Consider the following 288,358-nt stretch of genomic DNA (forward strand, 5'->3'; position numbering starts at 1 on the left):
TGTATTTTCCCTGAAGTGGGAAACTGCCAGCAAATATGCACAAGATAGTAAAGATCTTTCAGATTAAAACACCTAGAAGTGCAGACCCTGTGCTGTATTAAAAGTTTATATTAAAGGATCTTGCTTCCTCTCTCTGCCCAAAAACTTCCAAGTAAATTGTTATGGGGCTATTAGCCCCTACCTTTAGTTCTGTAGCTTGCAAGTACTGAGTACTTTTTACCAGTTTGGGCTGGTATGTTACTACCCCAAGCAGGGCATGTTTAGTGGGTAACGTTAACAGATTGTGTGGGCTGAACACTGGTTGCAATGGAATCCTGTTTTCAAGAAGAGGATGGGTTGCATTCTAGCTGTATAATTGTCAGTGATCTTGGTGACTTTTGGATGACCAAATGGTGGAATAAAAATTATGTCCAGTGGTAAATGACTTTAGACAGTTTCCCATCATTTCTTTGCCAGGAAATATGCAGAAAATACCCTCCACAAGAGAAGAGCGAGCCCATTTTTTGTACTCTGGAGTATGAACCTATCTGTGGTAGTGATGGTATCACATATGGCAACAAATGTCTTTTTTGTGCTGCCAGAAGGTAAGTAGGTGGTGGTCAACTAAGATATGAACATGTTTTTAACAAGGTATCAAACCTTTTGCTAGAAACAAACCACTTTAAAAAAAATGAAGAATCAATTGATTATATTTTGTGATAATTTGCTAGGGAAATGATGGCTCATATTAGAGCAGCTTAATAAAGGTTCTTCATTGATGTATCTTTGGATGTTACAATGGACATGCCTGCTTATATAAACAGAATTTTCGGGCACATTCCTTAGTCTCTTGACATCTAACCTTATTCCATTCTTTTTCAGGAAAAGTGGGAACACTCTAACAATACGGTACAAAGGAGAATGTATAGAGGAGGTAAATCTAATTCTTATTGTTAGCCTTTATTATATAAAGTGTGAGCCACAGAGACTTTCCATGAACTGGAAAATAGCCAACAAAGAGCGGGGGAAAGCAAAGGTCTTTCAGATTAAAATACCTAAAAGAGGGACCCCATGCTGCATGAAAAAAATTGCATTAAAGCGAAAGTAGCATGTTCCCAACCACTACCAACAAAATTGTTGTGGGGTCAGCTGCCCCACCGCCTTATTGCAGACTAGCCCAGGGCTTGGAGGCTTGACCACTTCAGTAGATTATGTTGTGCTTTTTAGCTCTACTTGCCATGGACCTTTTCAGGGTTCTTATTTTCCTCCAGGTGTGAATTTTAAACTCTAATGATGATTGCCTAAAGATTCAGCTGGATAGGAGTTCATTGGTTTGCACCTTAGACCAGTGTAGCTCAATATGCAATATTAATGTGCAAATGTTTTATGCTTAATATATCAAGGAAGATACTAAAGGGTTTGGACATTTTACTATCATTTACTTTGGCAGGTTTTATGCAACAAATATCCTGTTCCAGAGAAGGGTCTGCCTTTTGTGTGCACAGATGAATACGATCCTATCTGTGGTAGTGATGGTGTGACACACGGCAACAAATGTTATTTTTGTGCAGCCTGGAGGTGAGTAGATTGTGGTTAAGTAATGTGTCAGAGCTTTTGCTGGAAACAAGCTATATAATTTATTTTTTAAAAAACATTGAAAGGTGTACTGATTATATTTTGTGATACTTTCCATGGACAGAGATGGATCGTATAAAAGAAGATAGTATAAAAGAACCAACAAAATCAATACAGATATTTCAGTGATGTTAACTGATCCCTAGTCATCTGCACTTGTCTCTGAAACCAGCTGTTCATTCATGATACACATCATGATCTCTGAATCCCAGAGAATACACCCTTGGTAGTTCACTTGGTACCACAAGGATAAAACCAAGTTTCCAAAACCAGGAAGGAACAAGTGTGAGACTGGGGAGATACTTCATTGATTCCCCGCACTAGATTGAAAGATGGCCAAGATACAACATCTGTATGTTGGTTTCTTTTGTTCTCCCCTCCCATCAGGAATGTGTACGTATTAGAAGAGGATCTGAAGCCTGAAGGGAGGGGGGAGGCAATGAGCGCTCCGGCGGTTGCTGCGCAGAGGGAATTGCGCCCGAGGCCCAGGGGAGGGAAAAAGTTAATTTGAACTGTAATTTGTAATTTGTATGATCAACCACTCCGTCACTATTTTATTAAGCTATTTTTTACTATGGCAGTATGAAGGGAAAGCATTGAAATGTAGTGTTTAGTGTTTGTAGGTCACCTTCCCCTTTTTTCCACCCCTCCTTCCCTTTCTCTTTTTTCTCCCTTCTTTCCCATCCCTTGTGCTATTGTAGTCTTTTGTAGTTACTGTCTTGTAGGTTATGTATGTATGTAGTTTTAACAAACAAACAAAAAAAAAAGGAATGTGTACGTATTATATCCATCTCAATGAAATGACATTTTGTGCGGTACTGCACAATCAAAAACAAGCCAGGCTGGTTTCTTTCATATAACATAACAGATGTTATGTTATGTCATTGGATGTTACAACGGACATGCCTGTCTGTTTCATGTAAATTTCCAGACATGTTCCTTAGTCTATTGAAATATAAACTTATCCAATTTCTTTTTTCAGAAAAAGTAGAGGCTTTCTAATCATACTTTATGAAGGTGAATGTAAAGAGAAGGTAAATCTACTCATGTCTAGCCTGTATTATATATACATACAAGCTATAGACTTTTCCTGAAGTGAGAAATAGCCAACAAACATGTAGAAGGCATTTCAGATTAAATTATTTACAAGTGAAGACCCTGTGCTGTATTCGAATCTTATGCTAAAGGGAAAATAGGATGCTCCCTTCCTCCACCCAACAATCTCCATCTAATTCGGTATTATGAAATTGCCCCACAACCTTGCAGTGGGGTGATTAAGGATTTGGTGACTCGGGCCTTAATCTTTCCTCTTCATACTTTTGTTAGGATTGTGTAGAGATGTTACAATGCTTCCTCTATCACAAAAAAAGCATTATATGTTTCTATGGAGGAGGAGTATAATAATGCTGTTGCTGGAAAAGAGTGGGAGCATTAGAGAACCTGCTTTATCTCCTCTGTATATGCCCCAGTGACAATTCTATGGGTCTGTTGTGACAAAATCTTGCAACTGTTTGTGCTGGTGCTTTGGAATCTCCAAGCCCAGATCAAGACATTTGTAAGTCACTGGAGCAGTCACCCCAGACTGCTTTCCTTAGGTCAGAATGGCAGAGGCACGGAGCTTACTCCAATTTCCCCTCCATTCCCTAACAGTAGTATGGTGATACAGCCACGCAGCTTTGCAATGGACTAAACCAAGGCTTGCATTCTCCAGGGCTCTGAAGCATTCTTTTGTGCAATGAGCACTAGCCACTTATTAAGAAGGGTATAGAGGTGTAAGAAGCCAACCACTCACCTTCCTCTACTCCCAGCAAAAATAGTATGGATAATTTATCCCTCCCTTGTATTACATAATAGTTTAAAGCAAATAAGCCCCCTAGCTTCCATTCAGCCTGTCAACAAGTGAGTATGTGCTTGTTTTCAAGGATTTCCCTTTCCCTTTGAGGACTGTACAAAAGAGGGGCAGAAGGTTATACAACATTTTTGTTGCTACATCTTTTTGTTTGCAGATTTTCTTTTCCCTACCTCTACCTGGGGGCAGAAATTTAAACAAAAAGATTTAAGATACCTTTTTGAACTGTAGATTTCTGTAGCCTTTCCTCACAACAAATCCTTTGAGGTTAGGCTGAGAGTTTGTGACTTGCCCAAGATCACTCAGTGAGCTTCCATGGCAGAGCGAGGATTCAAACCTGGGTCTCCCAGATCTTTGTCCATCACTCTAGCTACTACACCACACTGGAAAGGACTCCAGTGAAACATCTTTGTGTGTAATAAAGAGTACTTTGCCTGTATTTTATTATGGAAGGAAAAGACACAGAGTACTGTCAATGAAGTCCTTGGGGTGGGGTGGGGGGTAGGAAAATCAGCTCCCCTCGTTTCATCACACTCACACAAAAATCCTCCATGGGATCTAAACCCATCTTGCCTTGGATTCCAACAGAGAAAAGAGAGAGAGAAATAAGTGTCATTTATTATAACATTAGTTCAGACCCTGGGCACAGTCCTTACTTTGGTTAGACTGCTTAACTCCACTAAAGTAAAGCCTTCTTTTCCTTTTAATTAAAAAAAAAGTTGTGAATCACTTATTGCCTTATTTCTTTAAGTTCTCATGTAACAACTCATTGGTGAGTCTAACTTATTTTTCTCTTGGCATCTTCCCAGGGCAAACATTGGAAGCATTAATGCAGAGAAGGAAGCATTAATCTTAAACATCAGACAGGCCTTCTTGTGATGTCTTAATGCAAAAATATTGTCTAAAGCAGTCTGTCTTGGTTCACAAACAGAATAAAGTAAATTCCACTTAATTTTTTCTCTTCGTTCTGTTATCAGCAGAAACCACCGTGCACTGCCTTGAGGAAATGGTTTCATCCAGATTTTTAAAATCTCATCTTCTTAATAAGATTGATTTCCCATAATTTAACAGTCTTTGTTAAAAGGCTATTGGTTCTAAGATACACATCAAAGCAAATGTAAGATGCTCCCTAAAATTATCATTATGAATTAGAGGCCTAATTTACCTTGAGGGTAAGATGGGGAAGAACTATGTATGCGCCTTGGTTAAATCTAGATGGATAAACAGTTGGAAAAGTTCAACCTCCATGAAATGTCTACTTTTGAAATGTTTATTTTTGAAAAATATCTTCTAATCTAATGGGTCATCACAAAACACTATTACAATACATCTCAGAAGTTTGTTTTATGAATTCTATACACAGAATTATTTTTACAAAACCAGTTGGATGACAGTAACTTTCAGAGAGAATAATTATCTTTTCTCAATCTGTACATCAGCAGCTTTCTGAGCTTTGGGGGGCAAATGGAGGCATGCAGGATTTTAGACAACTCCTTCTCCCCACTTGTAATGGCGTCTTCTGACAGCCACCAGAGGACAGTTTTTAATATGCTCACAATGCCCTGGGAAATAAAATAACAGATCACTTATTTCTCTCTCGACTCTTCAAAAATATACCTAACAAAATTAAGCTGGCTTGTCTGGAGTGCTGTTTATATGTCCTAATTTTTTGCTTGTGGCTTGTGCGGGAGGAATTCAATTATAATGTTACATACTTGGTGGGTGGTGGTGGATTAAAGGTCAAGGATCACTAACTTGCATTGCCATTATATTCCCTCTCCCACTAGTAGATGAGTTACCAAATATAAGAAAAAATATGTTAATAGATGACGCACGCTTGACATTTGTATATGGTTCTGTTCTATGGCTTTAGCCTAAAGTTGCCCTAGACAAGTTAGAACCCATGCTGTTGGGTAAGTGGCTCTTGGCAAAGACCTATGCAGATCTGAAGTGCACCCCCCCTGCCCCCGCAGGAGCAGGTGTGTATTTAGGTAAAAATAAAGGAATTGTGTAGCAAAAACAACAGAGGCTTCTGGTCCCATAAAAACTAACAACTGCTGCAACACTGTCACCTACTGGAGAGATGAACTTTCTAAGGAGGTGTGAGAACATTATTCCCTGTGGGCATAAAGTCCCCATTATTCCTTGTGGGTAATCACTGTCCCCATTAATCCCTGTGGGCAAATCTGCTTTCCATAATTTCCTATAGGCAAGTGTGATCTCCTTTATTCCGTATGGGCAATCGCTATCCCCATTATTGCCTGTGTGCAAGTGTGCTTTCCATCATTCCCTATGGGCAAGTGTGGTCTCCATTATTGTCTATGGGCAAGCGCGGTCTCCCTTATTTCCTATGAGCAAATGTGCTTTCCACTATTCCCTATGGACAAACGTTCTTTCCATTGTTTCCTAAGGTCCAGTGTGCTTTCAATTATTCCCTATGGGCCAGTGTGATCTTTCCCCCCATTTTATTAACAGTTTTATATAATTAAAAACAAACCTAAAAAACTCTACAATTACACATGTACTATAATACAAGCAAGAAGAAAACAAGTAATCAACATTCAAAAACATACATAATACAAAAATAAACATAATACAAAATTAACCCTCTCTCTGCTAAAATGCCCCCAGAACAGTGCAAAACAGGCCAGAACGAATAGTAAAGAAATGCTACTACAAAAAAAAAAACAGTGGGAAGAATTAAAGACACTGGAGAACAATATATTAGAAATAAGAATGGGGTAATGTTTTAATTTTATTAACCTCTTTCCAAACTAAACTCATTTTCAACAAAAAATAATTTATAACAGTTTCTAAGGCACATCAACCAGCCTAATAGACATAGTACATTGTCGTAGATGGCAGTGATGTACCAAGCTACAAAAGTTCCACAGAACACACATTCCATTACCGATTCAATTCACTGATTTCATGCAAAAACAGCTTGGAAGGCTACTTCTTGGTTAACACCGACCAAATTCCAGGAGCAACAGAACTAACAATGCTGCCAGCCACAAAAGTCCCTTTCCACTACCCTTTTCAGGCAATGTACTATTTTGCAGAAGGATAAGGTGGAAAGGACATTTCCCCTTATTTTGTATGGAGTCTCTGTATTTAAAATTTTATATTTTATATATTCCAATAAAGGCTTGCTTGACTGCTTGACTGACTGACATTTTCCCTTAGTCGATACCTGCCACAATGACAGATGCCACAGGAGTCTTCATATACTGTTAAATTTCATCCACAGCTTCTCTGGGTCTTGACAGAAAGGAGAGAAAGTTGAGTGTCATCCACATATTGGTGACCCTCATCCAAAATCTCAAGATGATCTCCTTCAGTGGTTTTGTGTAGATCTTAAAGAGCATTAGAGACAAGATGGAACCTTATAGTTTGATGTTGCCTCACTGATTCTTCCTTGTTCATGTATATTCTATTTTTATTTGTATGTATTTCCAAGTTTGTGTTAATATACTTTAAAGTTTGTTTTTAATGTTTTTGACTGTTGGCTGCTTTGCGGACCCTACATTTGGTAGAAAGACAACATTGAAATATTTTAAATAAATAAATAATAGTAGCCCATAGACTAGTGGCCCAGAAGGCATGCAGACTTCTCCCAACAGCATCTCTTGAAATCTCCCTTCCAGAAAGGACTCAAACCAGTTTAGCATAGCACCAATCAGGCCTATCTCTGCCACGTGTTTCTGAAAGATTGTTACCCAAAAGGCTACCTGTGTCTGTACTCCTTTCCTTAATGAAAGTAATCTGAACATGTCTAGGGTGCAGACCAGAAACCAAAGCATTTACATAAAGTGGGGCTCTCATCCCATGGAGGGTGCTATTCTTGCTACTGAGGGAAATGACAATGGGGGATGGGGGGTGGAGGGGAGGGAGAAGCCTGGGCTTGCTGCCTCCAGATAACTCTGCTAACACAGTAGGGGATTAACCAAACAAAAGCATTTACAATGGGGAATTAACCAGATACAACACTTAAGGATCCCCTGGTGATGAAGTAGAGTTGCTTGACAGCTGTGGTCAAATAGCTGAAAGGAAACAAATTGAAATTGAACCCAGATAAGATGGAAGTGATGCTGGTTGGGAAGGCAGAGATTTTGAAAATATTGTGCTTCTCATCTTCAATGGGGTTCAGTTGACTTTGACTGACTCTGAATCTGTTTGTCAAATATAGGGAGATGCAATGTTAGCTGAGAAGCATAGTTTAAAAAGACAGAGCCTGTGGAGATCACTCGTCAGAGGGTTTGTTAATTTCATCTTCACCTCTAGGAAGGCCTCCTCTAAGGCTCTGTCAATTTCACTTCTCTGTTTCTGTCTTTTAAAACTACCCTTCCTGGATAACATTGCATCTCCCAATATGTGTTCTTCATGTGTCAGATGTCTTGTGTAGGGAGACTCTCATTTAAGAGACAAGGGATTATACTGAATCCAGCACTGTAGTTAGAAAAGCAAGTTAATGCAGCTGCAAAAAAGGCCTTCTCCCAACTCAGGCAGGCCTGGATACAGACTAGCCTACCTTGACACAGCTGATCTGGCTACCTGGATACATGTCATGGTAACATCAAGACTAAACTACTGTAATGCACTCTGTATAGGAGATTCCAGCTGCTGCAGAATACTGCAGCTCATTTACTAGTAGGAATTAGGCAGAGTATGCATATTACTCCCATTCTGCAGTCACTCCACTAGTTACCCATCAGTTACCAGGCTCAGTTCAAGGTTTTGATTATCACATGGTCTTGGCCCCTCATATCTGCAGGACCACCTCTTCCGCTATGTTCCACCACGGCAGCTTCGCTCATCTGAACAGGGCTTTCTTCAGATACCATGGGGGAGGAAGGGAGAAAGCAGCCATGTCTCTATGGCTATAAAGCCTGAATGCCTTTGTCCTTCGTATATGTGAGAAGCTTTTTTCTTCTGCATATGCGACGGGGGGGGGGGGGGGAGGGGAGTGGTGGTGGTGGTGGTGGTAAAAAAATCCAAACCTTGCCTCTAGAGTGCTGAATTCCACCATGGATGCCCTGGGTCCATTTTTGGAGTTCACTGACCCAGAGTTTGTGAAGCAGTGGGTGAAAATGACCCCATTTGTGCATGTCATCTACTTACATCTTTGTGGCTATGTGGAGGACAGAGCTGTGTTTGGGATATACATTTCCATATGGCCCAAGTACCTGGTTCTAGGTTACAGTGGCCGTTTTCACACAGCCATGCGCCCAGAAGATCGCGCGAAACTCATAGCATAAGAGTGTCTTCCTAGCACAATTTCCCGGTACGATCCCATTTAACGGTGCTTTTTCTGATGTCATCGGGTATTTAAAGAGTATCATGCCAGGAGATCGTGCTAGGAAGACGCTTCATGCCGTGAGTTTGCATGACCTTCCGGGGCACATGTGAAAACAGCCAGTGTTAGCAAATATGAATGCTGTGCTGTCATAGGATGGCGTTGTCGACAATATCAAAAGGCACTGAGTACAGAAAGACAAACAGGGATGCAGTTTCCCAATCAGAGGACCAGTGTAGAGCATTCACCAGGGCAACCAATGACGTTTGTCTGCCATAACGAGGGCAAGAATCAGACTGAAATGGATCATCTTTATGATTTAGCAACAGGGGTGGACAAGGTTGCCAAAATAGCCATGGAAAATGGCTCTTCACTTCCACTGGTCCCATCCCTCTTCCAGCAACACTGCCTCATGTGGTGGAGGTTCACCAGCGAATGTGCTAATACGCAGGTATAAGCCAGCAGCAGCAGCCAGCACCACAGTGAAGCCAAGGACTATTGCTGCCTGTCTCCCTTGCCTCATCCGTTCCTTACTTGCTTCATAATTGGTCATCTGTGGCTGGTGCCCATGGTCAAGACTGATCGCTGATGGGATCAGTGAGGGGCAAGTGAGGCAAAGACAAGCCAAGTGAGGAATACAGGCTGCAGCTGCAGCACCCAGCTTTTCTGCACCAATATACCACTAGCTGATTCTTGCCTAGGTAGCCTTATTGTTCTGGTTGCCTGGGTGCCATTGTTCTCCCCACCTCAAAATCTGGCAAACTATCCTTTCCAGAACACACCCATAGCTCATCCTTACCTTTTTATGGAACTTGGCAACCTCATATTTCAAACAGTTTCTGTGCAATGTCTGAGCAAGATTTTTCTGCGAGGGGCACACCTGATATTTGTATAAACGTATGTCCTGTCCTTAAGTGGCTCCTAGCCATTCCACATCATGAAAAGCTTCAACTGCCTTAAAGGGACAAGACATTTTTTTCCAGAACTGTTGGTAACCCTACTCCAAGCCATTTTGTCTTTAATGCTTCCCACTGTTTTTTGTGGTACTAGCATTTCTTTAGTGCCCATTCCAGCCTGTTTTGTGCTGTTCCGGAAGCATTTGGGCAGGGAAAGGGTTAATAAAAGCATGCCAGTTTAGTGTTTTCTCTTCTCATATCTTTTTCTGCAGTTCCTTTAATGTTTTCCACGGTCTTCTGTGGTATTAGCATTTCTTTAGTGCCCGTTCTGGCCTGTTCCGTTGTTTGGCGGGGAAAGGGTTAATAAAAGCATGATTATTTCCATGTTTTCATTTGTAAAATATTGTTCTCCAGTGTCTTTAACACATCCCACTGTGTTTTGTGGCACCACCCTTTGTTTACTGGCTGTTCCAGCCTGTTCCGGCTTTTACTCGGTCCCCTTTGAATTGGCTCTCAAACCACAGACGAGTCAGACAGGGAAAATGCTTGGGGTGGTGGTGATAAGCTGCCTTTAGATATGCTGCCGCTAACGATCTTGCTCCTGCTTTATGGACCAAGTAAAGTTTCCAAAACACCCCCAAGACTAGTCCCATGAAGAGTGCGTTACCATAATCGAGCCGAGAAGGGACAAGAGCGTGGCTCGGTGTGGGTAGATCATTCTTCGGGACGAAGTTTTACAGTAGCCAGCCGAGAGTAAAGTCATCCAATCGGTGAGAAAAGGCACCTTTGCGGGATAGGCCATGATTCTCGCACAAAATCGCGATGAAAAGGACGTCGATTCCCGTTTCATGTACGTTTCCACACTCGGGTCCTCTCACGCTGTATGTGCAGGCGTGTAATCAACCGGAAGCGAGAGTGGCACGGAACGTTTGTTTTTCCTACCTCTTTGGAGGCCGGTGAAGAAGGTTCCGGAAGTGGCCGGTGATGGAGAGGAAGCGGAAGCGCTGTGCAACTGTGGGAGGAAGTGCCTCCAGTTGGAGTGACTTCTCTCTTCAGAGCTCCAATAACAGGCGGCTGTGCCGGGCAGGGCAGGTGAGAAGCGAGCCGGTGGTTTTGTTTTGGCAGCTTTCCCCCTTCCTGGGGCTGCCATAGTAGCAGCTGTCTCCGGGTATTCGGGCAGCTTCGTACCCGGACGCGTTTCCTAGCCAGGACTGCCCTCTGCCCTCCTTCGGTGCTTGCGGGGAAGAAGGGGAGGTGAGGGCGAGCGAGACCTCCCTATGCCCGGCCCGTCTCATTGCCGTCTTCTGGGGTCGGAGGTACGGGACCTTTCATGGGGCGCTTCCGACTGTGTTTGCTTTGGGCCGCAACCGAAGTTTGTGAGCCTGGGCTGTTTCCGGATGTTATATGGTGAGATGAGTACATGCGCGGATGAAAATGACTGTCAAGGGCTGGGGAGATGTGGGTTCACGTCCCACTTAGCCAAGATGTTTACTGCTGACCTTTTGTCAGCCTCTCTTTTCTCCTGTCTGCCCAACCCACCTCACAGGGCTGTTGTGAAGGCCCGGGGGGGAGGGGAAGCGAGAAGCTTCTGCCTAGAACTCTTTGGAGGAAGGATGCGATAAAAATATGCAAGCCATTCTATCGCATAGGAGGAAAAGGGCAGAAAGTCAAGAAACTTCCTCGCTCCCCAACCAGTGTTTTGTATTGCTTCCACTAGTCATCAAATGATTCCATGTGATGCCTCCCTGTTTTTTAATCCCCCCACACTTTTGGGGGGTTACATAGCTTCTGTGAATGTTTACCTGGCATCCCCTTATATATAAAAAATGTAGTGAAAACTGATGTGGATTCCTTGGTTCAAGAGTTGAGGTGGGGAGGAGTTTTCAGGATTATTACAACTAGTTCAGCTTGATACTGTGTCATAGGCCTCTTAAAAGGGGGGGGTTTTTTGCTTGCATTTTTAATTTTCCTTTGCTAAAATTTTATGCTTCTGTTGTATTCTTAAGAAGAAATGTTACAGATTTGAATAATTAACTAATATGGTATAGGTCTTATAAAACCTGAGCCACTGATAATCGTGGGAAGGGGGAGTATGAATAAAATGAAGTCTTTGCTTTGCTGAATGTATATGGGATTTACTTAATTTTTTTTATAAGAGATGACCTGCTGAATCCATCTAGTCTAGTATTATAGCAGCCAAGTAGTTGCCCAAATAGGGCATACAGGCCAGAGCCTTTTCACGGTGTTGTCTCCTAGCAGTGGTGTACAGAGGTTTGCTACCTGTAGATATGGAGGTTCCCTTTACTCACCATGGTTAGTGCACCTATCCTCCATGAACCTGTCTAATCCCTTTATAAAGCCATCTACTGCTCAATCCACCAGCAGTGAATTCCATAATTTAATCATTCATCAAGTATATAAGTACCTCTTTTTCCCCTCCTGAATATATTCCTTGGCTGTCCCCACGTTTTAATATTATTGGGGGTGGGGGGACTCTCGTTCTCTGGCTTCTCTGCCCTGGGCATAATTTTCTAAAACTCTGGCATGTTGTTCTCCAGTTGTTTTTTGTTCTTTTTAAACTGAAAAGTCCCATGCTTTTTAGCCTTTTCTCATAGAAAAGATATTCTAACACCTTAATCGTCTTGGTTGCCCTCTTATGCCTTTTTTCAAGTTCTGCAGTATTATTTGAGATACAATGGCCAGAACTGTACACAGTATTTAAAGGGAGCCTGCACAAAAGTTCTGTACAAGGCCATTACAATTTTGGCCATATTATTTGTAGTCTCCTTCCTAACAACCTCCAACATCAAATCTCCTTATTTTTACCACTGCAGTACATCAACTTGGTGTTTTCACCAAGATCTGTTTCCCTTTCAGTCATTGCCAGTTCAGTCATCATCAACATATATTTAGAATTAGATTTTTTGTTCAGTGCACATCACTCTTACCTGTACTAAATTTCATTTGTTGCATTGTTTCCCACTCATCCAATTTAGAGACCTCCTCTTATGCCCTCCTCTATAGCACTTCATAATCCACCTTGGGTTTTACTGTCCTGAATAACATGATATCATCTGCAAACTTAGCCACTACACTGCCCACCTGCACTTCCAGATTATTTATGAACAAATTAAATAGCAGATCAAATACTAGTCCTTGTGGGACCACCCAACTACAAACTTGCCTCCATTGTGAGAGCCAACCATTTATTCTTATTCCCTGTTTCTTGTTATTTAACCAACTTTGAACCCATAAGAGACCTTTTCCTCTTATCCCACATGTGTTGAATTTATTCAGTAATCCTTGGTGAGGTAATTTGTCAAAAATCTTTTGCAAGTCCATGGATACAATGTCTACTGGTTTACCCTTATCCTTATTCTTCTTAGCCTTCCCTTTGGAAACTTTCTATTTTGCATTCCCAATCACAATTTCATAAAAGCAGCTTAGAATGGATATTTTAGACTAAGTATTGTTGTCACTTTAAACAACAATTGTTTAAAGTTGGCAGCTGATTCAAAGAGTTTTAACTAAATCTTTTAGAGTTATACTCGAGAGATCTGATTTTCCTCTGACCTGAATGCTCCTTCTGAGTTGTGACTGGGAGGTTTTGGATGTACATCTTCACATAACTGTTTTTTAATTGTAGTATTTGCGTTTTATTGTTCTTTAAATTTCATGTTAGTGTGGCAAGTCTTGTGTATTTCCTTGAATTAAGATATTCTCCCTCATGTCACCGTTTTCTCTTTCAGATGCATACTGACTGTCTGTGAGCACTGACCCATGTAATTGGCCAACAGTACCAAGATGGGACCCAGACGGAAAAGTATGAAGATGTGTTCCACAAACAGGGAAGGCCCTATATGTACCAAAGTTGCTGAACTGAAGGACTATATGAACCAGCTTTCCCATGAAGTGCTATGCCATATCTTTAGGTAGGTAAGAAGGTATTTGTTGTTTAATTTCATTTATTTTAATACACAATAGTTTGACTTTATTCTCCATCTGCTCTGTCCTCAAAGAGCCACAGCTTTCACATGTGGATTATTTTGATATGTAAATGATTTTGAAAGATTGTTGAGAAGCTAATTTCTTCTGAAGGGTTACACATACTGATATTTTTAAAATTGCTTGTACTCATTATGAATTAGAAATAAGTTTTTTTTAAAGTATCCTGCTGCACCCATGAATCATTTATAATTCTTTATATGTAGAAGCAACAGATACTTGCCTCTTCAATACCAGATTGATATCAAGGAACTGCTCTGTGCTCTTGGTTGCCATGACATGAAAATATGTGTTAGAACTTATATTATGCTGTTAATAATCAGAAGCCTTTTATGTGAAGGCCTTTCAGATAGCAACTTTAATGTAAGATTAGCTCTGAATAATGATATCTTGGCTGTTGAATAGTCCAATGATCTGATATATTTGCAGACCTAACCCCCCCCCCAATGCTTACTCAGCAGTACTTTTTCTTTCCTCTCAACATGCATGTTGATTTTTTTTGGCTGGAGTACACAATACAGCTGCACTGGAGTTTAGAAGGAATCACGTTTCCTTGTTGATTTATTTAGTAGTTTGATTTTCCCCCAGCTCTTCCCTTCCAGAGAAGATTCAGCACAGCTAACAAAATCCATTAAAGGTTAAGGAGGCCCTGCTCTGAACGCCATCGGCCCATGAAGTGAAATCTGTTACCATACAAAGCAGAGTCTTCTTGGAAGTCCTCTCCTCCAAATTAAAACATCTCAGGAAGGAAATTCCACAACAGGCACAGCACAAAGCAGCACTGTTCCACTAAACGTATTGCAGCTTTAGTGAGAAATCATGGTTAAGAATGCATTTTTGTGATAGACCCATTTTTCATCAGGTGGGTGTTTCAGTAAATTTGACGGACTCAGGATCTCTTATATTGTTAAAATCTAATGTTCATCCCCCATAAACATAAGAGTTTACCAAAGATTTTAGAACACTGGATATTTGAGGTGTTTGCTGCTTGTTTACCCGTAAGGTAAAATTAGACATAATCTTATATTGCTTTGCCAAACCTTGTCATCTTTCAGATTTTACCGAAGTATTAACTAGAATTACATCTCCAGCCAAGTTACATTAATTGTTAATTTGACTGCCCTCAAAACAGTAGTATTGCAGCTTTCATTTCCATGCCCTTCTAGTAAGATACTACTTATATTCAATGCTAAATTTGTTCTGTTACCAGTCTCTATGAAGCACCATATAGATTTTGTGTATGTATGTACATAAAAACCTAGGAAAGAAGTCATGTGTTAATTGTCATTTCTCTTTTCTCTTACCAGGTACCTTCCCCTACAGGATATCATGTGTATGGAATGCCTCTCTAGGAAGCTAAAAGAAGCAGTGACCCTGTATTTGAGGGTGGTGAAAGTTGTGGATCTCTGTGCAGGCCGCTGGTGGGAGTACATGCCCACTGGTGAGTGCTGCTCTTTCACCGGTGCACTATGTTATATTGCTCTTGGCTATAATTGGTTGCTTTTATATAGCATTTCAAGAGCAAGGGAAGTTTGTATATCATTTTTATCTCTTTACATTTCTGTAGTACTTTCAGCACATTCAGGGTTTTGCATTTGTTTAGACATTGCATCATCTGCGGCAGTACTGTGTGAGTTTGGGGCTTGTTCACTCACTTCTTTGCCTTACACACTCCATTTACTTTTATGTCTTAACCAACAAATTATGTTTTGTGTTTTTTTTTCTGAACCAGAATTGTTAGGAATTAGGCCCAGGGTCTTGTAATATCAAACTGGCCTTTGATTCACCGTTTCATAATCAAGCTCTGAGTTAGTCAGGTAAGTCAGGAAGAGCAGGGAAATTGAGATGCCATTTGTTCCCCTTGCCACCTCTCTTCCTTTTGACATTTGGGGAAACTGACAAATTTGGATAAATAATTGTGTGTTGCTCTAGCTTTTTGGCTTCATTATAAAAGTAGAGATGTTTAGCTGTGCTACTCCAGTGAGTTTCGAGGATGGTGGAACAGGGGGTTAGGTAAACCAGACTTGTTTCTCCCCCCCTTTCTAGTCATTGGGCTCCCATCTTCAGCAGATGAATAACATACTCTGTGTTAATCCTTGAAGTGACAGACAGTAGCAACTTGTTTTGTTCCCTTTTGTAGCTGCAAACCTTTGGCGCAAGATCTATTTTCCCTAACTTGGATGCTCTTTATATTCTGCAGTCTTTAACAGCTCAATAAAAATCTCTTTTGATTAAGATGAAGTTGTGTCAGTTCTCACCCATGTGTCTGCTACCTGGTCATGTGCCAGAACTTTGTACATGCTCAGAGGCTAACCAACTTCCCCAATGGCTAATGGGCAGAAAGCCTATTTAAGTTGGAATGGTGGTGGTCTACTTAGGAGAAACTAGGGGATCAGAGGGAGGGAAGAACACATAACCCTCCCCCTCGGATCCATAACAAGAATGATCAAAGATTATCAGCTCCCTTCCTCTCCCCATTTTGGCTTGACTAGTTGTTGGTTAGGGGAATGTGTGCTTTTTATTAAGAAGACATAAATAATTGAGAGAAATCAAAATTGGAAGGTAAAGAGATGGGCAGGAGCAACATACTGTGACATTAGGAATATGAGGTACAGTTGTTAAAACCACATAGAGGAAATCCGGCATTCTATATAGTAGACGCAAGGGAACTGCCAAAGATGCTGTAGGAGGGGGGCTTGCAACAATAATGGAGGTGGTAAATACCTTTTTACTTTACATTGATAGGGGAAAGTAAATTGTACTCAGGTAACTAAGGCCAAGACAGAAGTGATGAGGCAGGGCATCCAGATTAAAAGATAAGGGAGTCAATTTAAGGGTTGCCTTAGATCAATGGGATTTGTTCCCTAGAGTGTTAAAGGAAGATACTGAAATCTTTGCAGAGTTTTTAATATAGTTTCTAAGAAGACAATATGTGGTGCCTGGCTTTAAAAGAGGAAAAAAACAAGGTTTGAGGAACTCTGAGGCAGGGGACCTTGCTTGAAAATGTAATATAGATGTGAGTATACAGTTAAGAATGTCAGTCGTCATAAGTTTGTGGGAGAAGAGTTTTTTGAAATCAGTTAACATGCATTCTTATTGAACCCTTTTAATTTAATCAGTCTCTGTGGGTTAAGTATTAATTTCCCCATTGAAGAATATGTGGTTTAAAAGTGGGTGCCTTTACCTGAATTATACCCAAATTAAACTTCCCCCTTTTGGGTTTTAGGATTCCTCTTAAAACATGACAAATCAGTCTTACTTTTTTTGTATGAAATTGTGTGGGGTCCCTCTCTCTTATCTGCTGAAGAATTCTGTGATTCTATGGTCTTAACTTTGAGCTTGAGAATAAACAACAAATGTTTTCTCTTTTTACGTATCCACCTGGTAGCGCATATTAGATTTAAATATCAAAATAATTCAACAAAAACAGAATGTGGCCATGTCAGGTCTCAAGACTTGTCTTCTGTGTATTGAAATCTGCACTGTATGTCTTCCTTGCACCTCTAGATACTTCTTACATTCAGATGTGTTGTCTTCCCAGGGTTCACAGATTCCAGCTTCCTGACCCTCCTGAAGAAGATGCCAGATATCGAACAGCTATATGGGCTTCACCCCAGGCATCTTGACAGGCGTAGAGTTCGTGGCTATGAAGCTTTTAGCATTCCTGGAGTCTTAGAGGCCTTACAAGCTTGCCCAAATCTGCTAGTAAGCATTATATATTCAAAACAAAAAAAAATGTTCATCATTGGCATTTATGATGCTTAATAATACTTGGGCTGGTAATGAGAGGAAGGAGAGCTAAACATGAAAAGACAGATGGTGCCTTATTTTATTGTTAACATTCAGTTCTGTTCAGTTAATTCAGTGTGTCATCTGAGAGCTGAAGCAATTGTAATTTTAAATTCAGCTACTAATTTACATGGCAGCTGCAGTGTTTTTCTATTTTAATCAGGAATTCTGCCCTAAAATCCCAACTACGTGTAACCACAGAGCCAAAATTCCATGGCTGAGATGCATTGCACAAAGATTTATCTGCATAAATTCATGTGATTCATGCACTTAACTTGATGTGCATCATCTGTGGATTACTTGCAGGATGAAACAGTTTGGGTCCAATGGTGTTGGTGGCTGTAGAACTATCAGCAGCTGGTTCTTTACAGGCTTACAGAAGGATTGGAAACTGTCACGTGACATTCATTCCAACTTTGACAACTTGAAGCCATTTTCACTTCCCCTTTAGGTTTATTAGCTGATGTTACCATGATTTTTTAACGCTAAAGCAAACACACCCAAACCTAGGTTGCTTATTTTTCAACTGCAAGGCCTAAAAAACTACTATTTTAAAAATTTCAGTTTGTATGTATTGTGCAGCAGCGACCCCATTTTTGCATTTGGTCTCTTGTGCAGTAATTGTAGCTGTGTGGTACCTTTCCATGAGAATGCCAAAACCCAAATGGCATCCTTAAAACATGGGATTATGTGATAGAATGTGTTGTTTTATCTGTATTCTTAAGTGATGCTGATGTTCTTGCTTTGTTCTTAATTATTAGCTTCCCTGGATTTATAAAAAGGCACTGGTAAAGCCCCCCCCCCATACCAATATAGGCTGATCAATGTCACCAGTAACTGCTTGAAGCACTTCAATGTAGTTTAAGTTTTTTTTTTTTGAAACTCATGAGTTTGAGGATCTCATATAATGAATTTTGTTGCTTCAGTAACAGTATGTAATCAAGAGGAGGCTTTGGGGGGAGTTACTTCACCTTCACTCAGTTCTGTTGTGTTGTGTAGGGTGTTGAAACTTCCCATCTGGAGCTGGTGGAAGCCATTTGGACATACATGCCACAAGTTCACATCCTCGGGAAGTTTCGTAATCGTAATGGTGCCTTCCCGATCCCACCTGAAAACAAATTGAAAATTCCAATAGGAGCGAAAATTCAGACTTTGCACTTAGTAGGTAAGAATTTAGCGAATCACTTATGTTTGTTCTTGGTAGATTTAGGGTCTTTTTTTTTTTTTTTGAAAAGGTATAAAATTTGACTGGTATATAAGAACACAAGAGAAGCCATGCTAAATCAGACCAATGGCCCATGTAGTCCAGCATCCTCTTTCCAACTGTAGCCAGTCAAATGACATAAGGAAGCCTCCAAACGGGGCCTGTAGACAACAGTCCTCACCTACTAACTGTTCCCTGGCATCTGACAATGAGAGGCATTCCAGTGTATTTATTCCAGTAATTTTGTTTATTCCAGATTGTGTTTTGCTGCATAGGAGTAGGAGTTTGAAGTGCGCACTCTCGTATATTCTTAGTTTTTAGCTGTTTTGTTTTCCTTGAAGTACAAATCCAAAAATATCCTACAGAAGTTAAAAACAGTATTTTGTAGGGCAGTAGGGAAATTTTTGTCTTTGAAATGTACTGTTGATCTTTGGACCTTACTTTGCTTTATATTCCTGTCTTTTAGGAGTTAATGTCCCTGACATTCCTTGTATCCCAATGCTGAGGCATCTGTATCTGAAGTGGGTGAGGCTCACCAAACCGCAGCCTTTTAAAGATTTTCTTTGTATCAGTTTACGTACTTTTGTCATGAGAAATTGTGCAGGTAAAAAGAGTGAACTCCTGTGACATTTACTTGAATGGGGGCTGGGGGTGGTGGCTGTAATACAGTTTTCGCACCTGCCACTCAGTAGATCAGAACTAGCTTGAATAGCGCAACTGTCTTTATGCTTGTTGTTTGCTCTTCTGCCAACTTAGTGCCACGGGAACTGACATTCGTATTTGGTGGGGGTTTTGGAACTCTTGCCAGTTGGGGATAGGAGTATATGTGAAAGAGGTCAGAATTCTGAGTAAATTACTCCTCTATGTGGTGTAAGTTTCTCTGATACCTATCCTGAAAATTTGTATCCTAACTCTTGGTTATATAAAATCAATCAAACAATAACAAATTAAAATAATATCGATTAAAATCCAAACATGTGCCAATTGGAACAGCCCACAGGAAAGAACATAAGCCCATCTAGAAATGCATAGATAGAAATATAAAAGCATGGATCCCGTGGAGGATTTCCACAGACAGGAGGGATTTCCATCCTTGGAGTATGACTTCCTCCTCCTCCAATTGCAACCCAAAATTCCCACCAAAATTCTTCTGCAGCATAGAGAAACCTTAAAAACAGAAGGGGGAGTCAGAGGGCTACCACAGGAGGGATAATCTGTGAAAATGTCTCCCCCCCCCTTCACCTACAGAAATCCTCTTTGGGATCCAGCCAAAACACTAGCCTGAGTATATTGTATTTTGTTTATGCTGGCAAGCTGTATGCCCATGTGAATATGGCTGCTTAAAATGTCAAAGTGTGATATGGCATAGACAGTAGGGATGTGCAATCCGGATTTAGCATTTGAGAAAAGAGCCAGATTTTTGCCAATCTGGCTTTCCTAAATCAAACCAGAGACTCCTGGATCCAATCTGGAAACCCAGAACCAGACTAGGTTAATCTAGGTTTATATGAGAAATTTTGCATCTGCCTCAGGCTGGCTCCTTCCTGGGCTTCTCTCATGTTTTTTTCTAAGAGGGGAGGGAGAGGAAGGGGGGGAGGGAGTTAGGCAGAGGCAGGAGGGAGGGGGGGAGGGAGTGGCCAGTATGCGCAGGAGCTCTCCTGTCTACCTGGCTTCTGTGAGTGACACTGGTCCAGTTGGGCTAAGTTGCAAGAGTGTCCTTGCTTCAGTATGGTTTGGCTAGAATTCACTGTTTTGATATGATTCTCTGGTTTGACATTGGTAGCCTTGCCTCACTTTGGCTCTGGAGAGACTCCATCCATTCCCTTGCTTCAGTTTGGTTTGGATGGAATTCTATCTTCTGACATGATTCTCTGGTTTTATGTTGGTCTTGCTTTGCTTTGGTTCTGGGGGGATTCCATTCCGTTGTTTCAGTTTGGTTCTGTTACACTTTCTCTGGGTTGAGCTTGCATTTGGGATGTGCTTCTGGCCAGTGGGACCTTTGCCCCTGTATGTTTCTGCATGAGAGCTGACTTGGAAATTTTCCCATCACAGGAAACAATGGAGAGTGGCTGGGCAGCTTGCTCAGGGGGCACTTGGGTTGGTGAGGGGGGACGCTAGTTTGATTGTATTGTTCTTTCTGTGTGTTGAGCTTGAATTTGGAAGTGCACCTTAGCCATGGCAGCCTTGCCCCAGTGTGTTTCTGCAGTAGAAGTTAGCTCAGATTTTTTGCCATAGGAAACAATGGTGAGTAGCTGGGATTACCTTGTTTAGGGAACCATGGACTTCAGAGTCCCATCTTCCTGAAACTTTGGGGGTCTTTAGAGAACAGTCAGGAGTAGGCTCCCTGCTAATTTTGTGGTGTTTGCTTGAAAAATGGCCCCAGCTCCCAGATAGGTTTCCCCATAGAAAACAATGGCCAAATAAATCCAGGAGTCTCTTAATTTTGCCAAACTGGATTAGAGAATCTTACCTGGATTTCAGGGAACCCAGATTTCCTAATAGATAATGCAGTCTCTACTTATCTACCCACCCATTGCTGACTGTTGGAAATTCTTTCTTTTGTAGGACCCACAAACTCATTAAAGTACGTCCCCTTGGTCACAGGCTTGGCTTCTGCCCGAAACCTGGAACATCTAGAATTAGTTCGAGTTCCTTTCCTTGGAGGTCTTATCCAGCATGTTGTAGAAGATAGCTGGAGATCTGGTATGCAGCTTCTTGCCTAGGGAACAACAAGGAGTTCATAAACGGAATAGTTTCTCATTAATTCTTCACACTCTGTCTTATTATAGTGAATGCTTCTTGTAGTTCTTATAGATGTGCTTACCGTTGGTATTTGAAAGCAACTGAATTTGTGCTTCTCACTTCTTCTTTTATGAATCAATATTTGAATTTTAAAATTCTGACTATTTTGCCTCAGGCTTAGGGTTGGTTCACCTATGGGCCTCTATGCACATTATACAAGCATCAAGGTACAGAAAGCCAAGGTTCCTCCCACCATGCCTTGCCCCAGTCTTGCACAAAAACTAAACCATGAATTGCATTCATTCAAACACATTCATAGATAGATCCCTTGTGCAAGATCCTTCCATTGGGAAAGTGAAAGATTATGTGGATGGGATTTAATTGAACATGAAAAATATGCTGTTTTTTCCAAGATATAATCAGACTCTTTTTATCAAGAAGTGATGAGTAATATAGCATGCTATTGATAATATAGTAATATAGCTTGGGAGTGTAGTCCAGGAGGATTGCAGGCAACATTTGAGATCCATCTCTGTTAGATAAAAAGTACGCACTTCATAGTTTTAGAATATCAGCATCTCTTTGTTACTGCATGTACACAGCTCAGAAATAAGACATGCACAGTTGCCTTCCAGACTGCGTGTCCATAGTGAAAGAGATGCATGCTTTATTCAGATCATATAAAACACACTCTTCTTCCAACTCTGCTCCAGAAAAAGTAAAGGGTCAGTACAAATCTGAGATGTTTCTGTTATCGTGACTGGTATCAAGAGTCAACACAACCTAACTTGAAAAGAAGCTGGGTTTTGTTGGTGCATTTGGGTTTTTTTTTAAAAAAACACATACTCCACAGAGTTCTGTGGTGTGTCTTAATAACTACATAATGAATAGGATTATTTCTCTTTCCTGTGAAACAGGGGGGTTCAGAAATTTGCACACAATAGTTCTGGGAGCTTGCAAGAATGCTCTGGAAGTGGATCTCGGCTACCTCATCATAACTGCTGCACGAAGGTACTTGCCTTGTGTTGCCAATCTTCTCTTTGGTTTTCTTTGCCAGTGAATCTCCTTTATGCTAGTAAATTCTGCATTCAAATTAAAACACTTTAGTCCAATGCTTTCTTCAGGGGCACACTTTGACTCCGTAAAACAAATATAATAATAGCTTTCTCAAAGAATAACGTTGAAACATCCGTACTTTGCAAAGATAGGCAGCTGCAGTGCACTGCCCCGCAAGTGTGCAAGTATCTGCTCCTTAAGCTTCAATGAAGCAGCATAATGAGAGCGTTAAGGACATAAGGCCAGCTCTGCTGGATCGGACCGGTGGTCTGTCTAGTCCAGCATCCTGTCTTGTTTGGACCAATAGCTGTACAGTGAATGTACTCTATGTTGGAAAGGATGATTATTTCATGCATTTCCCCTTCTTTTCAGGTTGCATGAAGTACGAATCCAGCCTTCCCTAACCAAAGATGGTGTATTCTCTGCACTAAAAATGGCAGAATTGGAGTTTCCACAGTTTGAGACCCTTCATCTTGGATATGTTGATGAGTTTCTGCTGCAGTGTATGAAATTTTTTTCATTTTCTTTTGTATTACTCATCAGCTGTGGCAAAATTGAGCTGGGTTTTATCTATTGATCTTGAGGAAAGCAGCTTTCCCTCAATTCCTTTCAGGTGGTATTCCTTTCTCTGATTACTCTTGGATTCCTCTCTGATTTTTTTCCCTTTTAATACCATGCCTTTACACTTAATTAGGGACTGGGGGAGATCTGCTCTTGCATATTTATTTAAAATCACATTAGAGGCTATACGTCTATATCACACAATGTGAATACACACAAATGAACAAAAAGTCTTCAGTGCCTATGCTTGGCAGACATCAGTGAACATTTGTAAAGGGTTGAATGTGCCTTTCCCTTGATTTCAGAATCACAGGGTCACAGAATTGCATACTTATGACCTCCCTGGGTGCATATGTATACATACGTTTCTTGCCTGAACATCTGGTTTAAAAGGGTAGGTGTAGATATTAATAGGAGATGTGTGAAGTGCTAATAGATTGGCTGCCATTTCAAGAAGCCATTGGGGTGTGGTGCGGAAGACCATAATCCGATGTGAAATTTTGTAGGAAAGGATTCTGCACTTGCCCCTCACATAAGACTTTGACACATGGTATAAAGAGCGCCTGTGCAAACAGTCTTTACATAATGTGCAAGTGGCCCCTCCTTCCTGCTGATGGCCTGTCTGGGTTTACTCAAGGAAATTCTGTTGGCTTGTGTTGCTATCGTCAGATGTTCTGGAAGCATCTGTCACTGGGAATTCTTACATGAGAATTTTATCCTATTATGAACAGTCACTACATGAAAACAGCTAACATGCTATCACAGTCCTTTTAAAAAAAACCCTAAAGGGAAACTAGCAGGGTAGTTCTTTCCTTCTGTGACCCAGTGCCATCTATTGTAAACTAGTATTTATTTACCCTATAGCATTGTTTATGGAAATGTCCTTGACATTGTATGGAAATGCCCTTGATACTGATTGTACTAATCTCACATTATGTAATCCACCTTGAGTCTCATTGAGAAAGGCGGACTATAAATGACACAAATAAATAAATATTCCTTTGTGTACTCTCTGCTTGTTGCTGCTACACGACTTACCCTTTCTTCCAAGAAAGAATGTAGCCAAGCAGGAAGGGAGGTGCCGTAGCAGACATCTGAATTTCCCCAGCCTTGGAGACAGTAGAAGGCTACGACTGCTGCTAGTTTCAGGGTTGGCATGCCTGGCGTCCTAGAGAGCAGGGATAGTGCAGTGGCACTGCCTGTCCCACTCTGGGAGTGAGGCAAGGGGTGGCAAAAGGCATTTTTGACTTGGAAGCTCAAATAGGGATTCACCCCACAAAGTGGCAAGTGGTGTGTATGTTCTTAACCTCTGGACCTGTTTCAGGGCATGAGATGGGAGGTTGTTCGGAATGTCATTACATCTCCATGCCCCACTCCTTCCCACCCTCAAATCTGCAGCCCATTATTTCTGCCACTCTTTCAGATGGGGCACAATTCAACTTGAGGGCAACAGGGTCACGTTTAACAAGTTCTCTATAAAGCAAGGAAGGGCTTGAAAGCATGAGAGGGGAGCTGATTCTTTCCCTCCATGCGTAGTTCCCAACCAAACCCAATGTTGTCACTGCAAGGGTTATTTCACTTCACGAAAAAGGCTAAGGAGGGGAAATTTCAGTTAGATCGAGCGATGGCTTGAGAAGCTGACTTTGTCTATCCGTCATCTATTTTACATTGCTTCTTATCCAACCACTACTTAGGAATCCAGTAGCAAGCCTGATCCCGCCTGTAGTGTAGTGTACTGTAAGCATGAGGGATTGCACTAGAAACGTTGGGGAATAAGACTATTCATGAGTGAAATCCCAAATAAAGGCTCAGTGGGTGTGAGTTTCTCACCTTTTGAAGCATCTCATAGTTGTTTTTTGTTTGTTTTTAGGGCTTTATTCTACCTGTTTGGGGCTTGCCATTTTCAGCATGTCATCCACAGTTGTAATTAATGTAATTGCAACCTGTAGCCATACTGAATTTCTGTAGTGGTGGTAGGAGCCCGCTGCTAAAATCTTTATTTTTCTGTTTTTAGGTAAAATGATCAATGCAGATCTAGTGAAGTATGGCTTAGCTGATGTAGTTGAAAATCCAGGAATCATCACGGACATTGGAATGAAAGCGGTGAATGAAGTCTTCTCTTCCATTAAATATCTCGTCATATACAACTGTCCACATCTACATAACCCAAGCAGTTGGATCACAGGTATTGAACCAATAAAAACTAAACTGCATACTAGCTGATTGTAGTCCTTTCTTCAGTAATTAAACTGATCACAGTTAGTGGTTGTTATAGTCCTGTTATGTATAGTACTAGTAACAGTAGGCCCCCATTGTTGAAATATATGGTCATCCAAAGTGAAAGTAGTTCATTTTTGTGTTTGTAATACATAATTACCTTAAGAAATTTTCTCTAGTTACGCTTGATCCTCTGTGGCTATGCTTAAAAATGTAATCTGAATTCAGCAATGTGTGGGTGCATCAGAGTAATATAAAAAATACAACTTTTTAGAACAGTAGCAATAGATAAATTCTTTAAAGTGGTGAGGGCGGATGAATGACTTACTTGCATTTGGAAGGAGTTGGTGGAAAATACATTAGGTAAGAAATCCTGCAGTAAGCCCACTTGTCTGCTTTTTCCATAGATCACTCAAGATGGACTCGGTTGTTTGATCTCACCTTGGTACGGTGTCACGCAATAAAACTTGATTCTTTTAGTCAGTTTATTGAGCTACTGCCAAGCCTGGAGTTCATCTCTCTGGATCAGATGTTCCGGGAACCTCCCAAGGTCAGTGGTGTTGTTTTATTTTAAATCTGCTCTAAATATTTTTTTTAAGTTCTAAAATAATATGAAATATATCACACATGTTCTGGCATGTACTTGTAAAACATCTAATTAATATTTTTTCAGTTGCTTGGCTTTAAACAAATTAATTAAAATGAGTTGAGTGACTGCCTCACAATAATTACAATAACACAATAATTCTTGAATATGCAAACTAGTTCACTCCAATTAATTATAATAGTACAATGCAAGCTGAACTAACAAAGCCCAGCAGAACCAAACTACAGAAAGGTAACCAATATCAAACTGGAGAACCCCAGTGTCAAACCAGAGAATCCCAGGCTGAACCAAAGTGAAGCAGTGAGGCTTGCCAGAGATGCGGAGTTTAAAAGGCAGCTGGCAGTGGCTTGCAGAGCTCTTTTGGAGCTTGGGTGGGGGTGGAGGGGCAAGATGGGAGTCCACTCTGCCTGCTGTCTCCTGGATCCCCCCCCCATCTCACTCCACTCTCCTGTTGTGCGCGGAGCTTGTCTCCACTTTGTGCTACTGCCCTGTCACTCACTGCTGCTCCACCTCTGCTGTGGCTGTCTGCTTTTCTCTGTGAAGAACCCTTGTTTTGCAGAGAAGAGCAGGTAGTCATAACAGAGTTGGAGCAGCCGCAAATGACAGGGCAGAGGTGTGAAGTGCAGGCAAGCTCCACACCATGACAAGAGAGAGGGTGAAGCCAGAGGGAACATGAGGTAGCAGATATGCTGAGAGAGAAGCCAGCTGAGAGCATGGGAAGCTGTGAGGGTACAGGTTGAGGGATATGGTCTTGCCTCCCCTCAAGCCTGAAAAGGAAAAAAAAGCCAGCCTGCAGCTCTGTTTGTCAGATTAAGTCAAATAAACTTGGTTTAGTCCAGCCCATTGGAATACGGCTTCCTGGATCTGATCTGGGATTCTCTATTTTGAACCAGCATAGCTGGATCAGCATAAATCCAGCTATTTAACCATTATATGTGCACCCTAGTTAACTGTTGCTAATGAGCCGAGCTACTAGCTGGAAACATGACTGAGCAATAATACAGGAGCTTGGGGACACATGGATATAGGAGAGGATTCCAAGAGGATGGGAATGAGGAGGGAGGGGCCAGGAAAACTAGGGAAACAAAGGCAAGGCACAGTAAGCTTGGGGGGGGGGAGACGGGGGCTGCTTTCTCCCAGCATTTTGTTCATTCAGCTGCAAACTGTCTTCATGACCATATTTCTGGTCATAATAACAACACACTTTGTAAACCGTTCTGAGTGGGCTTAAGTTGTCCTGCAGGGTGGTGTATAAATTGAATGTTTTTGTTATATACGAATGATTTGATAAAAGCTCCCTGATCTCGGCTGTAGATTGTCTTTTGATATTGAACTCAAAGGTAATAGAGCTGTAACTTTTGTACAGCTAAAAACATCTTGATCAGCAGTCTTGTACATTTCATCTCTCTGAACTGCCTTAGTAGGCAGGACTTCTGGAAGGATTCTGCCCTCTTAGGACAGGAGGTTTGAAATAGCTGAGAGGATCAGAAAGGGCTTACTCAGATCTCAGGCGTCACAAAGGTAATTACAGCAGCGCCTGGCAATGTGAAGTCACTCGCCCTGCAAGTCTCTCTCTGTATGGGAAACCATGCATTCCCTTGAAGCCACTGACTCCATCCAATGGCAGGAGGTTTAGCAGAAGGGAGACGCTGGATTGAGCCTGTTGTGATGTCTTAAAAATGAAGGCGTCAGGGATGTGTGAGTGTTTCGGTTTTTGGGAGCCTGAGCAAGTTGCCATCAGACCTCTGCTGTATTTCAGGGATGTGCTCGAGTAGGTCTGAGTGCCGGCACAGGAATTGGTGTTTCGTCTGCTTTGGTCAGCAATCAAAACTCCAATAATGAAAATGATAACAATAACAACCACCAGAACAATAATGCGAACATACATCATAACAACCACCAGCAGCCAAATGACCAGAATGAAGAAAATGAGTTGCGGCAGGAGGAGCAGGCTGAAGAACAGCAGATTGCAGCAGAGGGTAAACCTGAACAGTGTCACTTCATTATTTTTCATTTCCTCCCTAACAATTATTGATGGTGTGTATTTCATACCCAAAATTATCAGTGGATAACTGAGAGTTGTAAGGGTTTTTTGTTATTTAAATGTCCGTTGGGAAAAATGAATTTTTGAAATGTGTGCAGTTGCATCTCTAAAATGTCTAGTAACACTTCCATTTCTAATATGTGCATAGTTTTACACACCATTTCTTTTGACCTGGCAGGATAGTGGCTTTCCAGGCCTATGCAATTTTTTGCCACAGCAATATGGTTTTAAACCAGCTCATCTTTTACTTCCACTTAATAAAACCAACAAAACTTAATGTTGCCTTTGGCAATGTAAACATCATACATTTTCTGTAGCTAGAAAGTCAATACATTCGGTTGCCTCAGTTAAGATTCTTTTTCTTCTTTTCATTTGAAGGCTATAATTTATGTCCTGAGAATCCCCTATGGATGCCTTTATAGCATAGAGCTATCGAAAGTTAGACCCAGATCTTCCAAATTACCAAAGAGTTGTGTGTTTTCCTGGATGCAGACAGATGTGTTCCCTGAAGTTTGAATACTTCCTAAGATTGACATGCAGTCATGTGTGAACTGTTTCGTCTGACTCATCTTTCTTGTCTGGGTGGTACTTATCTCCCTTTGCAGCACTGAATGATATGGAGGAGGTGGTACAGGAAGACGGGGTTGCTCTAGCAGAAAGTCACAGCGAAGCCTCTGCAACAAACCAGGCACTTCTTCCTATGGAAGTCGATGAAGAACAAGCAGGTAACTCATGTCAGGCTCTCTTTCTCTTGCAAGTTTCATTAGCTCACTGAACCTTTCTGTTTTCTGCTGTGGTACGGAGCAATAGTTTTTGTTTAGTGAAAAATAAAGTATTTTTAAGAACAGTGAAATAAATAAACCAAGCCGTACTGAATGCTCATTTTAGATAGTTTCATTTATGGGATAATGTAATCTTGGCAGTATTTTTGTAAGGCAGGCCAGTATTATCATCTCAGTATTGCTAGTGTAGGGACTGAGAGGGTGGGTTTCTTAAAGTTCATGCAATATCCCCCTCTGATCCTGCACCCTGTTTTGTTACCAAGTGGTCATGTCATATAATGAACAGCATTTGGAGTATGTGTCACCTGTTTTGTTTTGGTGGGCCTGGAAAGGCCATTATTTCACTTTTGTCAATTCACCTTTTTGATAATATAGAGAGGCGATTGAATGAGTGTTGGTGAATTGTCCAGGCATCCTTGCTGTCAACCACTTTTTGTGCAGGAGATGATGTTGGTCATAACGTTGCTGAAGCAAACCTTACCATGTCTCTTTTCTGAGAGCCAAAGCAGATGAAGAGAGCAGAATGGGGTAGGTTTACTGGTTCCCTAAAGACATCCCAGTCAAAATTGTGCACTCCCAGTGGCTTTTCTTCTCACAAGGGAAAATGGATGTGGCCCTGGTAGATCTACACCCCATCCTCCCACCCCCAGTGCAGAAAGGCATCCGGGAATAATTTTGAACATGAGAGTAGCGGGAAATAATTACGCATCTTTCCTCCCACTGCCTTTCAAATCAAATCAAATATCCGGATGGTATAGGCTGGCCTGATTTCATCAGATCTTGGAAGTAGACTCAGCCCTGATTAATATTTGGATGGGAGACCTCCAAGGAAGACCACGGTTGCTATGCAGAGGCAGGCAATGGCAAACTGCCTCCACATAGCAACCAAGAATGTCTCTTGCCTAGAAAGCCCTATGGGCTCACCGTAAGCCGGCTGCAGCTTGACAGCGCTTTCCACCACCATTACTGTAAAAACAAAAAAGTGACTGCCAGCATGATGTGCTAGTAAGAATGTCGGACTCAGATCTAAGTTGATCCAAGTTCAGATTCCCACTCAACCATGGGATCTTGCTGGGTGACCTTTGGCCAGTTACTCTCTAAAAGGAACCTATTTTACAGGGTTGTTGTTGTGAGGATAAAATGGAGGAGAGGAGGACTATGTTATAAGTTTTTGGGTCCCCATTGGGAAGAAAGGTGGGGTATAAATGAAGCAAAAAAATTGTTTTAAAAATGTCCCGTTTATAGGCTTTGCAAGCTTATTCTTTTTGTAAAATTTCTGATGTTTTGAAAAGTTCCATTTCTTTGTGTGTTTCTCACCATAAGGACATATGCTTGCCAGCTGAAACCTGGCTTACGCCCAACCAGTGCTTTTTTGTTGTTGTAGTTGTTAGGTAAATGCTAAGGTGTTAACAGATGATGTCAAGTACTCCAAAGTTGTTTGACATTCCTTTTGTAGTTTCAGATGAGGATAAATGCTTTCAGTGGCTTTTATCAAGGAACCAAAGAGAATTGTAAAATCCTGGCCTATATCAATAACATAGAGATTATTTTTAAGTGGCACTGCTGCCATCACTGCTGTCTCTGCATCAATACAGAAAAAAAACACAATCCTCACTCTGAGCTGTTGTTTCAGTCTGAATGTTTGTCCCGCTATATGCAATCCATATTTCAATTTTCTAAGCATACTTGAAATGCTGATGCTTTCCACTTTTATTTTACTGTGTTCAAACCATCCTTCTTTCTTTACCCCATTGCTTGCTATTTCAGTTTCTTCTAAGATTGTTTCCCCAACAAGACTGTCTGCCCATTCCTGAATGTTCAGTGCTGTACCAAGTTTATACACATGCAGACCCCTTTCTAGGAACATGAGGGTAAATACTTGGAGGAGCCTGTTGTCCGAGTTTCAGTCAGAATTGTTATCTCTGTTGCAGCAAAAGATATTTTGGCTTTAATTTGTGTTGTGCAAAAACAAAAACAAAAACCCACTCAAAGTGAATGCATTGTCTACAAATACAGAACACATTGGATAGCACAAATAGGTTTTTGGATGAAAATAAGTGCTTTTTGTTTGTTTGCTTGCTTATGCCTTGGAAATTTAAGATGGATTTAAATGGCTGTAAGTGAATATTTACAGAAACTCCAAAGAGCCAGTGTGGTATCATGGTTAGAGTGTTGGACTAAGATCCAGCAGGTGCACGGCCAAATGTCCACTCAGTCATAGAAGATTGCTTGGGTGATCTTTGGCCAGTCACACACTCGCAGTCTAATCATCTTCACAGGGTAGTTGTAAGGATAAAATGGAGACCAGGAGAACAATGCAAGCTGCTTTGGGTCCCCATTGGGAAGAAAGGCAGAGTGTAAATGAAGTAAATAAATAAAAATATAATAGTAATAGAGCACATGCAGTTTTGTTGCTCCCTGTTCTTCCAAGTTGTGTTTTACTGGAATGTTAAGGGCTGTTGACCTGGAAAAAAATCTTTGGAAGGAAGCTTGAATAAAGTAAGGCATGATGTGGTCTTCAGTGGGTATAACAGTGGATTGTCCAAATCCCAACTGGTCTGGACATATTCTTAGAACTGCCGCCCCCTCCCCAAAAGAATAAGGTGCTTAGCCAAGGCAAATCATAAAAGCAAGAATACTGATCTGTTGGTGGAACTCTTTTCCAGGGCCCAGTGGCCTTCAGCCTAATGTAAACCTAGCACCTATTACTGTCCATGACTCAGATAGTGAAGATGAAGATGAAAACATGACGACGTCAAGATCTTACATTACAAACAGCATTGCACAAAGTTATTCAGATGGAGAAGAGAGAATCAGAGATCCTGTGGAAATTCGGGAGCCTTCAGGTGAGAGTTTGCATATTTTTGTTTCATGTATGCAGTAAAACAAGTCCTTTCTGGGGTATGAGCATATGATGCATGAATGGGAGCTTACTATGTAGGTAAGTTTACTCTGTCCCTTCATTGGCAGTCTTTGGTATTTATATGAAAATACTGTACTTGGCTTTTGTGATTGATTAAATGCCCTACCTTTAAGCAATCTTCTGTTGCTTTTTCATGCATATATATACCACTTTCCTATCATGTAGGAGGAAAATATCATCAACCGTAGACCTTCTAGAAGGTCTATCTATTTCTGACAGAATCCTCTTCCCGTATGTTTTGAAATTCTGCGTCATTCAGTCAAGAATGACAGCAGAGTACTGTTTATATCTATTCTTTTGTAACTGTCATGAATTAGATTGGGCTTCTAGAGCAGAAGTTTTATTATAAGTGGATGCCTTTCTGAGTTTTAACAAGTTTGTTTATTTTTAAAAAACTGAATAATGATTTGATGAACCTATGACTTTTCATTCAGAGATTATTATAGTCTCCAGTGACCTTTATTGCCTCAGTTGTTTTGTCCAACCTGACACAACAAAAACCCTTCTATTAAAGTCATTCATATCAAGTGGCCATTTGAGTATAATGGAACATCTGCAGTTCTGTGTTGGCTTTACTATTTTCAGTTTGTCTTCCTTACTTCGCCTCAGTGGAATTTTATCAGTTTTCATCAGTCACTGTTTCTGGTGGATTTGGTCTGCCGCTTGCCTATTTTTTTCTTACGCTGTTAGTTAGTCTCCCTTTAATGCATCTCTTGGGATATTGTTAACTGTTAGCAGTTGTATCATTGTGCTTCAGTCTGTCAGAGCTTTGTCTAGCCTTTACCTTTGTTCGTCTTAGTTTCTCTTAGTATGCTCCTTTTTGATATTGCTGAGGCAGTTAGCTTTTTCTTTATTTTCCCTGCTACATTTATCTTATTTGCTCTCATACCACAATTCCTCCTTTCCAGTTTCCTTGATAGAAGTAGTCAGTTATTCAGTGTCTTATTCTTGTTGCACAGTTTATCCCAACTTAAAATGGAAGCTAAGCAGATCTGCAAAATCTTCATTTCTGTCTACAAATGTGGGAGGGGTGCAAATCCTTGCTGTTGTATAACGGTGGTGCAGATTCATATTTATGAATATGCCATTCACATTTATAATAGTGCAGATTTCAGCCCTTCATTTATAACAGTGGTGCTTGCTAAAGGGAAAAAGTGTCACTTCTTTTGTCAAGGATTCCTCATGCCTTTTCCTGAGCTCAGAAAAATTATCTCCCTTTTCTCCCCCTAGGACTTTCCTCCCAAATTTTCCAATGGAAATGAAAAAAGTTGGGGAATGCTGGAAAAAAATCTCTCATGGGATATTTTCTCTTTTTAAGAAAACCTTGTCTTACAAAGTATTTCACTATGTCCAAATGTCCAGCATGAAAGTATCAGGAAATGTTTGGGAACATTGGGGGAAAATATTTACACTATGGATATATGCAACATTTCCAAGATTTTTTTGTTTAAACATAAACAATTTTGGCAAGAATTAATATTTTATAATGTGTTTAATACATTATTAAATAATTCAGTGTTTTCCATGTTATAGAGTTAGCTGAATATCCAAACATGCTGATAGTCCTACCTGTTCGGTCTCTGTGAGAAAGTTCTGCTTTTCTTCTACCTTCTGTTTTTATTTTTCCTACCACTAAGATGGCAAAAATTAAAAATATATGTGCTAGGATAGCATAGGGTGCAGCAGTTTGCAACTCTTTCTCAAGTATTGGCTATGCGTGCAATTTTTCTTATAGAAAACAAATATATACTTTTGATTTCCATAAATATGCCAAAGGTACCCATCTATATGCTAAATAAGTTATATATGATGTGTATATTTTTGAATCAGTAAATAAACCTCAGTTTGATAGAAAACTTAAGTTTTCATAGTTTCCATCCCCCCCCCCCCTTCTCCATTATATAAAAAAATTTTCCCCTTCGTGGCTCCAAAATTTCCAGAAATACTACTTCTCTAGTAATGTCTGAGTGTATCAGAAGGAAAGACCCTAACAAACTCTGTTTGCTGTCAGCTATTCCAAGAAATGCCCTGGGTAGTTAAAATTCATATCAAATAAAAGTAGGGTTGATACGCTTGAGCAAGATGTTATAGTTTGACCAGATAGGTACTGTAAGCAATGGCTAACTGTATCAAACAAATGTGATCTTTCTAAACTGGCTGACTGATACCATTTGTCTCAGCAGTTTCAGGACACCACAACTATGTGATATGGGAAACACCTTTTCATAGCTGCACAGTGTCTTATCCTAGGCTTTCAGCTCAGAATGTATCACAGTTTACTAATGATAGCTCCTTGTAGGATACCTAAAAAAAGTTATGTACATTGATAGCTGCAGCCATGTGTTGCATGCTTTTTACATCACCTCTTAATGTTCTTACCATTTATCCAATATTTTTGCTGTAGTGAGTGGAAAAGGTAAAGCTCCATTGCGGAAGAGATGCAATGCCAACCGGGTGAAGCTGTTTCTTTCTGAGGAGAGCAGCTGTGAAAAGGGCTGTCAAGTCACTAGTGAGCAGATAAAAGCAGATATGAAGGCGGCTAGTGACGTGACGACTGAGAGAAATAAAAACAAAGATTGTTACTCCAGCTGTGGTGGCAGCACAGGACCTCCAGGGACTTCAGGCACTGCTGCTTCTCAAAGCCCTGATGACACAAGGACGGCTAATAATTCTAGTGAGACCCCAGCCGCAGAGAATCCTGGGAAGTGTCTCTGCAAAAGAGAAAGTTTGAATGAGAATGACAATGAGGAGAGTTCTTTTTGCTCCAGATGTTCCTGCTATATGCCCCAGAGCCAACAAAGGAGGACTAACGGGGTGTCTGATGATGAATGTCCATCTACTAGTGGTACTTGTGGTGTGAATGGACCAAATGTGGAGGGGGCAGAATTCTCACTGAGAACATTACCAAGCTGTGGTTCTCCAGGGGAGACCAGCAATGAGAGGACTAATGAGAGAGTCTCTGGGTCTGTCAATGAGCAACAGAGCACTACCTCTCAACAACGGAGGTATGAAGTGGAGTATAATGAAGATTACCCCCGCAGGCCAGTAACAAGAGCCAGAAGCAGACTTTCCCATGTGCCTCTCGTGTCTCAGTCAGGTATGGTTGTATTTACATAGGCTTCATTACATAAAAGTAGTGTATCAGAGGACTGGATGGAACAAACATGGCAACATAGCTGTGAAAAAACAGCAAAAGGAATAAACTATTGTTAGTAGAAATGCTTCCCCCCTACCCCACTACCATCCTTCTGCTCATCACTAGAAATATAAAAATAGTTGATTGACTGAGATGGTGATAACAGAGCTCTTGTTTTTTGAGTGTGCTTCTGAAATCGTGGTCCCTTTTCACTGGCGTAATAGAAGGATGGTGCTGTTTGCTGTGCCCTACACTCTCCATGAAAGCCCATGGACCCTTAGAAGCAGCTTGTGGGCTGGGAGGCAGAGGGTGCTTCAGCAGGGAAGGGACAGAGAAGAAAGATGCATTCCGCAAGGCAGAGCTGTGCTTTGGGGTCCAACAAATTAGAAATTCAGAGTGATTGGCCTTTCTTAAAGTGGTGAGCCTTTTGTGATTGCTAGAAGTACAGCAACATAATTCAATCTTAATATGGCAGAAAGAAGAACATTACAGAACAGTACCAAGCTCATCTGGCATGGTGTCGATGTGTTTTTCATAAAGCCTGATTTTGAACATGTTTTTGGTTTTGGGTGTAAGCACCTCTAAAGTTAGTGGGAATTGTTTCCTGCTTAGAATGGCACTTCTAAGTTGGTGATTCTAATCTAGAGATTTCATGAAGTTCAATTTTGGTGCATGAAGTTCAGTTAAGGAACAAAAACACTTATACCATTCGTAAGTTCCTCTATCCTACTTAGTCCACTATTCTGGAACTATTCTTCTGGAAGGTATTATTTTCTCCCTGCTTTCTAAGCAACCATTCAGGATATACTATTGCGATTTTGTGCCCCAAAGAAAAATTGACTTCAGTCTTCTTGCCCCCCACCCACCCCAGAAGCAGCCAAACCAAAGCCCCGGCATGCAGTGAAGCGAAAACGGACAGCAGACAAGTCCACAAGCACTAGTGATCCTGTGATTGAAGATGATCATGTACAAGTAAGTCCTCTTACCTGTCAGCCTTTTGACTACCTAAACAACTGGTTGCTCTTCAATACCACCACAACTTTTTTGGTTGTGAAGATTGCCTGTATTTTTTGGAAAGGACACCAGCAAACTGAAAAAAAATCACTGTCAGATCACATTTGACAGTACTTCTGAGATAATTTAATCTTGGAGGATTTCAAGCATATTCTTTTTCCTGTTTTTCTTTGCGGACATATTGTATTCCTGAGTACTTTGTGTATAATGACCGTAAATACCCATTTCCCCTGCAACATGAATTGATCAGTGTCTGTTGTATGGATAAGACTTTTGGAAATACCAACAGGAAAGAGGGAAGAAGTTAGGCCACAGTAGTACAGAATGTTGGATGCCCTCCATCCAGCCATTTGATCTGTGGAGTTTTGTGTTGTTGAACATTGCCCCATTTTTGAAGGAAGAGAACAATTTTGCTTTTGTTTCCACAGGACATTAGCAGCCCATTTTGTGTGCGCGCGTTTGTGTGTTCAGATAGTGATCCATAATTTTAAAAATAAATTCCCTTCCAGGTTCTGACACTAAAATCCAAAAACCTTGTTGGAATCACGTTGACAAACTGTGGCATAACAGACCTGGTGCTGAAAGACTGCCCTAAAATGATGTTTATTCATGGTATGTATGTTTGATTGTCAAGAATTTGGCTATTATTACTTGATTTTTTTCCTCCAAGCTTGGCACTTGATAGTTTCTCATTTAATTATCTGAGCAATGATGGTTAGAGAAACACAAGGTACATGAAATAAATTCTGAGAAGATTCCATTCTTCATCCTCATCTCCTTTTAAGACTATTAATCATATAGGAGGTGGAAGGTGCCCTGTGAACTGCGTTTCCACTGCCTTGGAAAGTCTATCCAGTGTCATTTGTCGGTTGCTGAACTATCTGCCATACCTTGCACCTATGGGCTTCCTGTGCTGTTGATGGGCTATCAGAAATAGAGCTGAGCAAAGCGGCGCAAGAATGGAGGAAGCAAGAGTACAGCAGCACAGATTTGAGGAATGCTTAGCTTTTTAACTTTGTTTCCTTATTCTGACGTAGCAAAGTAAAGAAGTGAAAATTAAGTCCACCAGTATGGTGGTTTGTAAATGTTTTGACAGTGCAACAGAACAACTTTAACTTTATGCCACCAGACTTTTGTAATGAGGAAGATCCATTTTGGGCAGTGATGAATGCATATGGCTAAATCCAAAATTAAATCTTCACATGTGTTAGTTTGTATATCTATTGCTTAGTTACCATTTTTTATTTCCCTGTAATTTGTAGCTACCAGATGCCGTGTACTGAAGCATTTAAAAGTAGAGAATGCGCCAATTGTCAATCGATTTGACTATGCTCAGTGTAAAAAACTAAATATGGATCAAGTGTTGGATCAAATATTGCGGATGCCCCCAGAAAGAAACAGGATCATTTACCTTCGGCCAATGCAGCAGGTATAAAGGTGGCGTTCACGTAACCTAGATGAAGCTGCTTGTATTGTTTCACTTCGTCTCTGTATGTTTTAATGTCAGAATTGCACGTATGGAAATTAATGCTGATTCTTGAAGTATGTTACACGCTGAGTACCTAATTCAGGGATTAGGAATCTGTCTGATTTGGGGATTAAGTTTACTGAATTGAACAGGAATATTGTAAGCATTCTGTTCCTTCATGAAAGATATATTTGGTGTTCAAACAAAGTAGGTTGGGTAGGATACTGTAGTATCACTGACACTTATTGTACTTATTGTACTCCCAGTTATTCTGAGGGGGGCACTTTGCTCTTTTTCTTAGTTAAAAAAACCTCAATGTGCCTTTGTCTACAGGTTGACACACTGACTCTAGAACAGAAGATTTTTAGCGGCCCATATCCATACCACATCTGTATAATTCATGAGTTCAGTAACCCTCCAAATGTTCGTAATAAGGTGCGCATTCGCAGCTGGATGGACACTATAGCAAACATTAATCAGTAAGTCTGGCTGCTTTTTCTCTCAAAATAGGGTCTTGTACAAGTGGGAAACCATGAGGAATTGTGGGGGAGGGAAATTTCCCACCTTTTGTCCAGCTCCCAACCCCCATCCACATAGCTGCTTCTGGCTTGCCATCCCATCTTTTGGCTTACCCACTTCAGTTTCTCTGCTCATGTACACTCATGTGATCTCACTGATGACTGAACTCCAGCAGTGGGCGGGGGGGGGGGGGGACATTTGCACATGCACAGATTTGCCTATTAACTTAGGGTGAGTGTACTTTTAAATTTTTTTCTTCCTGCAAATCTGGGATTTTCCAGGTTTGCAGAACACTGTGTCAGAGTCTGGGCCAGTTGTGTGGAATTGCCAATCTGCACAGAGGCCCATTCTTGGCTATTAAATACAATGATATTATATATGCACAGAACAAAAATCTTACATAGGGTTTGTTGAATTTAGTAGAATTAATTTCAAAGATAGGTCTGAGGTATCAGTTGCTTGCCCTGGTACTTTTGAGAAATGTGAGTTGAGAAGATGTAGAAGGTAGATTGAAGTATAATAAATGTTCTGTATGATGTTTACATCTTTAGTGATGTATTCATATGTTATTCTGCAGATATTTTAACAGATTTCCAACAATAAGAAAATTGGTCTATCATCACAATTTCTCAAGTTGATGATTTTTATCTCCCACTATCCATGTTTCTTCTTTCTGTTCCTCCTTCAGAGAGCTGATTAAGTATGAGTTCTTCCCTGAAGCCACACGAACAGAAGAGGACCTGAAAAAATATACAAAGTATCCTTGGGGGAGAGATATTTATACTCTTGAAGGTGAGCATTCGGTGTAGAAAACAACTATGCATGCATTGTTTCAACAAAATGGTTTGTGTTACCTTAGTATATAATTGAGTAAGTGTGTTTCAAACAACTCACTTTATACTCTGGTGCACCACCAGAGGGCACTGCTGCAAGCCCAGGTAGCTCACCATATCACTCCAGAAAACATGCCATGGTGGGAAGCCCAGGCAGGGAACAAAAGCGGAGTAGGTGGCAATGCCCTCCCTGCGCCTTAACCCGGCTGGTATTAGGTGAGGAGCAGGTGGCAGTACCCACCCTCTTCAGGCAGCTGATATTAGGAGCAGAGCAGGTAGCAATGCCCGCCCCCTGCCTTAATCCAGCTGGTATTAGGAGCGGAGCAGGTGACAATACCCACCCCCGCCTTAAACCAGCTGGTCTTAGGAGTGGCGCAGGTAGCAATGCCCGCCCCTACATTAACCCAGCAGATATTAGGAGCAGAGAAGGTGGCAGTACCCGCCCCCCTTCAGCCAGCTGTTATTAGGAGCGGAGCAGATGGCAGTGCCTGCCCCCCACCTTAATCCAGCTGATATTAGGAGCAGAGAAGGTGGCAATGCCCCCCTTCACGCAGTTGGGATCAGGAGCAGAGCAGGTAAATATGCCCACTCTCCACTTTAACCCAGCTGGTATTGGGAGTGGAGCAGGTGGCAATGCCCACCCCCACCTTAACCCTACTGGTATTAGGAGTGGAGCAGGTGGCAATGCCCACTCTCTGCCTTAACCAGCTGTTATGTGGAGCGGAGCAGGTGGCAGTGTCGGCCCCCCACTTTAACCCAGCTGATATTGGGAGCGGAGCAGGTAGCAATGCCCCCTCTTCACGCAGCTGGGATCAGGAGCAGAGCAGGTAGATATACCCACTCTCTGCCTTAACCCAGCTAGTATTAGAAGAGAAGTTGGCAATGCCCACCTCCTACCTTAACACAGCCGGTAATAGGAGCGGAGCAGGTGGCAATGCCCACCCCCACCTTAACCCAGCTGGTATTAGGAGCGGAGCAGGTGGCAATGCCTGACCCCTTCCTTAACCCAGCTGGTATTAGGAGTGGAGCAAGTGGCCATGCCTGCCCCTGCCTTAACCCAGCTGGTATTAGAAGCGGAACAAGTGGCAATGCACACCCCTCCCTGGCCTTAACTGGTATTAGTAGCAGAGCAGGTGGCAATGCCCATCCCCCATGTTAACCCAGGTGGTATTAGGAGCAAAGCAGATGGCAATGCCCACCCCCTCCTTATCACAACTAGAATTAGGAGCGGAGCAAGTGGCAATGCCCACCCCCTGCTGTAACCCAGCTGGTATTAGGAGTAGAGCAGGTAGCAATGCCCACCCCCCTTCACCCAGGTGGGATCAGGAGCAGAGCAGATGGCAATGCCCACCTCCTTCACCCAGCTGGGATCAGGAGTGGAGCAGGTGCAGTGCCCACCCAGTGCCTTCACCTGGGTGGGATCAGGCACAGAGCAGGAGGCAATTCCCTTCTTCCATTCACCCAGCCAGGACAAGAAGTGGAGCAGGTGGAAATGCCCACCTCCTTCAACCTACTGGAATAAAGCACTGAACAGACAGCAATGCCCACCCTATCTTCACCCTGTTGGAATCAGAAGCCAAGCAGGCAGCAATCTCTGACCCCCTTCAACCTGCCGGAATCAGGAGCAGAGAAGGTAGCAATGCCCGCACTCCCTTCACCCAGTTGGGATCAGAAGTGGAGCACGTAACAAAGCCCACCGTCCTCCTTCACCTGTCGCGATCAGGTGAGGAGCAGAAAGTTGTGTTCGCTCCTCTCTTCACCCAGCAAGGAACAGGTGGTAATGCCCACCCCCTTTCACCCAGCTGGGATTAGGCTTGGAGCAGGCAGCAATGCCTGCCCCCCTTCACCTAGCCGTAATCAGGCACAGAGCAGAAGGCAATGCCCATTTTCCCTTCACCCAGCTGGGATCAGGAGTTGACAGGTGGCAATTCCTGCCCCCCTTTACCCGGCCTGTATCAGACATGCAGCAGGTAGCAAAGCCCACCACCCCTTCATGTCACTGAGATCAGGTGTGGAGCAGGTGGCAATGCTCACCCCACTCCTTCTCCGGCCAGGATCAGTGATGGAGGAGGAGGGAATGCCTGCCTGCCTGCTCTCCCCTTTCTAGAGCTCATTGTATTTTTCCCCACAACAGGCTTTGTTTCTAGTCCTGCATAATGGGGGCAAGGGGAGAGATGCATTTTAGTGGTAGAGTTAGAAATCTGCCGGTAGAATGGCATGGGCATAAGTCAGCCTATTCCCTCTCAAACAGACATGTATCAACAGCCAGACAAGCAGATGCAAAAATGCTCCATCAATCACCTGTATAAAACATAAATGTAAATTTGGATATATGGTGCAACCTTTTTTAGAGTATCTGACTTCGAGCCTGTCTTTCACTTTGCTTCTTTATGAAAAGTTTCCTTACTTTTATTTATTTATAGCCCACTTTCCCTGCAAGCAGGCGCAGAGCAGATTACAACATAAATATATAAAATAAAACGTTGGTAGCAATCAAGTGACACAGCATTAAGCATAAACGGCAGCTCGTATTGCACCCTACACCTCAAACACCTTGATCCCACAGGGCAGAGTGGTTAAAATGTAATCAGGGTAGGGTTGGGCACACATTTCCCCCCCACACACACACTGGGAAGGGCCCATTGGATGGTTTGTCTGCCTCAACCCTCATAAACCTGGCGGATTTAGATCAAGGGTGTCATGTATTTGTGAAGGATGCAACTGCACCTGGTGGCCCACCCCTTTTTGTGCCCAGATTCCACATGTTTGGGGAGACATCTCCCTGTAGATTCCTGTGCATTCAAATGCTGTCAGGTTATGAACCCGTAGTATGCATTATGCAAAAATGCAGAGTACAGCGTAGCACATGATCAGTGTCCTTGTGCACATGCCACTGTAGATGTTGTCTTGAACATCTGGTGGGAACAGGACCAGAAAGCATGATTCCTCCCTTACACACACACTCTATACTCCTGAGTGGACGTCAGCACAGGGGTGTTATCATCTGAACTAAGGCTAAACTAAGTTTAGTGAAGATTGTGAGACTGTTGTAGGTGAAGGAGAGGTTTTTTTCTACGCCTCTGCAGGTGTTGTGGATGGAGCCCCTTATTCCATGATTACAGATTTTCCTTGGTTGAGGTCTCTCAGAACAGCAGAACCTAATGGCTATGCCAGATACGACTTTGAGGATGATGAAAAAAGTAAGTAGATACAAATATTATGTATACAAAATACTGTCCAATGGCTCAGTTATGCAATTTAATTCGAATACATGACTGTACATTCCTGTCTGCTCATTAGGATTTGAGAGGGAGACTTCACTCTGTGCTGTGACAGTTAAGCAGTTTGTTCTGCCAGGACTCTGGGCAGTTCGTATTCTGTAGATTAGTAAATATATTAGTCTTTATTTATTACAGAATTTTTACTTTGTTTTTCCGCTTCAAAGAGGTCCAAGGCAGCACTTGCATTCTCTGAATCTCATGGGACAACTTCACTGCTGCCCTTTCAACACCAGTTGGAACAGTTTTGTTGGCTGCTGAATTGGTGATTTTCTGTAATTCGTATTGGGTTTATCTGTTTTTATACATAAGAAATTTGAGTATGTTGATATGGGGATTTTAATCTCGTTTATGTTTTGGGTATCTGTGAAAGATGCCAAACCTTGATCCTGGGGTGTGTATGCAGACTCCAGCCACTGAGAGGCTGCGGATCCCCTGTACGGGGGAGGGGAGGTAGTTGGCAGGGAGATGGGCCACTCCGGTAGGGCTTAGCCTGAGATAGAAATAGGTATAGGAATAGGTATCCTGTGCTGGGCTGGTTCGTCTGTTTCAGTGAGGCAGTAGGTTGGGTATTCATGGGAGGATCAAGGCAGGATCTGGAGATCACCTCATCTTATTTCCTGAGACCAAGGGGGAACGGACTTGGGAAGTGCAGGGACTGAACAAGTGAAGTCCACACTTCAAGTATTTCTGTCAGTGTGATAAAGGCAATACAGAAGGGACCGCATATCCCAGGGTTTAGTCACTCTTTCCCAGATAGAATCGGTCTACCTCTCTGTCAGTTCTGTGAAACTGTAGCTATTCCTAAGGGAACTACAACCCTGCTCAGCAGTGTAAAGTGATACACTTGTACAGCATCTTACTTGCCAACCAAAATAAGCATTTTAATGCTTCTGTAAAAGAGTCGATAAACTTACTGTTGTTAAAAGAAGGTGTTTGTGTGAGTCCAGAAAAGGAAGGAAGTAGTACAAATCACCGGTGCTGCCCTCCCCAGATCCACTAGATAACTTTAGAAAGTTATCCAACCATCTCAGTAATTACATTTACCCCTGGTGATCACTTGCAAATAGAAGTGTACAAAGAAAAGAAAAAAGAAAATTCAGCTGATCTGGATCCAATTTCAGGGATATCAAAAAATTCAGTATCCCTGAAATCTGGGTCATTCTCCAATTTGGTTAGAAGATCCTGTATTTATTATTCCCTGTGAGGAAAACTATCTGGAGTGGCTGAAGAGACATTTTTTGACCAAACTCCACCAGATTTGCAAGGAACGTACTCCTTCCTATCCACTAAAGACCCCCCAAGTTTCAGAAAGATTGGACCTCGGGGTCCAATTCTATGGGCCCATGAACAACGTGCCCCCAGCCACTCTCCATTGCTTCCTATGGAGGAAACATTTCCAAGGCTTACCAGGCAGAGAGAAACCTTAAGCAAAGGCACCCCCTGCCCAAATGTGACTTCCAATGCAATATGAACCGACAAAGCCCAACAGAATCCAAACTACAGCAAGGGAACCTATCTCAAAAAAGAGAACCCCAATGCCAAACCAAAGAAACTTCCCAACCCGAAGTGTGTGTGTGTGTGTGGGGGGAGGTAATGCTTGCCGAAGCTGCAAAGTTTAGAAGGCGGTTGGCAGCAGCTTGAAGGCTCTTTTGGAGACTGGGCAGATGTGGAGTGATGGGACGGGAATCCATGCTTTCTGCCTGCTGCCTCCTGTCCCTCGACAGCCTCATGCTGTTCTCCTGCCACAGTAAGAAGCTTGCCTCCACTTTGCACTACCGCTTAAATGCTTGCTTGCTGACTGCTCTGCTGGCTATATGTCTTTTCTTGAGGGCTAGGCTGTCAAATAAGTCAGCCCATCATGGTTTGGCTCTCCAGATCCAATCTGGGATTATGCCAGATCAGCATAAATCCAGCTATTTTGCTAGTTCATCATGAATCCTGGATTGCATACCCCTACTTGTAACCAATCATTTATTAAACACCACTTTTTGCTAATCAGTTAAGTTAGAACTTGGAATTCTGTCGCTGGATTGAAGAGAAAGTTTAGAAGGGTCTGTATGGGATCTACTGTTGGTTTACTCTAGATCAGCCCCTTAATTTAACAGGCTTCAAATCTACAGTCCCTGAGCAGCCTTTACAACTGGGAAAGAAATACCAGCCACATTTTTGAAGGTGGTGATGGGCAAAGAGAAATAGAAAGAAATCTGGCTATCTTAATGTTAACTGCTGTGATACTGGGAGAGAATGTGGGACATAGATTGTTATAAGTAAACTTTTTAACACTAAAATCCACAAATTTTGCATTCCTTTTCATTGATTTCAATGGAAAACATATTTCTGGCTGTAATTTTTTTGCTTTCCATACAATTGAGGTGAAATTTTCAGGAATGCTAACCCAAAGAGTGCGATTTTTGCCAAGTTTATGCAAACTAACATAGCTCTGGGCACAGTGAAGTAATGCAACTTGAGAAGAAAGGGCTATAGATATATCAGGTTGAAAGTTTTAAAAATCCAGCAGCATTTGTTGAGACTAAAGGAACGGACGGTTCCTTAGGATAAAGTTTTTTAAAACTAGTATGGTGTACTGTTAGGTTGATTCTTACTTATCTCTCTGTATTGTTTATATGTAAATGTGAATAGTCTCTCTCTTATGGCAAATAAAGTCAGTGTGGTTTCCAGTGAACTCTGATTGCTTGCATTCTCTCTTCTCACCAATTTTAGCTACGATTTATGCCCCTCGGAGGAAAGGACAGTTGTCAGCAGACATCTGCATGGAAACAATAGGTGAAGAGATCTCGGAGCTTCGTCAGATGAAGAAAGGTGTGTTCCAGCGGGTGGTAGCTATCTTCATCCATTACTGTGATGTTAATGGGGAGCCAGTAGAGGATGACTACATCTGAATGGATCCCCCTGCAGGCTTCCAGCCTTTTCTCCTGTTTTACTGGCGTTGTCAGCAGGAAATTAAGTGGATTTCTTCCACTGCCTCAGTGCACTGAGAGGTCTTGGAACTTGTGCGCTTCGCAGTTGCCCCAATGCCTACTGGAATAGAGTTTGTAGTACATGTTTAATGAGACGTTGCGTGGAATACTGAGGACTCTACATAGGAAAAAAATCTTCCTGAAGTTGACTTTATTTCATATGTTTATATAATGAAATTTAATTTAAGTTCCATTTTAATGAAGGCAACTAATGGCAAAGGGAAAAAAAGTTTGTATTTCTTAGCCTGAATGATTCCTAGCAGTATTTTTTTGGTTTGTCAAAAGCAAAGATCCGTATGCTATGTTCAGGAGTCACAGGAATCTTTTAATCTGTGCCTTTTTTCCTCTTGAGCATCTAAGAGTCCAGTCTGAGTAAATCTGTTCAACAGCCCTTGAGTCTTGTGCATTTTTCAAAGGGAGCTGCACTGGAGGAGTTAAACCAATGAAGAATGACAGAAGTAAGAAGAGCAGCCATCGAAAAGACTTGCAGAAAATTGTCAGTGGTTTATTCCTTTTATTGAAAAATTCAATTTAAGACAGCTTGCTATTTCAGTAAAGTAAAGCAGTAGTGGACCGAAGTAAAGCAGACTTGTGGACCAGATTGTGCAAAATTAATAAAAAGCAATAAATTCAACATGAGGCTGCTCATGTTACTTCTGCCTGAATTCCGCAATGCTCACTTTGCCTCCGGTTAATTCATCTCTGCAAAGTATATGGTAGTCATTTGTTCCCTGGATTATCATGTCATACTCATGAGTAACTGTTTATAAGATCAGCTAAGACGAGTGCATACAAATCACACAGGTGTTAACAGATCAGAAACTTTTAAACAACCACTGCAGTGAACTAAATTCAGCAGTATTGGATGCCAGCAATCACTGACCACTTCCTTGGCTGAATGATAGATCATATTGTTAGGTATTAGTTCAGTTGGCCCTTCCATTAACCTTTATCTTTCAGGGGTCAGGCCATGGTTTAGTGGCAGAGTAGCTGCTCTCCTGCCAAAGGTCCCAGCATTGGGTAGTTAGTGATATGAAAGCCCTCTGCCTGTGACCCTGGAGAGCTGTTGCCTATTGGAGTAGACAATACCTTCTTCGATGGACCATTGGTCTGATTTGATATAAGGCAACTTCCTGTGTTTATGCATGTATATTCCTTTCAGCTGAGAGCTGAATTAACTTCTTTATGTTGATTTTTTTCATCCATTAAATTTGCTCACCTTTTTCATTGCAATGGGAATTAAAGCGATGGGAATTGTTTGTGTGGCTGTGCTGTTCTGTGCATAAAGAAATATAGTACAATGCATCCTTTGTCTTAGTAGCCTTGAGATGCCCACAAATGCCTGTGTAGTCACATATTGGCATAAACAAGATTGCCATTTAAAAAGAGCTATGTATTAACAGAGCCAGGGTAACATGAGCAAAGTTCAAATTAAAAGATTAGTGGTAACTGGGTGTGAACATGTTTCCTGTTCAGCAGGAAAAAAACAGCAAATAGTTTGAGTCCAGTTGTGTGGCCCATTATGTGCGCCTCTAGAGCTCTCTGATTTGGAGTGAGAGTCTGAAGCAATGGCTGTATTTGTTACACATTAATTAGCGTGGCTGAGTGGATTCCACGTGAAAGAGAATCAAGGCTACATATTTTGCCCAGAATTTAGTATCTTGCAAACCTTAGTTTCCATTTGTATTTGAAGCCTCCCTTCCTTCCATCCCGATCTTTTTTTAAAAAAAAGTTTTGTAGGGGATGTGTAAGTTACACGTGCATTTTTTAACGTTTCTGAACCAGAGGCATGTTGCTGGTTTCTGAACTAATGATGTTTTCATTATTGATTAGAAAGCGAAGTTGAGTTTTCTTCCTCATATTTAGTTGTTGGGTTAATGCTATTTATGAAAAGTGGTAACAAGAGATACAAAGAAACCTTGGCATGATAAACTCTAGACAATTCTGATTACAAAATCCAAATGCTGATTACTATTTATCAACATTAGTGATAATAGCCTTCAAGAGTTCTAAAGCTGGTTTGTGTAATCTGTCTAATTTCAAATAGAGTTAAATGAACCCCCAGGAGACGGGGCACGTACCTTGACTTATTTCTGCCTGATTTACCATTCCAAGTCCTGTTTGTTTAATATTTGTGATAAATGTTGGATAAGAAAGAGCGTCCTACATTCCAGCTCCATAAGGAATGGTTACAAAACATTTAACATTCCTTCATGTCTGAAATGCTATCACAGTCTTTCTTGCACACACCCCTATTCATAAATCAGTGATGAACATCAGTGCATGTTTTAGTCTTTGCATACTGTGTCCTACCTTGAGCTGCATATCAAGTCCAAAAGGCAAGGAGAGTTTTGATTTAATTCAACTGTTAGTGCACTGTCCTGTTCACCACTAGGTGGAGCTGTTTTATAAAACTTAGTGGCTTTTAGAAAAACAAACTTTCTGGTCCTGGTATACTGTTTCTATAAAAACTTTTCAGATGTAACCAAAAAAATGAAGTACTAAAATTAGTGAGGAACACGCACCCCCACTCCCACCCCTGGACTGTGATATAAATATTTCTGCAAAGTGGCTTTTTTGTTACTGTACCTTTTATTTGAGAATATGAATTTATTGCTCACCAAAAAGGATTTAGGTTTTTTCCTGTTTTTGGTGAATTTTATTTATTTAGTCATTTATAGTCTGCCGTTCTCACTGAGACTCAAGGCGGATTACACAGTACGAGATTAGTACAATCAGTATCAAGTACATTTCAATACAGTATCAAGGACATATCATAAACAATACCATAGAGTAAATAGATACAAGTTTAAAAGACAGTATTAGCAAGAATCCAATACAGAGTAGAAAAAATACTGAAGCAGAACATAATCAATTCTAGGACTAACATTAGACAACATGGAGCCCTGGTGGTACATAGGAGTACATATTTAAAGCAGCAGATAATATGTAAGGCAATATAGTGATAAAGTCTATGGTCCCTAACTCATTAGTGAAGCATCTGAGACCCCATCCCTACAATACAGCCCTTCCATTTGAGTAAAAAGCCTTTTTGAATACTTTGGTTTTGCATTGTTTACAAAAAGCCAGGAGAGCGGGGGCTCTTCTGACTTCCTCAGGCAGGTCATTCCACAGGATAGGGGCCACCACAGAGAAAGCTCATGTACAGGTTGCTGCTGACTATACCTGTGTGCAGCCTGGCCCCTGCAGGAGACCCTGTTCACATGAGCGAAGCTGCTGTGGAGGAACATGGGAGGTGGTCCTGTAGGTATGCCGGACCAAAGTCGTGAAGAACTTTGTATGTAATAACGAATACCTTGAACTGACCACGGTAACTGATGGGTAGCCAGTGGAGCGACTGTAGGATGGGAATGATGTTCATGCTCCTGCTCGCTCCTGATAAGTCAAGCTGCAGCATTTTGCACTAATTGCAGCCTCCTAGTTAACTTAGATGGGAGACCTATGTATAGAGCATTACATAGTCAAACCTTGATGTTACCATAGCATGGATCCAAGTGTCCAGGTCAGCCGTGTCAAGAAGCCATTTTCCAGGCCAGAGTGAGGTTGTAGTAAGCATTTTTTGCCGCTGCCTTAACTTGTTTTTCTAGAAATAACACTGGATCCAGTATAACCCCTAGGCTCTTAACTGAGTCTGCAAGGGTCAGATGAACTCCATTGAAAGTGGGGAGTACAATGTCCTTCAAGATCTCTGCTTTCCCAACAAGCATCACTTTGGTCTTGTCTGGGTTCAATTTCAATTTGTTGTTTTTCAACCATTTCACCACGGCTGCCAGGCAGTGATCTAAGATTTCCACTGCATCCTGTGGGGACCTGAATAGCGAGATACAGAGTTGGGTATCGTCTGCATATTGATGACATCCAACTCCATAGCTGCGAATGAGTTCTTCTAAAGGTTTTATGTAGATTGCACCCTGCAGAACCTCGCAAGATAGTTCCCATTCTGGAGATAGTTGATCTCCAACGGCCACCCTTTGAGTCCGCTCCAAGAGAAATGATTTAAACCAGTCCTGGGCACATCCTTTGATGCCCACTTCTGTTTCTAAACACCTCAACAGGATGGCATGGTCTACTGTGTTAAAGGCTGCAGATAGATCCAATAGAAGTAATAAGGAGGCATGATGCCTTTATTGACTGGTTCTGTCAGTGGAACTAGCTTTTGGGAATTCAATGAAAAACAATTACTGCCAGTTATTTGCAGAGCAAGAATAAGCAAGGAAATCCATGCTGAAGTATAAAGTCTGGTTTATTTTTGTACTTTCATACACTAAATTTATGCTCTAAGATTAAGTGAGGAGAAGGCATATTTTCAGTGATGAGCTCTGCTGCTCCAACTTGAAGTATAAAAACTGCATTTTTAGAACTTTGGAACTATTTCCTGAACAACAGGCTCTGGTTGCTATATTCTACTAAATGTGTCAATTTAACGTATACTTTGTCTGCACAGGGTGATGTGTGTGTGTTATGTACTAAGTCCCTTCTGACCTATGGCAACCTTATGAATGAAAGACGTCCAAAGCGTTCTATCATTAACAGACTTGTTCAGATCTTACAAACTGGAGGATGTAGCTTCTTTTATTGAGCCAAGCCATCTCACTTTAGGCCTTCCATTTTCCCTAGCTTTATTGACTATTCCAGAGAGTTTTATCTCCAGACTCCAGAAAGTATGTTAGCCTCAGTTTTGTTATTTTAGCTTCTAGGGAGAATTCAGGCTTGATTTGATCTAGAACCCACTTAGTTGTCTTTTTAGCCATCCATGGTATTTGCAAAAGTCTCCTCCAGCACCACATTTCAAATGAATCAATTTTCTTCCTGTCTATTTTCCTCACTGTCCAACTTTCACATCCATACATAGTAACGGGGAATACTATAATTTGGATTATCTAGATCATGGTCCCCATAGAGACATCATTATCTTTAAGGATCTTTTCTAGTTCCCTCACAGCTGCTTTTCCAAGTCTCAGTCTTCCTTTTCGTTGATGATTGAGAGGAGGAATAGAAAATCTTGAACAATTTCAATTTCCTCATTGTCAACTTTAAAATTGTGTAATTCCTCAGTAGTCATTACTTTTGTCTTCTTGATGTTCAGCTGTAATCCCACTTTGGCACTTTCTCCTTTAACCTTTTTCAGTAGTTTCAAGTCTTCACTGTTTTCTGCCAGTAACATGGTGTGTCATCTGCATATCTCAAATTGTTAATGTTCCTTCTGCCAATGTTCATGCCACTTTCTTCTAGATCTATTCCGTCTTTCCTTATGCTATGCTCTGCATAGGAGTTGAACAGATAGGGAGATAAGATGCATCCTTGTCTGCCACCTTTGCCAACTGGAAACCATTCTGTTTCCCAAATTTATCCAACTGGATATCTGCAACACCTTCCCTAATGACAGTATTCTGAGCTCATCTTAGAGTGCAGAGTAGCACCTACAGAGTTAACGTACAAGTGGCGATCTCTTCCTATGTATACCAGGATCTTGTGGGTGGTGCTAATTATTGCTTCCATGAAACATAGGAGTGGGGTGGAAGAGAGGGCAAGTCACCTGGACTTACTACCTCCTAGTAGTTTGACAAATACAGTGAGGAATTAACTAGACAAAATTCTTGCAACAGGGAATTAATGAGACACAAAACTTAAAGACTATAAAGATGCTTTACTACTACTAAATAGATGAACAATGGCAAAGCAATGAAAATATAGGCCAGAAACTACAGCACAAACATTACTGACCAACACACTGAGGCATTAGCCTTCCCATTTTCCATGTTATAAACAGCTGCAAATCAAGATCATAACAATTAAGAACTGGAATGAGGTTTTTACTACAAGCAGGCAAATGGAGGGACTGAGACTAGAGCACAAACCCAAACATAGGCAAACAGTGGAATATTCACTTGTACACAGTCCATATCACAAGAAGTTAGAGATCTGTGCCTGCCATTTACCAGAGATTTTAGAGTTTGATGGGGATGTGATGTGTGAATCCCCTGAATGAGCTAGTGTATGTTTAAATGACAGTGAAGCAAAGAAAATAATACCACCTTTACTGAAGCAAGGCATGGGTGAGATGTCCTCCACTGGAACTCCAATAGAATAGATGGGGCTTTCACAGAAAAGAAAATGGTTCCAGAGTAAAAGGGTAGGAGTCAGAAGAAGTCAGCAGTTAAAAAGACTCTGCGGTTGCAAAAGGGTGGTCTGGAGCTATGATGGACATGCCCCCCCCTTTACTCCCCCACTCTGAGGCAGATTTTCCTGCCCAAATCCAAGTTTGCCTGCTTTGGTTGAGCAGCCCCAAGTAGCGTGTCTCTTTGTAGTTTTTGAAATACTTTTGTGTCCCACCCTAATAAGCAGTTATAATTTTGCCTTTTTAGCCCAGCCCAGAAATGTAATGGGGAAAAGGCAGGAGCCTCTTTCTCTGTGTTAGAAATGGCACTGGAGACTATAATGTTCAAAAGAGACAACAACTTTATTGAACAGGCAGGGATGGGATAAGGGCAGTCAAGGAATGAAAGAGCTGAAGTAAAATTTGTTGGTAGAACAGAACACTTTTTAAGTAACAGACAAAATAGTTTTCTTGCAGCTTAGTTTCTATATTCTTAATCCTTATTAGTGAGAGGTGTTTTATTTAATACTTTGGTTACAACAACAATATTTCTTCAGAGTTCCCTTTTACCACTCAGGCTTCCTGATGCTAGTTCAAAACTGGTTTTCCTTTACAACAGACCCACGGTCCTCCTCAGAGCCAAACTCTCTTTAGACATTGGGGTGGAATTAATCTTGTCCTAAGAAGAATTAACCCTTTTTCACTGGGTTTGAATGGGAGTCTCCACTTACTACCCACTTACTCTTGCCAAAAACATACCCTCAGTTCTATCATGGCTGTATAAACGAGTTTCAGCTTGTGCTGGCTTTTATACTTGGAATTCTTAACTAGAATTCTCCCTCAAGAGAATGATCTTACAGTTAGGGCAAATGATTTCTTTCACTCAAGAGGGGAACCTGTCTGACCTTCCCTGTCAGACTCATTCACCAACTCTACTCTGAACCCAAAATCTAGTCAACAACCAACTGTCACCCTGAGGGCTGGTTCTGATTGGCCAAACAGAGAAAAGCGGGAGCAGCCTGTCAAGCCCTCATTCCAGGCGTGAATGTTGGGGCAGATTCTGCTGGTGAGAAGCCCTTCCCTTCTCTGATAAACCTGATGGGTTTTCAACAACACAATTTAAGACTATAAAGAACTGTGACCTCCTGAGTAATAGCAGAATTTACCAGTTTATTCAGGGTCTGGCATGGGGAGTCATTCTACCAATATGATTTAAAATGACTGTGTTATCTGACACTGAAATGCTTCATTGTGCCCATAAGCAGAAAGGTGGAAAGGAGAGAAAATGAGGGTGCGGTGGGAGAGGAAAGGAAGCAACCATCTCTCTTTTGTCTATAAGCCTGGAAGCCATTTTCCTCTGAGACAAGCCTTTCTCTTCTGTATATGACAGGTGGGGTGCAAACCCTTGAACCTTACCTCTAGAGCACTGAATCCCACCACGGAACAATTGGGGAGGGGTTGTTGACTCAGGGTGTGCCAGCCAGTGGATGATGGTGATACCATGTGTGCACTGTCTACCTATGCTTTGTGGCTGTGCAGTGGACAGACATATCCTTGGGGTATCAGCTTCCCTATGGCACAACTAGCTGGCTCCAGATTGTGATATCTTTGCATTTGTCAACACTATGGATGCTGTGCCATCACAATAGCTGCTTTCCCTGGACTGCTTCCTGGAATATGGAAAAGAAAACTACCATCAGAGACCCAAGCAGGAAAGTAAGATAGTAATCTGTGTCTAGATAAATGGTATCTTTTGCAGATGAAAACTCACAAAAGGGGGAGGGAGAACATGTGTGATCTTTCACAGATGAGCCTCTTGCCTAACCACCTCAGCAGGGGAAATCACAGCAATGCTGCCAAGGCTGCAGCATGATCCACCAGTAGATCAAGAGCCCTCTGCTACCAACATCCACTACCTCTGAATATCTGAATAGGGCTGAAGGGATATTTATGAATATTTTCCATATACTTTCCTAGAGATCAGTAGTCATTGTGCTGATAACTTATAAAACGTTTTAGAAACATTTAAAAATTACACTGACCACCAAAACAACTCCTCTGCCATTCCCACACAAAACAAATCATATTAAATCTATCTGGGGCTGGTACAATTGTTTACTATGCGTTACCCATTAAACCTGGATTGTACACAAACATTCTCTGTGGGCTTCCTTTTTCTATAAGAAGAATGAGCTGATTCATGAATCCCACTGTTGAGCTGCTTCAGATTAGCAACAAAAAAATCCTTGATTAATTTGAGATAACTGTAAATGAAAACTTTATGTATTGATGGAATGGATGAAAGCAGATTTCTCATAAACATAATCACTGCACATTAAGCTTACCAGGTATCCCACTGTGGTGGGAGACCTCCTGACATCCATCTGCTGTCTGCTGCTGCTTGGCAGAGGAGTGGGAGAAAAATGATGTTCTCCCTCCTGTCCCTGTCCCCTCCCTCTCTTGCTGGTTGTCCACCGGCGACCCCCCCCCCTCTCTCTCTCTCGGACACACACACAAATTTTCCCTCGGGAAAAACTTGCAAAATAATTTAGAACAACCTAAATCTGAGATATCTAACAGGAAAGCATCTCACAAAGGAAATGGTACATGAGAAAACTGCCTTGTCTCCTTACAGTTAATCCTCTTGCACAAGAATATTATTAGATATATAAATCCTGAAATATAATTAAGACAGGCCTATGACTTGGGCTGCCAGGCCTCTTGCTATGGCAGGATGTCTCCTACCAACAGCTATAGTTGCCCAGCACTGTTCTAAGTAATTTTCCCCAGAATTTAGGTAGTGGTGCAGATGATGTCATCTCCCCATGTCCTCATACCCAATTCTCCTGCCAGTAGGTAAGCATTACGTGGAGATGCTACCTATGATTTTTTTTCTGATAGCTTGAGGCCTTCCTTCTCCCCTACTAAACTGGCTGCCTGCTAAGCTACTCACTAAATATTGCACGAACCGGGAAAAATATGAACATGGTTCATCATGTTTCACGAACCACAATCTTTCACGAACTTGCCCTGGTTCATAAATTGCTTCATTGTTTCATGGTTTGTCACTTCCCAAGACCTTAGAATGCCCCCCTTCACAGTCAGAGATTCCAAACTTGCAGGGAGTTTTCAGCAGGTTCTCTTCCAGCCGCCCTCTAAGATCGCATTCTGGATGTTCGAGTTAGAGACCCCCAAAGTGGTGCCCCCAAGAAAGTTCCATTAGATATAATGGGAGCCAGCCATGAATGCCAATTAACTAAATAAAAATAAATAAGAGATTGATTAGTTTATCAGCAACACCACCAAAATGCTACAAAATCCTCCCTCTCTCATTCTAAATTCCAGCAGCAGTCCCTCCCTCTCTCTCTACCGGCTGGAAAGTGAAATCACAAAGCTGAGAACTGGGACTCGGGAGTTATATACTCCTTGCTCTCATAGAGCAGAATGGGGGCTCTCTGGTTGGCAGCCAGAGCTGCCTATCAAAGTTTTGAGGACTAAGTTTGGTGTTCCTGGGGTTGCAGAAAACGTCTAGCCCCTCTGTTGCCTAGGGAATTGATAGATCAGTGCCAGACTGTCTGAAATAACGAACTGAATATGAACCTCTGAACTGGCCTAAAAAATTCATCGCAGTTCATGAAATCGGGGTCCTGTGAACTGCCAGTTCACAAACTCCGAATTGGCCTGGTTCATGCCGAACTTTGGTTCATATTTCAGTTCATGCCCGTCTCTACTACTCACTCCTGAAGGCATGAAGTCATCCTATTCCTCTACAATCTGTATTGTAATTAAGCAGACACACAACCACTTCTCTTTACCACAATCTATACTTATATAAATTTATAGCCTCCATTGGTCATTTACCTTTTAAGCTACTAATTCGAAATCACAGTTAGATGCCAAGGAAGTCTTTTGATTAAGGAAAGGGGGCTATTCTAACACATTAGCTGAAATACAACTGAAACAAGCCTGGGAATAACCCTACATGTCTGGAGTTGCCTTCTCCAGTTCTGGTGAGCTCAGCTAGCAATGTACACTGAGCGGAAAGCCCTTTTCTTCTGCAATAGATGTGCAGCATGGGGGAAGGAGGGCACCATCTATCAGGGCAATCAACACAACAGGAGGGCCAGTGCCCATTATTGAAGCCTATGAAGCCAGCCTGCCATCAAAGCCTCTTATTATCTGCTAAGTGGTTTCTCAGCTTTTACAATATCTCTTTGGGGGTGAAATGCTGGTTAGTCTTAGCCACTCAGAGCCTAAGTACCACAACTGTCATGAGTTATCAGGCAGACTTGATGCAGTCATACATGAATGATTAGAAGAACAGGGAGATTGCAGGGAATTTCTCTGTGGTTCTGCAGAAACCTCCTAACTACAAAAACTCATGTTCTTGTAGGTAGAAAAGCTGGCTTTATTATGTCCGTTAGCATTTTGGGAAATAACATAAGACTGACAACTCAAAAAGAGGATTGTCCTGTTTAAAAAAAACAGGACAAAGAGTCACCATATTAAAAATGCTGTCCTAACAATATCGCAATACTGCCTCATGGCAGTTCTTTCGTTAAACCAACATATGTGCCTTTCTCCAAATCATCTCAGAGGGAGTTCATGTGTCAGGCCTTGGGAAATGAAGCAGCCTCCCTGAAGAGGGGGTAAAGCAAACAATATTATCTGAAAAGACTTGGCTGAGACATTTTGATTTTCTGGCTTTGTATTCTATGGCTCTGGAATCTATTTACAACCCACTTAAAATACAATCATCCTCAAGTCACTAACGAAACAAAAGCTGAGCTGAGGTGTTTCAGAATGGTTCTGTGGCTATTAAAATTGATGTGCTTTAAATGTATCTGGGGCAGAGAGTCAGAAGCCAGGGCCTGTGGGAGAACGTGGCAATGATGCTGGCATTCATGGATACAAGGGTAGTGATCATAGAATAGGCTTGCCAGCCCCCAGCCCCAACACCCCCTGGCCCCAGTCATCTGGCTGGTGGGGGAGACACTTGGGGAGAGAAACTCGTGCACATGCTCCCACGCTGCCCCATCATGCTGGAAAATGATGTCGTTTTCTAGCACGACAGAGCTGCTGCTTGTGCTGAAACACAATTCATTAAAAAATTAACTCTAAGCTGCCCCCGCCCCCCCAGCTTGGCCATTTGGGGAGCTGGCAACTATAGCATATAATATTACCAAATGCAGCACAGTGATTATTGTGCTAAAGCTGACTGCTTGGGTTTTAGGAAGAAAGAGAAGAAAACGTGTTTTGGATGCTTAGCAGGGAAAGAATGTACATCAACCCCCATGGATTTGGTTGCAGGGGGAGAGCAAGAGGAGAGCAGTATTTGGAGTCTTGCTACATTTAGCTTTAGAAATAATGTTAAGTAGCTTTCTATTCTATTTATGTATAATAGCTATAGCTATTAGGTTATATAACTATTTACATAATAGCTCTCATATCAACATATCTAATTCTGACCATAGTTCCAGAATGTGGATCAAAAATCTACATTATGCAGTTATGTACAAGCTGAAGTAATTCTTGCAAACCCAAGGGAATCCCCAGGTTGGCAGAAACATCAAAAAACCCTTTAAAATAAAATTTGAAGATTTTTAAAAAGCCTGCACAGTGAAGAAGCGTTATATACACTTACATAGACATTGCAACTTAAACACAACAAATATCCTGATATAATGTCTTAAGGTTTTTTGACTTCATTTTGGGTGTTGCCCAGTAATCTCCATAACTATTGCTTGTGCAGACCATAAAAAGGAATCCAGCTCAGAGGAGGCTGGAGGAAATAATGGCTCCCAGACTCACCTGGGGGCCTGAGTTGCGGGCGACGTGGGGGGAGGCGAGTGGGGAAGCGGCATGGGGGCCGCCATGTTGAGGAGGGGCAGGGAGTGTCCAGGGGCCAGGTGATTCCGCCCAGGCACATCCGGTGTGGGCCCCTGGTCAGATGGCTGATCCCCGCCCCTCAGCACTTGGCCCGTGGCGGCATCCCGCCCAGCCCTCCCTTTTGTCACTACTTTGGAGTGAGCAAGCTGCAGATTGGGGCATTGGGCACCGATCCATTTGGGGGGAAACAGGGCCCTCAGGCTCAGTTTCCCTATTATGAGGATCCCCATAAGGGGTCTGGGGAGTGAGGAATGGCCGGTGCATGCCCAGACGGGGGCTGTCAGTCCGCCTCACTCCCAGGTGACAGGGGATGATCCACACAGGGGTGTACACCCACCTGGCATCCCACTGACTGTCATCCCATGGTCCCCCCCCTCAGCAGGGGTCTGAGGGGGCGTGTGGTTCATTGGCTTGGCAGACGGGTCAGCCGATGCTCGGATCTGTGCCCTATGTACGCCTTTGCTCCCTGAGCTGTAATCTCAATAAACTTGTGGCCTCTTTACCTCCAGCACTGTGTCCGTGTGTTTCTTGTCGCCATGCCCCCTCCCCGCTTTCCTCCCCCCATTTAGCACTCGCCTGCAAATACAAAAAAAGTATCAAAACTATTTCCAAACACTTTCCTTCAGTTTCCCCTCAAAGCCTCTCACTACCACAGCCCAGCTGATGGGAAAACTAGCTTAGGGGGAAACGCTTTCTGCTTTGAGCCTGCATTAGCCGGCTAATGGTTACCAAGGGAAGTAAGCGGGGTCGGAGTCTACCTATACACTGTTCCCACATATTCCATGAGGTGAAAAAACAAAGAGGATCAGTATGAAGGGAGATTTTACAAATTAGATCATAATTTTAAAAATGTGATTACTGTTTGGCAATACTGAACATTTTTGCAAATCTCCACTTGCAAATTAAATAAATTGACAAAATAATTGGTCAAATAACAACTTTAATGAACCCTGAGATTAGCTGTTTGATGCAGCTACCTCACCATGTCTAATGATAGCGACATACACTTTATGAATCTTGCACTAGTCACATTTCCTTCAAGCATCAGTGTACACACATATGAGAAGAGATCTATCTTGCCTCTTTCATGGACCAGTATGGTCTAGAGACAATTTTAGAAAACACCTGAGCTTTGTTCTCCTGTGTGGTTTCCCTGTTTTTATACTAGTTTTTTACATTGAGAATAATGCTAGCGTTGAAAAAAAGCTGCGAATTAGTATATTTCTAGTGGTCTTTCCTTCAGTTTTAAAATCTTCTGCACACAGGTCTGATAAAAAAGATGATTGAAATGAAACTTTTCCTTGTGTTCCTTGCAATTTTTTGGCTCGTGGGCCTAGATGTTTTCAGCTTGAATATCCATCTGTCGGTGATTATTGATAAGTGACTTTGGCTGTTCACAGGAACTGGAGGAGGTGATAACTGGTAAAAAGTATTGAGTAGGATTCACCCAGGAAGATATATTTTCCTCAGTAAGAAAGTAAACATCTTGTACATCACTGCCTGATTATTTCAATACAGCTGGTGTAGACCCCCAAAGTAGGTCTTTCTTTTCACAGCCATGCAAGTTCTCTCTACTAATTCCTGAAATGGCTGTCAAGCAGCAGCCAGCAGGAGAGCTCCAGCCTGCCAAGATTGAGTCTTTTTTCAACCTAATGTTATCAAAATTGCATCAGAGTTTCTGCTGCCTGTCCTGTCCACCAAAGAACCTCCAGGTTTTAAGAAAACTGGATAAAGAGAATAAATTCTATAGGCCCCTGAGCAAGATCCCCTCTAGCCATTATAATTGCACTTTCATTATAATTATAATTGCACTTTCATTATTTTCTGTGGGGGGACTTCTGGGGGGATGGGCTAAAGTCATGGATTTTCAACCGAATGTCACCAAAATTTCAGTAGAGTGTCTATTGCTTATTCTTCAATGAACCCCCAAGTTTCAAGCAAATTGGACAATGGGTCTATAGACCCCTGAGCAAGGTCCCCCCCATCATTGTAATTGTACTTCTATTATTCCCTATGGGGGACTTTTTCAGGGTGCTGGAGTCATTTTTTTGACCAAATGTCATCAAAATTGCAGAAGAATTTCTTCTGCTTGTCCACCAACCCCCCCAAATTGCAAGCAAATTGTCCACCAAAGAACCCCCAACAAGCCCAAGCTTTCTGTTTCAAGAGGAAAAAAACCTCTCTTTCCACTTCACAAGGGCAGAGGAAGGAGAATGGCAGCTTTCTGCACCTTGGGATTGGTTGGGAGTGCTCTGTGCTTCTCCCTTGTCCAGAAAGTCAGTAGAACAACAACAACAATAAACCTGCTCAATGCTGCATAGCTAATAAGCATCAGAACTTGAAAAAAATTGATATTGGGGGGGCGGGGTGGTGTATCATTATTCCCAAGCACCTTGTGTTTGTGTAACCATTCTGGAAAATCAAGATAATGATTCGAAACAGAGATTTCCATTTATATTTTCAGCAGGGCAATTCTGTTATGCACACCCCTAAATATTAGTACACAATTGTTATTAGTCTCCCAGTGTTGTAGATAGCAGTAAGTGAGGGAAGGACTACCTGGATCATAGTTTTATCAGTGTTTTAGTAGGTATACTTACAGTGCAATTGTACACAGAATTACTCCAGTTTACGATTATGACTATTGATTGTAGTGGACTTACAGTGGATAACTCTGCACAGGACTGCATTGTCAGTTTTCTACTTTGTGCTTGCAAATTGAACCAAGAAAGATCCAAAGGAACTAAGGAAAAATGCAAGTCAATTTTGGTGGTATTCCTCTTCTGGCTGGTAGATGAGGAACAATGGTTCATTCTACTTAAGACAACAAGACAACCATCTAATCTTTACAAATTTGGCCCAAGAATGATCAGTTGCAGTATGAATGAGTGCTAGAACCCCATCCAAATGTTATGCCAACTTGGAAGATTCAGGCACTTTCAGACATTCCTAAGGGATTGTACTACATAAGCACTCGACAATTCTATAGCCATCTTTGGCTGTTTGCTGTCTTCATAGTACTTGTTTTCAGTCAAACATGCAACAGTGTCCAAGATCAGCCATAAATGTGCTAAATTAATCCACTGACTGATTACCGCAATCATTTTGTTTGCATTTTTATGCAATGAGCATGCATTATTATTTTAAAGCTTAATATGTTTCATTAAAAACACAGTTGGTGTGAGTCATCAATTACTTAAGTGAACATCCATTTACTTAAACCAATTCAGCTCTAATTAAGTGAACATTTATTTTTGCAGGGGGGGGGAATAAGACTACCTCAATATTGCATCAGTATTTACATGGGGTGCCACTTCTCATCTGCAAAACAGTAGAGTCCAGTAGCACCTTTACGACTAAGCAACTTATTTGTAGCATAAGCTTTCAAAAACCACAGCTCTCTTCGTCAGATGCATGGAGAGTGTGAAGAAACTGGCAAGAGATATATAGGTGGTGAGGAGAGGAGAGAGAGAGTGCAGGGAGTGAGGGTCATGTAAATATAAATCAGTTGCAAAAGTCATGAAAGAGGTGGAGTGCACAATCCAGGCTGGGTGTGAGCCCCTCCTCTCCATAGCTGAACCTGAATGGAATGCCTGAAGGCAGTTACTTCTGGTAATGAGATAACCATTCATAGTCTCTATTCGATCCAAGTCTGATTGAGTCAGATATACATATGAATTTCAATTCAGCAGCTTCCCGTTGGATCCTGCTTTTGAAATGTTTCTGTTGAACTATGGTGACCTTTAAGTCCTTGATGGAATGTCCTGGTAGATTGAAGTGTTCTCCTGCTGGTTTCTGGATATTGCCATTTTTAATGTCAGATTTGTGTCCATTTATTCTTTTGAGCAGAGGTTGGTTGGTTTGTCCAATGTACAGAGCAGATGGGCATTGTTGGCACATGAGGGCATATATCACATTGGAGGATGAGCAGTTGTAAGAGCCAGAGATTGTGTAGTTAGTGCTATTGGGTCCTGTAATATTTTCTGGTTAGATATGTGGGCAGAGTTGGCATCCGTCTGTTGCAGGGTCTGGTACCTGTGCTGGTGACTCTGTTAGCCAGGTCATGATTGTTATTGAGAAGTTGTTTAAGGTCTGTAGGCAAGGAGAGGTCTTCCACCCAGTGTGAGAGAGTGGCATCGTTTTCCAGGATGGGCTGTAGATTTATTGATTTGATTTATACCCCACCCTCCCCACAGATGGGCTCAGGGCAGCTAACAACATTCAAAAAACACATTAAAAGTCACAAAATTAATAATAATTTTTAAAAACTCATTAAAATAGTCCAGAAGTAGGCTATTTTCCATATATGGGCATACCAGATGGCCGAGGGCAGCCCCAGAAGAAGTGGTGGTCTTAGATGGAAAAAGGAGGACACCCACTGGCACTTAGCCAAAGGTCAGGTGGAACATCTCCATTTTACAGGCCCTGTGGAACTGTAACAGGTCCCGCAGGGCCTAGATCTCCAATGGGAGAGCATTCTACCAGGCCGGGGCCAGGGCAGAAAAGCCATAAAATGTAAGTACTGTATTCAAGCTATGTATATAAACTCTATGTATTTACTGGGAAAAGGGTCAGCATTATGGCTTGGAGTCCTATAGTAAATTCCCACAAACAAAAGGGGAAAATTCTCACCTGTTTCCCTGACCTGCTGCTGCTGACCTCCTGCCTCCTTCTATTGCTGGGAGACCCCTGTCTCCAGGGAGCAGCATTTCAAGGATTATATGGGGCTGCTGTGTGAGAGAGATACAAGGAAGTCTCATTCTACTGACAAAAACCTAGGGTACAATTCTTCACATGCATAGTGATCCCCCAGCCTCTCAAAGGCAGGTGAGATGGATCAGCATATCGCATAGTACAGCATCTCAGGAGATGGACTTGGCGGACTTGGCATAGGGGCATCATTCTCAAGATGAGTCTCCCCAGAATTCCAACTGATCTCCAGATTACAGAAATCAGTTCCTCTGGAGAAAGGTGGAGTCTAGGACAACCCATCCATGCTTAGCTTCTTCCCCAAACTCTCCCCTCTCCAGGCACTAACTCCCAAATCTCCAGGAATTTCTCAGGCCAGAGATGGCAACCTTAACTTGACAACCCAAGGTGTGAGTGATGTCAAGAAGGGACTGTGTACTGGTTGGAACTTTGTAATAACTACTTTAATAATGACTTTAAAGTCCGCAAGCTTTAAAGTTTGCAAGCTGCTTTGAGTCCTGTGTTCCAGGGAGAAAGTGGCATATAAATAAATCACCGGTGTTTATGGAATTCTCCTTTTGTATGTTGAACTCCCCTGTTAATCAGAGTATTTATCCAAAAAAGCCATGTCTATAAATGATGCAGTAGGAATGGAGAAGATACAGAAAACAGCAACTAAGGCTAGAGGTACTTTTCTGTGTGAAGGAGGACTGAAGACCTTGGGAGGAAAAAAGGGGTGGGGAAACTGTACACTTTCTATAATTGCAAACAGTGCAAAGAGTGTATATAAGATTTTTTCTTTCTCTCTCATTCACCTAGTGAGATTGATTCATGATAGGCTCCAGTGGACAAAAAACACTTGTCAGATGCCACCGTCCACCTGTCTATCCCCACTAGCTGTACAGCAGCAGGCACTGTCCTCAGGCTCCGCAGCACTGCCTCTGTCTGTCAGTACACAGCTGCTGGTGCCTCTACAGAGCCCCAGGCCACCTTCACCATTAGGATAGCAGCAGCCAATGCCCAGGCACAACCCTGGGCAACAGCCTCCAACCACCTAGCTGACTCACCCGTCCTCCTGCAGCGCGCAGTCAGCTCAACCTCAGCTAGGCCCACAGGAGATGGTTGGCAGCAAGAGCCGGGCAAGCACAGGCCCCAAGCTGCCAAGGAAGCTGTTGGAAAGGCTCCAGAAGCAGCAACAGTGAGCAGGGCAGAGAACAGGAAAAATGCCCCGCCCTGGGCAGGAGTTGGTGGGGCCAGGAGACTGCAGAATCTACCCAACCCTCCCATCAGATAGGCTGGGAGAAGGGCCACTCAGGGAGGCTGGGCGAGGATTGGGAGAAGGTCCAGGGAAGTGGGGCAGGAGGTATCCTATAAAATCAGGGTCCTGAGAAGGCTGAAGAGGAACTGCAGGGAGAGGCAGGGCAGGTGAAGGAACACAGTGGTGCAACTCCCTTCCCTGCCCATCTGAGGCTGGATGACACCTTCCAGGGGAGCTGGCATGATGGCAGTCGGGTGTGAGCACTGTTGAGAGAGGAGCGTTTCACACTTCACAATTCATAATGAATTAACCTATGAAATTCATTGCTACATAATGTGGTGCTGCTGACCTCTAGCTTAGATAACTTTTAAAAAGAATTAGTCTTATTATGAAGTCCATCAACCATAAGCCATGGAGGTAAATAGAACATGTCTGTTCAGAGGCAGTATATCTGCACATCAGATCCTGGGGACAAACAACAGGGTTTTACCATCTCCACCCTGCTCTCCTTCTGTTTTGGCCTCAGGTGATAACAGAATGTTGACTAGGTGACCATTAAAGTTTCATCTCCTCCAGATCCACCCTTTTAGCTATACGCAGACATTCAAGTTCCTCGCATGGTGGTGTTTTGGGATTGCAATGATTTTGTCATGCCTGCCTCTCCCTGCAACGATTTCCAGGGTGGATTTAACATTTGCATAAAGGCCAAGCCATTCAGAGATCAACCTAATGTATATTGCCTTGAGGCAAAGGATCTACATGCTGCGACTGGCCTCCTACTGGGTAGGGAGTGTTGCCCCCAGAGTGTCGTCATCTAGTAGCTGGCTACTCTGCCCCATGGATGTGTCTTAATGCTTGAATGGGCGCAACTGTCCATTTTTAGATTTTATTGTACTATGTTTTAATCTAATTGATGCTGTTTTATTGTATTTATTACTGCCTGTGATCTGTTCTGAGCCCGCTTGCGGGGAGAGCGGAAATTGAGTAAAATTTTTAAAAAGCAAGGGTTGTATGGGCTGCATGGATCTGGTCTTCTGTGCACATAGGCCCTTGTGAAAGCAAGCATTAAATGCTAAAGAAAAAAAAGTAGATTGTATATATACCAAGATGGAAGACTGACACAATCCTGATCCCGTGTGTGTGTGATCTTTTGTGCTGGGCTTGAAAATGAATTTAACAAACACTTCTATATGTTGGGATTTGAAGTATATAATAAAGATGACCCTGATGGGACTGTTAGCCAAATTTACATGTTCAGAGCTTTAAATATACTGCTTTCATCTACAATTAGTGACCAAAAGCACAGATTATGGCTTTGAAAAGGTATTTGGGAGAAAGAGAGAGGAACATAACCATCAATAAGATTTCATCGCAATGCCATTTATTAGGCTGACCTCTTGGTTCATGTGAGCTGCAGCAGTTCCCGCCAGTCAGCTCTGACTGCCCGCAGCCCTGGCATTTAAGAAGCACACACCATCTAGTTACTGCCCTGCATCTCCTCGACAGGCTTGATCATCTTCTAATTATGGTGTGTGACCTCTCCTCCGAGCTCCTTCTCAGAGCTGCCACTTTATAAAGTCATCAGCTTTCTGTCTGTGAAGTACATTTATTAAAGTCCCTTTATTCTGCCTTTAAATTAGGGTTGCGAACATCCTGGAGAAAAAATAATGCCCTGTCCCTTTAACAGAGGCTCATGTACTAGGTGATATTATTTACTTTCATGCCCTGAAAAGCTTCTGCTGTCCATTTCCACAGATTGAACCTCTATTAAAAGGGGAGGTCATTTTTCTATAAGCATGTTGCCAACATTATTTAAAATTCAAATAGTTTACTCAGCATGTTGGATTCAGTATTTCTGTAAGTTATCTTAACAGGTAGAAGTGTCTGTTTCTTCATGAAATCAAGCCAGGATGTGTAGAGAAAACCTCTAATAAGAAGAGTCAAGGTGCTGGGAATATATTGGGACAATCTAGCAAAAGTAATGAAAAAATAAACCCAATAGAAATCAATGGGACAATCACAACTGACGGTGCAGTCCTATAATGCATGTCTACTCAGAAGTAAGTCTTGTTGCTCAGTAGGTTTACACCAACATACATTTGCATAAGATTACAGCACGTTTCTTGCTCCATTGTTTTAGATCAAGTTAACTAACCGTTTGATTATCATGTGTAGCGTATAGACTTTTTTTAAAAAAATGGTCATGTTGAAGGTATCCTGAACATGTATTCTAATAGAAAGATAAATGTTTGAAGAATGACCAAAACACTGTCAACAAAACACTGCTTTATTGAACAGGATACCGTGTCCTCCAAATATGTCAGATAAAGGAGTCTGTACTTGTTCACAATAATAATCTAGTTCAGCCAAGCTTAAATATGGAACTATCAAAGATGCAAGTTCTGTACCTGCTCTTTAATCAAATAAGGTTTTCAAATTATTACTGGATATTATATGATTAAATTCAGAAGTAACCAAGCATAGAATCTGTTCTGATGCAGGGGCCCTTTAGATATTCTGCAACCTATCTGGAAGGTGCTTATCTATGAGCAGGACTGATTATATGGATCTTTTCTACAAAATTAATGCCCACGCAAAAGTGGAGTTGATTCTGTGGAGAAGAACTGATCAACCCTGTCCACATGGATGGGTCAACTGTTCATAGATAAGCAGCTCCTGAACAGCAGGAAGCACATGTAAAGGAAGGGTTGCCAACCTCCAGATGCAGCCTGTGGTCCTCCCAGAATTACAACATCTCCAGACTACAGCGATCCATTCCTCTGGAGTTTTGGAGAGCAGGCTCTATGGTATCATATCCCTGCTGAGTTCCACCCCCTAAAATCTGCCTTCCCCAGGCACCTCCCCCAAATCTCCAGGATTTCCCCAAGGCATAGTGGCAACCCTCTGTAAAGGGTACTGCAGAGAAAGATTTCAGGTAAGTCAGAGAAGGTGTGACACAACGGTGAACAGAATGTTCACTATTAGCTTACATACACAAGGTGCAGGTAAACAGAACTAAGGATCAACTACATGGCCAAAGTTCATTAGGAAAAGGGGGAAGGACTGGCAGAGGGGGGTGGGGTTCATCTGCAAAAGGATCCTAACTGCATGCATGTCTCTGAGTGGCAGCAGCATAATTAGTGCTCAGGTGGCAGTCCTGCAGGAGAAGGCTGAAAGGAAGAACTGTAGCTGATGGCACAATTAGCCACATGGTTGGGTCTTTCAAGGACTACGAGGCACCTGTGCATGTTTGTCAAGTGCCAGGAGAAGCAACATTAGCTGGGAAGCACAGTTTTAAATGACAGAGCTGGTGGAGATAGCTCCGGAAGGGACAGATTCTCTCACAGCCCTCCACCACCTCTGGCATGCCAGAATGTCTCCCCTTCCGGAGCCTTTGCCCTGCTGTTAGCTGGGAATGGTAGGTTTTAAAAGACAGAGCCAGCGGAGATCGCTCTGGAGGGGATGGAGTCTCTCACAGCCCTCCGCTGCCTCTGGTGTGCTAGACTGTCTCCCCTTCCGCAGCCTTTGCCCTGCCACCCTCGCTGCTTAAAATTTTAATTAACCAAGCCTATGCAAGGCAAAGGCTCCGGAAGGGGAGACAGTGGTGGGCTGTGAGTCGGGACAGAATCCACCCCCTCCAGAGTTACCTCCACCAGCTCTGTCATTTAAATCTATACTTCCCTGCTAACATTGCATCTCCCAACATGTGAAGAACATGTGTCAAAAGTCTTGTGTAGAGAGACTCTGATGGGATGGGAAACAGGCCATGAGGAAGTGCAGCCATCAATCACACCCCTGGGCCAAACAGTTGGTCTGTCCAAATTCTTCTGGCTTTTAAAATACAGAGCAGGTGAACACAGCTAGTTCACTCTGGGGTCCATAGATTTTCTCTCTGTCCCTCTACTGATAGAGTTCTCAGTTTCTCTAATGGGCACATAAAAGCAAGCATGCACAGTGTCCCAGGAAAACCTTGGAAGCCCCCCCCCCGAACTAAGATGCAGTTACTGTTTAAACCACAGGTATGTTCAGCATAGACCTGGTCAGCAGATAAATAACTGTTTGTGTATCTGGACTGAGCATATCAGAATCGCACTTCCACTCCAAATTTAGGGTTACCTGTCCCCCAAATATCAGCACAGCAACACGCGCCACAAAAGACCATAAAATCATCCTCACAACTTTCATACTATGACTGTAACTCACCAGATCTCCAAACTAGAATTGGCCAATGGAATGGTCTGTGAATTGCACTTTTTCTCTGTCATTCAAAATGATTTTACAGTTAACAACTGTCACATAGCAACAGAGAACAATAATAAAATAAAATAAACCACTAATGATAACTTGTTTTAGCTCCTATACTTAGAAGCTCTTAATGGGAACACCCCATCCTATTTAAAAAATAATAATAAATAATGTCAGGTTTTCATCTATACATTAAAAAAAAATCTGTACATGTTTATACAATGTAACAAAATACCTATCTGTTTTTCAGAGCAAGGTTGTCATTGCTGGATTACATCTTCAGCAAAGAAGAATTCAGATCCATGCCTGGACTTGCACATTTCCAATGGCATGAAAATTAGACTATGGCAATGCCTGCCACCATACATGCAAAGAAAGGAGATCACTGCCAATATAGAACGTAGGAACATCTGCATGCAGAAAGTAGCTGCTGTAGGCATGGCAGATCTTTTAAAGGAACAGTTACATACCGGAAATATCTGAAAGCTCTAAGGAGGAAAGGAAAGAAAAACCCTCAAGGGTGCAGTTGGTCTCATACTAGCACTTCCAACAGTCAGGCTCCAGCACTTTACGACCTCTGCTGAGGCAGTATTCCTACTGAAAGATTTACTGTCTGAACTGTGGGTAAGCAGCATTACAGATGCTACCAGGTGATCAGATGACCTCTTTAATCTGGTCGTTTTGTCTCCTACTGAGCAGAATGTGTCAGATAATCCTCTTTGTTACTGCCATTCCTCCCAGTAGCATTTGCCTCTGGAACCCAACTTATAGAAAATGCCACTTGCTTCTGATTAGTTCATGGCTTCCAGTCTGCTTCTTTCCTGAATGCAGGGGTCTCTGGTTTCATTAGCACTTGGGAGACTGATTCCCAGTGAACCCTCGCAAGCGGGAAGCCACCCAATAGATACGGCATTCATCACATACAGTACACTCTGACCCGACTTGTGATAAAATGAGCTAAGGGCAAATACAGGAGCTCTCTTTCAAACTTACCCTTCAGCAACACAGGGTGTTTATAAGTAATTAAACACACATCAAGATGGCACTAGTAGTGAGTTTAGTAAGCTACACTTACAGTGTAATCCTAAGAAAAGTTACTCCAGTCTAAGCCCATTGAAAGCAATGGGCTTAGACAGGAGTAACTCTGTTTAGGATTGCACTGTTAGTGAGCTACATGAGCCACTGTTTTCTTACATCCTCTGCCTGTTGGCCAACATTTTCTTTAAACCATTACTGCACAAGTTTATCAAAGAATGGACTCTACTGACAACTTGTGGAGTCTGAAGGCCTCTTATTAATGAAAATGTTGTATGTTACCTAACAATCATGTCACTCACAATGTAACAGTTTAGTGGGAGCTGAGAACTTCATGGACTGTCCCTCCCTATGATAGCTAACTCTACTTCTGTGGGCCACATTCAGTTCTTTTTCTGCTCTTTGTGTTCCTTTTTTTGCCCAGCAGACATACTGAAAAAAATGAGAAAGACAATTCCCTCTGTTGCTGCAGCACAGGATAAGTTTGTATCTTGAGTAGGAACTCAAATCACAACTGAACATAGCTGAAAAGAGTCTCTCAGTTCCTATTTTTGGTAAAGCAAAAGTGTGATTTGATATTAGCACTTCATATCAAATCGGCACCTAGGAAAAGAGTTATATCATTGCCATAAACCAAGAAAGGTAGTGCGTATGTTTTTGTGTGTGGAGCAAGCACTGGACTCAGTCAGTGCATTGTTACCATTTGCGTATCACCTACAAGCACTGTGACTTTCCAGGCATCATTCTGCAGCAGCAAGATCTCTCTTCTCCAGGGTCCCCTCTTTCCTGCTGGCAAGCACGCCTTTGCTGCCGGGTGCCCATATCAAATCCATACAGCAGAGCACTATAGAACTGCGGCAAACATTGATCTGGCAATCAGTTCCTGACGCTTGACGACCTTTTGGCAGCCCTGCAGGGTGGATGATGTGATGGGGCCTTAGTCAGAAGCAGGACTCTTGGGATTCTGGGTCATTGTGGATTGGAAGCTTGTCATGTTCCTGATGGTGCCCATTGTACAAGACCGTGTACCTAGAGAAAGGGGGGGAAATGGAATTAGAACCAATGACAGAAATACCTTGGGGGGGGGGGAAAGGGTTCTTTCTGAAATGCTCCACATGATTTCTCTGGATCCACGGGCTCAACAGTGTAGAAATCCAGTGTAGAAAATCCAGGGTAAAAATAATGATTTTTTCCCCAGGATGTGTAATTTAATCTAAACCCACAATTTTGGACAAGGAGTTATTATTATTTTAGTATTATCATTTTTAGTAACCCCGTAGTTATTAGGACTAAAATTACTAAAATAGAGTGTTAAAAGGTTTTTATTAACAATACAACATTTGTTTGCAACTGTGTGGTAGAATTGAATTTCCCTGGAAATAATCATGACTTCTCTACAAATAAGACAATGTGGTTTAAGCCCTCCTTGCATATACTTTCCATCTGCCTGTCCCCCTCTCCCCTCGCCATCCTATGGCTATCACCTCGAGGGTGATGAATCACAAAGACTGTGTCCTGAAATGCTGGCAGCCATATCAGTAATTCCAATTTTCTGTTTTGAGAAAGGAGGAAGAACCCAAGCTCAGCAGAGAGACCTCACGGACTAGCGCAGTGACTCAAAGCTGCAAATGATCTTTCCTCATGGACTAGTGTTTCCTCATGGACTAGGGCATCTTCTGTTTTCTGAGTGGGGGGGAGAGAGAAGGAGCAGTGCCCAAACAGCTCCTAAAACACCCAGCTCTGATATGCACATCACTTATCAGTTACAAGAGGAGCACATGGCTGAAGAACTTGCTTTCTTTATTGGCTAGGCTGGCAGCCAGTCCAGGTGCTGAAGAACTACCTACCCATGTTTCTTGTTCAGGATTTATGAACACTCTGAATGTGATTAAACTGCATATAAAGTTGAAGTAATGTGTGAAATAATGCTGGCTCAGTAATCTTACACGTCCACATTTTCTGATGGTGCAAAGATACAAAAATAGATTTTGATTACACTGGTCTATTATATTTTAATAACATCACCCATGGCTAATTGTTCTGCGCAAGACTTGTCTCTCCAAACCCTCTGTCCTTGTAATCGATTGAGGACAAAAGAGAAAGCAAATAATCCTCTTCTCTGATGAATCAAGGTACAGTTAACAACTGCTTGGGAACCTAGACTATGCTATGTTACTAGATGTGTTTGCCTTGAAATAAACCACCTACCATCTGTTCAGTTCTATAATTGCAAATGCAAACAAAATAATTCACAATTGTATCATAAAAACACAAAGCTGAAAGATTAAGATGACTGTATGTTAGTTATTGCAAGCAGGGAAGCATCTGCACAGTTTTTCCTCTCATTTTAGGCACAGGTGGGAAGCAGTCCTTTCTGGAGCAACCTCTGTTTTTACGGCCAGTAATAACTGTATGGCCTGTCCGGAGTCTACTATGGTAGTTATATAGAACTGAAAGCAGCTGATATGACTCAAACATACCTACAAGCTGGTCTGCAAGAAAAATAATCTAAAAGAACAATATATTTCATTAGTACCTACTAAAACACAAGTTAGTGAACAGATGTTTTAGTTTGCTAGAACTCTTCTTCAGGCTACTTGGTAAGTAACAAACAAAGGACAAAAAAGGGAGGAAGGAAAAAAAAGATGTTTCAGGGCACAATGGAGAAGTCTCACTGCACTCTACCAGATAGAATATGCGTTATGTCGGTTTAATTGGGTTAAGTCATGCAATGTGCAAAAAAAATGGTTACACCAAGGATACTGGGACAGAGACACACTGGCAACTGTCTTCATTTGAAAATACATAAGCTGGTAGCCATTCATATCTGTCTCCACTGATAACTGGAACGCATAGGCTCCTTGTAATGCAGGGATCAAGAATAATGTGGTAGTTTTGATACTAGCAAAGCTGGATATTAATTTTAGATGCTGCAGTAGAAATAAAAGCCAAGCTAAATAGTAACCCTTGTAAGCTCCATAACTGCAATAGTAATTGAACAAGAAGCAGATTTATATCACACAGAAAGTGTGAGGGGCAAACCCAGGCTATATGCATGCTTTATTTACAAATTACACCTCTCTGCCTCTATGAGGCCAGCTGTTATGAAATGTGAAGTGTAACTAGAATTCTTAAGGATATGCAGAATTGGATACAGAAATCAGCTAGCCATGCCAATTTTTACAGGATTTGTATCTGTATGATACATAGATCTTGCATATTCTCTTATTGAATAAGAAATCTAAGAACAGGGAAGAATGAAACAAAAGACAGAAAAAAGTCAGTTTCACGACAGCCATCAGACATTGTATACAATGAAACCTATGCCTCTTTAGATCATTCAAAAGTCAGTGAAAAAAGGGGCGGAAATCCTGCAGACAACAAAAAGAAATCATGATATTTAAACAAATGTCAAGAATAAAAGAGCATATCCCACAGATCTGTCTAGGTGTCTGGGTAGATCATACTGCAAATTAAAATGTAATGAGGTAGTTTGAAGTCCACTGAAAAACAACTGATTATATACGCAATTTGGATTTAAAGTAACTATAGTTACCCGGAGGCTTTTGTTTAATGGCTTACACACATGGCTTACACACAATGAGCACATCTTATATATTGTTTTCTTTTTGTTGCATACTGAGATAGCAGATGGTACTTTCAAGAATATTTATATCAGAATGTAAGCATGGTGGCATCACAGAGCACTTCAATTTTTCATGAGTGCTGTATTGCTATAATATAAATGTCAGCTATATGGCAAATACTTAATACCACTGATTAAGTTAGGACGGTTGGACAGCCAACCATCTTCACAGCATGCTAAGTTCAGGGAGATATAAGGCCACAAGTTTGCATCTGCTCCCACTAAAAAGCTTGTTTTCTAAAAAAAATCCCCTCGTTTCACTAATCCTTCAATGGCTCCCAATTATCTTTATTAATTATATTTTTAAATAACAAACCACCATTTACTTAAATGATTTCAAATGAACAGATGAATATTCAAATGAATATCTAATACATCATGTGAATTAGAAGTCCAGTTACATGGTTTTTCCTAAAGTAGGATTGTGTGGTCCAACAGCAGTGTCAGATAAAATTTCTGTGAAGTGGAATCTACCTAATAGCTTCTGTATCATTCCCATGAATTCCCTGAATAAGAAATTATTTACCTGGCTCCAAAAGTAATGTTGATTTTAAAGCTTTTTGTATTAATATTTAAAGGTTAATTTTATTCTTTGCTGTTTCACAAGTATTTATTTAATTTTTCAGTCTCAGATTCATTTACTATAATAATTACCTTTGGATCATTCACATCTGGAACTAAGCATCTGTTAATCTTTTTAAAATTAAACATCAGTGTATTTTTAAACTGTACTAAGAACATTTGTCAAAACTCTGCTTTTACCACCAGTCTCAAGATTTTCTTACCCAGAAGGTCGTAAAAGGGAGATATTTGTTTTGAGAACAAAATGTGTATTTTTATTTCCTCTCTCTGTCATGACAAAGCAAACTCTGATTGAATATATTTGTTCCTCTTCCTTTTTTTTGCTTTCCGGATACTGTTTTAGTTTGTTAAAACCTTCCTGTTTCTGTATCCAGACTACTTTGGAGCATATAATTTTTGTGGAGCCTGGAGTATAAACTGGACATATTTTAGCTATATGGGTATAAAAGCCATGTGTTAGAAAAAAGAAGGAAAGAGGAAAAAAATTGGCAACAGTTTATATGTTATCTATGGAATTTTTTCTCAAAAGGACAAGGGTAAAACATCTTACATCTATCAACATCTTATATCTATCAGTTTAGGACATAAAAACAGCACTTTAGACAAGGCAACTTTATTTATATAAGTAATTTTATAATATGTGCATGATACTAAGGCATACATTCAATGAGACCCTTGTGCCTGCTGACCATCAGCCAACTCTTCAATGTCAGTTTTGCTTTGTGCCACTTTTAAAAGGGCCTGAAATAGAAATTCTGGGATTTTATCCACACTGCAAGGTAACAGTTCAAAACAACGCTATCGAAAGCCACTGAAAATAGGGAGAAGGGGCTGCATAAAATTCAGAGTGCTTCCATTTGTCTCTTTATATTGGTAGATAGCCCCTTGTAGGGTGAATTGCCCAGTTAAGGAACACTGACAAAGATGGATGTCCTAGCACATCTTCTAAAGCTAAATTTCAAGCATGAGATATCCCAGCTCATGGCCACATACAGAAAGAAAAGGAAACCTACAAGGCAATCCTCAGCAGAGTTACTCCAGTCTAATTTCAATGGACTAACTCTGTTTAGGATTGAACTGCTAATCTCCTTCTGCATGGTTTTGCCTGCTGAAGTTTCCCCCCTACACATATGTTTCTAGTAGTCTTGGAAGAAAAAAGAAGGGAACCCACTAGATTTATAGGAAGCAGTTATTTTAATATCACTCAGAGGACACTAATTTTGCCTAGCCTTTATAGATTTGTCATCAGCTAATTTAGCAATGACGTGTGCATTTCAGTGGTTCAGGACTCACTCAATGATTCTCACATCACTTTATCCCATAAGCAGGAATAGTTTTGGCATTATAGTTGCCTCTCCATTGTGTTGAGACATTCCAACATTAACAACAGAGAGAGTTATTTCAAAGAGTCACTTTATTTTTGAAGAGAGACAATTGTCCCACCACCATCTTTGTGGGGGGAAAAATACAAACATAAACAGTGCAATCCTAAGAAGAGTTGCACCAGTCTAAGCCCACTGAAATCAATGGGCTTAGACTGGAGTAACTCTCCTTAGGATTGTGCTGCAAATATACACTAGGAATAAAAACCATGACATAATAAGGTGGCTCAAAACTGATACTGCATTGCAAAAGACAATAGGCATCAGAATATGTTTCTGTCTCTTATAAGTACTTTTCCCCATCAAAGATAGGTTGAAATTTACTTCATGCTACAATGGTCACACTGCCAGTATAAAATGGAGAAGTCTTATGTGTGACCAGTACTTTTTTGTTTTTTAGAAAAGTACTGTTAGCAATCAGACTTGCCCCCACAATATTAGAAGGCATAGGAATGTGGTTATGCCATAAGCCCCTTTACTGACTGGGCTTCAAGCACTAAACCTAGTGCCCAGCAGGCAAAAACATGGAAGCCAGATCCAGGCTGGGAGATGGAATGTGCAAACATGGGGAATGAAAGGCACGGTCAGCTCACCCTCTCCCAAACCCCAGAGGCATAAGGATCCTGATACAATAGGGCCTTCCTGGACTTCCTGGATTAATCAACACAACACACCCTATCAATCTCCCCTTAACCACTTTTCTATTCTTAGGTGACTCAGGAAGCGGATAGCCTCACCTATCCACTTCGTGGACTGCCAGTCACTATTGATAACTTTAGTTCTACCTGCGAAGAACTAATCGAACCTTCCTAGTTCATTGTCACACCCCTGGGACGGTTAGCCAGTTCATTGCTCCACTTCAGAGACAGTTAATCACCTCTGTCTAGCCCTGGAGACAACTTCTTAATTTTTTGTCCCCCTCATGAACAACCATTAAGTCTTTGTTTTGGGGTCAATCTTGCTCCTGGGTAGGATCCACAGTATAATTGGACTGTCCCTCTGCCATAGCTGTGTGTGTGCTCTTGAATCCAGGATCCAAACATGAACTCCGTTTGAGTCCTTCTGCCTTGATGCGCAGGTCACTCAGCGCTCTCTCTCCTGGATGCCCTCTTCTTGATAGTAAATATCACCCAATCCCTTAAACTATATCCAATGTTCACCACTGCTTTCCAGTTAGCTCTCAGTGTGTGCTGTGTGTTTTGTATGCTGTTGATCTTTGTTCTTTTCAATAAAAATCTCCTTTTGGGTTGAAACCTCTGTCTGGTCTGGTCATTGAAAGAGTTCTCTAGCTGGGACAATCCTTGTATACTAGGTGGATATCCCTAATTTACCCCCTCTCACTGCCCCCCTTGCATGCTAATTCCCCAAACTTGCAAGGAGACTTTCCGTTTGGGTAACAGTACCAGTACTCATATATATATTTGCACTGGCTTCCACCAATTCCCCCCTCAGAATTTGGGACAGCCCCCACAAAACGTGTCAGTACCCAGTACCAGTGAGTACTGCCACCTAACCCCCCCCCCCCACACGCACTAATATCCCATAATCTCCTGTTGTGCATAAATCACAGTAAAAGCTCTCTCTGGGAAACAGAAACATAACCCAAGCCCTGATGACTACATTTCCAATGTCTATCTTTTGTTGCTCTTAGTTCACATGTATTATCATCTTGGTAGGATACAGCACATGAAACGAGTCTACAGTTCATAATAGGGCATGACCCAGCTTGCTTTTGAATGCAGCGAATGCTCATTTCTACTGATCACAAGGGTTTTTAGTTTAGTTTAGTTTAGTTTAGTGTTTTCATATTGGGTCATCCTGTAATACGTATCCCTCTGCTTTCAAGGTGAGTTGCAGATCTTCTTCCAAGTTTCTTCCACAGTGGGTCCAATAAAATCTTCATCTGGTACAGCAGCAGACTATTGACAGGACTTCGTTCTCAGAAGCTTCATGTGTCTCAACAGAAAGGCTCTGCCTTTTCCCCTTGGAGGTCAAATGCTGGAGCATTTACCAGTACCATATCCACCTAGAAATGATCAGCTTTATTATCCTAATTACATTCCTGTGAGAAGAGCGGCAGACTTTTTTCAAGCACATTATATATTCAACACACATCTCTCTCCAAACAGATTTAACAGTTTAGATCGCACCTCGTTATGTGTGGGAAGATGAGGCTATAACTACAGAGCTGAGATATTTAATAGCTCCAAAAAAGAAATACTAACATTTGGATGCTTAACAAACAAATCCAAAATGCTAAACAAGGAAATCCATCTTAATATTTGCAGCCTTAGGGTGGAACTAGACATTATGGATGACTAGCAGCTGGCACGAAAAATGATTATTTCCACTGCAGACCTTTCCAGACAGCTCAGCAGCTGGGCGGGAGGCTGTACTTGCTGTCAGTGTTTTAAGGTCTATTCTTGCATTATTTGCTGATATGGAAAGAAACAAGGGGGAAAAGCTCTCCTGCATCCTCAGCCCATCGTACTAATGAAAAGAAGACAACCACACCAGGAATATCTACTGGCAGTTTTTCCCTTCAGAACGGGGCATGGGAAAAAAACACATTCAGATTTTTGTAGCAGTTGTTAGCTTTGCTTGTTGAAATAAATACACACAGTTTATCTGACACAATTTACACGGATTCTCACTGGCTTTGTTCCTAAGGGAAAGATACCCTACAGAAAATCAGCCTTGGTAATTTAAATTTTTAATCCAGATCTCAGTCAATGACAAGAATTCCTTTGTTAATCAGACAAATTGGCCCACTAGAGTTATTACCATCACCACCCTGATCATGGTACTCAGCAGTTTGAATTAAACTTCCCCTCCTGCAAGCCGAAGAGCACTTCACACAAGAGAGGCGAGTTATTTTTGCCAGTTCATCCCTCCTATTGCAGACCCCCATTATTCTTCAAGAGTGGCTTTTCAGCAGTTACTTGGTTCTTACAGTATATTATCCACTGCGGGGGTGGGGGGGGAGAGAAAGCTGATATTTAAATAGCCCAACAGAAAGATATTTCTTTTGGGAAATTAAACTAATAAGTCTGCTAAGTATTTATTCCATAAATGTCAAACATTATTTATTTATTCATTTCAAATTTGTATTCCGCCCTCCCCGCCAGTGGGCTCAGGGCGGATAACAACATATTAAAATACAAAATACGATAAAAACAACATACTAAAATACAATAAAAATCCATACACATTTAAAACAGGATGGTGGACAGCCTTCACAGGGAGGGTTAAGATTTTATACACCCCCTTTTTTTTCTTTCAGGCCAGCAGAGGCCCAGTCTCAGCCCTATGCCTGGCGGAACAGCTCTGTCTTACAGGCCCGGCGGAAGGATAGTAGGTCCTGCCGGGCCCTAATTTCAGCAGACAGAGCGTTTCACCAGCTGGGAGCCAGGACTGAAAAGGCCCTGGCTCTAGTCGAGGCTAGGCAGGCCTCCTTGGGGCCAGGGACCACCAACAGCTGTGGGCCTCCTCCGGGGAATCTATGGGGAGAGACGGTCCTGTAGATACACTGGTCCCAGTCCGCACAGGGCCTTATTGTTCAATACCAGAACCTTGAATCTAATCCAGTACTCCACTGGCAACCAATGCAGCTTGCGTATGAACAGTGTTATATGTGGCTTATTTGGCACTCTCGTAATTACATATGCTGCTGCATTTTGTACCAGCTGTAATCTCCGGGTCAGGCTCAAGGGCAGCCCCGCATGGAGCGAGTTACAGTAATCTAGCCTAGAGATGCCCCAATGGTGGGGCAGCGCACCATTGGTAGGGCTGAGGAAAACAAAAAGCATCAAGGATTTGGTGGTGCACAGAGATTTCGAATACAGGACCACATCTGGCAATTTGCCAGTGGGACACTTTAAATGTGGTCACTGCAATATATGCGATCTTTCAGTTAGCCTAATAGACATAATCAATCCCTCCACAGGCAAGAATCTTTACAGCAGAGGCTTTTCAACGTGTGTTACTTCACATGTTGTATATGTCATACGTTGTTCATGTGGTTCACTTTATGTTGGGAGTACCACTAGACAGCTAAAGTTATGCATTCAAGAACATACATCCAGGATCAGAACCAAATCTTTGGAAGCGCCCCTGAGCCAGCATTTTGATCAATACCATACCCATGAACGAGAATTTGTTTTTTCTGTGCTCCAGACAGTGGACCCTAAACAATCCGTTGACGCGCACAGGATGTTGTTACGGTTAGAAGCTCAGTGGATTGTCCGCTTAAACAGCCTTGCACCTCATGGGCTGAATCATGAGGTAGATTTTTCTTCATTTCTGGGCTGATAACATTGTAATTGGCATTATGCAGCAGTATTCTTTGTAACACCATATTGTAGCCTTGCCCCTTTAAGTTTAAGGAACTGGGTTGTTATCTCAATTAGTGACTACAACTTTAAATAGTGGATGAAGTCAGCGTTTTTCCACCCCATGAAATGAACAATTTGGGATCATAAGTTTCAAAGAGAAAGGTAGTGATAGCAGATCATAATTGGTGAGTTTTTCTCTTTGTAAGAGTTTTTCTCTTTGTAATGGTTTTCTGCAATGGTTGTATTTACTGGCAAAGGCAGCTTAAATGTAACATGTAAATGATATTGTGGAAATTTTTGGTTTTGGGTGATATAATACTTGTAACTATGTAGGCAGCTTAAATGCAACATGTAAATGATGTCATGGAAATTTTTATTTTGGTGAGACAACACTTTGTAATGATACATTACTGTTTGGCACACCGGCTACTTCAAATGATGTATTTATATTTATTCTAGATTTACACGTGGATTGTGAGGAAGCACATTGTGCGAAATGGGATTTGATTTTCAAGCTGGCAAACCCGTTGCCACCTCCCTCCAGGAGTTTGGGAATCCTTTACAACCCTCCGGTTGATCTTGTTTTACTGTTGTGCCTTATATTGAGTTCTGAAGATGAGAACATTAAACTTCATTTCAAACTTCATTGCTTCATGTGGTCCTACCGATCGCTTTGGTATAAAAAGTAGCAAAAATGTTTCATGGACCCCTTTTTAGGTACTACTCAAGAACACGTTAATTGCTATGCCTAAGGATGGTCTGCTTCAGCACTCACTCTCCCTGTGGAGCAGTCAAGTACAATAGGACTATTCACAAACAAGACAAGAAGGTTAAAGCCTCAACATTTAGCATTTAATTTAATGCTAGCCATGTAAGTAAGTGGCCATATAAAACCCTGTGATGGCAACAAATTTCACAAGTTAATTCTGTAAATAGATCCAGTTTTTCAAATCTTCCCTTGCAATGAATTGTTATAATTATAATACTCAATACTACAGCAAGGGAATACTGAATTAATAGTTTGGCAACTCAACTAAAATTATGTATATGGTGATGATGGTTTTGTTGGTAACTTGAGTACCATAAACCAGAGAAAAAGAACATACCTTTAATCAGGGCTTTTTTTCTGGGAAAAGTGGTGGTGGAACTCAGTGGGTTGCCCTCAGAGAAAATGGTCACATGGTTGGTGGCCCCGCCCCCTGATCTCCAGACAGAGGGGAGTTTAGATTGCCCTCCGTGCCACAGTGGAGCGCAGAGGGCAATCTAAACTCCCCTCTGTCTGGAGATCAGGGGTTGGGGCCACCAGCCATGTGACCATTTTCAAGAGGTTCTGGAACTCCATTCCACCGCATTTCAGCTGAAAAAAAGCCCTGCCTTTAATATCTTTGACCTCTGACATGTTTTTTGGTACCACAACATTCTGGAATTGCTTCTCCCACAAAAAAGAAAGGTTGAATGGAGTGAATGCTTTGTGACCATGTGACCTATTTGTTTATTCACATACATTGGGTTATTATGCTCCTAGGAAGAGGCTTTTAAAATCTGCTGACCACAGAGTTCTGATTTCAAACTTTCTGAAAGCTATCTGTATGGCTATGGTTTTCCTGAAAACAACAGTTCTACAAGTTTCTTTAGATAGTTACTGATGACTGATAGGTTACAGAACCCCTGGAGTTCTGAAAGTGGGCAGAAAAACTCATTATAATGGATTTTTAAAAAAATCCTTACACCACTTAACAAATACCATTATCAGCAACAATCAATTCCTGCCAGATATGTCATCATCAATCAGGAATGAGGTAAGCTATATCGTGTACATCAGGTCTGAGTTTGTTATGTATAGTTGGAATGTTATCTCATAACAGAATTAAATTCTCAGTTGAGTTCATGTGATGAAGGGGTTTTACATCCAAGTGATCTGGGTTGCAGCATTTCTTCACCTTTAACTTCTTCAGATTCTCTTCCTTTTTCTTAAGGGATGTCCCTGGTCCCTGCCCCCCACCCTGCAATAATATAATTGACATGGTCATTGTCAGGGCTTTTTTTCTGGGAAAAGAGGTGGTGGAACTCAGTGGGTTGCCCTTGGAGAAAATGGTCACATAGCTGGTGGCCCCGCCCCCTGATCTCCAGACAGAGGGGAGTTGAGATTGCCCTCCGCGCTGCAGAGCAGCGCGGAGGGCAATCTCAACTCCCCTCTGTCTGGAGATCAGGGGACGGGGCCACCAGCCATGTGACCATTTTCAAGAGGTTACGGAACTCCGTTCCACAGCGTTCCCCCTGGTCATTGTCAATATTGACTAGCATGGTTTGTGTGATGTTGCACTAGCCATGTAAATAAAGAGTGATTACAGATGATCATTTGCTCTGTGGTCACTTTCTGTTTACCTGCAGCTTTTTGACCTGGGGTACAGTTTTACTACGCTTCTACCTTTTTACTACCCTTCTACCACAGCTGATGACATCATGTTTTGGGTCAAAATCCAAGTGAAGTGTGGTAATTTATTTTGATTACTTCAGACTTTTAGTATCCATAGGACAGATGGCTACTTGTAGTATAGCCAGTGACAGCCGAGAATTCCATAGGTCATAGAGAATCTCAAATATACATTTTTCCAGGTTGTGATCTGGAAACTGGCTTAGTTCCAGATGCTAAAACAGAAACCAAGGACCAAAGATGCATGTTAACCTGAACCCTTTAAATATGAAATGTACTTTATTTATACTGTAAGTAAGGCAGATGAGACAGTGCTTGTTTCATGATTATGAATTAACAGCAACTACCCAAGCAGTGCTTCAGGGACCAAAGTCATACTCAGTGACCCACTCTAAGGAGGCAGGCAGGCAGGCTGCTGATTTCTAATAATTATTATATTTATGCATTCTGTTTCTTATTACTAATTTTTGGGTTTAAGTACATTAAGCTTTAATATAAATAGTACATATAAACATTTTAAAATAAAAAAATGTCTGCCCCTTCTCTGATCACATTAATGACTAGTTAGATACACAGCTAGTCTTTTTAAAGCCCAGTTACCATGGTTTCATCCAACCTCAAGATGTGCATGGATACCACATGTGTCTTTGAGGAGAATATAACGCTAAAACTTGATATCTTCCTTTTAGTAAGAGAGGATAAATGTACATGGCATTATTTCATTTAAGAGACAAATTAAACATTTATTTCAAACCGTAGTTTACATACTGAGCACGTTACTAAAGATAGTTAACTACTGAATGAATCATATGCTTGATTTATTTGATAGATGCTAAAGGGTTTTGTGATAATTATAAATATAATGCCTAGGCCCTAATATAAGACTTGGTTGCTACAAGCGAATTGTAAACTAAGATCAGATTCATGTAAAACTATTGAACAGCATGGTTGGCCGAGCCTTTTTTGTCATCCAGCCTTTTTTTTAAAACATTAGCAAAATGTTATGCAATGGATAATTTTTAAAAGTTCATATATTTAAAGGAATATGCCTATGTCAAAGCATTATAGAGGCTTTTCAGTCCCTCTTAAACCCACAATAATCCTACTTCCCTCACAAAATGCCTACAGCATACAGCCCTTGCAGTACCTCCTAAAGACTTCCAGTAACAATATCCCTTTCACTCCCTCATGGTGTCCATTTCATAGGGCGAGAGCTACAACAGGAAAAGCACCGACAGGCTACCTTAAGTGGGGAAACAACCTGTGTATGACAACCTGAGGACCACATAGTTAGCACACAGGGATATATATGGTGTTTAGGCTTGCTAGGTGTCCAGTGATGGTGGGTAATCTTTTGGTAATTTACACCTCTGCCTGATTGGCAGGAGGAAGCAGACCAGGGAAATGGATATATATGCACCTGTGTCCACAGCTGATGACATCACATTTTGGGCCAACTGTTAAAAAGAATTGGCTCTGGTATGACACTGTCACTTCTGTGTTGTACAAGTAACGTCATCAGGCAGGGACGCACACACATGTGCATGCACCTGTAAGTATCCCCACCAGTTGCCAGAGCAAGGTTATCATGTTACCCTAGCAACTGATAGGGGGTGGGAAGAGACTGTGGGTGGCAGAGGGAATCTTACCATTATGCATGCACTCCTGTGACATGACATGATCACTTTCAGAACTGATAACATTATGCCAGAACCACTGATACTTGAGCAAAAACTCTATGTTTGCTGCTCAAATTCTATGGCTTCACCTGGTGACATGATGATGTCATGTCTGGGAGTACAGGAAGTGATGTTGTTGCATTGCAGACGACTTCATGACATTACCTGGAAAAGTCCTCTCTGTGATGGGGTAAGTCCACTGTTTCTTATTTTGCCTGCTAGCTGAGGGATGGCAAGGGCCAGGGGATCCCCCACACCCTAGTGGAGGGATGGCAACCCTGTGGGTCCTAGACTACAAAGAGATTTAAAAATCATAACCAGCACCAGGAAAAGAACTCAGAAGCAAACCAACAGCATTAAAAAAACAGATGTGTTTTCCTCAGCTAGGCCTTGACAACAATTGGGCTACCACATTCTGAACCGGCTGCAGTTTCTGTGTTGTCTTCAAGGCCAGCCAAACATATTACAGCACTACAAATGCAAAACTAAGCAAGGGCTGCCATTGCCAGGTTGGCTGACTCTAAGTAGGAAAAGAGTTGGCATACCAAAAGCATCTCTTGACCACCACACTAACCTGCTTTTCAAGCAGTAAGGCTAGGTCCATGAACACCACTAAGCTCTTAACCTGCTCTGCAAATGCTTGTTTAACTCTGTCCACCATGAGTGGATCTAGAACCCTTCAATACATCAGTTTTCCCAACCAGCATTACCTCTGTCTTGTCTGGATTCAACTTCAGTTTGTTCTGTCATAGCCAAATCAGGTACACCCAAAGAAATGGTTGGATTATAGATTCAGGAGAGACAAAATACACTTCTCCTTCACAAAATGCATAATTTTGTGCATAATAGCACTAACACTGTTACAAGATGTAATGAGAATCACTAATGTGTGGCTTTTAGTGGGGGTTAGATTTTTTTTTTTCAATGGAGGATAAATCCATCAATGACAATTAATGATGACTAAATGGAACCTCCATATACAGAGGTAGCACACCTCTGAATTCCAGTTGCTGGGAGGCAACAATGGGGAAAGGTTTTGGCTTCTGTGCCCATTCTTATGAACCTCCTAATACATCTGGTTGGCGACTGTGGGAAACAGGATGCTGTATTAGAAAGATCACTGGTCTGACACAGGAGGATTTTCTTCTTATGAATATGCCAAGATCCTGTTATGATGATTTTTCTATCCCACCAGCTAATGAATCATCCTGTCACTGACATCCTCCTCCTACTTTACTGCATCGTACATTCATCTAAATACTTCACTAAAATGGATGTGAGCTGATCTTTTCAAAATGTAAGATTTATTGGAATATCTTAAAGCATGCTGGAATAAACATAACCTTTAAACCAATCTTTGGGTTTCTGCCCAACATGGCAACAATCCTAGTTTTGACATTTTTGGTGGTTTCTTTCATTTAGTCATGAAGACTTTCAACAGGCATCAAGCCGCAGTTCCCAAGCAGCGCGCTTCACTGGAATTTTAAAACTCAGTTGGAAAGTAGAGGACGCCCCCCCAACCCCAATAATTACTTCAGGAAGTAATATTCTGTTTGCATATTTCACTGCTATTAATATTTTTATCTGCTTCAAGAATGGTTGATATTTTAAATAAATATGACAGAAAATAGGAGATGATTTATTTTCTTGGACCAATTTTTCTAACAGAAAGAAAGCTTCTGGGTTTCACGTGACTCTTTGTTAAATTGTGCAGACAATTTAATGAATTTCTAATAATAAAATTCTGCACTCACTGCTCAAGATGTAGGTTAAAAAGAAAGTCTATTTCTGGTAATGATGGTAATTTTTCAAATCACAAACTTTAATGATTTGCAATATTAGTTAAAAAAGACTGCAAAGGTACCCACTGCGTGCTTCTCAGCTGAACAAAAATGCTGCTCAGTAGAGAAACACAGTAATAATTATATAGAACAGGGCATGTGAGTCTGTTTTATGGAGGATAACAGAAGTACTAAACTTAGGAATGTTGTTTTCAGTGATAGACTCAGGTGAAGAATAACAAGTCATTTTACCATTAAAATCTAATTTTCAGATTAAAAAAAACAGAAGTAGACCCCCAAATAACTGATCAAGGATTTTTAGCTTGTGCTGTTTACCATGTACAAATATTTGGTACATTTTGTATTGTCGAAGGCTTTCACGGCCGGAGAACGATGGTTGTTGTGGGTTTTCCGGGCTGTATTGCCGTGGTCTTGGCATTGTAGTTCCTGACGTTTCACCAGCAGCTGTGGCTGGCATCTTCAGAGGTGTAGCACCAAAAGACAGAGATCTCTCAGTGTCACAGTGTGGAAAAGATGTAGGTCATTTGTATCTACTCAGGAGGGGTGGGGTTGAGCTGAGTCATCCTGTAAGAGTTTCCCAGGGTGTGGAATGCTAATGGCGGGAGGCTTCACTGTGTCCTGAGGAGGTTCTTTTGCATATGGATTGGTACTTGATGTGCTAATCTTCTCTGCAGAGCTATTGTCGGGGATAGAATGTTTTGTTAGCCTGGTGTTTTTCAGAACTGGAAACCATGCTCTGTTCATTCTTAAGGTTTCTTCTTTCCTGTTGAAGTTTTGCTTATGCTTGTGAATTTCAATGGCTTCCCTGTGCAGTCTGACAAAGTAGTTGGAAGTGTTGTCCAGTATTTTGGTGTCCTGGAATAAGATACTGTGCCCTGTTTGCGTTAGGCTATGTTCAGCCACTGCTGATTTTTCAGGTTGTCCAAGTCTGCAGTGTCTTTCATGTTCTTTTATTCTTGTCTGGATGCTACGCTTTGTGGTCCCGATGTAAACTTGTCCACAGCTGCAGGGTATACGGTATACTCCTGCAGAGGTGAAGGGGTCTCTACTGTCTTTTGCTGATCGTAGCATCTGTTGTATTTTCGGGTGGGTCTGAATACTGCTGGGCTGAATACCATGTTGGGCTGAATACATTTATCATTTGGAGCCATGGGGAGGAAGAATTGATGGGGTTTTTGAATCATCTCAACAACATCCACCTGAACATACAATTCACAATGGAGAAAGAAATCGAGGGAAAACTCCCATTCCTGGATACCTTGGTCATCCGCAAAGCAAACTTTCAGTTAGGTCACAAGGTCTACAGGAAACCAACTCACACTGATCGGTACTTACACAAAAACTCCAATCACCACCCCCGACAGAAAAGAGGCATAATGAAAACATTAATGGATCGTGCAAGACGGATATGTGAGCCGCACTTTCTCAATGAGGAAATTAATCATCTAAACCACGCACTTCAGGCAAATGGCTACTCCAGAAATGAAATCCGAAGAGCAATCAAACCCAGGATGAATCAAACAACCAAGGAAAAACAGTCTCCTACAAAGTGTTTTTGCCATATATCAAAGGAATTACTGATCAGATGGGAAAGCTTATGAAAAAGCATAACCTTCAAGCAGTATTCAGACCCACCCGAAAAATACAACAGATGCTACGATCAGCAAAAGACAGTAGAGACCCCCTCACCTCTGCAGGAGTATACCGTATACCCTGCAGCTGTGGACAAGTTTACATCGGGACCACAAAGCGTAGCATCCAGACAAGAATAAAAGAACATGAAAGACACTGCAGACTTGGACAACCTGAAAAATCAGCAGTGGCTGAACATAGCCTAATGCAAACAGGGCACAGTATCTTATTCCAGGACACCAAAATACTGGACAACACTTCCAACTACTTTGTCAGACTGCACAGGGAAGCCATTGAAATTCACAAGCATAAGCAAAACTTCAACAGGAAAGAAGAAACCTTAAGAATGAACAGAGCATGGTTTCCAGTTCTGAAAAACACCAGGCTAACAAAACATTCTATCCCCGACAATAGCCCTGCAGAGAAGATTAGCACATCAAGTACCAATCCATATGCAAAAGAACCTCCTCAGGACACAGTGAAGCCTCCCGCCATTAGCATTCCACACCCTGGGAAACTCTTACAGGATGACTCAGCTCAACCCCACCCCTCCTGAGTAGATACAAATGACCTACATCTTTTCCACACTGTGACACTGAGAGATCTCTGTCTTTTGGTGCTATACCTCTGAAGATGCCAGCCACAGCTGCTGGCGAAACGTCAGGAACTACAATGCCAAGACCATGGCAATACAGCCCGGAAAACCCACAACAACCATTTGGTACATTTGTTCTGCAGTGTGACCAAGAAGTCTAACTTCCTTCTCCCCCCCCCCCACCAATTTTTGTATACTGTCCACAACAAACGTTACAGAAAGGGCTAAAAAACTAACAGAAATTAAGCCAATAACTGTAACTTTGTTCTGAAATGGTGTGTGTTTTGGGGTATGTATGGTTTTGATCCATGTACAATTCCTTCTTAGTGGCAATGCCAAAATTCATCCAAATAACATTTACCTCATCTAAAAAAAATAACAGCACTTGCAAGTCAATTAGGACCCCAAGTTTGTGCAAATGCATTTATCACAACTGAACTGTAAGCTTTCAGAATAATATGCAGGCTCATATTGGTGTTATGTTGTTAAGCCTAGACAAAACTCTGTGTAGCTAAGAAACTGCCTATGGAGCTGCAGATAGGCTGATCTGTGCTTCCCAAAGGAAGAGTGTAGCAGTGGTTCTTAAACATTGTTGGATCACTGCTCCCCTGGTTCCATAAATTCATCCCCAGTGCTTGCTACCTCACTCTATAAAAAACATTACTCAGAACTAGAGATGGGCACGATCCGCATTACGATAGAAAAAAACTCATGATAATGGTGATCACACGACCGTGACCCGGCAGATCATGATCGGCCACGGCCAACGATCACGCGATCGGGAGGGGCCTGGATTGGGGCGATCGGGCTCGGATCGGGGATCCAGACACTCAGGAGCCAGCAATCTATTCCCCTGGCAATGGAGCCAGGGGAATGCCTGAGCTCTGTTTGCCCTCCTTCTGTCGCCCTGGAAACCCAAATGGAAGCCCAGCTTTCCTTGATCAGCAGGGCTTCCTTCCAACCATGGAGCAGCAAAGCAGTCACAAGTTGGGAGAAGACACCCAGGGGAGGGAGGGGGAAGGGGGTGTTCTGTAGCCATAGGCACTCCAATCTCATCCCTGCAAACCCTGATAGGCAGCTCTGATGGCCAAACACAGACATCCTGTGTTGCTCAATGGGACCCATGCCATGGGCTCCCAGGCTGGGTTTCACTTTCTGCGAGCAGTGGAGTGGGACAGAGCTCTTGCTTGCTGCTTGCTAGCCTTTGGGGGGAGGGAGAGAGAGAGAGAGAGAGAGAGAGAGAGAGAGAGAGAGAGAGAGAGAGAGAGAGAGACTGAGAGAGTCGGCCGCTGCCACAATCCACCTTCCCACATAGCTGGGAATACCAGCGTGCCCTGCTTTAGCATCCACGATCCACAGCTCGGGAACGGGAGATGATCGGTGTGGATCATTAATTCGGGATTGTTGCCAGCGCCGATCCAGCTGGATCGTTAATTTTTTTTTGATCGTGCCCATCTCTACTCAGAACAGTAGTTTGCATGACCCGCTAAGGAAGATAAGTTAATAACAATAAAATTCAAAACAGTGACAATTAATTGCACATTTATTCAAAATCCAATTAAAAGTTTTTAGTTTAAATAATTCAACAAAATTGATGAACTTGATCTTGTGATATCAGCTTTTCACTTAGCGAGAATCTTAGATTTCACATTTAGTAACTGCTTCACTGTTCAGCAAATTCTTAACAGAATGGACGGGCTTGATGAAGTGATACCAGTTTCCCAGTGTCTGCTTTCCACCAGATTTAAGCATTTTGCAGAGGTAGTAACTTGTAGAAAGGAAGGTGCTTTGTTCTAGGTCAACCGTAAATATGCAAACAACATGCTCGGAGGGGCCTACATCCAGAACCTCCCCCCCACCCCCTTGCTCTTTATTGTTTCTCTAGGTACTTCTACCCTGGCCACTTTGGGAATACTATTTATACGGAGGAAAAAGAGCTAATAAGAAATAGTGGTGAATTGCAACTGCATTATTGGAATCACGTACTGGGCAAAGAAGAATCTATGAGAAATCAGGGATGTGGCGCATTTGCTTAAATATAACTCTGTTTCCTAAGAGGGGACCACAAAGTAGCAATATTTGCTATACTGCTCCCAGCAAGATGGGGAAAAAGTGAACAAAGCCCGACTTTGCCGTGAGCTACACTGACACTGAGAGAGGAAAGGGAGTGGAAAGTTAAATGGGTCCTCCCTGTATACTGAGATTATTTCTTGCATCTGGCCGGCATGACTAGTTTCACATGGTCTTGTGACATTCCCAGGTTCCTGCGACATTTCTTGGATCCAAACAACTGCTCTGGAATCAGTGTTCAACAGAATGAGCCTTAATGGTGGGATTAAATTACTGTTATTTTAAATGCAAAGTCATGTTCACTTTACAGTGAGGCACAAGGTCAGCCATCTTGAATGACAAGAAATCATTTGAATCTGTAGTGTCTGTCAAGGAGGATATTCGCCTACTCATTTTATCAGCTGTATGATTAAATTCCACAATTTAAACGAGCAATTTAAATGTTATTGTCTCCAATGCTGACTTATTGTTCCATTGCCAATGTTTTAAATAAATGAATAAATCTTGATGAAGGACCAGTGGGATAAAAGTGTAATAGATAACATATACATGCAGAAAAATCTGAAATCTAAAAAAAATACATTGAGAACCCTTCCCACTTCCTTACGACAATAGAAGCAGCACCTGTAGCTCAGGCTTACCAGGTTTGGGCTGGTGGCAGGGGATCCCCCACTGCTAGTGGGTGCTTTCTGCCACCACTTAGCTGTGTGGCAGGAGAAATATGAATGGGTAAATAAGGGGTGATGGCAGTGATGGCTCCCACCCCATCCAGTAGGTCTCCAGCTGGTTGCCAGATTTGTGCCAGCAACCATACTGTAGCTTAAAACTAAACTAATGCCCTCAGTGGCCATAACTAGGAAAACGCAACAGTACTGCTAGCTTTCAAGATTTAGTTTACATCAGTAAAAGGCAGAGGGAGAGGACAGGACCCTTTACAGGCCTGACTACTTGCTAAAGCTCAACAGCACCCTGCCCACCCACCCCCGCAAAAGCCAATGTAATGGTCAGAGTTTGAATCACCACTGTGCTGTGGAAGCTCACTGGGTGCTTTGATCCAGTCACACACTCTTAGCTTAAACCACCTCACAGGGTTGTTGTGTAGATAAACTGGTGGAAGGGAGAACTGTGTAAGCTGCTTTGGATCTCCATTGTGGCGAAAGGTGGAATATAAATGAAGTAAATAAACAATAACTACAGCTGAAAATGAGGGATAGATAAAGGGTAGGTTGCTTGGTCGATGGGAAGAAGAAAAAGCAATGAAAGATGAGGATATAGGGACTGCCAGGAGATGAGAAAGAGGAAATAGTGTGGGGAGATAGGGACAACTGAGGTGCCCCTCACAAATCTCTCCAGGTTCCCTACCACTCAACTGGACTCAGTCCAGCCCAGCAGCACTGGCTCTGAACAATTCAAGGGTGCCAGGGGGAGGGAAGGAGGAAAAGCTGAAGACAGAAGATAAAAAGAAAGTTGTGGTACATAGAAAGGAGAGAAGGAAGCAGGAAAAGGGGAGAGGCTATCAGGCTTTCAGGGAATGCATAGTGGAAACAGTGGGGTATGTGTCTGAAAAAATGAGATGCCCCCATACAAGTCCTTGTGGGGCCCCTACTTGTTCTAATTCCCGTCATGCTCTCTACATGAGATTTGTTGTCAAAATCAGTTTCCCTTCTTACAATCTTCTTGTATCAGATTTAGCTGAATAAAGTGTTTAGGAAAACTTGTATGGTAAGGCTTGACATACCATGTTGGAGTCAAGAGCTTGTACATGTTTACTTTTTACATCTTCTGTCTTTGACAGTGTGACAGCATCTTTGGGGTGCTGAATTCCAAGCTGCCTACAGCTAATTCATTTCTTCTTATAAATCAAATGCTCTCCAGGGCTCAGCAGCCAGGGCTTTTAGTATAAAAGCCTTAGTCTTATAGCACATACCCCCAAGCACCACTGAGGTGTCACTAAAGCAACCTAGCAGCAAATGACATAGAACTTCACCTATGTTAGAACACTCGCCTGTACAAAATTAGCTTTCACACAGGTGAAAATCCATTGCACAGCAGCTTACAAGTGCTTTGAACTAAGAGGGAACTAAAGCGATGGCAGAGCTATGTTTTGAAGACCATGGAATTTCAATACAGAAATGGATTTATATCCATTAAAACTTGCTCTGGGATACTTTGTATGTGGCATATCGAATTTTTTTTACCATATCCTTTTCTACATATCAGCATGTTAAATTGCTGCTACAGAACCATCATTCTAGTCAGATTGACAGTCACAAAAGTCCATTGAGATATGGGTTCCTTTTAAGGCTGCCAACTAGACATGGGCACGAACTGAAAAACCCCCGAACCATGTGATTCGTGGTTCATTGCATTCCACAAATCAGAAACCATGAACTTCCATGACCTTTTCCCAGGTCATTAATCAGTTTGTGGTTCGTGGAATTTCAACACCCCGTGCTGGCTGCTGAAGCTGGTGCCGGGTGTTTGAAACAGACAGCCCCCTCTCCTGCTGCTCGTGGCAGCAACAGAAGGGGGCTGTAACTATCACACATCCCAAGCCAGCTTCAGCCCTGCTGCCCCAGGCGGAAGGAGAAAGGGGGCTGTCAGTTTTACAGACCCTGCACTGGCTTCAGCGGGGGCTGACAGCTTCACTCACCCTGCATGGGCTTCAGTCCAAGGGCTGAAGTCAGCGCGGGGTCTGTCAAACTGACAGCCCCTGTTCTGCCACACACAGCAGATAGAAAGGGGGAGAGTTTGCATTCACCGTGCTGCAAGCAGCGTGGGGAACCTTCTTCCCTTTAAACTACCCCCGCTTCCTCCAGCCAGCTGGAAAGGGGGAGAGTTTGAAGGGAAGGAGGTTTCCCGTGCCACAAGCAGCGCAGGGAACCTTCTTCCCTTTAAACTCTCCCCCCTTCCTTCAGCCAGCTGGAAAGGGGGAGAAAGGGGGAGATCCCGGCACGGGATCTGTCAAACTGACAGCCCCTATTCTCCTTCTGCTCAGGGCAGCAGGAGAATGGGAGCTGTCAGTTTCACTCACCCCGCACCGGCTTCAGCCCATCGACCCGTTCTCCTGCCATGCAAGGAGAAACAGACAGCCCCCTCTCCTGCTGCTCGTGGCAGCAACAGAAGGGGGATGTAACTATCACACATCCCAAGCCAGCTTCAGCCCTGCTGCCCCAGGCAGAAGGAGAAAGGGGGCTGTCAGTTTGACAGACCCTGCACTGGCTTCAGCGGGGGCTGACAGCTTCACTCACCCTGCATGGGCTTCAGCCCAAGGGCTGAAGTCAGCGCGGGGTCTGTCAAACTGACAGCCCCTGTTCTGCCACACACAGCAGATAGAAAGGGGGAGAGAAAGAGCAGAAAAAGTTGTGGAGTTCGTGGAAAACGCAGCTCCACTAATTGTGTTTTTATGAACCATGAATTGCCCTGGTTTCTGAGGTTTTTAAATCCGTATTGTGATTTGTGCCCATCTCTATTGCCAACCTTTAGGGGGAACCTTGGAGATCTCCCGGAGTTTCAACTGATCTCCTGACTACAGAGAGCTGTTCCCCTTGAGAAAATGGCTGCTGTGGTATTATACCCCATTAAGATATTATACTCCCCAGCCCCATTCTCTCCAGGCTTTATTCACAGAAACTCCAGAAAATTCCCAAACTGGAATTAGCAAACCTAGTTCCTTTCTCTCATAATGATCAGGAAATAGAAAATGCCAGAGCAACCATGGTATAAAGCCACATCTTCTTCTAAACACATGGAGCTGCCCCATTCTGGTTCAGACCACTGGTTTATTAAATTCAGTGTTATCTGCTCAGACTAGCAGTGGCTCTCCAGGGTCTCAGGTCACCGTCTTTCACACTGCCTATTACTTGACCCTTTTACCTGGAAGTACTGGATATTGAACCAGGAACCCATTACTTGCAAAGCAAATGCTCTAATGCTGAACCATGACCTCTCCCCAGCATGCAAACATGTGTCCTGGCTATAAAAGGCATGACTGCTGATGACAAACTATTGAGCATGCCCTCAATGCAATGAGTGGCAGTTATGTAAAGACACTGACGTGCTTTTTTATTACAGTAAATGTAGATGGTCTTGTATCTATTTTCTAACTGCAACACAGTATTTGTTACATAAATTTACATACTGCCTTTGTAGAAAAGTATAAAATCCACTCTATGCTAACTAAGGCTGATTCCGCACATGTTGGATAATGCACTTCCAATCCTCTTTATAGATCATTTGGAACGGATTTTTTCATGTGTGGAACAAAAAATCCACCTCAAACGATTGATAAAGTGCATTGAAAGTGCATTATACAACGTGTGCGGATTCAGTCCATATCTCTTAAGAGAACAGTCCTAAGCAACTCTGTTCAAAACCTTCTTGAGTTTTATTCAATGGGGCTTAATCTCAGAAAAATGTTTTTAGGATTCCTCTGTAAGCAAACTAAATAAAGTGTTCATATTTTTGTATTAGTTAAGCATTGTAATTATTCTGTCCTTCAAACTATCAAAAATTAATTTTGTAACTACAGTATGCCTGCTAGCTGTAATATTACCATAGTATACATTGGATATTGCCCTCTGATCAAGTTATTTCCATATTCCCTACTTAGAGGAACTGAAATAATCAGCTGATAGGTGGTTGACATTTAGTGTAATCAGTCCACAAATAACCTCTCAAAGGATGTTGGAAACTGGGAGCCTGATTGAATTTTGGAAGGGTTGCAAAACCGGCTTATTTTGTATGACTTTTAGCAGCTATGACAAACATTATGGCCACGGAATTTAATTTTTGTTGGAAGGCACTAGAATTTCTGTGTAATTGTGTTTAAATTTAATTTTTCTTAATTATTGTGTTTTGATACTTAATATTATTTTCAGTATTGTTTTATTTTTATATCAAACACTGGATACAGGGCCAATCAGTTGCAGGGGAAGGGGGGTGGGATTTGTCCTGGGCTTCAATTTTTTTAAAAAAAGAATAAATTTTGATTACTGAAAATACACATATCATACACCTAACAGTATGGTTTGTAAGATAGTGAATCCTTATGATTTACAATTTTGGTTAAGTCAAAATCTGTATCCTAAAACAGTTTGCAACACAATAAAAACGTTGAAATATAAATTGTCTCTATTCTTTTTTATAATGATTTAACTCTCGTTAAATTACCATGTATATTATTTGGCCAAATTGCTCACAGATTTAGAGTAGTATAAAATAATTTTTTGGAAGGCTGAAGATTATTTTCAGTGATATACTCAAAAAATGGGTACCATTTTGTCATAAAATCAGTTTCTTTTGAATAGTGTTCTGCTTGATATAATTTATCATGATTTTTTTCTTGTATATAGTGATCCCAAACTTTAACCAGCCAACTATCAGTTGAAGGATTTTTTTTGTGATTTCCAATTCCCTGCAATTAAGCTTTTGGCCACCACTAATAAGTTATTAATAAGGGCCGTTTCCAGACGGCCCCCCGCCTCGCGAAACGTCGCGCGTCGTCGCGCGTCGTTGCGCAGAAAACGCGAAATATCGCGTTTTCTCGCGCGAGTTTTGCGCGACATCGCGCAAAACTCACGCGAGAAAACGCGATATTTCGCGTTTTCTGCGCAACGACGCGCGACGACGCGCGACGTTTCGCGAGGCGGGGGGCCGTCTGGAAACGGCCAAGGTCTCTTCTAATTTTTGGGATTACAACTGTTTCCCATTGGTCTAAAAATAATATTTCTGGGGCAAGTGGAATTGTATAGCCTGATATTTCTTTTATGAGTTTTAATATGTCTTTCCAAAAATATTCAATTTGGGGACATTCCCACCAGCAATGTGCAATTGATCCTATTCTGCCACAGCCTTTCCAACAAAGTGGTTGGTGATTTTGCCGATGACATCAATGAGTTTTTTTGGTGTTATATTCCTTCTATACATTATTTTATATGATTGGATTTAGTTGCAATTGTTTGAGAGTTTAAAATGCTTGAGGACCGAATTTCCCCCCATTGTTCTGTTGTAAATTCTGTTTTACAATCCTGATGCCAACTTATTTGATATTTTAAAGTTTTGGTTTTAGTTGTGGTCAATAAGATCTGGGCCTCAAATTCAACTGAATTCCAAAAGACTATTAAATAAATTATTTGCATGAGAATATATTGTGAGAATTTGCCTGTCCCCCTTGCGGTGAGGAATGAAGGGAAAAAGATGTCTGTGTGCACATGCAACTGAACAGACTGCTCTAGAAAAGCATGTTGATGAATCACTTTGTCACAGCTGTATCTTACAGCCAATAAGAGGCTTCTGCTTTGCTCTCTTCCATTCTCTGTTGTAAATCACTTTGCGTAATTAGTTCCAATTAAGTGCTTCAGGCAATCTCTTGATCTTAGTCATTTCTTCATTTAATTGTAGTAACACATTGTGCTATCTTTAGGCATCCTGATTTGCACAATATTTAAATCCAGGGTTAATTAGATATCAGTGTATACAAGGGGACAAGGTTGAAGCTAATGTGAACACACACCTGTTGGATATCTAATAAGTATTTATTCTTGTTTATTACTCATGTTTGTTTATTCTTTATTAATCAGGGATGTCTTCACAGACAATAAAGTCCATGTATGTGAAAAAAGAAAAATATTTAGACACTACTATAAGATGCAAAAATTGCACCCAGGATCTAAGGAAATTCCATAGATCTGGATTCATAAACATTATTATCTGTAACATACTGCTTCTCTAGGCATTTTATATACTAATAGCCAAGTGGCGACGATCTGAGGATACTTAAATCTGGAGACTGGAGCCATGAATGGACAAGATAGATCTTATTACACATCTGAAAAATGTCCCAGGTTTGCAGAAAAATTTGAAAACTAAGAAAAATAAATTGCAGGGATGGGCTTTAAAAATCCTAACATACCATAACAGTTTAGCCAGTATTCCAAGCTTTGTTTCTATCAGGAAAAAGCAGGGGGAGGGGCAAGGCTGTTTTGGCCTTTGAGGGAAGACTCACCAGGGCCAGGCCCAACCACAACCACCGGGCAACTTGATACCACATAACTTGTATGACTCACATTGCTAATGACAATATTCATCACTCTATTTACTGCACAATTTTTGTCAGGTTTCACTGATGTCATACAACTTAATGGCTTAAAAGTCCTACAAAGACAATTTACTCCAGTCTGCTATGAAGAGGTGAGATCTGACAATTGCAGGCTGTCACCATATGATTAACTACATAATCAAAGGAAGCATTCTAAACAATGTTGAGTGACTAAAAGCGATCAAAAATAATGAACTCCGGACACACACATATAACACATGGATTATATTTAGCAATATAAAACAAGATAATGGAAGTTTACAATCTATTATCGCCCACTGGTAGGCAATGCTCAGATATGTATAGCTGTAAATAGGGTCAACATTGCAATGGCTGGTTTGATGTTTTATATTTTTGAAAAAAAACATAGTGTTGAGTATTTTTGTTCAGAAAGGAAAGGAAATGCTAATAGCAGGCAAGACCTTCATACTCCTCAGAAGTACACTACGGTTGAAATAGGTGAGTCAGAACTGAGATGGAGGACTGGGGATAATTTTGATATTACCTCCTCTGCTTTTGTTCCCATACTTGTATTACTAACAAACTATGCAAACAGTAAAAGAAACAATATATTCATTTTATATGTGAAAGCCAACAGATAATCTGTAATTGGTTGTCACTATGCTTTTTGTTTGATGTGGACAAAGCAAGAAAACATCTGCCCAGAAACACAACTCCTTCTGCAAAAACCTTTCACTTTTATTTTCTGTAAATTAAAATTTGCAAATAATTGTTCAGTGAGCCCGTTCCTGTCATTAGTAATGTGTGTCCAGCTTGCTGCAGGAAATAAATGAATAACCAAGGCTCTTGTAAGTCCAGAGCACCCAGACACATGGAAGATGGCTCCTATTAAGTCTATGTATGATGGTTCTGGTGTTGCCTCCTTCCATGTTGCTTCTTTCTAGGGGTGGCAGTTCTATTGTATCTCTGCTTACTGTAAACGGTTCGTCCTCATCTTCTAACAGGTTATTTGAAGACATGTTTGATCCCTTCACTTTCTTTGCTATGTGCAGAATATACCAAGCTCTTTCTATGCTGTTTAAATTACATCTTTTTGTTTATTCTTAAGACTCTACTGAAATCTTTGCCATTAATCAACACGTTTCTTGAAGTGCCACACCAGAAATTTAACATGTGCAACTAGATTTTTATTCACAGATGTGCTGTAAATGAGAATAGAAAAGAAAGCATCTACAATACAGTCGAGATTTTTCGCATTATCTGCTAAAAGCTACTCTTTGCCAACATGCCTTCAGTCTCCATAGTTCAGCATGTTTGCTTGCAAATTCTCAATACAATTCCCTCTTTCATTCTTACAGTCTTTTGTCATTCTACCTTCCTGCCTTTGCAGCATAAATTCTGGATACTTTACATCCATTAGTGCAAATCTGAAAGCAAATATTGCCAAGTTGCACTGAAAAGTAGTTTTGGTCTATATTATTAATGTTATTAATAATGATGATCATTCTCTAATACCTGCAGGCATGCAAAGACATATAGAGTAAAATATACTTTGCCAAAGAAGTACAATGTTTGTTCATGAAAGCAACATCCAAATAATTGGTTTAGCATCAGCCACTTTCTCCTTGAACAACTGCTGTTCCTTGTACAGGTCGAAGATGTCTGTATGAACAACCCAGTGAAATATCCTTGGAGATTTTGGAGGATAAGAAAACATCCCTGGAGTATTTCCTCCAAAGCTGATTGTAGCATTCAGTCCCACTTCAGAATTCCACATCATTTAGAAAAGTAATCCAGTTGGCCCAAAGCCCTTACACATCTAAAGCTGTTTTACCAGTACATATGGCAGTACCATTCAAAGAGCTATGACAATGATACTGTTTATAGCTCTGGAAATGGCGCTGCCATCTGCACCATGATTCACCAAGAAGGCAGAGTTCTGCAGATGGACAGTCCTTTTGCCTGCCACTATGGCATGCTGAACTGTAACTATTGTTATATCATATGGTCCCTGGAACAGGTTTTGGGAGAAAAGATAACTGAGCCACTCTATAGCTTGATCTGGAGAAATCTGTGAGCTTCAATACCCTGGTAACGTTGATCTTCCAATTTTCTCTTCTGACTGTTTGGAGAAATTTCCAGCTTGGTTGTCACACGGTAGAATCATAGACATAATAATTTAGCATACACTGCCATTGGTACTGAAGATACAAAATACCAGACCACTCCTAGTCACTACGAGACTGCTTCATGCGTGTACAACAAATGACTCTCTTCTTTTCAAATATAGTCTAATAGAAGGCCATATTTGCTTGTCTGCTCTCCTGAATGCATATGTTTTTGATCGTTTTAGCTGCTTCAGTGTACTGTGAAATATCCATGAAAATGTTTAGCAAGAGTTGCATATTTGACCACAATACATAAAACATTCTTATGATGTCCATCAACCAAGTATTGGTTCCCTGCAAATTTGGAGGAGTTTTTTTTTAAAAAAATGCCCCCCAGCACCTTGGATAGTTTCCCCCATTGGGAATAATGGCTGGATAAAGTTGTGATTCTCTAATCCTACCTAACTAGATTAGAGAATCTGACCCATATTTCAGAGATACCAAATTTTTATGGATGCAGAGGAGTTAGTCGTGTTAGTCTGTAGTAGCAAAATCAAAAAGAGTCCAGTAGCACCTTTAAGACTAACCAACTTTATTGTAGCATAAGCTTTCGAGAATCCAGTTCTCTTCGTCAGATGTACATAGTTGATGTTACCACAGCTGCCAAGAGCTTCTATGAACTTTTGGCCCAAGATTCCACCTGCCCCCCCCATATGGTCCTGAACCAAACCAAATATCATAACAAAACACATCACTTGGCTTGCTAGAACCATGAATTTACAGTAATGAACGGATCAGCATGTCTATCTGTCTATCCATTTGTGGCAGGCATGCTCATCTGAAAACAAAAGCTAGAAATCTCAAATTGGCCACCAGCTTCAGGATGATTGTGGAAGTTCCAGAGCCAAAAATGAAAGGAATCAGTATATCCTTGGTCATGGTTGTCTCCAGACACCCCTCCCCCATGCTATTTACAATGGAAGCTAAAGGTCTTTGTTTGTGGCAGGCATAACTCATCAGAAAATACTGCTACGTGTTTGGAAACTGGCCATCAACTTCAGGATGATGATGAAAATTGCAGTACAATGGAACATCCTGGATCAGGTTATCTTTGTGATAGGTAACATGTAACAAGAGAGTTTTTAAGCAACCTGTCATGTTTCCCTAACACTCAAATCCCCGCCTGTCATTGAAAGTTGCTGGGTGACCTTGGACTAGTTACATATGCTCAGCCAGGCCTACCTCATGGGGTTGTTGTGAATTTAAATGGAGGACAGGAAACAATGGAACTTGTTTTGGTCCTTATTAGGGAAAAAGGTGAGGCATGATATTTCTTATATGTCTGATTTTGCCTACTGTTCACGCAAGTTTCGGCCCAGCGAATTACCAGTGGGCTGGTTTGTGGGACTGCGGGGTGAGGGTGGTCGGTGGAGGTTCCTGGCCGCAGCTCAGACCAGGTGGCGTGGGTTGGCTCCTGCATAACCAGGTGGGAGCCTATCACAGGGCTAAACCTGGTCAGCCAATTGGGAATGGCAGGCGAGGCGTGACCTGCATGCACTCAATGCACAGCCTCCTGGGCCCCCCTCCCTTTGCCATTTGCCATGTGCTCGTGATCTCATCCAACCCTCTCTTTGCTTTGGTTTGGGGATATCACCATTTCCTTAGGTGGTTTCACTGGGAATATTTTCTTCATTTTGATTCTCATTACTTGTCACAATTTATGGGTGGTTTGTGCATTGGGCACAGATCTGTTTGGGGTTAATATGGCCAATGTGCTCTGTTTCCCCATAGCAGGAGATCCCCTTATGGTATCTTGGGAAGTGTTGAGGGGGCTCCCTGGTGACGGGGAACCACGCAGAAGCGTATGCCTGGGTGCATTCATGCTTACTGTCATCCTATGGTGCCCCCCTCAGCTGGTGTCCTGAGGGGGTGAGAGGGTGATTGGTTGGCAGGCAGGTCTACCGATCAGGGATCTGTGCCCCATGCAGCACCAGGGCGCCGATAAGCTGTAACGAATAAAGTTGTGTGACCTTTTTACCTCCAACCTGGTCTCTATGTCTCCTTCCACTACCCCTCAAGCTGGCAACGCAAAAGGATGACTGTTCTTGATGTTGCTTCATCACATATTGCTGTAACTTTTTTGGCAGGAGGAACTGCTCATTCAGTATTTAAACTATTGTTAAATATTTCAAGTGCAGCCATCGGGGCAGACTCCTAGTATCTATACAAGCTGCCATAATTGTGTAAAAGAAGCAGGAACAAATTTCCTCCTTCTTTCCAGACAAGCTGCTCTTGCTAAAAAAAAGCCCTCCCAGTCTATTCAATTTATATAGCCTGTGTGTTGTGGATGCATCATACACGGTGCTAAGAGAAGGAGGGAGTAGTTTAGGTTAGGCTGAAACAGTGCGAATGACTTAGCTTCATATCAGGGTAAGGATTTGAATTCACCTGGATCCCAGTGGGTTATTATGACATTCTGAATGATCAATACACCACACTCTCTCTCTACATATTATAGCATACCAAGAATTGCTCATGAAGTGTATCATGATATCATGGTAAAAGGCCTCAACAAAGTGTCAAGGGTATTATAAACAGGAAATATTCCCAAACATCTGCTGCTTTTTCATTCACAGCACAATCCTATGCTGAATTAATCTTATCTAAACCATGAAATAAGTCTGCATAGAATTCCATTGCTTGTCACAGGAGTTTTGCAGCTCACCTGGATCCGAAGTAGCTTCTTGTTGGCTAAGGTCTACTATCTGCTGGTCAAACAACACACCATCTATCAACACACATATGCTAAGAAAGGATATAATTGGCAGTAGTATGCACTGTCCCAGTCACTCTGTTACCGGGAATAAAGGCAATTGGACAAGATCAGCATCATTGGTAGAAACAATGATAGAAGATGCACAGAAAGCATAGAAATACCGAATAGATGTATTGTTTAAAAATATGTTTTTACTGCAAAACTGTTGATTTTGATTCACCATAGTAGCAAAATGGACAGAAGTCCTATTCCTGTAGTAGATAACATTTGGGACAAGGTTCCTTTAATTTTAACTTCAAAATATTACCATGAAGTACCTTAGACTTGCTTAAAAACAAAAAGCAATAAATAATTGCCCAACTATATTTTAGGAAGCAAAATGTGGGTGCTTACTTTTTAGAAATGCAAACAACTGCATTTTCTACTTACTGAGTAATTTACACTTTGTTAAAGAACTGCAATGAATGGAATAAAATTTTGAGTGGGTGTGAGCAGGGACTATTTTAAAACTAAAACAGACAAAACTTTGAGTACTACAGAGTGGGAATAGTTTTAGCTACTTGGCATACCATGAAACTATTTTTGAATATATGTTGAAACTATATTTATATTTCCTCTATATTTTACACTTGTTTAAGAGTTCTAAACAGAAAATTTGTGTTGAAAGCCACACACATAATAGAAACTAAGTCTTAAACTTTCCTTTAAAAAGAGCTGCGCCCACTCACTCCATACCCATTTTATCAGTACTGCTGGGATGGGAAGGTGGCAACAGATCATCAACTCTTTCTCCTTGTATATTTCCTTAGTGTAAATCATCTGAAGCTTAGGATTGATATGAGAAGCTTTAGAAAACTACAAACTATTTGTCCTGAACAGTCTTGGATATTCATGTAGGAGTTTAGATGATCCATTCATTATGTGAAATTGTGTAGTAAAACTATCAGATTCCTATCATGGATTCCACCCCCCCTCCCCATCAAACTATAATAATACTGAGATAATGTCAAGATACAGAGAAATATGTACGCACAACCACATTTACACTATATATTGCTGTGTGTGTATGCCCATGCACATACACACATGCATACAAAAACTTTCTATGCAGCTGTGTAAAATAAAACTCATTTAGTTCTGATGTGAGATTTGTTTTCTGAAACCATGAAGAAAAACTTATTTACTTATTTAGCAATATGGCTGGTTTGTCTTTAAATAAACAAAATGAGGACAGTGTAATACGCCCTGCAGAATATGATTGATCTTATGTGAAATGAGTGAGCTTGATTAACCTTTCCTTCCTTTCCCTGTAACTTAACAGCCTACAAGCCATACGCCAAAGTATTTTATGAGTAATTTATAGCTCATAGACAAATATGGCTAGATCACATGTACACTTTTTAAAAATCTTGCCTGATAGCAAAATCTTTTGTTTCTGTTGTTCAGAAATGTTCTGTAGATGTTCAGTCCAGGGAATGACATATTGGTTGCAAAGTGAATTACAATGGGAGCAGCTAAAAGGATATGGGCAATTGAATCGACTTGATCCTTACAATGATTACAATAATGTTTCTCAGGGGGAATTCTACTAAAATGGTCCTTCATCTTGGTGGAAGGTAATGCATTGTATCTAAGTAACATGGAACAGCATTGATATTTTGGAACTGTTAAGTAAAAAAAATATTTAGCCACTTCCAACATTTTCTAATAGAATAGATGAAAATAAATAGGGGAGCATTTCCGGTCAGCTTTGAATTTTAACATAGCCCAATCTTTTTTAAACAATTGGTTTTATACATTTAGCAAAGATTTTTTTTCAGGGAATCCCTATGATTTAAGATTAAGTTTAATATAGCAAGCTTTGAATCAATTGGACTAAGCCAAGTTTCAAACCAGCTGTTACTAGTTGCAGTAAGGATGGTAGAGAATTAGATTCCCAGAATGATAATCTGAACTTGACCCATGGATCCCATGGAGATTCTCCCCACCCCTCTCTCACTAGGCTGCAACAGCCTGGTGGCAATGGCTGTCCTGGTGCGAGAGGGACAGGGAGGATCTCCCTGCCCGTCTCACACTGGGCAGCAGTAGCCCGGTGGCACCCGCTCTCCCAGTGTGAGAGGGATGGAGAAAATCTCCCCCGCCTGTCTTGCACCAAGCAGCAGCAGCCCGGCAGCACCCACTCTCCCAGTGCAAGAGGGACGGGAAGATTCTCCCTGCCCCTCTCGCACCAGGCCGCAGCAGCAGAAGCAAGAAACCTGAATATTTTTGGGGTGCACACCCCTAATGGGCTCTCTAAGTCCCACAGGGGCCGTTCTGGCCCCCACAAACAACAAACAATGAACATGTTCATTAAACAGGTCAGGTTCATCAATGTTTGTTGTTCGTTGTTTGTGAATGGCAACAAACAACGAATAGCATGTTCGGTTTTTTTCCGTTCATGCCCTTGCTAGGGAAAATGTGCTTTCACTTCTTATATTTATACATTATCAGCAAAATAATTCTATGGCTTCTCAAAGAGGAGATATCTACAGACACCATTACACATTCTAAGTGGATATACTAGAATTCCTCTAGAGACCACAAGGAATAAACAAATACTCCTTTCCCCCCAATCATATTCAATTCTCTGTAGTTACTTGCAGAGCCAAAACCCAAAATTCTGGTTAATAATTTTTTAAAAAACATGCCACTGGTAGCAAAAACGAAAATCAGGGGAAATGTGATAAAGAAGATCATTGGATATTTTGAAAATTTAATGTGATTAACAGGAAGGATCTCAAAGCAGGAAAATGTGCCTGCTCACCTGCAGTATATGGATCATCTACAAAATTATATGGATTTTGTATTCTGCCATAATTTTTTACACAAATTTCTCTATGCATATAGGGTGTCCCCAACTTCTTGCCACTTTTATATTAAAGTATTTGAAAACAGTATCACACAAAAAGAGCAAATAGGAATTAACTCTCTGCATACTGTCAGACATGTAATTATCTGCTGTTTATCTTTCACTTACGGAAATTTTATTTGAAATATTGTTGCTCGCTCAAAAATGCATTAAATTCTTATCAGGACCATTTATCACTTCAATGCTCCACTCCAGCATTATTTATCCTAATGCCAATATGACATTAAGTTCTCCTTTGCAACAGAAACAGAGTGGTGCAGATTTCATGGCAATTTGGGATGAATAAAAATTGTAACCCTAGATTCCTCAATTCCTCAAAAGTATCTCTTGGATTGTTTTGGACAGTCATATGTAATATCTGTTCCAGGGTTTCTTCATTAGGATTGCCAAAATATTTAATTTCTTCCAGCCTGAGAAAAATATTGTTCTGAGAAATATCTGTAGATAGCCAAAGTACTGTGTGGAGAAAGATGAGTCTATAATAGGGAATGCTGCATAAAGAATATTTTTTAACAAACTGTCTTCCATCATACTCTCTCATGAGCTGTTTTTAAAAGGCATTTCGTTTTATTGAAAGATTCAAGATTTTCTCTAAAATTAACACCATAATACAAATAGCTGGGTTTTTATGAGCTGAACTGTTAGCTGCTTGTTGGGGTGAAGGTGCAGGTAAACAAATAGGTTCAAGTTGCCAGCCCCTAACTGTCTGAAACCCCTTAACCTCCACTATTAATGTCTTGTGTCCTGTCTGCATTGATGTGGGCCGGGGCAAACTGAATCCATGGCATTAATGCCGTGATTCTCCCATTTTCATTACATTACACTATAAACATCTCCTGGATAATTTACCAATGTAGGGTGCTCTTCTGTATTTGGCCAGTATCTGTATCAGGCATCTGACGAAGAGAACTTGATTCTCGAAAGCTTATGCTACAATAAAATTGGTTAGTCTTAAAGGTGCTACTGGACTCTTTTTGATTCATATCCAAGACACTCTGGTAAGATTATCAACTTAGACTCCCTGCCGAGATGCTAAACAGCCAGAATTTCAGAGCCAAGGATTTTCTGGACTTATCTGCAGCCTCAAGCTATACATTTGACCCTTTCCCTAAAAACAGGATCAAGAAAAAGTGTGGGAGCCCCTCAAGAGATAACTGAAGTAGACTCTACTTGGTCAACTCTGAAGGCTTAGCTAAGACAGATATTTAACGAAGAAAACGTCTCTGTACTTCAGTTAAATCCTTGCCTCCAAAACATGTTTAATATTCTTTATTTCTGGAGTAATTAATCTTTTCTTAGCCAAAAGTGGGATGTTCATGATTTCAGTGGGTAGATACTTGGGGCGGCGGGGGGGGGTGGGGGGTGGAATCAACATATTCTTATCCGTATACTTTTTTCTGAAAGAAAGGAGTTCTTTTCCAAACATAAAAGTGACAACAATGTTCCTCAGTAAACCTTTTCAATTCATTACCCATTTTAATTGTTCTTCAACAGGTATGGCACTTTCATGAACTGCTAGGTGCTGACAAGTTAAGAGACTTTCACTGTAAATTCTTCTGCTTATGATCAAGGGCTATATTCCGATATCATGAAAAAAATCCAACAGAATTTGTTCATGATGAGAACGAGATGCATGTCATTTTTTCCTCACTTCATGGGTAGAGCTGAGACTGAAGACTTCCTAAATCAGGAAATCTTCCAGACTAACAGGTGGGGTTTGTTTCATGCTCACAAACTGAGATTAAACCATAATTTAGAATACCACTTTTTGAGCAAGAGCCAAGCACCAATGTTCTAGTATCTAACTTGCCAGGTGGATCGAAGACTTCCTAAATCAAACTTGACTCTCTGTGAAAGGGGAGAAAAAAGAGGGGGGACTCATGCAAACCTCAGAATAAATCAGACTTGGTTTTGGTTCATGACCTTTAAATGCATGGGCATTCTTTGATATCTTCTTTAAGACATCCACAAAGCTCTGAGTATAATATTAACCACACCCAGCTCAGAACAAGAACTGTGACCTGCTCTTTTGTGTCGTCAGGAAATGAAATGCTTAATTTTCTGTTGTTCACACTGTTTAATCCCTTTGCTAAAGATAAGTCACAGAACAAAGGGAAGGTTACAGAAATCCATTAAAATGAATATATACAGACATAATCACATGCATATGCACACACACACAAACATGTAATGTTACAGTAATAAAATAAAAGACTTACAGAATACGTTCAAGGTTAGACAGGAACTGGTCTATTGCAGAACAGCAGGAGGAACTTGGAGATAGTGGAACAGCCACTTTTAGTGCAAGAAGGAGGTTAAGACAAGACATAGTGAAGGGACAAGGGAAGAAAGAAAAGAAAAACAGAGAGATAGTTAATAAGAAAAAAAATCCTCAATTACTAAACTCCCATCAAAATACGACTAATGTGAAAAATTAAAGTATCAACCGAGTCTTCAGAAGAGAAGCATTTAATCTCCATCTACACATTACAAAATCCTTATGTTTGTTGAGGAATAATAACATGAGGCTGTTGTATCATATGTGCAGTGGAAGTACATGCCTCCTAGATGCACCCCAGCTCTTACTTGTCTGTGATCATAGTATAAAGGGAGAAGCCCCATGGTGCTGCTATTGGTTCTGTTGTAAAAATCATATTACTACCATGAGTATATAGAGAGAGCCCTGTGGAGCAGAGTGGTAAGCTGCAGTACTGCAGTCCAAGCTCTGCTCACGACTTGAGTTCGATCCTGGTGGAAGCCGGGTTCAAGTAGCCGGCTCAAGGTTGACTCAGCCTCCCATCCTTCCAAGGTCAGTAAAATGAGAACCCAGTTTCCTGGGGTTAATGTCTAGATGACTGGGGAAGGCAATGGCAAACCACCCAGTAACAAAAAGGCTGCCAAGAAAACATCGTGCTGTGACGTGTCCCCCCCCCCCTACCCATGGGTCAGTAATGACTCGGTGCTTGCACAGGGGATTACTTTTACCTACCATGAGTATACATCAGTTCTGCAATGGAGCCAATAGCATGATGCTTACTTTTCAATCAAAGGGCATTATAGTGCTGAAATTCTTTTTTTTAACTCAGATTGCATTTTAAACTGTAAATGAATTCCATTCTCCCTGCCTTCCACTTTTCTGGCTTCATTCTTTTTTGTCTTGTGGTAGCAGTATTTATGGAGGCCTTTCTTGCCTTATATGCATCTCATATCAAGGATATTCAATTTTTCCACAGCATTTGATTATTTAGGATGCCATGAAAATTACATGCCCCAGAACTCCTTGCTCCTAGGCACAAGATGCCCTGAGACATGGAGTTCCCAGGGAACCTGTCATCTACAATAAAGTGCCTTGGGAAAACCAAATGTTTCATGGCTTCTACTTTGAATTACAACAATGGCAAATAAGAGATGCTTCTTTAATCTGACTGGAAAGAGACATCTATTTGGCTACCAGATAAATAGGAAGGTAACTGTAAGCAGTTAATTGTAAAAAGAAGCCCTGTGGCACAGAGTAATAAGCTGTAGTACTGCAGCCCAAGCTCTGCTCACGACCTAAGTTCGATCCTGGTGGAAGCTGGGTTCAACTAACCGAGTACCCAGTTTCCTGGGGGTAAAGTGTAGATGACTGGGGAAGGCAATGGCAAACCACCCCGTAACAAAAGTCTGCCAAGAAAACGTTGTGATGTGACGTCCCCCCATGGGTCAGTAATGACTTGGTGCTTGCACAGGGGACTACCTTTACCTTTTACCTAACCGTAAGCAGTGGAAAGGGGCAGAGACTGGTGGAGACTGGGAGTAGGGGATCCCCTGCTATGGCCTGTTGTGTAAGAAGGAGCTGGGAAGATCAGGGTCATTGCACTATATCCAACCCTGTAGCCAATACAATACAATACAATACAATACAATACAATACAATACAATACAATACAATACAATACAATACAATACAATACAATACAATACAATACAATACAATACAATACACAGCTCTGACACTAAAACAGAAATATGTAGAAACCAGTGGGGGACCATTTTAAGTTCTCATGTCACTGTTACTTAGCTAAAAGTCACCATTCTTTAACAAAGTATTTCAAAAGGAAACTCCAGTAAAGAACTGATGAATCAGAATTCATCAAGACATTTGACTGTATTTTCCGAAGTCTGAATAAAAAACAGACATTCTGTACCCTCTGTGGATATTCAGCTTTGGAAAGCTTTTGTGAATAGTCATCTATTCTATCTTGAATATATTTGTTTTTTGATTACTTCATTTATATCTGAATTTCTCCTGAATGGGGATCCAAAATAGTTTACATTGTTCCTCTATTTTATCCTTAAAACAACTCATGAGGTAGGCTATAACAACAACAACAACATTTTATTTATATACTGCCCTTCAGGATGACCCACTCAGAGCAGTTTACAAAATATGTCATTATTATCCCCACAACAACAATCACCCTGTGGGGTGAGTGGGGCTGAGAGAGCTCCTAGAAGCTGTGACTGACCCAAGGTCACCCAGCTGGCTTCAAGTGGAGTGGGGAATCAAACCTGGTTCTCCAGATTAGAGTCCCATAATCTTAACCACTACACTCAAACTGGCTGGGAATGTGAGTTTCACATGGAAATGTTAGAGTTTGTATTTCATACCCTCAGGATACTGTTTACATATTTTTTACTGTCGTGTGTGTGTGTGTGTCTTGCTGACACTGATGAAGGGATTTCCAGTCCATGGATGTGAATGCCACAATAAATTTGTTAGACTTCAATCTTTTTGTTTTATCTGTAACAGACTAACATGGCCATCCCTCTAGAATGTGTTACTTAGGAAAGGATGGTGGGAGGTGTGGGCAGACCAGCTGTCAATTGGAATAGTGCAAAGAATGTCAGAAGCAGATAAAAAGATTACTTTTTAAAAGTGTTTTATAGCCACAGTATTCTTAGTGCCAAATAAAGTCTTTCTTCACTTTTTGGGTCATAGTGCATAATCTGCTAAATGAAACAGATGTGTATCTGGAAAATAACTGATCAAAACCAAGTCCGAACACAACCTGTTTGTTAACCTTAGAAGGGTAACTAATCCAAATAAAATTCCCTCTGACCTTTGGATCTGGCTTGGAACTCTGGTCAAAGTATACTGGTTTTGACGAGGAAAACACCCTTTTGCTTTACAAAACAAAGATTGCAGACAGGATCCTTGGCAGCAAATGCTGTTTGACACCTTAAGGACAGCAGGAAGACATCAACACAGGTTTCACTGATAGCCCCCTGAGCTTCTTATACTTTCTGACTCATATACAATGACTTTGGTTTGCAAAATAAAAGAATCAAAGATCTCTTTTGTATCTCATTTGAAAATGTAATCCCAGACAGAATGTTTCTCTGCCACGAAAGAGCCATTTGTTCATCTTCTGGGTGCCATGAAGCCATTAAACTAAAATTTAACACCTGCTCCAACTGTTCATCTCAAAATATTCAGGTACCCCTTTCCACACAGGTCAGCCTAAGTAGCCACTCACAGTTTAGATGTGACTTCTGCACCAATAGGGTCTCAGAATCTCACTTGCACCAAGCCCTGAATAAACCAAAGGGCAACATTATGTCTCTCTACACTTGACGAACACGGCCCAATGCATTTTGTGTAGAAAGACTCTAAGAGAAGTCTCTGTGTTCCTTTGTGAGGCTCTTCCCTCACCAATGCCCCTGTCTGGCTATCAGCTGGCCAATCAGATGCCAAAGGTAGGTGTCCTCAGGCCTCAGATGGACAGGGAAGGGGGTTGCACCACTTTGTTCCTTCTCCTGCCCTAGGAACAGCAGCACACCCCATCAGATCTTCCTTTGCTTTTTCCTCCCTGGCCCTCACAAGAACCTGATTTTAAGAGATTCCTCCTTCTACCTCCCAGGCTTTCCTCCTAAACCCCACTCATACTCTCTGCATAGCCCTTCTTCCAGGCTATCCAGGGGGAAGATGATAGCCTCTGCAGTTCCCTGGCCCCATCCTCCCCACCCCATCCTAAAGCAGGGCATTTGCTCAGCCCTCTTCCTGGCTGGGCCCTGCTGCTGAAGCTTCCTCAGTAGTTCCCTTGGCATTCCAGAGTCTGAGCCTGCCCTGTCCTGGTTGCCACAACACTCCTGTAGGCCTGGCTGGGGCTGGGCTGCCTGCGCTGTTGCAGGAAGCAGGTGAGTTGGCTGCAGCGCTAGGGAACGCTGCCCAGGGTTGGGTATGGGCGTTGGGTGATGCTTTTCTACCATGGAAGGCAGCTTGTGCCTCTGTGCATCTGAGAGGCTGACAGAGGGGCCAGTGCTGAGCTTGAAGACACCTGCTGGTGGAAGTGGTAGAAAGGAGGATGGAGTTGCCAGACAGCCTTGACGGGAAGAGTTAAAACAAGGAGAACCATACAAATTATTTGTGCTAAGTAATAAGTTCTTCAAAGAGAGACCCCCGTTTTAGGGTCTCATTATTTGGAGGTGTTCAGAGTTGGGATAGAAATCTCAGCACTGGATGGTTTGGAAGCTTTAACAAGGCATGGATAAATAATCTGTTACAGGTCAATATTTACAAATTTCCCTCCTATGAATACTGAATAATTATTTATTACATTTATAAGGCTTATGCAATTTTTGGTCAACACTGGGTATCTTGTTGAACACTAGTTAGGTGGGTAGCCATGTTGGTCTGCAGTAGAACAGCAGAATTTTAATCCAGTGGCATACTAAAAACTAACAAGATAACTAACAAAGCTTATACAAGAGTATAAGCTTTTGAGAATCAGAACTCTGAATCTTGAAACTTGGTGGTGGTGGAGAGTGCCCTGAAGTCATAGCTGACTTACGGCGACCTCTGGTGGGTTTTTCATGACAAGAGACGTAACAGAGGTGGTTTGCCATTGCCTGCCTCTACAACCCTGGTCTTTGTTGGAGCTCTCCCATCCAAATACTAACCAAGGCCGACCCTGCTTAGCTTCTGAGATCTGATGAGATCAGGCTCACCTGGGCTATCCAGGTCAGGACCTTGAAAGCTTACACTCTGAAAATCTTGTTGGTCTCTAAGGTACCACTGGACTAAAATCCTGTTGTTGAATGCTAAAGCTGACAGGAATAATGCCTTGGATAAAGATTACCATGGGCAGCTAGAAAGAACAAGTAGCACACAGAAATAGGGGCCTGAGGTGATTATCTTCTAATCCCTTAAAGAAGGTCTTAGGTAATAATCTTACCTTAGTCAAATCGTTTGAGTTCTGATCTAAATCCCTAAGATGAATCCCATTAAAATTCCAAACTTAAATAATTTAGCTGGAGCCCACTTCTTGTAGTTGGCACATAAACATTTTATAAAATATTTGGGGGGGGGTACATTTGGGGCATAAATATCTGCTCCTGTCAATTCTGGGTCCGTTATAGTCATGGAGAGTGACATCAAGTCATAGCAACCCTGGTCTTTGTTGGAAGTCTCCCATCCAATTACTATCCAAGACCAACCCCGCTTAGCTTCCGAGATCTGGTGAGATTGGGTTTGTCTGGGCTATCTAGGTTAGGGCTGATCCATTATACTCCTGTTGTGTGTGTGTGTGCGTGTGTGTGTGTGTGTGTTATGTGCCATTAAGTCACCTCCGACCTATGGTGACCTTATGAATGAAAGAACTCCAAAATGTCCTCTCATTAACAGACTTGCTCAGATCTTGCAAACTGGACATTGCTTCTTTTATTGAGTCAAGCTATCTCATTTTCGGTCTTCCTCTTTTCCTACTGCCTTCTACTTTTCCTAGTATTATTGGCTTTTCCAGAGGATCTTGTCTTCTCATAATGTGACCAAAATCCCCCTCCTGGATACACACCTTAATGTAGTGAGGGGGTTTCAGTATGTCAGTGAAGCTGAGAGCAACACCGTCAGGAGCACAGGCTTGGTCTAAACTCCTGGAAGAGTCACTCAAAGTGGAACGGTCAAAGCTGGCTACGATGTATCCACTTCCTTCAGGAATCAATGGTCACATCAGCAGAATAGAACTGATGGGAGTGGAGGAATTCTTGAAGGTTAGCTACTAGGCAGCAGCAGTATTGGAAGGTGATAGTGGCGGAGGATCTTCCGCAGACAATGGCAGTGTCACTTCAACTAATCCTGGTTAGTACTGTGAAGCAGAAGAAGGCAATGGTAAACCACTTCTGCTAATGTCTTACCTTGAAAACCCTATGATGAGACAATACAGAATGAAAAAAAGATATAGTGCTGGAAGACAGGACCCCCAGGTCAAATGGCACTCAATTCGCTACTGGGGATGAGCTGAGGACAAGTACTAATAGCAATACTCCTCTTAATATTACATATTCTTCTCTTCCTCCGATGGTCTCAATGGAACGGGGGGCTGATATTATCATCCTTTTTTCAATCCATTGCTGATGCATATACTCACTAATTTCATATTATGAGACTCATCTCCTTTTTTATGAGCATATCCTGCAAGAAGAAACATGTGCGCGTGCACACGCACGAACGCACGCGCGCACACACACACGTTTCTTCTTCAATAGCTGAGCAAATTTCTGTCTCTTTAATGCAGAATCCAAGTCTATAATATGAGCAGAAATTATTTTTAAACTAGTGTTTTAAAAGTATATATGTAAAAAGTTTGAAAAAGACATTAGGAAAAAACTTCACACTAAGATTAATTCAACAGTGGAATCAGCTGCCTAGGGATATTGTGAGTTCCCCCGCACTGGCAGTCTTCAAGGAGCGGCTAGACAAATATTGGATTAATAAAGTGCCCTTAGTTATCTAACTTTGTAAGTTTATTTGCCAAGTGTCATGCTTTCATTAATGTGTTAACAATCACTGTGTGAATTATATACACATTTGATCTAAATGGAATCATCCAATTATATCTGATTTTCTTCCCCTACAGCACTTCCATAAGAAATTTAAATTGCATTCATTTTTCTAAGGGATTTGAATACAAACTGTAACGATTTGCCCAGTTGTTTTAATCTTTTTGTTAAACCTTTCTCTTTAGACATTAAATTCAGCTTCTCCTTACGTTACCTTAAATTTGTACCTCACAGCCAACATACTTTTTAATTCCATTCACACAGAAGTTCAGGTGTTCTTTAATTTACTCAGACTTTTACCTGGAGAACACCTTCCCTTTTGTGTTTGTGTGACTTGTCTACTGCTGCCTCCCTGATTCCCTCAAAAGGTTTTTGCTGCCACCAAAGGGTTTCACCTTTGACCTCCTTGGTGTAACTTGTAATATAGGAAGGCTTGCTATAGGTAGTAGTTTGATAGAATAGTCAGCATGTGAGTATGGTTGTGAGGTAAAAAATGATTTTTTTTCTTAAAGAAAAGTAGAATTTATTTGTAAGTCTATAAGCATGATGGCTGCAGAGTTTTGATAAGCATATTGGTTTCAGAATATGGCTTACGCTTGATGGTTTTCAAAGACAGTTATATAGTCACAAACCCAGTTACACAGAGTAATTTTCCACACTAACTCTAACAGAATAAACTCTCTTCTCATCCATACATAGATTCACTCAAGCCTTTCCACACAGCTTGCCTGAACTAGACAGATTAATTTCTCTCTCAGATATACACAGACTGTCTCAGGCATGCACACAATTTGCCTAACTTAACTAGAATTTCTTACAACTCTAGACAGACAGCCCAGCCTCCACACAAGTTGCCTGACTTAAGCAGAATAACATCTTTCAAAAATATACAAAGGGTGCCTGAAACACTTTCCTTCAGCACTGACTACAAACTACAGTTCACTCCACTCCCTAGGGTACAGCTACTGCCCAATCAGAGGGCACTCCATTCACCCATCCAACTCCCCTCCTTTCCTCAGAGGCCTATACTTAAACTCACAGCAACTATTTTAAAAACTGCACATTAGCATGCAGAAATAAAATCCAAATTAAATACTTCACAAGCAAAACAGTACAAAAATTCTTTAAAATTTGTACCTCAACTTCTGCTATTAAACCCCCTTCCAATATTGTTTCCTTTACCCTCAAACTTTTAAAAGATACAATGACATCCCAAGGGTTGTTCAGCCTACGCACTATTTAATATCCTATCCTATAGGCTGCTGCATTATTCTCCAAACCAAAAGATTGTTACATAAGACCTTTTTAAAGAGGTTAGGAGATAATCACCTTATGGATGTTTGGTGTTTTTTCAGTCCTTTAGAACATGATTTTACTTTCTTCTTCCACCCACACATGACTTATTCAAAAACTGACTTTTTTCTAGCTTCACCAATGCTTTTACTTAAAACACAGAAAGTAGAAACAGGCACTATGACATTCACAGTTCATGCTCCAATAGTAATAGAATGGCGATTACAGAGGGAAAGATTTCAAAACTGGGCAGCTTATTCCATATTTGTTACAAAATGAAAAAATAGTCCAACAAGCAGAGTTAACATTTAAAGAATATTTTCTGTCCTGCACTCTACAAGCAGGCCAGGTCTAGGCTCCTCTGAACTAAGGCCTCAGGCTAGGCAGCATAGGCTGGAGCTGAAGGTCAAAACACAGAGCTTGCACCTAGTTGATCCAGCAACACAGCCTTCTCAAGTCTCAGCCTAAATAGACCAAAAGGCCAATAGGCCAATCTGGCTCAACTGCATTTTTTAACAGGTGTTGAGGCTCCTGAGACTGTGCTTTGCCTTGGCCAGGATCCTGCGAAGCACCACTACTTTCATTGCCCTGTTCTGGTTCCAGGCTGTGTGTTGCCTGTCTGGCACCTGGCCTTCTTTGTGCTATCTTGGCGACATGGAGTGGGAGCTGGTCCTGAGGGGCTACAGTCCAAAAAGAGGGGGACAACCAGTCCAAACAGATCACAACTGTATTCACCAAAACCGATTTATATGGTAGAATATTTCTACAGGCATAAAGTAATAGCAAAACTCAATATGTTCAATCAAAATCAATGTACACTCAAAGAATTCAAGCCAACTTTCTTATCTCTTTTTCAGGCTATAATTCAGGCACAGAAATTTCCAACCCGCAAAAATTGTGTGCGGTGAAGCTATCTTGCCCTGCCATGCTACCCCAAGGGGAGCTCCCGGCGGGAGATTGGCAACGGGTATGCCGGCCTCGGTATTTTCCCGTTTTGCTGTAACCTGCTTCTTCACAGCCTTTACCATGTGCCTGCGAGATACAATTATGCAATACATTTCTTGATACATGAATAACAAAATGTCTGTTCTCATTACTGTTGTTACAACATAAATCAGTTTCATAACTATTTTCAATTCACTGATAAAATTACATCACAAATTAAACCTCTCATGATCTTTAAATACAATATTTCAGACATGAATGGAGGGACTACTTGCTCATTTTTGCCTTCTATATTTCATAGCTTGGGCTCACTTCGCCCTGCTCTAAGACATTTCCTGTACTTAATTTATAAGAAACGCTGGATAATTAAAGAGCCTAGTTTGCTCTTAAAGGGACCTGTACATCTCACAAGAAAGGAGAGAAATCTATTTCCTGATTTAACCCATTGGGGGCTTTAGTGTTTAATCTGAAGATCCATTCTGCAGAATATTACAAACAATTTTTTTTAATATTGAGACAACCCCTGCTAAATCTCAAGAGTAAATGTATGGCTGAAAATCAGATACCAAATTCACAGAGAGAAACAAGGTTGCTCACTACTTAGTTTGGTTGGTCATAATAAAAGTTATTACACTGTTATTGTTCTTGAATTCATATTTTAGTACACCAGCATAGCAACCCAAAACTTTGTGAGGGCTGCCAAGTGGTCTTCCTCACAAAACTGGACTGTGGGGAGGGGGGGCAGTATTCAAGTGTGAGCGGTCCTGGAGTGATGATTTCACTTCCAGAAGTGGCACCATTGTGCAAGGTTGTGTAGGCCCCAACCCCTCAGAGGTGGGGCCATGCAGCTGGGGGTTGGTGTCCAGCAACACTGTCCTCGTGTTTAACCCCCCCCCCCAGCTCTGCAGCAGAAGGCACTGTCCTCAGGCTCTGCAGCACTGCTTCTGTCAGTATCTCAGGTGCAGGTGCCTCTACAGAGCCCCAGGCCACATTCACCATTGAGACAGCAGCAACCAATGCCCAGGCACAACTCTGGACAACAGCCTCCAGCCACCTAGCTGACTCACCCTTCCTCCTGCAGTTGCCCAGGCAGCTCAACCTCAGCCAGGCCCACAGGAGATTGTTGGCAGCATGAGCCAGGTAAGTACAGGCTCTAAGTTGTCAAAGGAACCACGAGAGGCTTCAGAAGCAGCAGGGGCAAGCCAGAGAAACAGAGCAAATGCCCCGCACTGGGCTGGGGTGGAATGGGTGGGGCCAGGAGACTGCAGAGTCTACCGAGCCCTCCCATCAGATAGGCTGGGAGAAGGGCCACTCAGAGAGGCTGGATGGGGACTGGGAGAAGACTGAGGGAGGTGGGGCAAGGGGAATCCTTTAAAGGCAGGTTCCAGTGAAGGCCAAGGAGAAATTGCTGGGAGAGGCAGCTGGAGTGTGCTGTCACTCCCAGGGTAGGAGAAGGAACAAGGTGGTGCAACCTCCTTCCCTGCCTATCTGAGGCTATAGGACACCTGCCTGGGGAAATGGCAGGATGGCAGACAGTCAGGTGGGGGGTGCTGGTGAGGAAGGAGCCTCACCGTCAGCAGTGGGGAGCCAGCCTGGCCAGCCCAGCTCTCCTGGGGATGTGCTGCTCAATTGGGAACTGAGAGGTGGCGGTGCTATGCAAGCAGCAGCAGTCCATGTCTAAGCCATTCCCACCTGTTCTGTGGTGACAAGTTGGCCAGCTTCCTTGCTGCGCTGTTCCCTCCCCTTCCTGGCCAGCTCAGCTCTCCTGTTGCTCAACTGCAACTGACTAGCATGTAGGCAGAAATGGAAAAAAATGTCATCATATATCTGGTTCTATATTCCACAGTTCAGAACTATCATGGCCTGATGATTAGAATCATTCCTTCTTGTAAAGATAGTTTCAAGTAGTTAGCCATGTTGGTCTGCAGGAGAACAGTGGGATTTGAGTCCAGTGGCACATTAGAGACTAACAAGGTTTTCAGGGTATAAGTTTCAAGAGTCAAAGCTCCCTTCTTCAGATACAGGAAATTTCATCTCAAATAGTTTAAATCTTGAAAATCTTGTTGGTCTCTAAGGTACCACTAGATTCAAATCTTGCTGTCCTCCTTGTGATAAATTGATAATAATATTTGAAAGCAGAAAAGTAACAGTGAAGTGAAAAAGTAACATAAATCTCGCCTTCCAACATCTATCTTGCTTACAATTCTGGCTGAAACATGAATGTGAGCGATAGTTAGGGGAACAGGGCTGCCAATCCTCCCAGTATGGCAGAAGGCCCCTTGCTAGCAGCCCTAGTCCCCTCCACTTTTCTGAGTGGCAGCAGGAGAAAAATGTTTAAAAGGTGGCATCATTTGTGCTACTACATCACTTCTGGGGAAAATCCAGAAGTCTCATAGTGGCACTTTAGGGTTGCCAGCTCTTGGTTGGAAATGCCTGGAGATTTGGGGATGGAGGAGGGTGGGGTTTGGAGAGGGCAGGGATCTCAGCAGGGTATATTGCCATGAAGTCCACTCTTTGAAGCAGCCATTTTTTCCAGGGGAACTGATCTCTGAAGTCTGGAGATCAGTTATCATTCTGGGACATCTCCAAGCCCCACCCTGAGATGAGTAACATTTGTTAACTTTGTATTTGGAAGCACTATCAGTATTTCATTCTGATAGTGCAGGATGAAAACGGACTGACACTTTATGAAAAATTAGGAAAGTGTCTCTTTGTGAAAGCAGCTGCTGAAAAGTCACTGCTAGCTTCTTCTTTTTTCAATATGTAACACTGTCAAGAACACAGTTGTGTCAGAAAAAGATTTTTAGAGATACAGGCTTTGAATGAACAGCAAAATTTGTGTTCTGTGAGAGAGGAAGAACAAATCTCCCCAAGGGGTTTAATCAGTAAAGCTAGTTCTACATTACAAGCCATTTTCCAATGGATTTTCAATATTATGGTAATGCATCCTGGGATGAGATCTTCCCCTCAGAGGCATATTTGCACAGAATGACAGTTAGCTTTTTCTGCCTGTAAGATATAAGAATCTCAGCTGCAGATACTTCATCTGAATATCTTTGCAGACTCTCTGTCACCTTCAGCTGCCACTCATCTCTTGCTTTCTCTTTTGCTTAGCATCTAAGGGCTTATTCATTCATGGAGCCTGTAACCATCATGCTTTTCTAGTTAGCCTGTAATAATTAAACCAACAGTGACACAGGCTCAAATTGCTATGTAAATTACATCAGACATGCTTGCTATTCAGGGGCTAGCAGCCTTTTCCATACAAGTTTGAGTAGTAGAATTCTATCAAATTCCATTTTTTAAAATGTTAGCTGCAGGAGAGGGTGATTTTGAGCGGAGAAGTGATAGAGCGAGGAGGTTTTGAACCTCTAAGGGAGGGGAGGCTGCTGGGAAGATTATTTGGAGCAGAAAAATGATGGGCAGCAAGAGTTAAGAGCACCTGTTTGTCTGTTCAAAATGGTTCTCTGCTGAAGCTGTTTTTCTTTTGTAAACAGTTAGAGGGACTGTGTTGGTATATGCCATCCGTCCCTAAGTTTTAGGACAAAGGTATTATTCTCTGCCAATAGCTGATACCTGCTGATATCCGTCGTACAAGATACCAGCAGTTTCAGCCCAAAGTCCTGTGGTATCTTACGAAATTATCTGGTTTCTTGCAGAATTAACCTTAATGTGCACAGGTCTTCAGAAGAATAAAGATGACTGGCATAGTCCATTCATTTGCCAAAGAAGGCTGTTGCTTATTGCCAACTTCATGCCATTACAGTCAGATTGGATTTCCTCATTTGGGTTTCCTCAGGGATCTGGTGTTTTGCATTATCAGATCCCCTACTGTACATTCCATCAAGCTATACTGGCCCCTTACTTATCTGCACAGTAAATGATGTCATTAGCAGGGCCAGCATGAGCTTATTTGGTACATTATTGTCTTATGTAACTCCCTCCCAGATCTGGTTTAGAAATGTTGCTAAACTGGAAATTTCTCATTCCCTTAATCTCTCTATAGAACCATTTATTGACTTTTCAGTGCTACAGATGAACATACCTTCCTTGAATATGTCTTCAAAGGTTTTCTTCATAATACTTTCTGAATTTGGTTATATCTATACTAACTTCTACTAATGAGCCAATTCTATGAAATTCTGCACAGTTGCAGTAACTCATAAAATTGGATGGTAGCATCCTCCTAAAAAAAAACCACCCAAAGAGGAGCAATGTTCTTGAATAAACTGACCTAATGTCAACTGTCCCTTCAGTTTCTGATTTGTTTACAAGAAAGACCAACCCATTAATATGGAAAGAAGAGCCACTGAGGCATCAGCATCCTCCCTAAATAACACTGAACAATATGCACTCTTACTCTACTCTCTCTCTGACAGCAATTGCACAGTTTGTTCTGCAGGGCAGCCATAGCTCTATAACTGATGGGCCATTTATGGCCCTCTGGGTCTGGAAAAAGAAACACTTAACATCAGTTCACTCCAATTATTCTGCAGCTGTGGAATATCTAACACTCCATTTTCTGTTACCATACCAGACAAATGATATTTCAGCACAGATTTATCTACTCCCACAGTGTCCTTCTGCTTTGCAATGACTATTCATTATCAACATTAGCAATACCAGCCAGGATACAGCAGTTCTGGAAACTGTTGTTCCCTCCTCCCCTATGATAAGCCAAACAAAGGAAGCTCTCGCTTCTGTCCCAACTTGCACGCTGGTCAGAAATTCCCAGCCTAGTCTGGAACCTAGCCTGGAGACTTACCATGAATTGTGTGCAAGAACGGTAAAGCTGCTATATTGGGAAGGCCTGATATAAGTAAATTCTAGGTAGGAATCTGACCTTCAGTATTTGCCTGAACAATAGAGCAGCACCCTTTAGCTTGCTGCCCTTCAGGGCCTAGCCTCTTTTTTCAACGGGGACTCTGGGCTTGAGAACACGTTCTCCTATACAGAGGTTGTCATAGTTGTCTACAGAGCTAGTTTGGCTCTCAACATTTGGATATGGCTTCTCAATGACAGCTAAACTGCATTTAACACAGTTGGCTGTCAATAACTGAATTCCTACTTATCTTAATATTCTTAAAGGGTATGACAACCAGCTACATTAAGTAATAAGCATTGTTATTGTTAATAATTGTCTTTTTTCTCTTTTATTATTACTAATCCAATGAGTAGAAATAGGTTTGAATTCTGCATGCGTGCTTCAATTGGAAAAATATATACTAAACAGGCTTAATAATTACTCTAATCACTATTTTAATATTTATAAAGGTTATGATTTTTGTACTCTATCTTTTAATAATCCTTGTAGCAAACAGTTATATAGTTGTCCTGCTTGTCTGCTTTTTATCCCCTTTTTTCTGTATTCCATTTTTATTTTAATAAAATAAAAAAAACTGATTCCTTTCTGGCCTTTTTGCAGCTCACTTGCTACCTATCGAAGTCTATTGTGCTCATACAATACATTGAATGATCATCAGTCATTATTGTTGTTAATGGTCTCCTGTACTGCATATATGTTTATACAGGTGCGGTTTACACAGAAATGTTTCAATTGCACTTCACAGTTTTTTAAAACCCTTCCTCACCACCCTGAGGCAAAATAACACTTTACTCATAGGTGTCCATGTTAAGGAAGAAAAAAAAACTTTACAAGGTAAATGTTATATGCACTCTGTAAACACCCAGAGATTAAACTAAAACTGCCTTTTAGTAACTGCCTTTAGACTAAAGGCTGCAGATCGAGTTTTTCTGTCCAGTTTGCCATGTTAGGAGAATACCGATTGTGTTAATGTGCCATCAGGATCTGCATGTAATCAATGAAGTCTCAGGTAATGTCCTAGATGCTAATTTCCCATCAGGTAGGATGCGAGGAGTACAAGATGGTTTAAAGTAAGAACTTGGTCTTCTGTTTGAGGAGATTTTGATTGTTTTTCTTTTTTGCAGAGGGAAGGGGGGAGCAGAGAACTAGGAAAGATATGGGAAGAAAACTTCAATGAACAAGGCCAGGAATGGCTGGGAAAGAGATCTAAAGATGGCCTGAAACAGAAATCTGGGAATTGTAAGATAATTTTGCCTCCTTTTAAGTTCACCATTATAGCAGTTAAGTTGTAGATACAGTAAGAGAGGACTGTGTTTATTATTTTATTTTCCCTCTGCTAAATTTCTTCTCAACTATATGCATTTTATTTTTTACTACAAATACAAGGAGGCTTTTTTCTTTTCTCTAGGAAAAGTAATCTCTCTGTAATCTACAGTAATCTATCTGCACTCCTATGAAGGTGGTCCATGTTTGTCAAAGAACAAAGACTAGCGAGGGAGATGCCTGCCTCTTAATTATCTTAATAAGTGTGATTTTCAAGGCTTCCCCTATATCATCCACATAATTTGGAATAAGTGTCCATTTCTTTCTTTGAAGAAGAGTCTTATAAAACAGAGTTCAGACACAGATGACTAGACAAAGCTTTAATTCTTCAACTGCTTTTGTGTGTGTTTTTTTGTTTGTTGTTTGTTTGTAGTCCACATTTCTCGCTGAGATCCAAGGCAGATTACAACAGTGTATTTTAAATACAATATAATCAACAGCTAGGACAGTGAAAAGGAATCCTATATATGTTGAGGGTGGGATGGAATAACCCTGGAGACTAGCATCTGGGAGACCTAAGTTTAAATCCCTCTCTGTCACTGAAGCTCATTGGGCGATCTTGAACCAGTCACTCTCTCACAGCCAACCTTGTTCTTGTTTTGAGGATGGAGAAGAAGAGATTGGTGTTGTAAGCCAGGTAAGCCCCAGACTTACCAGGTAGGCCAAGTTACAGCCTGTGGGGTGGCGAGGGGGTGCAGAGGCTAGGCAGCTTCCATCTACTTCTCCTGGTGGCCTGGGCCTGACCCTGCAGCTTTAAATTCAAAATCCCAGGCTGGCTGGGAGCCAGACCTGGGGAGGCACAGTCTTCCCTCAGGTCCAGTGGCCATGTAGATCTTGGGCTGCCGGCTCTGCCCCTCCTCACTGCCTGGCTCTTTTGCCACATTTTGCCACATAAATTCCCATTTTGCCACATATAATAATCTACCAGCTGTGACTGATACTTCATACACTGATGAAGGGGCTGTAGTCTGCAAAAGATTAAGAAATAACAGAAAAGTCATTTTGAAAGTGCCATTTTAACAGAAATGTAAATTCCCCTGACCTGGCACCAAAAATATAAGGCAGTAACCAAACAAAAATGCTTAAATAATATGTGGCATCCTCTTTCATCTTGGCTCTCTAGCTATTCAGGATAGAACACACTGGTTAATGGAGGGCAACCCAAATTGTTTATGGGGCCATTTCACCTTCATTCTGCTTGGCTGTTTAGAAACATGAAACATTTGTGGTTTTCCTAAAATTCACAGACAGGACAGAGTATAAAGATGTTGGCACATAACATGACTGTCCTGGATTCCAAACAATTCGTGTATAAGGAGAACCAGAGATCAATTACTTACCAAAAGCCAGGCCCAAGCATGCTGCTAACTGCAGCAGCCAAAGCCACTAGTCTCAGCCAGAGCAGAAAAAAACAGAATAGCATCGCTTGTGCCATGTTTTCCTTTGGTATATACATGAAAAGCCCAATTATGCCCCGGTCTCCGGTACAGCCAAGGCTATGCAGAAGAACAGGACAACAGCATTCTCTAAGCCTGCTTTGGAAAACTGTTGCCAGCAGCCACTCACTCTCAGCAGTGGGTAAGATTGTTAATACCACTAAGCAAGGGAATCAAGGAGAGGCTTAGTCAACCCTTGTCCTCCTCGCCTCAGCAGTGACACTGCTTAAGAGCAGCTGTTGCCTCTAAAGTATTGAAGAAGAAGAACTGAGAACATTACGGGCCTCTTCCTCTTTACAGCACTAGCATAGGGAAAGACTGGACCATGAAGGTGAGGGATCCTCAATGCAGCACAGTATTAACCCCCACCCGAATTTGTAACTTCGAAGCACAGAAGATAATGAAGTCAGTTCATTATAAAACAGAAATTCAATTGTCTTATCCTCAGCTAATATTTCAAATGAAACAATCAGTGCGATGGCTAGTGTGTTTATACAGGAACACTAATTTAGTTTTTGACAGCATCAGCAAACTATCCTGTTTTGCAACAACATACTGACATTGTAAGAAATCTTTCTCTTTGAGCTCAGTGGCTATGCATTCCATCCTCCAAATGGGATCACATATCTCATTTTTCATTTTAAAAAGTAGTACTGCAATTTCTTTCTCCAGCAATAATTCTACCCTGTCTCTTCCATTATGTGAAATGATCTATAACACAACTGAGTATGAGATCAGAGCTTGCTGGAGATGTCCTTAAAGGGCTACGGTTCAGCTCTCATTTTTGTGTTTACCAAAAACTCATGCCTTTGCTTTAGAGGCAAAGAGGAATAAGGCACTTAGGCCCAAGGTAGGATGCTGGACATGTAGCAGGGGGAAATCAGGCAAGCGGGAGGCCAGTAGTCTGGCAGGATAAAAACAGTCATAGTGACAAGCTTCCCATATCTAGATAAGGTGTATTAGTCATAGGTATCTTATTGTCCTCTTGGGATCATCTGACCTCAGACAAGGAAGATTATGGTTAATGTCCCCTGTTGGAACTGCTTGTGGGTCCTCCTCTGATTAAGTAACCCGGAAGTGCAGGACACACCTGTCCTTCAAGACTTTGTTTCAAGCCCCACAAACCCTAAGAGTATGGACAAAATCAAACATGGGGTGCAATGAGTTAACATAATCAACTGGTTGGGACATCTTTCTCACACAAGAGTGTCATCAGCCTATGTCAACTGGAAAACGCAAAAATAGTTGGTGGGTCTCACACTATTCCTTGTGTTATAAGAACGGTTCAGTATTTCAATCTATTTGCCTATCATCTCATTTTCCTGGGAATCTAGAAGATAGCATCTGGTATGTGAAGAGCACCTTCCCCCTTCTAATTAAGCAGCCTGAAGATAAGGTGAGATTGGTTGGCATGTCTGTTCATCACAGAGGAGAACAACAGGAACAGATGGGAAGGCTGAGTAGGTTTTTTAACTTCAACAAGAGCAAATATTGATCTTGCATGTTACATAAAGACATTGCCCCTTTGAAGTCGGAAACCAGGAAAATCGGGCAAAACAGAGGAAAAAATAAGGTCTGAACACCTGAGATCAAAGTTCCTAGCTTCTCTAAAATGTAATATGGAGCTCTTTAACCAATGACATACAGCTTGCTTCCGATTCTCATTCTCCACCTATTCCCATAAAAAAAATAAAAAGTCATGTTGGTTCTAAACTAAGGCATGGATTCCATGGAGGAATTCCATGGGCAGAAGAGGGTGATTTCCTCTAGGGCTGTCATCTCTGGGTTGGGAAATTCTTGGGAGTTTGCAGATGGAGCATTGGACTGGCAGTGTTTCGGAAGGGGAAATACCTCAGTGGGTTCAATGCCACAGAATCCACCCTCCAAAGCTATCATTTTCTCCAGGGGAACTGATCACTGTATTCTGGAGATCAGTTATAATTCTTGAGAGATTTCTAGGCATCACCTGGAGGCTGGCAACCCTACCAACTCCCCTACTCAATTGCAGACCTTCGTATCCTTCTCATAATGTTTCTGGAGACGACCCATCCCCTAGGAGCTACATTCCAGGGGGACATCTGGGCTGCAGCAGGAAGCAAGGATGTTGCAATCTCCAGATGGAAATCTCTTTGTTCATAGGATTCAGTCTTAATGCTGTATGAGTATTTTAGTAACACCACTTAGATATTTCATATAAGCTTTGTTAATAAAGCAACATGCATATCTGCTACCACCCAGTGACTATGCTGGTGGCTAGGAAGCATTTTGAATGCAATCAAAGCAAGAGTCCCAACACAGTAGAAAATGTCTTGCTTTATCAGCAAAGCCCTTGTGCTAATTAAAATTTCAGTTCAACATCACTTACACTGAATAAAGGCTATCATCTTTGTTACCAGCCCCAAAAGAATGCAAATTCAATGCCTGATAAGAAAGCAATGTCACAGAGAAGTTTTATGCTTGGTCTTAGACTTTTAGCAAATGCTGTACTTTTATTGACTGAAAAGAGAATGAAAAAGAACATTTCACAAGAACCACAGCTTGCCCAGCAGCATTCTACAAGCCTGACAGCAAAGTGGAGAAGAAGAGCAGCTGCCAAACATGGGTAGGCAAGCCACTGGGAGCGAGCATAGCTGCCAATGTTTTAACTCTGAGGGAGGTGTTAATGGAACACCTGAGGAATGGGCTTCAGCAACCCATAAGTAAATTGTGTTCCTATTGAATGTCAGTGCTTCCAAGCTGCAGTATGCAAAGTTAATTCATTATGCAAGCTGGCGGAGAAAAGCACATTGAAATAGGAAACAGTCATGCATATAAAAAAGCAGAAAGATTTAATTTGCCGAAACAGTATTTAATTTGTGTAAGTTAAAATGTATGCTCATGTCAGAAAAAAGTGATAGGGAACAAACAATGGCACTCAAAATAAACTGAACTGTACAGCAGGAAGGTCAGTGATATTAATCATCTTTCACAACAATGGCTCTAGTTTGGAATTCAGAAATAGGGTTGCTGTGTCACAATTTGAATATCTGCCGGCAGCTTTAAATATCTGATGCAAGAGTTCATGTGTCTCTTCCTTTGTCAGTCTGCTTTCTGACACACTTGAAGTCTGCTTATTGCAGCAGGTGGGATTAGGACGGCAGTCAAGGTCAGGGGAGAATGGGTAACAGGAACTGCAATTGCTTTATTTCAGTATTTAAAGGTTTAAATATAAATGTATAGGGTTGATCTCTAGGTTATACTTAGGGGTCAAACCTATTTAGATATGCTGCCTTTCCCATACAAATGAAATTAACACCAATACTTGAAGCTGTCTTACACTGAGTCAGATCACTGACCCATCTAACTAGTATGAATGGCAGCTTACCACAACCTCTTAGGCAATACACACTCTTCTATTGAGGCATGAGCCAGTCTCTGACTGTTTTCTATCAGAAAGAGAAATAGTAGCTAGTGAACTGCACATGTTGTTCTTCAGAGGATAACTGATTACTAATAATACAACTCATTACTAATAATTAATTGCCATTTACTGAAATCCTGAAGACAGGCATTCAGATACAAATGAGTATTTGATTCTTCAAAAGTATTTTACCATGCAGTTAGAAGAGTTAAAAACTATGTGCCACCAAGAGATTAATCGAACCCATCAGGGGAGAGAAGGAGACTATTCAGCAGGGTACATACTGAAAAACATTGTGTGGATTGATGCACGGAAGGCATATGGAAACTGTCCATGTTTCTCTCCGTTCCTCAAACCCCTTCTGACACCCAGAAAGATCATTCCTGGGGTTTTGTGATCCGTGTGCAAGAACAGCTTGGGATGGGGTGGGGGACAAGGGGATGATATCAACCCTTTTTTCAAAATGGTGCTGCACTTGTGGATGAGGAAGGAGTGAAGTGCAGCCTCCTATCAGTGTACACAGGCCACATGCCCATGAATGACCAGTTCTAATTTTAGTAGCTCCAGCAATCTTACTTGCGAGGAACTCCTTCCAGTATTTTTAAAAGAAAAGTACATATATTGGTGCATGAGTAGATTCCAGATTCATGGTATCTGGAATGTAAATACATACACCTTGAGAGTTAACACAAAAAGTAAGGCCTTTTCTCAAACCAGATGGCAAAAAGCTTCTATTTCGAACTTCCCCTCTCTCTCTCTCTTTTCAGTATAAGGACTTCTTCCAAAATACATTTATCTTACTTGTTGTAGTGCTCTGAAATCCTCATTCCTACCCACCTTATTGCTTTTGTGCCATAGTAGAAGATAAATATCTTGATTTTAACTTGATTGATTTAACTGCAAGAGGATTTCTCTTTTATAAGGTTTATAATTTCCTCTAGTGAAACTTTTAACCCAGGGTTACAGTATAACTGAAGCTAATAATCAATGCTGCTGCCCTGTGGCTATAGGATACAGTGCTTACAGGAGACTAAACTTTATTCACATGTTGACAGCTCACCAGGCAAATGCATGAGAAGCTATCAGACAGATAGACAGAACTGTACTACTACAGATAGTAAGCACTAAAAGGAAGGTGGAAGAGCACTGCTCTGTTAAGAAGTATAGATTCATGATATGTTATGTGTGTTATGTGATCGATGCACGAGAATGCACTAGTCCATGTACAGCTGAACTGTAGCAGGCTAACAGCCAGTTTACTTTTTGTAAATATAGGCACAAAACATGTTACCTGTTCATCTATGTGGATTTTTCAGAGCAGATCCCTAAGTAGTATTCCTTGCTACTGTTTACCAATTATTCCTGAAAGAGTCCTACAGATGACCAACAGTGATAAGTTGTAGGTCATCCATTTTCATCCATGGGAATCATTTCCAAGTTATGCTGGAAAATCTCACAGAGTGAGAATATTACTATCACAGATGATAGGGAAAGGGCTCAATAGAGAAATCTGGCACTCACCTTTCAGTGAGGAATGGATTTGTGCATTTTAATATTACTTACTGCCCTGAGCTGCCACCTCCCAAGGTTTCTTCCTTTGCCACCAGCCTTCTATAAGCAGTTTTTAAGTTCCCCTTGGAGGAGATGAAAAGGGGAACGGAGGTTGAGGAAACAAATTATTGGAGCAGTTTAGGACTCCCCATAGCTTTAGATACTGGATACTTCCTATGCACGCCTCTTGTACCACTAACATCACTAAGTACCTAGGCACATTGTTGTGTTTTGAGAACTTGCAGATTTCACAGCAGCTTAGAATATTTGAATATAGAACCAGGGAATACAGGCACTCCTAAAAAAAACTAATGTCTGTATACAGACTTTAAAAAGATATTTGTCCAAGCAAGTCATAAAGTCTTAATTATTTGCCAAACCAATCTTACCCTGATCTTCAGATGGACAAATGAACGGAACCCCCACGCACCCCCACAAATCTGATCTTGGGCATAAATAAGAATTCTGATGATATCCACAAACAGAAGCCTCCTTTTTAAAAAGGGGTCTCATATGGGAGGTGGGGGGGTGGGGGTGGAGTTAGTCTCAGGGACACTAGTCCAATCAGTGTCTGGTAGAAGAAGCACCTTAAGATGTAGATTTCAGTCTCAATGTCTGCAAGTATTCCAAGGTCAAATGACACTGGAGTACATCCTGCAGAACTAGCCTCCTCTTGGCATCCCAAAACAATTCTCTAAAAGTGAGTTCTTCCAGGATCAATGGCTTGCAACAACAAAAAAATGCATCACAAAAAGGGGTTTTCCATCATAACCCTACAAAGGAAGAAATGCAATTATTGCAACGGCCGCTAATAAAGAAAGTTTGCAGTAGTTCTTCCAAATAAAACTATATCCACATTTTAATTATTTAAAATATTTATGTATCTGCCTTTCTCCTACGCATCCCAGAACACAAGGGAAATAACAATGCAAAAACAGTATTAAAAATTTCAAAAAACAACACATTAAAACAACACATTAAAAACAAAATAAAAAAACAAATTATGCCCCAACCAGAAGGGTATTCCTCTTTTACCAAGCTTAGGCAGCCCCCAAAACTCTACAGACCAGTTCTGTTAGACACCCTCACAGGAAAGTCAGGAGGGTCACCCCTCCTGACCAACTCTGGGAAGCTGTTCCATAAGTGTGGGGGAACCAAGAAAACAGCCCAAGCCAGGACTGAATGTGCCTAAGATAATGGGGGTATTGATAATAGACCCTGCTGTGGGAATGGAATAATTATAATGACAAGAGGGGGACCTGCAAGGGGCATCTCATTTCCCTCACCTCAAATATTTCCTCTTTCCTTTCCCTGAAATCCCCCATACCCTCTCCCCCTTTTCAGCTTCCTTCATTCCTTCATCTGTGCCCCTATCTTCAGTTTTCCCTTCTTCCTTCCTCCAGCAGCCTTTTCCAGGGTGGAGTGGTGGAAGCCACTGAGCTGGGCTGAGTTGCATGGTGCTAGCCAGGCTCAAGCCCATTGCATGCTGAGGAACCTGCAAGCTGGTTATATCATTCTTCTTCCATTTTATTCTCACAACCCTGTTAGGGTGAGATTGTGTGGCTGGCCCAAATTAATCTATTGATGGGCTTGCCAGGTGCTTGCTTATAACAATATAGAGCAACACGGTAATAGCAATGTCAGACAAGAAAAAATCCCTGTGTGGAAGTAATTGTGAATATTGGAAAGGGATATGGAAGGTTGATCTTAAGAATCTCTGACTACTGTGCTCTTTGAAAAAGAATGTTGGAAACGGACCCTATGAGGATCTGGACCGTCCGTTAGAGAATCCTGTCACAGAATTAACAACTTACACCGAAAGAACATAGGTCTACTCACGATCTGTGACACACACAGTGTCTGGAATCACTCTTGGACTGTACCTACATTGTAATTGATTATAAGGCAAATTGGTTTCTGTATATAAGAAATAGTGTCATAGGATGCCAGAAAGCAATTGCACTTTAATTGTAATAATTGTAGCACTTTGAGCACGAGACACTTTAATTGATTAATTACAGGATACATGGAATGCCTATATGATTGAGGTCGAGGGAAGTTGCAATATGTGGTACAGTTCTTGAATGTATCAGGAGAAATAAATTGGAATATGAAATTGTTTATTACATCCCTTATGTACTGGTGAATAAATAGTTTTGGAAATAATATATTAAATAATATATGCTTTATTGTTAACTGTGGAGACATTATTACCACACGGGGATTTTTTCTTGTCTGACAGGTGCTTGCTTATGGCAGGCAATCTTCCAGTACTTTACTTCTGACAGTATCTGGGGAGGAGAAAAGGGGAGAAGGCCTGGTTTGCCAGTATCATGCTAGGTCACCTACAGTTTAAACCGCACTGCTAAGGGATGAACTGGCATTTCTTGAAGACTTTATAGTATGGAAATACCATAGAAATACCAGAGTATCCCTGATGATGTGTTGACATCACTTCCATGTGCACAGGGAATGATGCCAGCACACAGGGCCGGTGCCAGGGTTTCTGGCGCCTGAGGCGAGATACCTACTTGCGCCCCCACCCCCCTGCTAACCAATTTTTTTTAAAGAAGAAATGTAGGAAAAATGAAAAGCACAAAACATTAAACTTTTTACATTTTTAATTTAATTTTTATTTCTTAATTTAAATTTTAAATTTTTAAATAAGTGTGAGAATAACAACAATCTTTGTTTTCCTTATTATGAGCCAAAAACCTATTTTGTGAGCTGAAACAGCGACTTGCACTGAAGTTTTGAGCACACTTCATTTTGTGTGTGTAAAATTGTTTCTCTCTCTTTCTTCCCACCTCTCTCTGAACCCAGAGACTCTTGGCAGTAGAAGGAGGGCTTCTCTTACAGGGCCTGCTTGGAGGAGAAAGATGTTTGGAAGGGGGAGACTGAGCTGAAGCCTTCTCTTTCTCTCTGACCCTCTCCAAGCCTTAAAATATTGATCACCTTTGTCAGAGATCCCTTTCAGGAACTACATGCTCATCCTTCTCCCCCCCTTGGGTTTGAAGAGAATGGCAGCTGACCGCTAAGCATGTGGTGTATAAATATTGAAATAAACTATGGGTGGAGAGGAGGAAGGTGGGGTGATATATGGAAACTAGAGGATGAGAGAAGGGAGGTGATAAAGAGGGGGGTGCAGTGCAGGGCGCTGCTTTGCTGGAGTGAAGGGGAAGCAGCATTGAGATCTGAGAATAGCAAGGGGGAGGGAGATCAAAAGGGAGAAGGGGAAAGGAAACTAATAGAATTTAAAACAACAACTTTAAACCCAACAACAGTGATTTGCTCCTACCTGTTGCACAGGGACTGACAGGGAATTGTGTGTGTCTCACCTCCCTTCCTCCTTCCTCTTTCCAACAAAAGCTACCCCCCCCCCCCAAAAAAAAGCCTGAGGAAAGGTGAGAAGTAGAATTGATGCCAGTCAGGGAGGGGGAAAGGGATGTACTAAAAGGAATGACAGGATTGCCCAATGGAAATAATGGGAGAGGCTTGAAGTCCCATTGGAGATAATGGCAGCCAGGAATGCCAATTTACTTGCATGGGCTCCATTGAAATGCATTACAACACAAAAAAAAAGAGCAAGAGTCCAGTAGTGAAGAAGTGAGCTGTGGCTCATGAAAGTTCATACCCTACCACAAATTTTGTTAGTCTTATAGGTGCTACTGGACTCATGTTTTTTTCTACTGCTACAGACAAACACGGCTACCCATCTTGATCTATCAACACAGGCCCCAGAGTGGAATGACAGTCCCTGGGAGAAGAATCAGTGGTCTGGGACTGGAATGGCAGTGGGTGTGGAATGACAGGGGCTGTCATTCCAGTCCCAGAGCTCTGACCCTATTCCCAGGAGCAGTCATTCCACTATTTGACCTGTCATTCCAGTCCCTGAGCACAGGTTCTATTCCTAGGGGCTGTCATTCCACTCTCGGGCTGTCATTCCAGTCCAAGAACACTTCTGCTACTACCAGGGGCTGTCATTCCACTGTGCAACCTGTCATTCCTTTCTAGAGCACAGATTCTGCTCTGAGGGGCTGTCATTGCACTCTGGGAGTTGCCTGTCTCTCCTTTGAGCTAACTGGGGGAGCAGCATCTTGTCACCCACCATGTCTTAAACACTATAAACAGAGAAGGTTGCCCAAACACAATACAGACGTGGAAACCCTGTCTTAAACACACACATCCCTTCCAATTGCATGCCTTTTTTTTCCTGGCAAGATGAAAATGGGGATGTCAGGAGATTAGGAGGAGGAGGAGGTCAGCAACGTGTGTGTGTTTTCATAAAAGTATTCTTGGGAATTTACTTTGCCTGGATTCTTCTTTTGCTGTGAATCACCAAGAGAGCTTCTATCCAGGTTGACATTAAGGTGGCATTCTACACGGCTGAAATTTGTTTTTTTGCACATTCATCCTTTTGTACAGCGGGAATGCAAGGGAAAATATGAAGGATGGAAATCCCATACATCTTGCATTGTTCCACCTGTACACTGAATGTGAATGGGAGTTTCCATAAATGCTTTACAAGCTGTTTATTACATCAGGAGCAGAATCATTCTGCTAATTCAACCCTGGGCTGCAAAACAGACAGATAATAAGCTTTCCAAATACGCGCACATTGTGCTGTACCTGATCCCCACACCAGGCCCCACAATGAGGGCAGGTCGCGTCTCTTGCAGAAATTCACCTACAGCCTTTCCCTGCCCAACCTCAGCAACTCGTGCTGCTGATCAGCACAGAAGGCCAGCGCATGCTTCTGTTTGGAGCGGGGCAGCTGTGCCCCAGAGCCTCTGCCAACCCGCATGCGCACCAGAACGCACAGCCTCCCATGTGCCAATGAGTGCAGCAGGGCAGGGCTCTGGTGTGTACACAGACACCACGTGGAGGGCCAGGAGGGAATTGGTGGCCACAGCGCTGCTGCACTGGTTCCAGCTGGGGAGAGCTGAGGGGTGCAAACACGGCACGAAGCAACAAACACAGCCTGGTTGCTTCTGTGCCGCACAGCCCATGGGCCTGTCGCTCACTGCTGCTCTGGTGCTGGGTCAGGCTGAGGTGTCGTTGGGGGTGGGGCAGGGGCTGGCACACAGCGCCTCCTTTGGAAAGAAGCACCTGCAGCAGTGGCCTACCTTGCCTCTATTGTAGCGCTGGCCGTATCAGCACATTGCCAACAATGTGATTCCATTGGCAGCACCATCATAATGTTAATGGTGAACTCCCTCCCCCCTCAGGATAAGTCCTCCACTGTTTCCTTGGTGGGGGGTGGGACCTGGCAACCATATCTACCTCCATGGCAGAGTGGCAATTCAGACTTGGGTCTCCTGTATCCTAGTCTCAAACTCTAACCACTATTCCACACTGGCTTTTGTGGGGTGGCTGCTATTCAACAGCAGCAAGCAGTCTGTCCAGGGTGAAATATGAAAGTCATGTGAGAAAGTCATGTGATAGCAAGTCATCTCATGGTTGCTAGATGGCCTGGCCCTGACGAGTCCTTCCTTGAAGGCCAAAAGCAACCTAGAAAGCACCCAGCCTGTTTCCCTGCCTTTTACTGACAGGAACCAAGGCTCGATGGCTGGCAGTTCTGTTGAGGTTGCCTAGCAATGGCCACTAAGGACATTTGTATCTTAAAGCTATAGGTGTTGCGTCTATCATTTTGGGAATTTTTAATACATCAATGTATTAATGTACATCTCATCTGTCCACGGCCCCAGTCTTTGGATATAAATATTTATAGATAATGCCATGTTGAGAATTGGATAGACTGATAATTTTTAATAATATATTAAAAGACCAAGTATTGGAAAGATGGACTGATTTTAAGATTTAAACTACTATTGAGAATGCTTTTATTATTATATTAATTTTAAAAAATCTTTAACAAAAAAGTATACTGTGATGATTGCAGGGGAAATAGATGAGTTTAGAAACGGATCTGATAGAAAACCTGACATAAAAACAGCTGCACTTCCAGACAAATTCAAAGCATTTATGCTCTCTTGCAATTATTTTTGTCTCAGTAATTGTGACACTTTGTCACTGTACCCAGCACATGATTAGAGTGAAACACTGCACGTACTTCTGACTTTGAAAGGAGTCATCTTTGGTACAATTACAAACTGTAACAACCCAGCCAATTTGTCTTCCTTTGATTTCTAATACATTACAATTCACCTCCTACTCCTCTTTTCTGCTTTTTAGATGTGGTTCTTCGCAGAGGCTCCTGGCTGTCACCCTGTAAACTTTCCTCATAGGATAACTGGATTCAAACTGGTTAATGATCTGGCATCAATACTGCAAGGCATGATGATCTTATATAATGAGGGCAGAATGCAGTGTCATTTGTTGATCCAGTGGCCACACTGGCTCACTCAGCTGCTCTCTCTCTGCTGCATTCATGTTGCACTGGATGTATAACAGGTTTGACAGTATCTAAATGACACTGGCATTAGAGAGTAATGCAGGAGGGCCCAGGAGACAGAGAGCTTGAAAATAACATTTCTAAAATATTGGGGGAAAGGAAGAGGTTCAGACAGGGGAAAACAGTAGGGGGAAAAGAAGAGCTCAGTTCTGAGGCAGTCAAATAATTTCTCCATCAGCCTCTACTTTGACAAAGGCACCTGATGCTTGAGAAATCTTTCCTAGAAATGAGGTATCTCAGGATTTATGTTGATGGTAATGACAAAGTGAATAATCAAGCAGCAGCGTTTCCATAAAATTAAACAAGAGAATCAAGGTCTGGAATGGTTAGACTGTGAGAGCTGCCTATGACAAATTAATGGCCTTTGAAAATGCTTCCAAAGAAAACATATCATGTGTAGTTCTGTTTTCTTCACAATAAGGGTGTTGATGGTGGTTGTTAATTATAAATCTCTGAATTCTGCCTGTAGGTAAGCTACCAGAAATGCTATATAGAGATGGGCACGAACAGTAAAAACAACAACCGAACATGATGTTTGTTGCCATCCATGAACAGGGACTCACGAACCACCATGAACATGGCCCTGTTCACGAACATGTTTGTGGTTGGCTGTTCATGGGGGCCAGCAGGCTCTCCTCCAGCCACCATCCAAGTCAAGATCCCTACTGCACCACTCCCAGAAACCTGACTTGAGCAGGCTCCAGGAAAGGTACCAATAATAAATAATAGCTTGGCCCCAGAGCCTGGCAACAGCCCTGGAAGGGGTAGATCTCTACTGCACCACTCCCAGAAACCTTACCTGAGCAGGCAGCATGAAAGGTACCAATAATAAATAATAGCTTGGCCCAGAGCCTGGCAGCAGCCCTGGAACCTGAAGGGGTAGATTCCTATCCCTCCACACACAAAGAAAATTCAAGCTCCAATGCACTCTATCAAAATGCCAAAAGCAACTCTCTCCCTCTCCTCTGTCTGAAAATTAAGCCAGAGCTGGGAGCCCCCCTCCGCCCTGCTCTTTGCTCCCTTGTTGTAACAAATTTGGAGCTCCACACTTGAAAGGAAGACCTGCCTATCAGCTAAATTGGGCTTAGATTGGGGTTTCCAGGGCAACAGCAGGAGTTCAGACAGAGTTCAGACAATCCCTGCCTAAGTTGCCAAGGGAATTAATTGCAGGTGCCAGACTGTCTAGCTTGACGAACAGCAACAAACAGCAACAAACGAGGCTTGCAACGACCACCTGTTTGTTTAGAATGGGGCATCACGAACAGCTTGTTCGCGAACAGCAGATTGGGCTGTTCGTGGGTTTTTTTTGTTTGTATTGCTGTTCGTGCCCATCTCTACTATAGACACAAGCATTCCGAGTCAAAGAAATGGTCAATAATATGTTTTTGGACAGTGGCTAATTCAAAAGATGTTCTGGTCTGGACCTCACAAACACCAGAAGTTGATGTAGGCCTTTTTCTAAACTGCTGTACTTCAGATTACATGTGGGAATTCATCTAATTAAACATACTTCCATACTGCCCCCCCCCCAAATTCTTTCATTAAAACATCTAATATCAGGGAGAAGGATTCTAATATCATATACCTTCCACCAACATCTTCCTGCCCATTTTTAGTATGCTGATTGAGGAAAACATAAGCATCTAACATATGACCCACAAAAGGCTGTCACAGTAAAATTCTAAGTCTTTAAGGTGCCACAAAGCTCTCTGCTGTTGTTTTGGTTACATCTACCCCAAGCACAAAATGGCAGCAGTGTAGGAACACCTTTTCTATTACATGTTAGGAAAGAGAAAGTGTGAGAAATGTTTTTTTCCCCCACACCATTAATTACTCATTCAAACGTACAGAACTTTTCTTTTTCCATACGTTAACTCCACTGAAGATCAGCATTATTGATTTTCAGACAATATCTATGTATACATCCACTTAAGACACAAACCAAGGGTGTAAGTTTGGCAGCAACCTAGATGATATTGTTCTCTCCAGAAAAAGATGGAGATGGATATCAACCCAGTGTTACAAAACCTAATAATATCAGCCATACCCCCAGGGGCTTGTCTGCTTTCTAATCCTCTAAAATGATATATGCCCTCATCCACCAACAATGCCTATACAGACAAAGAGATCTGACATCAAGAACTGCAACAGGAACTAGTGGGAGACCACTCTGAACACTGAGTTCCTGACCTGTCACAATTAATCTTTAAGATGCTTTAAGATGCCTGTAAGACTGCTAATCTTGGATCTCGGAGTGAAGCCCTAGTAAATTTTACTTTCTTTCATTTTCAGCTATTCTTTCTCAAGTTCAATGCTTCTCTAAGTAGAGACAAGTATTCATTTATATTATCTTACTTTTGCAAAACATTTTCCAGCTGTGGTTTCTGATCACTTGTAATAACCTCTTACCTATTTACTGCTGTAGTAAACTAAGCTGAATTTAGGAATGAACTACCCACAATGACACTTGGATTTCTTTTCAAAATGATGAGCAATTTAGAACCCAACACTGCCCAGTAGGTTGATGATGGTTTTTCATGCTTATGACCATTGATTTTATCTGTCACTGTTACCTATTATTTTAACATTCAGCACTATTAATTAATATTTGCACTGAACATCTTCCTGTTCTTGACAGCTATAATGTGAGAAGATATAAATATAGTCAGATGCCAAGTATTACTGAAATGTTCAAGCATAAATGTCTTGTTGCAAATACTGGCAAAGCACCTTTCCAAAACAAAGTCCAACCAAAAGTGCAAGACAATTCATTAAAGAAAATCCCCAATTTATGTTCTTGTTGTCTAATTATCTCTGTAGCTTAGGGTTGTTTTTAAAAAAGTATTTTCAAAGTAAAAGTTAATGAAGGTTACATTCAAAGTAAATGGGTTTTTTTTCACCACTTAGAAATTTAGATGAATAATTTAAAAATCACATCGATTGTGGCATTATTGGGGGGAAAGTCCTTCTTCTCCTCCTCAGAAAATTACTGGGGTTTATTAAAGGCTAACCGGTTAACTGTGGAATTATTAAGGTCAAGCTAAACGAGATGCTATGAAAGGGTTGAAACCCATGTCCAGTGATCCAATTTTATTGGAGAACTGCAGTTTTCAAAGACAGAGCCGCACAGACTTGCTTGGGGACAGGGGAGAGGGGATTTCCTTGCAGCCCTTTGCCTGGCCACTGCCTCTGCTGGCTGCTCCGCCAGCTCCCTTCCTTACCTCCTGGAAGCTCACCTTCCTCCCCCCCCCCACCAGTGTCCTGGGAGGTGGCAGGGACTGTGGAGCACCACCTCTGCCTTCCTCCTTCCTTTGCTTTCTCCAGGAATGTGGACGTGCAGCCACCCAGAGCACAAGAAAAAGAAGAGAAAGCAAGAGGGAAGGCAGCAGAATCTGGTGACTGCCAGAAACCCAATAGTCTTCTTTATTACTCTTTATTTATGTTGGGTTAGGCTTGCAAATTTCCATTGTGCCCCAGTGCCTGAGTACAGCGAGAGCATGAATGACAAAGAATGAAAATAAACAGAAGTCCTGTACTCTGCACTCTGCGGGGCTGCATTCCTGTACTCCAGGAGGGAGTAAAGGCAAGAGGAAGGCAGAGGCAGTGCACACTGCTCCTAGTTGCCATCCAGAGCTGGGGTGGGGAAGAGGGAGGCTGGGGGTGGCAGAGGGAGGCAGGCAAGCAACCAGGGGAAGGGAACTAGCATTGCAGCCAACAGAGATGGCGCTGAGGGGCTGAAAGAGAATCCCTCCCTTCCCTTCCCCCACCCCCGCTGCTCTGTCTTTGAAAACTACAGTTCCCAGGTAAAACTGTGTCACTGAACATGGGTTTCCACCCTTGCCCAGCATCTTGTTTAGCTTGACTTTAGATTAGAGGCTCTGTTTGCATGTAGTATGCATCTGATGTGTTCATACATATACATGGATATATAGAAAAAATATTAAGTTTATTCAAAAAGAACAGAAAAAATATAAATAGGGATAAAAAGCTATGAAATCAAGAAGTATAATTTGTGACATTTCTAAGAAAAGCTCACATATATGAGCAGGGTGGTAATTTCATAACAACAGTACTTGTGAACACTGCAGTCTTCCTACTTTTGCTGTACTAATACTTGTCATGGAAAAGAAAATCCCAGTCTCAACTCAGTCTTGAAAAACAGAATCAATCTGGAGAAATTCTGGTTCAATGATTTCAGGAGTCTCCCACTGAAGTACCTGTGAGTAGAGAAGGGTGACTTACAGGTCAGCAATGTCAGGAACTAACAGGTCCAGGGATAGTGAAATGTTCTCCCATTGGTATCTGAATACTGCCATTGTTGATGTCAGGTTTTCCTCCATTTATTCTTTGATTCTACTTAAATAATGAAAAGATCCTTGGAAAATTTGCATTTGGCAGTGGGGAACAGTTGCACAAAATTACTGTATCTGTTCTGTAATATAATGTAGCTTATCTCATATTTCTGTTAAGGAGTAGTTTGAATCAGACTATAAGTTAGCATTTTTTAAATCCCTTGGCAGTTTCTTCAGTTATGTGTATTGAACAAAAGAGACCTTCTTTCAAGCTCAATTTTACTTTCCCATTTGGCAGTAAATTTATGGGCCTGACTTCACTACGATTCTAAATTAGGGCAATTGAAAGGCATTGAAAGCAAACAAGGCGAGCATGCCCCTTACTCATATACTGTGGATGAGCAATACTAAATACAACTTCAGAACTTTATTTAACTTTAGCCAAAAACCTTCCTGCAATCTCTTTGTAAATCAAAGAGCTATTAAAGCGAAGTAATTTCCACAATGCAGAATTCCAAATATTAGAAATAGTCACTCAGAAGGATCCATTATGGCTCCACCTTTCTTCTTAACCAAGTTATCAAATAAAATTATCAAGTATCTGAGTACATTTCCAGAATTCACTAATAAATAAAAAGCCCTAGGGGGAAAAACACTATTTGAGATGGTGTCTCACTATCTGGAAGATGCCAAGTGCTAGGAACATTATTTCCAAAGAATCTTCGCTTTTAGAGAGCCATTCACAAAGGTGCTGAACTGGACTGACCAACAGCGCAGTGAATGTGAGCTGAGCTACAAGTCATGCCTTTGGCAAAGCTATCACACAAGTACAACCCTGAGCAGACTCAAAAATTCCACCTCAGTATATCTCATCAACACAGAAGGGTTTTTTTTAAGTTAGATGAAGACAAGAACGCAACACTAGTTGCAATAACCGATGCACCTAGAAGCTATTTTGCTTTTTTTGAGAAGTACTAAAAATAGTGTTTTATTGGATGTTCTAAAGTTTCTCATCCTCCACCATTAATGCTTCCATTAAAAGGCTCTTCACAGAATGAGATTAGGGAAAAACACACACGGGGACATCTGCAGGAAGGATTGTGAAGAAGAGAAACTTGCTGCATAAACAAAGTGATTTATTAAACCAAACACTATTGATTTCACAAATACTAATAATACTTCATCAATGCAGAATATGCAAATATAGTTACAATCTTTAAAAGTCAACTGTTTTCATCCTTTTAAAGAAGGATTTCCAAATCACTGAAATTAGGCAGGCTGTTTACTGATGCACAGAGATGTTTACCATTAGGTTATCTAATAGGAAATAAATTTATGATCCTTGATTCTTTCCAAGGATGCCTCTATCATCTATTTCTTTCTCACAGTTTCAAGCAATCCAAAACATGTATTTTGGTCTCAGAAGCTAAACAGAACTCTGTCTTTTCTGTGTATTGTGCAAACTATCACACCTACTAACAACGTTAATCAATTCAAGTCAAACGTACGCCTCCTATACTGGAATAATATTACAAGGTTGTCCTGACACCCTAAACAATTATTTGAATGAGAACTAATAACATATTGTCTACTATTTCCATCCTGCACTGATCCACCACAGAAGATAAACTCCCTAATCTGGAAACAGATCCATGTTGATTCAGAGTTCATTAATAACTCTAATCTCAATGCAGGAAAAAAATGGTCACATATCTGTCAGCCTAACAGATTATTTTGGATCGAACAATTAGAGCCAGTTCTGACATTAAACTAGTACCTACCCTGCAAAGGCTACTGAAAAAATATTTCTGTATGTTAATACTTCATGCAAAAGCTGTAGCATCTAGCGTTTACATACTATATGGGTAATCTAGATTATATGTATGGTTTCTGTAAACTTCTAGTTGTTTCTGTTTGTTGCTTGCACAGACCTGTGGCTAATCTAAATTTGTTCTTCATTATTCAGAGGATGAGGGCAGTCTCCCTCTCTAGTCTGTGCACACACATACCAGAACATTTTCAAACCTGAAGGAAGAAAAGGGCAATGACAGGGAAAGGCGGTATTCATCATTATTCTATTTATTTTTATTTTTTCTTATATATTTAGGAAGAAACTAAGTTCCTTATTTAATTTCATTTACCCACCTTCACAAAAATTTCTATTGCACAATGTTTAACATATGTTTCCAGCTATGTTATTCGAATAAATTCTAGCATAAATAAACCTTTACACAATAGTAGTAAAGCGCCATCACAGGGAAGCATTTTTCAGCAGCCTCTATGTAAGTGGTGTTATTTTTCAACTGATTTCATTTTTTATTTCTGCAATGCACTATTAAAGAACTATGTATTAAATGAAGGTCAAATATTACTACTTACTGTCAGTAAAAAGCAAAGTAAATTATATTCTATATGCTTCTTATAGTCACTTTTCAGTATAATAAATAGTGTAGCATTGTGCTGGACAGACATTGCCACCACGAACACAATTCCTTTATAGCTTGTCACCAGACTGGAATTGCTCCCTACTTCACAGCTTCTCCTTTTTTTAACTTTAATGATGCTGCTCATGCAGCCTATTCGGCTCTGAGCAGTGCCACACTAGAATTAGAATTAAAAGGAAAAGTTTTTAATATATAATCTGTATAGTAGTAAAATTTTTAAAAAATAATGAGTTTTTTCCTTAACCAATTGGGAGAGAAACTTGGCTACTGCTAAAGTAGTACTAAAATCCACCCCTGCTAAAAGAAGTCTTAAATTATTCTCTATACTTCCTGGGTCCTGGATATAGGGCTTGATCCAGCTGTCTCTTGCCACGTTTAGGATATTGCATTCAAATAGACGATGTTGAAGAGTGTCTATTTGGCCAGAGCCGCATTGGCAGAGTCGCTCAGAGTAGGGAGCCTTATTTAAGCGTCCCAGCAACTCTCCTGATGGAATGGCATTGTCTGGCTAACATAAATAATCATCGATAACGTGGAACTTCACAGCTTCTGTGTGAGTGAGGATCATAGGAATACATACATACATCCTGACCTGAAATCCTTTCTATTCTTTCTCTATACAAAATGGTAACTAATAACCAACAACAGGAAGAAATGAGGAAGTTAGTGTCTAATATTTCCCATCCTAGGGACAGCCCCAGATTAGTTTATTCACCTAGACAGCCTATCCTGTCCACAAAACAGACGCTTCTTCTGACCGAGTCCATAGTTTACATTAGGCAGGAAGAACAGCTGTTTGATGGAAAAGGAGGACTAGGTGGAGTAAACTAATCGTACAGTTCTCATTTAATAAATTCAGAATACTAATTTCCTAATTCTTCAATCTAATCATTTTCAATCTGTGAGATAAGGAAAGAAATAATTAAGCTGTAATTAGGTAATATTACTTGAGAGATCCATGAAACTTCCCTAACAGGTGCACTTGGGGCAGCCTTCAGACTCCACAAATTGGAAATTCAAGAAAAATTAAAAATAAAAGAGCTGTCTTAAATATTGTCCTGATCCAGGAAAGACAATTTAGGACGGGTGGAAATACTTTTAGCTGTGCTAGAAGGGGATGAGCTTAATTCTTCCAACACTGCTCAATTATTTTCTGATGGCGCAGAACAATTTTCCTGAAAATATAATGTATGGCTTTATTCTGCCTCTGGAAACTTTACTTTCAAGGCCTCTGTTTAATGTCTAGTGAAAATCAGAGATAAGATTAAAGAGAAGAAACATGAAAAGAACCAAGGATATTTAATAAACGTGAGTCATAAAAGAAGCTTGTTAGTTATATCATGACAACAGAAGGACATATTTTAAAACTAATTTCTACACAACTGATATCAACGACGTACAACATTGCAGTATACTGTAAGGGCCATCAACCGGACCTGGCCTCTTTTTTTCTGCCTTGTTGACTTGAATGTCTTATGCAGGGAGAGATCTTCATTATGGACATTTTGATATTGTGATACATTTTGATATTGTAGTAAAATGGACAGTAAAGAGTTAACTGGAATCTGATTATGGGATGGAAAACTCTACCCCCTAGACTGTTCTCTTACTTACTTTCCTTTTCTGTGTTATTTTGTTTTTGGTTGAGAATAAAGCAGTGTTACATTCAGCAGCTCCAGTGAGTACAGTGACTTATTGTATTACCACAGAGTGATTACAAAAGATATTGCTTTCAAAGTATGTATTAAAATAATTAATGTAAGCAGTATTCACCTTTGTTTAAAGCAAAGTTTAAAATAGAAAATAATAAATCACATTAAATCAAACTCAGAAAAGCAACAGTAAAAACAGCATAAATGCAATAAAAGCAGCAATAAATCCAGACTAATAAAAACAATGACACTAGACTCATCAAAAGTAACCAAAGCACTTAAAGCAGCCATTTGCTTTCTGGCTAACTAAAGCCAGCAGAATATCCAGATTCAATCAGTCATCTTATATACTAATAGCCAAGAAGCCCTAATAAAAGAATATTTAAATATGGAGATGAGAGCCATGACCAGACAAGACAGATCTTCCTATACAACTGAAAAGTGCAGCAGGTTTGCAGAAAAATCTGGAATCTAAAAAAACAACATTGGGGGAGGTTTAAAATAACAGATCATAAAAGGAGTACCTGTAGCTTTAACCAGATGTCGTCAGTGGCTATTGCTAGGCAGTCAGCTGCTAGAGGTGTGCACCCAAAATAACCCTCCGGAATAAATTGGTTTCGGGTATTTAAATAGCTTCGGTATGCTCCGTAGAGATTTGGAGCATACCAAAGTGAGGGGAAACTTTGTCCCCAATTAGCCTCCTGATCTTAAAATTAACTTATTAGAAGTATTTACATCAAATAGAGAATTCTTGATAATACTTATGTCCACCTGTTGTTCAACATCTAATATTCTTTGTTTTAGAATGGATCTAGCCTGAGCATAACCCAAGGACTGTATAAACTGTTTAGTAAAACCAATGTAAGACAGTTTGTCCTCTACGTTCTTCCACCATAGGGGGACAAAACTGTCTTGCATCATGGTATGAGTAAGGCCAGTGGGTGAAAAAAATCAATTTTAACCAATAGTAGAATACAAAAATCCATAATTTTGCCTCTGCTGAAACCAGATTAGCCTCTAAACGAATTGCAACATTTGAAATACTTGTTGAAACTTGGAAGATAGCTCTTAAGAATTGTTATTGTGTTCTTCCAAGCAAGATCCAATCAGTCTGAAGGGATAAAGGTGCTCCATATAATAACTGGGGTAATACTTTAATAGAAAATAGCTTAATAGCAGCTTCTAAATTATGGCCTCCTTTAGACCAGTAAAACTTTTGGATAGCACCACAGCTTTCCTGTGCGTTAATGGCCAGGTAGTCAACATGGCCTTTCATGTGACCGGACAACTGAAATACTATTCCAAGGTATCTATAACAGCGGACCTACTCTATAGAACGATTGTCTATACACCAGTTAAACACCTTAGGCTTGTTCGCAAATGTTATTATTTTGGTCTGGGTGTAATTTATTTCCAGACAATTTTGTCCGCAATATTCAGAAAGAGCACGTAAGGCTCTCTTAAGGCTGATAGGGGTCCGAGAGAGCAAAACTGCATTATCTGCATAAAGTAACAGCAGTACATGCCTATCTGTAAACCTAGGGGGGTGAAAATCAAGTTTATGCAGACAATGGGCCATGTCATTAATATAGATATTAAATAGAAATGGTGCCAGTATACATCCTTGTTTAACTCCTCCATTTGTACTAACCATCTTTGTTAGATGACCCTGTGGATTACATCATACCCTTATAGAAGTATTTTTATCGAGAGCGCTCAGTAGAAACAATAGGCACCTACCTACTGTAGTAGTTTTGAACTTATCCTATAGTATAGTTCTTGAGATACAGTTGAACACAGTTTTAAGAAGTTGCTATATCCTGCTATATCCTTTAGCATCCTCTGACTGCTGCATGTTATAAAGGCTACCAATAATATAGTCTGCATTTACATGTATTTTTAGAAACACATGGTCAATCAAAAGCCGCCCTGAGCCCATCTGTGGGGAGGGCAGGGTATACATCGAAATAAATAAATAAATAAAATCCTGAAATCACTAAGAGAAAAAAATCCAGGGTTCCCTCAACCATCTGAGCCCCCCTTCCATTTTTTACGAGGTTAAACACAGCTGGAGAGTGATTTCTACATTTGCTCCTTCCATGAGGTGCTATCTTCCCCTCACTGATCCTTTAGTACAAACTACTGGTCCTGACTAGAGATGGGCACAAAGAGCAATACAAACAAAAAGCCACGAACAGCCCAATCCACTGTTTGCAAGCAAGCTGTTTGTGAGGCCTCATTCCCGGCAAACGTGTTCGTTCCAAGCCCTCTTTGTGGCATTTGTCAGCCGTTCGTAAAGCCAGACAGTCTAGCACCTTTCAATCAATTCTCCTGGCAACATAGGCATGGACTGTCTGAACTCTGTCTGAACTCCTTCTGGCTTTCCTTCTGGCTTGTAACTCCCCAAAGTAGCTTCCAGCAGACAGTCCAGTTTTTGCCACAGTGAAAAGAAAATGACAGGAAAGGGGGAGACCCATGGATCATGCCTTTCCCGGGGTGCAATCTCTCTGAAACTTGGGGGGTCTTCAGAGGACAGTGAGGACTATTTCCCCTGCAAATTTGGTGGGCATTGGACATTGGGAAGGTCAGTTTGTAACTCATCAATTAGCTTCCAGCAGACAGTCCAGTTTTCGCCACTGTGAAGAGAAAATGACAGGAAAGGGGGAGACCCATGGACTCTCCTTTCCCCAGCTCAAGTTCAGCTAAGTCCCAAGGGGGATGTTCTGGCTCCCACGAACCTCCAACTATGAACATGTTCGTGAACATGTCATGTCTGTCGATGTTCGTGAATCCCTGTTCATGGATGGCAATGAACAACGAACATCGTGTTCGTTTTTTTTTTCATGTTCGTGCCCATCTCTAGTCCTGCCTTCAAACTGGGACCTGTAAAATATTACTTAATGTGCTGATAACAAGAAAATAATCTATGGGGGAAATAATCTATGCCACCACTTCTAGCCTTGTTTTGTTTGTTGATTTTGATGCCACTAAAGAAGGTGGCTGATGCAATTTAAACTTCAGATAAGGAAAGTGGACCACAGATCACAATTAGATGGATCTTCACTCTTAATCCCCAAGTAATATTTACAACTGGAAACAGGAACTAGCAAAACACCTTCCTCATCAGTTCAAGAAGCTGAGGAAACCAAAAGGTAATTGCTCTCTGATGAATCAGAGTGCATAGCCTGCATTCCTGAGCAACCACGTTCAATCATTAAGAGTCTCCAGCTAGGAAAGATAGAAACCAGAATGAAGCAAGATTTTCACTATTAAATGGAAAATGCTGTAGCATGAGATTCATGTAATATAAACACACAAAATAAACACACTGCAGTCTGGGAAACTTTTATGCACTGACTTACACATCTGTTGAGATCAAACAAAAGAGTAAGGTCACAAACTCAGACGATCTTTATAAGAGGACAACAAATGGTGTCTGTGAGATCCACAAATCTGAAAGAAGAATTTTGTTAGCACTATTAAAGGAAGAGGCCCCCATGTTTTGGTCTCTTGAGGGTGGTGATTTCACCTCTTGGCAGAATCTTAATCTCTCTTCATGATTTTGATAAATTTCTCAGTTGTCCCAAGTTGTCTGCCAGTGATTAGCAGTGAATCAGATTGGAAAGATATTTCCGAGGTGATCTCTGTAACATCACCCCTCAAGATCCAACTAGTAGCCTGATCCCTGAGAGGACTAGTATGCCTCAAAAGAGAGCAGAAGCAAAGGTGCCTGAATAAAAGACAGATTCAGATCATTCCAATAACTGAAATAAGCCATATTCTGCATGAAGCATTTATGAACATACGATGCTTCTTTGCAGTTGGCTCGTTTAGTACAGTATTGTGTACTCTAACTGGAAGCAGCTCTCCAAAGTTTTAGAAAAGATATTAAATAGCCTTATTAACCTCTGAGATTCTTTTACCCTAGAGATGACAGGAACATTTTATATATAAAGAGAGCACCATGACTCCTAACTAATTATATTATATTTATTAATTAATGTAGAAAAATTCTATGCTGCCTCTCCATAAATCTGTATGATACAGCTCACAAAGTAAAATCATACAAACAGCAACATAGGAATTAACAATAATAAAAGAAGTCAAAAAAAGAGGACAGGGAGATAAAAACAACATAACACAATATTCAGCAGCCTAAAATGATATTCCATAAAATGGTCCATAAAATGGCGAAAGGACCATTAAAACAGCTTCAAAAGTTAAAAGCCAGGATAAAAGAAATGTTTGCTTTGGCACCCAAAAGGACAGTAATGTAAATCCCAGGGACCCTCAAGGGGGTGCATTCTAAAGGTGAGATGCTGCCAGTGAAAAGACTGCCTCTGACCACCACCTGCCTCCTGCTGCCTCACCTTACCATCTTTAACTAAGAGGGAAGGGGAAGAAACTTTGGCCTGAGGGAAAAATTCTTTGTGACTTGAAAACATGACAATCAATAGAGCCTGAGTTTGAAGCATATTTGGCTACTGATTTTTTTCCCATACAAAAATATATATACTGGGCACTAATTGTCAATACTTAACTCTGCCAATAGGATCTAAAATATAATCTGTCCTTTTTGTGGAGAGAGATTGTTTATGAATTCACTACTATGTGCAAGGAAGGATGGGAAACTTAATGGCTATTCACAAGGGCTGACAATCATATATTTTTTCTGGATGATGGAACTGTTGCCTGGTTGCTCAAAAGATCGATCTCCTAAAGGCTGTACCTCAAAGAATGTGAGTCACCATCCAACCCTGCTAATAGCAGACCATGTTCTCTGCCTTGCCCACTCAATGACATACTATCGATCCTTCAGCAGCAAATCAGGAGGAAGACTTGCTGACTTACTGAAGAGCAAGATAGATGTTTCAAAGTAATCTCTGTTAAATCACACCATAAAACTAAAGGTTTGCCTTGTCCCTGAGAATACTAGACTGTACACTACTCCCAATCTCAGAAGGGACTAAGCTTTCAAGAAATGGCAGAGCAATTAATTTTTGTGTTAATAACTACCATTAGTCAAGCATTTTAAGTGATGCATGTTACTAGACAGTATTCTGCACTGTGTTCCACTGTCAAATATGACATTTCTTTTTCCCTTGACTCACCTATTCCACAATTCCTCCTTTGCTTGCCAATCTCAGTCTCCTTATTAAACTCCGCTTCATTTATAGTTGTTCTTTATAGAAAATTTCAAGTCAGGATAACTTTTCTACACCTGTAGCCACACTGAGCTTACCATACAAACATCTTCTCTTATTTAAAATCATGTTTACATAATTACTTAATGGACTTTTTGTTCATGAGAACAACATGGAATTACTTCACCCCTGCCTTCTCATGTCTCAACAGAATAGTTAAATCCTTAAAGGGTAACAAAGGGGAAGCATAGGTTTTAAAGAACAAGACTTTATAAGGAAAATGAAAAGACCAACATTTCAAATTGCCACTGTGTTCTAAAAGCAACTATTAAAGGTTTTTTAAAAAATTCTTTACCAATGTTAGTTTAAGACAAAAGCTGGCACAAACTGAATCCATAGCACTGACATCCTGATATATGCTAGCAGAACCTAAAGGAATAAACTTGAATTATCATCCACCAACTGTCAGTTTCCAACCATTACTCACCTTAGTACATGTGTTGATCCATTTATAGTGGTGGTAGAACACGGAACAGTTTGCCCTAAGATGGAAGGCCTTCGATATCGTTCGTCACCACAGCACAAGATGATGAGGAAGGCACGTCTGAAAGACTTGTTCAAGAATGCATAAAGGAAGGGATTCAGTCCTGAATTGATGTATCCCAGCCACAAAAAAGCTGTCCATAGCTGGCCTGGAACTGTGTAATTTATGAAAGGATCTATTATGTTTGTGATAAAGAAGGGTGCCCAGCATAAACAGAAACATCCCATAATGATACAGAGGGTCTTGGCTGCTTTTGTCTCAGTCTTCATACGGTGTGTACTTTGCTGATCTGGATGGTGTGGCCTCCCATCTGTTGGTGCCCCTGCACGCTGGAGAATTCGTATTTGGTGAGCATGCTCCCTGGCTGTAACGTATATTCGGTAGTAGGCTAGCACCATCAGCAGGAATGGAATGTAGAAGGCCACCACTGAGCAAGTGATGGCATAGGGCTTGTTGACCATAAATATGCAATAAGTTGAGTTGGACACCTTGTTGAATTGTCTTTTCTGTATCTGAAAAGAAGAACAAAAAACAAAGAACAGGTAGGGGCATATTATGGTTTCCTATTTATCTGCCCAAGTGTAGAATGAAAATCATGTAGACTTTGGAACTCTCTACACAAGCCTTTTTACTGTTTATAAACTGTCCTATCCATTCCTTATTCCTTCAATCCTATAGTCCTCTTGAATGTTTTCTCTAATGATCATAATCTCTTGAACTATTGAAAAAAGAAACTGATGTTTGATTTCGGTAATTTACATACTAGGAGGGGAGCACTTGAAATGTAATCAAACACGTTCACACTTTCAGAGTGGCTAAGTACACAGTGTAGACGTCTATTTACTGTAGTTGGTTCATAGTCCATACTATTAATATTGAGTGAAGGAAAAAAACATAGAAATATAATGTAGAAAAAAACAAAAATAAAATACAGATGGGCTACTAAAAAAAGTTCCACCGATAGAGTTCCTTTTATACAAATGTGGCAGCAACCCTATTATAGTGGTTATTACTGGTTGGTTGTGAAGAACATTGCTCTGCCTGCCCATTGTTCTTTTATACTAATTTTGATGGACAGGGTAAAAGGGAAAAAAAACCCTCATTCTTGACATCTGTAGTAGTTCCATGGTTGTAAATTTAATGGAGCATGAACTGAAAGCAATACTGGCACAGAATCAGCTCTGAGCTTCGTTCTGAGACTTGTCACCATCACTCATGCTCTCCTGACAATAAACCTACAAGATAGCTAGAAGGATGAATTTAAAGAACAATTATTATCATGTATGGCTATTAGGTCAATGCACAGAAGTGAAAACAGAGTTTTCACTGCTGGGCAAGGATGTCAGTGGAAATTTAAAAAAAATCCATAGGAGCAGACATTATTCCTTTAACAATATGTTAGCAAAAGTGTTTTGCAAGCCTATCTAAAAGCCATTGTGCTCTGCCAATCATTCAGTATCTGACAAACTACGGCAGGTATTAAAAATTAGTACAACAGTGTTAATATCTACTCCAAGGAGTTAGAGTTTTGTTTACATATCTCAGCTCACAAAAACACTATTATTAATATTAATTTACTGAATTTTCATTTTGCCTATTATTTCATTTACCTACTTTCTAACAGTTCAGAATTCCCATTTTTATGTTCCATAGCTAGCTAAAATGCTTCTGGATTTAAAGACAAATGGCAAGATGTAAAATACTTTTATTTTGCCATTTCCTGAACCAAAATTGCACACCTCTAATTACACCTGTTAGATTTCAGTGCACCACAGAAGAAAAATTGCTATATAGTAGAATTGCTGAAGGTCAAAAAAATCACTTTAGTAAAAAAAAAAAAGACAGATGGCTCAAAAAAATTGTTTTACAAAATAATAATATAAGAAACCCCTAGGGAAGATACTTAATGGTCTGGAAGTCTAGTTCTGTTCTGTTCCAGGACAACTATGCCTAGAACAAAAGCCCCTGTGTCAATAACTCCACAGCGAGAGATGTGGAGGGAGAAGTGGGACAGCAGCAGTAGGACCTGCCTCTGGCATCCATGTGCAGACTGTATCTTGTGCAGATTTCCAGCACACGCAAACTCTGTATGAAAATCTGGGAAACTTAATCATACTGAGAGAACCTATGCATATTAGACTCAGCACACAGGGCATAATCTACAGAAGAAGTTGTAGAGCAGGATCTGCCACTGAGTTTTCCCACCCTTGCACAGTGTACAGTCACCTAATAAGCTATAATCAAGGCATGTACAGAAATCTATTTTTCTGGGGAAACAGAAAATATGTATTCAGATATTTTTTAAATCTGAAGAAGGAAAACTAGCTCTTGTTTCTCATGATAGAAAACCTAGGAGCAATGGGTGGATTAAAATGGTGATATTAGAAATAATTATCTACTTGGAGAATAAAATTAATAACTTACAAGTAGTACGTCAGTATTCCTTAAACTTTATCTAGAGCTGTCGCCCTTTCTGCAAAGAAAGAAGTGACGTGCTGAAAATGTCCCAGGGAAAAGATGTGTTCCAGCAGTGAATGAAAAGCTTTATAAGCCAGCTGGATCAAGTTTTAAAATATTGAACATAAATACTGTCCCCATTCTTTCTGGTTACATCTAAGCAAAATGTTCATAACCAGAAACAAAAGACTGGATTCTTCAAATGTGCTTTTCTGCTAGCATAATACCTACAATGGGAAAGCACTTCTGTGAAGGGGCAAGGATGATTTTTTCTGATTCTCCCTTCCACTATGGTCCCACACTTTACCTCTGGGTGTCTTTTGAGATCTTCCCATCCAAGGAACAGTTTTGCAGCACACTGCAGCTTTCTGGGCTGCCACTGGGGCAAGGGAAGCCTGCTCCACTTGAGGTTCTTTGGATCTAACCAAATGCAACCCAAATCCTTCAGGGAATCTTGACATTTCTCTCCTCTTTGAAACTACTTTGGAGGCTTTGTCATCATTTAAAGAGAAACTCCGGGTAATATACATTCTGTCTTTGATGTGGATCAACACAACTGGTATTTACTCACCAGGTCTACAATACCAATGCTATTCCAGCCTTGCATTATAGGGAGAAATGAAATAAACGTTGGGATTACCCAGCAGCCTCCCAGCATTAGAGCAATGCGCATTGGGGTCATCTTGTTTCTGTAAACCAGAGGCTGACAGCAGATAGCATAGTACCTGAAAGTGGAGAGGAATGGAAATTGTAAATAATGGGACCACTAAAAGTCTAAACAAATAAAAGGAACCCCCTTTTCATCCAATTAATATTATCCCATTTAAAAAAAAATGCCTTTCTATAGTGGTCTTTTACCTGGGGAAAAGAATATTTGAAAGAGAAGACCAACAGGAGTGCCACTGTCAACTAAATGGAGAAACTTTGCCATGTACTTGGGACAAAGAAACAAATCACAGTACAAGCTTCATTTTCTTTGCTTCTTTGTTCTTAGTCATGTAAATCATATTAATCATTCATTCTGTATCAACTGTAAGCTTTAAACTGCCTTCAACGACACTGCCACACAAACCACCTTGGAAGCAGTCCAGGGTGAGAGACTGCAGAAGCCAAGCCCTGCTAGAAAGGAATGTTGTTAGACTATCCATCAAAGTTCATACATTTATTTTCTTGGCCATAGATTCTGTCTGGCTTTTCATAATGAAGCCTAAGTCCAAGATCACCCCCTGGACTGATCTTCTGGAAAAAGTGCAACTCCATCTAAGACAGGTATTTTCACCATTTTATTAGAACTATGAGTTCACCAGCTAGACCGTACAAGCAAGACAAGAGTAAAACCACCTTAAAAGGATGCCTATTTTTAGCTCATAGTGGAGCCACGATTCCATAATTAATACTATCAGATGCTAAGAGGTCCAGAAGAATCAACAGGATCATGCTTCCCTGTTTCTCTCCTTTTGCAGGTCACTTCAGTGAACCATGGTCTCCAAAAAGACTGAAATATTTTCTTGTTTTATAAGAAGAAAGAAAATGCAGTAAATTGAAACTAATTTTGTTTCTGTTTCCATACTTTCACTTAACCTGGGAATCATCTGCCTGCCTTTGACCTCATAGACAAGATAAAGATCATGTATCCTGTTGAATCTATGAAATGAACACTGCAGGCTCATGCAACCGCAGTTTGCCTTGGGACTGCTTTGCTATTAGCAATTTAAACAAGAAAATGCATGGCCTTTAAAAACACTCATCCTTCCCCCTTTAGAATTCTAGCAATGAAGCCTATTTTGAATAGCAAAATCAAGTGGAGATTGAAGGGTTAAGCTTAGTCTCCTTTACTTGCACTGCCCAGCGGCAAAATGAGGCTGCAACATGCTTATAATTTGTGTGATTTTTGTCTTGTCTGTTTGAGCTCACACTTTCACTGACTTCAAAAGGTGTAGGCCTGAAGCTTTTGGCTGTAATACTAAGCAAACTGGACTGAAATCGATGTCTATCTTACATGTAAATGTGCCTTGAGTTTTGGGAATTTTAGCAGTTTTCTCTGGCATCCTTCAGCTAGCCATAAATAAGCCTTTAAAATACCATGCAAAACCAAACTGGAACTTCTTACTCTGTGAATGAAATCAAGGCTTCCTCTCTCTATGGTTGAGTAGCTCAAGACTCAGGGACTTGCCCAGATTAATTTGATCCTACTCCACTTCTGATCTGGCCCAATATGAATGAAATTTAAAAGATAGCTCATTTTAAGCCTTATTTAATACTTGAAATTCCAGGAGAATCACTGTCCATGGTACCAAAAAGTCACAAAATAGGACCAATGAAACACTTGTCTCCATGCATCTTCAGAGTGGTGCTATTTGGAAAACTCACCCATAGCCGCTTTGTGGGTTTTCTGTTGTTGTTCAGAACTAGATGCATGGTTCTTTAGCTCCCGGGTCTTGCTGTCATTCCCATTCTTATTTATGCAGTAACATCAATATATATGAAGCTTTATAGTAGAAGACTAAAATAAGGATTTGAATTCTAGGAGAAGGTCACGGGCTGCATGTAGCCTACCTCTGTGGTAGACCTTGTAACTTTTAAAATGGAAAATTCAGTAAATTGGGATGCTGCTGTTGCTGTTATTTCAATGGCAGGAAAGCAAGACGCTAAGAAACATTCTAATGACCCTTGAATCTGACACAGTCTTTCCCTCCTGCTGACATTTATGCTAATAAGCTGAACAGTCTGCACAGGTGGTCATACTCTAGAAGGTAGAAAAAGAGTCTGAGCTATATTCAACAAGAAGCAAAGTTTAATATTTATTGGTAGATTCAGTGCATAGAGAAAACAGCCATCCATCCCTGCAGGATATCTGCTAAAAGTTCTACTTTATTTTTATCTATTTTTAAATGTTTCTTCCCTATTTTTTTTAAAAGAATAGTTGATATAAGCTGTACCTTTGAGAGATTAAATCACTATGCATAAAATTCAAGGACTTTCCTAAGAAACCATCCTCTAAAAAACCAGAATGAAAGAAAACTGAGTATCTCTCATTTAACCAGGGAACACAACCCACTTCAAGGCACAAACATCTACTGCAGAACCTTTTCTGGCTGTTGCCACAAGAGCAGTTGCTAATTGTTCCATGCTCTATAAAGAGCCTCTCAGCATCCAGGTGTCAAATCATCTGTAGCAGAGGAAGTGACAAATGGTGCAAAAAATATCTGTTGTGTAAATGAATACAGTATTGAAGAACATGCCAAGTGCCTTTCCTAGTTCCTTAATACAAATGTCATGAATCACAAGTCCCTCCTGTCACCAATGCTTTCATGTTAACTAAACCAAAGATGCTGGAGGACAGCATCATACCAAAGTGTGTGGAGTGATCATTTCATCACAACAAGCAGTGAAGTTTTTAAGAGTGTCTAGCTCTGGCCTCAAAAGCCTCCCGAGGGCAGGTCCTCTCAGTCCCTGCCAACACAACCCTACAAACCCTGCCCACCACTGTGACTGGCACTTACCCAGCAGGGGTGATGTGCTTGGAGAGGCCAGGTGCTGCAGAGATGGTAGCAGGAGCTCCCAGGGCAGGTCACAGCTCCAGAGCATGCAGGGCAAGCAGCTCAGCAGCAGGAATACCCGGAACAAGCCACAGTATTGGAGCAAGTGGGACAGCATGCTTAGTGGCAGTCGAAGCAGGTCCGGCAGAAGGCAGTGGCAAGTCGCCTAAGGCAGCCACGCCTACAAAAAACCCCACAGGAACAGAGACCAGGTGGGCTCATGGCTGTGGGCCAGATACAGGGACAAGCAGACAGCCATGGTGTTATGGGGAGTTAAAGAGAATGGCCGTTTCCGTAATGAAAGCTGAGCAACACAGAGGGGAAACCCCCACGGAAACCAAACAAAACACCAATCAGTATATAAACTTTGAAAGTTCTTAAAGTGCCAGTGCAATATACAGTGCAAACTTTTAACATGAAAAGTATCAAATTCATTCAAATTACATTCATATACAGAAACATAAACATTCAGATAAACTCTACAGTAGTAGTTATAAACATTCAGATAAACTCTACAGTAGTAGTAATAGCAGCATAGACAGAAAGTGTCCAGAAGTATGCACAGACTACAGAGGTAAACCCCTCCTAATGACGATATTCTTGCTGTCCTTTATTCCATATTCTTCCAACAGGGATATATAAGAAGCTAAGACCTTTTTCCTCCACGCTCAATCTGGGGCCGGCTGCAAATCACAGCTTGAGGGCTTGAGTAGAGCGCAGAGGAGTTTGCTTCAGACCCCGCACCTGCCTGCTCATTGTTCAGACTGCCTTCTTTGGACTTGTCCTGGACCACTGACTCTGACTCTTGCTTGAACGGACTACCTCACTGCTAGCCTGCCAACCCATGGGTGAGCTAACTTGCCAAGCTGCTGCCCGAAACACGCGTCCCAGCCTGAAGTGCGACACATGGTGAGGAGGCTGAGAGAGATCACAAGGTGCCCTAACAAAGCCCAGCTGGGGCCCAGGAAGAGGCTCAGGTAGGTATGGCTGCCTCAGGCAGCATGGGTGGCAGTCCAACTGCTGGAGGTGAGACCGGGGAAAGGGGGCTGGAATTGGTGAAGGGTTAAAAGAGGGAATTCCAGGGTAGCAGGGAGGAAAGGATAGCAGCTGGCAAGGGTGCCCAGGGGCCAGAGTACCCAAGAGAGCATGGGCAATGATACAACCTGCCTTACTCTCTTTCTGCAGCCTGGGACCTTCCTGACCTAGCCAGCTGTGATGACGGACATGATGACGGACAACAAGAAGGAGGCATCAGTGGAGGCAGGATGCCACAAAGGGGTAACTAAAATATCTGTAAAAATAGGGCAGCTCTTGTTAGGGGCCACCATAGGCTCACATTATGAAGCCTGGCAGTTCTCAGTGTGGGTTGGTAGAAGACTACTGCTCCAAGTCCCAGCAGTTGCTTCCTATTCAAGGCATTTACTGGTAGGGCTTCAAAGTGGATGAAAAATTAGAGAAAGTGGGGGCAGTAACTAACAAATATTTTAGTTGCACTAATCATTTTAAAAACACAGTAAAAGGCAAATAGCTAAAACTTGAAGTTCAGTTTGGACTCACAAGAGCACACAATATCTATACAACGTTAGATAGTTTATTACTTTATGTTTGAAGAGACCCCTACTGGAGAGTGATGGATAATGCAGGCTGGGGTGCTACAAGGATGAAGCTGTCTTTTACAGACAGTATTGATGCAGCAGAACACAGACTGTTTTTATTCTGCAGTGAGAGAGGAAAAGAACATGATTAGACATAGAGAGGGAAATGAGGAAATGAAAGGACGGCAAATTCTCTTGGCAATTAACACATTGAATCAGAAGTAGCAAAATTATATGGAAATCATCCGGAAATATTTCCAATTAACTACAGTGAGGAGACAATTCAGCCAAACAGTTCTGCTCCAAAGGTTTATGAACCTTTATCAGTGCTGCAGCTGATAGCATCATTTTGGGTTGAGTCAACCATTAAAACAAGATTTACTACTATAAAATGACAGCTTGAAATCCAATAATTCTAGCCTCTCAATATCTAGTATTTTTCCATTCAAAAATATATCTACATCTACAATTCTCTTTCTCTCTGAGAGAGAATTTGAAACAGATCTCTTTCTGCTACAGCTTCTCCTGTGATTTTGATTATAAAGATCTCTGTAAAATAATCATGTACGTTGTATGCTTCTGAATAAGTGAGGTCTAGTTCACAAAAGGTCATACTGAAATAACTTTGTAAATTTTTTTAAGGTGCCACTTGATTTTTGTTTCAGGTACACCATAGTCAAGACTACGTATGTTGAAGTCCATTTGAGGCTCTTACAAGCAGGAATGGGGGATTTGGGAGTTAAGCTTTTCACAAATATGTTCCCCACAATTAATGAAAGTATTACCGATATATTTAGTATTATGGAAGTTTGACATTTGCAACAAAATTGCCAGCCAGTTGCATGCATCACTAAAGATGCATGTTTCAGGTACACAGCTGTGTTGGTCTGTAGTAGAACAGCAGGATTAGAGTACACTGGCTCCTTAAAGACCAACAAGAGGATCAGGGGAGTTTTGACTCTTGAAAGCTTATACATTGAAAATCTGGTTGGTCTTTAAGGCGCCACTAGGCTTTAGACACACATTTCTGTTATTATAGTTGGTATTTTCCATTTTCTGTGAAAACACAGAAATGGCAAAAGATGGGGAATATTTGATTATTTAAAACTCTTGTACAGGGAACTGTGCAGATATCTTTGTACACACAGACTGGTTCTAAATATTTTTTCTTTGAAAATACTAGTTCATTCTTTCATCTGTGAAGATACCCCAAGCTGTATTAAGACATATTAAACCACAATTTATTAACTATGGTTACATGAAAGTCTACGTGGTTAGTCTACGTGGTTTGTTGGTGAGTTCAAAACTAGGACACCATATCATGGTTTGTATCTGGCTTGTTAACTGTAGATTGTTATCACATGTGAATCCAGAAATTCAAGTTTGTTCTGTTTCAGTGCCTCTTATACTCCAGCATACAGAAAGGATAGCACAAATCAAGAGAAAATCTTGTGCTCCAGCTGCATTCAGCTGTTGATAGTGTTTTCTTCCTTCCTCCTTCCTAACTTCACTTCATTGCCCCCCATCTTTGCTACTTATGATTCATCAAGCAAGACTGTGCTTTAAAAGGTAGCAACAGTGAGAAATAAAATTCATTTTAACACATTGAAGTGGTTGGACAAAAAGCAAGAGGGGGAGAGGAGGGTGGCTTACAGTTGGCAAGACAGGAAGGAAGGGTGAGGTCTGTAAAACATTTATTTCATTGCAGAGGTGAGGAATTCAGTGAAGCAGCTAGTCAAAAGAGGAGGAAGGGATGTGATTGATTAGCTCCGTAACTATAGTACCTTTCATATGGGCTCTTTAACCCACTTCTGAAGGTAAACAGATTTTTCGAAAGGTTTCATACAACTTGACAAAAAAATCCCTTCCCACAGTTAAGCCAGGAAAAATCACAGTAAAGTCTGGATGGCTTTACTGTGGGGAAAATACAGATTTTCCTGCTCACCTGAAAGCCATTTTCCCTAACCCGGTCCCCAGAGCACGTAACTTCCCCAGATATTGCGGGGTATTTTATTTTATTTACCATTGTAACAACAGGTGAAGCAGGTTTTTAAAAAGTAGTCTCTAGTCACTTCCAGTGTGGAGATATAAGGGGAAAGGCATATTTTCTTCACACTGGAAGGGGCTAGAGACTTACTTTAAAAAAAATGAAAGCTGAGAATTCACAGAACCAGTTGCTCCTATTGTTACAACAGTATATTGAGCCTACATTAAAACTGCAAAACCTTAAAAACCTTAGAGGAAGGAAGAGGAAGCTTGTAGCATTTTAATGAAGCTCCTAAAACCAAGTGCTGTTCACATACAACATGCAAACCCACTGTAGACAAAGCATCTGGAAAGTCCATCAAACATCCTCGTTTTCCTTTCAATTCAGAAAGGTATAAAAGATGTCCACATTAGTAAGTGCTATGCTTAGACAAGATATCAGAACCTGAGCTAACCTATCAGTCTACAATGTGCATCTGCACTAAAATTCTCCAATAGGCTACTTTGGATAAATACACTGCAATCCCACTTGCAAATGTTTCTCTCCCACACACATTTTCAAGTCATAAACAGTGTTGAAAATAGTAAATTAGTGCTGCCAACACGTTAGTCAAATTTCCAACAATATGATAAAGGAAGAAATCCCAATGGATCTAGTGCCTTCCTCACATCATATGAAAAAAAAATAGGATTTTTCCTGCCTCATGCTCATAACCTGGCAGAACTCACAAAGCTGAAATTCCAAACTTATCATAGTACTAACCAGAATAGCTAACTCAGCCTGTGTCCATCAACAGATATGATGTACGTCATGCAGAATGTGTGCTAGATTAACCAAACAGCCTAAGACAAACATAGCAAGGCAAGAAACCACAGACTATTTCCATGTCCCATTTTTTTAAAAAAAACTTCCTTCAAGGCAGTGGTTCTTAAACTGTGGGTCAAGACCCAAAAGAGGACTACAACTTTTTCAAAGGTAGCTAGAAGGGATGAGTAGGAACAAGGAGAACTAAGAGAAGCTATCTGGGAGGCTGAATAGCAAATTTGGGTTTGCTGCTGCATAATGTGAGAAATGGCCAAGAAACACAGCCTGTTGCTCAATAATGCTACATGTTTATAAATGCTAAATATGGAAAATAGAATGTAAACTGGTTCAGTGTAAACTTCTGAAATTCCTGCATTTTTATTGGAGAAGAGAAAAGCAGTGCAGAAGTGCGTCCCAAGAAGTTTAGAAGTAAGAAACTTTCAAGAAAGTTTGAGAACCACTGCTTTAAGGGGATTAGCAAGCTTCTCTAGAAGTTAATCAATACTGTCTATTTAAAAGAACCTAACAAGCGCCCAACATTATGTTGGATAGGAAGTGTGTGTCGCAGGGTGTATATCACAATGATCACTGATGTAAGAGGAGACAAACAGAACAACCACACAAGGTCCCCGTTAGTATATGCTGGGCCACTGCAACATTGTTTCTGTGTGCAGCACTAGCCGAAAGAGTGAACAAAGTAAAGTGGTAGTTTCAGAGCAAGGGATATATTTTACTTCCTCTGAACTATGTTCTAGATTACAAGATATTTATTTTTTACACACACACAAGGAAATTGCCTATAAAAGATTTTACCGATAGGACTTAGAGGTCATTTGGGCATTCTCACTGGCCCTTCCTCCCTGCTCTATTTATTGCCTAGTCTCAGTTCTCCCCCCTTTCCCACTTCCCTCCTTTCAGAATTTCTTGTAATTCCCTTCCACTGATCTTGCTTCAACTATGAGGATCCCCCTAATGTACAAACACTGTATCCTCAAACAGGATCAAGCTCATATGAACCAAGTGTTCTACTACTTTTGATAGATAGTTATAATTAGTTATAATTTAAGTAGACATTTTGGATAAAAGATGTAGCTTGTATCACATGAAATTTGCACGTGGAGCAGGCCCTGTAGAGTAGGCCTTTCCAGCTTTCCTCTTGCAATACAACCCACTGCCACACCCATTTTGTTTGAGTTCCATGGCTCTCAGGAACATCATAGGGCCAAAGAGGGGATCTGCAGTAGGAAGGGGGATGAGCAGAAACTACAGCTCCCTCTTCTAGGGTTGCCAGATGGCCTCCCCACAGAAAATGGATAGGGACCCCAACACTCATCCAATTGTTTTTCCTGACTCCAGTGTGATGACGTCACTTCTGCAAAGTAACGTAATCACTGCCATGCCTGCCAGTCACTTCCCTGTTGTGCAAGTGGACCAGCCATCCACTTCCCCAGGACATAGGAGGAAGCTGGGCCAGCCAGGTGCTCCTCTGGTGCTTGGAAGAGTAAGTGGACCTGCTGCTTCCTGGGCACGCAGGAGGAGGCCAGGCCAGTTGAGTATTTCTCTGGCTCTTGGACGGGTGAAAGGGCCTGCTGCTTCCCTAGGCAAGCTGGTAGCAGGGGGAGAAGAAGCTGGTGGAGACAGTGCAGGAGGCTGGGCGAGCTGGCTGGCCACTCCCCCGGGACTCAGAGGCTGGTCTCCTTGCAAGTGGAGAGCCAGTGAAGGAAAGCCTGCTGGTGCAGCCACCAAATCCTGAATGCATGCCACCAGCTGCCCCTCCTCCCCCATGCTCAGAAATACCAGACATTTATATATTTGATGTTTTAATTGCATTTCCCCACGAAAGTCCAATTAAAAAAATGGGCTATCCTGGGCAAAACCGGACATCTGGCAACCCTAAACTCTTCTAATGACAGGTGCCTTTAACTATGCAGTTTCAGAACTGCATAGCAGTATACGTGCCAACTGAAACCATATGAGTTATAAAGTCATTGCCTCTTAAATTGTAGCTATACATATTTCTTGTTTATTTTGGGAATGTCTCACTAAGTTTAATGAGGAATGTTGGCTTTTGCCCCTTACTGACCTCTGCAAGGGTGGACTGTGACAGGCCTTTTCTTCCAGCTAAGGAAATCCACACAGCCTCCTATAGTTTTGGGGAAGTTGGTTTGTTTTGAAATGTTAATCTTTCCCTAAGTTGCAAAATGTTCTTATAGTAGAGTAGGGGTATGCATCTACAAACAGAGTGATTAGGTAGTTTTCCATTTGAGCGTTGCCAGGTTGGGGTCAAAATTCATCAGCTTTTCCCCATTTTCATTATTTTTGTGGCCATTCTTTTTAATGGGGAGTGGAAGAAGGACCGACTGGAGGCTCTGGGACAGTTATTTTAGCACTTAATGGCACCAAAATCACACAGAATACAGTCCTTCCTCTAATCTAAAGAACATTTAAGTTTAAAGCAAAACGGCATGCATATACTAATGGATGGACTAATTAAAATATGATTTCAATGCAGAAATAGATTGAGCTCACCAATTTCACCACTGATATCGCCAATAAACGCTCACTGTGATGCCACCACTAAACCCAGAATTGACCAGTTTAGTTATGGATTTATGACAGATAAGCAAGGTAATGTGAAAATTTGGCAAGAAATTTAAGCTCAGGGGGAAAATATTCCATGGTTGATGTATCATCAAATAGTATCCAAGCTCAAAGAACAAACTCTCAAAGAAGGTGGCAGATTAAGAGAAAAAACAAATTCAAATTACTAATAAGTGGTGACCAGAAGCATTTACTAGGAAAAATCTATAAAATTCTACTGCAACACCACACAGAAATGGAACAAGTTAAAAACTGTATGGTAAAATGGATGAAATTTTTTTGGAGAAACCATCTCCATGAATCAGTGGGAGAATGTATGGAACAAAGAGATTAAATTTACAGATTGCCAGTTGTTAAGAGAGGTGCAGAAGACTTTCAAGCTCAGGTCTGAGCTGAACCTGAAAAATATGCTATTAAATATCTTACCGAATAATATTACAAAAGAACAGGGAGAGCTCTTCCGGTATATGGTGACAGCCGCGAGAGTACAACATGCAGCAAAATGGAAAACAGATTCTTGTCCTAATATGCCTGAGTGGATAGACAAGCTATGTGAATATGCATTAATAGCTAAATTAACTTCCTATGTGCACAATAGACCAATATCAGAATTCCAGAAAAAATGGAAAGATTTCTTTGATTACTTAAGTTAAAACTAAGATAAATTAAGGTAATCATAATATAGAGACAAAATATGGAAGAGATGACTGATTAAAAATTGTTGATATTAAAGTTTGGGAATAAGCAATCAAGGAGAAAGGAAGATAACTATTATATAAGCCAGTTGTGCTGTAACATATTTTGAATATACTTTTCTGTTGTAGCTCAAATGTAACTCAAAAGTAGTGTTTTGTATTATATGTTTTTATGCACTTTCTACTGTCATTTCTCTTTTAAAATACAACTGCTATTATTATTTTTAAAAGTTTCAAGCAGAGTGAAAAAGGTGGGATGATTTTACAGACCCCCCCCCAAAGTAGGTCTCTCTCTGAGCAGCTACACTAAGTTCTTTCTACTAATACCTAAAATGGCATCAAGCAGCAGACAGCCAGTATGAGAACTTCTGCCAGCCACCGGCATTTAAAAAATGCATTCATTAATTTCCATACCTTCCTTGTTGTGGTTTATGGTTTGTTTCATTTCAGAAAGAGAGGAAAACTTCCTTTGCACACACAGACACACCTGCCATCTTTGTACTTCTATTATTTCCTATAGAGGATGTCCAGAGGGGGAGGGGCTGGAGTCATTGTTTTTTAACCAAATGTTACCAAAACTGTAGTGGAGTGTATTTTGCCTGTCTTTGAAAGAACTCCGAAGTAGAGATGGGCACGATCAGCATTATGATAGAAAAATACCCACGATAATGGCGTTCGCGCAATTGGGACCCGGCAGATCGGTTCCGTTCACGGCGCTGGGGGGGGGGGCCTTGATCAGGGCCATCGGGATCTGATCAGATATCCAGACATTCAGGCACCAGTAATCTATTCCCTGGGAAATGGAGCCAGGGGAATGCCTGAGCTGTGTTTGCCCTCCTTCTGTCGCTCTGGAAACATGAATGGAAACCCAGCTTTCCTTGATCAGCAGGGCTTCCTTCCAACCACGGAGCAGCCAGCAACGCACTCACCAGTTGGGAGAAGAGACCCAGGGGAGGAAGGGGGAAGGGGGTGTTCTGTAGCCATGGGCGCTCCAATGTCATCCCTGCAAACCCTGATAGGCAGCTCTGACGGCCAAACACAGTCCTCCTGCCCCCCCCATCCTTATCTGTCTTGTTTGTCAAAACAGGGAAAATCAGGGGTTAAAAAAACTTTGTGTCTCAGTACTTGTTGCTTGAGCTAGGGAGAGAAACGGGCAGCGCGCAGTCTGGAAAGCACACGGAGGTTTCATACTGCAGTTTGAGGATAACTTTGTAGCAAAAGAAATTTAAGGCAAGAAACTTGATAATATTTCTCCTAGGAAGGAAAAGCAAACAGTTGTGAGTGAAAAGATGGCTTCCTGAGAAAAATATAAGCAAAGTGATTGGGAGAGGAAGGGGTTAAGAGAGAGAGAAAACAAAAACCCCTCGCTTTGAGAGCAGCTATCAGCTGAAGCTGCTTTGCGCTGCTCTCTGAGTTCATTCAGTGCGTTGAAAGAGTTAACACTGAAAAGAGATCTAGAGGGCTCAGAGGAGCTGAGCAGGAGTGTTTGTACACGCCTGGCAGCCGCCACCACCCACCTTCCCCCATAGCTGGGAATAGCAGAGCACCCCGCTTTGGTCTCCCCGATCCCCGGATCAGAAACGGGAGATGATCCGTGTGGATCGGTGATTTGGGGTCGTCGCCGGGGTCGTCCACGATCAGCTTGATCGTTAATTTTTTTTGGATCATGCCCACCTCTACTCCGAAGTATTAGGCATATTAGGCAAAGCGTTTGAATTCTATGGGTCCTGAGCAAGCCACTTGCCATCCTCTGTTGTACTTCTATTGTTTCCTATGGAGGTCTACCGGGGGGAGGCAGTCAATTGCTTTTCAATCAAATGTCAGCAAAATTGCAGTGGAGAGTTTTCTCCCTGTCCTTCAAAGGACATCCAGCTTTCAAGCAAACTGGGCAAAGTGTTCAAAATCTACAGGCCTCTGAGTAAGCCCTTACCCTGCTGCCGGCAATAGGCTTTTCTAATTTCACAAGAAAAAAACTCTCTCCAGCCCACAAGGAGGGGGGAAGGGGGAAAGAGAATGAGCACTGCTGGTAAATGCTGAAATAAAAAACAAAAAACAAAAAAACCCGCAGAGATTTCATGAGGGAGGGATTTTGTAACTACCAAGCAGCCCAGACCTGCTTTCTGCTCTGGAGAGTCACAAGCAAGGCTCAAAACCAGTTTTTTTCCTGATTTTTATGGCTCAGGATTTTCATTATGCACCCCCCCCTAGTAATGAGTATAAAGGTTTTAGGTTTGCTGCCGTAAGGTAAATTTTGTAGTGAGTGAGAAGAACTTAGAGATCACTATAGCGAGAGATTTAAAAAAATAATAAATAAGATGTATTTATTTACAGGTTGTTTTTAAGAACAGATAAGCAACCCAGTTATGGCTTCAGATTTTAATTCCCTTTGAAGTACAAACAGGTTTTCACTGACTTGCCACCAGGGCAGAAACTTTCACACACAGGATTCCACCCCACAAGCCTGCCCTTTTCCAAGATTCAGGCTAAAGGGTATGAGGGCTACTAATCACCAGAGACTTTCCTCACAACTCTGTCCTCTCGCAGAGGTCGTTAAACCACTCTGACACAGTGTCAGGCAGAGCTACACAACAAATTGCTCTCTTGCTGAAGCAGACCTGCACTAACTGCTAGATCTGCGCATTGCTTCGGTTATTAATTACAATAATTACAAAAATTGGGTGTTTCATAATTATAATAATTTAATAATTCATATGAAAACAAAATAAATTCCCTATCTAAGCCTATAGCGGAGGAAAAGAACCATGATTTTCTTTCAGCTTGAGCAACTTTCACTTCTATCTGACCTGACCTGTCTCTTCTCTCTGCTGTGTTTTCTTAATATGGGAATAAAGCTGTGTTCTTTAGGGGGAGAAAGGAGAAAGTTTTCTTTATTGATAGCAGTCTGTATGCATTAAGATTACATATAAGTGTAAGAGAGAGTCCAATCCTGAAGCATACTGGTGTGGGACTTTGAATCAGGTAAGAGTTGCTTTCACATTCTAGAGAGTGTCTGTTTGTAATCGACTCAGAAAGAGAGATTGTTTGCAAGTTTTCTTGTGGCACAGTACAGTGTAGTGTTTTATAATGTATTACTCATTTCTTACTTTCTTAGCTTTCTCCTTGGATATAGTTTGTTCTGTTTTGTGTGCTGTATATGTTGTCTTCTTCCCAAAGCATTTTAGTGTTTTTACCTGGGGTTTGCTTCCCCCACACTTTCTTCCTTTCTTTATCCTTTCCCTTGATTAGTAATTGCTTTCTTCTGCAACTTCTGGCTGTTTGGAGGCCATTTTTAAAAAATGTAATCCCCCATCATTGTCATTTGCTTCATTAGTCCTTTATCACTGTGTGACTGGCTGTGTTGCCTTAGTGTGCCTGAGTATGTACTGAAGACATTGTTGAATTTTAATTCACCCCTCCCCAAGCTGCTGTGGTTCTCTTGGAATTAACATTAATTCGGTATTTGTCTGTCTTGTGTAACTCAGTCTGTGCTGTATGTTTGGGAGTCCCAAGTGTAATCCAATCACAACACTTTAATATTTTATCACACACAGTCCAGTAATAAAATTACAAATATTTCATACACGCATTACAGTATCTTATCTGACCTCTGTGTGTAAACACAGCACACCATGACCGACGGACTCTTCTGGCTCTGGTAGGAAGAATGTGCAGCATGGTGGGAGCAGCTCTGGCAGAAGGAGGGAAAGGGGCAATTTTGAAAAAGCAGCAGCAGCCAACAGCAGTAGTAATCTCTCTGGCACTAGAAGACCCCCTGCAAGCTCAAGCTACTGTTTTCAAGCTAAGTGGCTGCAGTTCCAATTCCTCAAACTGCTTTATGTGTTTCTGTTTCCTATCAGAGAGTCAGTTTGGTGTAGTGGTTAAGAGCGCTGGGACTCTAATCTGGAGAGCTGGGTTTGATTCCCCAGCTTGAAGCCTCACAGGGTGATTGTTGTGGGGATAATAATAACATACTTTGTAAACCGCTCGGAGTGAGTGTTAAGTTATCCTGAAGGGCAATATATAAATAGAATGTTGTTGTTGTTGTTGTTAATATTATTATCATCCTCATCAATTCTCCCATAGACTTTAATGATAAACATGGGCACCTTTAATTGCCTCAAAAAGGGGTACTCTTTATTCTATCTGTCTGATATTTGGCAGTATAGATGGCCTGAGATTTGCTGAGTTCAGACAGAAAACCAGGAAGGTACAGATCCAAGAAAGGGGTGGGGGAGGTACTTCCATTGACACCAGTGGGAAATAATAACAAAACAGAATTATGAAAATGAAACACCAATAATGAAAGAAACAGTAACAAAACAAAATCACATGAAAGAACCCAATAACAAAACAGGCATTTGGGAATTAATAATAAAAACGAAATAAATCCACAAACCAGAGAGCCAGTTTGGTGTAGTGGTTAAGAGCGATGGGACTCTAATCTGGAGATTAATCTGATTCCCCACTCCTCTGCTTTGAAGCTATCTGGGTGACCTTGGGTCAGTCACAACTCTGTCAGAGCTCTCTCAGCCCCACCCACCTCACAGGGTGATTGTTGTGGGGATAATAATAGCATACTTTGTAAACTGCTCTGAGTGGGCATTAAGTTGTCCTGAAGGGCAGGATATAAATCAAATGTTGTTGGTTGTTGTGGGTTTTCTGGGCTGTATTGCCGTGGTCTTGGCATTGTAGTTCCTGACGTTTCGCCAGCAGCTGTGGCTGGCATCTTCAGAGGTGTAGCACCAAAAGACAGAGATCTCTCAGTGTCACAGTGTGGAAAAGATGTAGGTCATTTGTATCTACTCAGGAGGGGTGGGGTTGAGCTGAGTCATCCTGTAAGAGTTTCCCAGGGTGTGGAATGCTAATGGCGGGAGGCTTCACTGTGTCCTGAGGAGGTTCTTTTGCATATGGATTGGTACTTGATGTGCTAATCTTCTCTGCAGGGCTATTGTCGGGGATAGAATGTTTTGTTAGCCTGGTGTTTTTCAGAACTGGAAACCATGCTCTGTTCATTCTTAAGGTTTCTTCTTTCCTGTTGAAGTTTTGCTTATGCTTGTGAATTTCAATGGCTTCCCTGTGCAGGGAAATTCACAAGCATAAGCAAAACTTCAACAGGAAAGAAGAAACCTTAAGAATGAACAGAGCATGGTTTCCAGTTCTGAAAAACACCAGGCTAACAAAACATTCTATCCCCGACAATAGCCCTGCAGAGAAGATTAGCACATCAAGTACCAATCCATATGCAAAAGAACCTCCTCAGGACACAGTGAAGCCTCCCGCCATTAGCATTCCACACCCTGGGAAACTCTTACAGGATGACTCAGCTCAACCCCACCCCTCCTGAGTAGATACAAATGACCAACATCTTTTCCACACTGTGACACTGAGAGATCTCTGTCTTTTGGTGCTACACCTCTGAAGATGCCAGCCACAGCTGCTGGCGAAACGTCAGGAACTACAATGCCAAGACCACGGCAATACAGCCCGGAAAACCCACAACAACCATCGTTCTCCGGCCGTGAAAGCCTTCGACAATACATCAAATGTTGTTGTTGTTGTTGTTGTTGTTGTTGTTACACCTACTAACTGCTACACCTCCAACATTCCATCCCCCCTCTGCCTAGGTCTGCTTTGTTAGCTGATTAATTGTAAACTCTACTACTGTTGTTGTTGTTTTTACTGTGTTTTGTAAATTGCTTTGGGAATCTCTTGTTGAAAAGTGAGTTCTAAATCTTTTCAATAAATAAACAGGTTCAGAATTGTGGCTTATATTACATTTCTGCAGGACAAAATAAAAGTGCTATGAGATATTTCAACACACTATCCCTCAGTTTTAGAAATAAAAACTGAATATTTTAATACTTAAATATTCAATTCAACATTCAATACCTAAACATTCAATATTTTAATAATACTAATACAAATAAAATAATACTACTAATAAAATACTACTACTACTAATAATAATAAAATAGTATTATTTTTAATAATACTTAAACTGAAAGATAATACTAGGTTTCTGCAAAATGCATTTACTCTTATAGCCATGGAAATCAGCCCTCAAAAGGTATCTTAATATATGATGAATGAACAATAATGGAAAGCTGACTAATGTTTATAAATGAAACAAGATAGGGTTATCACTAGACTTTTCCTAATCTGAGTTATGCAGCTGTAAGGATGAGTGGATGCCTTCAATTCCACACTGTTATTATTAGGTGGTTCAACTATTAATGATTTAAATTCCAGTTGTCTTCCAGAAAAAAGGTAAATATCAGAAAGTTGACAAGAGATTTTTTTTGCATCAGAAAATTGTATTTAATGAGATTATGTATAAGTGGTGTTCCCAAAAGAAAAAATATAAGATTTTTGTTGCCCCAATACTGAAAGATAATAAAATAACTGAGCAAAAGCAACATTGTATAATATTCAATAGGGTGAATACCAAGAAAAAATTCATTATAATTTTGGATCCTGGATTTGGGCAGGAGGGACCTTTACCGAGATTGCTAATTTTTGGATAGGACATTACTAGTTTGGGATTCAAAGCTGTGTTCTATTTTTTAATCCAGGTTCTGGAATTCTGGGACTATTATTTTCAATGGGGAAGCAATTTGAGGGTCGAGGGAAGCAGTTTTAAAAATAATGACACCAAATTTGCACAGCACATAGTCCCGCCCCGCACCCCGCCTTGAATCTAAAGACTATCTACATTTCAAGTAGAATGGACCGAGGACTTTAATTCTACATACTCCCAGCACAGGTGCACTTCTCTTCACTGATTCCTATGGGAAGGAGAATGGCACTGGCCACAGGCATTAAAAAAAATTCCTTTCTGCATCTTATAGAGGCTGACAATTAAAAATTACCTTTCCACTAAACACTCTACGTTATTTCCATTATTTCCTGTCACAAAGCAAGGCAGGCTTCCTTTGAAGAACACCTTCCTCCCATCTTTGAAAATAGTTCACATTTTACAAAAAAAAAAAAAAAGGCACATGTGTGTGATATGATGAATCAATCATCCAATTGCTATGAGACGCCTGTCTTCAAACTGGGCATCCACTACAGGGGTAACTTAATTAGTTATTTAGTTTTACTACTATTTAAGAAATTCATAGAGGAGGAGGAGGAAGCAGCAGTGGCAACAGCAAAAAAGGCAGGGTCATGGAAGTCCAAGGCTGGGAGAACTTACCTCCTGATTCCATGCAAGGATCCAACGGGAAGGGAGAAATGCCGTTGTTTGGGAAATCAGGAAAATCTAAGAAAAACAAGAAACCTTCTGCTGCTGACAGTAAGCAGCAGAACACCAAAAACAATACAGATTTTTCAGGAGAGGAGGGGATTGTAATGTCTAAGAATCCTGGTTTTGTGTTATCATTCTGGAAAATTATGGAAACTACATGAAACAGCTACTGTTTTGTTTATTTTTGGGTCAGGAATTTCTGAATGCACACCACTAATATCCACACACAAACTTATTATAAGGCCAACAGACCTTTCAGTAATACATTCAGTAAAACAAAATATAGGAATTGAATGTGTTTGATCAACAGTTCTTTTAACATCCAGGATCTAGTCTCAGTTGCTACATTCAACGACAGCCACTTTGCCCTGTATAATACAGCATATAAAGGTTTCGTTTTAAGTTTTATTTATATTTAAAATAGTAAAAATGGCAATATTTGAAGACTTCCTCAGGCCTGGCATAGGATACATGCCAGTGTATTTTTGACACAGACAGATTAACTTTGAAGATGATTTTATTTTTACTTCTTTTGTATGTATTCTGAAATTATAATTCTAGAACTACAGAAGAACTGTAATTCTAGAAGAACTACAGATTCTAGAAAAACTACAGAAGAACTACAGTAAATATTTCTGCTAATAGAAAGCCCTAAATTCTGAGGAGAGTTTGGATTAAGAAACCAAACCTACACAAACTCTTTTCCATATCCAGTTAGCTTTATGGCAGTAGCCCACAGTCAGAAAACCTGAAAAAGAAGTGCTCTTGATCATTTGGAGAGAGCCATCAATACTTATGTTCCAATGCGCATGCACAGATCTTGCACAACATGTGCAGCAGCAATCCTGCTCCCCTCCTCCCATGCACATTTATTCTTTGAACATCTCAGCTAGTGTTTCTCAAACTTTTGAACTTGGAACACCCATCTAATCCCTCCGTACCATCTTCCTTTCTCAACAAGTGCCAATTACCTGGTGTTTCAAATAAAAGTACAGAGATCCCCATGCATGCATTTCATCTGTTTTAATAATCTGAAGCTATCTGCCCTGCACCTATGTTGGTATGATACACCTTTTCATTCCTGTACTTTTGTTTTTGGAACACTGAGGTCTTGATCATGTGGGTTAATCCTAGAAACAGAGCTGGTGCATAGAAGATCCTGCACTGTAGAAGCGCTAGATTCATAAGCTTTCTAATTCAGCATTCATACAAAATTTTGTTACATCCTAAAAGAGACTCCTATTTTTCTCCACTTTCTTATCCTTTACTTTTAAGGTCAATCCATCTTTCAGCTGCTTCCTCTCTGGAGAAACCTGCCAGATTCATCTGCTGACTGCAGCCTGGAATGTTTTGCAAAGGTATAATATATTATCAAATAAAAGCTTCATAAATCAACACCTCCTGCTCATTCCTAAAGAGATAAAGCAGAAAGATTTTTTCCAAAGAGGATTCTAACATTTAGACAATATGAGTTCTGCAAATGGTATGAGTTCTTGTAAAATAATGAAAAGGCAGAAATCAGAGGTGCAAAGGCCATGGAAGAAGAAAGTAGAAGCATGCAAGAAAACCAATGAAAGGGAAGCAGAAAGAATAAAACAGGAGTGCTTCTGTCAAGAGGATCCTAGGAGGCAACAAGTTCCATGTGATACTAGATCTCAGCTTGTGCTAGGGGTGCCAGGTCCCCTCGCCGACCTGCCAAGAGGTTTGGCACCTGGCATTTATCATTATTGCAGGCCCAGCAGGCTTCACTCACATGATGGCATCACTTCCAGTGACGGCACTCCTGGGTGACATCATCATGTGGGTGCAGGAGCACGCGTGCACTTCACAATGGGCTGATTTGGGCCTCAAACGGGCCCAATTCAGCCCATTTGGGGCCTATATGGGCCTGCTGCAAAGCATGTGCGCCTTCTTGGGGCAGCGCAATGACATCACTCCCAGGAGTGACATCGTAGCACCGCCCCCAAGAACCTTGTTCCCGTGCCCTCCTCCCCTGCTGGCCAGGTGAGTGGGGGGGGGGTGGAGAGTGAAAGCAGCTTGTGTTTGTGTAGAACCTAGTTGTCAGGCCTAGAGATAATCTGTAACTTTGGCAGCCACACGAATCATACATCTTTGGGCAGAAAAAGCACCCCTTACATTGTACATGGTTATTGTTTCATTCCCACCTTTCATTATCTATTCCATTTTTATCCTGCTCTTCCAAAATACAGTTCAAGATGGCACAGTATCTCGCCCCTCACTTTTATCCTTACAACAGTCTTCTGAGGTAGGTAAGGCTGAAAGAGATTGGTTGGTTTTACTTTGGACGAATGCAGCTACATGCAACCTCTGACTGCCTCAAGATTACCAAGTGAGCTTCATGGCTTAGCAGGAAATTGAACACGGGTCTCCCACATTATTTGTACTTCACATGATGTTACAGACTTCATCTCTGTCTGAACAGGAAGAAGATTCTGTGTTTCCTATCGAATGAGTTTAAAATGCAAACAGAAGGCCATATTAATATTAGCTCTTTTTCTGCAGGTCAGTTGGACAAGTGATTTCAGTATAATGATTCACAATCGTTATGCATCACCTTGACAGGAACCACAAAACAGGATTGCATGCAGGATTAGGAAGGTTTTGTCAGGGTGGCTTTGTCCGCAGCAAGTCATACCATTCCTATCTTTAAAAGGAGGGATTTTCCCCATCATAAATCTTCCTACATATAGCAGGGAGGAAGGAAAGCACCTTCAAGATTTGGAAGACAGAGTTTGGCTCACTAGACTTCATCTATGTGAGACTTAAAATATTAATTTAATCACCAAAGAAAGAGTCAAGAAATAAGATCCAATAATCCAGTCACAAATCTCAAACGCACTGGTCATTGGGACAAATCCAACTTGAGATGTGCAGAACACCCTTGAGGTACTTCAACCCTTTTCACACTTCTCTCGTTGTTTCCTATGGGGCAGGAATTGTGGCAGTCTGGCAAAAGAGTGCTGGGAACCAGTGTTTTATATCCTAGCTGCATCTGGTTTCTTTATGTACTCTTACAGCGTCTGACAATTTTTTTGTATCTTTTTTGCTGAAAACTCTGCATTTGCCATCTTTTCTTGTTGTGGTCCATTGTGTCCTTTCTGAAAGTAATACACTATCTTTTGCAGAAAACCTCCCCCTGCCATCTTTAAAAATATTTCATTTTTTCCCCAAAGACATCGAGCACATGTGGATTTCAGGAAAAATATTATTAGCAATGGTTCACATAGTAATTTTCATTTGCTATCATTTTTTTCCTCCTTAGATAGAACAAAGAAGAGAAATGTATAACATGTTCCAAGTGTTAATAATAGCTCTATGTCAAAATATTCTAATTTAGTTGAAGTAAAAAACAAACAAACAAAAACTGTGAAAGTTTAAGGAAAGGCTACTACCCTCTTCTTTGGGATGCAATCTATTCAGCTTTGCTTGTAGATTAGGTAACTGGGACTATGCTCGTTATCAAAGCTAATTTCTTCTCTTATTAAATATGTAAGGGCATTCTGTAAGCCTTTTAGCATACATGAATCATCATTCATCATTCATAACTTAGACAAAGTTAGTAAAGTAAAATAACTATATAAAGGCCTATGTTTCTAATTCTATGCACTTTTATGTACAAGCGATGTCTACTGTGGATCTTTCTTCCTTAAGATGGGTCTTACTTTAAATATTTTGAGATCAACGTAATTTGATAGTTTCGTTTGGAAGTACAGCAAATGGCCTTTCCTCTTGATAGCTAGATATTAATATATAGTAATATATGTAAAAACACAGGCATAATGTCTTGCCCATTAAACACCCTCAGCTCATTTATCCACATGCTCAAAGTGAAAGGCTCATGAAAACCAGGGCTGAAGCCATTACTTCATTAAAGCTGTGTGATTAACTGATTAATGCTTTGCTTCCTAAATTAAAGGGAGCTTCATTTCATCAGTGCTGGCCATCTGGTTCTTGCATATCTACTGGCAGGAGGTGACCTGCTGGTTTTTTTAACAGCAACATCTTCCATCCTTCCCTGCTGAGATGTCATGGGACCTTCTTTGACCCATGCATTAGATAGGCCAGTCAATGGGGGCCGCATAAGTGAATGGAGAAAGTCTCTGCAAGAACTTTCTCCTTTTGTGTCCAGCCCCCATTTAAAAGCTATAATGGGGTTAAATTGCATGATGAGGTAAAGGTTTAATTTTCAATCTGTTGAAGAAATCACAGGGAATCCTGCTATGAGATGGTGTTTTCCCTAAACCAGTGAAAACTCTCCTGTGGCATGTAGTGCCGAGAAGGAGAATGTTTGTGTGGGAGGTCTATGGAATGAATTGCTGTCAGGCCCATTGGGACTGTGTTGCAATTAACCTGTTGCAACAATATTCTGTGTTAGAATAGCTACTTTTACTACTGATGTTTAATATTTATCTTGTATCACAAGTTGTTGCTGATCGCTAAAGGCCTTTGTAATCATAACATACATTATACAGATTTTTTTAAAAAAAGATACTGTCAGGAAAGTTACTTTGTTGGTTTCTTATCAAAACAACTGTCAAAGCAGTTACTTGGAATTTGGTTTTAAATTAACTGGAATATGGTTTATGGCTGGCAGAGGCACTTAAGTTTAGGGCCTTTTTCCGTTACGGCCCTTCTCCCCTCCTTTTGAGATCTGAGAAAGGCTAGAGTCTTTTGGTACCGTGACTCTCAGGCTGATAAGGAATAGCCTGTCTCTGGAGGTGTCAGGATCTCAACATTGGAAGCACTGGACTGTCCAGCTCTTGCATTCCAACTAACCAGTGCAAGGCTTCCTGGCACATGAAAAATTATTTTCTCCCTCACACCTGTGAGGCATAGTAACTGCAGAACTAGTCTCGTAGGTCTGTCTTCTGGTTGGCTAACCTATGGGCACCCTACTGGCAGAGTGTCTTTAAAAGATAGCCTGTTACTTTAGTCTTTGTTCCTTCTTGGGGCGCCACCATGGTTTCCCTAAGAATCCATTTTGCCTTGCCTGTTTTGCTGCAAGACTTGTTTTTGAAAGACCATTGCCTTAGCTGGTCTTTTTTTGGATTCTTTGGAACTTTTAATTGCTTTTGGGACTTGTCATCTGGAACCCTAGTATTTGCCTGAAGGTAACATCTGGAAAATTAAGGTTAGGGATTTTAATATATGCTATAGTTTAGTTAATTAGTCTTTGTTATACTGTTTGCTTGCTGTTATTCTATAGTTCTTGGTATAGAATGCTATACTTGGCATACTATTAGTATACTATTCCATACTTCTTGCAGTCTTTAATAAATTTTAGTAACTAAAATCTGTGTATAATTCATTGTGTTGGTGCTCCAATCTAAATCCAATTCTTTGGCCACTTTGCCACCTGCTACCCAACTTATTTGTTTTGGAACTCAATCTGTAAGGTGCCTAACTCTCCAGGCTGACTTTTGTTTGTTTAGTGCCCTGAGGGCTGGAGGCTTGCCTCTTGGCCTCTAAGCTGTGTAGTTAATTAGAGAGGTTGGTGGTGACCACTACTGGACCCCTAGGAGTGGGCACACCATGTGTGTTCCTGGGGTGCCTGCTGGTGGTGGGTGACCTCCGGGAAGCTTGCCACCTCCCACCAATCGCTGGCAGATTGGCGTGTAAGGGGGCAAACCCCCAGGAGTTTGCCCACCACTGGCAGGCACCTGAGAACCCTATCCTAGGTCAGCAGCCTAGTGATCACACAAAAGAAAAACTGTTGGTTATGAATTTGCCTTGATCCACATGATCTTAATAAAGCAATAATGAGACACGATACACCACGGCAATACAGCCCGGAAAACCCACAACAACCATTGTTCTCCGGCCGTGAAAGCCTTCGACAATACATCAATAATGAGACAGCATTTCTGTATCCCCAGTGTTGAGGATTTCAGAAAGAGTTTGGCAGGCAAGTAATGGTTTACCATTCTTGATGGGAAAAAATGTGTAAGCCAGTGCTGAAAAAGGGTTTGGATCCTAGGTCTGATTAGTAGACTGCAGATACTTCAATACACCTTAGGCCAGGCCAGAAAAGCTGATACCTGATGTGTACATAGGCTTGTATTAACTTGCATGTTTAGCAAACGCTGATGGAGCATGTTTTTGAACAGAGCACCATGATTAGGAGAGGTGGTATAAAACGAGACTGGGCTAGCTGAAAAGACAAGGGAGGGAGAGGAGTGCTGAAGGTAGTGCTCTCTGAGAGGCAAACCTTGTTTCCAAGCTTTGGATCCAAATCGGACACAGAGCTGTAACTGCTAGCTGGGGAGGACTGAACACTTCTTCCTGGGAAAGCAGCGATGCACAGGAAGAGCTGAAGAAGCTGTGAAGAGCAAAGAGCAAGAGTTGCTGATAGCTGAACTCCTCATTGACTGCCTGAAGTCAACACCCTATTACAGAGTTTGCCAGGAGGAAAGGGGAACTGCTCCTAGAGCAACAAACAAGCTTGAGGATTGATCTTGCACTTTCACAGAAGAGTTCCTGCTGTTACCAGAAGGCCTTTTGGATATCTGGGACTCTGTTCCAGGCATAGCCTATGGATGAACCCACAGTACTGTCTGTGCCCTCTACAAAGGGATTATGAGTAGGACTCTGGTCTGGGGACACTAGTTAGTGGACTAGTATTGATAGTTTTGGGAACATTTTTCACAGTTGCATTCTGTTATGTTGAGAAACTGGATTTACATTTTGAATTTGTGGACATTACTCTAGAATTTGAACCTGGCCTTCGGGACTCAGGGGGTTACAAATGGCTATTGGTAGGTAAAACTGGGATAAAGAATCAGCAGATGTGTGCACCTTTAACACCCTATGGGGTAGACTCATTTTAACAAATTCCCTCTTGGCATCCAGTCAACAAGCGAAGTGTTTCAACAAAAGAATCACAAATGCTTTGGTGACATTGCAGGGATCCATGCCATTGCAAATAATATGATCATCACAGCAGTGACCAAGGAAGGCCATGATACCATCTTAAAATGTGTCCTTGACAGAGCACCACAAAAGGGTGTAACGTTTAATAAAGGCAAGATCCAGTTCTTAGTGGAAAGTGTCAAGTACATGGGCCTTGTTTTTACCAAAGATGGTGTCGGACCTGATGAAGACAAAGTGGGGACTATCAATCAGATGTCCCCACCCCAGGACAATAAAGTCTTTCAAGACTACTAGGGACTATACAGTTTTTGGTAGAATACATTCTAAATAAATTAAATCTGATTGCACTCGTGAATGCTCTGTTAAGAAATGACACTGTCTGTCAATAGGGACACAAGCAGCAGAAATCCTCAAATGTAATGGTCAAACAGATGGTCAAGTAGACCATCACAACTGCTCCAATATTTCGATCCAAGAGAACATGTGGAAATACAGGTGGAGTCATCCAAGGATGGTTTAGGAATATGCCTATTTCAACAGAAACCCTCAGAAGCAATCTTTTCCAAGCCCACTGGAAAAGCGCTTATGTGCCTACAAATGATGCTCCTACAACTTCAAAAATATGATATCCCCATTGTTTGCACTAAGGGCAAGGACATAATAGTGACACACACTGTTTCTAGAGCTACTACAATCCCTCTGCCCTCTGTACCAGATCCTATTCATGAGGAGAAAGCAATTTACAGTCTGGTGGACATGGAGCCTCTCAGTTACCCATTGTTAAAACAGCTGCAATATCACACCACAGCAGGCCATGAATTATAGGTCCTCAGAACCCTGTACGACCAAGGTTGGCCATGCAGAAGCAAACAAGTTAAACTAGATCTTAGATCTTATTGGCCTCTCAGAGACCAAACCAGCACTGAAGATGATTTGTTCATGGTAAGTCCAAAAATAATTATTCCAACAGGGACACTGTGTCACATGCTGAGCTTACTTCACTCCCCCCATCAAGGCATGCAGAGTTTCAAACTGGAAGCCAGTATTTTTGAGCTGAATGGCCAATCCTTTCTTATGGTTGTTGATATTCAAAATATCTTCAAGGCATGTTATTGCTAGATAAGACAGCAGACATAGTTACAGACCAGATGAAAACCCTGTTTGCACGCAATGGTGTTCCTAAGGAACTCATTTGTGACTATGTTCCTTTTACTAGTTCAGTGATGAAACAATCTGCTTCCAACTGGAGTGAGGTTGCCAACCTCCAAGTAGGGGCTGGAGGCCTCTTGGAATTACCACTCCTTATCAGACAACAGTGATCAGTTCCCCTGGAGAAAACGGCTGCCTGGAAGGGTGGACTGTATGGCATTCTCTCTCTCTGAGACCCCTCCCCGTCCCAAACCCCATCTGTCCCAGGCCCCACCTCCAAATCTCCAGGAAATGCCCAACTGGAAGTTGGAAAGTGTAGACTGGGGCATCTCCATTACACACTTCCATTCTGGCTAGCCCCAGTCCAGTAGTTAAGTTGCGGATCAATTGTGCCAGGTGAGCACCCCAAATTAAAGAAGGGGAAGTGGTGTATTTACCGTGCACATTATAATGAAACAACAGGTTCCCCCCTAAGATATTTGTGTGTGATTGTTAAGTTTCAGGAAGTGGAATCCCTGCTCATTAGTTCTGTTTATTAGAATTGTAGACTGCATGTGCTCCTTTGTCCTGAAACTAGTTGCTCCCATCCTTGTACCTTCTTGCTAATAAATGGATTTTGCTTTAAACAGATCCACCTCTTCTCTGTGAACCTAACAGCAGGAACCTGAGGGAATGCCATTCCTGATTTGAAAGCGAAAGGGAAAATCTTATCAACTATGTTCGACCATCAACTAAACATGCTTGTCAACTGTCAGAGATACTATGCATGCATTTCTATTAAGAAATAGAAAACTGAATGGCAACCTACAAGGCCTAGGAGCCATTTTAAATTATAAGTAATATGCTCTGAGTTTTGAGTGGGGATAGAACCAGAACTGCAGTGAAATTCTACAAGATTTAAAATCTGAAGTAAACTAATTTTGTATCGCTGACTGCAGAAACAGTACATTCTCAGGCCTCATTGCAGTAGCACACACTTTAAACACCATTAAACAAAATTACATGTAATAGAGAGCATGCAGACAGCTCAGTTTCTAGAAATATCTGGCCTATAGTCTATTGGCTAAACAAAACCCTTCATCCAGAAGCTCTTGCTCCTAATTCCTAGCTTATGGGAATATAGTTATTCTACATTGAAGGAAATGCACATTCAGCTGCTCCACCAGTTCCTGCTTCATATATTCCAGGGTTGAGCCCTAGCTTTGAAAAGAGATGCCGAGGCTGAACATTGGCAAGTCTTGGAACAAAAAAGTCCTATACACAGAAGATTTCTACAAGCCTTTCATCTTGAGTACAATAACTTTATCTCAGGAACTCATGAAATGCAACACAAAAGAAGAAACGGAAAGTAACAGCAATCCTTTCACATGCCTCTTTGCTCCTACCTGTCTAGTGAGATACAGCAGAGATGAAGAATTGATGCTGTCGTGAGCAGAACATCTAGAGACGTTCGGACCAAACAGAACATTTTCCCATAAATCCAGTTATCTTGAACCAGCTCGATGGCTCCAAATGGCATCACCAGAACTGACACCAGCAAGTCAGCAAAGGCAAGAGATACTATGAAATAATTAGTCTTGATTTTCCTACAAGGAACACAAATGGATTGATTCAGAAGGGATCAGTGAACGGGGTGGTACTTTTTGCATCTCTCTCTTTCTCTCTCTCACACACACACAAACATAAACACACACATGAATACATAGTTTTATTAGGTGGTAAATCAAATACGGGAGTACATGCTGGTGTGCAGTACTGGCACCTTCTTTGACTGGTAGGCTTGAGGCCCCAAGGCAGAGAAAATCATGAGTACTGGCACCTCTTTTTAAGAAAAAAAAGCACTGCAAATATCTATTTGAATGGCAGAGCACTATTAGGAGGACTGTAATTGATACATTAATGGTGAGTAGTTAATGAAACAACAGGGGTCTCCTAAGTATAGGGTAAAAGTCATGTAAGCAATGGCATCTTTGGAATCTTCTGGACCCAGGAGACTAGAATTTTAGACCAAATAGAAGGGGTGTGGTTTGGTGGAGCATAAATGGAAGAAGTAATTCATTTGCTTAAAAAGTTCCAAGAATGTACATTTTTGAATGAGGGAGTAAAAAGGTTCAGTGTGTGAGCTCTTCAGCCAGCTGGAGGGATGCCACAGTTTAAGAAAGGAACATGGGGTGACCAGGATAGATTAAGCACAAAAAGCCTACACCAAGATTAAGATTAAAATTATTAATTTTAGGTTTATTTCAACTTTCACCCTTAATTAAAACTATAGGGAGAAGCCTCCCTTACCTCAAAATCACTAAGGACACACTCCTGAACTTTTTCAGCAAAGGAATTCTTCCTTTTATGCACACAAAGATAACTTCATTTCATCACATATGTTATGCAATTCAAATCTGTATTTAGTTTTAGGGTTGCTTCCAAATCGAGGTTTTGATCTGATTTGGCATTCAAATTGGAGTGTGTTTTTTGGGGCATCTACATGCTGTTGTTCCCTAGCTGTTCACTTTCTGGGATTTCCCTTGTTTTGCTGAAATCCTTCCCAAACCTTTTTCGGCACAAACTGTTTGGGAAAAGATCACATTCTAAGCATCTTTGCATGCCATGCGGACAGAAAGATGTGTATTTCTGAAGGTCCGCCCATACTGGCACTATTTTCCTTACCTCAGCCCCCCTCACCTGGCATTTCCTCCATCACTGGAGGGCTCTTTTAAAAAATAGCAAGTGGTAGATCATTATAGCACAAAATGTTAATAATTAATTAAAATATTTATATCCCACCTTTCCACATGGTTTAATGCATCTTACAATAATAGTTAAAAAAGTTTTCCAGTGAAAAGCAAAATAAACCTGAAGTTTCCCTCTCCATTATAATGATGAACATTATATGGATCTATTGAACAATCAGTTAGCTCATCTGAATTCCCAGCTTTCATTTTTTTAAAAAAAAAGCCTCTAGCCCTTTTCACTGTGGAGATATAAGGAGAAATGTGTGCTTCCGTTCACAGAAATTTAACACAAGATCTAACCCAGTAAATGAAGCTGATCTTTACTACAATGCTTTGGAAATCCCTTACCAATACCAATATTTACACTGTGAATAAAAAGCAAATGAGTCTTTAATTTTAAACAAAGAAAGGTATTTTCAAGGATGCATAAAGATGTAAACTGCTCAATCTCACAGCAAGATAAAGGCAACCGTAACATTTTAAGAAACATACACCTGTCACTAATGATGGTAGCCTCATATTGTAAAGAACGGCACAAATTATACTGACCAAATATAGCTAAAGTGTGTTTTTACTCATATCCATGTTACACCATTGACTGCAGAGGTGGTGAAATGCACAGTGACCTACCGGGACACAAAGTAAGTACATCACAGATAGAGATAAACTGATATAAAGTGTCCATTTTCAGTAGCAGCCCTGTGTTTATTGTAATTTGCCATTCTGTACTAAGCCTCAAGAATTAGCTCAGTAGTCCACAGTCCGTATCACAGAAGTGTCTGTAATGCATAAGGGGGTTATCATATGGCTAACTGCTATTTCAGGATGCTCTGGTGAGTTCAGCTTGTTCTTTTCTAAGTTTGACCTTGCATTGGTATGTAGCAATCATTTTTTTTAAAAAAAAAAACAACCCTGAGCCCCAAGTTTCCTACTCCTTCAAGTGGTGTTTACCTTTCATAGCCATTTAAAGCCACAAAACAACTATGATAGCATTTGCATTATAATAGGAGGGGGTGTGGCCTCTCTCCCACATTTTAAAGTCAAAACTACATTGCGGGGTGAATCTGATAAACAGCATGTCCTTCAATCATTTTAGAACCAAAATAACCAGAGCCTGGCAGTACTCTAAACATTCTTTTATTTTGTTCATAACAATGACTATGGTATTTTTTATTTGCTGTACTGCAAAAACCACACCAAATAACTACAAACAATAGTGACCTCCAATACTGATAGCAACTGTTCTTCAGACTTTCTTCTTTACACTACGAAACCTCATAGAAAAAGAGAGTGCATCTTGTAACTGCGCTTTTTGGATCAAGATGAAAATTTTGTTTTCAACTTGTAGTTTCCCAGTTGTTTAATAAACATGAGGGGGGGGGGAGGCAAATGGTGCAAAGGGAAGAGTCTTTAATGTTTATACAACTTCTACGTGTTTTGCCACAGCTTCATCAGGGGGATCTTCCAAATTCTTTTTAGTATCATTCACATGTACACACTAGAGCAGACATGCCGTCTTTCTGAATCTTTTTTTCTTCATGTGGCCAGGAAACAGAGTTAATAGTTGCTATTCATGAAAACATATTTTAAAATATAAATCATCGTAACTTCCCTCTACACTCTGTCCCTGGGCTAAACATGCTCCACTCATTCAACGTTTATGAGCTGCTTACATCTTGTGTTATCCTTGAAGCGCCTCTCTGTACTCTTTCCAACTTGTCAACATGCTTAAGTTGTTGTAGCACAGTGGTTAAGTAGTTCGGTTGCGAATCAGCACTCTATTGGTTCGAATTCCATTACTGCCATGAGTAGATATGGGCACGAACCGGGAAGAAAAATGAACCACATGATTCATGGTTAGTTGCATTCCACGAACCAGAAACCATGAACTTCCATGACCTTTTCCCAAGTCACGAATCAGTTCGTGGTTCGTGGAATGTCAAATGCCCGGCATCGGCTGCTGCTGAAGCCAGCGCCGGGCGTTTGAAACAGACAGCCCCCTTCTCCTGTTGCTTGTGGCGGCAGGAGAACGGGCTGTCACTATCACACACCCCAAGCCGGCTTCAGCCCATCAGCTGAAGCCGGTGCAGAGTGTGTGAAGCTGACAGCCCCATCGACAGCTGGTAAGGGTGCAAGTTTGAAGGGAATGAGGTTCATCGCACCGCTTGCTAGCAGTGCAGGGAACCTTCTTCCCTTTAAACTGCCCCCCTTCTTCCAGCCGGCTGGAAAGGGGGTGAGGTTGAAGGGAAGGAGGTTCACTGCGCCACTTGCAAGCAGCGCGGGGAATCTTCTTCCCTTTAAACGCCTCCCCTTCCTCCAGCCAGTTGGAAAGGGGGCGAGTTTGAAGAGAAGGAGGTTCCCCGCACCGCAAGCAGCACGGGGAACCTTCTTCCCTTTAAACGCCCCCCTTCCTCCAGCCATCTGGAAAGGGGGAGAAAGGAGTGTGGGGTCTGTCAAACTGACTGCCCCCATTCTCCTTCCACTCAGGGCTTCACTCACCCCGCACCGGCTTCAGCCCATTGGCTGAACCCAGCGCGGGGTCTGTGAAACTGACTGCTACACATGATTCTTTTAGGTAAACATGCCAGGGATCAAACCTTTTTTGTGTAAAGCCTGTTGCTCTACCAATGAGCTATGGTCGTTCACATAGGCTCCTGCAATTGCTAAGTACTATTACTGCTGAAATCTTGATCTGCAGATTCCGGTCCAATAGCATCTTAAAGACCTACTAGAATTCTAGAGTATGAGGTTTCAAGAGTCAAAGCCCCCTTTGATAGTTGAAGGTATCTCTTTAGTTGAAGGCCCCTTTTAGAGCCCTGAGCTGGATATTCCAGGTGAACCTGATCTTGTCAGTTCTTGGAAACTAAACAGGGTTGGTCTTGGTTAGTGATTGGATGGGAGACCTCCAGCTAAGACCACGGTGGCAGAGGTAAGCAGTGGCAAACTACTTCCATGAGTCTCTTGCCATGAAAACCTCTCCAGGGGTTGCCATAAGTCTGCTATGACTTGATGGCAGTCTCCATCACCATCACCACCAGGCCCCCTTTAAAACCATGCCATATCCCTTACCTTTTTAAAAACATATATGTTTAATATATACTTTAATAACTCTTCAGTAGAGACTTTAGGTTTGGAGGCTGAGAGTCCTACTGAATGTATAGTATCAAACCTTTGCAGTGGTGTTTCTTTTGAAACATTATTAATGGATATTACTAGGAAGTCTCATGATTTGAACAGAGAATGCCTGAATGATTAAGAGAACCTATCTTTTAGTGCAGCTCTCTAAATCACCTCTGGCATTTGTTACATGATTTATGCCTAATATTCTTTTGGTTTTTTAGGATCCGAGTTGCAGAAATGCAGACATTGGATAATAAAAGGATCACACACCCATAGCAGAAATTCTAATCTCAGAAAAACCAAACACAATCAAAGTTTGATGTAACATGGGGGCGGGAAACAGGTAAACAAAATATTGTTCATCACAGTATTTATGTCCATAGTCGTTTTTGCATTCTTCTCTTCCTGATGGAAGCTTCTATTTCACCCTACAAAAATGCTTCCTGTCAAATAGACTGATAAATAGACTCACCTGAGTTGCCTGTCCCTGCATACAGCCACCATCACCAACAGATTTCCCAGGATAGCCATAAGAATAACCGCAGAGATAAAGGTAAGCAGGGCAATCTTCTCTGCTACGCCAAATCCTTCAGTTGAGCTACAAAAGGAAAGTAATGAGAAAAGGTTGTAGGAAAAAACTAATATTTGCTCTCAGAAATATGAAACGAGATTTGCAGCACAAGAAGTTGGTTCATAAAATCATAGAATCGTAGGTTGGAAGGGGTCTCCAGGGTCATCTAGTCAACCCCCTGCACAGTGCAGGAAATTCATAACTACACACATACATACACCCAGTGACTCCTACTACATGCCCAGAAGATGGCAAAACACCATCAGAATCCCTAAACAAAGTAGCCTGGTGAAAATTGCTTCCTGACTCCAAAGTGTCAATTGGCATTATGCTGGACTTGTAAGAAGGGGCCATGAGAACTAAGTACTGATAAAACCCTTCCTGCCCTCCCTCTCATGATCTGCCTAGGTTCACAGAAGCATTGCTGTCAAATGGCCATCTAGCCTCTGCTTAAAAACCTCACCTGTTCTCCAAGAATTCGCAGAAATACTGGACAGAGGCTCAGAAATTACATCCGCGAGTTTTTAGTACCCTTGGATGCAATTCATCTGGCTCTCAGTACTTAGTACCATTTAAAGAAACTAGGTGCTTATGTACTACCCCTATGCCAATCCGATCCTAGGCTGTAACTCCCCTCCCTCATCAGGTGTTCTGTTTTTGCCATGCTGAACACCATTTCCCTCACAGGAGAAGACTGAGGAAAAGGAGGGATTGAGTAGTTCTGAGATGAACCTGTTACCATTTCACTTTCCTGTCCCTCCAATGGGCCTACCATGTCCTTGCTCTTTTTCTTACTTTGAACATAAGCAAAGAACCCTTTTTTGTTGTCTTTAGCATATCTTGCTAGCCTAAGCTCATACTAAGCTTTAGCTTTTTGAATACTCACCCTACAAACACTGGTTATTTGTTTATATTCATCCTTGGTTATAAGGCCCTCCTTTCATTTCCTAAATGAGTCTTTTCTGTTTCTCGATTCTTTAGAAAGCTGTTTATGGAGCCACCTTGGCTTCTTCAGGCTTATTAAATAGTGGGTTCAGACTTGAAGTAAACCAACAGCTCTTTATTCAGTATAACCACACACACAACAACAACTGACAGAAACCCTCAATATATATACATACCAGTTTTCCCTCCCAAAGAGTTATAGCCAATGAGAACACGTACTTTAGAATACCCTCGTTTGCATAACTCACATACATTGTAACTTATTTACAGCTCAGTGATTGGTCTTTATCTGGCTCTCCTGATTTGCTGCCACCCGTACTTAGTGGCCACTGATAGCAAAGCCTTGAGTTCTCTATCAGCTACAGTTCGACCAATACATTACACTCCTCCCCCCTAAGTCAGAACTGACCTCCTAACAAATATAATCTTTCAGGTGGCTGGGAGTAGTCCGAGTCCGCTGGGACCTTCGTAAGGTCACTTGAGGCGAGGGACAAAGTGCGTCCGACAATTGAGCCGGTGTTTGGGCAGTTGGTAGCCCGTTACTTAGTTCCGCTTGGTTCTCGGGGGTAGTACTTGCCTCTGCAGCCGGTGAGCTGACCGTTGGTGCCTGCTGTGGTATAGCTTCACTGTCCGTTTCTGGAGGGATGGTATCCTGTTCACTGGGCGTTGGTAAGCTCTCGGCTCCCGTTGTCCTGGTCGGCCATCTGCGTCGTAGCTGGTCTACGTGTCTTCGTAGTTTCCTGCCATCCGCAGCGACAACGGCGTATGACACTGGTCCCGTTGTGGTGTCCACGGTCGCAGGCACCCATGGCAGACGTCCGCTGTAGTCGCGGGCATATACGAGATCCCCCGGCTGGAAGGTCCTTACCTCTCCTTCCGGCATGGGCCTTTCCTCATCCGCTAGGTCGGGGTGCAGCCTGTCGAGAGTCACGGTGAGCTTCCTGTTCATTAGTAGTTCAGCGGGGCTACGCCCTGTCGTAGAATGCGGCGTGACGTGTTGCTGTAACAGGAACGCAGCCAATCGCGATTGCCAGTCTCCTTGGCTGATTCGCCGAAGGCTGTCCTTTGTTGTCCGCACCATCCGTTCTGCCTGCCCATTGGTGGAAGGGTGGAACGGAGCAGACGTGACTTGCCTGATGCCGTTGTTGGCCAGGAACTGCCGGAACTCCGCTGACGTGAATTGTGTTCCGTTATCTGACACTACCGTGTCAGCCAAACCGTGTGTTGCAAACAGCTGACGTAGGGCCCTAATGACCACAGCAGTAGTCATTGTGGAGACGGGAACAACTTCTAGCCATTTTGAATAAGAGTCCACAACTATTAGGAAGGTTTGTCCCTGAAATGGCCCTGCAAAATCAATGTGGAGTCTCGACCAGGGTGCTCTCGCTGACTCCCAAGGATGTACTGGGGCTTGCGCTGGAGCTGGGCGTGTTTCTTGGCACGGCTGACAGGTACGGACCCATTCCTCGATAGCCCTATCCATGCCTGGCCACCAAACATAGCTGCGCGCCATTGCCTTCATGCGGACTAGCCTGGGTGTCCGCTGTGTAGTGCCTCCAGCACTTGTTGTCTCAGTTTGCTGGGAATTACAACTCTATTTCCCCATAGCAGACAGCCCTTGTGCACTGAGAGTTCGTGCTGCCTAATGAGGAACGGCCGAAACTCTTCGGCCAGCTGGCCTGATGGCCACCCCCTCCACACCCAGTTGAGAACGCGGCTGAGGGTGCGATCTTTAGCAGTGTGTGACGCCATATCGGAGGCTCTAAGTGGTGGACTCGGCAAGTCTTCCAGCAGCATGATGTGATGAGCTGGAGATGGGTCGGTCCCCTGGTCAGCAAGTGGCAGGCGGCTCAGGGCGTCGGCATGTCCCATTGCTTTGCCGGGGCGGTGCTGTAAGTCGTAGGAGTAGGCAGACATGAACACCGTCCACCGCAGCATTCTGGGCGAAAGGATTTGAGGCGTTTGCTTGTCTGGAGAGAGTAGTCCCAGGAGTGGTTTGTGGTCGGTTGCGATGAGGAACTTCCGGCCGTAGAGGTAATCATGGAATTTTTTCACCCCAGCTACGATTGCCAGAGCTTCCTTGTCTATTTGGGCATAGTTTCGTTCCGCGGCCGACAAGGTTCTTGAAAAGTAGGCGATGGGTGCTTCATGCCCGGTATGCATTCTGTGGCTTAAGACGGCTCCGATACCATATGGGGAGGCGTCGCAGGCGAGTACGAGTGGTTTTTTCTCATCAAAGTGTGTCAGCACGCTCTCTGACGACAATAGTTTTTTTACTGCTTCAAACGCCGCGGCTTCTCTTCTGCCCCACCCCCAGGGGGCGGAGGAATCTAGAAGGCGGTGCAGGGGTTCTGCAATTGAGGCCTTATGTGGCAAGAATGCGTGGTAGAAGTTTAATAGGCCCAGGAAGGATTGTAGTTCCTTCTTTGATCCTGGAGGAGGTGCACTTTTAATGGCCCGTACCTTTGCTGATGTGGGATGAATACCGGCTGCGTCAATGAGGAATCCCAAGAATTCCACACTCTCAGCAGCGAATTGGCATTTCTCTCTCTTTACCTTTAAGCCGGCGTCTTGTAGTTTGCGAAGGACACAGCGAAGCCTCTCTGCAAGTGCGCTTTCTGACTCCCCCGCGATTAGGACGTCATCAAAGTACGGAATGACGCCTGGAATTCCGCGTAGAAGTCCTTCCATGATGCCTTGGAAAATTCCTGGGGCGACGTTGACGCCGAATTGTAGTCTCTTAACCTTGAACGCCCCTCGGTGTGTCACGATCGTTTGGGCTTCTGCCGTCGCCTCGTCCACAGGTAGTTGTTGGTAAGCCTGTGCCAGATCAAGCTTGGCAAAAATCTTTCCCCCTTGAAGCGATGCCAGGAGATGGCTCACGACTGGTACTGGGTAGGCATGTTGCTGTAGTGCTTTGTTGATTGTGCATTTATAATCTGCGCAAATTCGGACCGCTCCATTGGGTTTCAGTGGGGTTACTATGGGAGTTTCCCATTTAGCGTGAGAAACTGGCTCCAGGATCCCCTGTTCGATCAGACGATCCAGTTCCTCATCTATCTTTGGCTTGAGCGCAAATGGAACCCTGCGAGGCTTCAGGCAGATGGGGGCCACGGCTGGGTCTAAGTCAAACGAGACAGGCGGTCCTGTGTAATTACCAAGGGCCCCGTCGAAGACTGCTGAGAACTCTCTGCATACTGATGCTACCTCATCACGATGCAGCCGCTGCACGCCTGCGATTTGGATGCCGAGAGGGCGGAACCAGTCGAGGCCAAGTAAGCTAGGTTGGCGGCCTTGAACTACCACTAATCGTAGTGGGCCAATAAAGTCCTTGTACTTTACTTGGAATGTGCCGATGCCCATGATCGGCACGCGGCGGCCTTGGAAGTCTTTCAGCACCATGTTTGCTGATTCAAGATGAGGTGTGGATGACCTTCTGCGTATCAGCTTGAGGGTGTGTGACGAGATGATGGATAACGCGGACCCTGAGTCGACTTCCATTTCACATGGCATGTTTTGGATTTTCACGGTTACTTTTATTTTGTTGCTGCTTGGAGGTCGTAATGCTTGCACTGATGACTCACTAGTCTGGGCTACATTAGCGTGGCGTATAGTGACTGTATGGCAGTCGCTCTTGCGGTTGGGTGCTTTGTTGTAGCCCAGTGCTGACTTGTGGCTGGACTTGGGCGATCCGACTTGGTTCTTTGCAGAGCGACAGGCTCGAGCGATGTGTCCCATCTTCCCGCAGTTCCGGCATTGTGCTTCCCGGAACCGGCAGGACTTCCTCCAGTGAGGTCCTCCATAGCTTGCGCAAGGGGTGCCCTGAAATGTTGTGGCCCCCCCCGGTTGCTTGCCGTGGAACTTAGTTCTCAGGACCTCTTCTTCGTCATCCTCTGATGATGACAGGTCCTCTACACACCCCTGATGTACCTGTTCGGCCCTGCGGGATGATGGGGAAGTGTGCGACTGCTGGACCTCTTTTGCAGACTGTTCTGCTGCTTCAGCAGCGAGTGCCTCCTCATGCGCTGTTTTGAAATTCAGCTCTTTCTTCGCAAAGAGTCGTCTTTGTAGTTTTTCATTTTGCAGCCCACACACCAACCTGTCCCGAAGTGCCATCTCTAGGTCAGGGAAATTGCATTGCCGGGCTGCCTGCCGGAGGGCTGTGACGAATGCCGCTATGGATTCCCCTTGGGCTTGGTTGCGGTTGTAGAACGCGTGTCTGCTGGCTATTTCTGATGGCTGTGGTGAGAAGTGTTCTTTGAGTCTGTTCTTTATTGTGTCGAACGGTGTAGTTTGAAGCTGGGCTGGCGCCACTAGTGCCCGTGCTATATCAAACGTGGAACGCCCACACACGCTGAAGAACGTGGCTCTCGCGAGATCTGTGTCTTCAATCTTGTTCGCCTCAAGGTAGAAGTCGAAGTGGGTAATGTATGATTCCCAGTCCTCGGCTGTTGAGTCAAACGGTTCGAAGTGGCCCTTAGCGGCCATGTCTGCCTTCTGGACGACGCGAGCGTATGTCGGATGGTGGAGGTGACAATTCCTCATGCTTAAGATTTCAGCTTAGGTCTTGGGGCTGCCTACCCAAGCACCTTGTTAGTGATATCGCTCTGGTATTGGGGCTACATACCCAATCAGAGATCCCACCTTCGTCGCCAGTATTAAATAGTGGGTTCAGACTTGAAGTAAACCAACAGCTCTTTATTCAGTATAACCACACACACAACAACAACTGACAGAAACCCTCAATATATATACATACCAGTTTTCCCTCCCAAAGAGTTATAGCCAATGAGAACACGTACTTTAGAATACCCTCGTTTGCATAACTCACATACATTGTAACTTATTTACAGCTCAGTGATTGGTCTTTATCTGGCTCTCCTGATTTGCTGCCACCCGTACTTAGTGGCCACTGATAGCAAAGCCTTGAGTTCTCTATCAGCTACAGTTCGACCAATACATTACAAGGCTCCTCCCATTTTTCCTTCTCAAAGGAATCACTTGTGATTGTGCCTTCAATATTGCACCTTTAAGAAACTCCCACCCCTCTTGAACTCCCTTCTCCTTAAATATTTCTGACCATGGGATTCTACCCAGCATAACTTTCAGTTACTTAAAATTGGCCTTCCTGAAGTCCAACCTATATGTCTGACTACGTAAGTTTTTTCCTTCCCCAAGACTGTAAATTCCAAAATTACATGGTCACCACTGCTACCCAGGGTGCCCACTACTTTCACCTCATCAACCAGTTCTTCCCTTTTGGTGAGTGTCAAGTCTAAGATAGCAGAACCCCTTGTTTCCCTCTCTACTTTCTGATAAATGAAGTTGTCAGCAAAATATGTCAGGAATTTATTTGACCTTTCGTTTTTAGCAGAGTTAGACTTCCAACAGATATCCAGCTTGATTATTCTGAATCCCTGAATGAAATTCAGCCTCCTTAACAACATCAGCTACACTCGTTTTCAACACTTCATGACCTTTCTAAATCACAATTAGAACGTCCACAAGAGAACTGAATCGGGAAGATTCTTGGCTCAGAGACAATTTATATATCATACTTTTCTTGGTCAGTTGAATATTTCCACATATGGATCTATATCCCCAAACAGTAATTTCTACAAGGGCTCACTGGTGCTCTGTCCTAGCATATATTTTGTAAGTTAATACTGTGCCCTGAACCAAAAGTTTGAATATTGTACACTAGGGCAGACTATTTTCATGAAAGCTGGTTAAGGATTGCTTAGTGCATATTATTGCTTAATTTATTTTATTTTTGTATTTGTAGTCCAGTTTTCTTTCACTGGAACTCAAGGAAGATTATACAAAGTCAGTACAATCTACAAAATAGGGCATCCATTCCAACATACAATGCAATAGGATTTGGATTGTAAGAATCTGGAACCAAACAGAAATATAAACATAAGTATTCATATGATATATCAAATGATGAAAAGTCCATTATAGGATCATATTTACAACAGAAAGAATGAACTAAACACCAGAGTATAGCCCACAGTCCCTAACTCTTTACCCAAGTATCTTTCTGAACTGTTTTGTACAGTACAGCCTTATCATCTGTGTAGAAAAACTCCCTGAATATTTTTTTCATATTTTATGGAAAGCCAAGTGGGAACCTTCTTGACCTCATCAGGCAGGCATGCCATTCCATAAGATGGGACCACACTGGAGAATGCACCAGCACAGGCAGTTCTTGATTGTGCTAATTTGTAAATATCTTAAATTGACCCTAGTAACTGATAGGCAGCCAATGGAGTGACTGTAGCATGGGAGTAATATGTATGTCTGACGGGACAGGCTTTTAAATGAAATGTTTACTAAATGTAGCATCCAGAGAGTGGAAGGGAAAGGGTTAAAAACACTTTGAAGGGAGAATGATTGACAGGCTGTTCCCTCCTCTCCGTGATTGGCCAGTGAAAAGGTAACCATCGGTGCTGACAGGATTGTTGGAAGAGTTGAAGTTTGGAGTCTGACAAAGAGGGTCAGTATAATAACCCTCTGTGTGAAGAAAAAGGGAAAGTTTGCCCTAACTGGGACAGCTTTCTGTTTCTGGAAAACTCTTAGTTAAAGTACTTAAGTGTGAAAGCCAGCACTGATTTACACAGAAAAGTTAGAACTGGGTGGGGGGAAGGGTGTTGTTGGCAGAGGAAGCAGATAGTAAAAGGAGACTCCCCTTCAGTCAAGTGATCAGGGTTATTTCTTTTGGAGATGAATGATTCCTGCCCAGTGTCTAAAAAGGTGGGTTTGACTCCTAGGAGGACCCTAGGTCTGGTGTAGAGGGAAAGGAGTTCTGTATTGAAGTCAGAACACCTAAGCTATAAAGTGAAATGTATGAAGACACCTTGTTAAAGTAACCTAAGTCTGACAATACCAACCTCTCACTTTTAAGATCTGCAGCTACTAAAACTAAGCTTTAAGAAAATTATTGTGCCTAATGCTTGTAATGGATTCTGTTCTACAATCAAAATTTACCTCTGCTTTACTTTCCCTGCCTACCTATTTACCAACCCTGTCTGTTTAATAAACCTGCCGTTTCCTTTGAACTTTACTCAGCCTTTAGTGCTATGCTATTTCATTTAAAGAAGACATGGGCTCTTGTTTCTCCCCTTCCGAATATATATATTTATCCCACACTTTTTTGTGGGATAAAAGAAATCTTGACTGTCAAGCAATCTTGACTGTCAAGCAATCTTGACTGTTTTGGAGGGAAACTCTGCCTCATAGTGGAGGAATGAATGGGGCTTACGTCAAAGCGTGCTCCATCTAGCTACCAATAATAGCCAAGTCACAGTATTCTGCACTAACTGCACTAGTTCATGACCATCCTGCAACTCGATTATTATCAGAAGCTAGGTGGAGCATGCATATTACTTCCATTCTGTACTCACTCGATTGGCCACCCATCAGTTACCAGTCTCAATTCAAGGTACTGACTACCACATACAAAGCCCTCCATGGTCTTGGTCCCTCATATCTGTAGGACCTCCTCATTCCCTCAGCTCCACCATGTCAGTTTCATTCATCTGAACAGGGCCTTCTAAAGGTACCACTGGGCAAATAGGCAAAATCAACAACTGTCCACACATGCACATTCTCTGTAGTGGCCCCCACTTTATGGAAATGCCTTCCTCAAGAGATCAGGAAAGCTCTTATTCTCTTAGCTTTCTGAATTATTCAGGAGGGCTTTATTACACAGGTAATAGGGCTGTGCTGTAAGGAAATGGTTCAGAGAGATGCACAGGTAGAGGGATAGGGACTGTAGAAAATACTACTGTGCACTGTCTAGTGCTGTAAGTATGCTCCCACTGGATAGTAACATACTGATTAATATGTCATATCAATCTGCTTATATTTTATTTTGGCATTGTTTTTCAGCTCTGTATTGGATTTCTGCTCGATTTCAAATTTCTACTATCCTTATCCTATTATTTTTGAATATCCCAGACACTGATAGTATTGATCAATACTATGTTATCCATCTTAAGTCTCAATGAGAAAGGCAGACTATAAATAATGTAAACGAACAAAAAATAGCCACACTTCCTTCCCAGCCAATTATGTGGGGTCGGTGGAGGACCACATATCCAGGTGGCATTAACTGGGACAGACACACCACATTGTTTCCTTCCAACCATAGCCATTTCCGCACGTCCTTAACATAGCGCAAGATTCACGGAGCACTGGCAGCTTCATTGAGCGATTTCTGATGTCACCCTGTCATGATGCCGTTTTCATGGCTCCCTCATAACTGCCTGCATCCAAGGCCGTTTCCACACGTGGTTAAAGCAACGGGCTACTTACTCAATGCTGATGTTTTGTTTTTTTAACAGATTCCAGATGCCTCCAATTTCAAAGCGGAAGCAGGCAGTTTGTCTTTCTTTTCTTTTTTTTAATAATTTTTTATTTTAACATCTAGAACAATAAACTACAAAAAACTACAATAGTACAAGGGGAGGGAAAGAAGGGAGAGAAAAAAAAAGAGGGGGAAGGGGGGGTGGAAAAATGGGGAAGGCAACTCACAAACACTAAACACTACACTTCAATGCTTTCCCTTCATACTGCCATAATTAAAGAAAATAGCTTAATAAAGTAATGATGGAATGGTTGATCTTACAAAATACAAATTACAGTTCAAATTAAATCTCCCCCCCCCCCCGGGCCTCAGACGCAGTTCTCTCTGAGCAGCTACAGCCGCAGCGCTCGTTGCCTCCCCCCTCCCTTCAGGCTTCAAATCTTCTTCTTTTTGCTTGGTGTCTGGTCCAAATTCTGGATTTTTGTCCACAAAATCCCTTAGCTGATCTTCCGAATTAATCTTGTAAGCTTGATCTTTATAACTAAACCCGATTCCTTCCGGAAGTAGCCATTTGTACTTTATGTCACGTTCCCTCAAAAGAGCTGCCAGCTTTTTATACTTAAACCTTCTCTTCCGGACTAAAAATGGAACGTCTTTCAGTATCTTGACTTTATTTCCCAGAAAGTCCAACTCCGCATTATATGAGTTATATAGGATATTGTCCCGGACCCTCCTGGATGAGAACTCAATAACAATCTCGCGAGGCAGCTGCAGCTTCATTGCATATTTTGAAGATGCCCGACGGACTCCCAAAATGGCGCTTTTTACTTCTTCTTTAGTTGCCCTCACGAGTGTCGCTAAAAGTTCCGAGGCAAGATCCCATAAATCCTCATTTTCCTCCTCTTTAACATTCTGGAGACGCAAAATGGTCTGTGTTCGCTCCACTTGCAGCCCAATCAGCTGGTTTTCCACCAACTTTAGCTCCTTGTTCGTTGCTCTCATAAGTGACGCATTTTCCCGAGCAGACTTCTCTGCCCCCCCCGCTACTTCCTTGATGGCTTTCACATCGCTCTCAATTAAGCCCACCCTTTGATCTGTTTCATTCAGCTTTTCAACAAAGGGTTTTATGGCTTCGATAACCGATCTTTTCACCAGTTCCTCAAGCGACTCGCCTCTTCCCTGCAGGGCAGCCGAAACTGACTTGCCCAAAGCAGGACTCTGCTTTTTTGCTGCCATTTTAGGGGGGGGGGAACCGCCAATCTTCTGAGACTCTGCGAGAGGGGGAAAAATCCAAATCTTCTAAACTTCAGATCCCACCACTCCTTCACATGCGCTTGTAGTAACAGAAGGGATTCGCTTTCTTACAGGCTTCCGCCTAATCCTGTTCTTTGCCGTTTTCCATGGCCCGGCAGCACACAAGGTGCCGCGCACGTCTGCCGGCCTCCATAGGGACAAACGGGCAATTTACCCCCTGCCTCGATCTGCCAGAGGGCTCTTCCCGTCGCGTCCCGGACCCAGACTCCCTCCCTGGGAGCCCTGGGGGCTAACCTTTGCAGATCAGCCGCCCGGTCAGGCTGCTTGGCCACTTCTTCTCGGACCTGCCGAGAGGAGCGTCCGACATGGCCGTGAAAACGAAACCGAATCCGCAGGCAGTTTGTCTTTCGTCTGATCAGTGTCCTTGACCCAGCACAGGAAAGAGTGGGAAATCCCGGTCTCAGAAAAGACGCTGATCAGACGAAAGCCAAACTGCCTGCTTTCACTTTGAAATTGGAGGCATCTGGAATCTGTAAAAAAAAAAAAAACCCCAGCATTGAGTAAGTAGCCCATCTCTTTAACAGCATGTGGAAACGGCCTAAGTGACGTCAGAAATCGCACTACGAAGCTGCCAGCGTTCCGTGAGTCTTGCGCTATGTTAAGGACATGTGGAAACAGCCCATGTCTCTGTTATGCAAGCCAGGTCAATTTCTCAGCTAGCTGCTATGTGTGCTTTATATAAGTCCCCCGGGTTAACGGAACATGACTTAAAAGAGTATGCATGAGTTGAGAAAAGGTTTTAAGGAGTCATGAGTCTATCAGTCCAGAGCCACAAAGAACAAAACAGATAAGGAAGGAAATTAAATTAAATAATTACAAGACGACTAGAAGGAATGTATCATTGAAAACAATATGATTTTTGAAACACATAAAGAGAATCTTTGTCCTTATCACAGAGAACAGGAACTGGGAAGAAAGACTACGTACACAGAGCTATGTGTGGGTGTTCAAAGATATTCCATCCCCATTCCCTGACTGCAGTTATTGGTTGCAAGAACCAAGGATTCTACTGAGTTAAATACAGAAAATAGGTAAAAGTTAGCATTGCCAATTCTGCTGGAGAAATTCCTGGACATTTGGGGAACAGTGTTTAGGGACCAAGAAGGTTGGGGAGGTGAGAGAGCACAGTGGAGATATGATACCATAAAGTTGTCCTTCTGAAGTTGTCATTTCCTCCAGGGGAACTGATCTCTACAGTTTGAAGAAAGTTATAATTCTGGGAGAACTCCAGGCTCCAGCTGGAGGCTGGTAAACCTAGGTGAAGTGTTCTAAAGGTCATCAGAATAAGACACAATGGAATGTGTTGGTCCTGGAGAAGGGATGGTTGCATCAGTAGCTCTAGCAGCTCTTGTCTTTGTTAATATGTAGGCTAGAGTAGGCATGCCACACAGCCTCCATTAATTGCTCTTTACATTTCTACATTCCTGATCTCCTGGTCAGTTGGCACACCACAACAGGAATCAGGAAGTAGTTATGTTTTATCTTGTTCTCTCACCCTTCACAGAGCACAATATTCCCATACACTCTAAGTAATATTCTTACATGTCTTAAGGTCCACTGTGTTCCTTTCGCTATGCCTGATAGATAAGACAGAAGGCTGATCACAGCGTATCTGTCCAGTGGCCTGTAACTGGTTCAAAACTAGTTTAGAACACGCTACTATTGTTGTAACTGTTCCTATAGACATATTTGGGCATTGCTCTTTTCCGGGTTCCTGAAAGCTTTCTCAATAAAACACTCGCCTCCATGTTGGAGGGACAGACTTTGCATCCAGATCAGTCTCGTGTCGTTACTACATCTGGCGCCCGAGCAGCCAGGGACCCTCCCCCATCTACCAGCGCCTGGAACAGGCCTCTCCGTCGTTTCTGCGACCTCTTATCACTGGTAAGCATGGGAAGTTCTTTAACGCTGCCTCAGCAAAGGCATGTGAAAGAATTGTGTTTTTTAGTCAAGAAGTCTGGCAGGACCAGCACTTCAGCTCAGATAGCAAGTCTCATTCAACATCTTCACCTCCATTGTCCGGCATATCCAGAAGGAGGTTCCCTGAACTACGGGACTGGGAGAAAGTAGGGAGAATTTTGCACATGGAGCCACGAGCTCCGGTGGAATTGCTGCAAACTTGGCACCAATGTCGCTATGCTGTGGAGTGCTTTAGCTCGCCTTCAAAACCTCCAGCAGCTTCCCTTCTAAACGTCCCCCCTCCATCTTCCCCCTGCCATCTCTTGCCTCCTTTGGCACCTGCTGCTCCTTCAGCTCCATTATCTAAGGACTGTCCACCAAAGTATGCTGAGGTGCAGTTGCTTCCTCCAGCACTGCTCAGCTTTCCTTCCTCTCCACAACCTTCTACACCCCCCAGTCAAGATTTCAATCCTCCACCTTCTGCTGGAAAAATCTCAGCAAGTCTTGTGAGGGAGGTACTGGAACGAGATCACCTCCAGGCTGCTCTAGCCGAGGCTCCCACTGAAAGCATTCCAGAATCGACGGAAATGCTGTCAGTGAGCTCAGTGCATTTCACGGGGAATGTGGATGCTGCAGAATTAACTGAGAAGGCTAAATCTGAGGATATGGCAGAATTAACTGAAATGCCAGTTCATCAAGCTGATAATCAGAGCCAACAGACTGTGGAATATAAGCCTCTCTCTTATTCTGTTCTTACTGAGTTGAGAAAAACCACAGAGCCCTTTCCAGATTTTATCAAGCTTCAAGTTGATAACACTGAAGCTCAAGAAAAGTTGCTCCTTAACTTGGCTAAAGAGAATGCTACTTCTGAGTACCGAAGGGTTATTGCAGGTCTGGGAAAAAACCCGGAGTTGGCAGAAATAGTTAGAGCTTGCCAAGAGATAGGAAATCCCTTTCATCAAGACTTTTTGCTTGCTGCTGCTCTCCTTCAGGGAGAATGCCAGGATCCTGGGGGAGGAGGTGTAAAACCAAGACCTACCAGCCCAACTGGAAATGGAAACCTCCCCACACTTGTAGCCTTACAACAGCTTCTGGGAACTCTAAATTGGGTCAATCCCTCTTTTGCTCTTCCTACCAGTCTCCTAAGCCTCCTGTTCTCTTCACTGACCACTGCAAAAAACATCCAAGTGATGTTATTCAAGTCTTACGATCAGTTAATGGCATTCTGGCTCAGCAGTGTGTCACTCAGATTCCTTCCATGAATTCAGGATTTTCCTTGTGCATTCTTCCTACCACTCAGACTCCTACAGGGGTTTTGGCAATTTCTCAAGAGTCTCTCCAATCTTATGGCCTCATTGTGGCTCCTGAAACTCCGCTCACCCTTGTTGCTTTGCAGCAGCTCCTAGGCAACCTCAATTGGGTGCAACCTTATTTTTCTTTATCTACCAGTTTGTTGAGTCCAGTGTTTTCCTCGCTTACTACCACAAAACATCCCAGCAATCTTATCACTGCTCCCCTGCCAACCCAGGCAGCTTTACAACAAGTAAACAAGATTTTAGCTCAGCAGTGTGCTAACAGAATCCCTGCGGGGCTTGATGGCCTTTGCCTTTTCATCCTCCCCACACTCCCACTGGAGTTCTGGGAATACTATGGGAATGTCTTTCTTGTAAAATGATTGTATCTCTCATGGCACAAAAAGGTTTATACCACGACTGATCTCTGCTATGAGCACACTGGTTACGTTTTGCTGTTCATAAATCTGCCTTTTCCTAAAAATGATTTCAATCACCTCATGTGTAATTCTGTGCAAGTTTCAGATTGCTCTTGCAAACTTTGTGGGAGATGTCCTTTTTCAGTTACCTAAAGATAATTGTTTCTCTCCCCTACAATCAGTGCCTGTTTCCTTTAATCACTGCACGAAGCAGCCACAGTTTTTTCTAATAGTAGCCGTTCCAGAGGAGTTATGTTTTTCAGAGCAAAGGTCACTGAATTACTAAATATTCTCTTCAAGCTCATCTCTAACTCACACTATGTTTATAAACTAATCAGCTGTCTTCCTGGTGCTTATTTAGCACCCCTTATCAATTCTAATCTTATAGCTCTGTTTCTACACTCCTTGTTTCACTGTTATAAGTGACATTCTATCTAAAAATCTTCTGCCTTGTAGGATCAACAGAAATCCTGGTATCAAGTACACAAAGCCTAAAAATTTTCTGAAAGCTCTGTCATCTGCCTCAAACAACTTCTTTGGTTTGATTGGTTGTCTGTTCCTTAATTATTCACATTATTACTAATCTGTCTTTCTCACTGAAACTCCAGGTAAATTACAGCATGGGTCTGTAAGTTCTCCTTTAAATCTTAAATCTCTAAAGCAGCTTGTTTAGCAAGTGTTTACTTTCAGTCAAAAGAAATAAAAGTTCAACTGTTTGTGTTACTTATTTGCATGTAACCACTTAGTTTCTAGTAAGGATTCCCACCATGGAAAGGGGAGTCTCTATTCTTCGTGAGGTAGAATTCTCTATTAGACCACTCCTCAGAGGGGAAAAAACTGCTTCTCATGTTCTGTCCTATCTCCTGGAATATAACACTGACAGCTACTCTAGAATATAACAAAACAAAATTAAATGTTTATTTTTCAAGAAGCGTATTGGTTTCATAAAAGTAGTTCTTAGTTCTTAAAGTTACTTCATCCAAACTCATTCACACAGATCTCTTGTAAGGCTTTACACACAGCTGTCCTCTCTGACTCTTATTCACAGATAATATTTCTCTCATCACCACTTCAACATATTCAGACAGCGCACAGCTAGCCTGCTTTCTTCTCACCCCCCCTCTCCCCCACACTTCCACAAACAAAGCTAAGTTAGTAGACATTCCTGAGGTGGGAGCTGCTGGACTCTCAGCTTGCCAGCCACTGTTTCCAAGCGGCTCAGACATTGTTCTTACTCAAAAAATCCCTTACAATTCTACAGGTCAGGTGATTGTAAAACATGCCAATCGCTCTATTAAAACCCTCCTCTCTAAACAAATAAAACAAGGGGGGAGGAGGGTCCCAACTCCCAACACTGGGAATGACCATGCAGCAAATTCATAAACGTTTATTCACGTATAATCAGCTTAATTTTTCACAGCCACAAGCTGCTGCCTCCCCAAATACCTCTGCCGTTGATAGACATTTCTGGCAGAAACCACAGTTACCTACTCCGCAGGTGTACTATCGGAGCCTGCCAGATAAGACCTGGCGGGGGCCGGTCCCCCTTTTACCGTGGGGGAAAGGGTATGTTTCTGTTTTACCATCCACAGGTCCTTTGTGGGTCCCTACCAGGCGTATCCAGCCAGCTCATGGCATCAAGTGGCAATCAACCCGAGATGGAAAAAGTCACTTCAGACTGCCAATTCACTTCTCATTCCTTGTGTGCTGTCCTCGCAACTTAATGTATCACCTTTTGCCTTGAGGAGTCTACTGATTAATTGCTTCTCTGTTGAAAAGTGCTATGCTAGATTCCAGCTGTGACTCTACAGTGAATCTCCTAAGTGATGAGAGGCCTTGGCTCTTGCAGTCTATGTTGGTCTTCCAGTGCTCACCAATGTGAACCATTGAACTCTTAGCAAAATAGCTTGTAGCCTTACTAAGACAATGAATGCAACTTCTATTGTAATTGCTGCCCTGAATGCTGAACTCATAGAGCTCAGACATGCTGCTTTGGACAATCGTGCTGCCATCTTTGCTGTTATTTACTGCAAATTCTACACTCATTCTGTGTGCTTCTTTGTTTTCTGCCAACAACTGTACAAGCTGAAACCCAGCCTCTGCAAGACCGCCTTCAGTACAATCTATGGGAACGGCTTGCTGCACAAGTGAACAGTTCCAACTTTTGCCTGCGGCAAACAAATGACATGAACTTATTGCTAGCTTCTTATTCCTGTGTGTACCCCTCTTGCCTTGCTTTTGAATGATATGTCTTTAAGCATGTTTTTGAAACATAGTAACATGAAATATACTCAAATGTATGATTGGGGTCCAACTGTGCCCCAGCTTCCATTGTTTGCAATGTCTCTTTACACTCCTTATGTAGCTTCCAATTCATCACAAAACCAAACTGTCTGTGCTCAAATAGTGAACTGCACCAAGCACAAATCCAAGCCTCACTGTCTTTCTGTAGGACCAAATGTGCTTAATTGTTCAAAAACAGAAAATGTTTCCTTTGCATTTGCATTTACCCAATTACCCCAAGGTTGATTCTTTACTTGTGGCTCAAGAACTTTTAATTACATACCTGCTAATTTGTCTGACTCTCTTTGCTGTTTAAATCGTTTAGCTATTGCTTTACCTTCTAAAGCCATGCTTACTGCTTCTCGTGAATATTTCTCAGTTACCCTTGATGCTACATGCTCTGAAGAAACCTTTCTTATTAATAAAGCTGAAGCTGTTGCTTTAGGAGCCTCTCTGATAGGGGTTCCAGCTCTTACTGTACTTAATGCTAACAATTTAAGACACTTGGCTTGCAACTTAGCTAAAACTATTAATGCCACCTCTTTAGCTTTAGCAACACTAAATTCTGAGCAACAAGAACTTCGCAATGCTGTTTTAGACAATAGAACTGCAATTAACTGTGAATCTGTAAAGAATATGTGTTGTTTTAATTTGTCTGATAATTCAAAAACTGTAAGCAAGCAACTGCAACAACTATCTCACTTACAAACTTCCATAAAAGAAGATGTTTTACCCTCCTGGTGGAAAGCTTTGTGGAGCTGGTTGCCAGGAAGACTATTAGGTACCATTGTACAATATGATGCATATGCTCTAACAGCGCTTATTGCAGGACGCTGTTGTATTCAATGTATTCAATGTACTTGTTGCTTTAGTAATTCCAAAACCACATCCTGCTGCATATTCCGTTACCACTTCTGTATCTAGTGTCCCAGCCTCTTGGCTTACATCCTCTGATGATGAGGATGAGGAAGATGACTGCTCTTGGAATGATGTAGAGAACGGCCCCTTGTTGCCCACTTTAATTAAATAAATAAAAAAGAGTGAAGTGTAGGCCGGAGTAGGCATGCCACACAGCCTCCATTAATTGCTCTTTACATTTCTACATTCCTGATCTCCTGGTCAGTTGGCACACCACAACAGGAATCAGGAAGTAGTTATAATATGTTTTATCTTGTTCTCTCACCCTTCACAGAGCACAATATTCCCATACACTCTAAGTAATATTCTTACATGTCTTAAGGTCCACCGTGTTCCTTTCGCTATGCCTGATAGATAAGACAGAAGGCTGATCACAGCATATCTGTCCAGTGGCCTGTAACTGGTTCAAAACTAGTTTAGAACACGCTACTATTGTTGTAACTATTGCTGTAGACATATTTGGGCATTGCTCTTTTCCGGGTTTCTGAAAGCTTTCTCAATAAAACACTCGCCTCCATGTTGGAGGGACAGACTTTGCATCCAGATCAGTCTCGTGTCGTTACTACATTAATAAGTGGCTTTTTCAGGGAAATGGATGATTCATACCTCTGCATACTCAAGAAATGCCTGAGCCCAATGCAGAAAGAGCGAGTGGTGCTTACATCCCACTAAAACCAATAAAATTCAGCTTAACCACAACTAATCTGTAGCATCAATTTCAACAGGTTAAGAGTGCCTTTTTCTCTGAATAATAAGTTTCCATGTGTGATGGATTTGTGAACTTTTCATTTTCATATGCAACAGTTCTTGAAGTGTGTAGATGGCCATCAGTATCTTGAGAAAACTTAGAAAATTGCCAAGGGGGTCCTTCTCTCAGATCCGTGTCAAAATTCAAAACAAGAGTTCAACAAAGAGCCTATATAAGAAAGCCCACTTCCACAACTGAAGAGAGACAACATTACTGATCATTGACAGGTTGAGTAATAATTCATAGATTCTGCAGCCCAAACATTGTCATTACTCTTTTATTTGGAAGTGGCACATACAAGGTCTCACAATAAGTAATAAATATACACAAGTGTACCTTGTGTGAATGTTTTATCGCTTTGGCATAAATCATGGTTTACACTTGGATTATTGCCAATTATTTACCTCTTATCATTTTTTTCTGTAAAGGATCTCTAAGAAACCCTTTAGTTCCATAAAAATCCTTCCCTGCCACTCCCTTTATAGACTGGTTGTTAGAATCCTACCTACCCCACTTCCAATATACTTTTAAAATTTCATTTTCTTGTTTAAAAAGCCATATTTTTTTCTGTTCTGAGTGACATTTGGCTTCAGAGCCATAGGTTCCAGACCGCTATTGTAATCCCTCCCAAACAGCTTCTTGCTTGGACCTGAAGATACACTGAAAACCTATTCCAAAACTAAAACCAGATTTTCCAGGATTGTTATATTATTGTACATTTAGTGCATTCTTATAATCTGAGTGCTGGTTCATACACAGGCACATAGTGTGTTCTGTACATGGCAAGACTAAAGCGTAGCGTAGGGTTTGCTTCCTAAGAAGTTGCCCCCCATCTTTAAAGATGCAATGTGCAGTAATCAATATAGCTAATTCTCAACATGGCCCCATCTTAGATACTTAAATCCAGAGATTGGGGCCATGGACAGACAAGACAGACCTTTACACAAACCTGAGAAAAGACTCTCAAGTTTGCAGAAAAATTTGAAATCAAGGTGGAGGAAGAGGAAATGGAGGAAGAGGAGGAGGAGAAGACAACAATGGGGATAACTTCCCAAAATGATACTAGCAGTGCCTGTACTTTAGCCCTCAGTGGCCATTGCTAGACAACCACAACAGTATTACCCACCTTCGGTTTCTGTCAGTAAAGGCAGGGGGAGAGGTAGGGACCTCTAGGGCTGTTTTGGCTTCGTTGGGGCCAGGCTTGCCAGCTAACACCAGGGGGCTTGCCAGCTACCACCTGACTTGTATGACTCACGAAAGCCTGTCTGCTTGCCACTGTTCAACATCAGCCACCCTACAAAAGCCAGTGTGGTGGGTTAGTGATTAGAGTTTCAAACCCAGGCTTGAATCCCCATTCTGCCATGAAAGCTCACTTGGTGATCTTTAGCCAGTCAGTTTCTCTCAGACTGAACTACCTCACCGGGTTTTTGTAAGGATAAAATGGGCAATGTGTCCATTCATTATTAGGGAAAAAAGTGAGGTATAAATGAAGTAAATAAATAATAATAAATATAGCTGAAGATAAAAGGTGGATTGGGGGTGGGTGGGAAGGAGATAAGGAAGCTGGGGGCTGCCAGGATAAGAGTTTGGGGACGGAGGATACTGGGGAGAGAGAGGTGCTTTCCTAGACGTTTTTGCAGGTCCCCCACCATGCAATTGGGCACAGCCTGACAGCTGGGCTAGCACTGCACAACTGTGCCAGATTCTTCACAGGTAGTGGCTGTCAGGAAGAAGGGAGAAGGAAAAGCTGAAGCGGGGGGAAATAAAGTTAACTTGGCTAGTGGTGGGTGGAGTGAAAGAAGTAGGAAGAGAGAAGAGATTACGAGGACTTTCAGGAAAAGGAAAAAGGAAATAGTGGAGAGAGGAAAATGAGATGTCCCCAGGAGTCCTTGTGGGTTCCCCCAGTTGTAAAATATCTTCAGTATATTTTACTGAAATCTACTATATTTTACTGTATTATCTTGTTTTAACTTACCTCCAGGGTAGAAAGCTATGTGTAGCTGCAACAATGAACAGCACACTGGGTGATCACCGCTAGAGATGGGCACGATCCGCATTACGATCGAAAAAAAACCACGATAATGGTGATCGCACGATCGTGAACCGGCGGATCATGATCATCCACAGCCAACGATCCAACAGTTGGGAGAGGCCTGAATCGGGGCGATCGGGCTCGGATCGGGGATCCAGACACTCAGGCGCCAGCAATCTATTTCCCTGGCAATGGAGCCAGGGGAATGCCTGAGCTCTGTTTGCCCTCCTTCTGTCGCCCTGGAAACCCAAATGGAAGCCCAGCTTTCCTTGATCAGCAGGGCTTCCTTCCAACCACGGAGCAGCAAAGCAGTCACAAGTTGGGAGAAGACACCCAGGGGAGGGAGTGGGGAGGGGGTGTTCTGTAGCCATGGGCACTCCAATCTCATCCCTGCAAACCCTGATAGGCAGCTCTGACAGCCAAACTGTCATAGTACAGCCTGAGCTTGACGAGTCCTCAGAGGAGGAGGAGCTGGAACAGCTGACACTTGCTGACAGCCTTGCTCCTCCTGAGGAGGAGCAGCCTGCCTCCCAGCAGCCGACCATAGCTGAACGGTCAGATGCTGAATCCCAGCCAGAAGCTCCCCTTCCCCACCCAGAGCCACCAGCCCAGACGCAGCCAGCTTCCTTATCCCCTCCAACATCTCCAGACTATCGAGAGCAACGTCGGCGTAGCAGGGACAGAAGAGACTTACAGACCCGACGTCAATCTGCACGCCTCCGGGCTCTGAACAGGCCAGCCTTCTCAGAGGAAGGAGGGGCTTCAGAGGAGGAGACTTGAAGCAGCTGTGCGAGCTGACCGAATGCTCTCTGAGTATAAAAGCCAAAGGGAGGGGTCCTTTCAGCGTGGCTTCAACGAGTTCTCTAAGCTGCTACTGTACTGCCTGTGTTTGCTCCTTAGAACTGTCTCTCTGACCTCCGACCCAGCCTGTCCTCAACTACTCCCTTGATTTACGGACTTTACACATTCCTCGCCTTGCCAGCTGGACCTTGTTACCTGTCAGCAGCACTCTGCAGACTCGGCAGCCACTGGAAGCAGGACACAAACACAGACGAGCAGCCAGACCCCCTCCCCATGCCTGCCAGGCCCGGCGGCCGCCGGCACCACCCACCTTCCCACATAATACCAGCATGCTCCGCTTTGGCCTCCACGATCAATGATCCACAGCTCGGGAACGGGAGATGATCGGCGTGGATCGTTATTTCGGGATCGTCAGCAGCGCCGATCCACAATCCGCTGGATTGTTAAAAAATTTTGGATCGTGCCCATCTCTAATCACCGCTACAGGAATAAGGAGTAAGTTTGCTCTGCATGTCCGCACTAAATGTCATATCCACGCAACAATTCACTTTTGTTTCATTCTGTGTAGTATTAGAACTCTGCACATGCTATATTGAATCTGATTGTGACATCTGTCTGTAAATAAAATAACACAGATTCGCAACGCCTATCTCCAAAGAAAGTTTGCAGTGAGTTTACTTTAAAATGGCTGGCTGGGGATAAGGTATTGATTAAACTTCCTCCTTCCTGCCTTTGAACAGAAATAGCTGATCTAGCTACAGGCTGAGTTTATAGAAGGCTTTAATATCTCTCTCCCCCATGTATCAACCTATTCTCTTATTTTAGAGGAGGAAGAAGCTGGCTTGGCTTGTGGGGTAAGAGGGTGATCTCAGGCTATTTGCAAACTTTGTAAAAAGAAGGAACGGTATGGCAGTGTTAGGATGAAAAACGCTAAATTAGGAAAGGAGTTCAGAGGGAAAACAGATTTGAGGGGACAGCTGGCTCTAGAAGCCTTCTAGAAGTGGGAGGGATAAGAATATGAACATTTGGGAAACTGGTTATTTTCTCTTTGGACAAATGTGCAATTTTCACATGCATCCCTCCTTTCACCCCATTTCTCCAGTCATTCTATTTTTTTTCTACGTTTGGTAGCCAGTCAAAATTTATACTTGCAACCCTGCACCAAGAAGACATCATGTTGATCATGCTGAATTTGAGGCGCTCTAAACACAGGAGAGGTCCAGCACAACTTTGAGGACAACCCCTCCCCCATCTTTAAGACACATGCCTTATATATCCAGCCGCCGGATAAAATTGTTTTGCTCTATCAGCCAGACTTCAGTTTCATAATGTAGAGCCTTTAAACGTAAGGAGACTTTTCTTTCAAGACCATTAGTTACTTTGCCTGCAATCAAGAGCACTGTATTGCATTCAGCTGTGTAATGGTGATTTATAATTTGCATATATAATGTTATTGTGATGTTTTGCCTGTCTCCTATACCTATCTAATTGCGTCCTGTCCTTGTGTTGATTGTATTTTTGCATTTCCGTATTGACCACATGTAAAGTTAATTGGTAGTAATTGTATTCCAAGAACTGGCTGTAAACTTGTTATAGATATCTTAAAATAGCCCTTAATTTCACGTGACAATCTCTGTTTTAATACCTCCTGTTTAATTGTTTTATCAGGTGCTTATACTCCTTTCCTTTTAACAATATTTTGCATTTTCACTATAAGTATACAGACATTTTTTGTGAATTTACATACTTTATGACACCTCATCTATACTATTAATTTTTATTAGAAAATGTGAATAATCTTTTGCTACCAATTACTTTTACTATACAGTAACAGTATGCTTATTTATGTCATCTGTTCCTTTTCCTCTCTGCCGTAATTACCAGCATGGCGCCTCTACATAAGCATATTTTCATGTATTTTCAATATTCTATTAAAAATAAAGTCTATGAAAAAATCTCATGTACTGAGTTGACGAAGCAGACCTTTCCCTTCTTCTGCCTCCCAACAACAGCCTGTTCTTTGTCCTAAAAGTCCTCTCTATGGGGCAGTGGCAATAGGGAAAGGTATGGTATAGCCCAATCTCATCAGAGGCTAAGATGGGTCACCACTTGGATGGGGACCACCAAGGAAGACTACGCAGAAGAAGGCACTGGCAAATCACCTCTGCTTCTCACTCTTCTCTGCTTTCACTCTTGCTGGGGTCATCATAAGTTGGTTGCAACTTGATGCCTATACATACATACATATGGGGTAGGGGACACTTGAGAACAAAATATACCAAAGGGATGCAGGAGGATATCTCCTCCCATTTCACCCAATTCCTCATCATCCACTATAAGCCTCAATATGCATTGCATGTTATCCATGAGAGTCCCCTATCCTTACAAAGGATTTTCAGAACAAGGTGCAGCTTGCTGGGGGGAAGAGGAGGCAGAGAAAGATCTGTTCCACCAACACCTCCTGCAGATGTTTCTGTTGGCCCCAACTCAATGAAATAATTTTGGGGGAAGGGGGACATGGTGTATAAAGGGGCGGTCAGGCTGCTAACAATCACAAATGAATCTCTGGGTCTTGGATATCCGGACTGTATTCTACCCATCCCACAAATATGTTAATGGTAGTTGTGTTACAGAATTTGGCAAAGGGTGATGTGAAGATATAGCAGAAAGATGCTCCATATTTTTACATTTCATAATTGTAAGGCACTTTTCATGAGTTGTATGCATGGAATAAAAATGGGTGTATTGGCTTTGACCTCAAAGCCCATACACCCATTTTTGTTTCACTTGTGCGTTTATGGTGCATGGTAAGGCTCACAGGTTGAAAGAGCTTGAGAACAAAACCCATTTCACCCAGCATCCTATCAGTGGGACTATATAGAGGGCCCCACTGTATCGCTATTGCTACTTGCAATTAATGTGTTGGGCCTCGTGATGAAACTTTCCTGTTATAGTGTGGATGAGAATGTAATAAAACCACCCCCCTTCCTTCTTCTGGAGTATGTATATTCTTTGGGGACATGGTTCATAAAAGTAGAGATCTCTGAAACAAAATGTTGGACTTGGTCACTTCTAACCAAGGAGAAACATTATTCAAATTGCTTCCTGGGGTAAGTAAATGCAAGTTTAAATGGCATTCTATAATTTTATTTGCCTGGGTAAGCAGAAGGAAGAATCAGTAGACGCAGCATAGAGAAAGTCACCTTGATTGGGGAGGGGGAGAGGCAAGCACAGCGCCACTAGATCCTATTTCAAGGGGAGCTGTCTTTTTCCCAGAATTGGATCACATGTCACATCTCCTTCACTAAAACGGAAATGAGTGATATTAATCCATAAAGGTTGGGCAAATATGAATGTATTATTCATTAGCATTGTGTTTAATACCAAAGGTTTAAAAAAGGTTAGAAACACTGATGATTTCTTTTCATGACAGTCACATTTTTATCTTGTTCTTCTTCCAAGGAGCACAGGACTGCATACATAGTTCTTCTCCACATCGTTTTATACCAGCTGACCCTGTACAATAGATTATGCTGAAAGAGTCTGACTGGCCCAGGGTCACACAGATTTGCACCTGGGTCTGCCTGTTCCTAGTCCAACACCATTGCTACTCTCCCACACTAGCTTTGTTGGGTCCCAAACTATTCATTAATCTGTTCGTAAACCAGGTTTTTGCTGCAATCATGCTAAGTAACTCCACAAATCCTTATGTCTGTGTTTAGACCCCAATCAAGTGCAATCCTATGCATGTTTACTCAGAAGTAAGCCCCACTTTGTCCAATGAGCATATTCTCAGGTACACAGATTTGTAGCCTAAGTCCCATTGAAATCACTGAGACAACTTAGTTATGAAAAGTCACATTCATTTCAATGGGATGTAAAGACAGGTAAATTGTTATTTAATGGGAGCTTTACTGCATATAATACTCCAAATATTTTTGTCTATACATAAGAGGAAATTTGTACAGATTCAGCAGGTAGCCAGCAGAAGTAGTGACTCATACTGACAAGCTATTAATGCAAGAATGCATTAGAAGGATTATTTCCCAGACAGAGATGCTGTTAAAGTCCAAATAGATATTTTATACCAGTGTCCAGGAGTTTAAAAGCAGAACAAAATCCTAGCGCAGTATAAAGACCAGTGTGGTGCATTTGAGAATACTGGCTTTGGACTATGGAAATCTAAATTCAATTACCAGCCCAGCTACAAAACTCACTGGGTGAACTGTCTATATTTTGGTACATTTTATTCTAAGTGACATACAAGAACATCTCTGTTTTACATTTCTCTGCAAGGAATGACAGAAATGTATATTAAAAATGCATACATTCCAGTAGGATGATTTACATAACCCTTCCAGATTACGTAATGGAGGGGGTAGCTCCCTTGAAGCAAAAACGACTGTGGGTTACAAACACTGGGACTGCACTTACAAAAAATATATATATAATTATTTCAGGGTTGGATTATTTTGTTTTTCTTATTATTACTTTCCTGCTAATCACATGAAGTCTTTGTTAATAAGTTAATTTAGTAATAATTTACTTTTGCTAATTCTTCTCCTATTAAAATCTTATCGTTATACTATCTTGCATGTAGCTATATAGCAAACACCTTAAGAAGAGAGCTGCAAGAAACTGAATATACCCTTCCTGATCATTCTTAAATGGGTGGTTTGTCTATGGTGTTCTTGATTCTACTTATACCAGAAAACAAAGCAACAAAGCCAAAGAGAGGGGAGATCCCAGCAGCACAAAAATGGGAATTGTAGGGATCCTGGACCTCCTAACTTTGGCAAAAGTGTCCAAACCCAAATTATAGCCAATGTTTTCCAAACATTCTCAGTAACTCTCTCGTGTGAGTAGACACATGTCTGCCACTAGGGCTCATATACAGTGTTAGATTCCCATACATTATTGCCCTTTGAGCAATCAAGAGCAAGGTCAGTGCTGGATAAGGAAGATAGAGATTGGGTAAAAGTAGCAAAAGAAATTATGGAATGTTTTGTGGCAGGCTACTTTGTGGCCCTCTCCTGCCCAACATAACGAGATTTTACTTCTGGGATTTCTCGAAAAGTTTGATACAATCTCATCAAGAGGACTGAATAAGTACTTAAAATTCCTTGGGCACTGGAGGCATTTACTGACTTATTAAAACACATTAACTGACTTAGCAAATCAAATGCAGTAGCAAGAACAGGAGGCCCAAACCAAGCACAGAGCAAAAAACAAGAGACAGTAGATGTAGTGAGCGAATCAATTAAAATTCACTCAGAGATCACTCTGCAGTTCATATAATAACATTTGATTTATATACCACCCTTCAGGACAACTTAAAACCCACTCAGAGAGGTTTACAAAGTTGCTGTTCACACATGTGAACAATATGTGTTGTTATTATCCTCACAACAAGAGGAGTCCGGAATCAAACCCGGTTCTCCAGATTAAAGTCCCGTCGCTCTTAACCACTACACTATGGCATCACAGAATGAACAGAAATTAATTCTTTCATGGGACCAATGGTTTCTTGTTTTTTGCTTAATAAAATTGAAGTTGTCCAAGTACTTTCTTAATTATATCCAAATGTAACATAATTAATTCCACTTCAGCTTATACTTCCTGCATTTCATGACCCTTTGACACTCCTGTTTATTTTTTTCATACTCCTATTAATTTTTTTCACACATCATATATAAACGTCTGTCTAATGAAGACCCACTATGCTTCCTCAGATAGTCCATGAAAGCTTATGTCGAAATAAAATCTTGTTCATCTTTAAGATTTCATGAGACTGCTGTTTATTTTTGGTGCAAAAAAGTTAAACAACTTCCCTTCTGGAATTATTATTATTAAAGCAATACCATCACATCAGGGTCACAGGGCAAAAAAGAGAGGATCTCTACACTGGGATGAAGTCCCTCTTCTATTTCATAATGTCTTTTCTTGGACACAGCATATGCTCCTGGAAGCTGAGCTAAAGGCTCATTCAGATGCCACAAGTAGGGTTGCCAGGTTTCTGGTTTTCATCCAGAAAGTCTGGTATTTTCTTGGACTGTCTGGGGAAAATGGAATGAAAATACCTAACACCTGGCTGCAAGAGGAGAGAGAGTAGAAGAGGAGGAAGGGAAGGGAAAGGTGAGGAAGGAGAAAGAGCGGCACAGCATGCAGGAAGCCGTCCCACTTACCACTGTGGAACAGGCAGGACTTGGCCCAGGGCCTGGTGCCACTCACAGGCCAAGCCCACAGCACCCTGCCTTTCCACTCCCCATCGAGGGCCAGGCCAGCTCCCCACCGCTTGACCCCAGCTATGCGGCTCCTTCACTGAGAAACTCGGGCACTGGGGCCTGCGTAACCTGGTGATATGATGTCACTTCCAGAAGTGACATCATTACACAGGGACCACAAAAATCATTCATAATCTGAGCACCAGAGCTCCCCCTCTCCCCAGGTCCAGTATTTGGGCAGAGATTGTCTGGCAACCCTAGTCACAAATAAATCTGGCTTGGGCATTTATTTTGGAATGCATGAAGTAAGCTTGGCCTAAGAAATGAGTAAGACAGAGATTACCTTCCTGAAATGTTGCCCTGAAGTGCTTGCTCTACACCTCTGGATAGTGAACATAAGCAGCTAACGAGAGCAGTTCAATAAATGGCAGCCCAATAACACCAGGCAGCTCAGTTATCTACTTCCAGGGATTTCACTATTACCACAAAATCTTAACAGTGCATTTTATAAATCCCAGTAACTCAGAACAAATGTTTTCCCCATTAGAGGTTTCACCTTCAAAGCATCCTACAGCGAAGAGTGTCAAAACTTAATCAGAGAAAACAGCAAGGAAGGGTTTCCTTCTGAAAAAGACGATAATTAGGCAAATCTGTCTGTTGAACATAGTACAATTTTACTCAGGGTAATTAGAGCTTCAACAAATAATACAGAAGTGGCTGATCTGCCTGCAACCTCGAGGAAAGTTTTCTCTTTCCAATCAGGGCTGCTGTCAAGTGTTCACTATGGCACCAGTTCTAGTTTCAGACATTTGCTGAAAAGCTTAGCTTCGGGTCATTGCCTCCTGGTCAGTTAATGAATTGAGCTGGTTTGCTTTTGCAGTCATTATGATTATATTGACTTGCGCATAATTCTGTTCTCCCTTTTGCATTATCTGTTTAGAAGTTTAAGCAGCACAGCCAGCCATACATGTCAAGATTGGTACTTTTTGCTCATATGCTAAAAGCCCTGTGCAGATGTATTTGTTTCCATGTAGAAATAAAAATTTCCATGTAGAGATCCAGTGTGGTGTAGTGGTTAGGGTGTCAGACTAGGATCTGCAAGACCCATTCCCATTCTACCATGGAAGCTTACCATGGGTGACCTTACGCCAGTCACACACTCACTAAGCCTAACCTACCTCTCAGGGTTGTTGTGAAGATAAAGTGGAGGAGAGGAGAATGATTCCCCATGTGAAGAAATGTGGAGTAGAAATGAAGTAAATAATGCATGTGGTGGGAGAGAGTAAGGTCACCCGTCGCCACAGTCCACAAATTCCAGCTGTTCATGCTCTTGTTTACATAGGGGCTTGTGTTGTGTACAATATATATGGACCATGGATATGTTGGATACAGATGGTACAAATGACTGCTTAAATGCATATGAGCAAGGACAGTGATCACAATCCCAACCCACTCTACACATTAATTTCTAATTAAAAATGACATCTGTATAGACCTAAACAATCAGTATTGAAAAACTTTGACCAGAGTCTGCATTTCCCCTCATAAACATAAAGAACAGAACAGGCTGAAAAATTTCTTCCAGATCTTCTTTCTCTTTTTTTCGCTTTAAAATAAAATAAGATTTCTGCTGTTATAGAGGGAAGTTTTAAAATTACAGAGGCAGTGCTAAGATTCTGTTTCTTTTTAAACAAAATGTTTCTGATTTTGAAATTATTAATCTTCAGACAGATTCATTACAGTTTCTATTAAGACCTTTCAGAACAAAAGACATAGCTGGGTCACCTTAGATAATTACTACAATTGCCTACTTCAGGGCTTTTTGTTCTTATGTCAACAATATGTCTTCTTGGAAGAAGCCCCTGTGTTTCCAGCATATGATTTTTGTGCACCAATAACAAAAACCGGGAAAGATGAGAGAGAGAGAGAGAGAGAGAGAGAGAGAGAGAGAGAGAGAGGATCACAATACAATATATACACAATAATAGGGGAGATACTGTCCTGGGGATCAAACTAGAACTGTCTAGATCAGAGATCCATGATTACGATCTCCAGCACTGTGTACTTACTGCCAACTCCACAAGGCTGCTTTGAAAATTAATGGCAGTGAAGGTGAGTATTTTGAAAACTTTTGTCCCGTTATCATACTATTCACCCAGTTAAATCTCTGCATCTCTGTTAGGATTGCCAGGTCCCCTAGAGCCCAATTAGGGGGATGGCAGAGGTCATGTGGGCATGGGGGGAACTTAACTTGCACATGCATGTTCTGGAACTCTTCGTTGCACCAGGAATGATTTTTATCGAATCATGTCATTCCTGGCGCAACAAGGAAGAGCTCCAGAGCGCACTCTTGAGCTCCTCGGTCCATTCCTTGTGCTTCACTCCCCTCACCCTGCCAGCCAGGTGAGTAGTGGCAGGGGGCAGAAGCAGGGAGCAGAGGATCTCTTGCTACCAACAGGGGACTGGTGATCCTAACCTCTGTAATCATTATTATCTCTGTAAGGCAAGGAGGATTATAGATAGATAGAATCCCTACTTATTTTTTCCTCACATAAGTATAGCTGTTTCATGGAGTGATTTAGTTTAGGCAATAAGTATGGGAGGCAAGAATTAAACTCTTCTCCTATCATCACTTCCTCCAACTTCAAAGCATATTCACAGAAATAGCTCACCAATATATCACCAATAGCTCACTATGGAAATCTGAAGCATATGTTTGAATTCTACCAAGAAGGATACTTGCAAGAATGCAAAGTTTATCTTTTGCCTAGCAAAGCAGAAAGAATTGGCCAAACTAGAACTGATCCTTCATATCCAGGGAACAGTTATGTAACCATGCACCAACCTGTGCACCCTATCTGCTGTTTGTGTCCTTTCAGGGTTCTGGACTAAGTACTGCTAGAAATACATTAGTGTCATGTTTGTTTTCGTCCTTGGCTGTTTGCATGAAGTGATCCCTTTTTGTGCAAAGTGCCTTCAGTCTAGAATTCCCATCACCAAAGTCATTGCCTTAATGTTAACATCTTAAAGTTTGGGGTGTGAGGCCAGGAAGACAAAGACTCATGCCATGCACCCTTCCATCTGAGATACAGTAACTTGGGTGGGGTTTATATAGTGCTTGAAACAAGCTATGACTGGTGGGCAAGCTTAGCTGGGGGAGGGGCATGATGGAAGGCTGGGGGAGAAACTGTATTTTCGCTTACTATGACTTCTATGGGATTTTTTCCAGTTGCAACAATACTGTTGCTGATGTAATGTTACGCAAATGCCCAGAGTAGGGAGCAGGCTGAAGACACTAAAGTTACTGTGTCTCACTATGCCATGGACACTGCCACATTCCACACCAGCACCGGGGTTACTAGCTGGGTGCTGCACATCTAACACGCTGGCATATCTTCAAGTTACACCAACATCTTCAAGTTACAGTGGCAAAGGTGTCAGTCAGTATTCTAAGGTAAACAGCATTCAGAATTGTGCTGAAAATCATAGCACTGTAAATCACAGGTCTTCTGTGTCATATCTATTTTGAACCTTAGCAATTTTTACTCAAAAGTCAACCCAACAACAGTGAGATAATACTAAAAATCCATCACATCTGCAGAGAGAGCCTGAGAAATTTAAAAAGGTTTTATTTATCCCCAAAGTACTGATTTCAGCTGTGTGAGAAGCTGATGATGAGATGGTAACTTAAACTCCATTGCAGTGGTAGTGTGGAGCCATATCCAATCAGATGTAAATTATACAAAGCTAAAGGCACAAGGTAATTTTCTTTTGGAAATACATAGAATTCCCTCCAATTGTCCTTGCTAGCTCTGCAGATGGTTGTTACACAGCTGGGGAAGGTTATGTTGAGCAAAGCAGAGCGTTGGAGTCAGCAGCATCACTGTACAATTAGGGGAAAATGTAAAAAATTTCAAAATAGATGTCAGCCTCAGGTATGTTCTCTGGACTGGGTTATAAAAGAAACCAGGATCATCAAAGGCTGCTCTGTGATCAGGCATTTTAATTTGACAGTTATACCTCACAAGGATCATTTACAATACAGCAGCAAGATTATTTCAGGTGGGTAGCTCTGCTGGTCTCTAGTAGAAGCGTAAGATTTGGGTCCAATAGCACCTTAGCGACCAACTAAATTTCCAGGTTATGAGCTTCCGAGAATCTCTTTGTCAGACACATGGAGTGGAAAAAGGTAGGAGTCTTTAAAATCCAGGCAGAAGGTAGGAGGGGTATTGCGAATTAGATTGTCAGGAAGCTAGCAATACTTGAAAGCTTGAAAGAATATGGGTGTGAAGTGTATAACATTAGCATTTGTAATGCAAAAACAATCCTATGTCCCAGTTCAAGCCTGGGGGATGCATTGTTCCAAGTTTGCAACTAAACTCAGTTTCAGCAATCTCAATTTATAATTTTCTTTTGAAATTTCTCTGCTTGAGAACTGTTACTCTGAGGTCAGTGATGAAATGGCCTAGAAGGTTAAAATGTTCTCCCAATGATTTTTAAATGTTGCAATTTTTGATATTAGATTTATGTCCATTTATTCTTTTATGAAGGGACTGACCTGTTTGTCCAATACTGAGAGTTGAAAGGAGCTGCTTACACTTGATGGCATATGTAACATTGGAAGATGAACAAGTGAATGAGCCTGAGATGGTATAGTTGGTGTCATTAGGTCCAGTGATTGTGTTTTTGGAGTGGATATGTGGGCAGAGTTGGCATCTTGCTTTATTGTAGGCCCTGTTCCCAGAGTTTGTGTCCATGATAGGATGTGTATTGTTGCAAATGAGGAGTTGTACCAGCAGTACTCATGTGTGAAACAAATTTCAGGCTTCAGAATGAACATACTTGCATAAAACAAGAGAAAGGAGCAAAGGCAAAGCCTATAACAGTGTAGTTTAATTTCTTGAGTTCTAGAAGGGAAATGGGATTTAATTCTAATTCTGAAGGGTCACAGTTACATTTTGGCACTTTGTTTGGTCCAAAATGAAGTGAAAACTCTCAAAGAACTCTGGAGTGAACTCCATTCAATAGGCAGCATCTGTATGTAATGTACAGTCATGTTTTGTCCATTGGCATCAAACTGTCCTTCAAACTACTCTAGACAGTTATTGGGTTGTATAAGAAGGAGCTAGCTATTCATTACTTAGGAACCATCAGTGAGTTTTCTGTTCTTTACATTTATTTAATAAAACATTTATAAATCATCTCTTCTTGAAAAGCTCAAGTGAATACATACACATACACATACACATACACACACACATACACATATATAGTTATAGTTATAGTTATAAATATATTAAATATATTATAAAATTTGTCAAAACCCCAAACAGTCAAATGATCATATTTCATCAGTCTGATGAACAACCAACATTTATAAGCCCCTCAGAAGATCTTCTCAGTTACCTCAGTGAGAACAGGTTGCAAGATCAAGCTACAGCCATAACTAGGTCCCTTGTCTAGTTAGAATGTGGTGACTTTTAGTCTGTTTCAAATCTAGAATTTGCATTTATTTCTTTGTAATTTCATGGTGTTGACTGTTGTTATACTACAATGAACACTGTTTGGAGTTGCCATATCAGAATGTAGTGATTAGAGATGGGCACGAACCGAAATACAAACCAGAATTAATCACGAACCAGGCCGGTTCACGGTTCACGAACCACAGTTCGTCAGATCCCATTTCTGATGAACCACCATGAACTTTTAGGTTGGTTCGTTTGGTTTGGTTTTTGGTTCATAGCTGCAGACAGCCTGGTACCAATCAATCAGTTTCCCAGGAAACAGGGGATGGACTTCCTGCAGACCTTCTGCTGACCCGGAAGTGAACTTCTGCTGGCCCGGAAGTGAACTTCTGCTGGCCTGGAAGTGATGGTTTTCTGACCTGGATGTGCCGTTTTCACGAACCAAACGAACCAGTTCGCAAACCAGGGCAGGCTCATGAAGGTTCGTGGTTTGTGAAATTTGACGAACCACAAATCACATGGTTCGGTTTTTTTCCAGTTCGAGCCCATCTCTAGTAGTGATCTTCCTCCTATCAAAAACAAATCACTAGTATGGTGTTTTGCTTCCTTATTATACTGCCTTCCTGCGTTTCTTCGATTTTCACTGCCATGAAAGGCTCTCACCATAGTTCTCCTAGTTTGACCCATAGTATAGGAAGGCTTAGTTATATTTCTTAGATTGATTGAACGGTCAGCATATTGGGGTACCTCTGAGGTAAAAAGGGATCCTTTATTCTAGATAAAACAGACGTTGTGCTTAAACTGAAATAGACATAGAGTTCATCTATATTTGTAAGTACACTAAGTTTATAAGTTTATTTATAAGTACCCTAGTTTCAGACTATATGCACATTGGTTTTGGAATAGTTCATAGGCATAATGGCTTCAAGACAGGTACAGATCTTCAAACATTTCTAAATGGACTCAGTCATAAATACTTATTTTCCCCCAGTTACCACACAGGCTAATAATATCTACAAAGAAAAGAACACACAGATTTCTCTTAGATTACAACACTTCCGTCCTCTCGCTCTTTTCCAGAACAGCTCAGATCAACACTTGAACAACATACTCAACTCTTTCCCTAAGAATATCTCTGACTAAACTGCAGTTCACTCTGCCCCCTAGAGTATGGCTACCATTTGGGGGTCAGTATCTGAAAGGGCAGAGCTTGGGAGGAGAGGGAGTTCGGCAGGGATGTAATTCCATAGTCTATCCTCCAAAGCTGCTATTTCCTCCAGGGGAACTGATCTCTGTAATCTGGAGATCAACTGTAATTCTAGAATTCCAGGTCCCACCTGGAGTCTGATGACCCTACAGGAGGAAGTAGAGACAAGGGGGAAAATCTAGCAGATGATTTGCTGTTATTAACTTAGAGAACTGGGAATTTCTAACTGGAGCTAGCCGGAAATTGAAGTATAAGGCAAACTACTTTCTGGGAATCTGATAGATGACATGCTGTCTGCTCATAGGATGGCATTTGCCTTCACTGTGTTCTGCTTGCAAGTTTGTAAATAAACCAACAACTACAAACCCCCCAGACTCCAATGTTTTCTCACTCAAGGGAACTAAACCTTTGTGTGTGTTATGTGCCTTCAAGTCACTTGAAACTTATGGAGACCCTATGAATTAATGACCTCCAGAACATCCCATTGTTAACATCTTTGCTCAGATCTTTCAAATTGAAAGCCACAGCTTCCTTTATTGAGTTAAAATGTATACAGAACCCATAACCCAGAGAACCTACGGAGGTACTCCTGGATTTTTCAATGCCTTGGAAAGTGGCGCGAACAATATTTTAGATTTCCAGCTTGGAGCTTTTCTGATAGGAAGGATATAAATTTAAATATATGAATTAGAATACATACATACATACATAGCAGAGGTTCATAACAACTGCTTCTCACAATATGGCCACTACCTGGCTGTCACTTGAAACTGGTTTCTTCCACATGGCTGATGCTCCATGCAACAAGCTGTTTGGTGTGCATATGCAAATCAGAACTCATGCACTGTATGTTTTTATATCAAAGCAAGCTGCTAACAGGAAACTGTATATGACAAAATGATGTAGAGTAAGGCAGTTGCTGTGGAGGAGCCAGCATATGGAGACAATTCCATATAGCCCAATGCACACCCTCAGATAATTGATTTTACTAGAATCCTACTACATTGTACTCTTGCGTTCAAAATAAATATAAATTAATGTAGTTAGCACCTCCACTTGATTTTTAAGAACACCAACCCTTACTAAAATAAAATAGCCGTCATTTGTAGTTTGTTGTTACAATCAAGTCCCAATGGTTTGTCTACCATGCATAGTTTTTTTTGTTTAATAAATGCTGAGGCAGATAGATTTGTTGTGTTATGAAATAAGAAAAGATTCAGACAGAATGATTACTGGTCGGTAAGAACACAGAATTCACTTGAGGAAGCAGACAAGTGTTGGAGGTGAATAAATATACAAAAAGTGATGGGGAAGGAAGTAAGAGGACAGTTTTTCCAAAGTGTGCTGGAAAAAGTATTTGCAGTTGAGTATAATTTTGGAAGTGCATAATTCAAGCTTGTTTCCTGGTAAATACTGTTGATGACCTATAAGATCAGTAGTTATTCATACAAAGAATATGGAAAACTACTATTTGCCTTCCTACCCCTGTATATTGCTGCTGCACATACATCCCTGATGCCATGGGCACATTGACACGGGAACACATACTTTCTCCATCCAAATGTATAATTCTTTCTTCCCCCTTCCTGCCTTTGGCATGTACACAAGATAAGCTCTTTGATTAGGGTGAGCCAGGTGGATGGTTCTGTAACTAAAATGACATGATATGTGCGCAATTGGATAGCCAGTGTTGCAGCTAATCTCTTTTCACCAACAAGGATCCTACTTTCTTCACTGCCAGGATCAATTGTACAGGCACTGAAAGACTCAGAGGGCGCAGCCTGTGTGAGTCATGTTAACATCAATAGACTTTCTCTTACTATTCCATTTAAAATTTGGAGAAAATGAAAAAAAAAATAATACTGTATGATCCATAAAGGCACACATGATCGTACATATGCCCAGAGAGATAAGCAAAAGCTCTATACATATTTGATAATGGAGCATGACAACTGAAGGGACTATTGGACAATAACAAAAAGACATTTCCCACTAAAAGGAACATATCCAAATTCTGAGGAAGAATAATCACACAATAGCAATGGTCCAAGAAAGTAGCAAATACTTAAACAAGGGTGTAAATTGTGGGTTATTTAAAATCTTGTTTTTATACATGTTTCTAATATCTATGCAAAACAGATTCTATTTCCTAAACAAAGAAGCACATTAGCTGGATTTAAAACTGATAATGCCTTTTCTTTTCCTTTACAATCAAGTTCCTGAAATATCCGAATACCAGAGTAATATTATTTCTTTCCCACTGAAACATGGTGCTTTATCAGTTAATTGCTAGCTCACAGCATTGTTACAAATGTAGGCAGATGTCTCAGTGAATTCATCTTATTGAAGTACTGAGAAAAAATCAACTAGAGTAAGGTATCAAAAGCCAACCTGAAAGAACTCCTCCCTATACCATCCAGCCCACCAGTTAGAGTCCACCTCCCAAGCCCTATTCTCTGTGACTACCACCTCAAGGTGCCTGAGGCGATCTCCCAGAATTACAACTAAGTACAGAGATCAGTTCCCCTGGAGAAAACAGCCACTTTGGAGGGTGAACTGTATACATTGTACCTACCTGAGGTACCTCCTCTCTCCAAACTTTACCCATCTCCAAATATCCAGGAATATTCCAACCCAGAGTCGACAATCCTATCTGTACCTCTGGCCTAGAGAAGTGAGGTGAGTGAAGACTGGAAACGGCTTTTTCAGTGATGATACCTTAATGCTCCCACCTTGAGGCTCGCATGGTGCCTGGCCTTTACTGACTTTCAGGTATCAGGCCAAAATATTTATTTTTATCAATTAGGAAACTAAAGGTTTTGTCTTTTCTAATTCTTTTATGGCCTGCTTCTAATACAAGGACTGTTTTGTGACAAGAGTTTAGGCTTATCTTAAATGGACTGTTTTAATATTGATAATTTATGTTGTTCTATGATTTTTATGTATTCTTTTAAACTGTTTGCTACCTTAAGCAGGTCTTTGAAGCAGGAAATGCTCTAAATAAACAAAGAAAGACAACATTTGATTATGTAATCTAGATACCATCTCCGCAGCCTCATGCTTTTATAGAGATATTAAAACTAATTTATAAGTCATTAACTGTTTCACCTTCTGCATGTATAACTCAAAGGAACCCAAAATACCAGCTGGGAAAAGGGAATTAAAGAAGAAGGATGCTGTTACCTAGCAGCACAAGCCTTCCAAAGGTCTGTAATCTCTATAATTGCATATCTTGGCAATTCAAACCTTAGATAAGGTGAGACTCTTAGTATAGAGTACAAATCCTAGTTCTCACTGAAGTACTAAATCTGTATCAAGTCTGTACCACTTCAGACTGTATTTAGGGGCTCACAGGACTGAATGTTCACGATACAAAAAGAAAAAAAATATCTCCACATAAAAAACTAGATTATCAGGGAGAAGGTTAGTTCAGGAAATTGCTTATATTAATAAGCATATGAGACCCTATTTGCCATCTGAAAACTTACAGCCTGAACACAGGTTTACTACCTTAAGAGCAAACTACACAAGATACTAGTTCCATAATTAGAAACCCATGCATGAAGTGAACCTACAAGAACACAGCTTCCCACCTACCAGCACTCCCTCTGAGTTCAACTTTCCCTTCTGCCCTCCCATTGGCAGCTTCTCTCTGGGAAAACTCTGGCCCAGTTCCTCATTGCCAGCCAGGCCCAGCTCCCCATTGCCAGCCAGGCCAGCACCAGTAGCACAGTGTTGGATGGGCTGACCCAGGCCAGGCTCAGTTGCATAGTGGGGAACCTGCAAGGACTTGCAGGGGGCACCTCGTTTTCTCCTCACCACACTATTGCCTCTTTCCCTCCTCCTGGCAACCCCCATATCATCACTGGCCTCTTCTTCCTTCTCTCCTTCCTATCCAACCACCAACCTTTTATCTGCCCCATCTTCAGCCATTTATTATTTATGTACTTCATTTATACCTCACCTTTCTCCTTAATGGGGACACAAAGCAGCTTACATCATTCTCCTCTCCCACATTTTATCCTCACGACAATCCTGTGAGGTGGCTTAGGCTGAGAATGTGACTGTTCCAATGTCACCCACTGAGCTTCCACAGCAGAAGGGGGATTGGAACCTGGGTCTCTCAGAGCCTAGTCTGAAACCATTACTCCACACTTGTTTCTGTGGGATGGCTGCTGTTGAGCGCTATTACGCTTCATGATTTTCAAAAAGACATTTGCCACATCCATTGCTAGTTGAAAGAATTAAAATTTCATTTTTATCAACATGAAATCAGAGGTACTTATTCCAAGTACTCTTGAGAAAAGAAGGTATTAGGAAAGGAGACATCTTAAAAATCAGTGTTAGAGTCACTAGCCCCAGTTTTTCTTCTTTTCTTCAGCTAAAATCATGCATAGCACCTAACAGAAAACTGCTTCGCATGTATTCATGAAACTGGATAGATGAGCAGCTAAGTCATAGAAGCCTTCAATCTTAGCGGGAGGAAGGCTGCTGCACTCAGAGAAGCAATTTGTGTATGTGCATCATTCAAGTGACATCAGTGTGTCCCTCTCCCTATTGTTAACATGACACAGCTATTTACATAATTTCTTAAGGAAATGGCTATATGACGTGGAACCCAAAATACCATCTGGGAGAAGGGAATTAAAGAAGAAGGATGCTGTTACCTAGCAGCACAAGCCTTCCAAAGGTCTGTAATCAAACATCCTCTGATTTGAAATAGCTTGTCCCTTTTGGCTGAAGAAGAGTCGTTTGAACTGAGGGACTATCCGGGCTTTGTTAGTTTAGCCAAATAAGTATGCCGGCAAGGGATCACCATATTGCAAGTGGCTCAAAATGCAATGCATACTGTTCACTTTTGACAGTGGTCAGTGAAGTGACAGAGCAGAAAGGGAAAGGATGCCAGTACTGACCGGCAACGAAGAGGGAGAATATTTCAAGCACGTATCACTGAGAATCACAAGATGGCAATGAAGATGGGGTCAGCTGGGTCAGCTACTTAATTAACTGAATTCATGGACTGTCATGGAACAAAATGTGTATGAGCCATTGATACATCTTTATCCAAACATGGTAAATGCATTGTTAACCTAGGTAAACACTTCATTGGGAAAATCAAATTCACAACATGAATTTAAACAGACATTAAACCAAAATGCTGGTATAATGCACTAAAGCTGTAAAGCAGGCACTGCTGTAAATAGCTTCATTAACTTGAACAAAATTGACATCTATTTTATGATGTTTGGCTTTGGTCCAATTGAATATTAGGATTACTTCTATATTTCTCCTTTTGTGGATACACTGAGCAACAGTTCAGTTTAGTAGATTAAAAAAAATCACTTTGCACACTAATACCAAGAAAATATTTGAAAAGTAGCTTCCCCAATCTGCACCAGTAACTTTTTCATAATGAGCCAAGCAGATTTTTTTTAGCTCAGAGCCCCCTTCCTCCTTCTACCTCATTCCTGAGCTACTCAACCCACAACTTACACTCTACTTCCTGTGTATCTCACTGAAACCTGGTCAAGTCAGAGTGTTTATTTATTTAGTACATTTATATCCTAACTTTCTTCCATCATGGAACTAAAGGCAGTACTTCCCATATTGGCACTTGCCAAATCCAGACCCAGATTCAATCAGCAAGTTGGCTGTATTATGAGCTCACATAGACACATTCCACCTCCGTCTTTATGCCTAGGCCCAATGGAATCCTTATCTGCCCATTCTTGAGTATTGCTTGGTACTTCCTTACATTGCCTTGCAGCATCCGGCTACATGTCTTTCTTTCATAAAGTCATTTCTGTGAAACAGGACCTAACTCCAAAGGCTGAGTTTACAGTACAAACAGCACTGGGATACACAGCCAGTCTACTTGTATATGTTGGGTGAATAATTTCAGATAGGAGAGGATGCAGAGTTGGATTTCAGATATCCACCTCCTCATTGCTATTGCCTATAAATACTGTACTGGCTCAATTAAGCAGGGTGTATGTGTCTAATTCTGTCAGCAAAGAATGTATTGTAGTGTCCCAATAATACTAAGCGACAATGACACCCCATCAGTTTAGTTACTTTTTGTATTGAACTTTCCTCTCTGTTTCTAAGGAAACACTTTGCAGCACTCTATTTATTGGAACATTTTTCCAAACACCTCCACCAACACTTAAATTAATAGAATTGTAAAACCTCTCTTTTCCTGCTGCAAGTTAACAGAAAGCTTATGCACTGCAGTTATAGAATCAGGGAGGCACAGGCACCAGTATTAAGTGGTAGGCATCATTTCCAGCTCTCTCTGTTTTCTTAGCCTCTGTCTTCCCTTTAATGCCATGGGACATAAGCCATATACAATCCAAAGCAGAGTTGCATGCTTTAAATCCATTTAAGTACAAGGGTGTAACTGTTTAGACATGCATTACAAATCTCATGCACTGCATATCTCAAAGAGGATAGGTATCTTTTGGGCAAGTAATTTTCAAATTGGAATCTAGATGAAGAGATTGACAAAATATCCTGATTTGCCCTGATGGGGACAAAATATTACATGTTCGTTTTTATGTGCTTGTCTTTGTGAATGCATTTATATTATATTTCATGCTATAACTCAGTAGGTGGTCTAAACAGCAATGGATCTGTTTAATCATTATTAAGACAAAAAGAGGAATCTAGCATAGACTATGTTACCATTAAACACTTAGCTTGGGGGAATGAAGAACATGTTGTTGTCAAAACCAGTGGTTAATTTAATGGAACCTTTTCAAACAAAAGTTTTGATTTAGAAACTGCAGATTCAATAGAGAGGAGCCCAGAAGCAAGAGGATTTAGAAGTTATTCATCTAAGAATAATGGGATAGACTATTTGAGCTAAATGCCGGAATTGATGGTCAAATTAAGCATTACGTTCCCCACACAGAAGCCATCAAAAGTTATTGCTCCTGTTCCCTAGACCAACCTGTCATTTTTAAAGAAAAGTCTATCTTTTGAAAGCAGAAGCCTATGGAGGACAGAAGTTTTTCCAAGCAAAGAATTCCTGTTTTCAAAAAACAGCTGCTATGTAGGAAGGGCTAGAGTGGGCCGTGGCACTTGCTCTTCTCTGAAAATCATGTGAGTAAATCAGGAGAAGAAGCTGGCATTGCTGCTATTCTACCTCAACTCCAAAGCCTCTTTTTCGTTGACTATTCTGAATGTAGTCTGTTGGGAGCCCACTGTCTCCTCAGAATTTCCAAAAAAAGAAAACTCCTGTCCTGGCATTTAAGTATTAACTAAAGCTCAGGGACAAAGCATATTTGAATAAGACTGAAATGTGAATGTCAGACACATTCTGAACACAATGTCAGACACAGACTGAACATAATAGACACATAGGCTTGCTCCTGTAGATTAAACTTTAAAATCTCATAAAATACAAGTAGTCATCACAAAAAGAAAGACAGAATTATATACTAGAACTGTGTTCCTCTGATGGACAAGTTATAAACTAATTTCCAAGTGGATAAGTACCCAGTTGTATGTTTGATGCCTCACATAAAGGTATTCCCGAAACCGATTGTTATCATATCGGTGCCAAGTCTTCCATTAGCAATAGCTGAAGTGAGAATCCAGGAATACATCCAGGAAACATTAGGAGCTGGATACCAGTCTCTGTGTTTGCCCCATACACAAACTGTTAGAGAAAAGTATCCAATACTAGCCAAGTTGATACACAGATTAACTGCTTGGCTATTTGTTAAAAAGCTCCTTACTGCAAACAATTCCTGCTTAATCTGGGCAGAACTGATATTATTATCCCCAAAGAAATATTCTGTGGATTGGTGATATTTTGACTTTCATTTTCAGGGTAGAAAATACATCTCTGCACCAGAATTCATGTTACTCAGTAGTGTACCCATTAGTCAGTTTTATCCTAATAGAAAATACTGATGAAAAGATGTACCATTTTTCATATGAATGCAAACGGTATATGTGAGATTGTTGCAAGACAAAGAAACATTATGATACGAGCTAGCTTTTCGTTCTGGGATTCAGAGACAGTGAGTGGTTCATTAGTTTAGGGTTGCTCCCAGCTTGCTGTTGCGTTTTAGAATGTGGAAGTATTTATTCTGCTGCAGTTCTTTATGGTATAGCTATTCTACTGCTTGATATAAAACAACTGAGGCTGCAATTCTGTATGCACCTTCCTGAGCTGCAAGTAAGGCCCACAGAATAGAATGGCTCTTACTTCAAAGTAAGTACATTTATTTTCATGCTGGGTTGATGTTGCACCCATTTATATAACTAGCCCTTATGAAAAACTATTTATAGCAGGTGTGGGGCATCCAGATAGTAATTCCTGTAATAAATCTACCTCTGCATTCAATTACTTCATTAATAAGATCTGAGCTACAAAAATATGTGCTTTTTATTTTGCACAGTGTCTCCCTCACTGTTTGCATTAATGCAGATGGTGAGGCAACCATATGGTAGAAAACTGTACCAGATGATAAGCTGGTCTTCTCTATTGGCACTATGTTCAGTATCTATCAGTGACTCTGGTTTCAATCTACAACAGCACTGTCTGACCTTGGAAAAGCTGGCCTGCCAGAACTGAACTGCCTAGGCTGCAACAGATTTAAAATCCCCATGCTCACTTCAAACATTCGGGTATTTTTTTTCCTACCAGATAATAATATGGGGTAAATTGCCAAGCGAGTATAAGGGGGACCCCATTTACCATGTAAATGAAGACATTATTATCAACACATCTCACATAGTATTTTTAAAAGTATATAATTTCTTGTTTCCCCCAACATGTGTAATTAATTCTAAGCAGTGTCATCTAGCTATTTAAAGACTTCCATTCTAAAAGGTATTTTGGCTTGTACTACAACTCCTTCAACAAATATTATTAGGATATGTAACTAATGCAGAGCAGAAATTTTCACAAAGTTTGCGTACTGGTGGTTGTGGTGTTTTTGCCAAGATGTATCACACACTAGACAGAGGTATCTCCTTGAAAGCAGTTTCAATGGCATGGTAAAATTCCAATCCTGGGGACAACTCAAAGGGAAAAACATCAATCAATAGAACTCCAGTCCTTAGTCTTGTCAATATTCCCACTGTGGTCACTTCAGAGAAACAAAAAATATGTGCAGGAGCTACAATGAGATTAATTATACACTGCCTTTCTACTAAAAGTTCCCAAGGTGATTTTAAACAGTAAATTACAATAAAATAAGTAAAAGGCCAATAAGATACACCGGGATTAGAACTGTAACTGAATGAACAGCCCGGGGGGCATCTTTATAATGGAACAATTCACTGCAATTATCACCTACTTTTACTCCACTGCCTTTACCTTGTTTTCTCATTTTCTGTATTGTTTATAATATAACTTGCCTTATATTGTCCATTGGTTTCACTCTTCTCTAATTCTTTAATCCTAGTTCTGTTGCATTGTTCATTGGTTGTCTTATACTGTTTTAATATACTAATTATATACTGCAATCTGTCTCGTGTCACAGCAAGAAAGGTGGACTATTAATAAAGTAAATAAAGACACTAAAAATAAAATATAATAGAAATCAATAGAATACTATGAACAATAAAGAGTTCAGTATTTCCTTACTGCCATTTCCTCTGCCACATCATTTTTATTGATCTAATTCAATAAAGGCTCTGAAAAAAGCAAATTCCAACCCATCTTGAAGGCCTTCAGATAAGCAGCCATCTGTGGGAGGAGTTTCAAAGTTCAAAAAGCAACAGATGAAAAAAACCTTCCTACAGGTTCTCACCAGATGCTAAACCTCTGTCAAACCTAATTACAGGTAGGAAGATCCCTAAGACCACCCTTAAGTCTTGGGTTCACTGACACGGGTGGAGCTCACACTTCGGATATCTATACCTAAGCCATTTAGCCATTTAAGCCATCTATACCTAAGCCATTGAGCATGGAAACAAACTGAAAGCCACTGGAGATGGTATAACACTGACTTAATATGGTCATTCCACCAAGTGCCAGTAAGGACTCTAGCTGCTGCATTTTGAACAAAGAAGTTACCAAAATATCTTCAAGGACAGCTCAGCACAAAGCATATTACAGTAGTCAGTTCAGGATGTTACCAAGGCATGTGTGACCAATGGTCAGCTTTATCCAAGAAAAGTCACTGCTGTAAAACCAGCCTCAAATGGTAAAATGTATTCTGGGTAAGTTGTGATACTCTGTTTAAAGACAACGCTGCATCTAGAAGTAGGCCCAAGCCACACACCTGATCTTTTGGGGAGTAAAACCCCTTAATGTGTGGTTTCTCATTTTAAAAAAAACTGTATGGTATAGACATGCCCTGTATTCACACAATTATCTCCTACTATACAGGTAGATGTAACTCAGCCAGCAAATCAAATTGGGTTCTGCTGTTTGGTACTCCTACAACAGACAGTCACTATTTTGCTTGAAAAGCTGCTGATGTCCCAGAGAAAAATGAGGTGTGGAAGTTACACATAGTTCTACCATTCACATAAAACATCATTTAATAGTAAGTCAGCCAGCTTTTCTATCTGTGCTGAGATTTCCTCTGAAAACTTAGAACAATGCCACACTCATTTACAGCATTCTTTGTAAAATTATTTGAGTCTTATCACTATCACAATTCATACAGATCTGATTCTAAACGAGAAGTGAACTGTGTAATTAGCTAAGTTGTCTATAGATGTTTTTGTCATTGGACTAAACTCCAAAACATTTGCTTGAGCAATGTAACCCATAAAGAAAGGACATCTGTAATCAAAATATGGTCCATCTATCTGCAGCATGCATTAAGTCTCAAAACTGGCAACTGGCTTCAGGATGGTCATGAGAGTTGCAGTGCCAAAGGTAAAGGGAATCTGGGCTGATGCTGAACAACAGCCACCTTGCAATTTTTCCATTGAAGACAGTGGTTGAATCCACATTCACCCATTACCCGCATGTTTATCGGATATCTTCTGTTTGCCTCCAATCCGCAATTTTTTCCTCTTTGTTCACATTCCTGCTTCCAATCCGTCTTTCTTGCGCGTCCCTCTGGTCACACAGCCGATCAAAAACTGCTTTTTTGGGTGACACCTTTTTCCCGCCCATTTTTTTTTATTTTTTTGAGCGCACTTTTCCGTTATTTCGATCTTGCCTTACAAAGAAACATCATTGAAGATAATGATGACGCTCTTTCCCCCACTGACAGCACTGATGGCTCTCTCCCGTTTCTTTTTTGGAAATTTGGAAGCATGTGGGACGCTTTCGTGGGCATTTCCTATGCAGGACAGTTCAGTGCTTGAATTTTATTGAAGTTTCACTTCCTTGGAGTGTCATTATGTTCCCAATAGTCACTGGCCGAATCCGCATTCACCCCACACCCGCATTTTCCGCTTTTGTGGGCGGGAACAAATCTTCCCAACCTTTTTTTATTTTTTTTATTGTTTTAAAATTACTTTTCCGTTATTTCGATATCATGATATATAGATAACGATGTCTTGTCTCTCTGATGCATTGACAGAGACCCAACAGTGTGCCCACATGTCTCGCGCCCCATTTTCCTTGTGTGAGGTTATAGAACATCATCCCTGACAGTTTTCGAGGAAATGTAAAATGTCATTGGGGACCGATTATAACTTGGGGAAAACATGGAGGAGTGATGGAGGTCCTGCTCTGTGTTTTTATTTCGAATGATTGATTCACCGTAATTTCGATATTACAGTAATATAAAATAAAAAAAATAAAAAACAGTTAAAAAGGAAGTTTTGCGAGTCTGTTCTGAGGATGGATTCACCCCAAAATGATTTTTCAAACTACCAGATTTGATTCAGAAACAGCATAATCAATAAATCCAATGCCATGAAGTCAAAAACAGTCTTTTGCAGACTACGGAGCACTTGCAAGTTGAATCAGCCAATAGGAATTCTCGGAATGGCCGGAGAGACAGGAAGGGGGGTGGTTTTTTTAAAAAAACGCATAAATTGCACATTGGCCCATTCACAGCCACCGTGAAACTCCCATTGAAAACCTGTGACCACATATTCGGGAGAAATGCGAATGAAATGCGTCTGTTTAATGAGGTAATGTGACCAGCACTCGGGATTGCGTGGGGAATGCGGGGAACATGCGACTTAGAATTGTTGTCTCTGGAAGGCACAGCCCACCAGAAAATAAAACTTGGCATTTGAAAAATGGCCACCCAATTCAGAATAATGATGGGAGTGGCAATGCTAAGAAGGAAGGGAATTGAGAGATCCTGGCCCAGGTTATGTGCAGATGTCCCCCAATGTTATTTGCAACAGAAGCTAAGGTTGTCTGTTATAGGCATAACTCATCTGAAAATAAAGCTAGGAGCCTCGAAATTGCCTTCTAGATTCAAGGTGATGATGAAAGTTCCAATGCCAATCATGTCAGAAATTAGAACATTCTAGCTCACAATCCTCACAGAGCTTCCAGTATTTATGCATTGAAAGATATGGCTATCTATGACAGGCATAAAACATCAGAAAATGAAGCTAAGGGGTTAAAAATAGGTGACTAGCTAGAAGATAGTAGTGGGACTTGCAGTGACAAAATTGAAGGGAACTGCACCATCCTGGCACAGAAACAAACCTCTGATATTTGCAATGGAAGCAAAGTTTTATTCACAAGAAACGAGTATAGGCAGTCAGTTCAGATAGGGAGGATGAAAAATATCCCCTCTCCAACAAAACAGAGGAGTTTTTTTAACAGCTTCCCTGACCTATCAGAGCCTATGTGGTTTAGGAGTTAGAATGTTGGACTAGGATTGGTGGAAGAGATTGCTGTCAAGTCATAGCTGACTTATGGCTACCCCGGGTGAGGTTTTCATGGCAAGAGACTAACCGAGGTAGTTTGCCATTGCCTGCCTCTGCAACCCCGGTCTTCATTGGAGGTCTCCCAACCAATTACTAACCAAGCTGATCCTGCTTAGCTTCTCAGATCTGACAAGATCAAGCTCACCTGAGCTATCCAGGTCAGGGCTGGACTAGGGTTTAGGAAATCCAGATTCAAATCTACAGGCTGCCACAGAAGGTTGCTGACTAACTTTCTGCTATTCCCACACTCTCAGCCAGACCTATCTCACAAGGCTGTTGTGAGTATAAACTGCTGTGTTTCACCACTGTGAAGAAGCGTAACAGATTTTTTATCAATCAAATTTTGGACAGAGTTTGCAAAAAGGGAAATCAGTCTTGCTATTGCTTCATCTGGTATTTCTGCAGTTCGTTTGGTAGACGGCAAAATTGTTCATTCAGTATTCATCATACTATTAAATACTACAAGTGCAGCAATCTTTGGGGTTGGTGAGCAGAGCAAGCAGATACAGAGCGTCTAGTAATGAATGAAATCAAAACTGACCTCTGTTGTACACAGAAAAGGGCAATCAAAACAAGCAACTGTTGATACCTTCCCTGCAAAGAAATGGATTCTCACACAATATGTAAATAACTTACGGAATGTGCTGCCTCAGGATGTGGTGTTGATTGCTGACATGGATAGCTTTTAAAGTGAATTAGAAAGTCATGGAGGACAATACTTACTACTTCCTGGAAATGAAAGCTAAATAGAAAACATGAGGTAGAATACAAGCATGTTCTTCCATTGACTGAGGAATCTGTCATTCTTAAAGAGCTTCCACACTTGCATTTCAGCAATCATTTGCAAGTGGATTTTTCCATTTCACACAGTTGCAAAATGCTGTGAAAGTGGATTGAAAGTGCATTATTTGGTGCATGTGAAAGCAGCCTCAGAAGGAGTCTTACACCAGTGGAAAGAAACCTGCTATGACTGGAAGACTATCTATGAACACAAGACTCCTTTATTCATAGAATAATGGTTAAATTCAATCTAGGTGAAGTGGATTACAAAGGTATTGCCAACTCAAACTCTTCAGGGTCATTACAGCTTTCTATCACAAATAATTAAAACCTATGGTGTTGCCCCTGTAAATTTTACATCTTGAAGAACTGTTTGATACTTGGCAGTATGTATCTTGAAAGTAAATGTTTAAGCCATCCAGTGGATGTAACTGATACAGTGTAAGTAAGCCAATCTTTAAACTTGTTTATGTTTACATTACTAAAACCAAGGCTTTTTTTGTGCTGGTATTCACCAGAATAGCAGAATCTTATGTGGGGGAGCCCTCTCAAATCCTAAGGAGGGAATTGGTGTAAATTGGAGCAACCTTATACAGGAGTACTGGCACTCCCCCCCCCCCCCAAATACTGACTAAAACTATGCTCCTGAAATACCTAGAAAAAAGCTTCACTGAAGCTGAATGGAATTCCTTCAGCTTTGTATAGGCCCAATGTTGCATAGTGGTTAGAGTGTTCAACTAGGATTTTATTATTTATTTATTATATACTTAATTGAATTTATAGTTCACTCTCCCCCACAAGCGGGCTCAGCGCAGAAACTATGAAGATCATCAAGAAAAACATAGTAAAATAATAACAACAAAGAGCATAGATAAAAGCATGGTAGATTAAAATAGAATAAAACAAGTTCAAATTCCCACTCTGCTAAGGAAACTTGCTGGGTGACCCTTGGCCAATCATCCACGCTCAGCCTAACCTACTCCATGACTGTTGTGAGGACAAAATGGGAGAGAGGAGAATGATATAAGCCATTTGGGTTCCCAGTCAATAAAGCTTCAGGGTATAAATTAATTATTAATATTCAAGGCTGCATCTAGATGACGGCCTCCTTGATGTTTGATTTATTGTTGTAGCAGTAAACCAAAAAGAAGAGGGGGGGAGTAGGGAGAAGGTACCTCAGGGAAGAGGAACCAGTGAGCTTTTAAACAAAACCGTGGGCTTTACGTAAACATCCCTGCTTGAATCTATGCCACCCACAATGATCCTGCTAAGCCCTGTCTAAGCAGTATATGATATGGGGATTGGAACAAACTTTGTAGGAACTGCGGGTGAGTAAAACTGTTTCAAAATTGAGATACCAGCCTTGATAACCTATAGCAAGGTAGGTTGGTATTGATCAAGATGACCCTGTTTAGATTCCAAGTTCAGACAAGATGGGATGAGTTCAGGCAGTGTGGTATGGCCATAAAGAAGGTAAGATGGACATGTTCCTAGCAAGCAGCTGTAGACTGCAATGCAATAGTTAATGCAAAGCAAAATCAAGCACTTTCCTCTTAGCCGTGCAAGGAATGCATTACCAGATTCATTTACTTCAATTCTGACTTCTAATAATGTCTAAGACAAAAGGCTTCAAAGGGAAACTTTGAAACTACCTAGAAATGTGTACATGTTTATCTGCATGTGTGTTATGTGCCATCAAGTCATCTCCAACCTATGGCAACCCTATGAATTAAAGACCTCCTATCATTAACAGACTTGCTCAGATACTGCAAACTAGAGGGCATGGCTTCTTTGATTGAGTCAAGCCATCTCGTTTTAGGTCTTCCTCTTTTCTGTGTCTATCTACAATACATATAAAACTGAGAACCTAACTACACGATACACAATGTCCCTATATCAGATTGACAATGTGGTCTCTGGGAGCTTTGTGCTTCCAAAGCGCACACGCCCAATTCAGATCAAGACTTAGGGGAAAGGGGGCTTAAACTTTCCCCCTTTGTGCTGTTTTCCTGATCTGGAACAGCCCCAGGAGCCACTTTTTGCCCTGTTGGGAAAGCATAACATATAGCCCCTTCATACTTGTGAGTTTCCCCAGCAGGGCGAACTGTACCTCTTCAGAGGAGCTTCAGGTTGTAAAAACAGTGCTAGTACAGAGGCTTACGCTGAAAATCAAGTACATTTTCACTGAAAGTTACACTCAGCAATGAGGAAAAAACTGAACATTTTTTATATACCTTATCTCTAACATCCCTCCTTAATTTTCTTAAACATTCAGTGCTTTGACAACATTCACATAGTTCCTGTGAAAACTACATTGTGCTCTGACTAGAACAAATAGATAAGGCAATAGCTTTCTGACAAGGTTTCCTGTACAAGCCATTTCATTCAGCGGGATTTTCTTCCTAGAAGCTTTCATACGTATCTCAACATCATTCTAGAAAAAAGCTAGTCTGCGTTTCCCTTCAAGGATAAGCAGGGATACTTTGGTGATTAGCTACTAGCCTGCAACTGGAGCTATTACTATTAATATCCTGTAGAGAAAAGAGAATTTCGTAAGTTTCATAAGTATTGGTATTTCTATTTTACAGAAAATTCTGAGCATATATAACTGCAACCTATAGCAAACCAAGGCAGTATGATAATGAACCAACAGGGAAAGGACAGGGTTGTCCAGTTCCCCCACCTTGAAAACTGGAGAAAAGGGATACCCACGCCCTGCTAGTTTTTAAATTAGCTGTTGGTGTATCTGTATGGAGTTAAATGCCAACTTCAGCACATAAGCATAAAGCCACCCCAGTGTGTTTTCTTCTAGAATTCTGATACGTCAGCTTTAAGGTTATTTGGAAGTAAGAGCATATGATAATTTGCTGCATTTCATTTACAAGGATAAATGCTATAAATAACATCACATTTTAATTAACTAAATGATTTTATTTGGTTTTTGTGATAGGAGTGAAAATACAAGCCTCCAATGAAATGCTACCCAAAGCAACCAAGGTTCTTTTGTGTGTGGGGATATCCTCTACATCCATATCAGACATAATATTTTCTCTTCCTTTTATCCTTCACATCCTTTATTTTATTGTAAGTACGTCGGTACATATGAAATGGACAAAGGTTTGTATCATGCACTGCTATTATGTTAAGGTTGCTAGGCAACAGGTAGTCTATTTTGAGGGCTAAATGAATGACAAGAATTGATCGTTGAGGCAATCACACACAGAATTGTAAAGCTAGAAAGGATCCAAGATCAGTAAACTCAACCCATCCTCTAAATTCCAATATCTTTATATTCCTATGCAGTTATTCCAGTCTAAGCCCATTGATTTCAAGGGACTTAGGCTAGCATAACTGCATAGGATAACTCTGGTAATGGGTTAAACTATGTGTCAACTTAAGGTAAGTGGGTATACTTCATATTATGCTTCCTATTGTATGTGCAGATCATATCCATATGAAATCAGCACTATAATACAAACAAAAGTCACGCAGAGAAATACACAGGACTTGAGTCAGAAAATCCAAAATTGAAGACTTTAATCTGCCATGAACACACTAGAGATCTCAGCCTGTCGCTTAGCTTAAAACGTTCCTTCCTTCCTCCCATACACTATATGAGAATAATCTAGCCTGTCTTGTATCAGGAGTGTAACAACTGATCCATTAATCCAGTGATTCCCAAACATTTTGGGGCCACCCACCACCCCTTGGTTCCCTTAACTCATCCCCAGGGCCCTCTACTCTATAAAAAGCACTGTTCAGAATAGCAGTTTGCACATCCCACTAAGGAAGATAATAACAATTAAATTCCAAACAGTATCAATTAATTGCACACTTATTCAAAATTAAATCCAATTAAAACTTTTTTGCTTAATTAATTCAACAAAATTGATGAACTTGATTCTGTAATACCAGCTTTTCTGTCTGCTAGTCATTTAGCAAGAATCTTAGATACCACATTTAGTAGTAGTAGTAGTAGTAGTAGTAGTAGTAGTAGTAGTAGTAGTAGTAGTAGTAGTAGTAACAATAACAACAACATTCAATTTATATATTGCCCTTCAGGACAACTTAATGCCCACTCAGAGCGGTTTACAAAATATGTCATTATTATCCCCACAACAAAACACCTTGTGAGATGGGTGGGGCTGAGAGAGCTCCAGAGAGCCGTGACTAGCCCAAGGGAGCCATGACTACACTGCTTCACTGTCTGGTTTCCACAAGATTTCAGCATCATGCAGAGGAAGAAACTTGAAGTGAGGAAGGTGTTTCGCTCTAGCCTGGTCAATCATAAATAAGTGAAGAAGTCCCTTGAAGGGGCCCACCTCCTGATGCCCCCTTGCCTTTTAGTGCTTCCTCCCCCAACTCGCACGCTGGTGCTTTGGGCTTTGCAGCCTGTTAGCCTTTGCCTGCAGCGGGCCTCCTTGTGCGCAGTTTGAGTGTGAGGGGCGGCCCCGGCTTAGAGAGGCAGGCAACTGGTTCTGTGACCTGGCCTCACGCGTTGCCCCAGATGGGCATGGGCTTAGTGGTGCCCTGGGGTTCATTCTATAGATCCCCATAGATGATTTTAGATGATGTACGGCAAGGGCTCCGGTTGGCCTTAAGCCATTTGTGGGGCGCTTTGGCCTAAGCTGAGGCTTGGCCTTGGCGGTGGCAGGTAAGAAGCTAGAGGAAAAAGAGCAGGCCGGTAAGCACCCTTGGCATATCCCCATTGGTGGGGAAACCGGGATCTGTCAGGAGTGGCTGGCTGCTTTACAGCCCAGCTGCAAGGACAGACGCCCTGGTGGGGAACCCCTGGACAAGCCAGTCTCCCCCTGCAGCTTTACAGCCAAGTGGGGGAGCTTTAAAGGGGTGAACCACTTAGCCTGGCCAGGCTGGGTCCCAGCCATACAATGGATGGCTCGCACCCGGGGCAGCAGGTGACTTGCCCAGACAGGTCGTAGCGGTGGTCCAGGACAGACCCCAGGGCCCAACCTGTACCTGTACCCTAGTTTAGGCCCTTGCCGTGTTTGATAATATCTTTGCTGTTACGTTAATAAAGTGGTCCATTAGTTCCCAACTTATGTGTCTGCCTCTTCATTCCAACTGCAGTAGCAATTAAGACACTTCTGGCAGGTGGCAACAGCTGCCCTTCAGCCGGGTGCCTGGATTTGCCCCCGCAGCAGAATGGAGGCAGACAGGTGCTTTTCCTGGGCATCTGGGTCTCTGTCAGGGGGTGGAGATTGCTGGCCTGTTAGGCTGCTCTGCTCCCTGACAACCCAGTCATGCCTTGTGCTCGGCCCACCCAACTCACCCTGTTTCAGTGCAGGAGTAGCCAGAACACCACACAAATTACCAGAGGGGGAAACAGACTGTTCTATTGTAATGTACACAGTAACTACACTATGGCCATTTCCACACATCTTAAAAACAGCACCAGGCTCACCCAATGCTGGCGGCTTCTTCGTGTAATTTCTGATGTCATGTTTCCAAAACAGATGCAGGCAGTTATGATTCCATTTTCGTGGCGCCAAAACAAGGAATCATAACTGCCTTCATCTGTTTTGGAAACGGTGATGTCAGAAATTGTGCAAAGAGGCTGCTAGAGTTCAGTGAGTGTGGCGCTATTTTTAAGACATGAGGAAACAGCCTATATCCCATTCTTTACTTTGGGATGTTCACTCAGAAAAATTCAAACACTATACAAACATATGGAGCCAGAGGTTACTAGCACAGGATTCATGAGTGAGGTTCAACTTTACCACCAACCCATTACATAGTATTTGTACTTAGCAAGCAACTTGACTACTGGACTAGGGGTAATCAGAAGTGGAGTATGTAATGGACATGCCCCAGCCAGAAGCAAATTGTTTCCTCACTAAAGCAAGAAAAGGAGTTCTTTACAAAACAAGCTCCTTACATATACCATGAAATCCAAGCAGTGCTTTCTTCTGGACTACAACCATACCTGCTGTCTTGTCAGGCAATAACATTCCTTCAGGATATTCTGAATATTAACAACTTTAAGATATGATTGGCTACTGAGCTCAAAAATACCAGCTTTCAGTTTGAACCAAGGCAAGTATGGAATCTCAGGTGAGATCACCGGTTTTACGCAGTTGTTAAGTTGAAGTTCTTGGCTTGGTTCATGATCTTCAACCTACTGCCATATGTGAGCATACAAATTGGGCCAACACATGGCCTGACCAGCTCGTGATTTGACCTCTGCATGCCTTGATGGGGGAGTGAGGTAGGTTCAGCATGTAAGACAATGCCCCTATAGGAATAATTATTTTAGGACTTATCATGAACAAGTCATCTTCAGTGCTGGTTTGTTCTCTGATGGGCCAGTAAGGTCTATGATCTCGTTTAACCTTGCTTCTGCATGGCTGTCCTTGGACATGCAGGGGTCTGAGGGTCTGTAATTCATGGTCTGCCATTGAGTGGTCTCGCAATGAGTCATTGAGAGGCTCTGTGTCCACCAGACTGTACATTTTCTTGTCTTTGATGGGATCTGGTGCAGAGGTGGAAGGATTGTAGTAGCTCTGAAAAGTGTGCCTGCCACTGGATGTCATCTTTCTGAAGTTATTGGAGCATCCTTTGTAGGCACGTAGGAGCTTTTACAATGGGCTTGGAAATGATGGCCTCTGGACAAACACATACAGGTAGCATTTAGCCACAGCAAACACAATTGCCAGAAGTTCCTTTTTGAGCCGCATGTAGTTTTACACAGCCCATGTCTACACTCTAGCTTTTTGCATACAGTGTTGTTTTTGCAAACACAACTTTATTTATTTATTTATTTAATTCAACTTATACCCCACCCTTCCCACTAGCCTCAGCAATGGTAAGAGCTCTCGTTCTACAGGTATCCATAGCCCGTTCAAGGTTGAGTGCAAGTTTTTTCTAAATGTTTTCCCTTAAGCATGCAATCAGTTATGCTGATTATAATCTTGTCTCTTACTGTAAGGTCCTGAGACAGGACAAACGTGCAACACTGGGCTTTTTTTCTAAGCTTGGTGTCAAAATAATCTATTCCAGCAGCCTCATTATATTGTAATTGCCAGAACTGGTATCTTTCAAACACAGGATTTTTCCTGGGTTCACAGTAAAAGTTCAAGGCTGTTAAAACCTCTACTACAGTTTTATTGGCAAGGTCTGCAAACACCCCTTGCATATTATTAAAAATACCAAGGGCCTTTTCTGCTATGCAATGAAGCAAGACTGAAATTTCATAATCTTTAGACTCCGGTTACAGCTTTAATTTCTGTTCCTGTCATTTCCAGTTCTCCACCGCTACCCCCAAAACAGGAACGTTTTGTTTACATGGCAAAAAACCTTTAAAAAAAAAAAGTCTGGGCATACCATGAGGAATTTGGTCAAAAATAATCAGATATTTTTCATGTAGAAAAGAAACAAAGCTCCAAAGATGGGCATGTTATAGAGCCGAAGCCATTATCTTTACAGGGAAGTGGTCCAGAAAGCCTGTTTATGATCTATAATGACATATTTTACATAATGTGTTCTTCTCCTTTCTTTAAGAACTGACCTCATACAACCCTCTCAAGAAATATTAATCTACTCACCTTATCAGAAGCTTTCAGTTTGGCTCCCTGTCCTAATGAATGCAACATATTCCACTGTTTATAATGTTAGCTTTGCCCCAGTTCAATTTGTCAAGAGATGTCTGGGACTCACGAACTATAAACAATATCAATACAGCCTGGAAATCTGGCAACCAAACAAAGATGCTTTCTCACCACATTTTGGCAGTGCTGCGCACCTGTTTTTCTTTTCTTTTTTTTAATAGATTTTTATTGGATGGTTAACATACACATAATATTGCTACATTTTACTTATTCCCCATATACCTACTATATGCTTCCCACCCCCTCCCTTCCCCCTTTCTTTTATTGACTTCCAACAACACTACAACCCCCCGTTTCTTATCACTAATTCTGCCTTCTACTTGTCATTTTAAAATTATTGGTAAAGATTTAATTTATACCTTATCTTATTTAATAACTTTCAAAAGACCATAATTGTCCTTTAACGTCCCACCTTTTCTCTAAATGTTTTCTCAATTTCCCCCAATCCTCAAAAAATTCTTTTGGATCTTGATGTCTCAATTTTCTTGTTAATTTGTCCATTTCTGCCATGTACAACAATTTTTGTATCCACTCTTCAATCTCTGGTATTTCTTCTTTCTTCCAATATTGTGCATACAAAGTTCTTGCCGCTGTTATCATATAGTAGAATAATACTTTGTCTTTTCTATTAATGTCCTCTAAATGCAAAGACAATAATAACATTTCTGGATTCTTAGCAACATTCTTTTGGAGTATTAACGACATTTCAGTACACATTTTAGACCAGAAGTCTCTAGCCTTGCCACAAGTCCACCACATATGAAATAGAGAACCTTCGTGTTCCTTACATTTCCAACACTTGTTGGATAGCTGTTTGTTAGCATTGGCTAACTTTTTTGGTGTTAAATACCATCTATATATCATTTTGAAGCCATTCTCTTTGATACTGGTACATGTTGAAATTTTTAAAGTATTTTTCCACAATTGCTCCCATGCTTCCATCGTTATCTCATTATTGCAATTTATCGCCCATTCTACCATTTGTACTTTAACTGTCTCATCTTCTGTATACCATTTTAACAGTAACTTGTACATTTTAGAACTTATTTTATTACTATCCCCCAGTAAAAGTTCTTCTAACTCTGAATTTTTGTTCCTAAAGCCTGTCTTCCTTTGGTCTGATTCAAATAAGTCTTTGATTTGTCGATATTGTAGCCAGCCATATTTAAATGATATTTCCTCATTCAGTCTAAGTTTAAATTCTGCGCACCTGTTTTTCTGAACATTGGGTCAACTCGTCTGATGTCAGGATGATATGCTTTTGTGTATGTGAGCGTGATTTCTCCAGCACTTCCACAACTCGTTTCTGCATGTGCATCATATGGAAGTTTGCATTTAATTTCTTATTCTATAAACCAGCTGTCTGATTAGCATGCGGATAGGTCCAAACTGAACTCTCAGATAGCATAAATGCACACAGATGTGGTAAATACAAAAGGATACTAAACTGTCTATTTTTAAAAAAATAATCAATTCCTTTATTTTCTTCTTTTGTGCTTCTAATGTTATAATAATTTTCATTATTTGTAGCTTCAGATATTTGTTAAGCTATTAAAAATAAAAACACCAAAGTAGCATTAACTGTTTTGTTAAAGCTCTATTTACTGAAGAAGTTTAATGGAAGGGATACTGCTGCATTACTTACCTGTTAAGGAAAAAAATCCCCAAATAACTAATTAAAAATCTTAATTTAAAAAGTTAACATTCTCTAATTGAGCGATCAGAGGGGGTGAAAGCAAAAAGGAAACCAATGAGGTGTTACACTGCTGTATCTCTGAGATGCGTTGGTGGAGCATCCCAGTAGAGTGTTGGTGTAGCAACAGCACAGAGAGCAAGGCCAGTATATATATCTCTGTGCAGCTCCTAAGCCACACCAGCCAGGGAACACTGTCGCCAAAACTGGTGGAAGGTTATGCCAGCAAAACCCATGCCATAGCCCATAGGTTCCCCTACAACAGGAAAGGCCAAATGCCCCTGCCCCCAGACACATGCCTGCCCACAGGCTCTGCCATAACACAGGATGCCGACTACAATTGTAGCCAATCACTCCCTGGCAGCCATCACCCTCCCCCACACTCAATAACAGCCCCCCACAATACTACGTGAACCCCAGCCAGGACACCCCATAAGTCAGTAAGTAAGGTATGTAACACAGGACTGTGTCTTAGAGGTTTCTACTATGCACACTTAGAGTGCACAATATTTTGTTTGTTTAATAATTAAAATTAGAACTCAGCCCTGTTATTTTCAGGGCAGCTAACACTACCAGATTATTAAGCATAATATCATTGACCCAGCCCATCCTATGTTCTCTATGCCCTCAGGACTCAACAGAATTGCTGCTGAGACTCCTCAGATCTCCCATAGAATTCTAGAAAACATTTGGATAATCTCTGGGGGCAGACGGTTTTAACTGGTCAACTATTCTTTGGGTAATATTTCCTCATGAACTAAGACATGAAGGAGGTGTCAGTCCTTCAGAGTATTATGATGTAGTTCTATACTTGCATACAGCCACAATAATATTTTTGAGACACACTTGAAATCTTGTTCAAAACCTTCCAAAAAAAGTTATTGAAGATTTGTGAGATAATCAACTTAGCAAAATCTTCAGCAAACTATATTTATTTTACAAAATTTGAAGCTTGCTTGGAGGTCCCATAGTTCAATGTATAAGATAATATAAATAACATATTTTGCAAGCTTGCTGCAATGATCAGATGTTGTGAAGGAGCCTGTGCTGCGCATGTTGTTTAATGTATATATGCTGTAATTTTTAAACAAATATACAGCAGCTGCATTCTTTGCCAACTTTTATTAATTTCAATTGTTTGCTCATGAGGAACCCCAAGAAATAGTACAAAAACACGGTTTAAGTCTCAGCTGATCTAGTCTCTGAAATTGTTGTAGCTTAACTTATTGAAACACAGACCTATGGCACAATGTATTTCTATACATGTTGATTACAAGACAGTGATCATCACCAACCATACACACACATCAAAACTTGTATGTATTACTTGGCAGCAGTCCTTTCATGTTGCACTTAGCTATCCTTTCATAGTGCAAGCAATCAGAAAGAAAGTGCACAGACATACCATCTTGTAAACACAGCTTGTTGTTATGGACCTCCCAGGATTCAACAACCAGAAAAAGCAAGCACAATCCAATCAAACTGCACACCATTTCCTACCTCACATTAGCATCAATTGCTTCCATCACAGGCAGCAGGGATGGAAAACTGGGAGTTCAGCATCCATAGAAGAAATGCGGTCCTACAGTAAAAACAGTTAAAAGGGGACAGTGATTATCTTGGGGCCAGAATTACCTAGTATTTTCCCTCAATGTGCCTATTTTAATGTTTCTGCACAGAAAAGCTGCTGATCAATTAAAACAGGGGGAAAGTAATGACAATTTTAATAAGTATTTGAAAATTACATTCTACTCCTGTCACATAAAGTAGGAATCATTTTCTTTGCAAGCCACAGAAGCTTCCTGCTTCACTGCCAGCATTTCAGGTGCTGATTCATTAACAATAGTTACTATTTCACTGCTAAGTTGTAACTTGTTGGACTTTATTGTATTTTTATTATGTTTCATTTATTTTAACTGCTATAAATTGATTATGATGTGAACCACTTTGAGCTCTTAACCAAAGAGAAGCGGTATAAAAAACAAAACAAATAAATAGAAAATAAAGTAACAATGAAATCACAAATGTGTGCAATCTATGTCTTCTTTTTTAATTGCACACATCTATGACTGAGAAAACTGTCTCTCTATGTGGACAAATGAATGTTATTCATATGTGCACAATGATACGTGCACAAATGAATGTTATCTTAATTCAAATATGGAAGACGTGGGCCAGTTCACATGTTCTCAGGTTGGGAAAGACAGACCAGAATTCAAAAGTCACTCTGAAAATTCAGGACTCAATAATGTGTATAACTCTGCCGTTTGGGTATAACAACCTTGTATCTTTAAGCGAGTAAGTATTAGCTATGCAACCTAACTTTACTGCTTACAAACATGCATTTGATCACGTTTTCATCTGCTACTTATACACATAACATGTAGACATCTTGTGAGATGAAACGTTCTACCTGTCATATTTTTATCCTGCTTCGCTTCGGCAAAGTTCAAGGTTCTTCTCTCTTCCATTTTATCCTCACAAAACCTTCATGAAATAGGGCTAGGAAGACTCAAAAAGCGACTGGCTCCAGGACACTCTGGAGCTTTATGTCAGAGTGGAGATTTGAATCTGTCTGTCTCTAGCCCTAATACAACTTTCCAGCCACCACACCCCATTGGCTCCCAGTGCTAGTGTGGCTCCCAGTATGGAAGTATGGCAAACATATAATGTATCTCAAAAGATATAAGATCCTGAGGGTCCACATTTTAAAATATCCAATACAGTCCAGTAAACTGAAAGGCCCTGAACTGCCTGACTGTCCTTAAGTATATAAAAATGTAAATCAAAGGCAGCTGATTCAGCTACTGTTTTTCTATTGTTCTATAGAGTCGCAAGTGTCTGCATTTTAAAGACAATGAGAATCTGTTTATCACCTTGCTGGCGCAAACTGCCTGGCAGAGGACAACTTGGCATGGTGTAAGAATGTGTTTCTATACTTAGTATTTTTATACTTTAGTTCAAAGAAATCAACATTTGTTCTTGTCAGATAGTACAAGGTTCCTCCTTAGCTGTCAAGTCATCCAACAGACTGCTATGATTTTACAGAAGCAACTCAGCAACTGATATAAATGGGGTTACAAAATGACTCATGGTGCTAGTCTCAATGAATCTGCAGTAGAGGTGGGCACAGACTGAAAAATGGACCAAAATTTGATGCGTTCGCAAACTGGCAGGTCATGGGACGGGCGTTTTTCAAGGATGCGATGACTTTTGGCCCAGTCCTTCGGTCCATGAAACCAGAAATCCCAGCACCAAACAATCAATTCCCTAGGCAATGGAGGGGACCATCCACAGACCTTCTCTGGATATCAGAGAGCTCCCGTTCTGAGAGCACAAGAAGTAAATTCCCCCCACTTCTCAGGCAAGTGGTTTCAGTTTCCAGCAGGTAATAAGACCAGGAGAAACTGCAGGGTGGATTTTTCAGTCACAGAGGGAGGTATTTGAAGCTTTTGCTTGAGATTCTGGCTGCTTCCACAGCCTGGCTAAGGGGCTAAGCCTGTGAGGACTCACAGAATACTTTTATATATTATACTTATTAACAGTATCATTATTATATAGAGCACTTGTCCTGGCTGGGAAGGTGCCTGAGTAGGTCAGGGCTCTGGACCACCCCCTGACCTTGCCAAGTGCAAATGCACCTCCCCCTCTCCCCACACACACAAGAGGAATTTTAACCTCCTTCCCAATGGGTCCTCCTGTCCCCTAGTCCACCAGTGCCTGCCCCCCTCTGGCTGCATCCCAGCAGAGGGATTAGTTGCACATGACTGGGTTTGTTCCAGGAGGATCTGAACCCCCCCCCCTTTGGGAATTCCTTGCCATTAGACCATGAGGATCTGTGGTTTTGACAGGGTTAGGGTTTGCTGGAGGGGAGCCTGCTGAATTTCGGATGTCTGAGTTATAGACACCTGGCTGCCCCCAGGAAAGTTCCATTAGATATAATAGGAAACGCAAATACCAATTGACTTGCATTGGCTCCACTGAGATACACTGCAGCACCAAAAAGTTGCAATGAAACTGTGGAATGGAGTTAGAGAATCTTCCTCTGAGAATGGAAAGTGCTCTGCAGAGGTGTTGTTCTCTGTTATTTCTGCACAAGCTTAGACGCACTACTCTGCTCTGGGCCTAGAGTTGCCAGCCTCCGGGTGATAGCTGGAGATCTCCCTGATTTCCAGGCCACAGAGATGAGTTCATCTGAAGAAAACAGCTGCTTTGGAGGGAGATCTTTATGGCATTATACCCTGCTGAGGTTCCTCCCCTCCTCAAACCCTGCCTTCTTTAGGCTCCACCCCCAAATTCTCCAGGAATTTCCCAACCTGGAGCTGGCAACCATATCTGGCCTCTCTGGCCATGTTAGAGCTGCCTCTTGGCCATTATAAAGACAGTGAGTCTTTTGAGAAGCATATGGTTTTCTACTGCAAATAACATGCCATCAGATATATAAAATTGCCTAACATACTCAGTGACAAGTAGGGTTGCCAGACCAAGCCTGACAACCAGCAGGAGGGGCGGGCAGCAGGAGAAAAATAAATAAGGCTCCAGCCTAGCACCTGACTGAGATACAAACCAGATGTGTAAACCCAGAGAACTTCCAGCAATTCCTAGAGCTGCCATTGTCACTTCTGGGTGATATTTTAGAAGTGATGTGATGGCAACTAGGCCAGAATCTTATCAACGCAGAAAATTACCTAATGATTGTCCACCACCATAAGCGGGCAAATGGTAAGCCTAGTGACAAGAGCTTCCAGGCAATCAACTCTTTCTTTTTAAAAAAAATTGTTTTATTAAAGCAGAAAATAACATTGAACTGTAGATAGAATATCAAAAGCAGAATATATAATAGAGAGTGCCATTGGACAGTAAACATAACAAAACATTAAAACTACATAATAATATAACAAAAAATAACGTTAGAGAATAGACATATAACAGAATATTAAAACTACATATTTCTCCTCTCCATCTTCCCACTTACTTATGTTAAAATATATTATACTTGACATTTTATGTTCTGCATTTTTTAAAAAACTTTTCTTAACTTTCAGCCACAAAGTAAAAAAATATTTTCCATTTGTCCTGAAATTCTGAAATTGGCCTATTATGCATATAAGAGGTTAATTTAGCCATTAAGATATAAACATACAATTCATTCATCCATTCAGTCACATCTGGACAAAGTTCAGCCTTCCATTTCATAGCATATACTGCTCTTGCTGCCATCACCATATATTCCTTGCATTCTTTTGTAATATTACTTGGCAAAATATTGAATAACATATTTTTTGGGTCCTGCACAAAGCGGAGCTTTAATATTTTTTGCATCTCCTCATGTATTTTTATCCAATATCTTCCTGCTTACTTTCATGTCCACCGCATGTGATAGAATGTTGCATCCATTCACTGGCATTTCCAGGCCAGCACCTTCCACTGTAGTTCTTATTAGTTTTGGCAATTTCTTTAGGAGTAATAGACCATCCAAAAACATTTTATGCCAGTCCTCTGTTAACATCTGACAATCCAAAAATATAATTTCCTTAGACCATAAAGATTCTCATTGGCTTAGAAAGATATTTTCTTCAAAGTTTTGCATCCATTTTATCATACAGTTTTTAACTTGTTCTGATTCTGTTTCTTATTGCAATAATATTTTATATACTTTTCCTAACAAGTGTTTTATATCTCCACTGATTAGTTGTTCAAACAGTTTTTCTCTTAGTCAACCACCTTCTTTGGATAGTTGCTCTCTGAATTTGGAGACCATTTGATGGTACATCAACCATGGAATGTTTTCCCCTTGAGCCTGAATTTCTTGCCATGTTTTTTATTTTCCATGCTTGTACATTATATATTCATAATTTACATGATCAATTCTATTTCTTATAATAATATCATACTAGGCACCTATTGGTGATGTCAATGGTGTTGACGGACTTTGTTTCTACCTTGAAAACATGTTCTTAATAGTCCATCTCTCAAAATATGAGTGCCATCTTGCCTTTGAATAGTTTTTAGTGATTTCTTAATGCATAAATAATTATGAATTCCTTCCTTGATATCAATTGTCTCCAATATTATGTTTTCTGTTTGGATTTATAATCCAATCTGTTATCCAAACTAACGCTGCTTGGTGGTCCAATTTCATATTTGGTACCACCAACCCACCTCAGCTTTTTTCATCTTGGAATATTTTAAATCTTATCCTTGGCTAAATATAAAACGTTGATGAAGCCCTATGATGTTTGATTAAGTGGAAAAGATGGTTCTATTTCTTGTTCTGCTACAAACTAATTTGCAGAATTTGCTTAGGAAAGAATTTTGACCAATTATATAAGTTTCCAACATTCATGAAATACGTTTTTTGTGCATTTTAAGTAGGTGGGCAGAAATGTCTTGTTTACAAGTACTGAAAGTTAATGTCGACTCAATGCAAAAACATCTCTAATATTGGGTTGTTACACAGAGCACTGGTTTCAAATGTTAAATGAAGCTCAGTCCATATCCTGCTGGCAATACTATTCTAATGACAATGGGATAAGTTCATGCCATGTAAAGTACCATAAATAGGCAGTTCTTTATAATTCTACCTGCTGTTAAGATGCACCCTAGATAAGATAAATTTGAACCTCTTGTGAGAAAGCCATTTAATAATTCTGTTCACCTTGACTCAAGACATGGAATAGGAAGACTTATAATAAAATTCATTGGAATTTGCCTGTATTACGTATAACTTATTTGCATGCAACTGTTAGATATATATATCTGCTTCACATCACACTGCATTGTGGAATTTTTTAGTGTTTAACGTGTAAACATAGTTACCGCATATTTAGAGGTCACACTGCAGCACTGAATTTGAAGATTAGATAAGAGACTCATTAACACTCATTTTAAATAGGTGTTGTAGTAGCAGGGTTCAACAAATAAATTGCAGCCCTTGGTAACTTGGCAGAACTCTCAGAATACATTCAGACTTTTTCATTATCAAAGAACTTGAGCAGCTGCAAGGTATTGGCTATATCCAGCATACAGTCAAGCATGTTTAAGTTCCACTGAAGTCAAACTCAAGAACACCAAACAAAGAGCTGCTAAAACAACATTTAGAATCACAGAGTTGGAAGAGGTCTTACAGACCATCCAGTTCAACCGCCTGCCCAATGCAGCCTAAAGTATGTATGTAAGTATGTAACACTTTTATGAAAGTAAAACATATCATTCCTCCTTGTGCCACAATGTAAATGTTTTTTTCCAGAGAAAGCTGGATTTAAATAAAAACTAGATTGTGAATATTAATGCAAACAGACGAGGTTGAATGGGGGAGTACCTACAATCTGATGACTAAAATTACCAGTTAAAACTATTTCCCCTTTGTGCAAATAAAGCCAACAAAAATCATTGATAAGGTGTACAATATCAATACCACTATCAGAACTCGTCTAATGTATTTTCTAATTCGCCAAATACCTGTTTGTGGAAAGACTGTGGAAAGGCTGCCAAAGCAAGGTGCAATTTTGCAATAAACTGCAATAAACTAATTTGCAAAAAACAATTTAGCAATAAACTAATAATATTTTGCTCTTCTCCAGTATGTAGAACTGCATAAATGTCAGAAAACGTTTATTATATTAATATAGATATAACACCCAGGGTTTAAAATTACAAATAGAAAAAAATCACCTTACAGAAATAATAATTAAGGTCCATGGCACCTTAGTCTACCTCTGAAGCATAATTATTAAAAAGCTGAAAACTCAAAATCACAATAGTAAAGAATATTTTATTTCATCTTCTGGATCATAAATTCATAGAATTGTTTTTAGGCAAGAATAAAAGGGGCATATCTGTTATCTTAGCTGAACTTTGAAATACTGAGAGAATTTAAACAGAGAAACAGAGTGTTTACATTAAAGTGATGCCAGCCAGTTAGTAATACAGAACCATAAACTGTGAATCTGCAGTCTTTTTATGAGCCTTGGGATGCGGGCCACCCAATTCCACTCTGAGTGTCCTATGTGAGCTTGATTGTTCTTCACTTGCTCACTCTAATTTATTTCTTTCCCCTTACAGGTTATCTGGAGGAGATAAATTAACACAATCCATCCCAGCTGGTTCCAGAGCCTCCAAAGTGATGTTAGATGGCCAATCTCTCCAACAGGGAATAAAAACCAGTTTGGTGTAGTGATTAAGAGTGCAGGGCTCTAATCTGAAGAACTGGGTTTGATTCTCATTCTTCCATTTGAAGCCAGCTGGGTGACCTTGGGTTAGTCACAGCTTCTAGGAGCTCTCTGAGCCCCACCCACCTCACAGGGTGATTGTTGTGGGGATAACAATTACATACTTTGTAAACCACTCTGAGTGGGTGTTAAGTTGCCCTGAAGGGCGGTATATCAATAGAATGTTATTATTATTATTAAAAAGTTGCCCCAGTGAGCACTTCGTGCTCTAGGCAAGCTTCCTACAGGACCTCCATTCATTCCCCCCCTTCCCAGATGGATCAAGAGTCCTTCTGAACTCCTCCAGACCAAAGCAGTGGTTCCCACCACACCGCAGCAAGCACTGAGTTGTTTCTGGCCCTGCTGTGATTACATCCACCCAAGTTGATGATCAGCACTCAGACTGCCTGCCATGGTAGGTGATCTCCCACCTGGCTCAACCCAAGCCTCTGCTCTTCACTCCAGTGAGAGCAAAAATGGGGGGAAGGGTGGGAAGCGATGTCACATAATGCTGTCACTTCCACTTATAGTCAGGTCAGGTGACTTTCTTCCTAAATGTCAAGAACAACAACAAGAAGAAGAATCTCCATTGTTCATGCTTTTTACGTTTGTACTTTATAGTGTCAAGATGTAGCTTATAGAGTTTCTTATTTTGTAGGAACCCCGTGTACCTTTTTCCTTTAGATGTAAACTTTTTAAAAGCAAGCAAGCAAACAAACAAGCAAGAAAGAAAGGAACTGCCATAACACTCTAGGAATTTGACAAATCTCTAGTTCTTACTATGAAAATCAAAGAATCCATAGAGCATTGGGGTGTCCATTCCTAGTACAATCAAAAGTGATGTCACAGAGTTCCTCCTTCCTCCCCCTTTTTTGCTACCACTGGAGTGAAGAGACTGGGTTGAAATCCTGCATAGGGCCATATTCTGCCCACACAAACATTCATGATTAGGACTAATAATCAGTGTTGATAGGAAAAGGAGAGTGGACAAACAATGATGTTCAGACTAGAGCTGAGCCAGTTCATGGGAGCTCATTTCTCACGAACCATGATGAATTTTAGCCTGGTTTGTTTGGTTCGTCACTGCAGGCAGCCTGACATCCATCAATCCGTTTCCTAGACAATGGTTCGTGAATCAGGGAAGTTTGTAAAAGTTTGCGGTTCGTGAAACGCAACGAACCACAAACCGTGTGGTTCGGAATTTTTCCGGTTCATGCTCATCTCTAATTCAGACATAATACAAAACCATGGTATAATTAAACTAACCATGGTTAATTTATCATCCAAACATGCAGCACCATAGTAACTACAGTTGCTCCAGATACTTTAACCAAGGATCTTAAAGCCAGGACATGAAGATGGTTCATTAACCTCAGTTAGTCTTAACTAAGGTTTTTCATTTTATAGAGACTCAGAGTCCTGACTTAACACTAGTATCATTTCCTGCCAACGGGCTGCACTTATCCGGTCTATAGAACTGTTTGGCAAGAGCAGTACAAAAACAAACTACTGTTGCCTTCAGTCAATTATCATTAGTGTCTCTCCCCACCCTCATCTCTGAGTCTGCCTTACAAAAAACTCTTTTCACCCTGGCCTCCAGTCTCTAAAAAACACAGCAATGTGGCAAGCTCCTTTGGAGGGGAAAAAAATAACAGTACAGCCATGGCTGTTTCGATAACCTTTGCTCCATCCACATGGCTTACACATATTCCACAGAAACTAGACTTTGGAAGGGGGGAGGGTAGATGGAGAATAAGGTAACAAGACTACTTTTCCACTTGTTGCCCCCACCCAGATCTCCACTCCTCTTTAAAATCCAATTTACATATGTCAACATTCACAGCTCTTCACATGCTGGTTGATTGCTTTCTCTTACTGACAAGAGAAAATTTTATTGCATGTTTAATGCAATTTAATTTAATTGCATAATTAATACAATTCACAGGTACATTTACTGGTTAAGTGGAAACTACAAGTGGCAAACACAAAGACTCCTGCAGGGACTTTGGGACTCTATGGGTGAAACTAGTCTAGGTACATAATTGGCAGGCGGTTTTGTGGGAAGAAAACAACCTTGCAGTTCATATAAGTAAAAAATAGGGTGAGGCAGAAACACAAAGTAGTATTTGCTGCAAGCATTTTGTATGGAGTAGAGCAAACACAGGATGACTACTTGGGAGATTGTTTGGCTCACTTTGCTTGGGGTATGTGTGATACGGAATTAATTCAATCTAGCTACATTATTGAAGCCTATATCTTACAATGCAATTCTATGCAGAGATACACCTTTCTGAATCCACTGACTTTAATGGATTTCAGAGTGTAACTCTACTTAGGATTACATTCTTAAAGTTCCTGTTTTAGTGAGCAGTGAATGAACTTTCCTTGATTTCAGAACTATGGTAATTGTGCTGGAATGCAGGCAGGGAGACAGCCACGAGCCTCTCCAGCAGTCCGAGTTCAAACAAGCCAATAAGGGAGTGAGCCGTGAGCGTAGTCCAAGGAGCCGAATGCGGGGGTCAGAGCCGAAGAGCAGTCAGAGCAGGATGGAGTCGCAGTGGAACCGGGCAGGTCTGTGCGCAGGTGCTTCTGCACCGAAGGAGAGGGCGTCCTGGCTTAAGAGTTCTCACCTGCAGGATGGTGCTGCACTCTGTTACAACTCAAGGTCGTTCCGACGCTGCTTGAGTGCCTGAAGCCTTGCACTTCGCCTCCTTTCCTGTGCAGCAAGCCGCTGCCTCCCTCTGCGCTGCCTATCAGGTTCGGGGGAGCTAGGTGGGGATGCTGCCCTAGTCTCAGGAGCTGATGCAGGTACAGGGGCAGCTTCTGTGTCTGAGTCTGCCCTGGATTCCTCAACCTGCTCTGGCAGGGATTCCTGCTGCTCCAGTCCCTGCTGGTTTTCCAAGCAGCTGACGCTGGAGGAGCTTGGAGTATTCCCACTCCTGTTGTCCTCCCCGAGGTCTTCATCCTCCGAGGACTCAGAGGCCACGACAGTAACTGCCTTTTTCAAGACGTGGACATCACTTTTCAACATAGAGATTAATAGTGTGAAAAAATGATTCTGCTTATTTCTCAATATATGTTGCATAATACTCTGTCCCTCGGTATCAGGGTATTTATTATCCACTTTTAAAATATGGATCTCACTTCTTTGATTTTAATCAGAACCTCCGACTAATTCACTTGTACCTGGGAAAAAATTCTAACATACACATTTAAAGTATTTAGTTATTTTATTTTGGCATTTATATGCCACTTCCCCCTGCAAAGTAGATTACAGAAATTTCCACAATTTAAACAATATTATTTAAATAAACAAAAACAACACATCCTGAGCAAGCCTCAATTCACTTAGCTGGCTATTGAAGCCCCTGAACTGTGAGCCATGATCTAAGGGCCAAAAGCCCTTTGGCTCTTGTCTTTTGGTTTGCGCCAAAGACTAATGCTTCAGCCAACACCTAGGCTTAAGTACATGGAGGGAAGAGGGGAAAACAACTGAGGCAGCTCTCAGTTGTTCTTAGCAAGCTATCAAGCTCTTCCTTGTTTCCTCCCTGTCCTTTATTAAGTTGCTATGTGGATATTGGGATATATACAGCCCCCTTCCACTCTTGAGGTCCCACCCGAAGAAAGGTTTGCTAAAATCTCTGCAGCGGCTCTGGAGTCAGTTTCTGGCATAAGACCTACATGCCCAAGCTTCAGTAAATCAGGAAGGGAATTGGAATTGATCGGATAATTGAAGCAGTAATTACAACCCAAGAGAAACGTCTAAGAAGGTAAAGATTGCTATCTCTCAGTATGGGACAGATTATAAAAAGGAGTAAACAGACTAAGACGATTTAAAAACTGTAAGGGACTTGTTATATATAAGAGAGAACTCTGGCAAGTTAAATTTTTAAAAAGTGACATTATAAAGAGAAATAAATGCGGAAAACTGATTATTGTTTACATACCTGCGAACTGTGAGAAAGTTTTAACATCGCGAGAACTGCTGGGAAGGAAGGAAGAACAGGAAGTGCGTCAAAATCATAGAGAGACCGGTGAGAAGCGGTTTGCTAAAAGCCGAAGTAGGGAGCCGCCATCTTGAAGAAGGGCAAAGCTGTGGCTTCAAAGAAAACAGAAGTAGGCCATCTTGGATGAGGGTAAGGGCGATTACCTCAATATAAAACCATAGAGAAAAGACGCCCGACATTTTGGACCGCGCAAGTATAAATTTTTAAAAAATAAGCTTAACTGGGACATTTAAAAATAACAGAAAGGAGTAAATTAGCGCCACGTAGTTGAGGAAAAGGGTGGACTCGTGGGAGCGAGGTAGATCTAGCCCCATGATGTCAAAGAAGGAGTGGCAAACTGCGCTGGAAAACTTGGACAAAAAAGTTTCAGAAGGAAATAGAGTTAAAAGAAATGATGCAAGAGAACTTTAAAGACTTTAAAGAGGCACTCAAATCGGAGATGGCAGAACTCACAAAGAAAATTGATCAAGTACAGAACGAACTGCAAGCTACACAGCAGAGAGTAAATGTAGTAGAGAACAGTTGACACTCTAGCTGACGTGCAGAGAACAGAGATGAGAGGAATGAAGGGAAGAATGGCTGTAACTGAATGTAAACAAATGGAAAGACAACTTAGAATGCGCGGAGTTCCGGAGATTACAGGAAAATCAGCCCAAGAACAGATTTCAGAAATTTTGGCAGGCTACCTGGGAAGAGAGGAAGAGGAGATTGCAGCTTTCCTGGACGTGGCATATAGAATTAATTCAAAATTTGCAGCACAGAGGAAGTTACCAAGAGATATGATTGTGCAATTTACGACCAGAAGTATAAGAGAGACAATTGTAAGCAAACAATTCCAAGAACCATTAGAAGTCAATGGGAAGGTGGTGAGAATCATGAAAGAATTGCCCAGATCGGTGTTGGTGGAGCGGAAAAAATACAGAGAGCTGGTCCAAATGTTAAAGGACTTGAAAATCAGATATAGATGGGAAATACCGGAAGGACTGGCATTTGAATTTGGTGGAACAAGGAAGAACATCAGATCTGGCCATGAGATGGAAGTGTTTATTAGGGACAATGAAAAGGACTTACCAAAAAGTACAAGAATGTAAATATGGAGTGTAAAATTATATCTTGGAGTGTAAATGGACTTAATTCACCTTGTAAACGTAAAGCTATTTTCCATTGGCTTCTAAAAAAAAAATGCAATATAGTATGCTTGCAAGAGACACATATTAGGAAGCAGGACTTAAAAGTATTTAAAATTGGCAAAATTGGGAAATGAATTTGCAGCTGCCTCCAAAAAGAAGAAGAGAGGAGTTGCACTGTATATAAAGGAGGAGCTGCAGCCAAAATTAATTTTAAGTGATGAAGAAGCCAGATATTTAGCGGTGGAAATAATTTGGAACTCAAAAAAGATCTTGGTGATTGGAATTTATGCACCAAACGGTGCAAAAGAAAAAAATTTTAAGGACTTGCAAGGACAACTAGAGGAGTTGACTTATGACCAAATAATTATGGCGGGTGACTTTAATGAAGTTACAAGCTTAGAAGAAGACAAGGAATCTAAAATTGCACAGAAAAAAGAGGACTGTTGCCAAAGTCATTTTTTGCGATTAAAGAGCAAGAAAGTCTGGAGGATGTATGGAGGAGACAAAATCCTAAAAACAGACAAATCACCTTTTACTCTGCAAAACATTTTACATTATCAAGAACTGATATGATCTGGGCTTTCAAAGAATTGACGTTGTGGACTAGAGATGTGGAAATTATGCCTAATGTAAGCTCAGATCATAACCCAATTATGTGGAGATTCGGAAAAAATACTAAAAAAAGAGGATGGAGGATAAATGAAGACTTGCTGCAGACAGAAGACAACATGACGCTGCTGCGAAAGGAGACCAAATTCTTTATACAATACAACATAAACAAGGATGTGTCAACTTATAAGGTATGGGACACTTATAAAGCGGTAATCAGAGGAATACTGATGGACTTAAATGGAAGAGATTGAAGGAGAAAAGAGGAAAAACGAAAAGAAATAATGGAAAAAATCAAAGCCAAAGAGGTGCAACTTAAGAAAAGGCCAGGGAAGAAGCGGATATATCAGGATATAAAAATATTGCAGGAGCAATTGACGGCAATGAGCAATAAAGAACTGGAGTGGAATTTGAAAAAAATGAACCAAAAGACATTTGAAGGGGCCAACAAACCTGGCAAATACCTAGCTTGGCAACTGAAAAAAAGAGAAGAAAACTATAATTAAAATCCAAGAGGAAGATAGAACATTATTGGACCAAACAGCCATCAGTAAAGCCTTCTATAAATTTTATGCAAAACTGTACCAGAAAAAGGACGTGAACAGGGGTTCAATAGAGGAGTACTTGGAGAAAATGAAACTACCAAAGATGTCAGAGGAATGGAAAGAAAAATTAAATAGAGAAGTAACAGAGGAAGAAATAAAAGAGGCCATCCAATCAACGAAATTGGGGAAAGCACCGGGACCGGACGGATTAACAGCAAAGTCCTATAAAGTGATGGCTAACAAATTGGCACCTTTTTTGAAAGAGGTAATGAATGAAACTATGCAAGGCCAAAAAATTCCTGATTCATGGAACGAAGCTAACATATCATTGATTCCGAAAGATGGACTGGACTTGACCAATGTTAAAAATTATAGGCCAATTTCGTTATTGAACAATGACTATAAAATATTTGCAAAAGTTTTGGCAGAAAGAATAAAAGGATGGCTGGTGGAATTTATTGCAGAGGAACAGGCAGGATTTTTACCTGATAGACAAATTAAAGACAATTTAAGGACAGTAATAAATGCTATTGAATACTATGATAAAGCATTGTGATAGGGAAGTTGGTTTCTTTTTCGTGGACGCAGAAAAAGCTTTTGACAACTTGATCTGGGACTTTATGTTTGCCACTATGGAAAAGCTGCAAATGGGAGAAAGCGGTTAGAGAAATTTACAGAGACCAAAGTGCAGCGATTGTAGTGAATGAGGACTTAACTAAAAAATTGAAAATAAGTAAAGGAACAAGACAGGGTTGCCCTTTGTCTCCACTGTTGTTTATTCTGGTTTTGGAAATATTGATGGTTCAAATACGAGAGGATGACACAATCCGAGGTATAAAAATAAAAGAATTTTCCTACAAGGTCAGAGCATTTGCGGATGACATAATGTTAATAGTAGAAGATCCAATCGAAAACATGCCAAAGGTAATAGAGAAAATAAAGCAATTTGGAGATCTAGCTGGATTTTATGTGAATAAAAAGAAGTCCAAAATATTATGCAAGAATATGACCAAACAGAAGCAACAAGAACTAATGGTGATAACGGACTGTGAAGTAACTAATAAAGTAAAGTATTTGGGTATCGAACTGACTGCGAAAAATATAGACTTATTTAAAAACAACTATGAGAAATTGTGGATACAAATAGAAAAAGACTTGATAAAATGGAATAAATTGAATCTATCATGGTTGGGAAGAATAGCAGCAGTAAAGATGAATGTCTTACCACGAGTGATGTTCTTGTTGCAGACAATCCCAATTATTAGAGACTCAAAACGGTTTGATAAATGGCAAAGGAAAATTTCAGACTTTGTGTGGGCAGGCAAGAAACCACGCGTGAAAATGAAAGTACTACAGGATGTGAAAGAAAGAGGTGGCTTCCAACTGCCCAATATAAGACTATATTATGAAGCAATATGTCTGGTATGGTTAAAAGATTGGATAATGTTAAAAAATCGTAAATTGCTGGCCTTGGAGGGACATAAAAAATTATTTGGATGGCATGCATACATGTGGCATGATAAAGTAAAAGCAGACTCGATGTTTTTGCACCATTACACTAGGAGAAGCCTCTTCACAGTCTGGAAAAAATATAAGGTTTACATGGAAGATGGAATTCCTTCATGGGTGGTTCCGTATGAAGTAATAGATCCGAGAACTGTCGACAACGAGAAGCAGTGCCTAACATACAAGGAGATAACACAAGTACAACATTCAATGCTAAGAATAAAAACAGAAGAAGAGTTGTCTCCTTGTTATGGATGGTTCCAATATAGGCAGATCAGAGATCTTTACAACTCGGACTGCTTAAAAGGAGGTATAAGAATGGAAAACTCTGAACTAGAAGAAGTGATGTTACAAGAAGGCAAGAAAGAAATATCTAAAATTTATAAATTACTTCTGAAATGGTATACAGAGGATGAAATAGTTAAAACCCAGATGGTGAAGTGGGCAATAAATTTTCATAAAGAAATAACAATGGAGGCGTGGGAACACCTGTGGAAAAATACATTGAAGATTTCAACTTGTACGAATATTAAAGAGAATGTATATAAAATGATCTACAGATGGTATTTAACGCCAAAGAAAATTGCGCTAGGGAATACAAACATGTCAGATAAATGCTGGAAATGTAAAAAGCATGAAGGATCACTGTATCATATGTGGTGGACCTGTGAAGTTGCTAAGCAATATTGGGGAGATATAATTGAAGGAATTAATGAGATTTTACAAATCCAAATAAACAAGAATCCTGAATTGTTGCTACTGAACTTGGGGATGGAAGCTGTTCCAATGCAGTATAGAACATTGCTATTTTACATGACTACAGCGGCAAGACTTTTGTACGCGCAGAAGTGGAAAGTACAAGAAATACCAACTATAGAAGACTGGATTTACAAATTGCTGTACATGGCAGAAATGGACAAAATGACAAGGAAGTTTAAAGAGCTTGACCTAGGACAATATATTGCTGATTGGGGGAAATTAAAACAATATTTAGAGAAAAAATGGGATGTGAAAGGAGAATTGTGGCAGTTTGAGAATTTCTAAAGGGTGGTGGTGTAAATGGAGGAGAGAAGTGACTTTACCATTAAGGGGGAAATTTAACTATGACAATCTAAGCTAATATTATGATTAAGAAAATCTGAAGTAAAACGGATACATTAGAAAATTTATATCATATATTACATATATTATGATGTATGGTGTTAGTATATTGCACTGTATACTATATTGGGATGCTATATTACAATGCATGCTAGGTTATATTGCATGGAATAGTATATAATAAATACTATACTGATAGTCTATTGGATAGAGAACATGCATAAAAGAATTAGAACATGCTTAGAGTAAGAGATATTATAATTTATGTGTTATAGATAAATACATGTTATGTTATATTTTAATGCATGCTATGCTATGTTGTATGGTATAGTATACAGCAAATACTATATTGATAGTATAGTTGACAGAGTATTTGTATAAAAGAATTAGAATATGCTTAGAGTAAGAGATATTATGATCTATGTGTTGAAGAAAAATATAAGTGAAATAGTATTAACCAATAAAAGGGGGTAAGGGTTGGAAAGCTGTTGAAAGTCAATAGGGAGGGGGGAGGAAAAGGGTGGGGAATAGAATTAATTAGATATGAAGGGAATGTATGTATTAAATTTAAAAATTTAAACTCACCAATAAAATTTAAAAACAAAAACAAAAAACATTAAATTGAAGAACGTCAGAACTACAGGGAGATGACCTAGGAGGCAAAGAAACTGGGGGGTGTTCAACAAACATCAACTTGAACCATTTTGAACAACTGAAAGAACCCAAGAGTCACCTGTGACAGATTCCCAAAGGGCTTCATACGGATGCAGTCTGTCCAAGAAAGGAACAGTGTCTGCGGTTCCCCCCAGGTCTATTCAGAATACTGATTTCTGTCCTTGACCCATCGCCTTAGGAGACTGTGGCTGGCCTTGCTTCCCTCTTGACCTAGAAGATCGCTTAGAAGAGTGCCTCTGTGAAGAAGGGAAAGGGCGTTAACCAAAAGGTTGGTGGTAGAAGCACCTTCCTTGCTTCTGGTGATAGGAATGATGGTAAGCTGGTTGGTAAGGCTGAGATCTATGAAAACGACCCCTGGATCCATAGGGTTGTTGCGTGGCAATGACTGCCAAAGATTTAGCTGTCTGATGATTTTTCTTCATCTGAGACAGCGACTCGTTCATTTTTTCCAAAAACAAGAGATTGCCCTCAAAAGGAAAATCCTCTATTTTTGAGCATTTGTCTAAGGGGAGCGCTGTCGAGTGAAGCCATGTGTGGCATTGTAACGTCACTGAGGATGCCATGGAACAGGCTGAGCAATCAGTTGCATCCTTCCCCGCAGTCATCTGCTGCTTGGCAAGCTTGATTGCTTCTGTTTGCAGAGCCTTCACTAGAAGGCGATGATCTTCTGGCAGGTCATTCAGGTAGGTTGACAACCATTGCCAGAGGAAGAGGTTGTACAACCCCTCCTCTTCAGACAGTGGCAAAAGAACTGAGGGAACATGGGGGCGCTAGCCCTAGTAACCACATTTTGGCAGGAAGGTTACTGTGCATACGCAGTACAAGTGAGCGCCCCCCTTTACAGATCTTAAGCTAGAGAAATCTCTCTGCGGCAGGCCTGCGCGTGTGCAGTCCCAATGTGGGGCTGCACAGAAGGACGACGAACCTAATTTATTAAACTATGCTCTAGTTTGAAACTGTGCTGCCTCCTTATTCTGATGCCTAGCATTAAGGACACAACATATGGCACTGAATTTAGTGGCCTTGAGGAATCCCTTCAAGCTCTACAATGATTGCTAAAGATACTCTTCCAATAATTAATTCTATCATCATCACATTTATTCCTCCATCAGTCCATGCTATGAATAATAGTAATAATATTACCTCCATGCTATGAATAATAATAACATTCAATTTATATACCGCCCTTCAAGACAATTTAATGCCCACACAGAGTGGTTTACAAAGTATGTTGTTATTATTCCTAAAACAATCAACCTGTGAGGTGAGTGGGGCTGAGAGAGCTCCAAGAAACTCTGATTGACCCAAGCTGACTTCAAGTGGAGGAGAGGGGAATCAAACCCGGTTCTCCAGATTAGAGTCCCACCACTCCTAATCACTACACTAAACTGGCTCTGAATATATCAGCTGACAATTCCTTCTTTGCTGCTATGTGTTGTTATGCTCAACTGCTAAAAAAAAAAAGGAAGCAAATATTATACATCATTGGAAGTACTTGGGGCAAAACTCTGAAATAAATAATAATAGACTTATGGTCCATCTCCCCCAATAATTTAATCCATTGCAGTAACCAGAAATAGCAACTGTACCAGAATCCACTTGCTCACTATTTCACAAAAGCTCCTATATGACATCTTGACCACACTATTTGCACTGCTTTCTCACAAAAGAAACCCTGGGCAACAAAGCTTTCTGTTTCCCTCCATGATACCTACTTGCTTCCTTTACAGGAAATAGGGACATATCAATCTAGTTAATTAAAATAAAGCTGCCTTAGCTTTCCTAACCTGCAAGAGATAGCCCAGATTAATGTGATTGAACTGTTTTTTATTATTACAGTTTAGCATTTAACACCAAGATAGTGTTGTTGCTGCTGAGTGACTTTCGCTTACCTCTCCACTCAAGTAGCTTGGTTTTATACACCTTGGGTGTTCCTGGGCACAAAGTATAACTCTGAAGTACTAGTCTATGTAAAAGAGGAAGATCTCTCACTTCTTCAAATCTTTCAGAAAATAGTTCCAGACATTTCTGATGACAGCCATTAATTAAAACATTGCTACATTAAAAATCCCATTCTTCTCCAACCCACGCAAAGCAGATCTTGTTCCAGTTTTTGTCCCTGCTGAGAAAGATGCTGACAACAGAAGCAATGAATCATATTATTGAAAACCTAGACCTAGATTTCCAACTTTCTAGACTCTTTTAGGGGTGGGTGATTCAGGTTTCCAGTTCAGGTAAAATACCCGAATTGGACCTGATCCATAGAGATTCGGGATTCCCAAATCTGGCCCCAATTCGGAAATCCTGACTCAAACCTTCGCTGAAGCATTCGGGTTGCTTCAAGAAGCTTCAGGGCCCAAGTTTAAAGGGCCCTTTCCCTGTCTCTTGCAAGCAGCAGGTCCCTTTAAACTTCAGCTGGCAGGTGGGAGGGGATTCCCCCACCTGACAGCTGAAGTTTAAAGGGCCCCTTTCCTGCTGCTTGCAAGCGGCAGGGCCTTTTAAATGTCCCAACCCACCCAACTCCCAGCCCCCCCCTCCACTTACCTTGGCCCTGCTGCTGTGGTGGTGGAGGTGGCCGGCTGCCCAGCAGGCTGCTGCTGCCATGCAAATGGCGGGGCAGCACGGCGGTGGCAGCTCCAGCACTCCCCACAGGCCTGTGGGGCTGTGCAGCAGAAGAGGGGATGGAAAAGTCCTTCCTGCCCCTCAAATGGCCACCACGGCAGCCATTTGAGGGGCAGGAAGGGCCAGAGAAGGCGGCTCCAGCTTTCCCTGCCACCCTGTGGGGGCGCGTGCCACCGGATCCGGCCTTCCTGGCCACCCTGCGAGCTGCTGTGGACCCGGAGGATGTAGCGCAGCAGCAGTGGTGGCTCCAGGCCTCCCCGCAGCCCTGCAGGGCCTTGCAGCGGCAGAGGAGGTGGAGAAGGCCCTTCCTGCCCCTCAAATGGCCACCGTGCTGACCATTTGAGGGACAGGAAGGTCCGGAGGAGGCAGCTCTGGCCTTCCCAGCCGCCCTGCGAGCCGCTGCGGGCCCAGAGGAGGTGGCAGAGGAAGCGGCAGTGGCTCTGGCCTTCCCTGCCCAGCCACGTAAGTGGGGTGGAGGACACGACGGCTATGTGGGGGTGAGGGGGTGCTGGGAGAAAGCCCAGCCCGCCTGAATCACTTTGGTATGCTCCAAATCTTTACGGAGCATTCTGAAGCGATTCAAATATCCAATAAAGAAGTGGCTTGTCACTTTAGGTTTTGGGTATTTCCCATTTCCCCCCCGCTTCAGGTAAACATTAATTGAACAAATGCCTGCCTAAGAACAAAATTCCAAAAGTCAGTTTGGTCTCCTCTAACCCATTATAAAAATCAGGCAGTGTGAGGAAATAAGTTTGGGGGGACTCTTCAGAGCCTCTATTTTTTGTCTCACCTTTATAGCAAGTGGTACAAGAAATCCCCCCAAATAAGGATGTTAGACAAGGATGCTTACTGGACCCTCTTTTTTTCGATCTATATATAAAAGATCTAGCTAGTTTTTTAGTTTCCCATTTGTTGCACGTTCCTTCTTTGGTGGATTAAAAAACACTGGTAATGTTATACCTGGATGATAACTTGCTCCTTTCTCTTTTCCTAATAGACCTTTGTAAATCACTTAAGGCCGTCTTTGAATATTGTCTGAGGGACTATTTATAAACACCCAGGAATCTAAAATCAAAATTTCCAAATCAAGAAATATCCCTGAATATAAATGGCAAGTTAACAGAAAGACAATTTGATTATCTGGGTATCATATTTCAAGCAAATCTAAGCTGGTAATTACACCTGAAAAACATTAGACACAAAGCAAAAGTATCCAGCAATGCTTTAATTTGCTGTTTTCCTATCTGGGTTGGGAATTTTATACCTGGAAGTATTTAATGCTAAAGTAATTCCTCAAATATCATATGGTATCAGATTTTTGACGGATGTGGTAGATGAATCAATTGACCAACCACGTTTGCAATTTCTCCGTAGAATAACAGATATGCCAAATTATGTCTCTGAGCAGAGCTAAATCAGAAATCTTTGGAAGTTTTAACATACAATTAATGAGGGGCTGATAAGCTTTATTAGAAAGGATCTGTCATTGACCTCTTGGAAAAAGGTCCTTGAAAATAAGCTTCAGTCATGGGGCTTTAATCTGAGTAATGTATATGAGACAAATGAAATAAAGTTAGCCATGATATTCTTGGATTTTAGTAGTACGCAGAAGAGAGCATAACATATGCTCAGTGGCCACTCATGGCTTAAACTCTAACAATTCTATTCCATGATACGTTTTTTACTTAACAGTGCCCCACTATAGAAGGGCATTTAATGTTGGCCAGGCTAAACGCCTTTCCGTCTGTGGTTACTGAAGGCTGTTATGCAGGTATAGAATATGTAAATGTGGAGATAGTCAAATTGAGACTTTGAAACATATTCTGTTGCTTCTTGAAGACTTGAGGAAGAAATATTTAAGGCAGTTTACATTTTATAAATTATATCTTTCTTAAGATTAATTAAGTTGTTATTATTAGATAATGGTAAAAAGATCATGCTGTCAGTTGCAAAATTTCTGTTGGTGGTGATTAACTATAAAAGGGGATAATAAAAGGATTGTTTCAGTGTGATGCTGCTTGTGGCCAGTTGGCTGTTCAAGCACTATTATTTAAATAAGTAAATACCAAATGGTACAGAAGTGGGTCTTAGGCACATGCATTCCTCTGAACCACTCCACCATTCTCAATGCAAGTGCTGACAAAGGTTCTCTTCCAAGTGGCACTGAGGCATCTGCCTCGCAGTGAGCACATGACAGGACAGAGCTCAGGGACTGGTCCTCCTTCTTCAATGAGGACTCATCCTCCCACAGTAGCCTCACGGTTTTTATCTTTCTGAAAGAGGTCTGGGCATTGCACCAGTAGAAAAAGTGCCAAAGACAGACAATTTTTAAGATAGCTGAAGAACAACTAATAAGATAGCTGAAGAAGGACACTTTCCCCCATGGTACATTTTTTTTTCTTTTATCCCATTATAGTCTCTGGCTAAACTGGTCCAGAGTCCCTCTGATATTTATGTGTTTTGGTTTAGTCTCTTGGGGTAGAATCCTTGCACATTAGTTGTTAGTTAGAATGGTAGAATGCATGAGCTGACTTGTCCTGAAACCTATGTTCCAATCCCTGTTATCTTCTTGCTAATAAATGAATGTTGTTTTGAACCCACCTGGCTCCACTGGGTGAACCTAAGGAGCAGTACCCTATTCCTGATTTGGAAGCAAATTGGAACAATACAAGTATGGTGTAACTCTGTTTGCAATGGCACTGGTAGACAGCAATCAGAAGTGGTGGCTGAAAATGCACAGGAAGCACACTTCACCAGAAGCATGACATTTATCGCCGTTAGGCTGATGCATTTAAATCAACAACAAAAATAAAAATGCATCAACCTAATGGATGTAAATTTGGATGTAAATGAAGTCACCTCTGACGTATGAAAGCTTTTGCTAGAATAAATTTTGTTAAGTCTTCAAGGTGCCACTTAGAGCTGTAAAAGTCCTGGAAATCCCCCCCCCCTTTTATTCAGAAAAGGAATGGAAATTTTTGGAGGAAATGAAATATATGCAATACTTTCCTATTAAACCTATGCTTCTTTTACTGACTGAACATTAAATGCATTGTTTATAACTTAGCGTATAAAATTGTACTATGTTGCGTATTTATGGAATTATAAAAATGATTTTCTGTAAGAAAAATTCCAAGTATGCCCAATAGCTGAGAAACAGTTGCAAAATGTGCACCCTATGCTATCACATCACATGTATCATTAATCCTTAAGGCAGAAGAAAAATTCTGTAGTAAAGAAAAGAAAGTATATTATTTGTACAGAAACTCTCTCTTAGAATCACAAAAGGGAGAATTGCCAGCATGTTTGGATATTAACTTAAGAAAAACACTGAACTCTTTAATAGTGCTGTGATGGAATCAGTACAAAAATGTCAGGATTGCCAAATGTTGCATCCGGCAAGAGGCAGGTAAAAACTTGAAACAGCAGCAGGAAAGGAGGATGATTAACAAGACCCTTTCTCCTTCTGTGGCTAGCCAGAGAGAGAATGGCAGTTGATGTTAGAATGATGAGCTGACAGTTGATGCTAACAGAATGAGGGATTGACAGTTGAACGGAAGAGTTATAAGCTTGGAACCTGGCATCTGACCGGAGAGGGTTAGCCAGAGAGTCCTCTGTGTGAGGAAGGGGAAAGTATACCTTTACAGGAAAACATTAAATTTATGAAGCATTTTTAGTCCTTGTACTAAAGTGGGACAGGCAGCACTAAATTTTACTGAGACACAAGAGATCTGGGAACTTGTAGTGGGCCAGGGAAGTGGGTAGAAAGGAGACTCTTTCTAGGGAAAAGAGTTATAGCTTTGGTATAATTATAACTCCTGTCCAGTATCTGGAGAGGGTTTTAACTTAGTGGAGTGTCCTGAGGTCTACGGTAAAAGGTGTGCTGTGTGTGTGTGTGCATACATTGGAGCACCAAATCTGTGAAGGGGTGTCCAACAAAGAAAGAACTTTAAAGAATTCAAGTCTGATAACACCAACCTCTGTTATCTAAGTCAACAACCTAATAAACCATACCACGACAGCCCAAGCTTGAGTTAGCAAAGGTCTAAGACAAATGCATTATCATATTATTATGTCTACAGTATGAGAGTTCCCCCCTCCCAGTGTTGCCCCATACGTCCCCATTTTTAAATTTGAAAAACTGAGAAAGTCCCCAGACTTTTTCATGCTTCTCATTTGGAATGAGTAAAATATTTAGTAAGAAAAGGGTTTTCCCATTTGAAAAAGAGAAAATATTTCTTAGGAATTTTTTTTCATTGCTCCTCAAAACTGAAAAAGTCCTCAAACTTTTTAAGGCTATACTTTTAGAGTATGACAAACCTTACCTTAAGAAGCATGTGAAGCAGTAAAGAACATCTTAAAAGTGCATTTCCCTCCCAATAGTACCACATCCCCATGTTAAAGCATTTTTAAATGCTGCTAGCAACTTATGTTTAGTGATAAACCACTTATTCTACCTAACAGATGTACAGTTCTTGCACCAGAAGTGAGCTCTGACTCAAGACAGCTCATGCTGGAATAAACTTTGTTATTCATTAAGGCACTACTGGACTTTGTATTTATTATTTATTTACCCACATTAGTAATCATATATTTTTAGCTGAGGAAAAGACCTGCAGCTCAGCATATGTGCCCAGAGATCTGACACTGCATTCTGGAGATAAGGTCCCCCTTCTTCAAACCCCCATCCCACTGCTAAAGCCATGGAAGGAGAGGCAGCCAGACATCCCTTGATCATGGCTGGATTCAGCACAAATGAGAATTTTCTCCACAAGGAACATTTTGTATTTCTCTTTAATCATTGTTTGTGATAATTTCAGAGCCAACTTGCTGCTAAAAATTAGGGCTAAAATCAAAATAAATAAGTATCCACAAATTCTTCTGTCAAGGACTGAAAGCTCACTGGACATCCAAGAAAATCCCCATGACTACAGACTAACTGCTAAGAGCATTAGCAAAGTGGGCATTTTCTGCACTTATTGAACTAAACTATCTAAATACCTAAAATAGTTGAATGTGGAACCAGATCTAAGGGTGAAACTTTGATTGCTTCAAGACTTCCAGCTCTGAAAGCTGCAAAACAGCTCCAGAATCTCATTAAATGACTCACTATAATAAATAAGAACGTATACCTTCTGTAGACTAAATAAATAATCTCTCTTACACATGTATATTACTGTTTTTCAAACATATGCTGTTGCGATTAATAAAATACAAATTCATTTAAAAGCATGACTGAATTCATAGTAGCTTTGTAATTATGTATTTTATCAATGGACACTAACAGTATGACGACTATCATGAGTGTTTTTGATGTTAAAAAGGGGTCCTCATACTCAAAAAGGTGGAAACCAGTGTTATAGGCAAGAGGCTAACAACTGAAGCAACTGGGCCAAATCGAATTAATTGAAGATCACAGAAGGGACTATATTCTCCACCCTAGAAACAAAATAGAAAGGATGTAGATGTACTGGCACCTATGATAATGTATCTTAATGTGTCAATTCCTGCTCAGTTCCAGTGGTCTCTTACTCTGGTGCTTCAGGGTAGACAATAAAATGAATATTTCATCACATGCATGTGGCTTGAAGCCACTGGAAGGTTTCCATTGATGGAAGAGGGTTCCATTTTTTAAAATCCAACTCCTCCTCCTCTTTCCTGCCACTGTCCAAAACGCCTCACAATGCTGCCTCTGGGGGACAGGGGATCACAGGAGCAGCATGAGGATAGAGTCAGAGGTCTGAGACAAAAGGGGGAAATCAGCAAAACCCACCCTCCCTTGCATGTGTGGAAATTCTCTGGAGGATCCAGGCCTCTATTCCTAATATGTGAAATTCCTCCTGCCCCCAAAGTGCATCCCAGTCATGCCACTTTCATCCGCAAGATGAAAGTTAGACCAGGTGAACTCACTATCGCATCAAGGAAACACATGAGGATTTCCTTAGACCAAAAGAAGGCCAAGAACAGACATCAAGCACTCACCAGGCAGCAAAGCATGACTTGCGACCCAGTTTGGGGAGCAAAAGAGACCTACATTTTATATGGTTCAATCCTTGACAATAACACAAGCAGGAAAATCCTTTATTATGTTGCTGCACTTGAGTTTAACAGATGCTATGTTTGCCAAGCTTATCTGTCCCGTGGCTTCTCTCCCTTTCCCATACCCTCAACTGGGATTTTACATTCTCTGTGGCATCAAAGAACCTTGCGTGCAGGGAACTGTTGGGATAGAGGCTGCTATCCAAAATTAAAAAGTTTAAAAAATGGACAATGGAGCAGACTAGCAAAAACAGTCCCTATGCATACCAATGAGCAGCCAGTCCCTACCCACTGACGGAGTGGTTTTATAATGAAGTCTGGTACTGCTGTGTAAATGCATGGTTCGTTTCTAATTGCCCAGGTGAGCTTGATCTCGTTATATCTCAGACGCTAAGCAGGGTCGGCCTTGGTGAGTAATTGGATGAGAGACCTCCAATGAAGACCAGGGTTGCAGAGGCAGGCAATGGCAAATCACCTCTGTTAGTCTCTTGACATGAGAATCCCACCAAGGGTTGCCATAAGTCAGCTATGGGCGGGGGGAGGGGCGGTCAGATAGAAGTCCAGGGAACCTATAGTACATACACTTGAGTCATGTTAGTCTGTAGCATAGCTGAGTCAAAGAATTTCTTGTCAGCACTTCTCCAGATTTATAGGTTTAAAAGAAGGGCAGAGGGAAGAATCACAGCTAAGAACTAAACAGTAGACAAAGTTTCTATTTTAAACATTTCCACTGGTTTTTTTAGTGTCTGAAGTTAGCTGCCAGCATCTCCTCTATTACTGTCATGCACAAACCCCATTGAAATTAATGGACTCTGCTCAGGAAGAATGGTATTTTGTTACCCTGAAGGAATCGCCAGCCTATGCATTTCTGTATTTAGAAACAGCACCTTTGCATTACTCTGTGGAAAGACAATGGCAAGTCTGCACACTGGCACTCAGGAAAGATTTGCACTTCATGTGGTCTTAGCAACATTATTGTTTTGCTCCACTTTCTCCACTTGGAACACTGAACAGAGTTATTGAGTCCCTCTTTCCAATGGTATTTGGTTTATTGCATTATAATAATAATACCGGGTGAACTTATATAATTTCTCATTGCTGCAAGGACGTCAGAAAGCTGATAAGAAGAAAATTAGGTATTAGGACCAACACAGAGAAGGATCTTATTGCTTTGGCTGAAAATAGACCATTTAACAGCAGCAGCATCCATAACACGATGCTTAGAAAATGCAAACCAGAATCTATTCAAATTGAGAAAACAGCACCTTACCACCTTCAGGGTCTTTCAGAAAGTGAGGCAATTCTTAATTATAGAAACAGCAATTCTCAGAAACGAACCATCTCTTTGCCCCAAGAATCTTAGCCTACTATGCTTTCAGATTCCACACTTTGAGTATCACTAGATGCTCATGCTCTTCTCTGCTACTCTATTCACGTATTACACTCATGTTCCCCACATTATTTTTACTTATTTATTTATGTTATTTATATTCCGCCTTTCTCACTGAGGCTCAAGGTGGATTACATAGTTTGAGATCAGTACAATTAGTGGCAAGGACAAGGGCAGGCATTTCCATACAGTGTCAAGAACATTTCCATAAACTGTGTCATGGGGTAAAAGAATGTAGGTTTACAAAGATATAGTATTAGCAAAGATCCAGTATGGGGTTGAGGAATTGCTGAAACAGAACATAATCATTATATTCATGTCCTGCTGCCCAGTCTCCTAGAACTTTCACTCCTTGTTCCTATTCCCCCCACCCCAGCTCACCAATCCACCTGCAAGAGAACCACAACTAATGAGTCTGACCCATAGTTTGAGAACTACAGATTTAAGGGATGAGCAAATCAAGTCTATGATATTCCTTAGTTTAGTTAACTTGTTTACCTAATTAACAGGCATGGAGGCTGAGACAAAGTAGGGAGAATGGAAGCATTTTTTTTAAAATAAAACAAATAACGGATAATGGAAGCATCATGAGATCCTTCACCGGCAGTAGATGGCATGCTAATAGAGCTTTCAAGCTACTGAAATTGAGTCCATCAAAATCTTAACAGGAATGTGTCAAAAAAATTGGAAAACAATGGCCCCCAAACTGGAAAATGCTCAGTGTACATTCCAATTTTGAAAAAAAAGATGCAAAAGAATGCAGCAAGGTTATATCATATTAATTTCCCATGCAAGCAAAGTGATATTCAAAATTTTATTTAAAAAAGACTCTTATTACCTATGTGAATGAGAAATGCCAGATGTTCAAGCTGGGTTCAGAAATAAAAGAGGCACTAGAGATTATATTGAAAATTTACAGTGATTAATGGAGCATACCAGGGAATTTCAGAAGAAAATCAACCTGTGTTTATAGATTATACAGCTTTTGACTAGACAAAAAGCTATGGATGGTGTTAAAAGAAATGGGTGTGCCACAAAATCTGAATGTTTCAATGTGCAAGTGGTACTCTGTTAAAGGCTACTGTTAAAGAAGCATATGGGGAAACACAATGTTTTCTAATTGGCAAAGGTGTCAGACAAGGATGTAAATTATCTCTCATCTGTCCAACATATATGCAGAATATACTATAAGGAAAGCTGCATTAGATTTAGAAGCAGCTAGAGTGAAAACTGGTGGAAGGAATATTAATAATCTGAGATATGCAGATGACACTACATTACTGGCAGAACATAGTGAAGACTTGAAATAACTACTGATGAAAGCTAAGGGAGAAAGTGCCAAAGCAGGATTACAGCTGAACATCAAGACAAAAGTAATGATTACCAAGGAATTACAATCAAGAAATTATTAAAGCTTTTTTATTCCTTGGTTCAATCATCAACCAAAAAGGAGCCTGCAACCAAGATATCAGAAGGAGATTGGGACTTGGGCAGCCATGAAGGAGCTAGATATGATCCTTATTGATAAGGAAGTATTGCTGGGGACCAAGATCAAGGTAATTCATACTATGGTACTCTCCATTACTATGTAAGGATGTCAACACTGGAAAATTAAGAAAGCTGAGAGGAAGAAAATTGATTCATTTGAAATGTGCTTCCAGAAGAGAGTTTTACAGATACCATGGGCAGACAAGAAGACAAATAAGTGGGTCCTAGATCAACTCAAGCCTGAATTCTCTCTAGAAGCTAAAATGATGAAACTGAGACTATTGTACTTTGGTCATGTCATGAGAAGTCAAGATTCACTGGAGAAGTCAATTGTGCTAGAGAAAGTGGAAGGCAGTATGGGGTGTGCACCTTCCCTCCCCCCTAAAAAAAAATCTGGGAAATCCCAATCCAGGTTTCAGGGATCCCCCCCCCCAAAAAAACCCAGGATTCTTGAAATCCAGGAAAGATTTATTGGGTTATGATAGATCTGATAATCCCACATTTATCCCCCCTCCCCCCTCCCTCTCCCCACCTAGAGAAAAGCGGGAGAAGCCCAGGAAGGAGCCAGCCAGAGATTGAAACCACATTTCTGTAATTTACCCAAGGTCTGGGATCTGGGTTCCCAGACTGGATCCCAGATTCTCTGATTTGATTCGGGAAAGCCAGATATAGCCAGATCAACAAAAACCCAGCTTTCTTTTTACCAAATCCCATATCTGGATTGCACATCCCTAGAAGTCAGTGGAAAGACCCAAAATGAGAAGACGACTCAATAAACGAAGCCACAGCCTCCAGTTTGCAAGTTCTGAGCAAGGCTGTTAATGATAGCATGTTTTGGAGGTCTTTCATTCATAGGGTCACATAGGTTGGAAGCAACTTGACAACACGTAACACAAGGCACTTCTACCAGCAGAATATTCACCAATTTCTCCTCCCACAGCAGACCTACCCCCCCTGTCGTACTTATTCTCTCTCTCTCTCTCACACACACACACACACACACACACAAGTAGGATTTTGGAGAGCTCAATGCTCTGCAGTGGGAAGGGGAGTTCAAAATGTTCTGTTAGAGCTCTGCTAATTGTACTTTCGATCCAATCCTGTGTTCTTTATTTAAAATGGGTCTTACTCAAATTTAGTATCCTCAGCACTTAGACAAAAGGAGAGCTCTGAGCACTCAGTACTCAGCACTGAAACAAAAAGAGACTGCGAATAAAAGCTCAAATTTTGAATAAAAGATGTTGTCACATTCTTCCAGTTTCAATAACATAAATTGGCAGCAGTCATTCAATCAGTAGCAATATTTTGAAATTATAATTACAAAGGCTGTAGTTTCATTGAAAATCATGTTAAACAACATGACTGAGGCTCAACTCAGAAGCTGAAAAAGAATTATTAGCAGGCAATTAATGAAGTTTGATTTGCTTGAAATAGCCATTAAATTACATATATTGTGGTCATTCTCACCATTCTGTGCTCTTCTTTGTGACTGACAAATTGCCCTATGGGTTTGCTTCACAGTCAGATACTATTCCTAAAAGCTTTATTAACAGGATTCTATCAAGTAATACATTTGAATAATACCACAGTTAGACATTCTCAATGTTTTAAACTCATCACTACGTTCCAAATAAATGTCTAAAGATTTGAGCCTTGGTTTATGAAACCATGAAAACCAGCTCTTAATTGCTTTTCATTGATTAATTTTCAACAAAAATAACAGTGTGTGAGAAAATTGGATGAACTTTTTTTACAAACTTGTACAGCTCTTTTTTTACTTCATAAGACTAGAAGCTGAACAGTGAGAAAAATCAATGTCTGAGTTATTTTGTTATTGTTGCTTAAGATACAATGAGAAAAAATCCAAAAGAAATTTGTTGCTAAGGCACCAGAACATCTATAAAAATATAAAAACAGTAAAAACTAAAAGTGAGTTGGACATCCCTTCCCTTGAACTGCAGCTATGGAGATGTAATATGTCTGTTTTTCCTCTACAAACAAATAGATCTCTCAGATAGCACATAGCTTTTAAAAACTATTTTGTCCAGTAATTGATATTTTCACATATTCTCTGGCATACAGGGAAACTAAACTAGCATGGGGGAAAGCACCCACAATCAATATCAATGTATATCAGTTCAATGTGCCTGTTACACTGGCTTAAAAAGGCAGACTATCCAGCTCAGTTTGGCATGAATTAGAATATAAGTAGTACAGTACTAAGAAATGCAAATTTCAAATAATCCATGTCACTAGACATAAAGCATCTTAAGCACAGTTATACCCTTAAGTCTACTGAAGTTAAAGGGCTTAGAAGGGTGTAATTCCGTTTAGGAGAATTTTTATAAATTACTTTCGGTGGAGTGAGTGAAACATTCACCTAAGGCTCAGGTCTTGAAGCGGCTGAAAGTTGGTTCCTATATCCATTATTTAACCCCTGCTTAAAAGCCATGAGCCTTTGATCCTTGAAAACTCACAGCTTGGAAATCTACTTGGTCTTTAAGATATCACAGGACTCAAATCTTGCTGTTCTACTGCGGACCAACATGGCTATCTACCTGAAACTATTTTCAAAAGACACACTGGGAACAGTTGAGATAGCTATTATTATCTAACATGTAAGCTAAACTTGCTAACAGCCAATACATGTAATATATTCTAAAAGCATTAATATATAGAACATTTCTTACGTTTCAGGCTCTTGCAATTTCAACAAAGTAAGCCTGTTTTATTATTTTCCCTGTAAATCTATTTCACAGATATCACCCATTCTAAGGAACATTGCTAGTCAGAACATGGAAGTCATCAATTCCCTTCAGCTCCCAAAGGGTAACCTGCCAGTGCATTATACATGCTTTGCTCTTGCCACAGAAGTGGTGGCCTTCAGCAGGTACAGTAGTGGTGTCTCTTTTTTTATTGCTGACGAAGTGGATGTTTGCTAATGAATCCATCCATTTGAGCCCAGCAGGGAATTGATACACCACAGTGAAAATAATGAACTAGAAATTCGACTAAACACAAAAGGTCTAGTGACAAACAGAAATATTTGAATTATAATAGATACATCCAAGAACTGTGGGAAATGCTAGCAGTTTGAATGACATGCAATTATATCACAGAACAGAAAACGCAGATAAACCATTCATGTTGACTTCCAGCAAAGAAGTATGGCTGAGAAAAGAGATAGAGGAAGAGTCTGCTCCTGGAACGGCTTACCTTTTAAGTATACACAGTTTTCACAATAAAGAAAGGAAACAGTGGGAATTCCAAGGAAGGAAACATATTGAGAACCATTATTCATAAATTATTTGGATGAGCAATGGGTAAGAAAGTTTGTGGATCATACCAAATCATACAGAAAGCCCCAGAAAAGCACAAAGCCCTCCAAATTGTGTCTCCAAACTGGAGAGAATATGGAAAAAAACAGCAAAGGAGATTCAATGGAGGCAAAGTGCACATTTAGGAAAACAGGCAAAGTATTCTAGCTGTGCATGATTAGGAGTTAAGTCAGATAAAAGTCTTGCGAGACAGCGAAGAAGAGCAAGGAAACTACCAGTGCACAAGACAAAGACAAGGAACATCAGACAAGTTGCCTGGACAATGGAGATGTTGTGTCTCTTTCTCCAAATGACAATTTTTGCATCAAAAATTGAACCTCTTGACATTTTGATACAATGCTAGCTGTAACTAAGCAGGAAACAGATTCCAGGGTTGTAGAGGATAGCTCCATGAAAATTCATGTTGTTTACAAACTACTGAATGTATCTCCAGATTTGGGGGTTTTATATTACAGGGCAGTAATCCATAAGTATTCCAAAAGCTGTAGAAACCAACGATCTCTGTCAATGTATCTTGATTTAGTGCAAACAGGAAAAGAACAGTTAGCCAGGAGGAAATGCATTCACATGGACATTCTTGGCTTCTGATTGTGGCTTACCCCTTCCAGTTGCAGGCTGCCACAGAATCTGGGGGGAAGAGGAATTACAACTATACAGGAGTAATGGGACTGCTAATCATCTACAATTCTTTTTTCAGATTTTATACCAGGAATAGCTGTCAACAAAAAAAAAACCTTGTGTGCCAGAAGCATCCTTGGCCCCATACACTGGATGTTACTATTTGTTCCATTCCTAGAAGAGGGTTGTTCCTTTATTTTTAAAATGTATATTCCAAATCTAACTACACTTAAAGGCACTTTCAGCGTATAATCCCTAAAGTACAATATTAAAATCACATCACAGTTTAGAAATAGATGTACATCCCAACAGCAAGCAATACTGCCCAAGATTAAAAAATAAAGATTAAAGTAGACAAAACAATTGGGCCAGAGAATACTTGCTGAAATAAAAGAGCCTTTCATAATTTACAAAATTTTGCTAGAGAAGATACTCTATGCATCTCTTCTGGTCAGCTGGTCAGCTGTTTCACAGGGTGGGTGTCACAACTAAAAAAGGATTTAAAAGGAGGCCAAATGAAGCTACCAGAAAGACGACATTTTCAAAAACTGCTATTGAAAAGACTACAGTTTGTCTGTCTCTTGGAATCTATTGGTAGTCAACAGAAATGGACCCTCCATGTCCTTACAGTTGCTAAAAGATGTATACTTCAACACTGGAAAGACAAAAGCCCACTTACTATAAATCACTAGATTGAAGATATTATAAACGTATCAACATTTGAACGTATTGCATATAGAAGATAATTACATATTGACTTATTTATTTATTGCATTTCTAGATCGCCCTCCCCATCAGACGGGCTCAGGGCAGTGTAACAACATACAATTAATAACATAGTTTAAAAACAATAAAAACATTATAAATAAACATTAAAACACTATTCCATATACAATAAAAATTTCTCAATTGGCGGATATAAATATTAAAATACAGCATTTTAGGCGCAGGGCTTGGCTGTTACATCAAGCCCTGTGTCACACTTATGAGCTCCTGCATGGGTGGTGGATGGTCTTCAGTGGTATGGCCGGCGAGAAGACAGCCTAGCCCCCACCAAATGCCTGGCGGGACGTCTCCATCTTGCAGGCCTGGCGGAAAGATAACAAATCCCGCCGGGCCCTAGTTTCCTCAGACAGAGAGTTCCACCAGGTCGGAGCCAGGACTGAAAAGGCCCTGGCTCTGGTAGAGGCCAGACGGACCTCCCTGGGGCCAGCGACCATCAGCAACTGCTTATCAGCTGATCGAAGCGACCTCCGGGGAACATATTTAGATATTTGGAAATCTTCTATAGATATCTAGGGTTTTTGCAGCCAGCGCTCTTTTCTTTTCTTTTTTCTTCTGTTTTATTTTTTCTGTTTTGCACTAATAAAATATTTTTTTTTAAAAAAGACTACAACTAGCAGGCAGTTCTATGGAGAGTAAAAGGAAAATGGCTGTATCTGTATAAATAGTCAATCAATGATTTTTGGTATTCTGTGGGTGTTGTCCCTCATTCATTGACTAGTTCTATGGAGAGAGCTGGTCCTTTTCATGAAGCAGAGCTGGGTCCAACAGCACCCCCAAATTCTTCATTTGACTGTACAAAGTTATTTTGACACACACACACCCAACTAGCATGTGGGTCAATAAGCTCAAGCACATATGTCTGTTCAGCTAATTTCATCTCTACTCAGCCTAAATTCAATTTAGTTTTCTTATCTGAATACAGCATTCACACACCAATTCAGCAAGGGTTCACTGCAGGGCCATATGGATGAGAAACCAACTCCAGATTCTGGATAATCTCACATAACAGTCTCATTTGAAATATTAAAGGATAGCATGGAGTCTTTATGTACACTGAAAGACAATTCCCCTTATGAGATTAACTGGCCTTTCCAAAGGAAACTCTTTGCCATCAGTCTGAGAGCCAAGATTGAAAGCAGCAGATGGTGATGCCAGAAACGCCAAAACCTTGTACCAAATAACAGAATAGTGTATCAAATGCAGTAGGCGGATCTAACAAAAATAGGAAATTACCTCTGATCATTTGCAGATAAACTTATAAATCGCTTCTGTAAAGATACGTCTCTTTGCTCTGCCACTAAGAAGCCAAAACTGCTACAGATATAAGCAAGGGAGAAGGTCAATTCCGTTTAGCTCCCTTTGGTGAGCATTCTCAGGCCCTTTTCACACAGCCTTTGGCTGCTGGTTGCTAATGGATTTTCATACCTTTCCAAACAAAGCAGTTTGAGTTCTGTTTGAAATACAGGTTTGAACCTTTTTTTAAAAAAATGTTACTCCTGTTCTCAAGTTTTCAGTGCACTTCTCATTCGCTGCAAAGTACTGTTTTAATTGGCTGTAGCACTTTTGACAGTGCTGATTTTTTTATTTTCCTGCCCAATGCCAGTGTATTCTTTAAAGTATATAAAATAGTACTAGAGCACTATAACGTTGTAATGATAGGTGTAGCAGAATCTCTGAATCCTCGGCTTTCATTTTAAAAAGAAGTAAGAGCGGGACCACAAGTGACGCCTGACACAGGTTGGACACTTGTCAGCTTCCCTCAAGTTTTGATGGGAAATGTAGGCAGCTTGGCGGAATGTTGGACAAGTGACAGTTGAAAAGTCCATTGAACAGCAGTCAGAGAGTCAAGCTGCAAGACCAGGATGCCTACATTTCCCATCAAAACTTGAGGGAAGCTGACAAGTGTCCAACCTGTGTCAGGCGTCACTTGTGGTCCTGCTCTAAGTCTCTAGCTCCTTCCACTGCAAAGATATGCCCTTTTCTTAGATCTCTACAATGGAAGGGGCTAGAGCCTTATTTTTTAAAAAATGACATCTGAGAATTCAAGAATCATTACAGCATTATAGTGCTATTGCAATATTTTTGTGCCGATTGTTTTAAAAAATGCAAAAGCCATGGTGGCTAATGCCACTAGGGGTGTGAAATGAGAAGATTTTTGTTATAATTTCTGATCTGAACTTTAGGGGGGGAGGGAATGTTTACTGTTATTATTTATTTCTGGGTAGGTTAGTACCAGTTCAAAAGCTAAGTCAGTGTTTCCCATCATTTACAACAGGAAATCTATTCAAGGGGCTGGGAAGCTGATTATAAAGATAATGGGACCAAATTTGTACAGAACACTGTCCTACCCCAACTCTAAATACTCCTTAAATTTAAAGCAGATTTAATAAAGGGGGGGTGGATTTTACAGACCCTCCAAAGTAGGTTCCTCTCTGCTTATTCTTACAAGAAAAAAAATCTCTTTCCAGCTCACAAGGAGGAGGGAAGGGGAGGAGAATGGCAGCTTTGGGATTGGCTGGGAGTACTCCTTGATTGGAAGGCAGATAGACTGGAAGAGGAAAAAAGAACAGAGAGGGGACAGAGAAGGAGCAGGACCATAGAAGGAAAGCAGACAGTTTGCAAAGATCAGTTGCAGACCTAAGTCAGTGAAAAAATGTAATTTGCAAGCTCCAAAGTGGTTGCTAAGCAACTAGCTTTCTGCAATGAATCAACTTTCTGCAAAGTATATCTCAGCCAGTGCAAAACATAGCTCAGTTGAGCAAGCTCAATTACAACCTGCACAAGCAAGGGGTCAGGGCTGCAAGAGAGGCCTCTGCCAAAGGAGTTTGAATTCTACCAGCACCTGAGCAAGCCAAGGCTTTTCTACTTTACAAGGAAAGAAAATCTCCAGTCCACAAGGAGGGAGGGAGGAGAATGGCAACTCTGCTGTTTGGAATGGCTGGGAGTGCATGTTGCTCCTCTCTTGTAAAGATTTAATTGTAATGGAGAAAGGCCCATTTCCAGGAAATCAATACAGAGAAAAAATGTACTGGTAAGCGATGCTGGTAAGCGTGAGAACTTGCAGAAAAAACAATGGATTTGGGGGTGGGGGGAAGAGGTTTTGTTACTGCAATCATCTTTGATTTGTGTTATTGTTCCAGTAAATCAAGGTAATAATACAAAACAGTAATTTTTGTGTACATTTTTAGTGTGGATATTTCTTTTTGAACATCGCTAGTAGCCACTTCCCATACCAGAAAAGGCAGCACTATTTGAAATGGCTATAGCAATTCACATACAGTTAGGGATCCCAGGTGCTTGCTGGTGGCAGGCCATCTCCTGGCAATTTGCAATTGAAGGGAGGTTTCAAGCCACCTAGCAATTGCCCACCACCAGCAAGCACCCCAGGCACAACTGCAGTGTGCGCATTCCCAGCAGACACAACATCACTTCCAGAAGTTACATTATTGTGCCAGCTACAGGAGTGCTCCTGCACTTTGTATGGGGCAAAGTATTGGGTCCCCCGGCAGGAGGGTATAGGGACTTGACAACTCTACAAACAGTTCATAAATGGATGTAAATGCTATTTGAAACTGCTACCCCAACAGCACTTTACACAAAGTCAGAACAGCAACAGATAACAAGTGGGTTAAAACAGAAATGCAAAAGGGCACTATTTGCCATTAAGCTGTCAGAGGAAGAACTATGTGGCATGAACAGCCATGGATCTATAGGCTAGACATTATTGTCATCTTCTCTGAGATGCTAAACAGCGGAAAAGTGGGCTTTAAACCTTTGAGCTTTGAGAGAATGATCATTTTAGAGGATTTTAAAGCATATTCAGGTTTAGGGATAAACATTAAGAAATCAGAAATAATGTTTAGAAAGATAGGTTCGAAGGAACAAAAAGAAATAGCAAAATTAACAGGTATGAAATTAGGAATTAAGAGATTAAAATATTTGGGAATAATAATAACAAAGAATATTAAAAATTTGGTGGGGACAAATTATAAAATAATATGGAGAAAGATACAAAGAAATTTAAACCACTGGAGCAAAAGATATTTAAATATTTTAGGAAAGATAAGGGCAATTAAAATGTTTATAATTCCTAAGATGTTATACCTATTTCAGGTACTACCAGAGTGGATCCCCAAAAAGCAATTAGTTACATGGGATCAAGAAATAAAAAATTGGGTGTTTGGGAAGAATTTTGAGAAAGGCGATATACTCACCACAAGAAGATTTAGGATGGGGTATGCCACAATTGGAAAGCTATTATGAAGCGTTCCAAATAAAGATGTTGATGGAAATTCATAGAAAAGGCTTGGATAAATAGGTGAGATGGGAGGACACTATAAATAGAGGAGCAGGCAAATTTGGAATATTTACACAGAAGGTGAAGAATTAAATTAAAAATACAATAGGCCCAAGACAAACAGCATTAAAAGTCTGGGAGAAACTGCAAACTAATTGGATGCCAAGACTTTCCAAATGGACCCCACTAGAATCCTTAAGTGAGGAATTTAAAAATGTTGAGAAAACATTCTGGAAGAAGTTAAAGGAAAAGGGTTATTTTAGAGTGAAGGATTTATACAACACTCAGGGGATATTGATACCAGTACAAGAAATTAGGGAAAGTGGGAGAACAATATTGGCTAAGGATCATGGCTTTATATAATATTTTGAAAAAGAGAAGGCATTGTAGAATACTAAATAAGGAGGATACTCCGCTCAAAAAGATATATTGTATTAAAGAGGGTAATAAGAAGGGCATTGCAAGGAAGATATACAACTTAATGAATAAAGACAAAGATTACATGACTGGGATAATACAAACTAAGTGGGAAAGAGAGGTGAATTTGACAGTACAGGAGATAGATAATGAAAGGAATATTGGAAATAAAAATAGAAAAACTTAGAGAATTGGAGATGAAATTAATATTGAAATGGTATAGGACACCTTCCAAATTGTCCTATATGATTAAGGGAATGAATTCAAATTGTTGGCATTGCAAGAAGATAAAGGGATATTATGTTCATCTTTAGTGGGAATGTCCTAAAGTAACTGAATTTTGGCAAATGGTACTGGAAAAGATGGAGGATTTATGTAAAGTTAAATTAGAATTGACAGGGAAGGTATTGTTTATGGGAGTTCTGGGGAATAATAAAGTAGATAACTCTAAACAGGAGTTGTTTAAAACAATGATCATTGCTACACATGCAGTCATAGCTTATGGCTGGAAGGATGCGGCAAAGTGGACTATGGGTAGATGGAACCTGTATCTATATCAAATGATTCAATCAGACATTCTGTCCATATTAAAACAAGAAAAGACATGGGAGGATAATATATTAGAGATAAGGAAGAAATGGCTTGGGTATATAAATTGGGTAAGGGAAGGGGGGGCAACAAAGATACATTTGACAAAATCCAAAGGGTGTGCTTATGGTTGCAAGTATAAAGTATTATTTTCCAATTGGTCGCTCACGGGAAGGGGGGGAGGGTAACATAAAGGGGAAAAGGTTGTATTGATGTAGGATTATGTTAATGTAATAGAAGTGATTATGTATGGCTATGTAAACAAAGACATCAATACAATTTAAAAAAAACATTATATAGTGGTACAATAAGTTAAAAACAACAATACATAATAAAAGATAAAATACACAATTACATAATTCCAATACAAAATTAAAACTACAATCGAAGATGCAGCATATGATAGTTCACCATAATACATCCCACATACCCATATCATGGAGGTAGAGCAGGTAGGTTGCCAGAATATAAAATAAGCAGACCGAAGGCCACAGCAGAGACGCCAACCGAGCATCTTACAGGCCCAGCAGAACTGTGAAAAGTAGACATGGGCACGAACAGAAAAAAACCCAAACACGCTGTTCATTGTTCATTGCCATCCATGAACAACGAACATTGATGAATCTGACCTGTTTAACGAACATGTTCGTTGTTCGTGGGGGCCAGCATGCCCCCTGTGGGACTTAGAGAGCCCATTGGGGTGTGCACCCCCAAAATATTTGGGTTTCCTGCTTCAGGGTGACGGATATAGATTTGAGGGAAAGGATTTTATATATTACTTGCACTTTTTCTCTACGCTCAGGAGCCAATGTAGTATTTGTAATGCAACCTGTAAGAATATGACACTTGAAGCAATAAGATCAAGAGAAGTATGCTGAAACTCTGCAAGAACTGAGGACTAATAATATACTGCTTGTAGAGCTGCACTTATAAAATATTACGCATATGTTATATTATTCTATAAGATTCCAATAGGAATCAATACCAGAGAGCCTTTTGTAGAAAACTGATTTGATGCAGCAAGCTGGTTTTGGCCACCTGTGGCCTTATCTTCCTTAAGGCTGAGAAGAAACTGGGGGAAAGGGCACAGATGGGAAAAAACATCCCTTCCTACCAACAGACTTCAGTTATCAGAGGGTACCAAGGCTGCCAGATTCAGACTCATTGGCACTATTGAAAGTATTATGCCCTGAAGAAAGTAGGTGAGAGGTTAGAAGGTGTCCTTCCAAATTGAGGGCAAGATAAGGGGGTTGCAAGATTTGGAATTCCCCCAAGTAGAGGGGCCAACCCAGAATTGCATCTTCAAATCAGAACTGACCCTAGATACCATACGAGCCAATAAGATAACAAATATTAGAATACTGTAATATTGTTATGATTATCTGAAAGTATTAATTGCTCTGCACTTCTGTTGTAATTTTGATGAGCTTTTGCACACAAGGAGACCATCTACTTCTGTGTAAGAAAAAGGGCTCATCCAGCGGTTTAATTAAATCATCTGTTTTGCTTCAATTCAAGAAGGACTCCAGGATCTTATTTTAATTTTTATTGTGGTTGGTCGGAAAAGGAAGAACGAACAACAGAGGCGCAAAGTTTTGCACATAACAAGGTTTACCCGAAGCAGGAAAAACATTGGAAATACCCAAAACTGGATTCGGATATTTGAATCACTTCGTAACGATTTGTAAAGATTTGGAGCAATCCAAAGTGATTCAGGGGGCTGGGTTTTCACCCACACCCACACACCCCAATTAGCCCCCGTGCCCTCCAACCCACTTACCTGGCCCTTTAAAGATCCCTTTAAACTATCAGGCAGCAGGGGGGATTCCCAAAATCTTCTTTTGCAGATCTGAATATGACATAATTTTTTACTAATTGGAAGGCTGTACTATGGAGATTATGAATATTCAGTGAAGTGTCAACCCAATCATTATTTGTTTGTGCTATCATGTGAATAGACCTTAAATATTTGCACATGATGAGGTATATAATTGCAAACACAGATAGAATGGCAGGGTACTGATGGAAGAAATCTCTTGAGGAAATCTAGGTGAGAACTTATTCTACCTATGTATTTCATAGAAACTTTGAGCATGTTAAACTTGGGATTTATTAAGAAATGTTAGCAAACTTATTTCTTATTGCCTTTCTGTGTTCTGTTTTTATAGGATTTATATTAATAGCCATTTATATTTTGATTACTTGCTTCATTAAAAAACTAGGGTGTATTTTCAATAAAGTGAAATAAACTCTAGACAGGTGTCCGTGTGTTTGATAAGAGTTGCAAAGCAATATTGAACCCTATATAAATAAATGTAATGATAAACAGCTGGTTCAAAGAACTTATCTGTTTGACAGGTCTGAAAACTAACTGCTGTAAACTCTTCTGGAGAGAGAGACATCTTTCTCTTGGCTGGTAGAAGCTTAGTTTCAGACACGGGCAAAAGCTCGTTACATGCTGGTGTCCGGTGAGAGATGAGCAGGGAGATTCTCCCTGTGCCTCTTGCACTGGATAAGCAGGCGCTGCTGGGCTGTTGCTACCTGGTGCAAGACAGGCGGGGAGATTCTCCCCGTCCCTATCGCGGCGGGAGAGCGGGCACCACTGGGCTGCTGCGGCCCGGTGCGAGAAGGGCAGGGAGAATCTCTATGGGATCCATGGGTCCCCTCCCTTTCCTGTCATTTTCTTTTCACAGTGGAAAAAACTGGACTGACTGCTGGAAGCTACTTTGAGGGGTTACAACTTACAAGCCAGAAGGAGTTCAGACAGTCCATGCCTATGTTGCCAGGGGAATTGATTGAAAGGTGCCAGATTGTCTGGCTTGACGAATGGCTAACAAACACAACGAACGAGGCTTGCAATGACCACTTGTTCGTTTAGAATGAGGTCTCATGAACAGCTTGTTTGCAAACAGCAGATTGGTTTTTTTGTGGGTTTTTTTTGTTCGTATTGCTGTTCGTGCCCATCTCTAGTAACAAGTCCCACAGGGCCCTAGTCTCGATGGAGAAAGATTTCCACCAGGCTGGAGCCTGGTTGAGGCTAGGTGAACGTCCTTGGGGCCAGAGATCACCAGAAGGTGTTTGTCAGCAGAACAAAGTGCCCTCTGGGGAACATACGACAAGAGGCTGTCCCGCAGGTATGTTGGTTCCAGTCCCTTAAGGGCTTTAAATGTCATAGTCAGTACCTTAAACTTAACCCAGAACTCGACTAGAGCCAGTGCAGCTAGCACAAAACAGGTCAAATATGAGTCCTAACCAGAGTTCCAGTAAGGATACATGCTGCTGCATTCTGGATAAACTGCAATTTCTGGATCAGTCTGAAAGGCAGCCCTGCGTAGAGCGAGTTATAGTAATCTAACCTGGAGATGACCATTGCTTGGATCACTGTAGCTAGGTCACCAGCTGAGAAGTAGGGAACAAGCTGCCTGATCTGATGGAGATAGAAGAATGCAGATCTGGAAACCACCGTGACCTGGGCCTCCACTGAAAGAGAAGCATCCAAGACCATGCCTAGGCAGTGCCCCATCTAGAGCTGGGAGCTGTATTCCCAAACCCATCAACCCTCGGTCCAGGTACAAGAGGGTTCAAATTCAGTCAACTCTACTTTATCACAGCTGCCAACACCCTGGCCAGGGCATCTGGCTCGGAATCCGACCAAGCATCTAACAACAGATATAACTGGGTGTCATTTGCATACTGACGACACCCCAGACTAACTCCACGCCAACTTGGCAAGGGGGTGCATATAAATGTTAAACAACATTGGGGAGACTATCCCCTGAAGGACGCCACATACCAATAGGTAGCATGGTGACAACTGCTACCCAAGCACCACCCTTTGTCCCTGATCATGGAGAAAAGAGATCAGCCATTGCAAGGCCATACCATGTATCCCCACATCAGCGAGGCTGATGAGTAATCTTCTCATTGTTCTTCAACTGTGACAAGGCAAATTTAGGAGAATACCACAGAATGCAACACTACCTCAAAAGTAGCAGCATAAACATTAACCATTCTAATATGTACACTAAATAAATAGCTATGGAAATAGATACATGACATAGTCATGTTACCGGTAACATTAAGAACATAGTTGTGTATATTTGAGTTCTCGCACAGGTTATTCACCTGCATTTTAAATACTGCTTTTTAAACCATTAGAAGCACTTCATGAAAAGCAACACAGATAATGTCTAGTTTCCAGAATAAGAACATTTTGAAACAGTAGCTGTTAAATGACAAACATTTAAAGTCTGAAGTCATATGTAAATCATATTTATACTAAAGAGAAATAATTGGGGGGGGGGAGTGGTTCTTGTCCTGTAACTGATTAAAAAATGTTTCTTTTGTAACCAGAAATCTTGAAATGCTTCTGAAATGGTGCTTTCTTCTCCATAGAAAGCTCCCGGAGCTTTTGTTCAAAGTTCCATATACATAAGAAAGAATCAATCAAGTTGCACTTCTAAATCATGTAATAATGTAATTGCCTAAATAAAGCCAAGGAAAGAAAAGCATTTTCTTCAGATAATTTTGTTCTTTAAGAAAATTTTCTCACTTATTCAAGATATTTAAGGCCTTCACATTTGCAACACATTTGCAAGAAGCCAGCTGTAATCAACTATAATTACAGTGTGACCTGTTGCTAATTACTGTTTATCTAACAGGCTACTGTTGTTCTTTCATTATGCTGGATTAAATAACATCTCTCCCTGAAATGTTTACAAATTGCACTTGGCCATTCACCCAGGGTTTGTAGTTACAGAAATAATCTCTCATTAAAAGCAGAGGTTGGGTGTCTGGAATTCCACAGCCTTATCCAGAGCTGGAACACCTATTAATCATCTCACCTATTAATAAATACCAGCCCATGTACCAGCTGTCAGATAAGGTCACACACATACAATCCTTGTGGTTATTTTAGAAATTGCAGCTCTTAATAGCTAGATCTCATCAAAGTATAAAATAATACAAGAGATACTGTTTGTGTGTGTGTGTGTGTGTGTGTGTGATGTGTCATCAAGTCACTTCTACGTTATCACAACCCTATGAATGAACAACTAGTAAAATGTCCTATCACTAACAGCCTTGTTCAGATCTTGTAAACTAAATGCTATGGCTTCCTATATTGAGTCAAGCCATCTCATTTTGGCTCTTCCTCTTTTCCTACTGCCTTCTAATTTTCCTAGCATTATTGTCTTTTCCAGTGAGTATTGCCTTCTCATGATGTGATCAAAGTACAATTGCCTCAGTTTCATCATTTTAGTTTCTACTGAGAATCCAGGCCTGATTTGATCTAGAACCCATTTATTTGTCTTTTTGGCTGTCTGTAATATCTGTAAAACTCTCCTCCAGCACCACATTTCAAATAAATCAACTTTCTTCCTCTCAGCTCTCTTTGTTGTCAAACTTCTTTATCCCTACATAATAATGGGGAATACCATAATATGAATTGTCTTGGTCCTCAGCGACACATCTTTATCATTAAAGACCTTTTCTAGTTCCTTCATGGCTGCCCTTCCAAGTCTCAATCTCTTTCTGATTTCTTCATTGCAGTCTCCGTTTTGGTTGATGATCAAGGCAAAGAATACAAAATCTTTTAACAATTTCAATTTCTTCATTGTCATCCTTAATTCCTCAGCAGTCATTCACACGAATAATCACACATATATATGAAGTTAATGGGATACTGATTTATATGTCCTCTCATTAAACCAGTTCTCCAGCATTTAAAAACAGTTCATTCATACAGCACAGTGTTACAGAGGACATTCTCCCACTCACCTGGAGAGAAAAACTCAGTGTATGACCTCAGGGTAACTAATTGTAGCAACGCTGAAGTTTCTTTCAGATTAACTGGCTATCTGCTTTCATGCCAAGCACTTGAGCCTGCCTTTTCACAAGTACATTTTTTTACTTCAAACAATGCACCCTCAACTGCAAAACTCTCACTGAATTTAATGGAACTGTATTCTGTCTCTCCCTTCTACATCTCCATGCAGGTATTACAATTCAGTTGGGGCCATATTAACTCCTTTGTGCTTTTTAGATGATTTTACATTACTTTATAATGTAATTGAGCTTGTTTTAACTTGTTATGAATTTGCCTTGGGGACCTTAGAGTGGTATGGTGGTCTAGTAATATGCTAAATAAATAATTCCCCAAGCTCAATCATCATTCCCCAAGTGAATTGATGTTGAAATGGTTATATGTTAACCAAGCACAACAATTACAGCAGGTTAAATTTACGACTATACCATAAAGTAAGCTTGATTAAATAACAAATTGTTCACTAAGAACACAGCTTCCTGAGTCCCCATATACACAAAGGAGTGCTAAACTACCTAGCCTATAGATCAGAACTGGGTCTTCTTATATACATAACATGTTATCTGTGACTCCTACTATTTTCTTGCCAGTATAGTTAGAATATTCTCCTAGAAAGCAAAGCAGCTGTCCCTATGAGCCATCCAGGAGGAAGCACTAAGCTTGAGCAAAGAGGGGCATATTAGGTTCATAAACATAACAGATAGCAAGAACATGAGATAAAACAGAAAACTATTTCTTGAAAAGCAAGTAATTTGTTTCCTTACTTTAAGTCTTTCTAGCACAAGAGTTCAGACTCTGTTACCTAATTTAAATCACTTTAGGATTTATTCAGTGCATATCATCAACAAAGGGAGCAAAATGAAGATACCAAGAATTGCTTTTGGATTCCTAGCACTCAGCAAGGTTGATTTAATAAAGTTAGTGGGTCATCTTGATGCAAAATGGTTTTTATGAGAATTTCTAATGCACTTCATTAAATGTAAGTGACAGATGGCGTGACTTCGGAACCAGAGATGGAAGCCAACTGAACTTGCTCTCCAACCCTGAACCCTTAAACCTCAAAAACATCGCATCAGACTCAGTCAATTTCGTGTACAATGGGAAACTCTGATTCAGAAAAGAGTAAACAATCTATTAAGACAGTAAGGAAAACTAAAAATCTATTTCAGTTACTAGACTGGCCAGAGACGGAGACCAGCTCTATCTCACTTTAAACTAAAATGGCAACCGCTCCTTTAACTGCCATTTCACCACAAGATTTAACATCTGAGTCTCTAGACACTAAATTAGCAAGGCTAGAAAATAATATTTTTATCAGATGTCACTAATTACCAAGCCCCTAGCAGATCAGATCGCTGAAATCTGACATGACTTACAGATAGTGAATTCAAAAGCTGATACAGCACTTAGTAAGAGCACTGTGGCAGAAAACGATCTGAGGGAGCAGCAGGCATCAACTGATATGCTTAAAGAAAAAATGTTAAAATTAGACTTACTCTCCCAGCAGCGGAACATCAAGATTAGGGGCTTGAATGAGGAAGTTACATGTAATGTCGACCTTACAGCCTTTATAGCCTCATGGCTCTCCCATCAACTCCAATTGGAGGTTTCAGCAATAATAACAAAGGCTTACCGGATTGGCTCTCTTAAACACACAAAAAAAGAAAGTCCAAGGGATGTGCTAATTGAAATCCCTGATCAAAGAGTACAAGTGAAAATCCTTAATGAAGCAAGAAAGAATGGCTCTATATCTTATAAAGGTACTCCACTCATCATTCTCACTGACCTTCCAGCTGAGATTTTAGAAAAAAGAAGAGCTTTGAAATCAATAACTCTGGCGCTGGGTGAGGCAACTATAAATTACAGATGGGTGAACTACACAAACCTGCTTGTCCAATCACAGGGAAAACATGTTATAATTGAAAATGAATTATCGGGGTAGGATTTCAACCCTTTACAAATTATTATTAAGGGCCCATAAAGACCCTCTGCCATACCAAAAAAAAATGGTCTGATTCTTTAAAACGGGTTATCTCGGAATCTGATTGGAAACATATATGGAATTCCCCTTCCAACAAATCTAGTTGTTGGAATATTAAACTCCAATTTTACAAGCTACTGTCCAATTGGTATTTAACACCACATAAATTGAATCAGATGAACAGGTTGTTGAGCCCTCTGTGTTGGAGATCTTGCAAGCAGGAAGGCACGACCCTACATATGTGGTGGGAATGCCACTATGTTCAGGAATTTTGGAGAGTGGTTCACAAAGAGATATTTAACATGATGGGTCTTTCATTGCCATACTCCCCAGAAATTCTTCTATTGGATTTTTGGCCCAACTCTGTGTTAGATAGGAATACCAGAACTCTTGTCTCACTATTAGTTGCCTCTGCTCGTCTGGTCATTGCTGGGAATTGGAAATCCCTCAAAGGCCCATTGCTAAAAAAATGGTATCAGAAAATTTGGGAGCAATATCTGATGGGTAGGATTATGCATAATCCGTTTTTTGGGAACTTGTATATGGCAGTCCCTTTATTTGAATACGATGAGATCTGGAAACCAATTTTAGATGTTTTAAATGCCAAAGAAGTAATTCCCCCCACGCAACAAAGTTAAAATGTTCATTTTATTGTAATTCTTGGGTTTTTAAAAATTTGCCAAGAGTGGTTTTGATAATGTCTTTTATGGCTTAGTTTTAATCCCTTTCTTGTTTGTACAGTATGGTTTTATCATTTCTTGTATTAAATTTGGATAAATAAAATAAAAAAATACTATTGTGTCAATCCATTTGTAGCTATGGGCCCATTTGTAGCTATGGGCAACTACTCAAATAACAAATAACACAGGGAAAACATGTTATAATTGAAAATGAATTATCGGGGAAGCAATTCCTACAAACTCTGAACTTTGTTTCATCCATGGAGTATGACAGAGCTTCGCGGAAGCGCAAAATGCCTCCTTCATTATCACCTTCATCCATTAAAGGGAGTAAAATCCCCATCAAACACATCTGACTACTGAAGCTGTAGTAATCTTTGTTAATATACCTTTATAGATGTTATATGTATCTTTGTAAATTTAAATACTTCTTAGAGGTTATGGGATAGGGGTTGGGAGAACCAATTTAGAATAATTAGAATAGTTCTAAGCTCCTTTCACTAAGTAACAATTAAAGTAGTTAGTTTAGGCTGATAACTGTCTTGCTTAACCTGAGCACGACAGTTACGGATTGTTACTATTTTACCTTATTTAAGTCTCATTAACTTATAGAATAAGACGAAGGGGAGGGATTGGTGGGAGGGGGAGGGAAATTGGGGTGGGGTTATTTTTTTATCTTCTGTTCAGTATCTCATAATTATTCTTTTATTTATCTAAAATTAAAATAAATAAACATATAAATAACAAAAAGGGGACAAAATATTATTGAAGAGGAAATAGAAGAAGGTTGGTCTGGGTTTAGGGAGGGAAATCTACCTTCCCAAGAAGTCTTGCTGTGCGATTATTTCTCTATATTTATAAAATAGATTTTAACATAGTTACATTTCTACCCTCTGTCAATATAACTTCTAGTCATAACAATAATTCCTATTAATAATTAATTATCAATATCTTGGTAGTAATATTTATTATTAATATTGTAATCGATAGGATTGCTCATTAATGTATTAGTAAACGTGATTACTTCTGTGTTTGTCCTTATTTTAAAAAAATTAAGGGGGCGGGTTTGTACAGTAGAGGAGGGTTGTTGGCTTTATTTGGTGTGGTTTAAGGGATTGGTAAGCTAAGTGTAAAGTAACGTTATAAATCATATATTATTATTACTATTTCTAATTTTTGATTGATTCAATTATAAATTATACTTTTCA

General features: G+C 41.1%; 3 protein-coding genes across 5 annotated transcripts in view; 2 read left to right on the forward strand and 1 right to left on the reverse strand.

The window, feature by feature from the left end:
- Positions 1 to 4,342, forward strand: part of LOC129327589 (ovomucoid-like) — an 8,251-nt gene extending 3,909 nt beyond the window's left edge. Inside the window, exons 4-7 of the mRNA XM_054976343.1 lie at positions 457 to 584; positions 862 to 913; positions 1,430 to 1,557; positions 4,273 to 4,342. Coding sequence (XP_054832318.1) covers positions 457 to 584; positions 862 to 913; positions 1,430 to 1,557; positions 4,273 to 4,342 — 378 coding nt within the window. The remainder of the gene's footprint in view (positions 1 to 456; positions 585 to 861; positions 914 to 1,429; positions 1,558 to 4,272) is intronic.
- Positions 4,343 to 10,671: 6,329 nt separating this feature from the next.
- FBXO38 (F-box protein 38) lies at positions 10,672 to 46,037 on the forward strand. 3 transcript variants are annotated; one of them, XM_054978266.1, is made up of 22 exons: positions 10,672 to 10,747; positions 13,405 to 13,587; positions 14,968 to 15,101; positions 17,202 to 17,365; positions 18,449 to 18,614; positions 19,120 to 19,257; positions 21,219 to 21,356; positions 22,313 to 22,406; positions 22,824 to 22,954; positions 25,027 to 25,197; positions 25,637 to 25,779; positions 27,596 to 27,815; positions 28,486 to 28,605; positions 31,329 to 31,508; positions 33,990 to 34,682; positions 35,593 to 35,693; positions 36,245 to 36,347; positions 36,998 to 37,164; positions 37,537 to 37,682; positions 38,411 to 38,514; positions 41,642 to 41,755; positions 44,558 to 46,037. In XM_054978266.1, the coding sequence occupies exons 2-22, from the start codon at positions 13,460 to 13,462 to the stop codon at positions 44,734 to 44,736; spliced, it is 3,534 nt and encodes a 1,177-aa protein (XP_054834241.1). In that variant the 5' UTR covers positions 10,672 to 10,747; positions 13,405 to 13,459; the 3' UTR covers positions 44,737 to 46,037. The 3 variants fall into 3 exon arrangements, with proteins under 3 accessions (XP_054834241.1, XP_054834240.1, XP_054834242.1); XM_054978265.1 differs by having other exon boundaries at positions 10,713 to 11,062; XM_054978267.1 differs by having other exon boundaries at positions 10,713 to 11,062; positions 35,596 to 35,693.
- Positions 46,038 to 68,734: 22,697 nt separating this feature from the next.
- HTR4 (5-hydroxytryptamine receptor 4) lies at positions 68,735 to 240,833 on the reverse strand. The gene is made up of 6 exons (XM_054975547.1): positions 240,800 to 240,833; positions 182,426 to 182,551; positions 177,490 to 177,690; positions 150,169 to 150,322; positions 147,084 to 147,652; positions 68,735 to 69,077 (listed from the first exon to the last, which is right to left on the reverse strand). The coding sequence occupies exons 1-6, from the start codon at positions 240,823 to 240,825 to the stop codon at positions 68,990 to 68,992; spliced, it is 1,164 nt and encodes a 387-aa protein (XP_054831522.1). The 5' UTR covers positions 240,826 to 240,833; the 3' UTR covers positions 68,735 to 68,989.
- Positions 240,834 to 288,358: the final 47,525 nt, after the last annotated feature.

Source organism: Eublepharis macularius, chromosome 4, assembly GCF_028583425.1.
Source record: "Eublepharis macularius isolate TG4126 chromosome 4, MPM_Emac_v1.0, whole genome shotgun sequence".
In the NCBI taxonomy this organism is placed as follows: domain Eukaryota; kingdom Metazoa; phylum Chordata; class Lepidosauria; order Squamata; family Eublepharidae; genus Eublepharis; species Eublepharis macularius.

What these genes read in the sequence shown, in the direction of transcription:
- FBXO38 (XM_054978266.1), top strand. Translation starts at nt 13,460, where the DNA reads ATGGGACCCAGACGGAAAAGTATGAAGATGTGTTCCACAAACAGGGAA. An exon ending in AAGCTTGCCCAAATCTGCTA is followed by an intron (nt 17,366 to 18,448) that starts GTAAGCATTATA and finishes TGTGTTGTGTAG; the next exon opens with GGTGTTGAAACTTCCCATCT. An exon ending in TCAGACTTTGCACTTAGTAG is followed by an intron (nt 18,615 to 19,119) that starts GTAAGAATTTAG and finishes CCTGTCTTTTAG; the next exon opens with GAGTTAATGTCCCTGACATT.
- HTR4 (XM_054975547.1), bottom strand. Translation starts at nt 240,825, where the DNA reads ATGGAAGCAATTGATGCTAATGTGAG. An exon ending in TGCAGGGACAGGCAACTCAG is followed by an intron (nt 177,691 to 182,425) that starts GTGAGTCTATTT and finishes TGTTCCTTGTAG; the next exon opens with GAAAATCAAGACTAATTATT. An exon ending in TGCTGTATCTCACTAGACAG is followed by an intron (nt 150,323 to 177,489) that starts GTAGGAGCAAAG and finishes CTCCACTTTCAG; the next exon opens with GTACTATGCTATCTGCTGTC.